Source organism: Martes martes (assembly GCF_963455335.1).
Source record: "Martes martes genome assembly, chromosome: 2".
NCBI lineage: Eukaryota > Metazoa > Chordata > Mammalia > Carnivora > Mustelidae > Martes > Martes martes.
Window position 1 is genome coordinate 199,971,952 of NC_137889.1, and position 288,358 is coordinate 200,260,309.

The 288,358-nt window shown below is 47.1% G+C and overlaps 3 protein-coding genes and 1 pseudogene across 5 annotated transcripts in view; 3 read left to right on the top strand and 1 right to left on the bottom strand.

The window, feature by feature from the left end:
* The first annotated feature begins 22,590 nt into the window (after window positions 1-22,590).
* SHROOM3 (shroom family member 3) lies at window positions 22,591-210,355 on the top strand. 2 transcript variants are annotated; one of them, XM_080831140.1, is made up of 10 exons: window positions 22,591-22,723; window positions 152,779-152,907; window positions 170,940-171,071; window positions 177,360-180,537; window positions 186,184-186,257; window positions 190,910-191,809; window positions 192,930-193,421; window positions 196,127-196,277; window positions 206,712-206,984; window positions 209,361-210,355. In XM_080831140.1, the coding sequence occupies exons 3-10, from the start codon at window positions 171,013-171,015 to the stop codon at window positions 209,727-209,729; spliced, it is 5,496 nt and encodes a 1,831-aa protein (XP_080687266.1). In that variant the 5' UTR covers window positions 22,591-22,723; window positions 152,779-152,907; window positions 170,940-171,012; the 3' UTR covers window positions 209,730-210,355. The 2 variants fall into 2 exon arrangements, with proteins under 2 accessions (XP_080687266.1, XP_080687267.1); XM_080831141.1 differs by having other exon boundaries at window positions 192,933-193,421.
* Window positions 210,356-221,762: 11,407 nt separating this feature from the next.
* On the top strand, window positions 221,763-222,600 carry LOC308338389 (farnesyl pyrophosphate synthase-like; annotated as a pseudogene). Its single transcript has 2 exons — window positions 221,763-222,004; window positions 222,224-222,600. The product of its transcript is annotated as a farnesyl pyrophosphate synthase-like (transcript).
* A 60,804-nt stretch (window positions 222,601-283,404) lies between these two features.
* Window positions 283,405-287,343, bottom strand: SOWAHB (sosondowah ankyrin repeat domain family member B). The gene has a single exon (XM_080831144.1). The coding sequence runs from the start codon at window positions 287,084-287,086 to the stop codon at window positions 284,783-284,785; it is 2,304 nt and encodes a 767-aa protein (XP_080687270.1). The 5' UTR covers window positions 287,087-287,343; the 3' UTR covers window positions 283,405-284,782.
* A 164-nt stretch (window positions 287,344-287,507) lies between these two features.
* The window catches only part of SEPTIN11 (septin 11), a 123,411-nt gene continuing 122,560 nt past the window's right edge, over window positions 287,508-288,358 (top strand). The window contains exon 1 of the mRNA XM_080831147.1: window positions 287,508-287,695. The gene's annotated coding sequence lies outside the window, so the exon portion shown is untranslated. The remainder of the gene's footprint in view (window positions 287,696-288,358) is intronic.

Consider the following 288,358-nt stretch of genomic DNA (forward strand, 5'->3'; position numbering starts at 1 on the left):
AGGTGGCTTTCTGGTGTGAGCGTAGAGCAGAGTGCCAGGATTTCAGAGCTGGTTGGAGCCTTAGGGGTTATTACCCATGTTTCCTGTGTCTTTGCTTATCTCCACTCTGACCCATTTGCATAGATTTTGCAGATTAAACTCTCAGAAGACAATCTTATCCCTGCGTTTCCAACCTATGGGGGGGGGGGTGACCCTGATCAGAACCCCCAAGTTCAAACCCGCGTGCTCTCCGTAGCTACATCACTCACCACGAGGCAGACATGACAGCTCTTCTCCTGTCTGTGAAGGTGAAGAGATGTACCTGTTTGTACATCTTGGCTGAGATGCCTTGATGTACAGGTCCTCTCACCCTTCCGAGCTCTGTTTCCCCAGGACCTAGCACAGTATCTGATGCAAAGCAGATCAGTAAGTAGTTGTCGATGTCAACAGAAACATAAGGAGGTAGCCCAACCCCAGCGAACTTAGACTTCGCGGACACATAATACGTTAGCAGAAAAGCGGGATCCTCGTGGAACCTAGACAAAGGGTGGGACACCGAAGGGTAAGCCCCCATCATTGATATGCAGCACGGCAGTGGGGGTCTGCTTGGGGGTCTGCTTCGGTACCCCGCAGCTTCTCACGCTGCTCACAAGGAAGGTGCGATTTCTGATGTGTGCTCTGCCCCTTGTCCTGGGTCTTCTGGCCCTTAAGGCCAGCCTGGCTCCTCCCCCAGGGGGCTAACCCCTGCAGGCTGTACCCAGTCAACTGGCAGGGTTTGGCCATTGGGAGATGAATGATTGGAGGGAGGGAGAGGGGAAGGCAGAGCCAGGCTGTTTCTCCTGTCTCTGATTTCAGATAGTGTGATGGTGGTTTTGTCTTTTCTGGTGGCTAGATTCTGCCTGCCACGTCTCCACCAGGCAGATCTAAACCCTCCTGGGGGTGGGGGTGCAGGTAACTTCCCACAGCGGCTTGGGAGCTCATCCACTATTACATAACCAACCCCCTCTGTTACGTGCCCTGTGTTTGAAATACTTAGAGTAATTTCTGTTTTCCTGGATTGACCCTGACGGACCCCCGTACCACTCTAGCTTACACAGCTAACAAGAAATTAATACAGCAACATGTACTGACCACTTACTTCAGGACAGAAACCGTGCTAGGCACGGAAGAGGCAAAAATGAATACGGTGTTTTCTTTGCCCTGGAGACGCGTAGAGTCTGATGGGGGAGACGGGCATGTAAGCAAAGAATGTATGATGTAGGGAAACAAGCTCACTAATGAAGTTTACTAAGTTCACAACGGTACGTGTCTGCAGACGGAAATGACTAACCTGGGGGAGGAGAGAGTCAGAAGGAAAGGGCTTTAAAAAGTACGTCGTCTAATATAGTGTTTAGACAGTATACAGACTGGAAACTGCTAGATTCAATCTTGCCTCCAATATATATTAGCTGTATGATTGAAAACAAGTGGGGGTTTTTTGTTTGTTTTTTTAAAAGACGTACTATATCTCAATGTCCTTATTGGTCAAATGTGAATGATAATAGTAAAGACATCAATAGTGTTATGTAGAGGTTAAGTGACTTGATACATATAAAGCATTTAATACAGTGCCTAGCTCATGGCAAGCCCTAAATAATATTAGCTATTATCATGATTATTGTTGCTGGAACAGTGAGGGGAGTCTAGGTGTTCAGCTCCTAATGTAGTAGCGGGCATACAGTAGGTGCTCAAGAGATGCTACCTGACTCAACGAATGAATTGACTACATAAAAATGGATGAGTGCAAGAGTTTACCAAGCAAATGATGAAGGATGGAAGAAGAGCATTCCAGGCACTGGCCAAAAACATGGTGGTTTGGAACACCACAAGTCTAGTTGGTTTGGATCCATGTGTCAGTCTCCTGTGAGTTTAGTTCATGTGAGGTTTCGCCCCTGAACTCACCTCTGGCTGCAGGGACCAAATCAAGCTCCCAGTCTGCAAAGTTGACTTGTCTCCTTTCCCTTTCTAAAGGCCCCTCTTTTCAAAGTCAGTAAAAGATATACAAGGAAGGGAGTTCTGAATGGGTTGTTGTGGTGAGAGTAGGGTTGCCTGATGTAGCAAATAAAAATACTGGACATTAAATTTGACTTTCAGATAAACAACCAATGATGTCTAAACCGTACAGTGGTTATTTTGAAGTCTATGCCATGTACGCACTGACCATGACCCATTAACATTTTTTTTCTAGAAGGAGAAATCGGCCCTTGATAAGGCATGCCTCCTTGTCCTTGTTGCAATTTCTTCCTTGGGGGCCATAGAAAAGATTTACTTCCCAGCTCAAATTTTATGTAATTCAAGGGCCCTTGTAGTAAATGGCCTAAGAGCTAACTAGGTCAGGTCAATAGCGGTTCCCTCTAAAAGACCATCCTGGTCCTGTTGGGCCTCAGTGGTTACTCTCTGGTCTGAACCGGAAGACACAGCATTTCATCTTTCAAATTCATGTCCGACACTTGGAAATGCTACCTTTCCTTTTTATCTGCCTTTCCTCTTCAACTAGGTTATAAGAGAGTAAAAACCAAATATTTTTATAACTTCCAAGCCCAGCACACAGTAGGTGCTCAACATATTGGGGTTTTTTTTAGTAAATCAGTACATGAAGAAAGAAAGTAATATTCCCATTGGATACTGCTGGCCATCAGGAAGTGTGTTGCCTAATGGACTTTGGAGTTACACTGAGTTTGAATTCCAGGTCCTTGCTCACATCTAACATGGGGCGCTGGGGCAGCTTGCTTCACGTTCCCCCCTTTGAACGGGTACAATCCCAGTTGACCTCTCGGGATTGTTATTTGGATTAAGTTGATTAACTTTAGATTAATGAGCACCTGGGAAACATTTCCAATGGGAGGTTACAGTTATCCTGATGGCAATTGGTAAGGTGCAGGGGACCGTTCCATAATCCTGACTGCCATTTCATTCCCAAACTTCAGCCCCAGAAAGCAGAAGTCAGACTGGGCAAGCCATTTTACATTAGCTCCTTTATTGGGCGGATTTACTATTTAAGGGAAACCAGTCCACAAGAGAAACCAGCCTCTCACTGATGGTTCGTGGTCATTTAATGAATAACCCATCACCTTAAAATAAGCAGAGAGAGGCTGGCAGGGAGGCAGGTGGCAAACAATTCTGTTGGAGTCACGTGGTTGTCGCTGCTCCCCCACATCCGTCTCCCTCCTTGCAGCACAGAGTTTTGAGTGACTGAAGCCAGTTTGGGCAAGGATTCCAGACGGGGAAAAGCAAATACGTAAGTCAGAGGTCAGGAGAGAAGAATAGGCCAGGGGGGAGGAAGAAATGCTGAGCTGATAATTGAATGATAATGGATGTGGGGGTGGGTCAGAGCAGCATAATCACGGGGCGGGGGGGGGGGGTGCAGACACCCCCAAACTTTCTCAGGCATCTGTGCAGGGACCAGTGTTACAACTTCTCTTAAAAGAAGGTCTGTGGAGCGTGGATTTCTGAACACTTGGGCCACCCGGCATGGAATTTTGGGAAATGGCCCTGTTGAGTAAAGCCATTAACAAATGACTTCCCTCTCATTTCCTTCACCGGCAGGACCTTCTGTTTATGCCTCCTGTAGTAGCAACTGGAAGGAGTAAATTTGCTGACAGGCCTCTGTGTGTAGGGGCCACTGGATGGGATTTTTATCATGCAAAAATGATCCCAGATGATTAGTTGAAAGGTTGCCAGGAATCTCTGGAATTTCCCCCCGTTGAGCACACCCAGGTTTTTGAGGGTAGAGTCAAGGTGAAGAACTTAGAAAAATAAGCCGTATTGATTTCTTCCCTTTTGTAAATATTTGAATTTTATAATAGGACTCCCAGCTTGCTCTCAACTAAATAGGAAGGAGGAAATCTGTGATGTAGTGACCGAGGAGAGGTTTTGAGGTTAGATTTTGACCAGACACCTAGCTCAACCATATGCTGGACATTTATCAGAGATTATGACCTAATCCCTCTGTGCCTCTGTTATCTCATCTGTAAAAATGGATTTATCGGCGTCCTCATCTGATGGCTTGTGCGGAGCCAACCAAATTATAAAGCGACTAGACCCTGACCTTAGGAGAACCTCATTAAATATCCTTTTTCTTTTCTCTTCTCTCTTTTATTCCAAACTCTTCCCAACCCAACCCCAACCCCAACCCCACCCCAGCAATTCTCTAATCTGGGGCAGCCTTTGCTAAACTTTTGAGAAGGGCAGGAGACAAGAAGGAGGAGAGGTAGTGAGTCACGTGGCCACCTGGAACGAAGTGCTGCAAACACAAGTAGCCATCAAGTGCAAAGAGCAGGCAGTAGATGTGTCCTTGGACAGTGCAGGGGAAAATCTCAGGGAAGCCAGGAGGTTGAAGTAGAGTAACCCCAAGGGACAGGCACAGGGGAAAGGGTTGAAGAGGTATAGAGGGGGCAGGTTGTGTGATCGTGTAGGACCTTGAAGGACGTGAAGAGGACTTGAGCGTTTACCCAAAGTGGGTTGGGAAGCCATTAGAGGGTTGTAAGCTGAAGAATGATGTGCTCGACATTGTGTTAAAAGGATCACTCTGGTTACAGTGCTGAAAATGCATTATGGGACACGTATGAAACCACCATGTTGTACCCCTTAAACTTACATACGTTCTGTGTCAAGACTATCCCAATAAATCTGGGAAAAAAATAAAAAGAAAGAAAAAATACACTTTATGGGGTAGCAATGTGGAGCGAATAGAAGGTACATATGGACAGAAGCAGCACATCAGTTCGGATCCCACTCACTATCAGGTGAGGGAAGGTGGAGGTCAGAGCAGACCGGTAGCTGTGTGGGTGGTGAGAAGTAGTCAGATTGGGAACATACTCTGAAGGCAACCATTTAGGCTTTCCTGATAGACTCAGTGTGTAATGTGAGAGAGACTTTGTTAAGGTTTTTGATCTGAGAAATTAGAAGATAGTGATGCCATTTACCATAAAAAGAAAGGGTTCAGGAAGCACACCAGGAGTCTAATTTTAGCTTGTAAAATCCGAGATGCCAAGAAGCATCCATCAGCAAGCAGATTAGAGCGAGGCTCTCCACCGAGGAAAGGGGATATAGCTGGGTAAGCATGTAGGATTGGGAGTTCATTTTGTTTTATTTTACTTTAAGATGGGAGAAATAATAGAATGTTTTCCAGTGATGAGAGTGGTTCAATAGAACGGGAAAATGTGACTATGACCGAGGGGACAATCGCTGGAATAGTGCACATAAATAGGGGACAAAGGGTGGGATCTCGTGCACAAACAAAGACATTGTTAGAGCTGGCCCAGCCCTGGCAACAGAAAGGATGACGAAGTATATGTAGACAGGAAGATCCGCATGGTGGCACAGTGTTGAGGGGCTGTCTTCTGATCGCATGCATTTTCTTGCCGAAAGAGAAAGTGAAGTCAGTGTGAAGATGGTAGTGAAAGGTGGAAGGTTTCGGGAGAGCGACAAAGCCGAGACTGACCAGGGGAGCGGAAGGATGAATGCATCTGGGATTGTCAAGTGGATGCAGTTAGAATTGCCAAGTAGCATTAAGAACTGACTTGAAGTTGAAGGTCATGGATTTCAACTGAGACCAGCCACCTTCGTCTGTGCAGATAAGAGTGTGGGGAAGATGGAGAGCCCAATTTCAGCAAGACTGGGGTTTTGCCAGTTGACCACGAGGAAGGGAGAGGAGGGCAAAAGAGCTGAGGGCTTATGCAAGTAACCGATCATAATGATGGCTGGTGGACATTGAGGTGGGTAAGGAAGGAAGTGAGCACATGAAATGAGCAAGAAGCTGTAACAGAGCCCGAGGGCCAGTGGGTGACAGGTTCCCATGGGACTGAAAAATGGCTGGAGTCGGAATATTAGAACCAATGAACTGAAAAGGGAGGAGGGGGAAATGCAAATCAAAGTCATGGCGACATGTCATTGCCTTCAGACCTCCCAGGATGACTATAATAAAAGAGAGAACACGTGTTGAGGACGATGTAGAGAAATCAGAACCCTCGTTCAGAGCTGGTGGGATTACGAAATGGTGCAGTGACTACAAAACAATCTGGTAGTTCCTCAAAATGTGGAATGTAGAATATTACCACAAGACCCGGCAAGCCCACTCCTAGGTGGAGACCCCAGAGCAATGAAAGCACACATCACGTAAAAAGAGGTACACAAGTGTTTATGGCAGCATTGTTCATAATAACCCCAAAGTGGAAACCACCCAAATGTCCATCTACTGATGAATGGAGAAGTAAAATACATCCGTATGATACGTTATTACTTGGCAATAAAAAGGAATGAAGTTCTGACGCATGCTACAGTTTGGAGGAACCTGGAAAACATTACACTAAGTGAAAGAAACCAGTCACAAAAGGCCACCCATTGTATAATGTGAAATATTCAGAATAGACATATATAGAGAGAAAGTAGCCTGGTGGTTGCCTAGGACTGGAGCAATGGGAGAATTGAGAGGGGTGGTGAAAGCTAATAGGTATGGTGGCTTTTTTTTTGGGGGGGGGCAGTGATTAAAATAACATAAAGTTCATTGTGGTAATGGTTGTACAACTCTGTGAATACTCTAAAACCATTAAACTGTATACTTTTAAAGGGTGAATTTTATGGTATATGAATTATATCACAATAAAGCTGTTACCAAAAAAAAAGAAAGAAAGAGGTGGTCAGAGAATGGAGATGCTTGAAACTGGTTTTATGGAGGTTTTGCCCATTGCTAATGACAGGAGGCAGGGTCTGACGAGGGAAGCCAGGAGGTGGGCTGACTTAGGGGAGGGAGGCAGGAAGACTCCAGAGGGCTGGAGGGGTACCCATGAGGTCCTAGGCATTAAGTATGGTGCCAGGAATAATGTTGCGGGGCAGGGGGGTCTAACCGTCAGGGGTGTGGGGGAGGATCTTCAGGGAATGAAGAGGACGACCTGAGGGTTTGCAAGGGGCTACCACAAAGAAGCACCAGAGCTCCTGGAGACCTGATAGCAGGCAGTTCAAAGCTGGGATGGGGTTAGAGGGAATGTTCTAGAATTTGGGTGTTTGTGAAAGGACTGAAAATATCCTGAAGTATGAAGCATGACTGTACTTTTTCCTTCCTTCACGTATTCTTTCATGCAACACCTCTTTATTCTTTTTCTGGCACCTCACCTACTCATGTGGACATCTCTGCGGATGTAGCCAAGCACGGTGGGCTGCGGTGTCCCTGCCCCTCTGTGACGGCCTCCTTTCAGTGAGCTCGCCCAGAACCTGCTGCCCACTCGCGGAGTGGAAGGCCGCACTGAGCAGTACGTGCCCGGTCCTTGATCACTGGCGTCACACCGGCTGTCCCGGACACAGCGAACGGCTTCATTTTTTTGAGAGGGTGGGTGCTGCCTGTCGCATAGGCGGGTGGGAGAACGGGGGACGCGCTTTGGCGTTGGAGGGACCTGAGCTGGGACTGGGGCTCCGCTCTGCAGAACCTTGAGCAGTTTGCTTGAGCTCACTGAGGCTTCAATTTGTTGTTGACAAAATACCTACCATGTAAGCGTTGGTGAGAATCAAGTGGCGTCATGCCTGTCGGACCCCTCGTAGACAGTGGGCGTGAGCAGGGGTGGCGCACTCTCGCCTCCTCTCTTTCCTTCCGTTGCCTTAATGCCGACGTTGCCTCCACTGTTCGATTTCCAGCTTCCTGTCGTTCCAACATCCGACTTCTCTTCAGAAGCCTTTTTCTAGTCTTCTTTTATAAAGTTTTCCTCATTGTAACCTTTAAAATAACCTGGGAGGTATGTAAAAGAGCTCTTAGTGTTTCTAACTTACGGGAAGAGAATATACGGTAGGGAGAGTAACTGACATTTACCGGGTACTTACTAAATGGCATTTTTCTAAACACTTTACGTGCATTGACTTACTTAATCCTCACAATAATCCTAAGAGGGGTATTATTAACCTCATCTCACAGAGAGGGAAGCAGGCACAGAGAGGTCAAAGAACTTGTGGGAGGTCGCATAGCTTCTAAGCATGGGGACAGGATTTGAACCTGGGCAGTCTGGTCCCAGAGCTTAAACACTATGCGGCTCTGGTAGAAGGTAAGAAAACAGATCATGGTTTAAAACTCCTGTGTGAAGAAATTCTTTTGACGGTTACTGCTCAGGTATCTTGCTGGTCTCCGGAATGTCATGCAGCTTGAAAATGTCGGTAGTTCACAAGGGTGACTCATAGAATGCTATTGTTATCTTATACAGGAGGGAGCCCGTGTGAGTTTGATTACCTGGCTTCCTCCTAGCTCAGCCACCCCTGAGAATTCTCTTGTAGAGACAAAGAAGTCAGTCCAAGATAATAGCCGTTAGGGTAGCTACCCTTGTCGTATTACAGTTCTGCCTGTTGAAACCCAAAGTTTTCTCAATATTATATAAATCTGAAAATCTAGGGGGAACTCTGGGAAACATTGGGAAACAAATACTTTATAAAGTTCAATGAAACGTCTAATGATTCTCTGGGCCCGGCAGAGTTTTCCTTGGGAAGCAGAAGAATGTTTGGCCTGTGACTGGGCCATTAGGCACGCATGAAACCCGTCTCAGAACGACAAGACGAGGGTGTCTTACGAAGTGCTAGACAGCTGGGAGTGAAGGTGGGTGTTTTCAGGAGTGGAGGAGCAAACACTCCAAACAGCTAGACATTTGTCATTTTGCTTCCTGCTGCCACTGATTTTAGCTTTTGATCAAGAGAATTTCTCCCAAACCAGGGATGGAGAGGAAAAGGGAAGATAACACTACAGCCTCATTATTTTAGTATGTCGGAACTTGGATGCAAGTCTGATGCAGGAAGAGCTGGGAATTGTTATCTACATGAGGTCAAGTATGTATATTCTGCAAGTGTTAAGTGCATGTGTATGCATTTAACTATTGTCCCACGGTTCCTATTTCTATTTGGTAATAAGAAGTGGACTCCCTCTGTGTATTTATGAAGTACGTGAGATATGTATTAATTTATAGATTTTATTTATTTTCCAAAGATCTGAGCTCTCCACTGTGTGGTTAATAATTCAAAGAAGTGGGGCACCTGGGTGTTTCAATCAGTTAAGTGTCTGATTCGGCTCAGCCCATGATCTCAGGGTCTTGGGATTGAGTCCCAAGTCGGACTCCTCACTCAGTGGGGAGTCTGCTTGTCCCTGTACTCCTCCCTGTATTCATTCTCTTTGTCTCGCTCTCTCTCTGGCGAATAAATAAATAAAATATATTTTTTAAAGATTTTATTTATTTGCCAGAGAGAGAGAGAGAGAGAGAGAGAGAGAGCCCAAGCAGGGGGAGCAGCAGGGGAGGGAGAAGCAGACTCCCCGCTGAGCAGGGAGCCCGAGGCAGGACTCCCAGGACCCCGAGATCATGACCTGAGCTGAAGGCAGACGTTTAACCAACGGAGCCACCCAGGCGTCCCTAAATAAATAAATAAAATCTTAAAAAACAATTCAAAGATGTTCTCTTTCTCTTACTTGTAAAAGAGTGTGTGTGTATATATATTCTCTGTATGTGTATATTTTAATAGCTGTTCTATACACATATGTATATTGTACATAATATACTGTCTTTTCATGAATACATACAGCAGAGTCAGTCTAATAACTGAAAATGTCATGACTTGAACAGAAACAAATGGGGCAAACAGTCTTTCTTAGGAACATGGAAGAGGCGGGCTAAGATGCCCGAGATTATGTGAGGAATGGAGTAAAATATAAATAAACCCCTTTATGTTTAAAGAAACGCTCAAGTCTTCAATCTAAATGGAGCAGAAGGAGGGAACTGCGGCCCGCCTGGGGTCCAGCTAGCCTTGGCCTCTTGTTTTCCGAAGAGAATTTCTCTTTGAAGTTCAGTGGCGTTCACTGGGATGGGGCCCATGACGCGTGCGGGGGCTCAGGGATTCCCTGAGAGGGAAAGCAAAGACCCACGCATGTGGGCTCACACACTCACACAGACCCAAACCCCAGGAACCGGAGAGTTTTGCCTTTGGGGTTCCCAGGGTTCCTCCACACATTCGGGGGGACTCTGAGAAACTGGTTTGAGGCTAGAACAACCTCACGAGACTCTTTCTGAGATGGGAGAGCCCCATAGCTGACTTATAGAATTCAAATACCAGAAACTCAAAGGACTCAACTTGGTGTCGTTCTCCCTTGTCTGTCGGTGGTGTTTGCTGGACATGCTCCTCCTTCAGGACCTTGAAATAGGGGTTGGGTGGAGGAAGAAGTGGGAGAAAAGGAGGGGGTCTCTATGAAGGTGCTCATTCTACTACATGCAGTGAGGGGTGGGGGACTGAGTGTGGAGGACCCCTTTACCCGCTTCCCCTCTAGATGATGATGATGATGGTGATGATGTGGAGTAAAGCTAATGTTTGTGGATCCCTAACTCTGTGTCAGGAATTGTGATAAGCTTTACATTCGTTGTTGTTATGTCGTCACATAAGCTTTATATTCGTTGTCTCCATAATTCTCAAAGGTAGGGGCTATTATTGTCACCTTCCCTGTTTTTCAGAAAAGTAAACTGAGTCTTAGAGGAAAGGAATAAGTTTCATAAGACCACGTAGCTAGTACGTTACTAGGAAGTAATGGTGGGTAGGATAACACACCCCACCCCACCCAGATGTCTACATCCTAATCCTTGGAACCTGTGACTCTACCACATGGCACAGGAGAATTAAGGTTGTGGATGGAGTTAAGGTTGCTAATCAGCTGACCTTGAGGCTGAAGAAATTTTCCGAGATTATTTAGGTGGGCCCAGTGTAATCATCAGACTATCTCCTAAATGAAAGAGGGAGGCAGGAGTGTCAGTGTCAGAGTCATGCCCTGTGAAGAAGTCTCAGCGGCTTCGAAGATGGAGGAGAGGGGTCATGAGCCAAGGACTGGGAGTGGCTTCTAGAAGCCAGAAAAGGCAGGAAATTGATTTCCCCCTAGAGTCTCTAGACAGAACAAAGCTCTGATAACACCAGGTGTTATCCTGGTGAAATCCATTTTGGACTTCTGACCTCGGGACTGCAAGATAAGAATTTGTGCTGCTCTAAGCCACTGAGCTGTAATAGGAAACTAATACAGTGATAAAGCTTGGGTCTGAAGTCTGGCTCCGCTGGTGGGGTGCTTAACAGCAGCCTTCCAGTGCAGAGCTCCGGAGAGCCACAGGAACAGGGATTAGCACAGGCCCGCTGGGAGAGAACCGGCCCCTCTGCTTCACAGCTGCACCGGAAAGGCCCGGGGCCTGAGGAACCTGGAGAAACACCATACAGACCATGAACACCTCAGATATGGCAGACTTTCATCAAATAAAAGAATGGTGGGGCGGGCTAGGGGCAGGGCGAGAAAGTTCTCATCCAAACACCGAACCCTGCAACCTTGGCATTTCCTCATTTACATTCATTCTTCAAACACACGTTGAATATCTGCTCAGAGGAGGCCTTGCGTTAGGTGCAGAGGATATCAAAACAAGGAAGTCGTGCCTGGTCCTTCACACAGGTAACAATCTAGAGGGGGACACAGTCAAGTACACAGACCGTTACCTTTCAGTGAGGTAGCACGAGGCAGAGTACATGGGGAAGCACAGGGAAGGCATGAGACCGGTTTCGGGGGTTCAGGCATCGCTCCCTGGGGAAGGGGATCACTGAACTATGTCTTGAAAGATGACTTGGAGGGATGTGTGTGGCTAAGGGCTGGAGAGGAGACAGCTACCTGTGGAAAGTTCTGGAGGCATCTAGAACATGGCTTTCCCAGAAGCTGTACAGAGATTCGCTATGGTTGAAGGGAAAGAGTAGGCAAAAGTGAGGCAAGAAAGGCAGGCAGGGACCAGAGAGTGAAGAGTGTGGATGCTGAGCTCGGGAATTTGGGTCATCTTGTGAATAATGTGGAGCTGCGGTAGGGTTTTCCATTAGGAAGTGCTGTAGTCAAACTTCTGTACTTCGGCCTCTCTGGTGGCCTGTGGAGGAACAACAGTGTATCCAGTGACCGGGCAGGGACTAGACATCTGTGAGGAAAAGCAGCCAAGAAGTCACTGCAATGCTCCGGCCCCCCGTCTTTGCTTCCCTGACAGACAGCTGTGCAAAAAGGACCTCACTGAGGTCGGTGAGGACACCTTACTGAGTACTGACCCAGAATCTCTTTACTTGGGTGAACCTGAGCAAGTATAAATACTAAAACTCTGTAAAAAAGCTTAGAACTCTGTCTTTCCCAGGTATGGCTTCCTTTCCTAACCTTAATCCACATGATAATGGCTCCCCTGGGCTGAGCCAGAACACATTGCCTTCAGCTCCCTCACTGTATGTGAGAGACCCTTTAGTCCCAGGTTCACTGCTTAATTCCAAAATGAGTGAACTCACTTTACTTCTTCCATCCCTGACCTGAGGTCTGCCTCTGGATTCAGGCCTCAGAATTTCTCTGCTCAGGGCCCCTGTCTCTTGGAATCACCGAACACGCTCCTCTTTGAGCATGTGGTTCCCCACTCTTATGCTTTCCAGGTTGCCTACTTTTTCTAGCATCCATTCTTCGCAGCCATTCTTATTTTACTCACTGTCGTTTCTCTAAAACAGGCCCTCTTTCTTTTATCTCTGCTTCTATTAGTCCCTTTTTTGATTAGTAAATCTTCTGCCAAGTTGTCCATCCACTTGTTAATAATAATCTTTCAGTTTATCCCAGTTCAAGAGGAATAGTCCCATTTCTGAAGTTTAATATACATTAAAATTATCCACTCTATAATACAAAAAATAAGGACTCTCAGGCGTGCATATATTTGGAAAAGATGTGCCACAAAATAATGGGAGAAAAATAGGCTAGAGTATGCATCTGTGCTCCAGGTGTGTTCCTGGATGCATCTCACCCAAATTATCCAGAATGTCACTGTTGCTGGATGGGATCTTTATTTAGGGATCTGAGCACCATATGCAACTTATCTCTGCCCAACTTGTTTGTTTTATTTTCTATTTTCCATCACTGGCAAGATGATATTTGTTTCAGTCAGAAGAGACTAGATCATGCTGCATTAACAACCCCCAAATCTCGGCTTAACCCAGAGGTTAATTTCTTGTTTGTTCTACAAACTCATGGCTCATCTGAGTTACTCAGGGACCCTTGCTGGCAGAGCAGTCACTGTCTCAAACATTGTCAGTCACTATGTCAAAGGGAAAGGAAACTCTGGCGGGTCTCTGCTCTCTGGCTGCATGTGACACATTTCTTCTGCTCAAAACACATTGACCAGGGGCTCCTGGGTGGCTCAGTCGGTTAAGTGTCAGCCTTTGGCTTGGGTCGTGATCCCAGGGTCCTGGGTTGGAGCCCCGTGTGGACTCCCTGCTCAGCGGGGAGTCTGCCTCTCCCTCTCCCTCTGCTGCTCCCCCTGCTTGTGTCCCCTCTCTTGCTCTATCATAAACAAACAAACAAACAAATACATAATCTTTAAAGAAAAAAAAACAAAACACATTGACCAGAAATGGTTACATGGTCCCACTCAACTGCAAGGGCCCACCTAGGACTCAGAGAAAGAAGCATCTTCACCTGCAGCCAAGATGGAACTGGTCCAAGAGCTTTAATGACCTTCACCATGTTCCTTGGGCATTTGACTTGTGACACTGGTAAGCCAAACACAACGTAATTTAACAACACAAGTTGCTACCTACTTAGACCTCTTACTGGCCAGTAGATGTGCTAAGTCTTCTCCAGTGGTAGATTTCAATACCATCATCCCCAGTGCCCTGCAATGATTTATTTCCTGTTTTTATGTTATTACCCTATGACTTTTCTAACTAAGCATGTTTCCTTTTTGTTTTTGTTACCAAGAAGCTGAGAGTCAAAACTACACTATACTATACTCTGGGTGACCCTTTTTTATCTGTAAATGGTTGTGTTCGATTATATGTGGCTTTAAAATAGAACAAACGACCATGAAAATAAGTTTATTCAACCTTACTTTTTAAGAAATTTAAGTTGCTACGGCAACCATGCGCTAGTCTTCTGAATGAAGAATTAATTATGTTGGTTTATTTGGTACTAATTTTCTCACAAAATTTTAAGATTGTACAATGTTTGAGCCTTTATACTCTGCCTCTTTGGAAAGATAGTTAACTATATTTGCCTTTTATTTTATATCGTGCCCCTTTTGAAAGATGTTCTAGTCAAGTCTGCAGCAGATTTGCATTTTATTTGCCTGTTGTACTGGTCGTTTGCAACTTCGCATCCAACCAGACTGACAAAGACGTTGATACAGGAGACAGGGAGACAGGCACCAGTGCTAAACTGCTTGAGTGGAACTTATTGTATAGTTGTTCTCTTCACTCGTGAGTAGTTTTGAATTATGAAGACTTTACCTCCCTACAAGACCTTGGGGTAACTGTGGAGAGACCTGAATGATTAATACCCAGACCACGAGAATCCCTATGTATGGAAGACATTTCTTGTATTTAATCTTACCCTTAGCTTTTTAAAAAAATATTTTATTTATTTACTTGACAGAGAGATCACAAGTAGGCAGAGAAGCAGGCAGAGAGAGAGAGAGAGAGGGAAGCAGGCTCCCCACTGAGCAGAGAGCCCGATATGGGGCTCAATCCCAGGACCCCGGGATCATGACCTGAGCCAAAGGCAGAGGCTTAACCCACTGAGCCACCCAGGCACCCCTTACCATTAGCTTTTATTTTATTATTTTTTTTCCTTTTTTGCTTAGATCCCTTCAGCTTTTTTTTTTTTTATTATTCTTTTGTATTTATAAGGAGTTTCCTCAAATATTTTGTAAGATGAGGCAGGATATATATAAACAAACAGAAATAAACACTGACAACTCCACTTTTTCATTACCCCTAAACTTGTTCTTTTTGGAATTGGCCACGTTGCGGGGGTAAATCTGTGAGGTTTCCTTCAGGCACCGATGAAAGTTGAGTGGCTGAGGTAACCTTCACTGAAGCCTGACTTCTATCCTAGCTTGGAGATCGTTTTCTTCCACCCAGTGAGCCAGAGAGCAGTAAGTCAAGACTTATGGACACGGCTTGGCTTTCTGGGGCCACGGCTCATTAGGATGGTCTGTAGCATGTCACTGGGTAACTTCCTGCCCCGGAAATGTCTCTCCAAAGGAAGGACAGTCTTATCTTTCACTTATAAATCAAGTTAACTCCTATTCTTTGACTTTAAGAAAATAACCTCTCTCTTCCTCCTGGCAAATTTCTTTCCCTTGGTCTCTGTCGTTGCTCATACATGATACTTGTGGTGGGAGGAGTCAGAAAAGTATTAAACTTCTTAAATAAAACGACCAAACCCTGTAATTCAGGAAACGCACTTTTACGGAGCCCTGGCGATGTGTAAGGAAGCCTCCATGTGTTAGTTCGTGGAATCCTCACACTAACTCTGTGTGGTGAGTCTTTTTGTTCTCACATTTAGGCTGAAGGAACGGATGCTCAGAGATGGTGTGTATCTTGCCCAAGATCACCCAGTACTGGAAGAGAGATTCATGCCACGTCCGTCCAACTGTAGAAAGCTCAGTCTTTGTAGACTACACTGCCCTACCTCCACCTCTCTTAGGCCTTCCATCGAGGTTGTGAACTTTGAAAGGGAAATAATATACTTCCTATTTTGAAAATAACAAAAGAAAGTGATTATATAACTTTGATAGTAACTGTTGTATATGTATCCTAATTTAAAATAAAGCCATGAAATTTTCTGTGTTGATCATTTAAGTGTGAGAAACACACATTTCTATTTCTTTTTTTAAAAGAACTTTATTTGTCAGAGAGGGAGAGAGAGAGGCAGGCAGAGGAAGGAGCAGGCTCCCCACTGATCAGGGAGCCCGATGTGGGACTCAGTCCCGCAATCCTGGGATCATGACCTGAGCCAAAGGCAGATGCTTAACCAACCGACTGAGCCACCCAGGCATCTCTATATTTCCACAGCAAACAATATTACACATAATTTATAGATGAGAGACTCATCTGGGGCCCTGCAGTTAAAAAGTGCCAGAGTCGGGATCCGAACACAGGATTCCTGACTCCTAATCTAGGGTTCTTTCTTCTGCTACAATATACACCATTTTGTGAGCCAAAAAAGGAATTTCCAACGGTATAACCCTAATGCTTTGGGGTCAAATGAGAAGCTGGTAGGGGAATGGAGGGCTCACATCTGTACCTTCAGGTCACTCAGTACAACTCATGGGAATGTTTGTTTTGTTGAAAGTTTAGCAGTTAAAGTGTGATCATGGGTTTCAAGGAATGCTTATTAGTTTCCTAGGACCTAAGGGCCAGATTCCGTTCCTGGGTGGAACTTTTATTGATTTGACTTTATTTCATTATTCCCAATTGACATATAGTTTAAAAGCAATTGACATATAGTTTAAAACCATTCCCAATTGACATATAGTTTAAAACCAGTAAAAAGCAACACTCAAATGCTTTAGATTCTTAATCTGTTTTTTTATCTGCTTATCTTTTTATCATTCTGCATTTTGCTTATTGCTTTAATACAGTTTTTGTATTAAAACTGCACAAAACAGCCAACACATTGTCCCACTGTATCGCCTGCGAATTATTCAGTCACCCCTTCCTCCCACTCTTCTCCCTTGTTGTCACCCGGGAATGAAAGTAGTCAGGAAAGGAAAAAGAAAAAAAAAATCATTCAAGAATTTAGACAGTAGAATGCAAGTGAACTCCAGTCATGGGAGACTCGTACGGGGTGAGCTCGATGTTACAACTCTAGACACAACTGTGCGAACGTGGAAGTCCTTCCGTGCTCCGTCTCCCCTGGCGCGGTCCTCTCCCTGCCCCCGCAGTGGGCTCTGTCAGCTTGTTCTCCTGGGGAAGCTGTGACCTCTGCTGAGCAGAGCTCATATAATAGCTTCAGAGCTCTTAGCATCTCAGAAAGAGAAGGGTCAGAACGCAGAACTACCAGGTGTCAGATTTCTTGGGCACTTGAAGGATTTAACAGACAAGAAAAGTGCTAGTTTAGGGACAAAGATCCTGGGGGATTCTCCGAGGCAGCAGGGGGAGAGTGAGGGTTCTCAAGTCAGAATCTCGAATTCCAGACCCAGCTCCGTTGTTTTGCAACCTTGAGCAAGTCAGTCATCTGACTCGGAGCCTTCGTGTTCGCGTTTCTATGAAAAGGAGATTGTAACAGTTTACTGAGTCTTTGTGACTTTTAAGGTAGGAAGTCGAGAGGTAAGGGGACCAAATCCAGCAGGTCCTTGGTGCACAGTGACGTGAGATGGGAAACAGGGCTGGGGAAGCTGAGACACAGGGCATGTGAGTGTGGAGGGCACAAGCCCCGGAGAAGCAGAACATAGGACCGAGCCACAAACGGTTAGTGCCGCTTTTCTTCATTTAGACTGGGCTAGAGCAGTTGAGGGAGAGGGAGAGAGAAGGGCCTGGCCTCCTGCCCCTCCACTCACCACATCCCGCTGCCAGTCTCGCCGCTCCCACCTCCATGCCTGTCCTTAGGTTTGAACGCATTTCCATCACCGCATGCGCCATCTAGCATCCAAATTTCTCTCTTTAAAAGTCAGCTTCCTCGCATTTGTTCAACAGATGTTTGTCAATCACCTATTATGTGAAGGCGCTCTGTTAGGTGCTAAATTTACAGCAACGTAAAAGATTATAAACATTTTAGGGTGCCTGGGTGGCTCAGTCATTAAACGTCTGCCTTCAGCTCAGGTCATGATCCCAGGGTGCAGGGATCGAGCCCTGCATCAGGCTCCCGGCTCAGTGGGAAGCCTGCTTCTCCTTCTCCCACTCCCCTTGCTGTGTTCCCTCTTTCCCTGTGTCTCTCTCTGTCCAATAAATACATAAAATCTTAAAAAAAAAAGATTAGAAATAGTTCAAAAGCCAATACCTCACAGGGTCATCAAAGAAAAGTCAATGCAGTCCTATAGGTGTGGATACATTTAGGACCTGAGAACGGAAAAATTATACTAATTTTCCGGGGGGTCTACTCACCTTCTCCCAAGTTTGTTAGCTTTGGGATTTCCCACCAGCTGTACACCGTGTATTATCCGAAGTCATTTACCCTGTTGACAATCACATTCTTGGAATAAGTAAATTCTCTGCAGGTGAAATTGGACAAACAATGCCAGTGACCTCTTTAGCCGCTCAAGTATTGGTCCAAAGGTTTAAAATAATAAGCTTCATTTTTCACTCAGTCTTGTTGACAGACAGTATCAGCAGGCTTGGAGTTGGAAGAAGTATAATCCTCTTTGAGGAATAGTTCAGGAAAATGATTGTTAAGCCTTTTGTAAATATCTCTCTAAAGTCGTAATAATGATTTCAGATAAACTGTGTGAATAATTGACATAAACTTCAGATTTTTGCATATCGTGAGCCTCGGAATGTTGAAGTCAATTATGTCATTGCCAGCGCATCCGCCAAAGTACCTCAATATCTCAATTTATCGTCTGTGATAGTAAGTGGAGACAACAATATAGATTAAGGTAACTCACAGCTTGTTTTAGCCAACAGTCTCAACTTTCTTGGCAACCACGTTTATTACCGGAGTGGTCGACAAACAGGGTTCCGCAGACGGCAATGCTACCAGGCAGGAAGTTGGCCAAAGGGTCAGTAAGAGCAAAGGAGGAAGAGGGGGATGTGGGGTCCTGTGTGTCCACAAACCGATAGAGCGAGCCCTTAATCTGGTTAGCTACAAAGGTTGACCAGGCGCCTACACTTCCTGCCCCTTTGGGTCAATTCAGGCCTCACTTGGGCCCGCCACTCTACCTTTTCGAGTACAGCCCCTGGATGTATCCTAGCACAGAGCAAACTCCCCAGGGCTCCTCTGATTCTGTAGAAATTACCTGACTCCCGGAGAGAGTTATTTATATGGATGAACTTAAGCACCCTAAGAAAACAAGAAATCCAGCCTTGTTTTCATTATCATAGGCTCTCTGACCTACCTCAGTGCAATGTGTATGCTGTTTAATATAAAGGCATGAAATAAATTAAGAATATGTTAGAATGGAAGCTCAATAAGGGAGAGAATACAGTTGGTTTCCCTCATTGACGGTTATCCAGTCCTAGAACAGTGCCTGACACATGGTAGATGCTCGAAAAATATTTGTGGGTTAGTGAAGGAATGAGTATGTTCACCAAGCTTCCGATCTCAAGGAGTTTAAAACCTAGAAGAAGGCAGAGGTCATCATCAGAAATCCCGCCAGCAAAGGCAATGATTTTGGGTTGTTTTAAGAAAGGTAGAAATCACTTAGAGGAGAGAGAGAGAGAGAGTGAGTCTGTCTGGGCTGATGAGAAGTTTTGTGATGAAGGAGGGGTCTTTGGGGGGGGGAGGAGGAAGAGGAAAAGAGAAATGGAAAATACAGGATGGGGACTTATGTAAAAGATTGGTGTTTGATTTTTTTTTTTAAAGATTTTATTTGTTTATTTGACAGAGAGATCACAAGTAGGCAGGGAGGCAGGCAGAGAGAGAGGGGGAAGCTGGCTTCCCACTGAGCAGAGAGCCCGATGTGGGACTCGATCCCAGGACCCTGGGATCATGACCTGAGCCGAAGGCAGAGGTTTAACCCACTGAGCCATCCAGGTGCCCTCAGTGTTTGATTTCAAAGACCTAAAAGTCATCTCTGGTAATAATTAAAAGCCCCAAGACATCAGGAACCAGGAAGAAAGAACACGGAGAAATTTGAAAAATCAAAGTATAAGAGCATTAAGATATAGTAGGTGCCCAGCTAATGTTTGGTAAACAAATAGCACTCCAAAAAGTCATCCCAGCCCCCACTTTTTTCAACTTTATAAATAATTGTATCAACTGACTTTTTAAATGTAAATATTTTAAGCCTCGAAGTTCTGTTCGAAGTGAAGAGATTATGAGAAACTGCAGACACAAAAGATTATCGGAGTGGTTGGTGGGAACAGTGAACAACAGTGAAACTCTAGGGCATTCATCATAATGTTTGCTTTCACGTAAATCCGTCACGAGACAGATACAACATAAAATATACAAGCGAGCTTTCTTGTCTTTTTTTTACATAAAAAATCATTCCTTTTTTATATCAGAAACCATTCACTTCTGAGGCCTTGTTTCATTCTCATTTTGTCGAAAATGTCGGCAAATAATGCAGAGAGGGTTCGGTTCCGCAGACTGTCCCTGAGGCAGGCCCGTGTCTGTCGTTCTCTTCGTTGAACACACAGCCCCAGCTCCACACCTGGCACTCAGCAGACGCTCCCCAAATACTTGTTGATGAACCAGTATTTCTGGAGGGTTCTATGTGCAGAGATCTGGGGGGGCAAAGACGACACAAGATGGAGTCATGGCTCCCAGCTCCGACGCGCTCAGAGCCCAGCCTGGGGGTGGGTGGACTGTGGGCCGGGAGCAGGTGCAGACAGACACAGCTCTGCCGGAAGACAGCAGCTGAAGTAGAATCAACATAGTACCCCGTTGGATGCCATGTCACAACTTATGAATTAGTTCATTATCGGATTCTGTAAAAACGGGGAAAGTGGTGTTACTTCTTAAAGTACAGACTGCAGGGGTGAGGGGATGGGGTGGCGTTGATGAGAGGTCTGGAAAAGCTTAAAGGACACTAGTAGAAATTGGAGGTAACTTTCCCCAACTACATGCCGTGTGCCAGGCTGAAGCACTTCCCTTGCTTACCCAGTAGACGATGAGCTCAGTCCTCCAACGATCTCTGTGGGAAGCTCTGTTTTCTAAGAGAAGAGGAAACTGAGCAACGATGAGGTGAAAGGAAGTCACGCAGCCAGTGACAGAGCCACACGGTCTGGTTCCAGAGCACTGGCTCTTAACCACACTGGCTTTCTGGGGTTTGGATAAGTGGCCCAAGGTGCTACAGGTGTGGGAGCAACCCAGGTAGAAGGAAACCCCGAGCTGTGGGGGTAGAGGCCCTGTGGTTAGACGGTGCCCGGTGTGTTTGGGGAAAAGCGCATTTATAGAAGGTTGGCAGGGAACGTCAGTAGGATGAGAAGGGGAGAAAGGCAGGAGGAACTGATCAGTAGGGAAGGGCTAAGTACACCATGTTACATTCACACCAAGATGTTATGGTAGAATAGTTAATGAATGGAAGGACCTTCGTGACATATGATTTCGTAGCTATCATGTTCTAAATCTTACCATAGGCCAGGAGCTCTGTCACCCAGTTCATGTGGCTTATCTCATTCATCCCCACAGCAGCTCTGTGGGCAGGTACGACTGTCCCTCGTCTGTTACCGCAGAGGACGAGTCTGCAGCTCAGACCCCGTACGTGACTTCCTCTTACTCATGTTCTCTGTGTCACTCCTCAAACCGGAACCACCGATTAAGTAAAATAGAAGCTAGCAGGGGCCAAACTTACAAATTCATGATAGAAATTTGGTCCATTTTATATATTTTAAGACCTATTGAAGGTTTTTGAAAAAGTGAGCAATTCTAGTGCGTAAATTATTGAAAAAAGAAAAAATATGGGTCAGGTTTTGCTCTTGTGGCTTTTGTTTTTGTTTTATTTTTTCCCTTTTTAATTCTCATTCATCTTCATTGACGTTCCACAAGCATCCGTTGGCACAGGACAGCTGGACCGAGGATTATTTTGTTCTGTTGGTCTCCTAAACACATCTTCAACATCTAATATACTGTAATCAGTTATTTGTTTGTTACGTTTAGATTGCTTCGCCGCTGCTACCCTACGCACCAGAAGAGCAAGGGTTCCTTACTTACAGCCTTAGCACCTAGAACAATTTCTGGCGTGAAGCAAGTATTGAATCACTTTGTTGAATGAATTATAATTTTTCAATAGGCTTTATTTTTTATAGCAGTTTCAGGTTCACAGCAAAATTGAGTGGAGTAGGGAAAGTTCCCATATATCCCCTGTCTCCCCTCCCTTGGATAGAGTCCCCCATTACCAATATCCCCCACTAGAGTACAACATCTCTTACAGTCAAGGAAACTACATTGACTCATCATTATCCCCCAAAGCCCATAGTTTACATGAGGGTTCACTCTTGGTGTTACACAGTCTATGGTATAACGTCCTGTATCTAGCCTTCTATTCCCACACAGAGTAGTTTCACTGCCCTAGACTTATTCATCCCTCCCACCCCCTAACCCGGGCAGCCACTGATCTCTCTGTTTCCATAGTTTCTCCTTCTGGGAATGTCACGTAGCTGGACTTAGGCTGTACATAGCCTTTCACATCAGCTTCTTTCACTTAGGAATATGCCTTGAAGGTTCCTCCGTGTCTTTCCGTGGCTTGAATCCTCATTTCCTTTTAGTGCTGAATAATACTGCATTGTCTAGATATACCACAGTCTCCTTATCCAGTGACTTACCATTTTAGATCAAAAAATGGGACAAGAAGAACTCACCTTGTAAAGTCATTAAACAGTTGCTCTGAGTGGACTTGGGGAGTTGGGACTGTGAAGGGCGGCTCGTGAGCGGAATGGCATAGAGTGTCGTGGATGGAACGTGGGATCCCTCACCCTTCAGCTAATGTTTCTGAGCACCCTCTGAGGGCAGGCGGGGTGCTGGGTGCTTGAGGGCGTGGAAAACAGGAGGCGGTCCCTGCCTTCTCCCCACCATACCCTCGGGTTGGCTGCCGGTGGGGCGTGGTCATAACCGGTCCGTCGGGCTCTGCAGAAGTCCAGCGGGGCCTGGAGCAGCTTACCCAGGGCTCTCTCCTCTCTCTGAGCAGATCGAAGAAGGGGGCAAAGCGGACTTGGTGAGCTCCAGACTGCGGGCCGGGGACGAGGTGGTGCACATCAACGAGGTTGTGCTGAGCAGCTCCAGGAGGGAGGCCGTTTCCCTGGTGAAAGGATCCTACAAGACCCTCAGGCTGGTGGTACGCAGGTAGGCTGTGCCGTGCCTCCACTCTCCCTCCGACACCAGCCCCCACCCTGCTCCGTGTCCTGGGAAGAGCTGGGATCTGTAGCTTGTTCTTTAAACCTCCCTGCGTGGACCCTTCTGCCTCCCTGCCTCCCGCTGGCCTGCCCTGGTTTTCCCCTAATCCTTCCTGTGGCACGTGAGGAGGAGGTTGAGTGAAGACGTTTCAGACACCACTTTCTTTTGAACCGCTGGCTTTCCCAGCAGGTGTTGGGCTTGGCACGGCTCTGCCTCACGGTATTTTCTAAATTTCTGGGTGTAATGAAAAGCGACTGATCCCAGATGTGGTTGGAGCTCTGTGAAACCTTGTCTCCTTGTGGAACTAGAGGAAGCAGTTGGCTTGGGGCTTTAGGTGGCATTCCTCTAGCCTCACCTACACCGCAGCCGCAGCCGTCATCCAAACAAGCGAATTCCTTCTTTTGTTTGCTTTGTCTTGTTTTCCTGGTGGTGACCCTGGTGGCTCTTGGAAAAGGTTTGGGTTGTGATTGGGTATAATGCCTTAAGTGGCTGATGTCCTACTCCTGGAGAAACCTGCATCCTGGCGGAGGAAATTATTTATAAAAAGGGTAAAGGAGTTAAAAACCATTTTTTCAGCACTGTTACAAACCAAGCACTGCTCCGGTATTTTCCCTATGCTAGCTCATTTAAGCTCACAGGAATCTGGAGAGATAGCTATCACTGTCTCCACTTACAGGCAAGAGGCTGCCGAAATGGCTGAAGGTAGCAGAGCTGGTAAGTGGAAGGACCAGAAGAGAATGTAGATACGCTTGGTTCCGCTTCATCCGCCACTTGAGAGTCATTACCTTGACCTACTAAGCCCTAGGCCTACACAATTTTCTTATTTAGGTATCTCTTCACTAATCAGATTTTGGCTGCCTTACATGGCAACTGAATGTTACAACATTTGAGAATGTTCATGTTGGCTAGAACTCTCGGAGTCATCCATCAAGCCACGCTATTTTCAGGATGTGAAAATAGCATGATCTTTTCATCACTCATAAGAAACTCTCTTATGGGACCATTCACTCCTACATTCATGCATTCCTCAAACTTTCCCGAGTGAGCCCTTGCTGAGGGGACTAGCAGCTCCTCCCAACCACAAAAACACAGCCCTGGGTGTGGTCTCACCACGTCCCCAAGCTCTAGAGACTCCCCTCGGTGCTGGGCTGTGTCTGGCTTGTCTTCAGGGCCATCTAGCCACACCTTCTCTGCTGGTCAGGGATGGAGAGTGGCTTGAAACAGAGTTCGATCGGGCCCAGGCCCAGAGCTGATCTCATTCCAGGGTTGTACAGCTGTGTGACCTTGGGCAACTTACCTAACCTCACTGAAGATTTAGTTTCCTCATCATTAAATATCTACTTTACAGGGTGACTGGAAAAATGAAATGAAATCCTGTACATCCTCCTGGTAGCTACTTGGTAACAATAGATGCTGCTGCTCTTGATGTATTATCCACCAGCTCTAGGCACAGGCCTGTTACTTATGGGCCACGATTTGACTAGAGCAAACAGTCATCCCAAACACAGTGGCTGATTTCTCAAGCAGGTGCGTCGGAAGTCACAGAACTACGAGGCCTATTCCATGGTTTCCAGAAGAGTGCTGAAGTTTTCGGACTCGCTTTGGCGTTGGTACCCAAAGCCCAACTTTAGAACACTGGCATTTATCTGTTGGTGGAGGGAGAGTGGAGCCTGTACTCTTGATTTGTTTTGATGGGACTTTAGAGGTAGATTAGCTTCTGGAGAGGACGCCTCTGTTTCTGGCTATGAAAAGTAGTCTTGCTGGCCTCCTGTCCTGCCTTCCAGTTGATGATGGCGTAAGATCTGAATCGCTTCTAGCAGAACAAGAGACAGTTCCGGGGTGGAAATCTGGCCTTGTCGTTTGCAAGTTGTGTGACCTTGAACCTCTCTAAGCCTCAATTTTTTCATTTATAAAATAGAAATAATAATTCTCGCCACAAAAGGGCATTATATGGATTTAATGAATAAAGAATAAGGACATAGTAGATGTGCAATATTTGATATTTATTATTCTGGATTGGGTTAGAGGAGCACGTGGCAACACGGAGAAGTACTGCCATATGGCCAAAAATTCTGATGGCCTGGTTATCAAGAGATGCTCCTCACCACCACGACCCCCCCTTATTCCCTTGGTGAATTTACTATCATTCAGGGGCTGGTCACCAAGCTTACTGGTACAGAACTGATCATGACAGTGCCCAGGAGCTCATGAAATTTAGAAATGTTCACTTACATTACCCAAACCCACAAAAAATGGAAGGATACGTGCCATAATGTCAATGTACGCACTCATTTTGATAAAGATGACTCTGAATGGAACAGGTACCCCAAGTGGTCCAAGAATCAGTGTACCTTAGTTGACAGGAAACCTAAGTAAGAAGGCTGACCATAATGAGGTCAGGTTGTGCCCGGTGACCTCCTTCAGAGGGAGGGGAGTAGGGCTGAGGCCCCACTCTGATGGCCAGATGGCCCCGTTTCCACTAGGGGCACGTCTGCCAGGTGGCCCAGATGCTCTGGTGAGTGGGGACCATTTCCCCTCCTGACGGCAGGGAGTCCTGCTGCCTAAGCCACTCTCCAGTCTTGTTTCTTCCCCGTGTGGACCCCCCAACCCTGCGCCAAATCCCCTTTCTGATTGACACATTCTTTCTTTAGATATGCTAATGGGATCGATAAGGTTATTGGAGAGTCCTTGCTGTCCCTGCTTTTGGTGTGGGAAACATTTTGCCTCTAAGATGCCTTTTGAATATGTCTTATCTCATCTATTATGTGTTGGGTTTTATAGTGGAACTCTCGGAGTTTGAGGAAAAGGAGGCTGTCTTTACCTCTCACACCGACTGAGAGATGGGGATTATAAACTTGCCTTGGTAGACGTGGATGGACATTCCTCCCTGACCTTTCAGAGAGCTGGGTAGAAGCAAGCCCCTTTGCTCTGGATTAATCTGGCTTTGTATTGAGTAGAGCTGTCATTTTCTTGAGAAGTCTTGTCTTTCTACCTAGGCCCACGTCGGGTCCTGAGATTTCTTTTCCTTATACTTTTTTGTTTATTTGTTTGACAGAGAGAGAGACACAGCAGGGGGAGTGGGGCTAGGTCCCAGGACCATGGGATCAAGACCTGAACTAAAGGCAGATGCTTAAGGACTAGCCACCCAGGCGCCCCTCATTTCCTCTTATTTATTCATGATAGAGTGACTTGTGTATTTCGTTCGTTAATCTTCTTTTTGTCCCCAAGTGATCTCTGTACTTTAAAAAAAAAAAAGTTTGAGGTGGCTTCCTGGAAACATAACTGGAGAAATCATTTGTGTAGTGACAATTTACATATCAGCAGCTCTAGGTGTACCCGCCTCTCCCCCCCCCATACCCCATAAAGTTCGTTTTGGGAGGGTGAGGGCAACACCTCCCATCCATCATTAAAAATGCCAAGAACGTAGAACAGAGAAGTGTTTGTATAACTTTTGAGGGTGTCTCACCCAGTGACCAAAAACAATCAAAAGTAAAAACACCTTCTTGAAAGGCAACAGTGACAAGAGAAATGCAGAGTGCCAAGTGAGCTGTGGGTCAAAGACCTTACAAGATCTGCTGACCCATGAAGAAGGCAGAGCTGAGTCGTCCAGGAAGAGGGAGCGAAGGGGCAGTGTACACTCTGCGGGTGCAGAGAATGTGTTGGATGTTGGATGCTGGATATACAAAGAGGGAAGGTCTACTGTTAGTGATGGATAAATGGAGAAGAATGATAAAATAAGAATTGGCCAAAGAAAAGACTGTCCAAAAGGAAAACAAACATCTAGATAAAGGAAACTTGAAGAAGGAAAACCTTTGTGGAATGCAAGGATGGTACAACGGATTTAAATCAGGAAAGCAGACGTGTACACAATTAAGAGTCAATAATCCAAACCCTAACGTCACTGGAGACTCCATCTGGCAGCTACATGTGAAATACAAGTCTTAGATGCAAGTAACTGTTAAAATGGAAACGAAGGAAAAGGTCTTTAAGTTTCCGATTCCTGAGGGTGAAGCCAGATGCTTTTAACACAGGGACTACTCCCTGTTGTTTGCAAATAACCTCAAATTTAAATGAAAAAAAAAAAAAAAAGTGACAATTTCACTTCAGAATAGACTGTTAGGGTTAATTTCTGGGTGTTCATATAAACTCCTGTTCTTGGGGCACCTGGGTGGCTCAGTGGGTTAAAGCCTCTGCCTTCGGCTCAGGTCATGATCTCAGGGTCCTGGGATCGAGCCCCGCATCGGGCTCTCTGCTCATCAGGGAGCCTGCTTCCTCCTCTCTCTCTGTCTGCCTCTCAGCCTACTTGTGATCTCTGTCTGTCAAATACATAAATAAAATCTTTAAAAATAAATAAATAAACTCCCGTTCTTGCCCTGAGCTAGGACTTTGATGTCCATCTGGAACTGGGTAGTCAGAATGGCATTGTGATGGATGGAGCTTTAATCCCAATTCTGCTCACCCCTACAACCCCCATTTTTCTTGGCAAATCCAGCCTCCCGACATTGACATCAAGGTGTTATTTTTGCCCAGAATCATCCTGTTGCTAAACTTGGTATCAATGGTTTGTTGGCCGGTGTAGCTAAGAAAAATTCTGGGGTGTATTTCATGGTATTTTGTCTTTGTTTTGCAAGGCTCATCATGTAGGCCCCCTGCAGCCACACCAAAGTCAGATTCCATTCTTTTGGGGAGAGACTGACGCATGAGGTGGTAATGCAGGTTTGAGGCTGCCTGGACATGAAGTCTGATGGCTTTAGTTCTAGCTCGGCAACCCAGGGCAGGTCATTCAATCTATCTGAGGACTGTGAGAATTAAACAAGAAATTCCTATATACAGCATGGTGATGAGTTCTTCTAAAAATATAATGCATATTTGTTAAGTAAGTAACCTCTTGTGAGAAGTCTACTTTCATCTCTAGAACATAGTGTACGATTGGAGGGCCCCGTTGATGGGAGGACTGTGGGTGGGAAATGGTCTTTCTGGGCCATATTCCAATTCAGAACAGTAAGCAGAGGGTGTTGGAAACTGAGTCCCTTTTTTAGAATGAAATCTTATTCCTAAAGCTTCCCAGCATTTGTGCAAACTTGATCTATCATTTCCCTTTCCCATTCATTTATTCTGAGTTGACAGAGTTGGAAGGGAACGTGTTTTTTTTTTTTTTTTTTATTTGACTAACAATATGTGTGTGAGAGAGAAGCAGGAGTGGATCACATTTTCTGGGAAAAGAGAGACTGAAGAGAAAGGAGGGGTGATTATTGAAGTAATTAGTAATTAGTAAGCATCTGCCAACATATCTGAACTGCAGTGTGTAGTGGGGCCGAAGTGAGCCTCTAGGTTTTGTCACTTTCTGGTCTGTGGCTCTGTCTGGAGGAAGAAATGAGAGTCTTGAGTCCAGAGACAGGGAGTGACTTGCTCAAGGCCAAGTACTAGTAGCCTAAGTGAGGAGCTCGTTCTCTGAGAACACAGGTCTTGGGCCTCTTAGCACTTCAAGTCGTGAACTAATAATGTTTCTACGCACTGCCTCCTCCCTTTAGAAATATTTGTGATGCTAAAATAACAAAAACAAAAACAAAACCAGAAAAACCCAAAACTAAAAAAACCCCATAAATTGATTTTTAACTCATCCAGGGGAAATTATTAAATGAAGAAGCGATTCCCACTGACCTTGAACTTCCCTTGGGGGTTCACAGTACGCACCCGTCACTGCTTTGTGCCTCCAGCTGACCTGACGTTCCTCATCAGCCTCTGGAAATAAAACTATTTGTTGCTTTATGATTGCTTCCTCCCTCTAACAAAAAGGGCGATGAAATTAAGGTTACCGCCACCCTCAGGCCCACACTCCCCACGAAAAACTCATCCCATGTATCTGAGGGTTGGCAGAACGGTTCTTTTTATAAACGGTGGGATGACATTATTGGAATGGAATGAGGGGGTGGCTCACGCTTTTGCCACAGTGACTTTGTTATGTCTAGGTTGAGTTGTGACATCAGTGATGTCAAAAGAAGTATCTGGTAATGAACAGAATGCATTTTAAGGCCCTTTTAAAGGATGTGAAATTATGCGATTAACTTTTAATTTAAAAAAAAAAGGATTTTGCAGATCAGTTGTTTTCAACTCATGGTTACAGCTTATAAGAGAAAATAATGTCTTGGATATTATCACTATCCATTCCTTGCCTCCCCCAAACTGTTCCATCTCCGCTCTCTTCCCTACCACCTGCCTGAGTCTGTTCCCTTAAAAAGCATCTATATTCTTAAAGCGACTTACTCTGATTAACCACCTGGTGTCCCTTTTGAACTATTTTAAAGCAGTTTAAAGAAAGAATTTATGAAGAGCTTTGCAGAGTAAATTGAACAGAACTCCCTATGTTCAAAGCAACAAAGTATGAATGGTAGGTTGAACTTTTCTGGAGCATAAAAAGCATCTGTTTTTTCCTTACAAACTGACGATCTCTGAACCAGATTATGCCAGCACCAAGGTGCCGGTGCTTAGAGATGAAATGGTAAACCGCAGGCCCACAGGGGTTCCTGTCATTGGGATTAAAACCCTGTCTCTGCTGTGTTCTGACCGTGGTATCAGGGGCACAAATCAATCTCTCTGAGACTACGTTTCTTTTTAAAATGGAAAACAGGGATAATATCTTCCCTGCTCAGTTGCTATAAGGATGAAATAAGACAGTGTGTTGAAAATGGTTTACTGTGATAAAATATTAAACCACGATCCCGTGAGGAGCATATATTGTACCGTCTTAGCTCATAAAGATGTACCCAACTGCATTCTCCTTTGGTAGTTCTATTTAATGCACCCAAGTATTTGCACAAATGAGAACATATGACTTTTAAGGTTTCTGATTATATCGATTTTGCTAAAAGGAAATTTCGTTCTAAAGGGCAGTATCAATGAGGGTCAAGTTCAGAATGGGATTTTTTTTTCTTTTTTTTTTTTTTTTTTTGAGACCACCTTTTGTTCTGATTCTGGAACAAGCGGTAGCTCATTGGTGGGAGGCTGAGCTGCAGGAGAGGACCGTCGGGCTGCGGACTGGCTTTTGCCTCCTGGCGAATCTTCGTCCTGTGGACTTCATTGCTTGGCTTACACCGGCATACGTGGCACAGGCTGAGCACAATTGGAAAATGTAACGTTCTTTAGACAGCACAGTCTGTGGCCTTTGGGAAAATTTTGCCGCAGGAGAACTCTCACGTGGGCAGGTGGTAGGAGTTGAGGACCATTAGGAAGCGACGATCTTTGAGAGACAATCGAGAAACTGTTCCTGAAACTCCGGGGACTCGCCTCATGCGTAACACACGGGGCGTCCTTCGCCTCACCTGGACACAGAAGCCGAATGAGAAAGATTTGTGTAAGTCCCAGGAATTGCCTCTCAAGATAGAAAAAGGGGCTGTGGGCTGTGTGCTGTGGCCGAGTCCTCCCGCAGGTGCAGGGAGCGGGTCTGTGACACCTGTGCCCTGTGAGGAGCGCACGGAGCCAGAGCGGGCCGAGGACGGCGGGCAGCAGCGCCCTCGTGACTTCTGTGTTGGAAGCTTGTCCCATCTCCTTCTGTATCTCGCAGCTCCACACACCCCCCGGTGCTTGCGATGACCCTCGTGTCGTCCCTGCCCACCCCCGTTGCCCCCCACCCATCCCTCACTTGTCCTCCCGCTCTTCTGCCTGCCCTAGGCAATTCGGAATTTGAGCAAAGCGGTGGCGAATAGCGGGCTTGGGAGTACAGACCCCAGGCTGGAATCCGGTTCGCATCCCAGCCGGGGACCCAGGCTGAGACGTCCCCGGGTAGGGAATCAGTATAAGCGGAGAACTGCGGTAACTGGCCCCTTAGACATTTTTTCCACTTGAGCAAGTGGTGGCGAGGAAGGCAAGGAGGCAGCTGCGACGGCCTTCGAGCCCCAGAAACTTTTCCGGGAGGCCTGGCATCGCGGGAATTTACTCAGTACGCTTTGAGGGGGTATTTCAACCCTGCTGGGACCACACTCAGGCCGGTTTGGGCTCCCCTGGAGTCCTAGGCTTGAATGTCACTGTCTAGAAGTCTCGTATCTGATTTCCTAACCAGTTGTTCCTTCCCATGGAAAATTCACGGAACGCGTTATTAGGTTTCCTGAGAGGTATGCAAGGAGGCTCCCTTACTGTTATGAGAAAAGGGACATATTTTCCCGCCGCCCGTGATGATAACCACTATTTTTATTCAGTGGGTTACATATGCTCACTGGCTATGCAGCAAATGCTGGCCCACGTGCAAAGGAAGGCTGTGCTGTTTCCCAGCGAAGGGGCCTTGATGATAAAAGCCCCGGTGTCATTCCTGGGATAACACGGTTTTACTTCGAACAAATGTATTGCAAGCAGGAGTCACCCCTCCATGCCCAGCCATTAAAGAATGGCCCGCAAATATCTGAGCCTTTACAAGGGATATGAAGTCTGAGCTCTGACGTCACTCAGAAGTTACGCCGGCATCCTTTCCCCTGGCCCCAAACGTGGGCACCCCAGCTTGAACAGATATGTTTGGATGATTCTGAGTTGGAATATGAACCAAACCTGTTTCATTCTGCACCCATGAATCAAAATGGCCTCGAGATGCGGCTTCTCCAACGTGGCTACCCACTGGGATTTATGGAGGAAGTTAAAAACAGACCAACCCATCCGGGAGTCCCATCCCCCGAGTTCTAATTCAGTTGGTAGAGGGTGTAACCTGACAGCGGACACTTTTAAAGCTGCTTGGGTGATTCTGTCATGTAGTGAAGTTTGAGAACCTCTGGTCAGAGCCGTAAATCAAGGTGATAAAGGGAAGCCACGCGGAGGTAGGAACTAAGAGGTAGAAGAAAGACTCGCAGAGGGGACGGGGACATTAGGATAGAAGCAGGAGGAGAGCCAGGAAGGCAAACCAGGAGAGGCAGGGAGCAGGCCAGAGCCTTGTTTGCGGCAGGGAAAACCACAGAGCAGACACAAAGACACCTGTTTCAGAGAGTTCAGGACTGTCTAGGACCCCGACAGGCCTGCTGGGGAAGGGCTGCCCCCCCCGCCCCCCCCCCCGTGGCTCCCACTCGGGCATTTCTGGGATGCCTGTTTCTCATTATTGCTATATGAAGACAGCATTTTTTGAAAAGCTCATTAAGAGATATTGCTACTGATCAGGGGTGTGGGCAGGGGAGGGGTTGTCGGTGGGCAACACTTGGTCTGCACTGCCCCCCTCCCCCCACCGCGAATGTCTGTGACCTCAGCTGTCACCAACGGCCGTTGCATCGGGAGTTCATGGTCACCAGCAGGTGCGGGGACCACCCAGCTGTTCTGAGCGGGCCAAACCATACCCACCGTACCACAGTCGGCACGTTCCCTCTGCATGTCACTTCTGGCCGGTGCCCCCAGGAAACAAGCTGTGAAAGATGGCCTGCTCAATGCCCTTGAACTTACTCATGCGACGTGAAGACAACGTCAAGAGGTCCTAGATTGGAACAAGCATGTGAGCGGCTATCTGTCCTCGTGGCATATTCATTTCCTTTGTCAGTCCTGGTTTTTAAAAAATCACACCTCGGGGGCGCCTGGGTGGCTAAGTGGGTTAAAGCCTCTGCCTTTGGCTCAGGTCATGATCTCAGGGTCTTGGGATCGAGCCCCACATTGGGCTCTCTGCTCAGTGGGGGGCCTGCTTCCCCCTCTCTCTCTCTGCCTGCTTGTGATCTCTGTCTGTCAAATAAATAAATAAATTCTTTAAAAAAAAATTATCATACCTCGTATAGCCACAGCACAAGTCCCAGACTTCTTGGGAGGGAGGGGTAGAGAAATGGTTTCAGGAGAGAACGGTTAAATGCCGCCCGTTGTTAAAGACACTGCACATGTCCTCAGTGGAAAATCAGAGCTTGGAAGGTCCTGACAGTTTTTCCCTGTTCTGGACAATTCTGCTGTTTTTACTGTCCACTTTCCTTCTAGATTATATATTTTTGAGTCTTATGTAATGATAATGGCTCTAAGATCACAGGTGTCCTACTAGAATCCTGAGAGGAAGCTTAAAATACCGGTCTGGAACCCTCCAGCGCCCTGTGCAGACCCTTAGCCTTCAGAAGGCAGAGAAGCCGCCGGGTCTGGCTGAGTTGAAACGACCCTAAGCTTCTTTTTCTTTGACCACCGCGAATTAAAGTGGTGACCCCAACTATGTATTTGGTACCATTGGTCTCCTGATTCCTTTGCGTCTGGGGTCCTCGCACGTGACAGTTTTGAAGACCCTCGTTAGTCCAGAGTAAAATGACGCCTCTAAGACCAGCCTCTCTGTGCCTTTGCTTCTCGGTCCTAAAATGTTGGTTCAGTTGCCTCGTGGGACTAGAGGCCCGCTCTCTCCACACTAGCTGCCCGGCTGCTTGCTTTGCACGGTCGACCCTTGCACAACACGAGGTCGAACTGCTCAGGTCCACTTACAAGTGGATTTTTTTCAATAAAAACCGTACAATGCTATGTGTATTTTCTCTTCCCTAGGATTCCCTTATTCCTTTTCTCTAGCTTACTTTATTGTAACAATACAGTTTCTAATACATGTACAAAATACATCAATACGCCGCTATCAGTAAGGCTTCCATTCGAACATAGGCTCTAAGCTATTAAGTAGTTACGTTCTGGGGGACTCAAACATTATACGCAGATTTTTGTGTGGGGATGAGGCACCCCTAAGCCCCGTGTTGTTTAGGGGACCCCTGTAACAGTTGGCCAGTGCATTTGAGAAACGCCATTTTCCACTCCCCCTCATGCTGGTGTCGAACTCATGTCCGATATTTTTGCTTAGTGAGTAGAGGGTGTAAAATTATCCTGGGGGGATGGGTGCTTGGTGAATGTGTTTATTGTTTAGGTAGGAAGGTTGCTATATTGTTTTCATGAAGACTGTGGTTCTAGGGAGCATTTTAAAAGGATTCTTTGGAATGTGTCTTTAAGGAGGTCTCTTGGGAAGCAGCCATTGTTCTCAGTTGCTGGTAAGGAAGCAGGGCCGGGGAACAAGGCCTGGGCGCCTCAAACAGCCTCCCATGACGTTAGCTCGGGAGCGAGGCACTGTCAAACCCTTTCGTCTACACCTGCACAACTTAAAGGAACAAATGGTGAAACAAAGTCATTGTTTTGTCGCTAGTGGCTGCATGTTGAGTTTTTTAAAAATATATTTTTAATTAAAAAAAATGAACATTTTTGTCCATTATACCCTTTTGAATTGCTCCCTCACTTCTTTTAGGTATTTGCTCAAATGCCATCCTTCCCCGCACAGCCCACTAAAACTCGCAGCAGCCCCTTCCCTGCTGTATCCCCAACACCCCTTGTTTTGTTTTGTTTTCCTACCGATGAGACATACACTCACAAAGTTATTCATTCTGCTTTCTTTCATCAGAAAAGAAACTCCAAACCGGTAGACATTCTGTTCGGTGTCCCCAGTGCCTGGAATGGCTCCTGGCCCATGACATGTGCTCACTGAGTAGCTGTGAAATGAAAGCAAAGATATGCCCAGTAGCCGCTGGGTGGTGATCGGGTCTTCCTAAATCAGCCCAGGGTCGGGGAAGGCGCGCCCACTCTCTAACAAGCTGGCCAAGTGATTAGAAGGTCCACTGAGGCACGCGGCCTGCCGTGCTCAGAGGTGCGCCACGGTCTTTCTCTGCCTGGGGTGGGGGTGGGGTTGGGGGTCGGGCATTCCTCTGGATCCCTCCTTGTCTCTTTGGCCCACAGAAACCCCCAAAGATGGGATCCGTGTCAATTTCCTCGAAATGAAGGGCCAGCTTCATGCCTCTTCTTGCTCAGGATGTACAAGCCAAGTTCAAAATTCAGATTTCCAGCTTGAGACACTGGGGATGGCTCTCCTCTTTACTTTTTCACAAATGTTTTAGAACACCACCCAAAGGCACAGAAATGTTCCAAAATAGCAATAGTGTGTGGCTTGCCTTCTTTCCAAGGGCATAGCAGCTTGTAGCTGTTTCTAAAAATAGAGCTTTCTGGTACAGGTCACTAGGCAGGAATGGCCTCGTGTCACTCTGTTTACACAGTTTTGCATCGCACACCTTCGTAACAACGGCGCTGACTTGGTGAGGCCTGAGGACCCACATGGGCCTGCGGGAACTTGCGGTGAGTGGATCCTGGAAGGGCAGCCCCGCCGGCACTGGACACTGAGCCGCGTCCCCACTGAGACCAGCGGTGCTTGCACGAAGGGCCCGTTCAACCTTTGCTTCTTGGTTTCTCATCCCCTTTCCATCACTGACTCAAAGTCAGGGGCGGAGGTCAAAAACTCCAGGTCCTTCTACGAGATACTAACAAACAGAAAAATTAATTCACATTCAGGAATTTAAGACCCACAGTGTTTTGTTTCATTTCGTTTCTTTGGTCTTGCATTGTTTCCTCTTTGCGAGTGTATGAGTTTCCAAGGCATCGTATAGTGGCAAATTTAATTTTGAGACCTTTTGATAAAATGTTCTGAAAAGGCTGACTTATCCTTGACTTTTTCAGAACAGCCCTCCAATAGGGAGAGGCCTTTTCTTTTGGTGTTATAGGTCACGGACACCCTTGTTCTGTCCCCTAAATGCAGACAATGTGGGTGGTATTAGAATTATTTTCTTGGGATTAACATTCTAAAATTTAGAGGATAAAAGATCGGGGATACTTGGTATTGAATTTACATGAGGCGATTGAAATGGACCAATGGGGTGGTCAACTTTTATAAGATTCATGGTAGGTTCTGAAGAAGTAGATTAATTCAGATAATATGTGGGATTTTATCTCTAGGACTCAATTCGGTTTCATGAGTTCACCTGCCGCGTTTAGATAAATAATCCTGGGGAGCTCTCACCTGTTGGCTTTAGGCATTCCAAGCATTTCATCCTCCCATTTAATTCTTACAACAACCTGTGAAATAGGTGTTAGTGTTGTTATTACTGTAATAGGTGAGGAACCAGACTTTCCATAGCACGGCTGGCCGGGGCGGGGCGGGGGGGCACATCTACGAAGTGTGGGTTTGAACTCCAGTCCATCGAACACAGAAGCCCAAACTTCCAAGCCAGTGGAAACTCAGAGGAGCTGGTTTTCTGTGACTGCTCAAACCCCCAAAACAACATCGGTGACCACAGCTGGGTTCTGCCAATGCGCCTATTTGTTTTGCTTTAAAGAGTGTTACAGAAGGGAGCCTTTTGTCTTCCCTGCAGTGCTGACTCTCATTCCCTTAAATAAATGAACCCTCCCATCTTGTCGGCTTGTCATGAGCAAGTCCGCGCGCCAATCAAAACGGAAACGGGAGAAACAACACAGCAAGAAGGGAGGCGGGACCGAGGGTTTCATGGTTATGAAGGAATCAGTATGGCCCGTCATTTTCTATTTTCCCCCAAAACGAAACACACCACACCACACCACTGGATCCCAGGCACAATTTGTTCTGTAATTGTTCAATGGTGGTGATACCGGATGAATGTAGAAATGTTGGAACATTCACGATTTTGTAAGAGAACGCTCAGAGTGTATCACTTCTCTCCCATCTGCAGATGCTCGATAAATGAAGCGGGGGTATAAGGGCTCGGTTTCTGAGGACTTTCCCACAGCCCCAGCAGCCTCCTTCCATTGCAGAATGAGTCCACAGGGCCTGATCCAACTTCCGGAGGAGAGGAAAGTTCTCCGTGTGCCCTCTTCTTGCCAGCACCCTAATGAATCTCCCTGCTTCTCTCCACTTCAGGACCCCATCTGTCCCACATTTTTTCTCTCCTAGGAATTGTTCTTCCACACCTGTCTCTTTCCTGGCTGGTTCCTCATTCAAACTTACCTTCCATTTCCTGCTTTCTCGGAACCTTGCTTGGAAATGACTTCCTAAGTTGCGAAGACTTGGCTAAGGACAGCCGCAGTCTGTGGAGAGCAATACAATCTTACGCTAATAAAACGGCAGTAATAACACTAGGATTCGTACTAGTCGTGAAAACTAGTATTCACAAACTAGTATTCAAATTCATATTCATCAGTTTTGCAGGTTAACGATACGGTGTTTTATCTGCGACAAACGTGTGGGTCTTGTCTTTAGGAGCCTCCGAGTCACGGGCAGAAGGTGACCTCAGCCTGTTAACAGGCTAAACTTGGCCATGTCAGCCTGTGTGGCTGGCCCAGCTCGGAGGTGTGGCCAGAGACCGTGGGCCCAGGAGATGAGGGTTAGGGATACATCAGGGTTAGGGATACATCAGATATCCTGACGTCGTAGTTGAAATGCCCCTTTCACAATTTAGCAAATCACCTGACAGAGGTATGGCGACAATTCAAATGTGAAAATCCGTGTTTGAATATGGTGAAAAGAAAGTGGTTGGTATGTTTCCGGTATGGATTCGCCCCTTCGTACGTTGTCCCCACGTGCACACGCCCAGTAGTAGGTCACATCGAGGCCCGACACATTTAGCAAATCAAAATACAGGATGTGCGTTCTAGTTGAAGTTCAGATAACAATTTCTCCGGAAAAGTACGTCCCTGATTTTATCTAACAACCCCGGTCGCATGATAACTTTGACGTACAGAAATGAACATGGGTTCTTTAGTCTGAACCCAGTCTGGTCTTCCTCGCGAACTCCTGCTTGCCGGGTAGCAGGGAAACAGAACCATCTCGACCCCAGCCAGGTTAGAAGCGAGCCTGGTCTAATCGTTTGGATAGTCCCTTGAGGTAATGCTCAGTCTCTTAACGTACCTTGTGCCCGTTCTCAGATGCCGTCCTCGGTTTCCACTGCCCGCCACTTTGCCGGAATAGTGCCGGAAGGTGTGGGGCAGTGGTGAGGGCAGGCCTTTGAGGGCACTGTCCCGCGGTGTCTCGGCTCTGTCCGGGGCCTCCGCTGTCATTGCCGGCACCCACCGCTGAGCTCGGTCACTGTGTCCAGGGTTGGCCTGTGCCATGCCCTTGGGGACCCCTAGCAGCCTCCCCCCGCAGATTCGGGCTGCCCCGGTCCCGTCTCGCTTCCGACACGGTATCCGCAGAGTTGTCCATCTCAGCCACGCCTGGCCCGGGGCCCCAGGACTGTCGCACATCATCACGGCTGTTCTCTCCACGTCCGCCGGCTGGCACCTCGCGTCCCCCAGAATCGAGGTGGACCAGGCCCTGCTCTCAGCACCGTCCCCTGAGTCTCACTGGGAGTAACGCAGCCCACATTCCCCGACTCCCTAAGTGTCCCTCGTTTACCACAGGCTTGTCCTCTTCTCCCTGAGGCCAGAGAGGTGAAGCCAGGCTTCGCCCTGAAAGCTTTGTCCCGCGGCCGCCGCTCTTCCCCACGTTCCCACCTTTCCCCGGAGCGGCAAGGACCGCGCGCGCTCACTCGGCCTGCTCTGCTCTGCGCCTTCTTTGACCGCCGCCGCCTGGCTCGGGTGGGACGGGCGTTTTCCTTGCCCTGGAGGACATGTTTGCGTTGGAATCTTCCAGAAGGAACCCTGGATAGGTTACAGTGGTTCTCGAAAGAGCGGTGCCTGACCGGGAACTCCTGTGAAATGCAAATTCCTCGGCCCGACTCTAGATACTGCCCTACCGTGTCCGATAGTCAGGGTTTGGGCCCCGCCGCGCGTGGTTTGGCAGCTTTCCAGGGCATTCTGCTGCGCCGTGAGGAACCCAGCTCCAGGGATTTCCGTAAATTTGCTCGCCCCCTTGCTTATGGTTTCCAAGCCTGAAGTCTTACTAAACACGCCACGTACGCCCTCTCCATCTAGTTGATTTATTAACTTGCTGGATACACTTGAAACGCTTTGCTGTCAAAAACGAGGAATTTGCAGCCTTGGGAAGGATGGAAATTCTGACGCCTGCTACCGCGGGGATGAACCTTGAGGACCTTATGGGAAATGAAACGAGCCGTGAGAAATTGAATGCGGTCTGTTCCCCTGATGGGAGGTACCAGAGTCGTCCCGTTCAGAGATCCAGAAAGTAGAATGGTGCCTGCTGGGGGGGCAGGGGTGGGGGGGGTGGGGGGGGGACGTGGGCAGGCGGCATTTTAGGGCCATGGAGTCCCACTTGAGTAAGATGAAAAGAGTCCTGAATGTGGATGCTGGGATGTACTTTATACCAGTGAACTCCATACTTAAAATTGGTTAGGATGGGGGGCGCCTGGGTGGCTCAGTCAGTTAAGCGTCTGCCTTCAGCTCAGGTCATGATCCCGGAGTTGTGGGATCAAGGCCCACATCAGGCTCCCTGCTTGGCGGGAAGCCTGCTTCTCCCTCTCCCACTCCCCCTGCTTGTGTTCCCTCTCTCGCTGTCTTTCTCTCCGTTAAATAGATGAACAAAATCTTTTTAAAAAAATGGTTAAGATGATAAATTTAATGTTGTGTATGTTTTACCACAATTAAAATTTTTGAATTAAAAATAAAATTTTAAAAATACCATGACTAAAGCAAAAATTTAAATCGTGAGTTAAAAATGGCTTCAGTTCCTAAGCCAACAGGTACTGATTTGAGGGAAGGCCAGGTGGCTGACTCAGCGGCTTGCTCATGAACATAATCTTGGACCTTAGAGTTCAGATGTAAATTTTGAAATAGACGCTCCTGGTACATTTGCGTATTTTGCCAGGTTTTAGTGCAGTTTCTGAGCTACCTAAAATATAAGGAGAAGCTGGTCAAATAGATCTGAGTCTAGAATTCCAACAGGATAGTTGGTCTCCTTGTGGCTATTGAGATAAAAAGTAATATATGCTTGGAATTTTTGGATATCTCAGGCTAAAAAGCCTTGGGCATAAATGAACTCCTAGCGGCCTATATCCTTCTACCTGGAAAGCACTGGCAAGTCATCATTCTTTCCATCTGCCAGAAGGGTGAGCTACTGGGAAGGGTCTGGCAATTCACTGTTGGTTTGAATAGAAGCTGTTGTAGGTCCCTTTACTGTTCTCCTCTTCCAATCCCTTGGCTTTGGGTGAATAAGTCTGTCTTCCCTACAGGCAGCAACAAGGGCTTGGTATTGGCAGAAGATGGGGCTTTAAACACCCGTCCACCTCCTGAAAATATGTTAGTCACTCACTCAATAAAATAACATTCTTTACTATAAACAACTCATGTTTTCTCAATCTTGTTAAAAGACAAATGAAAGCATCTTGAGAGAACTGCTCCTGTCCCAGTGAAAACAACTGATCTGCTCTGCAGAGCACAGCTTCAAGACAAGTTCCCCGCAACTCCTTGGCAATCCACTTGCCACCAGGAGGCCTCTCCTGTGGGGAATTCTGGAGCCTCGGCTGTCCTGGTCCCACTTCCGTGCTGCACCAATCTCCTAAGAGAGAAATCTTTAGATGTCCAAATCTGTCTCCTGTCTCAGAACTATGTTTGTATAAGCCAATGTTCTCATGGGTCCCAGGAAATTAGGTAAATACAGCTAGGAAGCACATATGCTAATGAAAGGTGGTTGATAGGTACACATATATACATATACATATGTGTGTATCATGTATATATAATGTCTATATATTATATATGTGTGTGCATAGATATGTACATATATGTATTTACTTACTGTATGCATTTATTTGAAAGATTTTTATTTTTTCATGTGACAGAGAGAGACACAGTGAGAGAGGGAACACAAGTAGGGGAAGTGGGAGAGGGAGAAGCAGACTCCTTGCTGAGCAGGAAGCCCGATGAGGACCCCGGGATCATGGCCTGAGCCGAAGGCAGATGCTTAACCAGCTGAGCTGCCCAGACGCTCCATTGCCTGCCTTTGAAGCTACACTTTTCATGTCTTAGCCATGGATCTAGCTGCATAACCTACTGCGATCTGGTTTTCTTTAGTTGTACAATTGTATACATTTTATCTCAGTTGTATCTCAGAGGATTTTTGTATTATTAAATGAGATACTCCATACAGAGTGACAAGTACATGCTTGGCATCTGGTACCCATATAGGAAACATCAGGTATTGGCAATAATAGATAGGCGGAAGTGGCAAGCATCAGAACTCAGAGAAGCCCTTGGCTAAGTTTGCGGGCTCTATCTTATTGTTGGATTTACTATGATTCTTTTTGGTTGTTGTTTTATTTATTTTTATTTTTTTCAGACTGGAAGTGACTAAATCGATTATCAATTTCTCATGGTTAAGATTTGAACAAGGCAACAACAGGCAAACTAATTGATGATGAAGGTCGAAAGTGGGGGGTGGAGAGCTGGGATAGGTTGGAAAAATCTGGAAGGAACCTTCTGCAAAGGCTGGAAATATTCAGTATCATTTTTACCATTTATACAAGATTAGTGCACTTTACATACTCGGTATATGCTACACACCTTAATACAAATCGTAAAAAGGATTTGATGTAGGCGTACATAAGGATCAGAAGGTCTACACATACCAAATCCACTGGGAAAGCTAGTCAAATTTATTTTTAAAATGCAACTCAGTGAATTTAATAAAGTTCTTTGGCAGAATTTGAAAACTTCCTCTTGACCTGCAAACACTTGTTTAATCTACATTCAAAATCTGAATGTTTTATATGAGAATCTGGCTTTCCGTCTTCTGGAAGAACATTGGCTCTGGCAGCAGAGGCTCGGAGCTCTGTGCGAGGTGGCCTGAGGTGAGGTGGGGCTCCCCGCTCTGCTCATTTGGTCTGTCTTCCTGGCCCAGTGGGCACTGGAATTTGCCAGCCTGGTAGCCCAGACACGGGATGGCTCGTTACCATCTTTCCTCTCCAGCTGACTGTCCAGCCTGAGTCTCTTCCAGGAGAGCGATGGTTGACACCTTCTAGTACTAAACTAAGGCAGGAAATTACCGTGTCTCATGCTCTCTGACCTCTCCAGCTCCCTCCATAGCAAGCGCGCATGAAATGTTTGCCAAGTGCATGAAAACCCGTATGTAACGTGCTCACTGCCCACTCCTGTAGGTCTCCTGTCTCCTTCCCTTACAAGGCATTCGGGTTCACAGGCCCCACTGTGATCCCACCTGCCTTTTTTCTCCTGTAGCACAAGATGGAGGTCAGGGAAAGCCAACGGAAGAATGTTCTCCACACTGTTTAAATCATGATTTGGAGCAGGTTTTATTATACCAAATTATCATCAGGCTAATTGCTTGACAGCCTCCCTCCTTACTGTGGCTGATGCCATTGAACTGATTTCTTCTGCTGATATCTGCCTGGCGGGGGCATGGCACGCAGTCCCTAAGGGGAAACCTGCTCGCTGGAAAAAATACCCCAAACTCCTGAACATTGTACATGCTTTTCTAAGTCATAACAAATCTAACATATACAGCGGTGTTCAAGAGCGTGTACTGTGAAGTCAGGCTGACTGGGTCCAAATCCTCTTTCCACCAGTTGCTAGTTTTGTGATCTTGGGCAAGTTTTTCATCTCTTTGTACCTGAGATGCTTTAGGCTAAAGTAGGTATCATAGTCGTAGTACTTTTCTAGCAGGGTTGTTAGAAGAGTTGCAACAAAATACGTGAAGTACTTAATATCCTTCCCAATACACAGTAAGCACCCCACTGATAAGCTCGGTCCACATGTGAGTACATATATGGACTGATGCTTGCCCTTTCCTTTATACCTTATTCGTTTTTTATACCAGCTGTGCAGCTTTCCTGGAGAGTGAAAGCACTCATCAGCAGTGCCGTAATTCGGGTTCTCCAACGCTCTTCCTCCGGAGTGTCCATTTCACTGCCAAGGGTAAAATGAACCCAAATGTAATTCCTCTGTTACTCTTAGCACTAAATGGTAACTCGGGGATCCCCCTCTGGGATGTCGGGACTTTGAAGGCATGACCGAGCTCAAGGCCATGGTTTGCTACCTTCTGGCCACTAACATTCTTGTGAAGGAATACCTAGGTTGCCCCCAAAGAATCAAGAGATGTGAAGAGAGAAAAAAGAAGAGGAGTGGTATGTTCCTTTGGCTTGTTAGTCTCCGAGGTCAAAGGCAGCACAATAGAATGAGAATTTAAATGGAAAAGTATGACGCTCCTGAGTAACACCAGAAACACACCTTCTGATTTCTGCTCTAAGTCCTACCATGACAATACAGGAAAGAGATTGTATATTAATACTTTGGACTTAACTGACATCTTTTATGACTCTAAGAGGCCTATAGGCATGATCTCATCAACCTCGATGTTGGTGTGTGGTCAGATCGCAGTAAAAAGACTGTTTGCCCGAGTACAAAGTGAGCATGGCCGCAAGTTGACTTTCCTTAGAGTGTCCTCCGGGATCACACTCCTTCAGACACACCTGCAGTTTGCCAGTGAATACAATTTCCCATGAAATTGAACAAAAATGGGCTAGAAAAGAGAAACTGAGCTTATTAAGTTTCTTTTTAGGCTCACTGCCCAGTTTTCTTTCAGCCTGGAACTTCTATGTGGGCATTTGCGGAGTTGGGTTAAACTAATTCTGAACGCCGCTGAAGTTTATTTACTTTTTTTGCCTCACGCATCATCACCACCTTTGTCATTGTCACTGTCCTTGCTAGTGTGACCTCTTCCTTCTGAGGAAACAGTGTGATTTCTCAAAGTGAGATGTGCAGGGTGCCAGTTCTACCTGAATTATTTCTGTGATTTTATCAAGTTTAATTTATTTATGTAGCATCTGATATATGGTCAGTCACTGCTCTAGGTGCTTAAGAGACAGCCATGATTAGAACAAACATCTCTGTCCTCCCTGGGCTGACATCCTCGTGAGCAGCAGACAGGAAAACCACACACAACACAGATGTAAATTATACAGTATGTTAGGAGCCGATGAGTGCTCTGTGAGAAGAAAGCAGCCCAGAGGCCAAGAGGTTGTTTCGATCTCCTCCATTCATAAAATTCCTTCAGTTCCTCCCGGGAGTGTTGAGGACAAATCTGTAATTTTCAAGAACATACTCTGTGTAGCATAATGTATAGAGAAGTTGAACCACTATGTTGTGTACCTGAAACTAATATAACATTGTATGTCAACTCCACTCCAATTAAAAATTAAAAACAAGGTAATAAAAAAAATAAAAGCACACTCTGTAGAAGTACTTTGAGCTCCCGGAGCATGTCAGAAAAGTAGAAGGCCTGATACAGAAGTGCTCTACAGGCAACCACATCTCCCTTACCCAGGGAATGGGTCTCCCTTTTGCTGCTGGAGAAGAGTGTAACTATGATGTGTGGCCACCAAGAAACTGGAAACAAGTAAGGAAACCACATTTTCTTCATTATGTCCTGAGGCTCTCTCTCCACAGATCCCGATCTCTGACCACAAACAAGCACCCTACGGGGACATGTGCAAATGATTAAGGAAAAACACCAGTGGAAATCTGGTGTTCTGAAATCAAGGCTCTCTATCTTGGTCTGCAGTTTATCAAAAGTAACATAAAACTCTCCTGACTGTGGGTTTGTTTTTGAAAAGGTAATCCGAGGAAAACAGGATGTCCCTGAGTAGATGCGCTACTACCTTTTAGAGAAAAGGAAAAATAAAAACCCATTATTTCTTTAAAATCTCATCTAGTATTCTTTTTTTCCGTTTACCCCAGATATTAGGACGGGGTAAATTTTCAAGAATCACTTGAATACTTTTTTAAAGTATTTTAAGTATTTTTGAAGTATTTTAAGTATTATATTTTAAGAATCACTCAGTGATGGTCTGGATTAGAGTAAGGACAAGAGCCCAGAGACAAAAAGCGACTTGTTCAAGGTCACTTAGCAGGTCAGGGGCAGAACCAGAAGGGAAAGCCCAACCCCCGCCTTCTGGGTTCCACAGCACTGCTTCTAGATCAACGTGTCTTCAAACATGGATTGCATAACCCTCTATAGCTGATTGCCAAAGCAGCCAGGTAGGAAACAAATGAGAAGCCTAAGATGTTTTTGAAAGCGTTCCAGATTCTCCATAGAAACCTGAAGTAGAGGGGCACCTGGGTGGCTCAGTGGGTTAAAGCCTCTGCCTTCGGCTCGGGTCATGATCCCAGGGTCCTGGGATCGAGCCCCGCATCGGGCTCTCTGCTCAGCAGGGAGCCTGCTTCCTCCTCTCTCTCTCTGCCTACTTGTAATCTCTGTCTGTCCGATAAATAAATAAATAATCTTTAAAAAAAAAAAAAAAGAAAAAAATCTGAAGTAGAGCGAGCCGGAAATGGAAGACTGGGCTGAGGGCAGGGCTTCCTGGGGGGACAGCAGGTGTGGGTGGTCTGTCTTCTAACTGAAGGGGAGCTGGTGCACACTGCAGGGAGAAAGACTCCCTAGGCACCAAAGTAACTTGCTGTGGCTGTGACAGCCTTCAGTTCCAGGCCCGAGGACCCCAGACTTCACGGTCCTTTTGCCCATGAGTGGCTGCAGGACCATGACAATGGGTGATGGGGACACACCGTGTGCTGTCTCCCTTCATGTCCTGGCACAGGTGGGAAAGTGATCATCCTGCCCATGTCTTTACTATCAGATAACACTGGACCTCCTCCCGAGGGCCGGGCACCCGGGCTAAGTGCTTTACTGACATTATCACGCTTGGTCCTCACATCAGATGCTATCAGCAGTCCCATTTCAGGGGAGAGAAAACGGAGACTTGGAGAAGTTCAGTAACTGGCCCAGAATCACAAAGCTAGTGAATCCCAAAATCAGAATTCAAATTCTCCTTCACAGAAGGTGGTGGTTCAAAGTACGGGCTCTGGAGTCCCGTGGCCACAGTGTGCTTCCCAGCCCGGCTCCCTGCTAGCTGGAGTTGTTCAACATGTTACTCAACCTCTCCAAGCCCCCGTTACTTCCATCTGTGACGTTGCAACAATAATTACAGTATTTATCACATTGTGGTGTTGATTAGAGAATGCAACATAGTAACTATTGACATGTGGTTAATTACCAGTGTGCAGTCTTTAGCTGTAGTTCCGCTACAGATTAAATCGCATAAAATTGCTATTGCGGTAAAACCAAAAATGGTAAAACACTGAAAACTTAACATGGTTCAGTCTAATACTACATAGGTGTCCATTCTTTGTAAAATACAACAGTGGTTCCCTTATTCATCTCGTAATTTGTAAAAAGGCAGGGAATTAAGTGCTTCCGTATAATTTTTTCCTTTACTTGCCTGTTTGTTTTAGCTTCTGTAAAGAATCACGTAGAACTATCTTCTCTCCTAATGCAACAAAGCAGCCATGAGGACTTTACACAGTATACTCTGTTCCCAGAGCCGCTGATCTGTTGAGGGTGATGCCACGGAGAACTTGGAGGAGAGCGGGTTTGAAGGGAGTTTAGACTGCACAGAGCAGGACTAGGAGGAAAAGGCTGATGAAATGAAGAGGGAGGAGACTTCTGGCTCCTTTCAACCACTGCTTGAGTGTGCTGCCGGTTCAGGGAATGCCATTCCCGTAGGAGATGGATGATTGTGATAAACAGATGTCAAGAGTAACCCTTTGTCATTGTGCCCCGTGGAGGCGAGCTCCTGATCGGTGGTGGGAGGTTGTTAAATTTGACACATTCCAAAGTGAATTCTGTGGCCTGGCTGCTCTTGACCTCTGACTTGGTGGTGGGGCGGGGGTGGGGGTGGTGCGGGTAGGGGGAGTAGGAGGAGTGGGGGGTGAGTGGGTGATGGAAGGACTTGCAACTCAGTTGTGTTTGGGGAGGTCGCAGGGTGCGGGAGGAAAACAAAACTAGGATCAGGATTTTGCCTTCTTAAAAGGACAGACAGCTACTTTGGGAAGATTGCTGCTCCGGTGAGGAGCCAGTAGGTTGTTTGTCCCCCGCAAGAGGATTTTTCCGCCCCACCCTGACCACTGTTCCCATCCTGCACTTGCCACCATCCTATGTCCTTAGAATCCACATTATAGAAGTCTAAGTGGCTCTGGAATTCATGTGGAACCCTCTGGAGAGACAGTCTTTCTTGTTAATCTGGGAACTGCCTTTAAATAAAATGAGTCTCACCTTGGAAATGTAAGCACATTTTCAAGGATTCTTTAGACTTTCTTGGTATCTGGAATGGGGATCACTACTGTGTGTGCAGTATTCGCTCCCTGCGATTTCAGACTTCTGCTGCGCGTCTGGGCCCCTGGTCCCTCTCTTCCTTCTTTCTTCCCACCTCTGAAAAGTCATCTAAAAGCCTTAAGATTTTTTTCACGAAGTTTACAGATCAATCTATCATCTTGGAGCCTATCATTTGTTTTTTTCTCACCACGGCCGCTGTAAACTAATAAAAATGCATTTACATAGTCATGCACTCAGACACACTTGGACACTGTCCCCTCCCCCCGCCCCGTGTGCACTATTCCCTTTCTCTCTCTTTGTGTCTATGGTTACTGTTAAGCTGACCCGTACAGTCTGGGGCAAATACCAAAACTTGAATCAGGCGCTACTTCTCCATACCCCTGAAAAGCATTGCAATTTCAGAGGCTCAGATGATAGATTGAAGCAAAATTCCTTTAGCTGGTAGTAGTTGGGGAGACCTGTTAAGATTCCATCCACAAAGGTGAGCTGCATGGCCCTCCGCCCGCTGAATTTGAAAATGCAGTGTCCCAATGTTGTTGCTTCCTGTAGTTTTTTGTTTGTTTGTTTGTTTTGTTTACAAGCCCTATGTTCATAAAGTCTTCTCTCTAAGGTGATTTTTTTTTTTTTTACAATATTGACTTTTATTGTTGGAAACAAGGACTGTCGAAAGATTTTTCTTCTTTGATTCTCCCTTGCCTTCTCTCGGTTTCTGTGAGAAGCTGTTGCTTGCAAAAGCCATAACGAATTAAAAACTGAGCGCATCCAGCAGCAGAGAAGACCAAGCAGAGGATGGCAGGGGGTGGGGGGGCGGGGAGCAGACCCAGGACCGGGCACTGGATGGTGAGAGCCGCCAAAGCCATTCATTCTTCCTTACCCTCGCCTTGTCGTCAGCGCGCCTGGTGCCATTAATGAGCCAAAGGAGCGAGAGAGACACTCTCTGGGGAAGGGCAGGGAGGGCTCACCGGCTCCCACAAGCTCTCCTTACCCCCGCCTGACAAACAACTTCCCTTCCCGGGGGTGCAGGGCGGGAGTGCGCGCGGGCCCTGGCCGGGCGGGAACCGGTTCTCAGGTTCCGGCCGCGTGTACTTCCCCGGGCATCAGGGGGCCCGGGCTGTCAGGCAGGCCGGCGGGCGATTGGTCGGGAGGAGGGCAGTAACCTGAACTGCCTTTTGTCCTCGCCTAATCGGGGCAGCCCTCTGATTGCAGGTTCCGAGCTGAGGTGCCTGGGTGGTGTCTGACACCTGCGTCCTAGCTCTGGCCTTCCCGGGGCTGCTGCTCCTGCCCCGGGAGAATCGCGCGTCTGTCCCACCTCCCTCGAGTCCCCAAGCCCCCTCGCCGGGCCGGCGCGGCCCCGTGTCACACTGGACAGAGATACTCAACCGAGGACGGAGGACAATGGAAACGCCCGCTTAGGCTTCCTCAAGGTAAGTCCATTTTAAATCAACATTATTTCTACACTGATCTTGACAAAAATGCCAGGATTGGGAAGGTAAATCAAAGAAAGGCAGGGAAGTTGCTTAGTTTGGACCTTTCTGATGAAATCGCTGTTACTTGGCTGCCAGATGCGTTGGCAAAATAAAGATGTAAACTGGGGGGGGGGGGGGGACAAGTTGTTTTCACGCTTGCAGGCAGTTGACGCCGCATTATGCCCTCCTTCCTGTTTGATGAGACACTCAGGTGATGACGGAACCAAGTAACTTTTAATTAAGGCCAACGAGTATATGTGCCAGCTCCTACAATGAAATAAAGTCAATTTGCTTATCTTAGCTCCTCTCGATTATGCAGCTCCAGGACGTTTGGTCTCGTTCCAATTGCCGCTTATTTTTAAAGCCATCCTTCACGTTTCCTCTTGTGGTATGAAAGCAGTTCTTCTTTTCAAGGTTTGTTCAACATCGTAAGATTAGTGAATTTCACTTTAGCGAGGGGTTTGACTGTACTGCTTGGCTCGCTCTGCACATTCTGATGTTCGAGAGAAAGGCAGATTGTAAATGCAAGCTCCGACGGTTGCGCCCCAGTGAGATGCCTAGGAATGCTAAGCTCTACCCTGATCTCATCCGTCTTGAGGCTGGTTGACAGAAACTTCAGGGACCTCCCGTCTCCCCTCTTGGATGGCTGTCAGCATACATGTGATTCTAGGATTGAGTGATTCGAGATTGGCGAAAAGACCAGTGGTTTGAGACTAGTGCTTACAACTCTGCCTGTTTTGTTGTGATAGAGAGGAAGTCATTTTCCCTTTGATTTTTATATTTTTAATGAAAACTTTCTATAAATGGGTAAAGGTCCATTTATAAATCCAAAGAGGTTCTGAGACTACTGTTCCCAGCTTTTTAATTCCCAAGATAGAAACACCTTCATGAAACAAAGATTTCCTCATTCACCGATTCTGAATGATTCTGTTTGGGTAGTAAACATAATAGTGAGAACAGACAGAGGTGGCAAAAACGCAGATAAGCATTTAGAAACTGTTCACTCGCCATCTATGCCAATTATCCTGACATATGTCTTTTTTTTCCCCATGTTTGTAGCCAGTTGGAAATTTCCATCCTTCTCATCTGTTAGCTAATTTGTTTTTATAAAAAACATTTTCCTGCAATAAGTTCACCATAGTAGCGATACAAAGTATAAATAGTAAAAATGGCCGCTCTGATGAATGAAAGCGTCAGACATAGCATTGCCCTTGGGCTGAAGTGCGCTCATGGCACAGGTCTGTCGTAGTCATCTTTGTGTGCGGATAGCACAGATGTTTGGTGATGACAGAGAAATCAGATAGGTTGGTAGGTAGAGAGGTGGATGCCAAGTGACTTTATAAATGTTGAGGGAGTTAAGGGAGAAATGGATGTTGGAAAGCTAAATTAATATTGCATATTTAGCATAAGTATATATTTGAAAAGTCTACCTTCCCTTATGAATTACAACCTAGAGAACGTACAAACCAAGATGATTTCCTGGGTTAAGGGTAAGTCATTTTATATGGAGAAAGATAGATAATACATTAGTCCCAATCCCTATCTTAAAACACACACACACACACACACACACACACACACACACACACACCAGTATTCATAAAAACCTTGTGTTTTAAAAAGTACAGACAGGAGGAGAGAGCTAGTTGAAATGCCTCTTTATCTCTAGTTTAAAAAGTGACAGAAACCCCGCATTCCACATTAAGAGTATAGAAAGTCCTTGTACATATCTGCAGAGTACCAGGGGCCCCCCCCAAATATGTAATGTAACACAATCATTAACAACTAAGACACACATACACACACACACCCCTATTTCATCCCAAGAACAATGTCATTAGAGAGGAAGTTTGGGGCAGGGAATGAAGTATCTTAAATTCATTTTCTTCCCCAGCAAAAGTTTTTAAAAAATATCCTTTCTGGACCTGTGGAATGCCTGCCTGACTCCCTCGGGTACAGGGGGCGAGAGTCCCCTCTCGTGTTGTGGAAGGACACAATGGGGCAAAGCGGAGCTCGCGCAGCCTTCCCCTCCCAGACACACATCCCTGTCCCATTGGCTCTGCTTGAAACGTTCAGTTATGCAAATGAAAGCTGCCTGCGTCAGACACGCCCCTCCCTCCCCCTCCCTTTCTCCCTCCCTCTCTCCCTCCCTCCCTTGAAAGGGCCTGAGATCTCAGCCTTTTGGCCCTGACTTCGCTCAGCTGTGCAGGCCGGAGAGCTCGGAAGCCGCAACAGCCCAGCCGGGTGAAACCTCCCTTTGCTCCGTGTGCGATGGCCGTAGGGACAGACAAGCGAGCTGGGGTTCCCCAGAGCTAGACACACGGGCAAGCAGCAGCTTCGCAAGCCCCCTCCTCTCTAGGTGGCTGCCTTGAAATGTCTCTGGTTAACCGGAAAAAGTTGGCTTCCTTGTTAGGCCGAGCCTCTGGAAGGCACGTGTAAAAACAACAAGAGCAACACCTTCCCCCAGTGCTAACGTTCACTTTTTGGAGACAAGGGGGGGACACGACAGTGCAGGACACAGGATGGCTTTGGAAGGCAGGAACTGAAGCCGCCTCCAGTCATTTGGCCTCAGTTGGACAGAAAACAAGCATCAGACGGCGGTATTTGTAGCTTCTCATCTGATGCCACTGGGAGAAAAGCTTTTCAACAACCTTTGGGACCTGAAGCTGGTAGGATTGCTCTGACGACCCGTCAAGTGACGGAGGGAGCGCTGGCATCAGACACTTGAAGGGGGACCTTGCTGGTACAGTCCCAGCAGGGTCTGAAAGGCCACAGCTCTGGGGAAGGAATTTACATGAGCCCCGCCCTGAAAAGCATTGGCTACTTGGGATCACTTGTTTTTTTCCAAGGACCACAGCTCCTTAGTGACCCATCAAGCTACCGGTATGTTCCCACCGAAGACCGGGGTTGGCATTCCAGACCAGCCCTGCTGGTGGGGGGGTCCCCGGCAGTTCGACCCCACGGTCTGGTCCGCAAGCACCTTCCTGGTCTTCTCCCTGGCAGCGGGGAGGCTGGTCTCCCGCCCGATATGTGTGCCGTGATTTCTCGGCTGTTCATTAAACACGAATCGTTAATTCCTCCATCGGGTGCGCATCGGTTGGTATCCTCGTGGTGGCCTGGAGGAGAGAGAGTGGGGATGAGAGGGACTGATTTATCCAAGAGCACCGAGAAATGAGGAGCCGGCAGAACCTCCGATGCATGTTCCTTCTTGCTTTTCCTTCTGTCAAAGAGAAATCAGGAAGCCTTAAGCCTCTCCCTCCGCAGTCGCATCTGGACATTAAATGCTTCGGTCCAGAAAGAAGCCGCTCCCGTACCTGCATGGCTCTGTGGCTGGGAGGGAGGGTCAGAGACCTGCGAACACCGAAGCGAATCGGGGGTGCGGTGCGGGGCACATGTGTGTGTGCACGTGTGCGCGTCTGTGCTCGGGTACGTGGGCTTGCACACGCGTGTGCGCCCTCGCCTTCACGCCACAGCTCACACCCCGGGGGTGTGCTGGAAAGTTTGTCTGAAGCGTAACTGAGAAGGACAGCGACCTCCCCGCTGTGGCCTTTTCCTAGAGAGGCCCGATCATTCATTTATAACCGATTTCAGCTGGGCCCCCTGACCAGGGAGGCCAGCTCGGAGCTGCGGGTGAGCTAGTCAGAGGGCGGAGGGCTGCCTGGCCTCCCAAGGTATTCCAGGAATGTTAATGGTATGCCTGAGTGGAGGGCTTCACAGCCCAGCGGGCTGAGAGCTGCTCTGTGGCCATCTGTTGAGGCTCAGGAAGTCTCATAGCAACAGCGTCTCAAGAATGGTGCCTTTTTTTTTTTTTTAATTAAAATTAACTAACACAAAACCCAAAACTGCTCCACTGCTCAAGAAGAATCAGGACAGGATTCGGATTCTTTGTACGGAATGATGAGCTTTTAAGGAAGAAAAGCCCCCACATCCTTAATTCCTGTTCTTTAAATGAGCAATTTGTACTTGGTTTTGAGGTCTTAATTTTTTTCCCCCAGGGTACAATTCTTTTTGGAGAAAGGGGGGGAGGGGAAAACGAGTTTCCAAAGCTGTGGAGAAATAATTGGCGAAAATATGGTGAAGAAAGAAAGTCGGAGTTTTGAGATTTTCCTGGTATTTCTTGCGTTTAGCAGTTCTGTCAGCCGGCAGCTGCATTTCCCCCTCTGTAATAATGTGCGCTTTATAAGCCTGGCTGCTTAGCTGGTGAAGTGACCTTCGGACAAAGATACTAATTTTACTGTGGCCATACGCGCGGTCCGATACGAGTCTCCTGAGGCTGGGTTAATAGTAGCCCTTTAAAAAAGCGAGACGGGAAGCAGTATTTGTAGTTTGTTATGTTTCAGTTGATGAGGCATGAAGTTACCCATTTCAAAAACCAAGTTCGTTCCTCAGGATCGAAGACTCTGGAAAATGATGAACACCGGAAGCCCGACTAGCAGCTGTGTGTACAGGGGCGGGTACACTAGACGGAGACAAAAGCAGTATAGTCCAAACTCTACCCCTGACTGGGCTATTTGAGGAAGGTACACAACCCTTAGAGCGTGTTCCTCATCTGCAAAGTGGATTTCTGCATTGTTAGGAACATAAAAGGAACGCGGGAAATAATCCTGGAATCTGAATGGCATTTCTGAAGGCGTAGTCTGTGCTGTCACTCTTGCTGTTGTACAGTCCTGGGAAAATAATTTCGTGAGACCTTTAAGTCCTCTTAAGTTTTTGTGCGACATTTTTAAATTTCCTTCCAGTCTTACCAAATAAAATTTCCCAGTGGGGTCGCAAAATATCCCAACGAGCGATTGTGCCTACGCATGTGTGATTCTTGAATACAGCGCCCGTGTGAAATAGTTCTTTATATTCTGGATTGGTAGTGCCTATTTCTACTCATGAAGTATTATTCGAACCTGACGTCTGGCCCCTGATGGTCAAAGGGAATGCCACCAACCTTTAGGAAAAGGGTATGGACTCTGAGTGTGGTTTCTAGAATGTGGGTTCTTTTTTTTTTTTCTTTAAAGATTTTATTTATTTGATAGAGAGATCACAAGTAGGCAGAGAGGCAGGCAGAGAGAGAGAAGGAAACAGGCTTCCCGCCGAGCAGAGAGCCCGATACGGGACTCGATCCCAGGACCCTGAGATCATGACCTGAGCCGAAGGCAGAGGCTTTACCCACAGAGCCACCCAGGCACCCTAGAATGTGGGCTCTTAAGAAGTCTTCTTTCTATAAAAAGCTGGACTACTTACCCTCTCATTGCCTGTTGCCTCATGTATAATATTTAACCAATTAATATTTATGGAGTATGTACCACATGCCAGTGGTCTTTCTAGAAGCTGGATTGAGGATCATGAACAAATATAGACAAAAATTCTTGCACACATTCTGGTCAAGGGAGGCAGATAACAAACTCCCAAATAAGTCAGTTGTGTTGAAGGTTATAAAGTGATAACTGCTGTGGAAAAACATAAAACAGGGATATGTGGGATATGATGAGTGTATGATGGCAGAAAGGGACATGGCAGTTTTCTAAAGGGTTGCCAGAGAGGGCCCCACTAACATGGTATCTGAAAGAAGATTTGAAGGAGGGGAGAGACCAAGCCTTGCCATGAGCTGGGGAAGAACATTGGAAGCAAAGAGAATAGCAAGTGCAAAGGCCCTGGGGTTAGGGGTGGGGAGACTAAATGTAACTTGTGCGAGGAAGAGGGAGGCTAGTGCAAGGAGGGACAGAGGTCCAGGCCTCCTGCCCATTTACTCTGAATGAAGCCTATGAGCTTACTTCACAAAGCTGTTGAGAGATTTCAATGAAATCATTTGTGTAAAGCCTTTAGCACAGTGCCTACCACACAGAAAAATTTCCATAATTGTTATCTATTGTCTATTTGTTTATTGTTACCACTACTTGAGATTTAAAGACAGAATGATGTGAGCACACTGAAGACAGCTTTGTTCAGATCAAAACTGATTATTCTTTTTTTTTTTTAAAGATTTTATTTATTTATTTATTTGACAGACAGAGATCACAAGCAGGCAGAGAGGCAGGCAGAGAGAGAGAGGGAAGCAGACTCCCTGCCGAGCAGACAGCCCGATGTGGGGCTCGATCCCAGGACCCTGGGATCATGACCTGAGCCGAAGGCAGAGGCTTTAACCCACTGAGCCACCCAGGTGCCCCTCAAACTGATTATTCTTAAAAGAATTAAACTCCCAACCTTGGCTCCCTCAGTATTCAATTCTATCACCTAAAAAGGTCCCAGTCCTCTATCTGTGCAATATGCAAAGGGAAAAATGTACTTTTTAAAAACTGGCCTTGTTTCAGCCAAACCATTGTTTCTGTTATGAAAGTACTAAGCCCATACTCTCTAGGGATAGGTATATTTTGAGACATTTGGTTTAAGTTTCAGCTATGAAATCCTGTCGAATTCCAGGGAATTCCCATGTGATTGCAGTGTGCTCACGCTTGAGTGTTGATGTCGATACCCCGCTCTCGGCCGCACCATTTGAAGTGGGGAGTAACCTATTGCAGGTATAATGAAAACGAGGAAACAAAGTCTTTTCCTTCTCTCCAGAGCCCAGAAGCAAGATTGGATTTCCGGGACAGCTCAAGAACCCTCTCTCAAGATAGTCTTCCCAGACACCCGTCTGAGTGTCTAGATCCTACTGATCTCCTCCTTGGACCCTGAAGGCTTTGGATTGTAACTCACGTCAAGTGATGACTAGCTCAGAGACTAGAAATGAGGGAATCCTTTTCTCCAAGCATTTGAAGGTCGTCATTTAGAACTGGGGTTATTCTTGCTTCAGGTCCTAATGAAGTGACTTAGGAACAGTTAAATAAAATGCTTGATGACAACCTCATGATCAACAAAGGGAAAGTCTGTCTAAAAATGTACCTCCTCAGTAGTGGAAATGTTCCAGTAGAGGGTGGGGAACCAATGGTCAGAGAGGCTGTCCAGCGTTTGGACACCAGCCTGACTGCTAAGATTTCTTCCAAACGTGTGGTTCTGCTTTCTTCTGAGATCTGCTTATTGAAAACTAGATTCTGCAGGAAAAGTCACCGCAAATTCTGTTTAACCAACAGCTTAGTTGGGGGATCCTGAGAGCAAGAAACAACTGGTTATAGAAGATCTATCTTTTTTTAGATGAAGGGCGGCCAATGGAGGTAGCTTGCGGCAGCCTTGACCCTGGCCCTGGTGTCTGGAGCCCCAGTGCTCCCCACGCTGAGCGCTAGGCTCCTGCTTGCAGAGTCTGAGGTGAGCAGGCTGTCACACCACCAGTGCCTGCCGCCTAGTTATGATCAGTGGGTAGAATAGACTCTAGCTCACTTTTTCTTTTGAAAGAACACTTACATTACACTTATTACGTTCTATGCGGTCTATTAAAAGGCTCTCCTAACGACCGTATGACAAAGCTGCAGTTTTAATCCCCATTTAACAGGTTAAACAATTGACATAACCAGTTCAGTAGCCAATCAATCCAAGGCCACCCAGTGACAGGGCTGGGATTGAACCCAGGCAGTCAGCCAGCAGGGTCCGCACTCTGAAATCCTACCCTGGATGGGCCCACAAAACATTCCGTCTCGCCCTATGCACCTTTTTCATCTGTTAGAGCTCTCCTGCTGGTTTAGAGGAAAAGGGGATCTGGCATACCATTCCACTTTATTGCCCTCTGGGAGGGCAGAGAATGTGACTTGCTGATAGCCAGGGCCTAGCATAGTACCTGGGGCACGGCAGATACTCAAATATTTGTTGAATGAGTGAGGGAGTGTGGGTGTGACATGAATAAACAGGAGGAAGGCCATGGAAGTGCCCTCCTGATCTCACAGAGCTACGGAGACATATGTGATTGCAGGATGTCACTTAACACAAAACTCTGAAGTTACAGAACAGATCAAATTAGTGGTGGGGGGTTCCTGGGGCCATTGAACCAATGTCAATAGTGGCATCCCTCATTAGGTGTTCATTGATACTTTGATCGTCACATCGCACTGGAAATAGTGCCCATAAAAGTGCCCTCGCAGGAAAAAATAGTGCCCGCAGACTGACACCTGCCACATGAGAACTGGGGAGGGAAAACCAGGGAACCACGAATTCCACTAAATCGAGGTTTTAGTGTGGGATTTGGACGCAGTGCATTTAACAACGGGATATGGAGACTCACAGACTTATTATGGGGTCGAGAAAGAAAGCCTGAGTTCTGGCCAATGCCAGTGCCTGAGGGAACGTTTGGGTGCAGTGAACATAAATCCACTCAGACAAGCTCAAATTAAAAAACAAAAACAAAAATCAAGGACGTTCTTGGAAAAGATATGAGGGAAGCTTGTGGAAATCCAATTGTAGGAAGCCAGGAACACTTCAGGTTTAACCTAATGATTCAGTCAGAAGGGAGTCAGAAGCCCGAGTAAGAGTTTCCACCTTGGTATTGCTGAGTGTGTCACGTTGGTTAAATTACCCAATGTTTCTGGATCTTGTTTACCCATCTCAAAAATAGGAAATAATGAAAGTATCTGCCCTGTTGGGTTGTTATGTGGATTAAATGAGGTCATACATATAAAGCACTTGGAACACTGCCTGATACATAGTACGATGTCCATCAACAGTAGCCTTTATTACAATGTAGCAAGTGGGCAGCTACTCACTCCCGTGTTGGTTGACTTTGAACACCAGTTCCTTTGCTCTTCTTTCAGACTAACTTCCTGGAAAACATGGCTCCAAGGTTAATTGAATGGCATGGTGACATCATCAAGGTTTCAGGTTTAAGTATTCCCGTTCTAACCTCCTTAGCATGATGATTTTCATCCCCAGATTTGCCCCTCATGATTACAAGATGGCTGCTGCAGCTCCAGGCATCACCTACTCACATAATTTTGTCCAAGGGCAGGAAGGAGTCCTAGTTTTGTGTATTATTTTAACTATTCTTTATTTTATTTTATTTTATTTTATTTTATTTTATTTTATTTATTTGACAGAGAGAGAGATCACAAGTAGGCACAGAGCCAGGCAGAGAGAGAAGGGGAAGCAGGCTCCCCACTGAGCAGAGAGCCCCATGTGGAACTTGATCCCAGGACCCTGAGATCATGACCTGGGCTGAAGGCAGAGGCTTGAACCCACTGAGCCACCCAGGCACCCCTAGTTTTGTGTATTTTATCAAGAATGAGGAATGCCTTTCCCAAAGCCCTCTTGCAAACTTTTCTTTGGTCACATTTCATTAGCTGGGGTTGTGTCCTATGCCCCTGCCCAGATTCATCGCTGGCGGGGGAATCAGACTACCACGATTGGTGTAGATCAGGAATGATTTCTCTCTTGGGGCTACGGAAGGATCCACCTTCCTGAATACATGGGCATCTGATATTGCAGTTGAATCAGGATTATGTCTGTGAGGAAGAAGGGGGTGTGCGCGCACACACACACACACACTGAAAAACAATCCTATTTACTATAAATATATCTATATCTATATCTATATCTATATCTATATCTATATCTATATATCAGTGGGGAAAACACACACACACACCCACAAAACCCAAAGAGATGGTGTGTGATGAGGTGAAGGAGAACCTGACAGTATTTTCTAATTCCTGAGGCCATCTCCATTCATGCCCTTTCCAAGAAAATCTCATTTTTGCTTAAATTTCTATACAGGTTCAATGTCACTTATATAATTTTCAGTAACAGGAACAAACTGCTGTCTGAGACGTGTCCCCAGACTTCTGGGTTTCGGTCCTCCCCCATCGGATTTGTGTGGCCCTGGCTCACCACGGAGCTGTTGCTGGGTTCTACTCCAGGTGTCCTCATAGCTCTGGGACTTCCTTCACCTGGCGAACTCAGCCTCTGGGCTCCAGTTCGAGGTCACACCGACGACAGCCTGAGAGCTAGTGACAGGCTGGTCTAGCCTCTTCCCTTTGGCAGGGGCTTGGCTGGGGCCCTGTTTTCCTAGAATAATTGTGAGCAAGGAGGCAATACCATCCGTCTCTGACAAAAACACATGCTCCTCCTGCCCAGTCCTTCCTAAAATGGCTCTGAACCCTGTCGAAAAGAACATATTTCATAAGTAAATGGTTAGATTTCGGATGTACAAGTGCCTTTGACAGGGAGTTAAAGTCTGGTGGCTCTACTCCCTTGGGCCTCACTTAAATAGGAGAAGAAGGAGTGTTCTTGATTCCTATCAGGAGGGAAACAGTGAGAGATTCGAGGAGGAAGGGACTAGGAGAGCTGAGTGAAGTCCTACATGAAATCAGTGTGGCCATCGGGGCAGAACCAAGTAGGACTCATGAGGAAGATCCCCTTGGAAGGCAGAAATAGATGAAGTTGAGCCTGTGGTTCAGGGAGTGTGGATGACTGTTTTGTAATATTTATTTTTATGTTTTTATTACGAGAATGTCCAAACGTTTGTGAAGGTAAAGAATACCACCAATTCCCACGCACCTCCCCCCCCCCCAATGTGGCAAGTGTTAAGGAGAACAAGTCTGGGAGGGGGAGGGGAAGACCACAGAAGGGAGCAGGGTCCCCGGAAGGACAAAGCAGCCATGACAGGTGTGTTAGTGAACTTGTCAGGAGTGGACGGGAAGTTGAAATCCAAGATGTTTGTTCTTCTTAATCACAGGCTAATGGAATAATTGCTAAATGAGGTCTGGCTCCTTGTTCTTTGAGTAGGGATTATGTAACCCGAGGAAGCAGACCCCCGTGGCCTAATCTCCAAATTGCTGGGGGTCTTACGGGGCGACCAGACCAAGAAGTCAGGAGGAGGAGGCATCACTCATTTCACACGCAGCCACTGTGGTCTGCGCTCTCCCAGGCGCTGTGCGAGGCTCTCTAGGCACACCCCTCTGAAAGACAGGGCCCTTGCTGTCACAGAATGCAGAGCGTCGTGGGAGAAATAGATAAGAAACTCTGTAACGAGCATTCCGTGGTACCTAGAATTGTTCTCATAGCGTAGAATAAGTGAAATCTCCTACGGGAGGACGAACGCCTTGATTTCCAGAAGGATAGATAGGAGTTAGGTAGATGGATTTAGTGGGCAACGGCAATCTAGACAAAGTAAACAAAGAGGTGCTTGAACTGAACTTAAGTCAGGGCTGCAGGCCGACTGTATGCTTGGGACCTTCTGGAAGAAGGGCAGGGATGGGCTCGGAGCAGGAGTGCAGTCCAGCCCCAGCTTTGCTCCCTGGAGCAGCCGCATCCACCCAGAGAAGGAGGGGCCTCCGTCGGATTTGCACAAGATGCCGCTGGGGCTGGGGAGAGCCTTGTCGGAACGTGTTTGGTCTTCTTTGGGGAGCACATGTGAGGATGCTCTTGAACTTAAGCAGGATCCTGAAGGTGATGGGGAGCTCTGGGAGAGTTTAAAAGGCAGACCAGAGACAGAAATCAGATCTGTGTTTGAGAAAGGTCATTCTGGCTGCATTTTGAAAGACGGCAAGCCTGGAGGAAAAGAAACTAGGGAGAGAGGACCGGTCCATGTGAGAAACAACGGCGGCCTGCGCTAAGGCTATGGCGGGGGAAACGGAAGGGGTGGGTTCAATGTCCAGGAGGTAGAACGGGGAGACTTGATGACAAGCTGGCTCTTTGGATGAGGGAGAGGGAGCAGGTTAGGATGACTCCCCGGTTTTCAGTTTCAGCAGCAGAGTGGAATGTTAGAACTTCCCAGCAAAGACTGATAAACCCAAGAACTTTGACGTAGTGTGTGGTAAGGTGTTACCTATTAGATAACAATAAAAAGTTCCTTATTTAAGCATCATGGTTAAAGATTAAAAGGAAGGCTTCAGTCGTAGCTGTTGAGACAGAGGAAAAGCTCCCTGAACTTGAGCTATGCCCCTTGAGAAAATGAGCAATTAATATTAAAGGACATTGTTACTGCCCCTTCCAAGGACAGCCAGATCCCCTGCTGTGGATAATCAGTCCTTTCAAGATAGGACAGAGTAAGGCCCAGCTGCAGACGCTAGTTCTTCACCCTCTCTCTTGCTTTCAAGAGTAACATGGTAGAAACCCAGAGGATCCCACACTTTTTTCCATTCTTCTGGAGAAAGCAGGATTTTGTTTCTTTTGTTCCTGATGGCAGACATGTCAGCAGCCTTCTTTTTGTCTCCCTCTGCTTCCTAAGGTGGTCGAGTAGCTCAGCCTTTGGAGTTGAACCGTCCCGGGTTTGAATTCCAAGGTCATCGTCTTCTATCTACAGATGGGCAGGACACATCTCCATGAGCCTCATCTGTAAAATGGGGGAAATGCGGCCTACGTCACAGGGCTGTGTTATGAAGGATAAGGGAGAGATAATGGAAGTGAAGTGCCCGACCTCGGGCCTGGCAGGGAGCACATGGGCCATGGTCGTGGTAGAGGAGGCTGTCGTTGCTATTGTTCTTGTTTTTTGTTTGTTTTTTAAAGATTTATTTATTTGAGAGAGAGATTGGAGGGGGAGGCGAGGGGTCAGAGGGAGAGGGAGAAGCAGACTCCCGCTGAGCAAGGAGCCTGATACGGGGCTCCATCCCAGGACCCTGGGGCCATGACCTGAGCCAGAGGCAAAAGCCCAACTGACTGAGCCACCCAACGCTGTTGTCCTTTTTGTAATGCTGATTTCGGACATTAGCAAGAGATGCAGTTGGATTCTTGTGGACTTCGGTCACTCCACGGGCCTCATCTGTTGGGTGCTAACTCCATATCCCATTGCTTTCTTTACCGAATGGCCTCAGGAGAGAGGCGCGCACCGTGATGCCATGTGAGTCCAAGGGCGGGTAACATGCCCTGCCTGCTCTTTCCTGAGGTCCTTGGGATATTGGGCTAATTGTGTTCAGGGTAAAACTATGGTACTCTTGGGTGTTGCATGACCATGATGTTCTCCTGGGATATAGAAGGCCGTGGAAGCTACCCTTGGAATTACATTTAATAATTCAACAAAGACTATTTATTGTTAACTACCCGCGAGGTTTCGGTGGCCGGTTGCACCCAAAGAAAATGGGCTTAACTTTCTTATCAAGAAACAGTCTTGATAAGACACTTCGTGACTCTAACTTTGGTCGTTGCTCTGGAATGCCCCTGATGGTGCTGCCAGTTTTCATCACCCATAGATATGATATTTGTGTAAATGCCCCCATGTATGCTTTCACTAATTAAAAATGCTTTTTTTGCTGTTGCTGGAGTTGAAAACAAACGACTAGTCTCCTGTGGAAAGAGGAGTATTGGGAATTCAGGAGTTACTATTATCAAAGTGCCCAGGATCCGAACTACGTGTGTAAGCATTATTATTCTTGGTTGCCGCTGAATCCTCACAGAGCGGCACAAGGATTGATTCTTCCAGCAGGGAATCAGCCTTCCCATTGCTGTTTGAGAATTCAAATTGCTTTCCTCTGTTTGTAGAGGGGAAAAAACTGGTATACCCTCTTACGGGCTAAATCTGGGCGTCTGCTTCGTTCCTAAGTCTCCTATTGCCAGGTGATTCAGTCCAAAAAATCATCAGGCCAGATGCCGGGGTGACTGTGGGTGGGAAAAACCAACAACCAGATTGACTAAAGTGTTGGCTTTTCAAACGGGTCCGTTGCGCACCTGTGGACACGCAGTTCTTTTGCGGCCATAAAGGGCGGTGTAGGAGGGAGAGGCGAGGAAGTGCCTCCACGTTTCAGGGCTCCCCTTTGAGGAAAGGGGAAGGTGGCTCTTCAAACGCTTGCCAAGCGTGAAGCCATCCAGGAGAGGTCACAGAACCTTCCTTCTGTTCTTCCCTGGTTGTCTTTATTTCATAAACCGTTTCTTGAATACTCTCCAGCGCAGTTTCTGTGCTAAGTACTGCTCGTGATGCGAAAGATTCAGGTGGTTCCGAGAATAGCGAAGGAAAATTGCAGAGCCTTGTAGCTCATCACACTCTCTCAAAAAGGAAAGATGGACAAAGGGCTTCTCCCCCAGATTTTGGGTATTTACATCTTACAAAGTATAAAATTAGGCCACATTTGGCTATGCATTTAATGGTGTCTTTATAGAAAACTGTAAAAAAGTATAAATTCGTAACAACTGACTGCGATAGCCGTATGTCAATTTTCTGAATTTTATTCTTTGCGGAAAACTTTTGCTTTATCTTTGAAAGAGGACCCAAGTCTGGGGCTTACTAATGGACACATATTGGTAGATAGTAGCCAAAATAAAATTAATGACAGTAAATGAACCTATTTGTAGGAAATCGTTTTTAAGCTGAATCCTTCTTAGCCTGTCGGAAATCAAAGAACTTTTTACTGTGATGAATGTCATTACGTCTTTCCATGCTTCGGTGGAACTCACTGCCCAAATGTGGCAGAAGAGCTAAGGGAGAGAGTCGGAAGCCAGGCTGCCTGGACTCGGATCCTGGCTCTGACGCCGACTTTCTGAGACTCTGGAACGCGGAGCGGACCACTTCTCTCCAGGGCCTCAGTTTCGTCATCATCAAAATGAGTGTGATAGTATTTTCCTTGGAGGGTGATTGTCAGGATCGAATGAGCTTATGCAAGTAACTAGCTCAAAGTGCTTGATACGTGTGATTTTTGTTGTCATCATCACTTTGCACTGTATTTTATTATTCTGTATTTGTACTAAGCAGGAGACTGATGGCTGGGCCTACTGCAGCCTGGCCGAATCCAACGTGGTGTAAACACACCTAATTTTGATCATCTTGTGCTCCTCGAGAGGGTTATCTTTGAAAAGTGCATACTTTGAAACTAACAGGACTGAGATTTATTCATTTATAACCGAATCCTCTGGCTTTCTATGCAGAGTCACCCTATGAAATATGGGAGTAAGATCAGCATCTTGGATTCCTAAGGCTCAAATGCATTCCAGTCTTGAGGCAACTGAAGCCATATATTAGAATTTGAGCTTTTGATCGCCCAAGATGCTTTTAACTCTTCTAGACTGCATGGTGCTCGGGAGTGTTGGAGAGCTGCTCTTAGGAATGTTGAGATCAAATATATCCTAGCTGCAATTATGTCAAGTTGATGACCTGTTGTATTTGCTGCCCCTAAAGCAGGACAGAGTCAAAATACTGTGCACAACTAGGTGGAGATGATTTTATAGCTTTGGTGTTTCAATTTTGTTTCCTAAGTGAAAACAGATGGTTACTTTTAAGCTTAGCTACATCATTTAAGCGTATCCCTCCTGCTCAGGATCTTGGCAGTATCTTAAGCTGCCTGTGTGTTAGTCTAGGAAGGTGGTTTATCAGAATGGTCCTCGAAAGTCTGAGTTTTCTTGTTAAGATGTTAAAGTGAGAATCATCCAAGGAATGCCTTGGAAATGTTAGAAGTCACTGCTTTTTTGAGGAATGATGTTAGTAATTATTAGTGTGGGGAACGTTTGAAATCATAAACACCTCAAGCAGGATGGGCAGGGGAGAAGTGGTTGTGAGTTTTGTAAGACAAAAGGGATACTGTACTCAGAGTAAGAGATCTGGGAATTCTATTCATTCTAGACTGAATTTTGAATAAATGACTAATTACTTGTATACAGAGAACTAAAGATTTACTCACCTATAAGACGTGAGCTGTAAAATAACGTCCCCATGGGGATGGGTATCAATATGACGGCACTTGTGACGAGAGCTCCATAGGCAGACAGACTGACCCTGTTTCCCCCTGACCTCAACAGTGGCAGAGATGATGGCTCTGATAGCAGTTTCAGTGAAAAACACAAGTGGAGAGATCAGGAGTGGAAATTTACCCAGAAAACAACAATGTGTCAGTGACATTCAGTCCAGAAGAGAAATTTCCAAGCACCATTTCATTGCCCATTAGTGGCAGAGAATAGCTCTCATTACAGAAATCCTAAGAAAGGTGGGAAAAAGTAAATTAAATTTGAATTTGACTGGTATTATAGCCTCATATTCTGTATCCCTTTAGGTGTTCTATATCCCTTTAAACTGTTGGCGTGCTGCAGAGAGCAAATGTAACCCATCCTCTGCTATGCGTAAGCAAATATTACGATGATCCTATTTAAGATATAAAGAGCACAGAGAAGAAAAAATAACGAGCTGCCCGAGTGCTTGGGGCACTGTGCCCTTCAGCTAAGGAACACTGATAAGAAAAACTGAATGGAATTCATGAAAAATGGAAAAATATATTTTCAGGGGCATAAATCCCAATGCGAAGGAAAAAAATAAGGAAAAGATATAGGCTTTAAACAGCTAGAAAAAAAAATCCTTGTTTTCTAGAATCTATCTTCAAAGACATTTGGTAGGCATTCTAATAGCTATGGTCAACTTTTTCATAATAAAATTTTAGATGCAGAATCATTCTTTATCATTTCAAATTTCCAAAAATCTGTGTTAAAGGCATGGTGCAATATATTTTAAACAAACAAGTATTCTTAGATATCCTGCTCACTTCTGACTCTGCTGCTTGCCAGGATAATGCAAGATGGCCACTCTGAATCTGTTTTCCTATCCGTAGAACAAGGGTTAAAAAGCTCTGCCTGCAGAGTTACCCAGGTTGTTAATTTCATACATATACGTTAAATTACATACACAGTATTGTCCTGGGTAACTGGCAGGAATCCAGTAAAGGCTGCAGGGTCACGTGGGTAGTGGTCTTAGTATATCAAACCATACCCAGACTGCCCAATTTGTATATATTTTGCCCAGTCAGTTTACTGAGCATCAATTTCAGAATCTGCAGAAATGATGGGGAGACTTTCAAGTGTGTGTGTGAGTCTGTGTCCATGTCTGTGAAATGTCTGAGCTTTGCAATCTGCTAATAAAACATCTTGGGAGAAAGAAATGACACTCAGTGGTAAAGGATCACTCGTCCTCTCCCCGCAGTGCTGTTGACTCTAAAACATCCATTGCAACATCTCATCATAGTTTTCTCCATTTCTGGTTTTTCTGTTTTATACAATTTTATAAAATGCAAACTCAATTCAAGGCATGTTTTGTGGTCTTTCTGGATCTAGAAGATGAACAGGCCTAAGTGGAAATAAACAAGGCCCGGAATCTTAAGCAAGAGGGTAGAGACCTATTCACTCCCACTCTCTGAGGAATTTCTGACCGGTGAAGTTCTCTAATGAGCACAGAACGAGAGCATTACATCTTCTCTTAATTAGTTTGACAGATACTCATTTAAATTTGAAAAGATTCCCAGGCTCCGGATAGCCAAGGAAGGTTCTGAATTCCTTTTGCGTCTTAATTCTGTTTTTGTTGTGGTGGCTCTGGGGAATGTCAACATCTGAAGACGAATAAAGCCCACGTCTCCGGCCAGAGACCTCCACATCTCCTATTTCTAAGTGCCGTGAACCACTACGCTTTGGCTTTGCAGCTGCGGAATCCAACACAAAGCACCAGGTTCTGCGAGATTACTGTTGGCCTTGGTTTCTAGGGAATTTTTTTTCTTCTTCTCATGCCTAACAAGAGCTAGGCTGGCCTTCAAGGGTCAGCTTTACATCAGAATGAGTCACTAATCTGATGTGCTGGTACACACCAAAATTGGTGAATTCACTAAACTCTGAATTGTTTTTACACTCTGTACTTAAAACCATCATGGATACTGGGTTTTCACCAGCCTTTGGTGATCCATGGAAACGAGTCATCAGGAGGCCATATATACTCCCAGTATGTATGGATACATACCTGTATGTGCATGTGTGGCCATATATACCCTTTAACCAATAGTTACACGGACCTTTATCAGCGTTGTTAGAGTACCCGACGGTGGCCTTGACTCCCCTTGTCAGCCTCACTGTAGCTGCTCACCGGGCAGTGCCCAGGTATAAAGCACACGGGCATGGCCATCCCCCCACCCTAGCTGGCCTGGCCAGGCCCTGTGGGGCCGGCTGCGAAGGTCTTGAGAGGTACCCTTCACAACGCGCACAAAGAAAGGCCCCTCAAGGCTGGCCAGCTGCGCTCCTGACTGGGTCGTGCTATCAGGGGACCGTCTACACACAGACAGCGATGGGGGGAAGGAAGCGCTGGCCTGGTCTCCCAAAGCTAGGCATGGAGCTCTTGAGCTCAGGTCAGTCCGGTGTACGGTTCTTCGGCAAAGTGTCCCATCCGTGCCTCCCACCACCGCCATCTGTCCCGCGGACTCAACGCAGACTCCTCCGCTTCCTCGATCCATCATAAGAGAGCCAGAACGTAACATCCAAGGAAAGGAGGCAAGAAGTGCTAGGACTGATTTAAAGAGAGACAGAGCTTGCAGACCACTTGCTGTTGTCTCAAGTCCATTGACCTGTTCATTTGAGGCTATTCTCTGTGGTCCTTTCCTTGGCAGAGGTGGGGTAGCATGGTGCCGGCTCCAAATGGGGTAGAAGCCAGTCCCTGCTTTACCATTTCTTTCTGGAAGAACCTTGAGCAAGTTTTACCTCTTTGAGTAATCATTTCCTGTTCCATAAAACAAGGATGGTAATGTGAGACTTAGCGGAGCTACTATCTGTAAAGTGCTTCACATTACGGCCGTGTGGAACAGTTTCTCAAAGTGGGTCCCTGGGCCATTAGGGTCACCGAGGAACTTGTTAGAAATGCAAATTCTCAGGCCCCAAAATTAAAAAAAAAACACTCAGGGGTAGGAGAATGTATTTGCGAGTCATATATCTGATAAGGGGTTCATCTAAAACATATGGAACTCAATGATAAGCAACCTGACTATAGAAAGGGCAAAGAACTTGAAAAGATGTTTCTCCCAAGATGATACACAGATGTCCAATAGGCACAGGAGAAGATACACGACATCGGTAATAACCAGGGAAATGAAAATCAAAACTATGATAAAATACTACCGCCTACCCACTAGATGGCTAGTGGGGAAAAAATCGGTCTTGGAGAGGATGTGGAGAAACTGGAACCTTTGCGCGCTGTCGGAAACAGTGGGATGGTTTCTCCGGAAATTTAGCCTAGGATTACTATATGATCCAGCTATTTTCCTTCTGGGTGGAGACCCCAGGTCACAGGGGCTGTACACACCTTTCATAGCAGCATGTTCATAACAGCCGAGAGGTGGAAGTAACTCAAGGTCCATCCATGGACAGACGGATGAACAACATGTGGTCTTGCCAGACGATGAAATAGTTGGTCTTAAAAAGGAAGGAAATTCTGACACATGTTACAGTGTGGATAAACCTTGAGGACATTATGCTGAGTGAAATAAGCTGGTCACAAGAAGACAAATTCCATGTTTCCACTTCCATGAGATGCCTAGAGTAGGCTACCTTATGGAGACAGTGGAAAAGTGGGAGATAGAAAGTACAACACGGGGAATAATATTGGTTACACAACGCTGTGAAGACACTTAACGTTACTGGACTGCACAGCTAAAAATGGTGGAAGGGGAAAAATCTTACGTGTATTTTACCACAGTTAAAAAATTCAAGAGTGGAGCTCAGTAGTCTGAGTTTTAACAAGCCCTCCGGGTAGTTCCGATACTTGCTCAAGTCTGAAAACCCCTGATATACAACATGTGTTTAATGAATGGTGGCTTCCATAATAATAATATCATAATTATAGATGCATTGGTAAAATAGCAATGATGTTCAATATAGTTTGATTTAAAGTGTACTTGATATTCTAATTTTTGAAAATTAGCGAGGTGTGGGGCACCTGGGTGGCTCAGTCAGTTAAGCATCTGACTTTGCGCAGGTCAAGATCTCAGGGTCCTGGGATGGATCCCCGCATGGGGATCTGCACCCAGCAGGGCGTTACTTGTCTCTCCCTCCGTCTGCCTCTTCCCCCCATTTACACGCATGCGTGCTCTCTCTCTCAAATAAATGAAATCTTAAAAAAAGGAAAGAAAAAAAGAAATTAGTGAGTTGTATTTGAAAAATCCTGCTAAGTGAATTTGGGATATACAGTTATCAAGAATTCCTCTTCCCTAACCACTTTACAGTTTGGAAAGCTTGTCTATGTTTCTAATTTCCTGACAGCTGAATGGAGAAGGGCGGTCATTAATTTCTAGAGGATACATTCAGCCTTGTGAAGCTGAGTAATCATTCTTTCCAGGCTCTCAGGACGTCAGTGTCCACACAGAACATTTTTAGGATCTGTTTCTGACCGTTATTGCCTTCAGCATCACTGCCCTATGTTTTTTGACTATGTGAAAAGCCAAAAAATGTTGTAAACTTTTCCTTTCCTTTCGAATGCCTCCCTCAGCATCAGAATAGATGTCAAGAGCAGCGTTAGCAGTATCTCCGTGCCCATCTAGCACATTCCAAGTGGACAGTGTAGAGTTATTAAATACCCACACCATTTGAGATTCTGACGGAAGTTAACAGCGGAGACAACATTAATTTACTTTTTCAGTAGATACTCCTGAACTGTAAACATTTTATTAGCCTTGAGTTTAGATGACCAGACTTGTTTCAGGCAGTTCTTGACACCTGGTGCACATTTTGCTTTATTTGTGTTTATCTTTTGGAGGGCAAAGGGCAAAGGGCCTTGAAGAGTCCCCCAGACAAGCAAAGGAGAAGCGTTTCTGCAAGAAACATTGATGGCGTGTTGTTTTCCTTTACAAAGGGCAACGAGGTTGTAATCTCAGTGCTACACTTGACCATCATCGGTCAAACGAAAGCAAACAAGCCAGTGCCAGTCTTTTTTTTTTTTTTTTTAAATTAAAAAATGAGGACATTTAGTAACCACCATGTGGTGTTTCCAGCCAAAGAAAACCACCCTCATTTCAGAAAATGTTTACTTTCCTGCTCTCCGTGAGTGATGTGCCATCAAAGTCTGAGCAAAGTTATAGCATTTGTGGAAAGGTTCTATTTGTTTAGCAAGACCACAGCTATTAAAATTTTTGGTAATTTTGACTTTCTGAGAAAGAGAGAACTGGTTCTGAGGATACTTCTGCTCTGAGAATGAGAAAATTGATGCAAAAAAATAAAAGGACGGAAGAAAAAAAAAAGGAAAAGGAAAAAGCTCAGTGGTTAGCGTTATCTGTATTCATGTGAAATTTGGAGGTTCGGCCTCCTCGTTGGCAGATATAACTATACTCCTTTGTTTTAGCCGTCCCCTTCATGTATTTTCGAATGGCCACGTATCTCGATACACACTTGTGGGGATTCTTGTTTGGTTTGCATGTGTGTTTTTTCCAGTGAGGTGCCCTCTGCGAACCCATCCCTAACTTTTCCATGTTTTCATCCGTAATCTGGGATTTTCTTATAAAGTGAAATTGGCGTCCTTGCGGAGGGATCCTGGTGTTACTCCTCTCCGAGCTATGTCTGGATTCTCTCCCTTTCTCGGCATGCAGCCTCTCGCTAATGGAGGGGCCGTCTGCAGACCCAGCTGCGGTGGGGCTGGGATTCCGGGGATTGGTGATGTGAGGGGCTTCCTCCCCCTGAGTTCTCTAGTCCTCCTTCAGAGGAGAAGCCATTCAGTGGTTTAACCATCTTAACCTGTTTGTCTTCTACGGTGGGTGGGCATGGGAGGACCCTCTGGAAGTGCTGCTTGTTTAAAAAACCTGTAGGAACGTACCTGCCCTAGACGGCTTAGGTGCCCCTCCTCGTCATCCGTTGAAACCTAATCCGCAGTGTGATGGTATTTGGAGGTGGGGGTTTTTAGGGGGTGGTTAGGTCATAAGGCTGGAACTCTCATAATGGGATTAGTGCTCTTAAAAAAGATACCCCAGAGGGCTCTCTGGAACCTTCTGCCGTGTGAGGCTATAGCAAAAAGACAGTTTTCTAGGAACCAGAAAGCGGGCTCTCCCCGGACACAGTCTGCCGCCGTCTTGATCTTGGACTTCCCAGGCTCCAGAACTGTGAGAAATAATGTTCTCCTGTTCCTAAGCCGCCCAGCCTATGGTGTTTAGTAACAGCAGTTCAGACAGGCTACGACATGCACATAACAATTTTTAACCATTTTTAAGTGGACAGTTCCGTGGTATTACGCACACTCACGTTGCTGTGCACCCACCGCCACGAGCTGTCTCCAGAACCTCAAGGCGATGTTCTTCGTCACTTCTGGCCTCCGTTCTCACATCCCAGCTGACTCCATGTCCCATCTGGGTCTCTCAAAGTCTGCGTTCCTATCTTGGTTATTTAACTTGAAGCGTTCTAAGACTTTTTTTTTCTTTCTTTTTTTTCCTCCCTTTTGTAACAAACACTACGTGATGAATTGGTTTCCGTGGAATTCAAACGATCTTGTTTTGGTTATTTCTTATTGGGAAAGCTGATTTTTTTTTTTTTTTTTTAAAGAGTGATGGCAGAAGTGAAGGGGGAGGGGACGGCTCCTCTTCTGAGCCGATTTAGGCAAAAAGGAAGCGGTGAGCTGATACGGTCCTGTTCCTGGAGATGTATTCTGGGTACCACTCTCAAAGAATGGAGGCTCCCAGCTTTTCCCTAGTAAACCTTCGGGTTGTACCTTAGGGCAACCTCCTTACAGTTTTTGTATTTGCTGTCCATTGATAAGAGCTTCTTAAGGTCATGGTGCCCTTGGGCTCCCATTATGTGGGTGGGGGGGGGTTCTCTAATACTCACTTAGTGTGCACAGCATACCAGGAACCCTACACCAGATAGAGGGAACATGCCCAGCCTCTAGCCAAGCCTGATGAGGGACGAATTCTCCGGGGGTACACCCTCTGCTGGTTCCAACTTCTGGAGCTTCTCAGGGATCCCCTGAGGGGAGCACAGCCATCTTCGTCCCGTGTCTGGATTACTTGCTGTAGAAGTAGGTTTGTGCAATACAGGCTGAGTCAGTCACATGTTGAAAAAGATACACTTTACTTCTTGGAATATTCTTGGAAGAGAAACTTGCTCGGATACATTTCTTTTTGATCCACACCTTGCCTTCCCCACCCTCCCGCCCACATTGTTATAAACCCCTCGTGTCTCTTTTCCTTTGCTCTAAACCTCTCTGGGGAAATTTTGCATTTTGTTTGGGAGGTATTCTTTTCTTCCAGATACGGCATTGTCCACGAATATTTTATCAGACACAAGCAGAAAAATGTTAAGCTATGCAGCCACTCATACCTCTTGGGTCTCCCGAGGCAGGATTTCTAGTGAAGTCTCTGGCTAATTGACAATAATATTAGGTGTGGAACTAGTTTGTTGAGCCAAACAAGAAAAATAGGAGTGGAAGCAGTGCTCGTGATATAAGAATACTGAAAACTTTGTGGAGACAACCTGAAAACCTAATGTCTGTTAGCCAGTGAGTTTTAATTTTCCTGCGTAATTGCTAATAAATCCCAGGGCACAACTTGGGAGATACTAAGTAGCCTCTAAAGAGATTTTAGTAGGCTTAAAAATGTTTTCTTTCTGCCAGTTCTTCAGTGGTCCTCAAAAATTTTTTTAAAGATTTTATTTATTTGACAGAGACCACAAGTAGGCAGAGAGGCAGGCAGAGAGAGAGGGGGAAGCAGACTCCCTGCTGAGCAGAGAGCCCGAGGCGGGGCTCGATCCCAGGACCCTGAGATCATGACCCGAGCCGAAGGCAGAGGCTTAACCCACTGAGCCACCCAGGTGCCCCGGTCCTCATATTTTATACCAGTTACTATTATTATTAAATTTTCTATACTGAAAAAAATTTAGTTTGATAATGACGTTGATTTCAGGCAACATTTAGTCACATGTCACAAATATTCTGTAACGTACAAAGTCATAAATTTAGGTTCTTCTTAAGACAAACATTATTGAATAACCAAGATAGAGCCTAATCCATATAGTAGCCATCATCCTAGCCTCTTGTAAACATTAGATCGCTGGACTTCTAAGTTGTAGAAAAAAACAAAAACAAGGAGAAGGGAGAATTTCCAGCATATGAAGTTGGAGGGGCTGTTATAGGGAGAGGTGGTCCAACGTTCTCCCCATACTTCCGTAGCCCCCGCCCCACCGCTGTGTCCATTGTGGGAAATTCCTCCATGATGTCTAGCTCAGAGGCTTAAGCAGTCTCCCTTTGCATAGTTTTCAGGTCAAGGAGCTCCGTACCTGACAGGTCAGCCCTTTCCTTATATGCACGCAATGGTAAGAAGGTTGAATCTATGAGTCCTGAACTCTCTGAGTAACCTCTGACCATACTCCTTGCCAAGGCAGGGTGTTATTTTATGCTGTCGAATTTTACAAATGTTTGTGCGTAGCTCACACGGAGTATTCACCATCTTCTATTAGTATTTTAGCAGAGTTGTTATTTTGCAAGGAGTTATGTAGCAATGTTACATGGGAAATGTCTTACCTGTTTCATTAGCCTGTCCTTCCTTTGCTTTGATAAAGAGCTCCCAGGTAGTCCTAGGAACATACTACGGATGGGTGGGTTGGCACAGAAGTTAGAAAAATCAGATAGGACTTTGATGGACGTCACCCATTCAAACCTGAACTTCCTCTTTGACTTCCATTTGGCTTCTCTGGTTGATGCCAAGGAAGAGAGGACCGTCCCTAGGTTCAAGCACACCAAGGGCATAACTGAGAGAGGGCTAGCGCAGTAGCCGGTCACTCTGTCACGGCTGTCATTGGCCGTGCTGTTGTCCTCCTCTTCACGGCAGAGGACATGGGGCCGAGAACAGCACAGTATCGCTTTTGCCCAGCAAAGCCGCTGAATCATATAGTCATGGAGCTGGAACACCACGCCCTGTATTTTACAGATAGGAAAATTGACTTAATAGTCTTTTACGGGATATCTACCCGCCTGGCAAACTTAGATGGCTACAGACAAGAAATACAAGTGAGTGAAGTGGGCAGGGTACAAAATGAGAATAAATAGCCCTTTTATCCACGAACGCAAAGGGGGTGGTGAGGACTGGGGCAAACTGGAAGGCTAATGCCCCCTTTAAAGGGGGCAGCAGATGCTCAGCGCCAAGATTGTTATTACGAAGGAATGCAGTCCCCGGGGTGCCAGAAATCTGGATTTTTATATGAATGATCCCAAATGATTGAATGTTCAGACTGAAAGCCCTGTGTGGACTAACACAGTACAGGCTAACTGAAACAAGCCTGTGAGCCAATTTCTGCTTGGAGATGCTGGTCCCAGGTTTGGGGAGCTGGGAGTCCCACCCATTATGGGGTGGGACTGTGAGTGGATCCAGATGGTTCTCTGCAGTCGGCCTTTCCCAATCCCTCCTCCTTCTCCAGAAAAGATTGAGTTAAGCTCTACATCACCCACCAGAGAAGTGCCTGGCTGCCCTCTGAGATCACTTGACCTTATCAGGGTGTAAAGGAGGAAGCTGGCTGAGAATGTGAGTGTGGGGAGTGAGTCCACAAAATAGGCAAGAAAAGAGCAGGAACACAGAACCACGGAAGGTCAAGCACATTTGAAAAATTTTGGTGTGAAAAACTTCGAATTCTGTGTCTCTTTCTTGAAAAAGTCCCATTACTTAGTCTGCACGACAAGTGCCACCTTCCACCAAGAGCATAGTCTGCAGATTAGAAATCAGGGCTTTTTAGTCTTGTGGGACACAGTGATTGATGAGTTCCCCGTAATTTCGAGTGCCACATGCCCTTAGAAGGTCAGACGGCCAAGGTGCCTGACGGGAGTGCTGGGGACGTGCCGTCCTGCCTGGAAACCAATGGTTTAAGCCAGCTGATGCTACAACACAGCATGTTTTCATTTACGAGGACCCGTGGGAGGAATGCAGCTCTGGTGCCTCTCCTCATTCATCACCGTGTTTACAAATCCTGTTTGAAGTTGAAAGGAAATCGTCATCCTGCAGCTTCGTGGCTGTTTTACGGGTCCGAGGTTTAGAGGTGACTGAGCACGAACTCATGGATGGAGGCGTGTGAAGCAGCGATGGGAGAGGGGCCTGTGCTGTGCATCTCACTCAGCGAGGGAAGGTGCCAAAGGCCAAGTCCCGGAAGACGGAAAGCGCTTCTCCCGATAATTCTTGTCCCAGTGGAATGTGGAGGCATTTCCGAATTAGGTGGCATTTGGAGTTTCGAACGGGTGATAGGGTCAGGAACAGTCTGGTCCCTCAGTTTCAAATCCGTGTGTCCAGTGTGAGGGATGCATCAGGTGAGGTAGAGAAAGGCTTCGCTGTGTGGCCCCCCCACACTGATCTGGGCGTGTGGTTTTAGGGTAGAGAAGACTCGGGTGGGTTGTGTCTTCCTTTCAATACGTCAAAGATGTGGAAGCAGGACTAGGCTCCAGAGGGCAGAATTAGGATTAGGACCAATGGGCTGAAGCTAAACAGCGGAAGAAGTCAGGTTTGACATGAGGAAGAATATTCTAGCAATGAGAGCTGTTTGAAAATAGAAGAAGCTGGTGCCTGGGTAGCTCAGTCAGTTAAGTGTCTGCCTTCGGCTCCGGTCATGATCCCAGGGTTCTGGGATCGAGCCCCGCATCAGGCTCCCTCCTTGGTGGGAAGCCTGCTTCTCCCTCTCCTTCTCTCCCTGCTTGTGTTCCCTCTCTCGCTATATCTCTCTGTGTCAAAAAAATAAATAAATAAAATCTTAAAAAAAAAAAAAAACCCCAAGTAGAAAATAGAGGAGGTCTCGGGCCAGGATTGAACAGTGGTCTGGTGGTGGATATTCTAAAAGACATCCAGGTGTCCTGTGGGGCCCAGGTAAGATGAAGGGCCCGTTCTTAACTCACCTGGAGATACTATGATTCTGATAAACTGGTTTGGAATTGTGAAAGGATTAATCCTCCTGTATTTCCTGATTCCTGGGTCATAAATCCAGTTTTAAAAAACAATACTCTGGCTTCCGCGTCTACCATTTGAGTTTCCCTAATGCAGAAATTAACATACAGCTGATAGTGAGGTTAAGCAAGTTATATAAACAATATGAAATGAGAAGAAGTCCCAGAAGTCAAAGTTAAGCTAATGTGTATTTAAAAATCAATTTAGAGGTGCCTGGGTGGCTCCGTTGGTTAGGCATCCAACTCTTGATCTCAGCTTGTCTTGATCTCAGGGTTGTGAACTCGAGCCCCGTGTTGGGCTCCATGCTGGGCGTGGAGCCTACTTACAAAAATTAAAAAATAGGGCACCTGGGTGGCTCCGTTGGTTAAGCGACTGCCTTTAGGTCAGGTCATGATCCTGGGGTCCTGGGATCAAGTCCTGCATCAGGCTTCCTGCTCGGTGGGGAGTCTGCTTCTCCCTCTGACCCTCCCTCTTCTCATGCTCTCTCTCTTTCTCATTCTGTCTCTCAAATAAATAAATAGAAGTCTTAAAAAATAAAAAATAAAAATCGACGTAATTCACACTCGAAAGCGGAATCAGAGTGGTTTGTGTTTTATCCAAAATAAATACAATTGGTGGTTAAAAGCATTGACCCCAGAGCCAGACTGCCTGTGGTCAAGTCCTAGCTCTTAGACTAGACTGTGAGCAAATCACTTGACTTTTCAGTGCCTCGGTTTCATTGCCTGTGAAATGGAGTTAACGGGAGTACCTGCCACATAGGGTTTGTGGGGAGAGGTAAGAAGACTGAGGGCAAATAAAACATCTGGAGCTGAGAATGGCACATAGTAGGAGATTGACACCGCCAGCTGTGGCTGCTGCCGCTGTTATGAAACAGAATGATACGCTGTGTTTACAGAGCTGACCTGATGGACTAAATTCTACTTTTTTCCCAAAGAATTTATTTAGTTCAAACAATAGCCCATGTTGGCATTTGAAAGGTATCTCTCTTAACTGACTGTTTTCCTGTCCGATGTTATAGAGACTCTATGTCAGAACGATAATATATTTTTAAAAGATTTTTATTTTTTTCTTATTTATTAGTTGACAGAGAGAGCAAGCAAGCAGCAGAGGGCAAGGGAGAAGCAGGCTCCCCACTGAGCAGGGAGCCCGATGCGGGCCTCGATCCCAGGACCCCAAGATCATGACCTGAGCCGAAGGCAGACTCCTAACCGACTGAGCCACCCAGGCGTCCCAAAATGATGATATATCTGATGAAAGAGTTAAAGGAAGTTTTTGGTAACAGGAATTCCCCTTTGACCACGGCTGGATATTTGAGACTTCAGCCTTATAGACCTGAGCTAACATGTGTGATTATTTCATTGCATGACAGAAATGTAATTTAGCCATTTAAGGGTATTTTGCTTGTTAATCATCAAAGAATTTAGTTCTCTAAGATGTAGTTTCAGCTTGACGGTATATTATGAGTTACAGGAATTGGTCCACACTAATTTTACCTTTTTGACCAAGAATTAACACATAGAATCTTAGCTCAAGTATGAAAGCTAAATCTAAGATACCTGGATAGTCCTGTAGAAAGCTAATTTTTTAACATTAAAATATGAACTGTCAGAATGACAATTTGAAACTAATCAACACATATATGTTTGGATACACACAGTATTTTTTGCATGTAGTGTATTTATTTGTACACATATTTATTATATGATGGAATTCTCAAATTTGTCTTCATATTAGTATAATCCGAGCTGAATTTAAGAATGAGATATCAGAAAGCAGAGCAAGTAGTCATGAACGGGAAGATGAAAAGATGACGCTTTTGATCTTGGACGGGTCTCCGGCTCTGCTCATGAAGGTGTCCGATAGAAATAAACAACAAAGCTGGAGAAAGCACCTGAAGCAACGCTGTAATTTGGGAATCACCTCCATAGAGGGGACCATTAAAGATGAGATCCCAGGTACCTGGGTGGCTCAGGCGGTTAAGCGTCTGCCTTTGGCTCAGGTCATGATCCCAGGGTCCTGGGATCGAGTCCCACATCGGGCTCCCTGCTCAGTGGGAAGTCTGCTTCTCCCTCTCTCTACTCCCAACCCTGGGCTTGGGCTCTCTCTTGTTCTCTCTCTCTCCTCAAATAAATAAATAAAATCTTTTTTTTTTAAAAGATTTTATTTATTTATTTGACAGAGATCACAAGTAGGCAGAGAGGCAGGCAGAGAAAGTGGGGGAAGCAGGCTCCCTGCTGAGCAGAGAGCCCAATGTGGGGCTCGATCCCAGGACCCTGAGATCCTGACCTAAGCGGAAGGCAGAGGCTTAATCCACTGAGCAACCCAGGCGCCCCAAATAAATAAAATCTTAAAAAAAAAAAAAAAAAGATGAGATCCCTGAGGAAGAAAACAGAAGCAGCAGAGAGAAAAGCCTTGTAGTTGGTACTTAGAGCAAGAAAAATGTTAGAGCAAGAGGGACATAAGGAGGAGTAATAAGGACACACTGTTCTGGAAGCCAAGGGGGAAAGTTTTAGGGCAGGGGTTGGTTAACAGCGCCAACGCTGAGGAGGGTGGGGTGGACGCTGAGAAGAGCCCGCCCGATTTGGCCATGGAGAGGGAGCAGTTTGGACAACCGGAGCCTAGCTGTGGGGGTTAATGAATGTCCAGGAGAAGGAGAAAGAGACCGAAAGGGCAGGGGCACTTTGGAGATGTCTGGCCGCAGAAGCAGTGGCAGGAGGCGGGTGCAGGTCGCCAGGCTGAGGACCCCACCACTGTCTTTCATGGTAGCCTGGAGCCATCGCCCAACTCCTTACTGAATCTTCAAAACCATTCAACATTCACTTCGATCCCAGAAGCAGGTAAAAGAATGAAGGGGTGCTGTCCCTGGGTGGGCCCTCCGGCCGCATAAGTCGGTTCCCCCAGAGAGCGGCCCCCCACGGGCAGCGCGGGGCCATCTAGAGGAAAGCAGCCCCCTGTGATTGAAAAGGTTTGGAAAATGAGCCTGACGTCAGTGGGATTCAATGGGATTAGTGGATTCCTCCTTTTTTTCTCTATGTCCACCTCTAAGAGCCTCTTACTGCCAAATATTTTTTAAAAACAAAAAGAAAGGGGCACCTGGGTGGCTCAGTGGGTTAAAGCCTCTGCCTTCGGCTCAGGTCATGATCTCGGGGTCCTGGGATCGAGCCCCGCATCGGGCTCTCTGCTCAGCAGGGGGCCTGCTTCCCTTCCTCTCTCTCTGCCTGCCTCTCTGCCTACTTGTGATCTCTCTCTGTCAAAAAATAAATAAAATCTTTAAAAAACAACAACAACCACCAAAAAAAAAAAAAAAAAAAAAAAGAAAGCTCTATCAGTCAAGAGCAGAGTCTCAGCGCTGCTGAGAGCCTCCCAGTTGGCCAACCCTGGCACCGGGAAGGGACCAAGCACCAGGGTGGGCTTGGGTGATGGGCCCGTTATGGGTAAAGTTGTCTGAGGACGTTACTGCTGCTCCTGAAAGGTCACTCCAGACAAGCTGAGTTGACTTAACACTGAAGAAGACAAAACACAAACAATATGAAGAAGGATTCCTCACAAGAACCAGTTTATATGCTTTCCGAATCCCCAAGCCACCGGATTTGTACCAAAGCAAACTCGGGATGTTGACCCTTGGAGGTTTTTTGTTTATACAGTGGTTTGAGCAAAGCTTTATTTTCTCTTCCCCATCCTTTCCTTCTTAGATGAGATGCCGATCTCAGATGCATAGAAAATATAGGTCCAGTTTTGGGGGGTTTTTGTTTTTTGTTGTTTTACTCTGACGTAATTTGGATTTTCTTCCATTCTTTCTGTCTTATTCAGTTTTGGCAATTGGCTCAGTCGATTGACGAGGTTTGATAGGAGCCCTCCTGTGTTTCATGTTAACATTGTGCCCCCCACCCCCCACCCCTCAGACATTTCTTCCCTGTGTATTTGTCCCTTAGAGGCTAGGTACAGCAGAAGAACTCATCTGGCACGACCCGGGCTTGCGCAACTGTAGGTCCTGCGCTCACTCCTGCCCTCTTCCTGGAGTCTCTTCTTACTCGATGTCAATAAAATGGCAGCTCTCAGCAAGGGAACATTCTTGATTCCTGAGCCAGGGAACGAAGCCAGGCACTTGTAGGTTTGTTTTGAAATGAACTGGTTCTTATGTTGTAAATATTTAACTCATTCACCATAGTATTCCTACCGAAGTTCCCATTAGGTTTTCAGCGAATTCTACTTCCCACAGGCGGATAAAGTTTCCTTTGCTTTCCAGAACCCTCTTAAAGCAAATAGAGATTATATTCCATGGAGTTTGGTTTGAAAAGGGACAAAAAGTGGGATCTGAGAGGCGTATTTTTCCCTTGGTTGAGGCAAGGAGGCCGTGGGGAGCAACGTCTGCTGGCAGGGAATAATGGATGTGATGGTAAATCTTACCGATGGCCATGAATATTTTGATTGTTCCCCAGGCTGTCTTTGCTTAAATTGTGGGTGGTGATGGCTAAAAGCAGAGGGTTTTTTCCTTCTTCGTTTATAGTTTTGAGAATTAGACGGAGGGATGTCAGCTATGAAAGCTACTGAAGAGGGCTGGGTGATCTTATCTCTCTAACGAAAACGACTCGAGTCAGCTTTCTTCTGACCTCGGAGTCGTCTGGGTTCCTGAACGCCCATTTCTCTCCGGCATCTACTCTCAGGAAGAAACCCTAGGAAGGCATTAGACAGCAGATTTTGATTTACAGCTCACCTCTGTTTAATCTTTTAGTGATCTATTTGTTTGTTTTAGGAAAAGGAGCTCCTTAAAAGACATATTTTATGCTTTTGACTTCTTTTATGACTCTTCTTTTAAGTTGGGGATATTTTGTCTTCAGGAAATGCATTTTGATTCCTTTTCTCTCCTTTCCCCTTCGTTTTCCCTTCCTTCCTTCCTCCTTTTCTTCCTGACTCCCTCCCTTCCTTCCCTCCTTCCCTCCTTCCCCTCTACAACATGAATCTCCTGCTGTCCCAAGCCCATGGACAGCAAGGCAAGAAGTCACCTTAAGTCCGACCATCCAGGCTTATCACTCAGTACACCGCCTTTCAGAATGTCTAATGGCACTTGGGCCACAAATGACTGTTAAGGTCAAAGACCATAAGCATGAGTCAAACTGAAAACATTACCTGGCCGAGCCAGTCTGTCTGCCTGGTCACATAGCAGTTTATAAAACTCGACTCCTAGCTAGAAAGCTAATTGCCAGAGGACACAGGGAAAGCACGGGGCTCTCCCTCAGAACCCTTTATTTATTATGTGGCCTGAAGGATGGCCTGGACCTTTCAAGGAGTCAGTAAGAACACTTTATATTTCTTGTAAGAAAGGTGATCATGATAAGAATTTTTAAAAATTATTATTCGATTGAATCTTTCTTAAAGTCCTTTTTTCTCTATAACTGACAAAATCTTTCTTGGATGATTATTATGTCCCAACATCTTTTTCTGCCTCTTTCCTGTTTAGCTCCAGATCTGCGTGAAACACCAAAGTGTTTCTCAGCATTGTGAGCTGAGTGTGGGACTAAAAGAACAGTCTTGGAATCTGAAATAAGAGACCTCTGGGGGTGGGGGGTGGGGAAAGGAGCAAGTAATTTCCCTGTGCACTGGGATGGACCATAACTGGGGATTCTGCATTTTCTGTCTCAAGCATTTAGTGGAGGGAGGGTAGGTTCAGTTCCGGACCGTGTATTTGGTTTTGTTTTGCTTCTAATCCCCAGCACGTTAATCTTGGCAATCGATGCACGTGCATTTTAAATTTAGGTCATCTCAATGTTTCTCGCCAAGTGGTTTTTTTTTTTTGGGAAAGATCCATTTACGTTGGAAAAAAGTGGACCTCCTTAAAGGGTTATTTTTAGTACATAAATAAAAGGATCGTAAAGCCTTCACGTCTCCCCCTCTGTTTCGCATTAAAATGCCAGCGTGAGAAGCGACGGCAGGCCTGGTCTGCACGCGGACTGGGCGGCCGGTGGCCCTTCCGTCCCGCGCTCGTCGGGGCCGCCCGTCGGGGATCCCCGCTCCGTGCTGGCCGTGGGGTTTTGCGCCGGCTCCGGGTCGCGCCGCTGCGACGCGGCAGCGCTTGTCTGCAGAAGCCAGCCCGTGAGAGCCCCGGGGTGCCCCAGCTGCCGGCCTGCCCGCCCCAACTCCATTCTCGGGGAGTTTCTGAGTTTCCCCGGAGATGAAGCGCGAGCGACGTCTGCCCCAGCCTGAGTCGTTTCAGAAGGCCGCGCCCTTTTGTGCCGCAGGTTCCCGAGAGCGGGGGCGGGGGCGGGGGCGGGGGCGGGGGCGGGGGCGGGGGCGGGGCGGGGCGAGGGGCGGGGACGGGGCGGGGCGAGGGGCGGGGCGAGGGGCGGGGCGAGGGGCGGGGCGGTCCTCCCCTCCCTTCCCGGCGCAAACCCGGTGCGCTCCGCTCCTCCCGTCACCGTTTTGCGCAGCGCGGTTTTGGGTGCTCTAAGTTAGGCCGCGCGGGAAGAAGCCAGACAGAGCTGGGAAGCAGGTGTTTGAAATCAGTCCGTGTGCTCAAAGCACCTCCGAACTAGTAGCGGGTAAGTGCACCTGTGGCAAGTTCTGGAGCAGCCTCCGGTCCTTTTTGGATTTAATGATGATATTGAACATCCGAAAGACTGACTCAAGGCCAGATGAGGCCTGCCGTGTTTGCAAAATGTTTTGAGGTGGTCTGTGATAGATTTTAATACTTTTCTGAGGTAATAGGAATCCTAGCATATGATTTATACTTTTTATACCTTTAGGAGCCTGGGGAGTGTTCTCGTAATTTCCTGTCTTTGTTTACCCCTATAGCCAACTACATCCTATTGTAAACGTATTTGTCTTCCCTTTAGACCCCAAGCAACTGGGGACCAGGGCGCTGTCCTTTTGTCCACCAGCGTACCCCTAGCGTTCAGCACAGTGCCTGTCTATCGGAGGTGTGCGGTGGATTTTTGTCAAAGGCTCCATTGAGTCCGGATGTCCCTCAGCTTGCTTTACGTGTGGAAAAGTCCCTTGATCTTTCGGTTTTTCCCTGGAGAAAGGAGGGAAGGCGCAGAGTGTACCTGGGGTGCTCAAGTCTGGTGTGAGGGTAGGAATGGCATCCTACAGATTTCAGACTGAAGCACAAAAGGGCTGTGACTAGGCAGTGCAAAGGGCCCTTTAGTGCGGGCGGGCCCTGGCTCGTGTAATTGGCGTGGCTAGAAATCAAAAGGAAGAAATCGTGCCCTCCGAGCGAACAGTGCTTCTAGCGGTATAAAATGACTGTGAGATTCCACATCGCCAGATGGAGATGATGTTAAATTTGCCCTTTATCTTTACGGAATTAGGAGAGGATCGCCTGCTATGTTAAAAGGAATCTAGTTGCCTGCACATAAATTGTTGGTATTTAAGTAAGAGAGGTGGGGCTTCACCAGTGCTGCTCACTGAGGCATTTCTGCTAAAAAGGTGACTTAAAACTTCCTTAAATTATTCATTTTTAAATATACATTCCTACTGTCTATCTCAAATGCTGCTGACCATCTCCAAGGTTGCCTGAATAATAAAAGTGTCAGATAACGAGGTCTGTAGTTGAGAAATTGTTGGAATTAAGAAACATAATCTGAGTTTAGTGTGGGTAGAATTACCCAAAGTCACTGCCACTGTGCGGTCAATGCCGGCATTTTATCAGCATCATCTCTGATCACCCACTGAGAAGGAGATGCTCTTGTCTCTTTACAGATGAAGGAATTGAGGCTCAGAAGTGAGACATCTTGACAAGATCACTTAGTATGAATGTGGCAGATCTGGGACTTGACATTTGGTTGGTCTGTCCCAAAGCCCCTGCTCTTTACTCTGTGTTTCTTCAGGATAAAGGCACTCTTGACTCTTGTTTCCTTAGGTTGAACGTTAGCTCACATCATTGGTGAATACTATTTTTGTAAAGACACGAGGCTGATGGGTCGTCAGCAGGAGCATTCTCTCATTGTCCTTGAACTTGTGATCATAGACGGTGTTGGGAGAACTTTGGGATTTTGATTCAAACTGTTGGCGGTCTGCCCAGAAAGCTCAAATGGTTAGTAATCGCCATGCTGGTGAGTCCAGGATGGTGTTTCGAAGAATTCTGTAGACGGGTCCTGGCTAAATTCGCCCATGTTATGTTACTTGTTAGGATCACACCACGTTTAGAGATGCTCATAAGGAGTTTTTCTCTAACATTTTTCTCGGACTTTCTCCCAACACCCTGACTAGTCCCAGGAGGTCAATCCAGGAGCCTCTGGAGTGCAGCCTGTTGGGGTAAGATCCTAAGGTTCATTTAAAGCTTAAGAAACGGTCTCAAACCCTGGGGACTGAGTCAGACCCTCCAAAACTGTGGGTCTTTTTCTCCAAATAAGATAAAACCCAACAGCCATTTCTTTAGGAACTTTTGGCCCAATTCATCCTAATGTCTTAAGAAACCTAAGTTTTAGGTCTTACGTAGAGTTATGCCAGTGAAATGTCCACTTGGTAGAGATGCTGTCCAGTGCCATGTTCTCCGTTGTTTGTATTCTGTACATAATGATGAAAGTGACCAGGATTTGGGGGGTTGCTTGGTTTAAGCTCCCTGAAAGTCAGCTGCCCAGAAAATCAGCCATCTTCCTAAGAGTATCCACAATGCCTGTGGTTATCATGGGTTTAAGCACGTACCATATTACTCTGTTTTGCAAAAGTCCTACTATTGCTTTTCATTGACAAAGGTAATTTAGAAGTTGCTTATTGACTGGTGAGTACTAGAACCAAGTGAATTACTACTAAGTAATTACTACTAATTAAACTAAGTGTTTAATACTAACACTCTGCCCTTTGATAAAAGTTTTCTCTTGGATGGTTCCACTTTCTTTCTCTGTGTTGGATTACCAGACAGGGCTGTTGGAATGAATTATCCTGCTTTATGATATTTGGGCAGACTAACAAGTCTCTATGAAAAGGTATTGAAAATATAGGTATGATTTCCCCCAAAGAAATGTAGAAATGACCTGGAACAAATTTTAGGTGTGATATAAAACATTATACAGCTCGAGTAGGAAAGTTAGGAAAGTAGTCAAGGAAGGAAACCGAGATCTTATATTAGAATGACAGCCGTGGTGGGGCGCCTGGGTGGCTCAGTGGGTTAAAGCCTCTGCCTTTGGCTCAGGTCATGATCCCAGGGTCCTGGGATCGAGCCCCGCATCGGGCTCGCTGCTCAGCGGGGAGCCTGCTTCCCTTCCTCTCTCTCTGCCTGCCTCTCTGCCTACTTGTGATCTCTGTCTGTCAAATAAATGAATAAAATCTTCAAAAAAAAAAAAAAGAAAAAAAAAAAGAATGACAGCTTGGCCACTCCTTTCACTATGAGCATATTAGTGATTGTGGATCACTGGGTTTCTCCCTATTTCTGAAATCTGTGGTTCGAGGGAGAAAATAGTCTTAAAATCAAAGAAAGCAAGAATCCTCTTTATGTGCCACTGTGGTTCAGTGAGCACGTTGGATCTCATGAGCGATCCCTGAGGGAATTATTCCCAAGAGGGAATTATGCAATACTCCATGACCCTTAGACAAGTTTTTCTAGGAACTGGGTGCACTCAGGGCACAGGTGTTGGGATACTCCTCACCGATAGTGATACTCATTCTTCACTTCACTCAGCAAATACTCATTGATATACCCCAATCCCTGCCTTCATTGAGATTATATTCAGGGCAGGGGTATAGACAATAAACATTCAACATAATACATAACTACATGACAAAAAATATTAGATTAGTGCATGGAGGAAAAACCGAACAGGGGACCAGGGACTCCAGGGTAGAGAGAAGTGGGACAGCTTGTCACTTGAAATAGGGAGACCAGGGTGGGCCTCAATGCAAAAGTAACATTTGAAAGACGTGAGACAGGTAGCCATGGGTACACTGAGCCAAGGAAATTTCCTGTGCAAAGGCCCTAAGGCAGGAGCGGGTGTGTCTGAGACTACCAAGGAGGTCACTGTGGGTGGAACAGAGTGGAGCGGATCAGGTCAAAGAAGTGATGGGTGAGCGGGGAAAAGCAGACCATCTGAGGCTCCAAGGTCATTGTAAGGTCTCTAATTAGCTCTCACTCTGAGTGGAATGAGGAACCATCGCCGGGTTTTGAGCAGACATGATTGACTCATGTTTTAAAAGAATTGTTTTGCGGGCACCTGGGTGGCTCGGTCAGTCACACGTCTGCCTTCAGCACTGAACGTGATCCCAGGGTTGTGGGGTCGAGCCCCGCGTCAGGATCCCTGCTCCGTGAGGAGCCTTCTTCTCCTCCCCCTGCTTGTACTCTGTGTGTGTGCGAAATAAATAAATGACATCTTAAAAAAAGAGAGAGAGAGAGTTGTTTGGCTATGAAAATGCTGGAGCAGACAGGCAGGGGAAGGAATGCCAGTGAGACATCTGGTACTTAGGATTGAGAACGGGGCCGGAGATGAAAATTTGGAGCCTTTGGCACATACATGATACCTAAAACCATGAAGTAGCCCATGGACAGTCACTGGTCCCTGGATGTTCCATTTCTAGAAGCTGCACAGGATGTGTTCTCGTCCTCGGCCCCCCTGACCCGGCCCCCCTGACCCTGCCTTCTCTTGTTTTTTTAAGGCTCGCGGGACAGCATCAATCATAACCCGCCACACTGATTAGTTTAATCATTCGGGATTGACTGGCTGCAAAACATCTCCACACCACGCACAGTTAGAGCTAGAGGTCATCTACTAAAAGTTTCTCCCCTTACCGATAAAAAAGGGGGACTCGGAGAAGTTAAAGGATTTCACCAAAATGACAGTGGATGGTAACAGCGGAGCCGGCAGTTAGACTACCTTGTGGCTCGGCACTCTTCTTAAAGCCACCTAGAGCCGTTAGAACTTTATTAAATGGGCCAAAAAGGTGGGAACAGAGAGGGAAAGTCAGAGGTCATTCCTGCCACCAGCTGTTTCCTTCAGAGCAGACCCCACCCAGGGAGCTCTCTTCTGCACGCACTTCCATCCCACAGTGGAGAAGGCCACGGAGCGACTTTGCGCTCGCAAAGCCAGAGCTGGAAAGCACCTTCTGATCGCTCAGGCCAGGTTTTGAATACATCTGGGCATGATTTTTGAGTTGCAAGAAGCTGGGTGAAGAAAGGATAATTCCTTTTATCCAATCAGTCACAAGAAATGATTCGGTTCCTCTGAGACTTGGAAACTAGCAGAGGCAAGAGAAGAAAGAGAATGTGGATAATTCCACTGTCTGCTTTTGATGATTCTTGATGATTTGGAGACATCTGGAAAGAGCTAAAAGGACTTTCAGTTGAACATGATTTTTATTTGACTGTATTTGCAACCAGGCATACACCTCCCTTCAGTTTGTCCCTGATTCTAGTCCTTTCTTTGCTATTGGTGAACTATTTGGATCAGCTCTTGCGTTCCAATGGGTTATCATAGACAGTTTGCAAACTGTATTGTACTTGGAGATATTATACTTAGAGCTCACTCGTTCTGTAGACATTTATGAGTACGCACTCTCTGCGGCGGGCGTGAGAAATGCAGTGGTCACGACAGCTAACGTGTCTGCTCTTGCAGAACTCACAGTGTCATGGGGACACACAGACAATCAGCAAGCAAGTGAGTAAGTGAAGAAGGTCATTCCAAACAGTAGTGCGCGCCGTGAAGGAAACAGCACAAGGTCAAGAGAGAGAGACTGGGTGGGCTACCGTAGGTCTGTGGGTCAGAAAAGATCAGGGGACTTTTGGACTCGAACCTAAATAAGAAGAAGAAAGCTGCCGTGGGGAGGTGTGAAGCATTCCAGGCAGGGGGAGCGGGACGCAAGAGCGAGGGTCTCGCGGTTTGGGAATAATGAGAGGAAGCCGGTAGGGCCGAGGCGGAGTGAGCAGAGCACTGCGGGCTCAGGTCATAGGGCCTCCTAGGCCGTAGCGAGGGGCTGGATTGTAGCCTCAGCGGAGCAGGAGGCCACTGGAAGATTTTAAGTCAAGGAACGCTGTGACTGAGTTATTTCTGTGAAATAATGCTGAGATGGTTTCTTAAAGAGTAGGGCAGGTGTCGGAGCAGGGAGACCAGTCAGGAAGCTATTAATTATCCTCAGCTGAGGAGATGACAGTAGGTCACGCAGGGGTAGCCGTGGAGGTGGCTGAGGGATGGGATTTGAGACGGATTTCTGAGATAACGTCACCTGACTTGCCAATGACTGAATCAGACATGAAGGGACAGAGTAATGAGGGTGCCTGTTGGGTTTGGGGCTGTACAGCCGGGATGCTGATGGGGCCCTTGGGTAAGATGGGGAAAACAGGAGAACAGCCAGTTTGGAGGGCGGGTGGGGGTTGGGGATTAGCTGAAGGGAGAGCTCTTTTTTTTTTTTTTTAAGATTTTATTTTTTTTATTTTACAGACAGAGATCCGAAGTAGGTAGAGAGGCAGGCAGAGAGAGAGGGGGAAGCAGGCTCCCCGCTGAGCAGAGAGCCCGACGTGGGGCTCGATCCCAGGACCCTGAGATCATGACCTGAGCCGAAGGCAGAGGCTTAACCCACTGAGCCACCCAGGCGCCCCAAAGGGAGAGTTCTTTGTCTGATACGCCAATCCCGCATCTGGGGAGCAGCTGTATACAAAAGTTTGGAATCCAGGGGGCTGAGCAGAGCTCACAGAGAAAGTGCAGAGTCATCAACATATAAATAGTAGTTAAGGTCATAGGACCTGATTCACTCACCTGGGACAATTTCCAGAAAGGAGAGACAAGCCATGCAGAGTGAACCCTGGGGCACATCAGCCTTGAGAGGAGGCCGACCCCGCAGAAGCCGCTTCAGGCAGCTGGGAGAGGCTGTGGTGCTGTGCGAGTGCAGAAGGGATCGTGTTTCTTAAGGAGGGATTAGTCACCTGTGATGAGGGCAGCTGCCCCTGCGAGGGATCCGGGGACATGATCACAAACCCCTGACCTGGGCCCGCAGAGCGCAGTGACCCTGACGGGAGCAAGGGCAGCGAGCGCCAAGGAACAACCCGGGGAGGCCGGTGGGCAGCCGGGGAGGGAGGGGGAACGAGAGAAGGGCCGATAGGGCGGGCGGACGAGGGCAGGCACCTTACTCACATTCGGGGTTTCTAGCGCCGTGTCCGCCCGGCTGCCGCGAGGAGGTGGGACTGTAACCCGGGTTACTAGGAAGGCTCCTCATCTCGGGGGGTTTTAGAGCAGTGAAGTAAAACGAATATACGCTCCTGGGACATTTGATCTCCTGCATCTACGTGCGGGGATTAGGCTGTCATGGAGCCCCCCCCGCCGGATGTTTATACACACGCAGCCCCTCAGCCTTCTCTGACACTAGGTTCTGGGGTCTGTTTTCTGCAGCAATACCCAAGTGGCACAAAAGGCAAGGATAATAAAACCCAACGTTTAGGGAGCACTTCGGGTGAGGTTTGGTGGTGATTCGCTCATTTAATCCTTACCTCAAATGGTGGGGGCCCTTTAATCCACTTCCGACAAGATCCCACGGCGTCCTCTAAAATCCAGGTAATTAATTTATCATTGAAATCTTGCAACACAGCTTGTATGAAATTGGGAAATGCTTGTATTTCAGCGAAATTGTTTATTTTTATCTTTTTCCTTTTCTTCTCACCCAAATACCCCAAACCAAGCTTCTCTGGCAGTTTGGGCTTGGAACGCCGAGCCAGTCTGGGAGCCCCAGTCCCCCGCCGCTTAACCCACATCCTTTCTCTCAGGGCACATGGAAAGGAGACTCAAGTAGGAAAAGCAGATGACAGTTGATCAAACCCGTGCAGCTACAAAATTGCGTACAAGTTAGAATGCATTGAGCCGGAAATGAAAATTTTATTCTGGAAACCTCTTCTCAGTGGTGTTTAAAAAAGAAAAAAAAAGTTGTGTACAAATAGAGCCCGCACTACCAGAATGCTCGTCCTGTTCATTACTCAACATTCTTCCTCCAAAACTCATTTTCCCCTTGCTAATGAGCTGCCTCTCAAAATCAAAATAGAACATCATGCATACACCTTTTTCTCTTGCAAGTTCTTCGGTATTTTTCTGTCTGACAGCTAGTAAAACAGATGATTGATTGATTGGTTACTCTTAGTGTCTCTAAGACTGAGTCTTATTTTGGGTGCGGTCAAAGTGAAAACAAGGGCATTTCCGGGGAGTCATCAGCCCGTAGGAGGAGTCTTTATCCTCTAAATTAGAAAAGCCTCGCACTCATTGGTGCCCGGGAAGTGTCCTAGACTGGAATTGTGTTGTTGTTTTAATCTGAAAATGACAACATAGGACAGGGCCAACGGCAGGCAGCATTTTATTATGGGTGACGCAGCTTTAATTGGTATGGAGAGGGCATGCCTGTGGGCTTAGTCCTCGGAATACTGGCCAACCAGATGGCTTTCAACGTTTCTCAATGTTTAGTTTCATCTTATAATTAAGTAACAACGATCATTTCCTGACAGTTAATAACTGGCTAAAGGAGTTAGAAGCCTCATTAGGTTTATAATTTATCAAATTCTAAGCTCTTCATCTGCTGTGTTGCAAAAAGAGAAAGCATCCTCAAGTTCCAAACTGATGAAAGACAATCTCCAAGCGTATTTCATATGTGAGAGTGCTAATTTGTTCTTCAAAGGCTGATATTATTATTTTCCAAGTTTTTTAAAAAAATAACTATTCTTCTCTCTTTCATTTTCTCAGTCAAATAAATAAATAAAATCTTTTTAAAAAGGATTGGGAGGGTGCACCTGGCTCAGTCAGTTAAGCGTCTGCCTTCGGCTCAGGCCATGATCCCAGGGTCCTGGGATGGAGCCCCACGTCGGGCTCCCTGCTCAGCGGGGAGCCTGCTTCTGCCTCTTCCTCTGCCTGCAGCTCCCCCTGTTTACGCTGTCTCTCTCTCTCTCAAATAAATAGATAAATAAAATCTTTTTAAAAACTATCATTATATAAGCGGGAAATAACGTTTATGTGGCTTTGATAGAGATGTATTGAATTATGTCCACATACACATGCACAAAAGTAAAATTGGTAGGGCATGTTTCCTTTAAGAGTCTTTGTGTGACAATTCCACACGCTTTCCTGAGAACAGACTCGACTGTCCAACAATTCCGGCCACATAGCATCTTCACGAGTACTCCGCAAGTATTGACTGAGCTCTGACTTTGTGCGGGGCACTCTTCTAAATGCTGAGGACACAACAAGGAGATAAAAACCCCCAACCTCACTGAGCCTATAATTTAAATCTTAATAATTTCTGTCTTCGAGATTACCTGGAAGATTACCTGGGCCCAGAAGACCACACGTTACATGTCTTCAAAGTGGTCCAGCGAAAGGTAGAGAAGTGTCCTCACTGGACCATCTTGTCTACCAGACTTCTGACCATCTTCTCACTGCCCGATGGCCCCAGCGTCTGCTGGCTCAAAGATCACTCCCTGATCAACTGTACTTCTGAGATCACAAGTCTTCCCGCTAGTGGGAGAAAGTTTAATCTCTTCTGTTAGGGGACCTACTGCTTTCATTCTGGAATCTGTCATGAGCTGGTCCCATAGGAAACAGTGAATTCTAACCCCTTGATGAAAACATTCATCTCCATAGTCTGATGCAGGGACAGTCAGACCTACAACTCAGGCTCTGGAATTCTAGAAATATGGAACTCAGGTTACCACGATTCTTCCAAATGACTTCTATCTAGACCAGATCGAAAATACCTCTGGAGAAATGGAACATCTTTCTAAGGGTACATACTCGGAGGCTTTCATCAGAGCTCCCATTGGGAATTCCTCAAAAATCCTTCCGCTCCATATTCTTATGAATCCTCGGAGCACAGTAACCTCAGGTGTTCAGAGAAACTCTGTGCTTCCTCTGCCACCACAGCAACTCAAGAGATGAAGACCTCTGGATCTTCAGGGTTGGCAAAAATGCAAAGCAGAACTCCAGGAAAGCTTCTGGCATTTGGTTAGTGTTGTCACGCCAACCCTGGATTTCAACATCAGAGATCCCCATCATTATCCCGTATGGAACCTGTAGGAATTGCCCCGGCACCTTCCACGAAAGTTATCCTTCTGGTGTCCCAACTGATTCTCTTGCTTATAGACTGTCTACAACTGAGAGTTGGGACTACCCTGTTCTTACGCTGACAAATCTAAATCTTCAAAACTCATGGGAACACTTCTTGTCCTAAGTATATTTCATAAACAGGCAGAATGCACCCTTTATTTTATTAGAAGTTTTCTGTTGTTTTTTTTTTTTTTTCTGGTAGAAATACAGAAATTTCAAGATGTTCTTCATTACTTTAAGCCCCATGGGATAAATATTTGAAGGAACATCCAGCTATGTTAAAATCATTTGGCAGACTTAACAGTGCAGAAACACACACACACATCTCTACCTATTCAACAAATACTCCAACCATTAGGAACCCAAGGGGAAACAGGTTGGTGATTATTTAACGGACATTCTGTGTGGATACTTTCACATCAAGTATAGAGACTCAGGAGCGGGCTTTTACTTCATCCCTGAAATGACTACTAATTTAAAGCCACTTTTCCTAATGTGCCTCGCAATCCCATTGGCCTATAATTTCTGAAGAACTACAGTCTTTGAACTCACTCCTGGAGAGGAGGAAGGAGAGTTCTCTATACGATATACACCCATTTAAGTAACCAGGAGAGTTCAAAAGGAAATTTTACAGTGCTTTTCTGAATAAGCATACGCTCTCGTGGAAAGATGGGCCTGGAGGGTTGAACCACTACACTTGTGGATGTAATGGAGAGGCCCTCTCCATTTCACATTGTTTTTCTAGGTCTAATGAAAACCTAAGAATTGAGGGCTGGGCCTCACTCTGGTCATATAATCAGGAATAGAAGCCTGGTAGCAAAAAATGAGGTCAAGAGAAGAACCATCTTGTTTAGAGAAGGAAAGGCCTCGAAAAAGAGAGACGGCTCCAAGTTACTCCGGCTCCTTTTCTCTTTTCCTTGTGTGAAACACCATGTTTCTCTGTGCAGCCTCTACCCATTTTGAGAAGACAGGCTTAGGGGGTTTTCGAAGCGGAAGACAATCTCAGAGTCACAGGCTCCTCTGAAAATCTTGCCAAGGAGAAACACAATAGGAGAGTAGAAGATTCTCCCCTAGATGACAAATCTCTAGGTTCTAGGGATGAATCCAAATTTCGGAGGCTGTGGGAATGTCCTCAGTCAGAAGTGAGACAAAACTCTTCTGGTTGCTTGCATTGGGGAAACGCCCTGATCTCTAGGCTTAGGGATCGTGAGTCAAAGTGGGACTGGAACCTCACAAAGTCTTTGTGTGTTGGGCCTTGAAAGGGAGGGTGCAGGTATATGGGATGGCGCCTCTCCTATGACTCCTTTCCCTCCCAGGCCTCCAGGTCAGGTCCGGCAGGATTTAATGACTCCGAATCTCTGCAATGATTGGCATCTGGATAGCCCAGGGGAACTGGCAGTAGCACCCGGTCCACACATGGGTGGGAGGACGGGTGGAGGGACAGGGAACTGGACACCTAAGAAGTTGTCTTTTGGAGGAAGTCAAAAAAAAGCTTTTGCCAAGCCTGTTGGGTGAGTCAACAGGAGACTTGAATCTCTACTCTTCTCCATCCTATTTTTTTTTTTTTTAAATAGCACTGACTGTATAGAAACTTCAGAAATGGGGTGCCTGGGTGGCTCAGTGGGTTAAGCCTCTGCCTTTGGCTCAGGTCATGATCTCAGGGTCCTGGGATGGAGCCCCATGTCGGGCTCTCTGCTCGGCAGGGAGCCTGCTTCCCCCCTCTCTCTGCCTGCCTCTCTGCCTACTTGTGATCTCTCTCTGTCAAATAAATAAATAAAATCTTAAAAAAAAAATAAAATCTTTGAAGAAAAAAAAAGAAACTTCAGAAATGCATGGTCTAATATTGCATGTTTATATTTACTCCTTGAAGAGAATGCTAGATGGTTGGTTGATTGGTTAGTTATTTTCAGTGCATGGGTTGCCTTTATTACTCCAAGTATTAGTGGTAAATAAATTAAAAATATTTTTAATCTAAATCTTCTTTCAAAGGACCTAGTGGAAGGCTAATTGTCTAGTTTGCAATGGGACCAGGCCAAGTGGGTTCAACACTTTAGATAGCAAGAGCCATCCATGAAGACCATCCTTCTCATTTTCTTCTGAGTCTTTAAAATTACCTTCAGAAATCAGGCAACATAGCTTGCTTTTTTTTTTAAAAGCAAATTTAGACATAAATGAAATGATCCCTTCTGAAGTGTGCTTCCCCTCCAGTATGCTCCTAGGAAATGAGTCCTCCAGGAATCAGATCAAAAGAGATGATGTGTCCCCTACTTCTGAAGACTAGGAAGCTTTTGGCAGCCGTCAGGGTGACCTCACCTCTTCTGGAGGGAAAGGCACGAGGTCACGAATGACATAGACCAGCCCGGGACTCCCATGCACCTGCACGCTCTTGCCTCCACAGAAACCAGCGTGGACTTTGGAGCGGGGGAGGCTCAGCATCCCAGCACAGGACTCTGGCAGCAGCCAGAAGCCAGATCTTGGAGGACCCTCAGAAACCGCCTCACCTGGGGTCTCAGAGAACCGCTAGCACCTGCGTCTGGCAGCCCTAAGCAGGCCTGGTTCTAGTTATAGGGAGACAGTCCAACAACCCCAGACAGAGGCTGGTAGTGTGTACCTAGTAACGGCACACGTCTAACTCCAAAGTCCCTACTCTTGAGGGACGTGCGCTGGGGGGAAGCGCCCTGGTATCCCAAAGCCCCCCTTGACATGAATGTTTCTCTGAGGACTGTTCGGGTTCTCTTGTTTTCTGCCTGTTGGCCATTTCCCTGTGGCTGGCTCTCTGCCTTTTCCTGCACACAGCAGAGCCTTATTTACTGCAAACTGGCGATGAGGCAAGGTGGCTGGGAGGGGCTCCTGCGTGGGGCAGTTCTGCTGTTTTCATAACCGGTGCCAGCTCTGAGTAGATGGTGAGTAAGAGCCTCTTCCTCTTCCCTCTGGGCTGCCCTCCTCTCCACACCAATCTCGTTGCCGGCCTGTCTCGGATATGGTGCTGAGCAAGGGCGGCTGCCTGGCTCTGATGTTCGCCGGGCTCGGGACCCAAAACTCGAGAAGGCAGCAGAATCTGTAAGTGAGGGCGGCGTTGGCCCACGTTCCCTGTTAGCCAGGATTCCTGCCGGAGGGCTGCCGGGAGGAAGTGGCAAGTGTGAAGGCAGTGAGAGCATTTGCCACTCTTCCTCCATTAGATCAATTGAAAGTGCTCGCTCGCTCGGGAAAAGCAGAGCGAGATGGGTGTTAAATGCTTCCTCCGGCGACCTTTGGGTTGATTTTAGGTTAGCTGCCTTTTCTGTTAGAGAATCTTCTTTCTGGCCAGTTTCTTTCTTTCTTTCTTTTTTAAGAGAAATGACATCTGCGGGTTCCTTCTTATGTCTGGATATTACAACACGGGAGCGTTTGTGGTTATCCACGCCTTACAAGCCATACATTGATTTTGCCCTCTTCCCATTCTGGTTTGGAGCATGGTGTCTGTTTGGGATTTTGCCTGCTCTTTGGTGTTCCCTGCTAACACGTTTGTCGGCGGCTAGATGATTAGAAGGAGACATAAAGGCGAGTTTTCTTCTGGAGAGACCTTCCCAGCTCGCGCTTAAAGAGTTTGCACACCTTGTAGAGGGAAGAAGCGATTCCTGCATGTCTGTGTCTGTCTGTCTGTCTGTCTATGGTTTTTCTTTTTTGGGGGGGAGGGTGCCGTAGTCTGCCGATTCTGCGCCTTCTAGCATAAAGATCCGTATCTGATTTTGTAACATGATTTCTTTTCAGACTTGTAGTTTAATCGAATCTAGCTTTGAGTGACACTTTAAAAACTGCTCTCCGGCCTCGGGAGCATTGCTCCCAACCAGGCGCTTTTCCCACCCACCTGCTGCCGTCGGTCCGGTTGGCTGCCGGCTCCGCCCGGCTTCTCTTCCTTGTGCCGGATCCGTTCTGTACACGGGGGTCTGTGCTTCGGAAGACGAGTCCTGCTAACCACTCAGACCTCTTCCTTGTCAGTAACGTGCCCCAAAATCACACAAGCAGAAAAGCCAGAAACAGTAGGCGCCTGGGCATTGGTGGACCATAAAATCAGAAATTCACCGCATAATATTGCTTTGTTCTCAGATGCATCACACTTTCCAGCTATGAGCTCACCAGCCCGTGCTCTAGCTCTGGGCCAGCTGGCATCCCTGCCGCTCTACAGACGGAGAATGGGAGATGCGGCGGGGTGAGCCAGATCGCCCTAGAGCCAGGTGATCTAGCTGGAACTGGGAGCCGGCGCCCTTGACTTGTCTCCAGCCCGTCTCTGTCAGGACGACGCGGCTTAGCAGGGGGAGCTGGAGGCTGAGTTGATTCTGCCGTCTCCTATCGCAGCCATCTGTATCTGCATGATCCGCCAGCAGCCGGGAGAAACGGTGGGAAGAACAGTGGATACGTAAATGGAGATTGGGAGGAGACAGCAGAGAAAGAGATTTAAAATGGGGAGATCAGGGCGCCTGGGTGGCTCAGTGGATTAAAGCCTCTGCCCTCAGCTCAGGTCATGATCTCAGGGTCCTGGGATCGAGCCCCGCATCGGGCTCTCTGCTTGGCAGGGAGCCTGCTTCCTCCTCTCCCTCTGCCTGCCTCCCTGCCTACTTGTGATCTCGCTCTCAGTCAAATAAAATCCTAAAAAAAAAGGGGGTGGGAAATCAGAGATGTGATTCCAAGAATATGCCAGAATATCCTTTTTGTGTGGGCGATGACGCCTCTGTTAACTGCGGGCTGGAACTCTACTAGCTACGCTCGCTACTACCTGTCGTACAGAAAGCATAGAACATCCTCCAGGAGGAGACGGTAGTCAAAGTAAAGCTAAGCCAGAAACTTAAATCATTAATTCTGCAAATATTTATTGAGTGTCTCCCATGAGCCAAGTCCTATACGAGTCCTCTTCATAGCCTCCCTGCCTGTCCCATGGTAGAGGGAGACGACGAGTGGGTGGGTTGATGGACACACGTTGTCCACGGAATTTTGTTCTGGGGACTCCCTGTCTGCTCCCCACTCTTCCTCCTTTGGGAGAGCCCGTACAGCCCCACAGAGACTCCGGCCTCCCCGCTCCCAGAACCACCCACTCGCAGGAAGGAGGATTTCCTTAATGAAGGCTAATAAACGCGGGCTGGTGCCCCCGGGGAGGGAGGCTTTCTGCACGTTTACCCGGACGGAATCTGGGGGAGCCTTGCAGGACGGTCCCGCCCCAGCCAGCTCTGGGGAGGTGCATCTGCCTGTCAGAGGCTTCCCGGCCACAAACCCAACCCGGGTGTCTCCTGTCTGGGTCGGCCAGTCCGAGCAAGTTTGCCTCCTGGGTCTCCAGAGCTCCAGCAGCCTTCCCGAGCCGTCTCCTGAGCCTGCCGGCCGGGTCCCAGCTTGGCCTCAGACACGATGCAGCCGGGAGCCAGGAGAGGCACAGCGGGCACCATTACTTCCCGAACGCCCTCAGTGCGCTGGCCTCAGACCAAATGCAGAATTAGATTACTGTACCCGACCAGTTGGTTCACATTTTAAACAAATAAATAGGCAGATAGAGGTGAACTAAATAGAAGGGAAGGTGGAAATCTACTCCAGGGAGAGGCCGGTGCCCGAGAGGGGAAACCAGTCAGAGCCTATCATTTTGAGAGCGTTAAGTAGGGCAGGACCTTAAACTATTTCAGATCGAGCTCTGTGTTTGTGATCGGCCAGAGAAAAGGCAGATTTGGTTGGGAGAGGGAAGAAATGAGCCATACACTTCGCGCTTTTTTTTTTTTTAAAGATTTTATTTATTTATTTGACAGAGATCACAAGTAGGCAAAGAGGCAGGCAGAGAGAGAGAGAGGAGGAAGCAGGCTCCCTGCTGAGCAGAGAGCCCGATGCGGGACTCAGTCCCAGGACCCTGGGATCATGACCTGAGCCGAAGGCAGAGGCTTTAACCTACTGAGCCACCCAGGTGCCCTACACTTTGCGCTCTTAAATGACATTTCATTCCTTTGTGGTTTTTTCTGTCTTTGGGCCACCGCTGCACCTTGCGAGTCCCGCTGACAAAGTGGCCGGCCATGACCAAGCAATCACTTGTGTACTTTCCGTGTCCTCCCGGGGAACGGGAACTCAGGGACGGCAGGGGCTTTGTCTTCTTCATCTCTGAATTCTCAAAGCCTGATCGATAAATGCTTCCTGCATTGACATAGGATACCCGCCGCCCCCACCCCCCTCCCGCCCAGGGACTATAATTGAGTCTCCAATGTGAGCTTGGGCCAGGATGTTAGACGCTCTGGGAATTTAAAATAAGGGTAGCTCGGGGCACCTGGGTGGCTCAGTGGGTTCAAGCCTCTGCCTTCGGCTCAGGTCATGATCCCAGGATTCTGGGATCGAGCCCCACATCGGGCTCTCTGCTCAGCAGGGAACCTGCTTCCTCCTCTCTCTCTGCCTGCCTCTCTGCCTACCTGTGATCTCTCTCTCTGTCAAATAAATAAATAAAATCTTAAAAAAAAATAGAGGTAGCTCTCGATGTGAGTGATCTGAGCTTTCTGGAGTACGATGTTATTCCCTGGCAATGGGAGGTGGGCCGTTGCCTGAGGCCCAGGCTTAGAGCTGGGGCCGCTCTTGTGAGTCTCGGGGAAGAGTGAGGGGACCCGAGGCACTGAAGCAGAGGCTTCGTGTTTGAAATACTTGTGTCACGTACAGAGAAGGTAGGGTGAGGCCAGCGGGTGAAGGGACAAATGAAAATGTTTGAAATTGAAACTTTTGACAGTGGGAACTGTCACTTAAGTTCCATCGGAAGCCCCTGAAGCTGCGCCCTGAGAGATAAAAGGAAAGTTCAAAAGGGTCGAACCCAGCAATGCACCTGCCGCGCCAGGCAAGACGGTTTGGGGCCTCGGGTGCTAGAGGCGGGGATCTGCGGGCTCAGAGATAAAACCCTGGTCTTAGAAAGGTGACAGTGGGAGTGATTTTCAAGTTTTAGGGGGTCCGGGGTGGTCGTTTTGAGGTAAGTGTATCGTTTGTATTCACAACGTCCTCTAAATGAGGACTAGAGGAATGATGGCGAAACCCTTCGTGCCACCGTTCTGAGCCTTTTACATAGTATCTCAATACACCCTTACAACACCTCTTTGAGGTACTATTATTAGTCCCATTTGACAGATAAATTAACTGAGGCCCAGAGATTTTTTTTTTTTTTTTTTAGATTTTAGTTATTTATTTCAGAGAAAAGGTGAGAGAGAGAATGAAAGTAAGGTGAGGGGTGAGGGGCAGAGGGAGAAGCAGACACCCTGCTGAGAAGGAAGCCCGATGCGGGACTCGATCCCAGGACCCGGAGATCATGACCTAGAGCTGAAGGCAGACCCTTAAGGACTGAGCCACCCAGGTGCCAGCTGAGGCACAGAGATTAAAAAACGTGCCCAAGGTCACACAGTGAGTAAGACCCAGACCCAGGACTGCAAACAGGTTGTAGGGCTGCACAGCTCAAAGGGTTCACCACAAATACCGACTTTAACGAGTTCACTGGAGGATTTATGGGATGATGAAAGATGTTCTAAAGTGGGATGTATATTATCATCATTTCAAAAGAACAGAGAAGTATTTCTTATATTAGCTTATCTATCATCATTAGTAACTGCCTACTCTGGTTTATGCTGATTGGTATTCATTAAAATTTAGAATCTATAATAGGATAATGTGCTTTTTCTTTTTAAACATTGATTTTCCTAATTTAAAAATTGCTAATATTCATAATAAACATCCAACTATTCCAGAATTGACTGATATGCAGTGAATGTCTCAAGCAGTCTTAATTGTTCCCCAAATCATTATCCACTGGTGAGTTGAAATGCCTCCAACTTTTTTCTTTTACAGGTGCCCATATAAGATCATCCTATTATCCTCATTATCATCATCTATGTTAATAATAAGCCTTTTACCCAGAGGTAATCACTCTGTTTTATAATATGCTTCGTTATTTAATATCTTTTGTACGTCTTTCCATGTGAGGACATACAGTTTTATTCTATTTCCTTTAAAAATGATACAGGATTCATGTTCGCTTTCAGCATGACCCAGTCGGGACTCGTGTTCTCTTCCAATCAGCAGAGCAGCAGGTCTGATGCCACCTAGATTCTTATCTCAGTGCCACTTTTGTTCCTTCTGGGTCTGGGGCAGGGCTCAAGGAGAGGCAAGCTCAGCTAGGACTCAGTTTTCTGTTTCCGTGAAAATAACAGAAGCTGGCAGTTCTCTAGTATTCCCTGTGAGCCGGCAACTGTCCCCAGCCCACTTTACAGACGGGCAAACTGAGACCTGGAAAGATTAAGTAACTTACTTGTGCCAGGTCACACTTAGAAATTCGAGAGTCAGAACTTGGACCCAGGCCCTTTTGACTCCAAAGCCTATGACTTTAGCACACGCTGTGTCCTTCTCTTTTACAAATCCTTTACCTAACTGTTTAATAGGAAGTGGTTTCCATAGCATCACGTTAGAGTAAATGTCTGTCTGTTACTTCTCTTCCCGGTGTATTTCACAAACACCAGGACGAAAGGGGGTGTCGTCTTAACGGGAACCTTCCCTACCCCGCGGGTCACTAGCTGGTCCGGAGTGTGACCCACTGTCTCTCGGCAGTCCCAGAGGACACCTCCTAGGACTCGAACCTTGTTCTGTATATCTCTCCTGCTAACAGAGGCCAGGAAGGGAGAGTCTCGAAGGTTCCTTGGGTAAAGCGGAGTTTTCCGCGTCCCAGTCCGGCGACATGACCGCAGCGAGGCTGTGTCTATCCATCCCGCACAACCCACACGGAAATTTCAAAAGAGCCAATTTAAGTGGATGAGTAGAGATAAACGATCTTGGTGGAGCATCCTTACAGGGACTTTGTTCTTTTGTTTTTGTTCTGTTGTGTTTTTCCATCTACGCGAACTAGACTGGTTTCACAGACAGCCTCCTTTAGTGGAACAGAGCACTTCTCTCCGTGCCGGGAAAACCCGCACAAAGACATGAAACTGTCCAACCATTTCTTCCCAAGGTAGGCATTTTCTCAGCACGTCAGGGTCAGAAGCGCAGGGAAGGTCTAGGCAGTTCCGTTTCGGGTCTCGTAGGTTCTGGCCGTGCCCGTGTGAACACCGTCAGGGCGCCCCGACTCACCAAGTCAGAAGCGGAGCCTTCTGCTTTCAGGTCTTTTCGAATCACAACCAGGTTCTTCTTCGCATGAACTCTGTCATCTTCTGTCGGCTGATGTCAGTCCTCTCGTCTTCTTGGACCAAACAGAAGCCGTCGAATGGTTTTCCCATTCCACCACCTTCCCACCATGACCATTTCCCTGACCAACCTTGTCTTTTCTGGGTGAGTCTTGTATTCCTTCACCTGTGACCCCCACGTTATGATCTAGAGTTCTGGGGGCTACGGTGTTTCTTCTCGGAGTGGGTTCCAGACTTTCCGTGTCACTCTCAAACAGGTGGCCCATGACACAGAACACAGTGCCTCAGGGAAGACCAGACAAGGACGGTCACTTACCTGGTTCTCGATGATTTACTTCTTTCTTTTTTAAAATTTTATTTATTTATTTGACAGGCAGAGATCACAAGCAGGCGGAGAGGCAGGCAGAGAGAGAGGAAGGGAAGCAGGCTCCCTGCTGAGCAGAGAGCCTGATGTGGGACTCGATCCCAGGACCCCGAGATCATGAGCTGAGCTAAAGGCAGAGGCTTAACCCCCTGAGCCACCCAGGTGCCCCGATGATCTACTTCTATTAGGGACATTAAACTTGGGATTTTACCCAATTCTTCAAACGATGGGGAAAACTAAGTACTTTTTTCTAGAAAGTTTTTAAGTAAATGAACTCATCAATTAATTTTTCTTTTCTTTTTTTTTTTTTAAAGATTTTATTTATTTATTTGACAGACAGAGATCACAAGTAGACAGAGAGGCAGGCAGAGAGAGAGGGGGAAGCAGGCTCCCCGCTGAGCAGAGAGCCCGATGTGGGGCTCGATCCCAGGACCCTGAGATCATGACCTGAGCCGAAGGCAGAGGCTTTAACCCACTGAGCCACCCAGGCGCCCCTCAATTAATTTTTCTTAAAGCAATAATAGACGGAAAGGAAATGCGTGGGCCTAGATTTTTCATTTGGTGTATTGTAGCATCCTTCTGCTGTGCCCCCCAACTTTTTTTTTAAGATTTTATTTATTTATTTGACAGAGAGAGGGAGACCCAGGGAGAGAGGGAACACGAGCAGAGGGAGTGGGAGAGGGAGGAAGCAGGCTCCCCGCAGAGCAGGACGCTTGATGCAGGACTGGATCCCAGGACCTTGGGACCATGACCTGAGCCAAAGGCAGACATTTAACAACTGAGCCACCCAGGGGCCCCCTGCTATGCCCCTTTTTGCCATAATATTCATCCAGGGTCCATCTCTACGTTACATATTATGTGGAAATAACTGTGCTTAAGTCTCCATAATTGTTACGTCATGACTACTGGGGCTCCTTCAACAGGAGCTATAGTTTATAGCTCCTTCATCTCCCTCTTAAACATTGAAGAGATGAAATATTACAGAGTATTTCTTGATGCCAGTGATCCTTTGAAGTGCGCGGCTAGCCTCCTAGAGACTAGGATGTTTTGCAGGCGGCTCCCCCTGCCCCAACCCCTGGCCCACCTCATTGCCGCTGCCTCTATGGAATCAAGTTTCTGGGAACTCTTTCAGATTGCCTTGAAAGGTTTCCTACTCCCCTCCTCTACCACAGGAGTTGGGTACCCACTCCAGATCCAGATTAGTTTTTGTAACACTAGAAGAAAATAAAATAATGGAGACGGTTTCCCTCAAAAAGCTTTCTTTGATTAGAAACTGTGTCCGTGGACATGTAAGATTTGATTACACCTTAGACTTCTCTGGAAAATTTACTGCTGAAATCGACAAGGCAGTGTGTGGTGAGGGAACATGAAGGTGGGAGTCCAGCAGAAGCTCTACACCATCTTCTGAGAAGTGTGTGATTGGGGGTCTGTACAGAAGAGTGTCACCAACACTTTGTACGTATAAGGAAACCACTGTCAAAATGCACACTGCTCTTCAGCCATTCACTAAGTAAGAGCAAAATCTTAAAGACAAATGAATTTTAAATAAAGACCAAGTCATTATAGCAGGGAATGTGTTGGGAAAGAGTGGTAAGATGTAATTATGTAGAAATTATGTTGAAAATGTAATCACACGCCACCAAACGTTTGCGGGGGAATAAATCCGCCCCCTGCCACCATCCCCCCTCTGATGTCAAAGACCCACATTGACTTTGTAAAATGTGTGATGTGCTTTCCACTCTGAGAAGGGTGACCTCTTCCAGGCCAATTAAAAGGTGCTGCTTTGAGGTTATTGGAACCCATGCTCAAAGGGATAAAAGGAAATTGAAACTTCTATTAAAAGGAGCTAATGATGCCTGGAGCCGTGGGGATTAAAAAAGAACAGAGTCAGTTTTAAAAAGATCTCCAAATCAAAGAGCAGCTTTTCTCATCAAATACCAAGAGAAAGAAAAATGATTTTTAATGAAAAATGGGGCAACGGAATCAGCCTTTTGCCTAGATCCTGGGGCTTCAGTCAAAACTGGTGAGAAGTTTGGAGCAAAAAACCCTTTGAACTTCTTGGGAGAAATTTGCTACATATATTTAAGATAACATCATGAAAGACAAACTAGCCTGTCTCCCAAATTAGATAAAATGATTCAGAAACATATTGAAAGGATAATAATAAAATATAGTGTGTATAGAATTGGTTTATGATCGATTGCCCATCTGATAAAATAATACCCAGGTTAAAATCTAGCATTAAAAAAAAATGAGATCTAGTTCCCATGTAACATTATATCTGTTTTAGGGGTGCAACATAATGATTTGACATACTTAATATATTGCAAAATGATTACCACAGTACGTTTAGCGAACCACGCACACCACACACAGGTACAATTCTTTTCCTTATGGTAAGAAGGTACACATACCCTTCTGATCTGCGAAGAGAAGATTCTTCAGATTTGCTCTCTTAGCAACTTCCAAATATACAATACAGTATTGTTAACTCTAGTCACCATAGTATACATTTCATCCCCAGCACTCACTTACCTTAGGTCTGGAAGCTTGGACCTTTTGATTACTGTCCGCCATTTTGCCCACCCCCACTCCTACCTCTGGCAACCACCAATTTGTTCTCTCTATCTGTGACTTTGGGGGTGGGGTTGTGTTTGTTTTAAACTTCACATCTAAGTGAGATCATATGGTATTTGTTTTTGTCTGACATGTTTCACTCCGCATAATGCTCTCAAGGTCCATTTATCTTGTTTTAAATGGCAGCATTCCTTTCTTGACACAGCCGAATAGTATTCCATTGTGTGTATATATACCGCAACTTCCTTATCCATTCATTTGTTGATGAATGCTTGGGTTGTTTCCATGTCTTTCTATTGTAAATAATGCTACAATGAGCATAGGGGAGCAGATATCTTTTTGAGTTAGTATCTTTATTTTCTTCATGGTAATACCCAGAAGTGGGATTGTTGGATCATAGGAGTGGGGTTGTTGGATCGTTCTATTTTTAACTTCTTGAGGACCCTCCCTACTGTTTTCCACAGGACTGCACCAATTTACATTCCTGCCAACAGTGCACAAGGGTTCCCTTTTCTCCACATATCACCAACACTTGTTATTTCTTGTCTTTTTGATAATAACCATTCTGACAGGCATGAAGTAGAAGACTCAGTGTAGTTCTCATTTGCATTTCCCTGATGATTAGGGATGTTGAGTACTTCGTCATGTACCTGTTAACCATTTGTATGTCTTCTTTGGGAAAAATACCTATTCAGTTCTTTATCTATTTTTAATTGAATTAAAAAAATTTTTTTTCTATTTCATTGCGTGACTTCTTGATATATTCAGATATTAACCACTTATTGGAAATACCATGTGCCGTAATTTTCTCCCATTCCTATAGGCTGCCTTTTCATTTTGTTGATCCTTTCCTTTGCTGTGTGGAAGATTTTAGTTTGATGTAGTCCCCCTTGTTTATTTTTACTTATGTTGCTTTTAGTGTAAAATTCAAAAAATCATCACCGAGTCCAATATCTCAGACCTTATTTACTATGTTTTGTTCTAGAAGTTTTATAGTTTCAGGTCTTATGTTCAAGTTCTTAATCCATTTTGAGTGAGTTTTTGCATCTGGTGGAAGGCAATGGTCCAGTTTCCCTGTTTTGCATGCAGCCCTGCAGTGTCCCCAACACCATCTACTGAAGAGACTGTCCTTCTCCATCGTATCTTCATGGCTCTTTTTTCGTAAATTAATTGACTATATGTGTGTGGGGGGGGGTTTGGGGGGGCTCTCTATGGTGTTGCATTGATCTAGATGTCCGTTCTGCTTACTACGGCTTCGTTGTATAGTTTGAAATCAGGAAGTGTGATACTGCCAGCTTTGTTCTTCTCAAGACTGCTTTGTCCTTTCATGGTCTTTTACGATTCCATACAGATTTTAGGATTATCCTAGTTCTGTGGTAAAATGTCATTGGAATTTTGATAGGGATTGCACTGAATCTGAGGATTGCTCTGGATAGTGTGGGCATTTGAACAATAGGCTTCCAGTTCATGAGGATGGACTGTCTTACCATTTATTTGTGTCTTCAGCTTCTTTCATCAATGTCTTATAGTTTTCAGCATAAAGGCCTTTTCCCTCCTTGATTAAATTTATTCCTGGGTATTTTATTTTTTGATGCAATTGTAAATGGGATTGTTTTCTTAATTTCCAAAATCTAGCTTTTTTTTAAAAAAAATTTTATTTATTTGACAGATAGAAATCACAAGTAGGCAGAGAGGCAGACAGAGAGAGAGAGAGGAGGAAGCAGGCTCCCCGCTGAGCAGAGAGCCCGATGTGGGGCTCCATCCCAGGACCCTGGGATCACGACCTGAGCTGAAGGCAGAGACTTTAACCCACTGAGCCACCCAGGTGCCCCCCAAAATCTAGCTTTTTGATGGCCATGATGCACACAGTGACAGATGTTAGATGATTGTTGTGATAGCAATTATTATAACCTTTGTAGGTTTTTCACTCCTTAATATATTTTATAATAACCATCTATGTTAGCCGGTTCGGTCTGCCATAATAGAATAGTGTGGACTGCATAACTTTATTTCTCACAGTTCTGGAGGATGGAAAGCACAAGGTCAAGGCTCCAGCAAGGTTGGGTTTCTGGTGAGAGCCTTCTTCCTGGCCACCTTCTCACTGTGTTCTCATGTGGCTTTTCCCAAGTACATACAAAAGTATGCATACCGGGGCAGGGGGGAATGAGCTGTCTGGTATTTCTTATAAGGACACTAATTTTCTTAGCTCAGAGCCCCTCCCTTATGACCTCATTTAATCTCAGTTTCTTCTTAGAGGCTCCCATCTCTGAATATAGCCACACTGGCCCGGGGAGGGGCATGTGTTAGAGCTTCAACATATAAATGGGGAGGTTAGGAGGAAACATTCTGTCTATAACAGCATGCAACAGTAATGAAGAAGTCGGGAATCTCCTAGGATTGAAAAGAGACACTAGGCTTCCTACCTGTCCATCAGTGAGTAATGCTTTTGCCACTTGAAGGGTAGTTGGGTCGGGGGCTCGCAAGCCATCAGGAAACCTAAGTGCAGGGTAGTGCTGCATTTTCTGTTTCTTTAAATGATAAATGAACTAAGTTACTCAAGCCAAGGGACACCTCAGCATAACGAGCAGAAGTCTCTTCAGTACAAATCTGCTTCAACTCCCTTGACATATGTTTAATGGCAGTATAGCCAATGGGAAATTCTCTGTCCTAAGCCATCACTCTTGGACATTGGTTATCTATCCAGCAAAATCCAGGCATTAGCAAGAAGGCTTCACACAGTCCAACTTTATTACCTCTGAATTTTGACCTGGCTATGGTTTTAATGGTGGATAAAACCATTATTTTAGAATTGAAACAATTTTCTAGAATAAAGCGATTCCTTGGGGTGCCTGTGTCAGTTCATAGAGCACATGACTCTTGATCTTGGGTTTGTGAGTTTGAGCCCCATGTTGGGTAGAGAGATTACTTAAAAATAAAATCTTTAAAAGAACTCCTCAAACTCAACACACACAAAACAGATAATCATATTAAAAAATGGGCAGAAGATATGAACAGACACTTCTCCAATGAAGACATACAAATGGCTACCAGACACATGAAAAAATGTTCATCATCACTAGCCATCAGGGAGATTCAAATCAAAACCACATTGAGATACCACCTTACACCAGTTAGAATGGCCAAAATTAGCAAGACAGGAAACAACGTGTGTTGGAGAGGATGCGGAGAAAGGGGAACCCTCTTACACTGTTGGTGGGAATGCAAACTGGTGCAGCCACTTTGGAGAACAGTGTGGAGATTCCTCAGGAAATTAAAAATAGATCTTCCCTATGACCCTGCAATTGCACTGCTGGGTATTTACCCCAAAGATACAGATGTAGTGAAAAGAAGGGCCATCTGTACCCCAATGTTTATAGCAGCAATAGCCACGGTCGCCAAACTGTGGAAAGAACCAAGATGCCCTTCAACGGATGAATGGATAAGGAAGATGTGGTCCATATACACTATGGAGTATTATGCCTCCATCAGAAAGGACGAATACCCAACTTTTGTAGCAACATGGACAGGACTGGAAGAGATTATGCTGAGTGAAATAAGTCAAACAGAGAAAGTCAAGTATCATATGGTTTCACTTATTGGTGGAGCATAACAAATAATATAGAGGACAAGGGTAGATGGAGAGGAGAAGGGAGTTGAGGGAAATTGGAAGGGGAGGTGGACCATGAGAGACTGTGGACTCTGAAAAACAACCTGAGGGTTTTGAAGGGGCGGGGTGGGAGGGTGGGGGAACCAGGTGGTGGGTATTAGGGAGGGCACAGATTGCATGGAGCACTGGGTGTGGTGAAAAAACAATGAATACTGTTACACTGAAAATAAATAAAAAATTTAAAAAAAAAATAAAATCTTTAAAAAAGAAAAGAAAAAAAAAGGTTTTCTAGAATAAATCATGTCATTCCTACAGTATATACAGGGACTCGAAGTTACCATAGGGGCCCAGGATACCTCCTTTCAGCTCGGAAATTCTAAGATGAATTGTGTTAAATTTAGTTACAAAAAAGAAATGACAGAATCACTTGTGCACCAGTGTGTGTTCAGTGTGTTCAGTGGAGGCTAACCTACTCAGCGTTGGCGGTCAGTGTTTGAGCTTGCTGAAGAGAAGAGGGAGTTGTTGAGACAAGAAAGATGGCTCTTCTCACAAGCAGACGACATCTGGACTGATAAAAGGGCAACTGAAAGAGGAACTAAAGATAACCGGAGAGACTGGTCATAAATTTGCCTCGAGGTTCAGACAGGGGGTCATGCTGCTGCATTATAGGCCGTCACTGTGGTGAATTTAGAATTATGTCCTGGTTTTGCTCCCCCGAGGCCACCTCCTTCACCACGCGCCCCAGCTGTAAGCACTAGGTGATGGAGTACGAACGGATGGAAAGAACGCCCCAGTATGAACATGCATTAGCGGTTACGCACAGTTGATGGGATTCCAAAGTCCCTGAGAAATAGGTCAGCCTGTGTCCCGTGTCACAGGCTACTGCCTCAGCGGTGCTCTGCCAAATGGCTCATAAAAAACTCACCTGACAACTTCAAAATGTTGAATTTTTCAGTTCCTTAAAGTCACAGGGCAGCCAGGCCTTCCTGGAGAGGGTTTCCAAGTCATGAATTCACACAGAGTAAGAAATACATTTGAGTACACACACACACACACACACACACACACACACCACATACACAACATGCACACGCATACATTTCACCAACATCATAGCTGGTGAGCTAATACAGGTTTACTTGAATGGTCTAGGCCTTCTACTGGGTTGTTCAGAGACGCAGGCCTAGAGCGGATAGATCCTGTGTGTGTGTTGGGAAAGAAGTAGGAGGGAGAGCCAGGCAGCTCACTCCATGGATCTGAGTCAGACCTTTGCTGTCTGTATTTAAAGTATGACTGTGGAAGTAGAGCGGAACTCCCTTAGGTCCAATGCTGTGAAATGTGCTAATACCACGCGGCCCTGCTCGATAAACCTACAACAGCAGACTGCACGATTATGGGATTTACATCGAGCATGATTATCCTTTCCGCCACTCGCGCCACCAGGCTGCCAGGATTAGGAATCCTATGCTGAAGACTTCCAAGGGCCAGACCCTGCTCTAGATCAGTATTTTTCAACCTTGGCTCTTAGTAACATTTTGGGCTGGATAAATCTTTGTTGTGGGAGGTGAGGTGGGGCTGTCCGGGGCGCTGTAGGACGCTTAGCAGCAACCCCGACCTCTACCCACTAGAGGCCAGAAGCATGCTCCCTCCACCCCAGCTGTGACGACTCAGACGTCTCTGGACGCTGTGAAATGTCCTTTGGGAGCAAATTTGCCTCCATTCAGGAACCACCGCTCTAGACACATGATACGTGTAAGATGGGGCGAGGTGTGTGCAGAGAGCTTGAGCTGGGAGTCACATGGTTGACTTAATTCCTTCGTTTGTTTTCTGTACGGGCCCTGGCTGGGTGCCGGCAACTGTACCAGGCGATGGGGATACAAGGACGAGTAAGACGTGGTTTGGCCTCAAGGAGAAGCGCCTAGTAAGGGGGAAAACTTCGTAAATAAATAAATTACCGGTTGATATGGTAAGTGCAGTGAGAAGGACCTGCACAGGAGCTGGGGGGAGAAGGCATCTCGGCCACCTTGGCAGTAGGAGCTGGGCCATCAAGGATGACTTTCTTCAGTTGCTTGGTCAGGGCCAAGCCTTAAAAAATCAGTTAATGGAAGAGGCGAGAGCATCGGACAGAGGTGTACACAGGCGATGTTGAAGCACAAGATGAGACACAGTGATGAAAACAAGCCTGTGTGTGTCGCGTGCCGGGCAGGGGATGCTGAGAGTCTGGAGGGGTAGACAAGATGACCTGTTGGCCGTTCGAAGAGCTTGGACTTCATTCCAGGAGGTGGGGAGCCGTTGCATGGTTTTAAGGGAGCGAGTGACACTTTGCTTTGGTCAGAATGTGGAGAATGTTGTAAGGGACACATGAGTGAAAGCAGGGAGACCAACTTAGGAGGCCAAGGGATGAAGGAGCTTGAACCAGGGCAATGGAAGTAGAAAGTAGAAGAGACTCGAGCAATATTTCAGAGATAAAATGGCCTGCCTGATGACTTCTGGGTGTGGGAGATGAGAAGGAGGGTGACTGCCTGTTGTCACACTTGTTAGCAGGTGCCACTCTTGGTGTCTGGCATACAGGAAATGCTCAGTGAGGGGACCGTTGTATTATATCAACTTTATCTGGTCCCTGTTTTGCAGGTGGGAAGTTTGAAGCTCCATGGAAAGCCCAAAGTCACCCAGCTAGTGAGTAGGGAAGCCAAGATTCGAGTTCTATTCGAGTGTCTGACTTCCAGCCTATCCTATCCTACTACATGGCTGTGACCCAGTGGGGATCACACTGGAGAACAGGAATTCACTCAGGAGAAATGGACTTGGTTACCAGTCCTTTTCTGCTTGGCAGGTGCTCATTGTTTACCAAGTGGAGGAATGATTGATTTTAGTGAAAATTATACCAGTGTATTTACCTATCATTTTCATGCATTCCAAACTCTCATGGGGACAAAGAAGTAGCTTGCCAAGTGTTACATGCAAATATCCCCCACCTGAGCACAGCTTTAGTTTCCTCTCAGGACCCTGGCACCAACCGGTGAAGTCATGAGACCCCACACTCCATTGTTCTGCCTCTTCGTTGAAGTGCCCCCTGACCCACAGCCGGGACGTAGGTGTAACCAGCACTCGTTCAATGATTTGATAATTTCTATTGTTTTGTTTTAACATCACCATTAAGTTCTAGACCAATAAGACGACCTCCAGTCCTACTGTCATTTCTATCTGCAGATATTAAATGTGACCAAGAACGACTGTTGGGGGAGAAAGGGGGAAAGGTGGTCACTGGGCTGGATGCTGAAGAAGCTGAATTTCATGCATGTTGTTAAAATACACGCAAAGAATGTCTGTGTTCCTTCTCTCTAGGATTTTTCCCTTCACCTTCCCTTCTCCAAATCTAGACTTCAAAGCTCCTAAAAAAAACCAAGATGCAAAAACGTTGAATTAGTAGCCTAATTTATTTATATTTTAAGAAAATGTCCCAAAAGCCAGTGAAGGCTGTCTGACAGCGATTCAACAGACTCATGGCCAGAAAATTTAGGAACGATTATAGGCTGTGACCTCTGACCGCTCTAACGCCTCTACGAATTGCCAGGAAATGTCACTGGTATGCGTCTCCCAGGATCCCCTTCTTTCTCACTGTGAGCAAGAGAAGTTTCTGGACCAGGAGAGAAGAGTCGCAGGACTCCGGTTACCGTAGCTGCTTACGCTTGTCGTCCGTGTGTGCGAGGATTTGTACCAGAACAGAAAAGGGAGAGTTGGTTACTATTTTCCACTTAACGAAATGACAGTACAGAGATTCCGAGAGACCAGGGCCCTCCCTCCACCATGGCTCGTTCTTATCCCCGGAGAAGCAGGGATTATCGGGCCTGGGGTCAGGCCCCCAGATGGAGGGAGTCCACCGGGAAAGCACAATCTTCCTTCTCCGTTCCCGCTGCTCCTGCTTGGGTTCTGGCGACAGGACAGACCATGGAGATATTTCTTTGCATCTATGGGACCAGATTCCCGAGCAGGGCCTGATACTGTGGTTCTCCTTAGAAGTCACCGCTGGGCAATAGGTTCTCCTTTATAGTTCACACTCAGCCCGAGTTAAAAGAAACTGATTATTCCTTTAAAAAAATCTTCGTTGGGTTTAAACGAGAGGTGATGCTGTTGTTGCCCCCACTGGAGGCTGTTCCTCCTGGTAAAACACGCTTCATCTGCAGGCCCCTGAGGCCCGCCATGTTTGAGTCATTCTCCGGCTCTCAGCTTCCGGGATGACTTCCTCTAGGCCTCCTCTCACCTCTTGGTGGTGTGGAACCTGCCAAGAGCCCTTCTTTCTCCGTGTTGTAACGTAATTGTCAACAGTTGTCTGGGAGCGTCTCTGGGGGCGAGATGGAACCGTATTCATTGTAGCATCTCCAGCGCCGAGCTCGCAGTGGGCTGGCAGGCTGTCAGACCACGCGCGAGTCCGACTGGACCACGTAGACACGAGCCAAGGCTTTGAAGCTGGCAGACGTGGGCGCACAGCCACGCTGTCACTTACTAGCTGTATAACTGGAAATGTCACTTACGCCTACTAAACCCCAGTTTCCCCAGAGGAAGAATGGAAATCCTGAGACTCACCTAGAAGAGCTGTGTAAAGTGTGTCACCGTTCCTGACACCGGCTGTGTGCCCAGTAAATAGATTTCTTCCTTTGATTATTGTACTGGGTTGAGAAGGAGAAATTCTTTGCAGATGTTTGTGCGGGGCCGTTGAGATGGTGAGAGGTCTCACTCTAAGGATAAGCGGATGTACTTTTATTTTTTAATTTTAATTTTTTTAAGATTGTACTTATTTATGAAAGAAATAGAGAGACAGACAGCATGAGCCGGGGGGAGGGGCAGAGGGAGACAGAGGCTCCCCACTAAGCAGGGAGCCTTGATGTGGGGCTCGATCCCAGCACCCTGGGATCATGACATGAGCGGAAAGCAGATGCTTAACTGAGCCATCCAGGTGCCCCGGCAGATGTACTTTTAAATAATTTTGTGCATGGTCTAATTGGGAAGGCAGTCATGTATAGTGAGAGAAACCTAGTTTAATCTGCTGTCAGAGGACTTGGTTTGGTTCATTTTGTTAGCTTTTCCCCTGGTAAGTGACATACACATTCGTATGTCGCTACTCACTCGGCTCAAAGCTGTGCCTTAACTTGGGCCTTAACCCAAATGTGCCTACTCCTTACTTGCTCCAAGATTAACAGTGGAATATTAATTACTGTCCCAATTAAAATAGTTTTCCAATGGTGGAAGGTGTGCTCTGCTCAAAGTCACCAAGTAGTGAGTGTTCCTCGGTTCAAGGTCCCCTGGGGTTGGGATTTCTTTTTCTGTGGTGCAACAGTGACATCCATTGGCCTATTGGGCTCATTCTAGAGCAAACCTGCTTCTCAGCCCTGTGACAACTGGGTTTCCCGGTAAAGAACCACACAGAGCAAACTCTCCCAACCCAAGTACGTTAAGGTGGGTCAGCCCCTGGTCGCCTGCAAACTGGGCTGGTTTCAGGACCTTCCAAAGGACACGACGTTTCAGATCAGCACCGCCGTCTCCTCCCTTGTGGTCACATGGGCAGGTTCTGGACTTGGTCCTCTCTCTGTGGAGTTCAGCGAATGCACCGGCCTGTGGGGAAAACCTTGGTCTGGGGTTCACATATGCTCTGGAATGCCTAAGCCGGGGCAAATCTCTTCTCCTCTGAGCCTTTTCTACGCTGATAGAGGGAAACCAGTAAAAGTATCTGATTTGCATTTACCAAGGCCATTTCCCTAGATTTTATAATAAATTCCCACAATCCCACAGATTGCTGCGAACATGAGGAGAACACAAATCACATCTTGGCACCCGCCGGATTGTCAGGTTGGGAAGCTGAGCATCAGGTCACAGGTGTTCAGACCTGAAGCCCCTGAAACCGCAGTGACTTGCGCTCACTGCCCTAACTGGAATTAACCAGGTCACTTTGAAACTCCGTTTCTGGAAGAACCCTGGGGAAAGGTTCTAAAGATAGAAAATCAAAGGAAAGATGTGGTTGGATATGAGCTTGGGCAAGGAGAGTGTCTTCACGTAGAAAAAGATAAGCAGTGCTGGTTTCCATCGCCATAGAAAACAAAACAGGAAATAGCACGACTAAAAATATTTCCACCTACTGTGTGATCGATGCTCTGTTCAGCATTAAGAAGGAAGGATAAATAAGACAGACCATTGCATACCCGCAAAGACCTCATTTTTCAAGTGAGGGATACAAACCAGAACAGGGAATTGTAGTATGGTACGTGTTATTTTAAGCATTCCTGCAGGGTGCTGTGGAAACACCCCCAGTGTGTGTGTGTGAGAGAGAGAGACAGAGTCCAAGTAGTGGCTAACGTAGGCATCTATGGATAGAAAAACAAGTAAATAGTCTCATTTCCACTTGAAGCCAAACTGTCAAACACTTACCAGTATCAAAATCAAGCAGACGGCAAAACTGACAATTCAAATAAAAACAAAACCCACAGCTTCAAATGCGCTTCGTATTATTTGCTAGTGAATCTCTTTTGGGGAAGTAATTAGGGAATTTGTAACTGAATCGCCGGTGTATGTAGCCAAATCCATTACTGATTCACTGGTAAGGTATCTTCAAATCACTGCTGTGATTAAACAAAGATCATTCAGGTTCCATTCTTCCCTCTATGGTTGGCCGGGAAAGCTCGGACCCGATGTCTCCTCTAGTTAAATTGTCTCATTTTTAACTCTCAGTGTAAATGCTCAGGGCCCATCCTCCAAATCACCTCTCCTCTCCCTAGCAAGAGCTTTCCCCTCTGAACCTACTTTGTCTCGGGAGAGGGCCAAGAACCCACCACTTCCCACTCACAGGTGGGGCTTTCTGCAGACAGGGACCCGCCCAGGCACCCTGCGGGATGGGTTGGCCCCAGGACTACGGCTTCTTTCACTCCCGCCCTCCACACTGTCTAATCATGGGGGCTTCTTGGGAAAATCAGAGCCCACACTTTAAAACATCACTTCTCATGTTGGTTGTTTGAGTGTAGAACCGCGCGCGTGCCTGTGTGTATGTGTGTGTGTGCGATACTGAGAAAATTGTAGCCTACCATTGCCGGCTCTGTTAGAGACCTTTCACACGCACCAGAGTATATCTGAGGAAGCTCGGTGACGTGTCCGTGGGCTTTACGAAGACTCCTTCACAAAATAAGAAACGATAAGCTCGTTTTACGAGACCGCCCATCCTAAATAGGTATAATCCCCAAGTGTAATGTGGAAGAAACCACAGCAATGTCCCCAGAGTCCTTCCGTGCTCAGTGCCGCAGAGTGTCACCTGGAGCGCCCCTGCTGGTCGCTGTCCCTCAGCCATCTCCGTCCCACCGGGGCGGGGGCGGGGTCCTCAGACAACCCCCCTCATCCCCGTGCACCCTGCTCCCTTCTAGAGCCTTCTTGCTTTGGCTGGCTTCAGCAGCAATGGTGTCTTTGCACTCACCTTTCGGCCTTTTGGGCTTGGGCATAAAATAAACCCACATTAGTCCTTTGTAGGACTGTTGAGTTAAATCTGTGGAGAGATCTAAGTCCTCTCGATAGGTCTCACTGCCCCCCAGATCTTTCACGCGGGGGCAGGGCCCCGTATGCCTCCAGCAGGGACGAGTCTCTTTGGTTTCACTCTTGCTCTGCCTCCTTGTAAACGGACACCTCTAGGGGAGTGTCATGAACGCTTTAACGATAGCTAGTTTGTCGCTGTAGGCTTGAATTATTTTTTAAGATTTGTCTTTAAATATATTTTTATTGAAAGATAATTTACAAGCTGAAATCTATGAATCTTAAGTATTATAGTCCCGTGAATCCCGACAAACGTGTACACCCGCGCGGTCCGGATCCTTCTACCCCTTCCTGGTCCGCCCCCGACAGCTGAGCATCCACTGTTCCGATTGATTTCACCATCTATTAGTTTTGCCTATTCTAGTGCTTCTTATAAAGGAAATTACACACTACGCACTCTTCTGTGTTGGTATTTTTTTTTACTCAATACAATGTTTTAAACAAAATTTAGAAATTCATATTGTTGCTTACATTCATAGTTCATTGTTTATCCCGTCTCCCGTTGATGGACATCTGGGCCGTGTTCAGTTTGGGGCCATTACAAATAAAGCTGCTCTGGGCATTAGTGTACAAGTGTGTTTGTAGACATCTGGTTTCCTTTCTCTTGCAGAAGTACGTAGGAGTGGAACTCTGGATCATACAATAGATGTATCCTTGACCTTATAGGAAACGTCCAGGCCCATTTCCAGGGTGGCTATATCATTTTACATCCCAGTTCCAGTTGCCCCAGAACCTTCTCGACATTTGGTGGTAGCAGTTGTGTTGCTTTTCGAATGCTGTGTAACACAGCAAGCATAGCATCTTACAGCAGCACAAATGTGTTCGCCCACAGTTCTCTACACCAGAAGTCCCCTGTGACTCAGTTGGGTTTTCTGCTTTGGGTCTCAAGACTGAAACGAAGGTGTCAGCTGGGTGGGGTTCTCTAGATTCTCCTGGGAGAATCCACGTCCAAGGTCATTTGGGTTGTTGGCTGAATTCAGTTCTCACTCTGGGCAGCACTCCGATTCTAGAGCCAGCCTGCGTTTCTTCTCCAGTGGCCCCTCCCGCTTCAAGACCTGTTGAATTTCTCTGACTCCCAATTCTGCTATTGTCAAGGGAAAACTCTGCTTTCAAAAAGACTCACTTGGGGGGCACCTGGGTGGCTCAGTCGGTTAAGCGTCTGCCTTCGACTCAGGTCATGATCCCGGGGTCCTAGGATCGAACCCCACATTGGGAGTTTGCTCCTCCCTCTCCCTCTGTCTCTCCCTCACTCATGCTCTCTCACTCTCTCTCTTTCTCAAATAAGTGTATCTTTAAAATAAATAAAAAGTCTCACTTGGTTGGGTCAGACAATCTCTGCAACTAGATAATCTCTGCCACTTAATGTCAGCTAACTTGGGGCTTTAACTGCATCTGCAAACTCCCTTCACAGTAGTACCTCAGGTAATGTTCGATAATAACCAGGGGGCAGAAATTGGGGGCCATCGTTAGAATTCTGCCTACCATAGCACTCCACGGTGAGGACTTAAAACAAGCATCATTTCCCATTATCCAGCTGCTTTTATTTTTATTTTTTTTAAAGACCTTACTTTTAAGTAATCTCTGCACCCAGAATGGGGCTTGGATGCATGACCCCAAGCTCGAGAGTCACAGTCCACCAGCTGAGCCAGCCAGACACCCCTCATTCCTTTTTTTAAAAAGAAATCCAGCTGGGATGCCTGGGTGGGTCAGTTGGTTAAGCATCTACCTTCGGCTCAGGTCATGATCCAAGATCAAGTCCCATATTGAGCTTCCTAATCAGTGGGGAGGCTGCTTCTCCCTCGCCTTCCGTGGCTCCTCTTGCTTGGGTTCTCTCTCTTTGTCTGTCAAATACATAAATAAAATCTTAAAACAACAACTGAAAAATTTCATATAAAAGCCTAGATGTGCACTTTTTTCCCAAGAATGTGGGAGTTTAGGTAATAGTGAACCCACTTTCTGCAAATCCCTCTGGACAGGGCATGAGCGCTGTAGGTGCCCCCATTTCCTTGGTTCATTCCATCCACTTTCCTTCTTGGTTTCTGTAGGAATCTGAGTCATGAAACCTCTTTTACTCGAAGCTGCAGTTTAGAAAACACCCTGTCTCACTGTTCAAACAATTTCTTATCTAGGTTATACATACCAACTATGTTGAGTTTTCATTTCCTAGCAGCTGAAGATAATGAGCCAGATTTTCAAAACAGGTGAGCTACTCCCTGGCATTAATTCTGACCATTTAAAAGAGCATTTTCTTTGTAGGCCTATAGTCAGTTACCATGTGGAGTAGCTCAGCATTCGTATAATTTTGAAAACTACTCTTTTTCTTAATAGGCTATTCTGAAAATTCTGAGTTTAGGTAAATGAGACATTTGGTAGTTGTGAAGTCAAAGAGTTCATTTAGGAAAACCTTCTCATCTAAAGAACTTCTGTTATGGGCTGAATTTCATACCCTCCCAAATTCATATGTTGAAGCCTGGAACCCCAGGAGCTCAAAATGTGACTGTTATTGGGAGAGTCTTTCAGGAGGTGATTAAGCTAAAACGAGGCCCTTAACGTGGGCCCTAATGCAATCTGACTCATGTCTTTGTAAAGAAATTCGAACACAGAAAGAGGCACCAGGGATGCACACGGAGGAGAGACCATATGAGGACACAGTGAAGACAGGCATCCACGAGCCAAGAGAGGCCTCAGGAGAAACCAACCCTGTTGACATCTTGGTCTTGAACACAGCCTCCAGAACTTTAAGACAATTAGTTTGTGCGGTTTTAGTCACCTAACTTTGGGTATTTTGTTATGGCAGCCCTAGCTAACTTACATGGCTTCCTAAGTCGTATTTCTTTGGGGGAACCTCTGTGTAGTCTTACGGATTGTGGGCAGTAAGTCGATAATGGATAGTTCCGGAGTTTATGCCGCTAGAATCCCCAGCAGACTGACAGCTGGGATTCTGAACCTTTAGCTGGACATGAACATCACCTGGGGAGCTTTTAAAACCAACAGTGCCTGGGATCATCCCCCAGAATTCCAACTCACTTGGTTTGTGGTTGGTCTTGGACCTCTGGTTTTGAAAGCTTTCTAGGTGGTTCAGAGGTGTAGCCTGGAGAGGATCCATCGAGGTAGGGGCAAGTCTGGCCCTCTCTGCAGAGGGGCCTCTACTCTTCTCACCCGGGGTTCCACAGCTGCCAATGTCTTCCAGAACTAGATGGGATGGGTTTGTTGCTGGTGTAACAGGACCTCTGCGGGCCTCGAGTAATAATGACCTGTGTCCTTGGGTCTCATTTAGTGGAACCACCTCGGGTCTGCAGGGAGCCCCAGCCCTGCTTGGGAGGCACTTAACTCATGCAGAATGGCCTGGCTGGGCTCCTGGGATTTTTTTTTCTTATTTATTTCCTATCTCCCTCCCCTTGACAACCTGTGTTTAATTTCTTGCCCCACCCTCCATACCAGCTGCGGGTGGGGTGCTGGGAGGGTGTTCCAGGAAGGCCGGGTGTTCCCTCAGCACCCTGGGCCTGGAGCTTGGAGACCAAGAGAAGAAATAGCCATTGGGAGGAGAGAGAGTACTCGTAAGGCCCAGCCCCATCCAGCTTCCCTTTCCTCGCAGTGGCGAGACCCAGGGCCGTGCTGGAGTGCTGGACTGTTCTGTGGATCGGGCTGCGCTTTGCCATGGGCATCTCTTACAATCCAAATGGCGTTTTCTGGTGTTGATGGCTATGTGAGCTAGCCTACTTCATTAACTTAATTCCTGGCAATCTTTTCAGACTCTTGGGAGCCTGGTAGAATGAAAGCATGGCCCTGTTCTGGTAGTTTCCACAAACTGCCTGCTCTGTTCATGTGTGGAGAACATGGCATCTTTGAGAGACGTATACAAGTTAACTGAGTTAGGACAGTCCTCGCCCCTTCCTTCAGAACCTCTCCCTGCTGTTTGCTGGTGTGTGTCTCATCTTTCTCTCTGACGTTGGTATGACATCCTGATCCCATGTCAGAACCTCATTCCCTGCTAAGTGCTGTCCTGGTGAATTCGACTGGATCAGTGTAGACCTGTCCGACCTGATATACGACAGAACACTTTAAGTGCATTCAGAAATTCCCACTGAACACTTTATCACAAAACCAAACAGAATGGAGTCACCTCTGGGACGCTACAAATTATCAGAAGAAGCAAGAATTTCATAAGGGACTTACCTTTGGGCTCCAGTATGGGTTGATTTAAGGAGGTATCACCAAAATCCTAAAAAAGCAGAATGCTGCACAGTAGGTCTAGAGCTTAAGAAAAGTCCACCGATACCCAAGGTCCCTTAAAGCTAAAGAAAGTTCTGGCTCACTCAGTGCAGCTGGATATTTGTAATTATGATCTTGAACTGGTCATGTGATCACCTATTATTCAAGTGTTATTGTATCACAGCTAGCCTGTGATGAGGATCTTTGAGTTCTTGGGGCACCTGAGTGGTTCTATCGGTTAAGCGTTTGCCTTGGGGCACCTGGGTGGCTCAGTGGGTTAAAGCCTCTGCCTTCGGTTCAGGTCATGATCCCAGGGTCCTCGGATCGAGCCCCGCATCGGGGGGCCTGCTCGGCGGGGGGCCTGCTTCCTCCTCTCTCTTTCTGCCTCTCTGCCTACTTGTGATCTTTGTCTGTCAAATAAATAAATAAAATCTTAAAAAAAAAAAAGTGTTTGCCTTTAGCTCAGGTCATGATCCTGGGGTCCTGGGATCGAGTCCCACATCCAGTTCCCAGCTTGGCAGGGAGACTGTTCTCGCTCTCCCCCCACTCGTGGTCCCTCTCGCTATTTCTCTCTCTCTCTCTCTCTCTCTCTCATAAATGAGTCAATAAAAATCTTTTTAAAAAAAGATCTTTCAATTCTTACATCTTTTAATTTTCCGAAAGGAAATGCTGAGCAGACAGGGAGTCGAGGAAATGTCTGAACACCCATGTTCGTGGCAGGAGTCGGGTATTTATAATACTCGAAAGAAGCAACCCAAGCAGTTGTGCGTTGACAGATGAACGGATAAGCAATATGTGTTTTGTACACATAACAGAATATCGTTCAGCCTCAGAAGGGAAGGAAATCTCGTCACAGGCTACAGGAGAGATAGACTTTGACATGCGAAGTGAAGCAAGCCAGTCACAAAACCAAGTACCGTGTGATTCCACTTAGATGACGTACCCAGAGTGGTTAAATTCATAGGCACAGAAAGTAGAATGGTCGTTGGCAGGGGCTGGGGGTCCAGGGGGCTGAGGGTTATGGTTTAGTGAATACAGTTCCAGTTTGGGAAGACGAGAGTCTTCTGGATGGTGGGACGGCCGCACACCATGGACATTCGCCATGGCACTGAGCTGTTCGCATAAACACAGCTAAGGTGGTAGATTTCATGTCGTGTATCTTACCACAGTTTTTAAAAAGGAAATGCTGAGCAGGCAGAAGATGGGATCATAATTATTATGCAAACCGAAGTGAGTATTCGATGTGTTTTATGAATTTCTTCTTGGATCAGATTTCTCGAGAGAGGAGCCTAAGTGGCAAAGATGTGCTTTCGTGATGGCTGAGAAGTAAATCTTCAACACGAAACAAGCTGCTCAAAAAATGGCCCCTTTTTAGACATTTTGAGGAAACTCCCCTTCCAGGTCCATGTGTCCACCTGTCTGCTGGGGATGTCCACTCCTGTCTTGGAGGCCCTTGCCCCAACCCAAGGTTATCTTGGCCATCAGAGTTGCTCTGCGTCTGTTCTTCCCCAATTGCCTGAGTTCTGTTGTCATCCATGCAGTGACGAAAGCCCGACATCAGGGTGTCTTCCTTGACCCATCCGTCTTTCTCGCCAGCTCCCACACCTAATCCAAATGAACGAGGCTTCTGTCCGCTCAAAGACGTGCCCAAGTGTTTGCAGCAGCCCTAGTCATAATAGACAAGATGTGCCGACAGCCCGCGTGCCCAACCGGGGGAATGGATCAACCAGATGTAGTACACTAACAGTGGCATAGTGATTAACAGCAAAAAGGAAGGAGCTGTTGAAACAAGCTGCCACGTGGATGAACCTCAAAAACACGCTAAGTGGAAGAAGCCAGACACAGAGGATAACATAGCATGTTTCCACTTATTTGAAATCTTTGGTCAAGGCCAATCTATAGAAACAAGATTCGTAGTTGTCAGAGGTTCAGAGTGGGAGCAGGGCAGCTCCGGAGTTGATGGAGATGTCCTAAAGCTGGACTGTGGTGATGGTTGCACACACTGTACATTTATTAAACACCACAATTTGTATACTTTTTCTTAAAGTTAGCATTTTATTTGGAGACACACCTAGATATTGAATCATAGATTTATCATGGAAAGGATGCAAAGGAGCATGACTTTAAATCAACAAAGATTTTTGGGGGCGCCTGGGTGGCTCAGTCAAGTGAGCGCCAGGCTCTTGATTACAGCTCAGGTCACGATCTCAGGGGTGTGGGATGGGGCCCCGCTCAGGGTCCGCGCTGGGTGTGTGAGGAGCCTGCTTGGGGATTCTCCCCCCACCCTCCGCCCCTCCCCTCCCCTCACTTGCACTTGGGCATGCGCTCGCGCTTTCTCTCTGTCTCTAAAATAAATAAATCCACGAAATTAAAAAAAATAAAATAAAATAAAATAAAATAAACTTTTTTAAAAAATCAACAAAGATTTTAAAGAAGGTTTCAAAAGAGATTAACAAGGCCACCTCCTAGTTTTTCTCTTCATCCGCCCCTCCCTTTGATCCTCTCCAACGGTACCTTATGTCAGTCTGTTTATTTGTTTGTTGAACAAATATTCGAGCATCTACTATGTGCCGCACGCCTGGTGCTTGAGGTAGAGTTAAATAAGCCAAGCAAAAACCCTGCGCCCCGGCGGGAGCTCTTCTGCGGTGGAGAGAGTGTGTCACCTCCCGGCCGTCCTCCCACGGCCGGGTTCCGACTGGGCTCTGGCCTCGTTCCATTCCCAGCAGTGGTACTGCAGGTGGAGTGATCCTTTTGTTTTTATTTATTGATTTTGAAGATTTTACTTATTTATTTTAGAGAGAGGGAGCGTGTGAGCGAGCACGAGTGGGGGGAGGGGCAGAGGAGAAGGGAGAGAGACTCTCAAGCCGACTTCCTGCTTGGGGCTCAGTCCCACGACCCTGAGATCATGACCCCAGCTGGAATCAAGAGTCAGATGCTCAACCCATTGAGCTACCCAGGTGTCCCCCCGAATGACCCCTTTAAAACACAAACCTGATCCTGTCCCTCTGCTTCACGTCTTGCAGTGCTTTTCCGTTGCCTTTTGGATAAGCTTCAAACTCCTACCCAGGACCTGAGCAGACCTACATGTCCGGAGCAGCTCAAGGTTCAGGCTGTGTCCACCCCCTTGGCCACTTCCTCCTTTGCACTCTCCTCCCGCCATATTGGTTTCCTCCCATTCCCGGGCCTTGCTGGGCTCTCCTCCCTCGATGCCCTTTGCCCAGCTAACACCTGTTCGCTCTCTGGACCTCCGTGTACCGTCCTTTCGTAGTTCGTCGGTTCTGATTTAGGATGCCTTCCTCTGTCCTCCAGCCTGCAAACAGAGTCCATCCCCCAGCACCCGTGGCATAGCCGTTGTTCAATAGAACGTGTCCTGGATGAATAAACACCCAGAAAGAAACATCTGTAGAGAAACAGGTTTAACTGGTAGTGACCTTGTTTTGTGTGTGACGTCGTGCCTCCGTCCTTCGGGGAAAGCGCTTCTCAGAGTTCCGATCTGGGAAACAGGACCCCCGTGTGCCATCACGGATACACGGAGAAAGCCAAGATGATTTATCCCTCTTTGAAAAAGATGAACGTAGCAAGACTCTGGTCAAATTACATACATGGAAGTAACATTAATGAAGGATATTCATACAAAGCTCTGAGCTCATTGGCCAAAAATAAACTGAGGTAATATATTTTCAGAGAAATAAAACAACAAAATCCTATCCCTACTGTTGGCACTTAAGATGATTGCGTTAGCAGTCATTTGTCTTAAATATTTTGATCAGATTCTTCTTACTGTAAATTATTGTTACTTCAAGTTACAGGCCAAAAAAAAAAAAAAAGGAAAATATCCTGTTTTCCTCCTTCCTCAGCCTGTGTTGCTGGAGCAGTAAGCTCAAACCATGTGGGAGGTTTCTTGTTTTAAAATTTCTTTATTCCCATCGCTTCTCGGCCTTTTGGCTAAGATCAAGTGTAAAATTTCTTTATTCCCTTAAGAAAAGCTACTTTTATCTCATTATTTTTTTTAAGGATAGATGGGTTTTAATTTGGCAAGAAAATACCCTTGCCATTAAGAGGATTCTGCCTCATTACCTCTTACTAAAAAAAAAAAAAAAAAAGCCCTCCAAATTTGCAGAACTAAAGGAAGCATAAATGAGAACATTTGTTGTTTGTTACTTTGATCAACAAACACTTCTCTCCAAAAGAAAAAAACACCAAACCAAGACAGATTAAAAAGAAGTTCCTTCCCTACAATAAATCAGTCAGGGTAAACAGCTTAGTTTCCCAACTAGAGAAGAAAGAAAAAATGGGATGAGAGTGGGGAGAGGAAGAGAATTTGGAAGGAAACGGTTGGGGTGCTTCCGAAGTGCCTCATTTTGCCGATTGGCATGACTGTCTTCAACTGTTAGGTCTCTGGCCTCTCGCAGGCTCCTGACCTGGAATCCGGCAGGCAGAACTAAGTCAGTCTGTTATGTGGACTTCAAAAACGCCTTCGGCATTACCCACGATGTACCCAGAACTGAACAAATCTCGCATTGGCTAGTGCGCCAGAACGAGACATCTCTCCAGAGAAAGAAGACCCACAGCTTCCCTCTCTGCTCCGACCCTCCTGTTATCTTTTTCTTTTTTCCTCTTTTGTCCACACGAAGAGAAAGGATATGTGTGCGTATCTGTGAGGCCGCTAAAAGGGAAAAAAAAAAAAAAAAAAAAAAAACTGGGGACCAGGAGGAAAGAGCAGCCGAAGGCGCCGTGATGGATTTTCCTCTCCAGGAAGCTTTTGGCTACTTACTTCTTGTTCTTATTTATCCCTTAATTTAAAAAAAAAAAAAAGTTTTTAAAAATCTCTAATTGTGGTAAAAACACACATCATATAAAATTCACCATCTTCACCGTTTGGGTTTTTTTTTTTAAGATTTTATGTATTCAGCAGAGAGTGATCGCGAGAGAGCCCAGCAGGGGTAGCAGCAGAGGGAGAGGGAGAAGCAGGCTCCCCGCTGAGCAGGGGGCCCAGAAGGAAGTGGGGCTCCCAGGCCCCGGGGATCCTGACCTGAACCGAACGCAGACACTTAACCAAATGAGCCACCCAGGCGCCCCCAACTTCACCATCTTAAAGTACACAGTTCAATAGTGTCAAATATACTGTTGTGCAGCAGATCTCTAGAAAGTTCTCTAGAACTTTCCACCTCGCTGAACTGAAACTGTGGTACTTGCTGAACAGTAGCTCCTCATTTCCTCCTTTCCTGGTGTTTTTAAATCAGACCTAAAAGACGGCTTCTTCCGATTCTATCTCATGTTCTCATGACCTCACGTGTTAGGAAGTAAAAACATTTAAACGTTGATGCAAAGTGAAAGATACATGTTTTCCCTGAACAGTGATACTTGTTTGCGTTTCTTTTCCATCCCACACATTCTAAGACAGGTGAAGGAGGAAACAAATCTTGAACCTTCGGCAGGCTGGTCTCTCTGGCTGACCCTAGCATAGTGGTCAAGGGTGAGTCGTCCTCTAATCAGAACTATACGCCTTACCAAGAGCACGCAGCAGATTTCCAGAAGCCATCCTCTGCCTCCTCCCCGCCCAGCCTCCCCGCTCCCCCCCACTCTCCAGCAGCTGTGACACGCTGGTCTCCGGTCTCGGGGTTCACACCAGTGGCCAGGGTCCCCACTTGAGCTGGCTCCAGTCTTCCGAAGGCTGGCAGTCAGTCAATGAGAAAACCAGGGATGTAAATCACGGACTCAGACAGTGTCTTGTGGGGGAGCCTTTAAGTTCCCATCAGAGCTTTTCACTCCAGCACCTGGAGGGGAGACCGTTGCTCCCCTCAGAGACACATGCAGATGTAGACCAGAGATGACGAGCGAGGCGAGATGCAGACGGAGAGCGAGTCGTAAGCGCAGAGTCCAGACGCTTGGCACAGGCTTTCATTCTTTTGCCTAAAACATATCCTTTTAATGAGGAGGGGGATCTCATGCTGGATTTAGAGAAAAATAACCAAATTCTTAATCTGGCAGTTCCAAAACTCCTTCGATAGAGGAAGGGTTGTCACTTGATAGTAATATGGAATCACTACTGGTATTTCTAAAAACAGGTTTTAAAGCACCGTTTGTTTTGTGAACTCTGTAGTTCTCTTTTTTGGCTTTTGGTTTGGTTTGGTTTGGGTTTTTAGAGAGAGAGGGAGAGAGAGAGAACCTTAAGCCCGGCATGGGGCTCCATCTCACCCTGAGAGCATGACCTGAGCCGAAACCAAGAGTTGGATGCTTAACCAACGGAGCCACCCAGGTGCCCCTTGAGCTCCGTAGTTCCAAAACTCCGATGAAGGGGCACCTGGCTGGCTCAGTAGGGGAGCATGTGACTCTTGATCTTGGGGTTGTGAGTTCAAGCCCTACATTGGTTGTAGAGATGACTTAAATATAAATATGCTTAAAAAGAAAACACTCTTGGTGCCTGGGTGGCTCGGTGGGTTAAAGCCTCTGCCTTCGGCTCAGGTCATGGTCTCGGGGTCCTGGGATCAAGTCCGGCATCGGGCTCTCTGCTCAGTGGGGAGCCTGCTTCCCTCTCTCTCTCTGCCTCTCTGCCTACTTGTGATCTCTGTCAAATAAATAAATAAAATCTGTAAAAAAAAAAAAAAAAGGAAGGAAGGAAGGAAGGAAGAAAAGAAAACACTCCTAATCCAAGACAAAGGAAATAAAACAACAACAACAAAAAACTGAAATGGCATATTTATTTGGGATCTGTTCTCTGTCGTGCACTGCAGTCGACCCTGTTGAGTTCCCAGATGAGTAGAAAAGATGGGATCTCTGCCCTCTAGAACGTCACCGTCTACTCGTCAACCCGCCTGGACTATATTGTAGCAGAGAAGGCTGAGGGCTGAAGCAAGCTGGGGACCCCAAAGTTCTCTAAGGGATCTGATAAGCTAAATTCAGCAGAGTGCCTGAGACCCGGCATTCAATAAATACAAGTTGTTGAGGACAAAAGTGATCAGAGCACCACCCAGACACTGGCCCCAGGAGTAGCTCTCATTGGGAAGACAGGGCATACGCATAACAAAACGAATAATGCTTCAAAGCGGGATATAACAAGCATCAAAAATTTAGCTCCTAAATTTGGGGTGGGAAATGGCTAGAGCAGCTGCGGAAGGGTCTTGAAAGAACGTGACTCACATAGACAAAGGGCGCCGAGAACAACCTGGCCTCAAAAATGAGATGACGGCCATGCATGTAATGGTCCAGGGACATTAATGTGTCCCATACCAACACGTGCTGTGTACCGGGCATGCAAGGTGATGCGTAATCCCTGTTCCTGAGACACTCTTGGCCTAGGAGGGGAGACTGCTGTTTGAACGGCACCCAAAACTCTATGGGAGGGAAAATGTGATCCAGACTATAGTAGATGATCAAATGACATTCAGAGGAGAGAGAAATTGCTTTTGTCGAAGAATCAGAGAAGTTTCATTGAGAAAGAAACATATTTCTGGTCCTGGGAATTTGGCCAGAATTTCCTTACTAGAGATTGGGGTAAAGGTTGAGGAAGGGATCTCAACCCAGATTGGGGGGGGGGGGTGTGTGTAAATAAAATGTCAGGGAGGGAAACCAAGGCTTGTTTGCAAAAATGGTCATTATCAGATTCATTAAAGGTAGTTAGAAAAACTGTTCCTTATAGCCAAGTTGATAAGGATGGTATCGGGCAAAGTTAAGTGTCCTTCATTTGGGAAAAGGCACAATTTTTTAAAGGGGGAAAAAAAGTAACTTTCCATTTACCGAGGAAAGAGAAAATCATTCTGGAGAGATATGGGGCTTTGCTCATCCTCCATTAGATTTATAAGGCAAAAGGGTTTTTTCGAATTAGGTTTCTTTTCCTTGTGCTCTGAGTGGCACCAAAGACTTTGCCTGTAGACAGCGGAAGTGTTCACTTTCCTTCACCTGCGAGGAGGGACAACAGAAACTTGTCGGGTTATTAAAGGGGTTTAGCCTGCAGTGTTATCCCGGTCATCCAGGGTGGTTCTAAGAACAAGGCACGGACTTTGGAGTCAGGCGGGTCTCTGATTCTTCCTTCATTCTGTGCCTTGTACACAGTTGTACCTTGGCAAGTGACTTAAAATCTGAGCTTGGGGCGCCTGGATGGTGCAGTCGCTTAAGCGTCCAACTGTGGGTTTTGGCTCAGGTCGTGATCTGTGGGTGGTGGAATCGAGCCCCACATTGGGCTCCATGCTCAGTGGGGGGTCTCTCCCTTGCCCTCTGCCCCTCCCCCCACTTGCACTCTCTCTAAATAAATAAATAATATCTTTAAGAAAATCCGAGCTTCAGGGCGTCTGGGTGGCACAGTGGGTTAAAGCTTCTGCCTTCAGCTCAGGTCATGATCTCAGGGTCCTGGGATTGAGCCCTGCATCGGGCTCTCTGCTCGGTGGGGAGCCTGCTTCCCCCCCCCGCCCCCCACCGCCTGCCTCTCTGCCTACTGGTGATCTCTGCCTGTCAAATAAATAAATAAAATCTTTAAAAAAAAAAAAAACTGAGCTTCATCTCTAGTCTATAAAATGAGACTGGTAATAGATACCTTGACATGTTATTATCAAAATTAGAACTAAGGTAGAGAAAGCCTGAGGCAAGGTATAGGGCTTGGACTAGGCACAAAATGAATGGTGGCTCTGTTAGGCTGTGGCTCCGCTCTTTCTGGTCTACCACCAAGAAATGTCAGCCAACAGCCTGCCAGGATCTGCCCAGGACCCCGTGACCTTCTTGCCTTTGGCCAGCATAAGTGCGCTCTGGACACCTCCCAAAGGTGCAGATTACAAGAACTTTAAAAATGAGTTCTCTCTCCGATCTTATCTTCTGGTTCCTAGGCAAGAGCTCTAAAGTATGCGGAATAACACTGATATCCGGCTTGGAGTAGAAGAGTTTCCTGAACACCTACTGGGAGAAGGTTGGGCTCAAAAACAAATCAGCTGGAGAGTAAAGGGAATTTTTTTCATTGCTTGAATCCACATGTGAAAGTACAACATAAAACTGTGTGACTTGTGCGGAATGAAGGAGATCGTGGAAAATGCACTGTTATCGTGGTGTGTGGTGGCTAGACTCTTTAAAAGCACGTTGCTTGTGGGTTTTTAAAGAATAAGGGCAGTTGAATTGGCTTCTTTAAGTCAATAAGTGAGACTGCCAAAGAAGTAAACGGGAGTGACATTTAATTTCTCTGTTTTTCTTTTGAGAGCCAGAGAAGCTAATGCTTCAAGACCAATGAAGCCGCCAACTAGCTCGTGGAAAATTTTATTTTCAAAACCAAGCTTACAAATGAAGATAAAAGTCTTTTTTTTAAAGAACTTAATGCACCAAATAGGATTTAAGTCCTTTTGAAAAATCTGTAGACATTAAATACCATATCGTCTAAACCTTAGTAGCAGTAAATCATCAAAGTGAGTCATCTACATTTCAAAAATTCCAACTGGTTTTACCCTATCGACTTTCCCTGTTTTTATCCCTTGAAGTTATACTTCTGTAGCACCTTGGGTTTTTCTTAAAGCAGATGTGGCAGTGTCGATGACATTTAAATGTTTAAATATTTATATATGGGTGCCTGGGTGGCTCAGTTAGGTGTGTTCCTTCAGCTGAGGTCATGATCTCAGGGTCCTGGGATCGAGTCCCAGTGGGGCTCCCTGCTCAGTGAGGAGCCTGCTTCTCCCTCTCCCTGTGCCCCTCCCCCTGGTTCACGCTCTTGCTCGCATTCTCTCGCTCTCAAATAAATAAGGTCTTGAAAAAAAATATTTAAATGCAAGATTTCGTAGAACACAGTCTTAGGAAGAAACCTAGCCAGGAGAATAGGTGTTTTGATGCTATGAAAAAAATTAAGATGTCCTTTTGGAAAGGTTAAAATTCTGATACAAGGCAAAGAGAAGTGCCAAGTTATGGGGCAGTTGTAAAAAGGAATTTTGTTTTTGTTGAAGCTTTGCATTGTTATAAAGAAACCATTGTGGGTGACTCTGACGACTTCTCTGGGTCACAGAAACGGCTCTTTAAGCACAAATAAGTCAGAGGTTAGCACGCAGTGGAATAACATGAGACTTTTAGTCATTAAAGCAGATTTCCATAAATCAGTGGCTTGGTCTGTCTGCCAGTTTACAACAGGAGCGCGTGTCTCCGCAGCCACGTCTGCGGGCTCCTCGGGCATCACACGTGGTCACACTCAGGTACCTCAACCTGCCTTCAAGCTCTCCGCCCACCGCCCTCCAGACGTGCAGGTGTTTTTCCATCCCGCATTACTCTCCCTTGGTCTGCCCTTTTCTCTCAGCTCCCGCGCTGTCTCCCCAGCGCTCCCTCCCCATCCGTCCTCAAGTGGACTCCGAGGGAAGCAATTTCTGTGAAAATACAAAAGGCAAACCAGAGACAGGAATTGCGCTGAGTTCCATCTCTCAGTGGGTTATGCTTCTTCCTCTTCCTACTTCCCCCAGATCCTTATTTATCTTCATCTGTATCTTTAGGAATATAGGAATATTTTTTCTAGAAAGGGAAAGAATAAATTTAAAGCCTCCATCAGAATGTACTGGATTATGTCCCAGAACAGATTTCAATCCTCAGTTCTTACACTGCTTGGACATCATCTATTAAAATACCCTCCTTCCTGGGGGCACCTGGGTGGCTCGGTCGGTTGAGCCTCTGCCTTCAGCTCAGGTTATGATCCCAGGATCCTGGGATCGAGCCCCGCATCGGGCTCCCTGCTCAATGGAGAGTCTGCTTCTCCCTCTCCTGCTGCCCCTCTCTCTGGCTCCTGCTCTCTCACACTCTCTTTCTCTCAAATGAATAAATAAGATCTTTTTCAAAAAAAGTTAAAAAAAAAAAAAAAAAAGCCGGGCTTTCCTTGACCGGAAAGAATGTTGGTGCTTCTGCGGAGGTGCTGGTTAGCGGCCAATGCCGGCTGGCTCAGCCTGGTCTGCCCTTGCCCTGCTGCGCTCTCCCCAAGGACAAGGTCATGCCATGCCGGCATCTGCACTGCCGCTGAACCCAGGCTGTTAACGACCTGTCACTTGCGGAGTTCTACCTTTCAGGACCCAGGGTCGTCGGTACTCACTGTCACTTACACCACATGCCTTTCTCCAAGCGTCAGAAGCCCTTCACATACCGAGCGCCCGTCACCCTGCTCCAGAGGGGTGCTGCCGCGAAGGGGAGGGGACAGCTGTCGTAGAACGGGCAGCCCTGTTCGGAGCCGCAGAGTGAAACAGGAGAAACACCTGCTCTGGCACAAAGACCGGGAACCCTGGCCAGGCTGACTTGCTTGCCCTGCACCCGACCTGTGCGTTCCACAAGCAAATTTACAATGAGGATTTTCTTCCTGAAATTTCGCTTGTGACCAACATTTACATGAAGACCAGGAGTTGAAGATTTTACCATGATTATCCCACAGAATCCTCATTCTCCCCACACCCAGTTAATCATGACTTTTAAGTGCAACCAAATTAATAAGAGCCAAATCCAGTAAGCACCTATTTTATGTCAGAGTCCGTTCTGTGTGCCTCACGTGAAGGGTTACAGCTAGACCCCCAGGAGTCCTAGCACTCGGGTTCGGTTGTTGGTTTTGTTTTAAAGATTTTATTTATTTATTTGAGAGAGAGAAGAGAGAGAAAGAGAGAGCACGAGCAGGGGGCAGGAGGCAGAGGGAGAGGGAGAAGCTGGCTCCCAGCTGAGCAGGGAGCCCCACTCGGGGCTCGATCCCATGACCCCGGGATCATGACCTGAGCCAAAGGCAGATGCTTCACCGACTGACCCCCAGGCACCCCTCGGGTTCAGCTTTTAAGCTCTCATTTTATAGATGAGGAATTTTCTTCATGGGCAGGTAATGACAGGCCCAAGGTCACACAGCAGGGCCTGTGGCCAGGATTCCAGGTGGCCTGCTCTCTTAGCCACGAGGCAGTGCTGGCCTCACAGGCGTGGGACTCTCCCTTAGGCCTTATGGTCAGAATGAGTGAGCCCGGCCCGCCGCATTCAGTCCCTCCTCCACATACCATCGGTGTGACTTCTTCAAGGTGCAGATCTTATCAGGACATTGGTGTAACTTCTAGGGATATCTCATTGCCTACAGGATAAAGTGCAGATCTTGAAGATGGCCCAAAAGGCTTCGCTTCCATCATCTGCCTCTCCGTCTACCCTGTCTGCCCCCTGCCCCCCCCCACCATGTGACTTGCAGATACCCAAGTGGCCTGTGCTCTAAGATGCTTCCAGACCCCCAGACCTTCTGACCTGACCTTTCTCTCCCCTCCTCCTCTTACCCCAGTAAGCCCCTGTACATCCTTCAGGACCGCTCTCATACATCTCTGGGCCCTTCCCTGACCTAGATAGTCTCTCTGCTACTGGCACAAAGATGAATCAAAATAAAAACAGCCATGTTCTGTTTTGTTTTGAGTTCTCACAGGCTAGACACACGGTGCTGTGCCTCGTTCATGTTTGCTGGGCACAAATCTTGAGCCACAAACGCAATTATGGAGGAATGTACTTGCTTCCTTTCTAGAAACGGACCGTAATTCTGTTTCGAGAGCTCATTGGGCACAGACGGAAGCTTGGTCTCAGCTCATTCCCAGGCTCCTCCAGCTCCCGGGTTGTGGCGGAGCTGTGAGGGCTGAAGCAGAGGCAGGGGGACACGTGTGTCACAGGGAGGCCGAGTCGCTCCTTTGGCCTCCACGTCACCATCCCCCCGTGCTGCTGTCTGATGTGTCTGGTGACCGTCCAGGCTGGGAGGGTGGCATCTGCCGCCGCCTCAGATCCATCCGGCGTCGATGCCGTCTTGGCTTTTCCAGAAACATCCTGCGTCTCCTGGACCACCCTGGTCGGGAGCACTGGTGGAAGGCGTGACGCTCTCTCCTGCCCAGCTGCCTCACCTAGACGTTTCTTTGACTCCTGCTGAGTTCCCGGCAGCTGTGGGACGAGGCCCGCTCCCCAGACTCGCTTGGGGACCCACAGACTTTCTGCTTGCAAATCCCTAAGCGAATCTGGAGCGTCCTTCTTGCCCCATGTGGGACTCAGTCGCTCCAGCTTCTAACTTCCTTCGCTTCTCTCTGACTCTCCTCGCCCTTCTCTGTGAGTCCCAGAAAGCTGTGGTGTCTGTTGTGGAGAAAACACGGGCTCTGACTGAGTGTTCTTCCCAATCTTTTTTTTTTTTTTTTTTTAGATTTTATTTATTTATTTGACAGAGAGATCACAAGCAGGCAGAGAGAGAGAGGCAGGCGGTGGGGCGGGGGGGAGGTGGGAAGCAGGCTCCCTGCTGAGCAGGGAGCCCGATGCGGGGCTCGATCCCAGGACCCTGCGATCATGACCTGAGCCGAAGGCAGAGGCTTCACCCGCTGAGCCACCAGGCGCCCCTCAGTCCACACTGTTGATCACCACACTCTGCTGTTCGTATCACGTGGGGCTCAAATAATTGCTTCAGGTGTCTGAGTCTCTTCTGAGCACTGGGACATCAAGGCCAGGACCTCATCCAGGTTGACATCCTCAAAGCCGGACACTTCGCAGGTACTCAGCAGGCGGTATTTGAATTGAAATGGGCCAAGGAGAGAGCAAGGAAGGGAAGGAAATGGGGGGGGGGGAGAGAGGTCAATGGGGAGATGTTCTCTTCGGCTATTCTAAACCTTCCTGAATGATGATCTTCTGCCAATCAAAATCCAAGCAAAACTGCTGGTTTTGTCTAAATCATGGCTAGAGCAGCATTCTCCTTACGGGACACTCTCAGATGACTGAAGATATAGAAATTATTTCCTCGTGTCCAGAAAAGAAAGGGGTGTAATGTCATCGGTGACACAGCAGTAGCAAGAGAGGGTCACAGGTACACGTGAGCGATGTGCCCCGAGCTAGTGACGGCTGTCATCCTCCATTGTGGGCCCGGTGGACGTTTCTTTACCTTCAGGACATTGTCATCCAAGCTGCTGGTGGTGTATAAATCTGATAACTTGTAGAATTTCACCCCTTTCTATGACATTTTTGTCTGAAAACTCTTATGACCCCACATGACACAAATCCTTCTGATAACAAATATCGTATTTATTAGACCATGTGTCTGGGGGAAGGGTGAAGGCTTTAGGCTGTGACGTGCCCAAGTGGCCATAAAGGCAGGTTTGCTGAACCGTTTCCCTCCTTGCTCATGATCGTATCTGCAGTGCGCCTTGTTTTTACACTTTTTTAACATCTTATTCACTAGGATGGTGGTTTACTTGTTTTTGACACTGTGAGCAGTTCAAAAAAATTAAAGTATTTATTAAAATGAATATTACATTAGAAATTATGTCCACATTAAGCCTAAATACGTGTTTGAGAAGGAAGCACCCCAAATGTTCTCCAAATATTATCTCTCTGAAGCAAGAATCCATGTTTCTTTTTTTTCCTCCCTGGGGTTTTCCATAGTCCATTTTATTTTTACTTTTATTTATTTTTTTTGTTTCAAATTTTTATTTGAATTCTACCTAGTTAACATCTATGTAATATTGGCTTCAAGAGTAGAATTTAGTGATTCATCACTTACATACAACACCCAGTGCCCATCACAACCAGTGCCCTCCTTAATGCCCATCCCCCACCTAGCTCATCCCCCCCCCCCCACCTCCCCTCCAGCAACCCTGGGTTTGTTTTCTGTAGTGATTTGTCTTCTGGTTTGCTTACAAGAACCCACGTCTCAAGTATATTTGTTCCTACTGGTGAGTTTTTTGCATTGACTATTAAATAGTCCCTAGAACTGACTTTCAATATTCAACAGATATTGACCTTGTTTTTTTTAAGGTGTCACAGTCAAAAGAAGAGTATAGATGAGCCAGGGGATTTATTGCATGGCAGTGGCAAGAACAAATTGATATTATTACTTAGCAAAGACTTTGCTATTCAAAGTGATTCAAATACAGTTTTCACATTAATACTTCATTTATTTGGAGTTATAGAAAGAATGTTGGCAAAATTAGTAAGAAGTAATGGTTGACTATTGCTAAGTGAAATTTAATTTTTTTTAAGAAGTAGGCTGCCTGCCCAGCATGGAGTCCAGCATGGGGCATGAGCTCATGACCCTGAGATCAAGACCTGAGCTGAGATCATGAGTCAAATGTTGAACTCACTGAGCCACACAGGTGCCCCTATGTGAACTTTAATTTAATAGTTTAAAGTACAAAGTATATTTCAAAGCTGTACTACTTTAATACAGAAAAGAAGCTAAATTTGTGGAAAAAATATTCCGAACCCCAATCATATATATAATTTCTATATGTAATTTCTTTAAAGCTATGATTAAATGTATTAGACTAATTGAAATTAAATAACTGAAAGAATAATTGCTGAATCTATAATCTTGAGATATACGGATTTTGAGATATATGAAAATCACCTAAATTTCTTAAGCTTTTTGTTTGAAAAAGATATTCGTTCTCACAGGTTTCTCCTTACTAACAAGACCTGACAGTTGGAGGGAAGAACCAAACCTCTGAATGTGTGTACAGTATGAATCAATCCATCTGGAATTAGCGTAGTCAACCTGATGTGATTTTAAGTATTTTTAGCTTAGCCTGTTTATCTCAAACTGAAGTTTGGGCCTTAGAAGTTGAAATATATTGAAGAGAAACGGGAGGAGATGAAAGCACCAAGTGCCTGGATGTGCCACCGCAGCCGGGCATCCTGTCACCAACCCTGTTTCTGACTCATGACCGCTCTGCCATCACCACCTTGGTGGACCTTCTACATGTCACTCTGCTGTGTCTCTAAGCATCTGCCTTCGGCTCAGGTCATGATCCCAGGGTCCTGGGATCGAGCCCTGCATGGGGTTCCTTGCCCAGCTCCCCGCTTCTCCTTCTCCCTATGTCTGCTTCTCCTCCAGCTTGCGAGTTCTCTCTCTCTCTTAAAATAAAAAAGATCTTGGCATTTTTAAAAAGCCTTCTTTCTTGATCAATATATCTGTTTTAATCTTTTAAAAAATGCTTTGGATACTAGTGTGAAAGCACCATTTCTGGGTACAGTCTTTTTTTTTTTAAGTTAAGTAAGCGCCACGTAAGGGACTTGAACTCACCACCCCGAGACCAAGACCTAGGCTGATTTCCAGAGTCAGGTGCTTAACTGACTGAGGCACCCGCAGCCCCCCGGAGTACAGTTTTAATAGGAACTGAAAAGGCAGCATGACTCTACAGAGACCATCTCTAATAACCGTCCTGGAGTCGAACCATCCCTCCCCTTGATACATGGAGCCATTCCGCGGTCACTTATCAGTTCTGCTCTCTGGAGGAAGACGGTTCTGCCGCAGAACTGAGGCGCGAGGTGAGGGAACTTGCCCCTCCTTGTGCAGGGACGTTAGCGGCATTCTGCATTGTTATAGGGGTTTCTTCGTTTCCAGGCTCAGCTTCGATCCCATGAGACAGGTTCTTTTCCCTTCATCTACAAATACCCGACAATGCCTCTCCATTAGGGATGTAAGTCAAAGTATTTCTCCAGAATGTGTGGGACAAGGGAAGCCAGGGATTTCCATCATAGTGATGGATTTCCCTGGTATAATATAGGCTGTGTGGGAGGTAAGATTTGGACCTAAAGTATGTTTTCAATCACCAATTTAAAGCGATATTTCATGCAGAAATAGAAGGATCTCTCCCACCCTCATGAGATTTCCCCCGAGCCGGGGCCCTCGGGAAACAGGAAAAAGCAGCCGCAGATCGGGTCTCCTGTGTCCCGCCCGCCGAGCTCGCGGCTGCGTCTTCCAGCTGATGCTTCTCAAGTCCTCAACGTGGTGGCGGACGCGACGGGCTGTCTATACCGAAGGGCCGACCGCTTATTTAAAGCTGCCGTTGTGAACATCGCTGTCACCCAGAACTAGATTTGCACGAGACATGAAGCACGGAGCAGGCCCCGTGAGCCTCCCGGCTTCCGACGTGTGGGGGGGGGGGGGGCTGTGGATTGTGGCACAGGCGGGCAGGTGTCTGCGCACGTTCGCGGTACCGCGTTGAAGGCCGCATCGGTCTGCAGGGGAAGGAGGCCTGTCCGGAAAGGGTGCGTCGAGGCTGGCTGTGACCCCGCCGTGGGGGCTGCCGCTTCTGCGTCCGGCCGGGTTGTGACGCGCGACAGCGCGCGGGGACCGGCGGCTTGGCTCTCCCGGAGCTCCGGCTTCTCGTCCTACCTAAGGAGGCAGCCGCGTCTCCGGGTCCGTGGGGGACCGACTGCCCCACGGACGGAACCTGCCGTTTCGACAACAGGGATTCCGCTGGAGTGAGAAGAAACAAAAGCGACCTCCGACCTTTCTGTTCTCTCCATCTCTGGCGACGACCTGGGAGAGCAATTAAGACAGGTGCCCTGAGGAAACAGCCCCCCCCCCTCCCCGGAGAGGCTGGAAGGGCTTTAACGAAAGAGGAACCGACACGCACGTCCCTTCCCTCGGAACGTCGTCAACCGCGCAGCGAGACCACAGATGCCCAACGAGGGCACCTGTGCGCGCGGTCTGAGACCCCAGCGCGGGCGAGGCTGAGCCCCGCCGCCGGGTAATCACGGGCCTCTCCCCCGGGGACGATGCTCCGGAGACAAAACAGGGCCGGGCAGGGAGGCTGCCGCGGGGTTCGCGGCCGGCCGCGACCTGGGTCTCCCCGGCGGGCTGATACCGAAAAGGCGACACACGGAGGGAAAGGATGGTTATTTTCCGTGTAACGTGAGCTTCCCGCCCCCCCCCCCCAGCTGTGAACGTTTTACCTTGCTTCGTTCATGCGTCATCGGACCAGTCGCCGGCCGTGCGGGCCCCGGAAAGCGAGCGCGGGCTGCCGAAGTCGGCGCCTGGGTCTCGGGTCCGCTTCGGGGTCCGCTGCGTCTCGGAACCGGGCGGGGGGAGGCGGGGCTCGGCTCCGAGCGCGCGCGGAGGGGGCGGCGCGGGGAGCGGCGTGCGGTCCCCTCGGTCCCGCGAGGGCCGCGGAGGGGCGCGGGGAGCCCGGCTCGCCGCCGCCGGAATCCGCTCGCAGACCCCGGGGACCGCCTCCGCCATTGACATGCAGATCCGGCCGTGAGCGCCGGGCCAATCCCCGAGGCCGCCTGCGGGATTACCTGGTGGCGAGCGCCGAGCGAGCGCGGCCCCTCCGGAGCGGCCCCGCGGCCGGGAGGCGTGGTCGTCGCGCGCCCCCGCACCCCCCGGTCCCCGGCGCCGGGATCCCGACCCTGGAGCCGCGCGCCCCGCACCCGCCGCGCCGCAGCCGCAGTAGCCGGGGCCGGGGCGCGGGGCGCGGGGCGCAGGGCGCGGGGCGCGGCCGGGCCGCCCATTGTTGAGCGCGGCCGGGCCGCCCATTGTTGAGCGCGGCCGGAACCGCGGGCGATGCGCTGCGCCGCCGCCTCCGAGCCGCGGCGAGGTTTGAACTTGGCGTCGGCCCGGAGCCCGGCGCGGGGCGCGAGGCGGCGGCGATGAGCGGCGATGGTGAGTGCGGGCGGGGGCCGCTCCCCCGGCTCGCGGTCCCGGCGCCCTGACGGCCTGGCCGCGGGATGGGGTCTGTCCTAAAGGGCGTTTCTCTCTGTCCCCTTGGGCCACTGTGCAGGACCCGTGCGGCTCGGTCCCGGGGCGGGCTCTCCCGGCCAGCCGCCCGCCAGCTGGGGGTGGGGGCGCACCCCGAGGGTCCCCTGACATTCCGGGCCTGGGTTGGTTTTTTTTTATTATTATTATTATGGCAGCAGGAACTGCCACTCCAAGAGGAAAATCATTGCAGATTATGGACCGCGTGAAAACTTTTCGGGAGAAATGATCTGTGAAATAGTTTAATTTTGATAAATTGCTTCGCGTGGGGCCCCTACTGAGCTGAGGACGACTTGCCTCTCGTCATTTTGTCATTTTGCCGGATTGGTTTCTCTAGGAAAGGGAATGGTCCCAAACGGGCTTTGAGGGACACGCCTTCCCCCCCCCCCAACCCTCTTCCCCGCCAACTTGTTCCAGATCTTAAGGCAGTTTTTTTTTTTTTTTTTTTTTGAAAAGGTGTGTTCCTGTAGCAGAAATTACAGAATCGGAATGAAATGAGACCTGACATTTGTTTGACTCTGAGTTGCCGAAGGGATAAAAGTGCTTTGCCAAAGGGTGTGGAAGGGCTTATAGAATTTCCATGCCGGGAGCATCCTGGGGCGGGGGCGGGGGTGGGGGGAGTGGGGGGGTCCGTCTGTCTCTTTTTCTCTCCCTGATGTATTCTGGCATTACGTTTTTTTTTTTCTTTTTCTTTTTTAAATCGTGGTTTTGTGATGAACCTCTGTGCACGGAGGCTTTTGGGCTGGGCCAGAGCGCACACCCGCGTGCACATGATCTCCATGGAGAAGTTGCTGTGAGCTGTCAGGGGGCTACAGGGCATCTTGGCACAGAGGCTTCTAAAGATTGTTCTGGGCGTTTCCTATTTCTAATGATTTAATATTTAAAGGCTCTTTATTTCCAATTAGAAGTGTTAGATGTATAGCTAAATCCCACCCATAAATAATTTCACCGGAAGGGGGTTTACATTTGAATTAACTTTGATGGCTATTTTTGTCTTAAATTTTTTTTTTCTGATTATGAAAGTATTACATGGTCATTTACAGAAAAGGTGGACTGCACAGAACTGAGAAAGTAGTAAACAGTTATTCCTAGCAACAACATTTATATTGTATGTTAAGGCCTAGTTTTTCATAGATGCCTAGTCATTTGAAAACTTTGCAGCTATGGACATTTTTTTATTGCTAACAAATTTGGTTTAGGAATTAAACTAGGAAACGCCAAGGAAATAAACTTGCACTTTAAAAAAGGGTCTAACCAACAATAACTTCTTCACGTGGCTCATGGGATGGAATTTGCTGTGGCAATTTCTCCCGAATCAACTTCCCACATCTGTTCCTGACAAATGGTTTCTGTTTGTGTAGCCTGTTTTGTAAATACATGTTTCTGCCATTAGGGCAAAGGGCCCAAACACATCCCTTACTGGTGTAAGCTAGCTAGGCTCACAGAGTTAATATTTTTATTGGTTTCTACATCAGAACTTCCTCACTGTACGCTTGATAAAACCCTGGAGAAGGTTACCAAGGGATGTTGTGGAGAATTTACTTCCCTGGAGGTTTTAAGAATAGGATAAACATTCATCTGCTTTCAGTGCGGCACTGTCTGGATAAAGGAAGATGGGGTCACCTCTCCAAGCCCCCATGTGAGGAATTCGAAGTGCATTTCAGTCTTGAGTAACCTGGGACCAACGGGTCTAGAGCTCCTGAGCCCAGGGAAGCCCTGTTTTATGTAAAACAAAGATCCTCCTTCGGGAGGAAAGATTGGTAATTATCCCTAGGACCTGCCAGTTCTTTTCTATTTATGGATAGAAAATCAACAGTGATTTAATTACTTTCTGAGAAGTCATAGGTTGAATATAGTGTAAGTTGTGTGATTTAAAGAAAATGAATGAAGTGATTCATGGGAATGACAGGTTCTGCCTCAGGTGGGGAGGGGTGTATGTGTCATAGCCTCCGGTCTAAGGATGATGTCCCCGAGAGCTCCCTCCACTCTGGATCCAGCCTTCTTTCCAGTTTGCTATTTTGTGTGTTGAATCTGATTACATTTTTACATCAGCATTCCATTTGACTTTTTCTCCTCAGAATGTATTCTCGTGTAGCGCTTTTGCCCAAACCGCATATATTCCCGTACTTTCTGTCAGAGGCTGCTCCCCTGGGCCAGCGGGGCTGCCCTATTGCTGATTTCTTGCAGAAGGTCCGGCTTTCATGGACTGCTGCTTCCTCTGCCTCCCACCCCCTGCTTGACAGAAGTATCCTGTAATTCTAACCACGGTGTGACCTCAATGGCGGTGACACCTTTCTCCCTTTCCGTAACGTCACTTGATGGGGAACAGCCACCACGCTTTCTCCCCAAAGGATCACTGGGAGGGGTTCACTTTCTAAGAAAGGTCGTGTCGAAAAGAAAGTGGGGAAGTCAAGAGTCTCCTGGCTGGGTGATTTTTCACTTTGCCTGAATGAGCACTGCCTCCCGCTCACACCCTTCGGCTGTCATATTCCTCCACGCATGCCAAGCATGTTTTCTTATGCTATAGTAACACCCAAAGAAGGAACAGGAGGGGCACCTGGGTGGCTCAGTGGGTTAAAGCCTCTGCCTTCAGCTCAGGTCATGATCCCAGGGTCCTGGGATCGAGCCCCGCATCAGGCTCTCTGCTGAGCAGGGAGCCTGCTTCCCTTCCCCTCTCTCTGCCTGCTTCTCTGCCTACTTCTGATCTCTGTCTTTCAAATAAACAAATTAAAAAAAAATCTTAAAAAAAAAAAAAAAGAAGGAACAGGAGTGTGACAATGGCCTTCCATTTGTTCAGCAAACACGGACTGTGTGGGAGGCAGCCGAGGAGACGGAGACGGGTTCTTTGCCCTCAGGGAACTCGTCGTAGAAGAGGACATAGCAGATGGTCATAAGCTAGTGCCATTCTGAGGGGTTAAGAACTTCAGGTTTATTATGAGTTAAACTTATACCAACCCCATGACCCACGACTCATTCCCCTGCCTATTTACCCAAGATAGATGAAAGCAAATGTCCACAAAGAGACTTGTACAGGATGTTCATGGCAACTTCATTGATAATTGCCAACCACTGGAAACAACCCTGTGTCCATCCAGAAGATGGGTGCCCCGTGGTACAGCCGTACAACGGAATATGACTCAGCAATCAAAAGCTGGATGACCCTCAGAACCATTATAGTAAAGAAGCCAGACACAGAGGAATTTCTAAGCAATTCGATTTACGAAGTACTAGAACAAGAAAAACTAAGCTATGGTAGAAAAGTTAGTGGTTGAGAACTTAGTGGTAGAGAAGTTAGTGGTTGCCTCTAGGGGGTGGACGGATAAATTGGAAAGGTTTAAGAGGTTTTTCTGGAGCATTGGAACGGTTCTAGGTCTCGTTTTGAGTGATGGTTGCATAGTTCTACACAATCAAGCTCCAGCAAACTGAACACTTAGGGCCTATGCATTTTATTGTATGCAAAGCATTAGTTCAATTAGAAGAAGAAAAGTACAGGTTCTAGAACCGGACAAGGGTACACATCCCATCTCCCCCTCTCGGTGTAGGTTGCCTTGGGGAAATTATTAAATACCTCTGAACCTGAAAGCATTAGACAATAATGAAACATCTTCATAGAGTCGTTGTGTGGACGGAGTTCGATAATGAAAGTACTTGGTTTAGTAAGGACTCAGTAAATGTCGGCTAGTAATCCCATGCCCTGAGAGAAATGTAAATGTGATTTTGGTGTTGATAAAATGATCTGTACTTTTTATAAAAGCCATCTCATTTATTTAAGACTGTGAAGGATCCTGTAACCTATTAACTGATCTCCTTAGCATTGGATGTATCTTCTTTTTAGTAAGTTCTTTCTTGGAGGTTGTAGGGAATTTAAAGTTCTTGCCAAAGCCTACCTTTTCAAAATACCAGTGAGCTTTTTTGATGCCAGCAGATGTAAAAAGAGAGGACATACCCACGAGGCAAACCCCTCTGTTTTTGAGGACTGATTTAATGAAATTTGTTGAAGCTTAACCACCAGACCGAGTTTACAGACCAAGTTTATGGCTTCCACTGGGAATCCAGGTGAAAAGGTTACATTTTACACCCTCTTTCGAAAGATGGTGGTGGACAAAAACTCTTGAACTCTGGATCAGGTTGATATTGTGCTTCTTTTCAAAGGGACGAACTAACTTGAATTTTCAGTAAGATACCTTGGACAGAGTGGTAAATATGATAATAGTTTACTTAATCCATTAAGCTTCAATTATTCGAGTTCAACAAAGTGCTTAGGAAAGACGTTATGTAACTTGCCAACTCTGACAGAGGCATTTTGTTGTTGGGTTGGTGTAATTCATTCAGTAAACATTTATCACACGTTTACTGAGAACATATTAGCCCTGGGAATTCAATCACGACTGATAAGATGTTTTGCACTCAGGTTCGCAGACGCCCTGACTGTAAGTGTGAATGTGTATTCATTTCTCTTGGAGCTTTTTTTCAGAGCAGAGGGCTCTGTCTTGGGCTACTCTTGTTGGTTTTTTGTTTTTTGGGGCTTTTTGTTTGTTTCGTTTGTGTTTTTGCCATTGGAAGTGTTTTCTTAAACATCAGAGTTACTTGCTAAGGTTTCCTCTTATTATCTTCCTAAAAATAAGAACAACAAAATGTTCTTCTAGAGAAAGGCAGTTCAGTATAGTGAGAAGGTCCTAGACCATGGAGATGGAGAGCCCCCCCCCCGCCAACCCGAATCCGAGCTCTGCTGCCGGCCAGTGGTTTAGGGCAAGTTCTTAATTCTTTGAGCCTCAGTTCCCTTATGTGTAGAACGGTGATGATAATACCTTGGAAGAGGTATTCATGCCATCAGATTGAGGCTGTTCTAACCATCAAATGACGAAACACATGTAGAAGTGAGGAGCCTGGCCCCTCGTGGGTGTTAATTTTGGAAGTGTATTGAGTACTTGCTAAGGGGGAAGCAGTGCCTGAGAATCTTGTATCTTCACACTCCTGCAAGGGAGGCACTCTTGTCATCCCCCTTTAGAGGTGAGGAAACCCTGGACCCAAGAGGTTCGGCGGTTTGCTGAGGGCACGGAGGTGGCAGGTTGGAACTCCACCGGGTCCTGCTGCTCAGCCGATGACTCCCGTGGTAGAGGTCGCTTGCTTTTCCCCTTGAGGTAAAATTATTTTTAAGATTTAATTACTGAAGTACGTGGGGCTAGTGCCGCCATTATGGGGTGCATGCAAGGGAACGCTGGTGATGGAGGAATTGGTTGACCACGGTGGGGGGGCGGGGGGCAGGAAGGCGGTAACGGATGTTTTCCCAGGCCCTCCAAAGTCTGCCCGTCAGTGGCCCTCCCTGTGGCCAGTGGCCTGCAGCCTCCTATCACCCCAGTGGCTCCAACTAAGAAGTCGATCCAGAAACAAAGACGGGTGGAGAACTAGGCCACCTGTTAGGATTTGGCCTAGATTTTGCGAAGCCCTTGTAGGGATTGACGTAGATGTGGTATTACCTTGGTCTCCGGAAGGAAGGCCAGATGAAAGATGGTCTCCAGAGCCCTGTCATGGTAAGAGGGAAAGTAAACTGATCTGGGGTATTTCTGTTCCCTATTTCCACTGGCATTTCCTCGATAGATTCTGGAGAACCCTGGGCTAGACTTGAAAAATGAATGTCAATTGTACACTGAGAACCCTACTGATTTAATGAAGGTTTAGGTCACATTGGCCAATTAAAATAATGTGGGGGTGGGGGGGGCGCCTGGGAGGCTCAGTCGGTTGGGCGGCCGACTCTTGGTTTCGTCTCAGGTCATGGTCTCCTGGGTCGTGGGATCAAGCCCTGCCTCAGGCTCTGCACTCAGCATGCTGTCTGCTTGAGGAGTCCTCGCCTTCTGCCCCTCCCCCACCCCTCTCTAAAATGGGTAAATAAATCTTAAAAAAAAAAAATGTGTGGAGGCCGGTGGGGAACAGGTAGTTAAATAAATTATAGATACGATTTCCTGTTTAGATGAGAGCCTTTGCACTAGATCTACTCCCCCTACCACCCCCCATTTCCGTAAAGTCCTGGTTGTTGTGCAAGATACTCTGTATTAGCGTCCTCATTGTCCAGGCCTCTCCTTTGCAGCGCGGCGGAACAGCCAGAACCTCAGGACTTTCCCCCCAACTTCCCAGATGGTGCCTGGTCTCTTTACAGACCCACCCGAGAAGCAGGCAGAGCTAGGCCCACGGGAGGCAACGGGCTGCCCCTTGGGTGTGGGGAGGAGTCCCATTGGGAAGTGTTGCTCGCAGCCTGTATCTGACGGCACGCCACTGTGCACCAGCCTGGGTTGCCCCGTGGGCCACACTATCACAGGGCACCTTCCTGGCGGATGAAACTCTCAGGGTTCTGCTCTCCAAAGGGGAGGAAAGAAATCTGGAGGAAAACCCTGCAAGAATCTTGGCTCCTTGGCTGTGCCCGACCCTTTAAGGCTGCTCTGCCACTGCGAGCAAACTGCCCTTTACGGTCTTTGAGTCTGACTCACAATAGACGGGAGTCACTCAAGGGAGGAAAATGGCAGGACCGTCACTTGAAGTCCCTCTCGGCCTCTTCACCATTGCCTCCAGCCTCTGCCCCTCAACTTGAAGCCCTTTGTGTTGGTTCCCATGGTTACCTCTTCCCGGCCAGCCGCTGGAAGGCCGCCCTGAGAAGAGGCTGCCTCCCCCACTGAGCCAGGTCTGGCTGGGCTGAGGCCACAGTTGTGTCGCTGGACCTGGACCGGTGACCTGGGGTCACAGCCCAGTACCTTCTCTTTGTCACGGGTTCTGTACCTTTCCCCGGCTTGGCAGGTTGGGGTTGCCGCGGAAGGGGTGATGAGAGGTGATGTACAGGCTCTCTCTTGCCCTGGGCCGGCCTAGCTCCCCCTCGGCCTGCCAGTGCCTGGGTGCTCCCTGGAGGGGGCGGGACCGGCTGTGCCCAGAGAAAAGGGAGCCCTCACCTCCCCACCCGCTCTCCCTTTTAAACACACGCGTACCTCATTTTAGTGCACGTGGCTTTGTCGTGCTTCATAGATACTGTGATTTTTACACAGTGAAGGTTTGTGGCAGCCCCGCGTTGAGCAGGCCTGACAGCACCATTTTCCCGACAGCATTTGCTTGCCTCCTGTCACTGCGGTGCATTTTGATAATTCTTGCAATATTTCCAGCTTTTTCAGCATTCTATTATTTGTCACGGTAATCTGGGATCGGTGATTACAGCTTGCTGAAACTTTAGATGAGAGCATTTTTAGCAATAAAGTGTTTTTTCAAGATTTTATTTATTTATTTGACAGAGAGAGAGCGTGCAGGCAGAGGGAGTGGGAGAGGGAGAAGCGGGCTTCCCGCTGAGCAAGGAGCCTGCCGGACTCGATCCCCCCCTGGGACCGAGCCCTAACCTAGAAGCAGACACTTAACCGACTGAGACACCCAAGCACCCAGTTCATAATATTTTAAAATGATGTTTTAAGAATGCTGTGCTAACCTCAAGACATACATTATGGCAATCCCACTTTTGTGTTACATGTGGGTGGGTCCGGAATTCCCCTGGAGGGGGTAGGGTAGTATTGGGGTGAGTGGGGACATACAGCAATAAAAAACAAAAGCAAACAAACAAACAACAAACAGAAAAAAACTCTTACACTAATCCTGTAGGAACCAAAGGAAAGGAAAAATGTTGGGGACAAGTAGAAACTCAGCCTGTACAACCATAGTTAGAAACACCTTGAAAAGGTATATTGTAAACCACAATTTCTTTTCCACAGACTGTCTGCCTGGGGGCACCTGGGTGGCTCAGTGGGTTAAGTGGCTGCCTTCAGCTCAGGTCAGGATCTCAGGGTCCTGGGATTGAGGCCCACACGGGGCTTCCTGCTCAGCGGGGAGCCTGCTTCTCCCTCTGCCGGCCCCTCCCCCTGCTCCTGCGCGTGGGCTGTCCCGCGCGTGCTCGCTCTCTCTCATCTATCAAATAAATAAAATCTTTAAAAACAAAAGCAAAAAACAGATTGCATTTTGGTACCTTGCGTTCAGACCTGCTTCCCCAGAACAGAAAGCGACAGCTGCAGGAAGGCTTGGGAGACAGATTCCGGCTTTGGGCGAGAGCACACGTTGGAAACATTTAGGTTTGTGATTTGGAGGCACTTAAATAGCACGGAATGTCTGTTATCTACCCTAAACAGCAGAACGAATCGTGCATGTTGCGGACACAAACGCAGTTGGCATGAGCTTTAAAAAAGTGCCTGTGAGCTTCTTTCTAAGACCCAGTAATCCTCTTGGGCAAAGTCAGGATTAGGCCTTCCTCACAAACAAGGGTGGGGGGAGGTAGGTTCATTTTTGCTAAGATTCCTCAGCTGATGCCACATTTAGCAAGGGACCCGTTTCCCTCGATGAGTGACGATCACCACCTCCAGTTTGGATGCCCCCACAGACCACCCTGTGACCCCAGGAACCTTCCAGAGCCAGAGGCCCTCCACTGCCTGTAGGAGGGGAGGGAGGTCTTGTCCCAGAGCCTAATGTGGGAGGGCTCCAGGGACTCAGTGGGTTTTTTTTGTTTGTTTTAAAGATTTTATTTATTTATTTGACAGACAGAGATCACAAGTAGACAGAGAGGCAGGCAGAGAGAGAGGGGGAAGCAGGCTCCCCGCTGAGCAGGGACCCCGATGTGGGACTCGATCCCAGGACCCTGGGATCATGACCTGAGCTGAAGGCAGAGGCTTTAACCCGCTGAGCCACCCAGGCGCCCTGGGACTCCATGTTTTTGGGACAGCCGTGCACATACATTCCTTGAAGTGCCATTTCTGCCCGTGCCTGACGCTCCCCTGAGGCGGGGAGGCCCCCGGAAGGGCTCCTCGGGCTGATTCTGACATCCTTGAGGAGCCCTTTCTTTCAAACCAGTGGCTGGGTCCTCTGTGCTAGGCTGTTCTCATGCTCCGTATTTCTTATCATTGTATGCTGTAACCCTTCGTTCTGGAGTTAATATTTATTTACACGCCTCCCCGAAAGCTCTGGACCTTCGCGGTTCTCCTTTCTTAAGGAATTCAAGAACCCATCCTTACACCGCCTGTCCTGTCACACCCCTTGGGTGACTTCCCCGTTCATCTCTCTCATGTAGACCACCGTGATCGAGTGATGGTCGCCGCCCTCGTGGTGGTTATCACACGCCAGGCTCCTTTTGTCTCATATAAGTAGCAAAAGGGTGATGGGGAAGAGATGCGAGGCACGCATGGCTTGGCATGTGGCAGTTCCTAAGAAAAAAGTATTCAAAGGCCGGTGACCCTCAGAGCCCGTGTGGAGAGGGCGTGGCCTTCAGCCATTCCTTTCTCTGCTTGTTTTACTTCACTTTGCTTTGAAAAAAAAAAAAGATTTTACTTATTTATTTGTTTATTTGAGAGAGACAGAGATAGGGACAGAGATAGCGAGAGAGAGTATGCCTGGGGAGGAGGGAGAAGCAGGCTCCCCGTTGAGCAGGGAGCCTGATGCGGGGCTTGATCCCAGGACCCCATGATCATGACCTGAGCTGAAGACACACGGCTTAACTGACTGAGCCACCCAGGTACCCCTTATTTTGCTCTGTCTGTAATGAGGATCCTTATTGTTGCAAATGGGAAAGAAAATTTGCTGAATTTTGTTTTTAAAGCACAGTTATCGTGTACATAGCATGAGTCCAATAAATGTAAGTTTCTGTTCTGTTGGTATGAAGTTGGCATTTGTTGCCAGGCTCTATTCTAAGTGCTTTTTACATATCAGCTTGTTCAAGTCTCCCAACTACCCTTTGATGCCACTGCTATTTTTTTTTAAAGATTTTATTTATTTATTTGACAGACAGAGATCACAAGCAGGCAGAGAGGCAGGCAGAGAGAGGTGGGGGGAAGAGGAAGCAGGCACCCTGCTGAGCAGAGAGCCCGATGCGGGGCTCGATCCCAGGACCCTGAGATCATGACCTGAGCCGAAGGCAGGGGCTTTAACCCACTGAGCCACCCAGGCGCCCTGCCACTGCAATTATTATTCTAGAGGACAGAGGAGGAAACTGAGGCCCAAGAGGTTAAGTGATCTGCCGGACATCAAACACCTGTTAGGCAGTAGAGCCCACGTTAGAGCAACAGAAGCCAGCTCCAGGATCCACTTTCCTACAACTCACACAGTCTGCCGCTTGTGAGAGTTGATTTAAGGGCGGGCTCTGAGAGTTGCGGCAGGGGCCCTACCGCTCTGGTGGTGAAGGTAGCCTCAGTTTCACCACCAGGCCTTGCATGAGGGCCCTGGGTTTTCTTATGTGCTCGCTCTGGTCTACCTGTGTATGTGCAGGCTTCAGTGGGTGGAGGGATTGGAGTCAAAAGTAAATGTGAAGGAGATTCAGTGTTTACCACGAAGATTAAAAGATCCGGCCAGTCATCTGGCTTTTTCCTACCCACCCTTTTCCAGTCTTGGTGCAGGGGTTGATACAGAAGTCATTGGCTAGGATCTGGAGATGGTTAAGCTTATGGTTTCAAAAATCCAAAATACGCTGAGCGCCAGTGGTAGTAATTGTGCACGTGCATCTAGTGGGAGGTGTCCGGGGACACCAAGCGAGAAAAAGCAGCAGCCAGCGCAGGAGCGGCAAACGCACGCAGGTCTGCGACCTCCCGTTCCCGCGTCTGCAGGGCGGAAGTGCTACGGGGGCCTCCTGCCAGCCGCCAGCCGCCGAACCAGGATGGGAGCAGAAGGAAGAGGTGTTTAAGTGCAAGCCAGTGGTGTGCCTACGATGGTGGAAAGCACCAGCTAGGGTTTAGGCCTGAGAGAATAGAGAGTGAGCTTCCTCGATGGTAACTAATGATTGAAAAAGCAGAAAAAGACAAGTAAGGGAGGGCGAGTGACCCAGAAGGGTAGGTCTATATAGATAGATGTGCGTACACACAAGTACAGACCGGCAGGCCGGGGACAGGGGCCTTGAAAGAAAGGGCAGAGTCTCTTTCATAGGGTGACAACTATGCTCATCGCTGTGTCATCAGAAAACAGAGAACACCTGTGTTAGGCTGAGAACAGAGATCCGTACCCAACGGCGTCAGTTCTGAAAATGTTCTTCCAGACACCAGAGGAGCCGAGAATCCAGGCTTCCTTTCTCCCCCTCCGGGAGACCGAGGGCAGGTGCGTGGGAAGCCTGTGGCAATGACACTCAGACCTGCTAGCAGGAGATATGATAGTTAGGCCGGCTTCATGCGCGATGGACACGGAAGAGAATAAGAAAAAGAAACCCAGGAAACCGAGAACATGACTTTTCGTGAGGCGGATTCTGAAAATGAGTACACTCACGCATCCAGCCTAAATCCAAAGGAATTTCTCCAAAGGGCTGTGAGGACCAACTCAGACCCGTGTCAGTGCACTTCTGTCTGCTTAATCTCCGAAGGCATCCGGCCGCTTCAAACATAAGGCAGCAAACTGCACAGAGCTTTGCCAACTGTGTGTTTGTTGGAAGGCTCAGGCGCCGCGCCCCAACGCCGGTCCTCTCCACCCCACAAAAGGCCGCTGCTAATGCGATGGACCAAATAGGACCACAATGAACTTTCACAAAGAAGTTGGCTGACGGTCGCGTGGAGAAGAGAGACCCACCTTCCGCAAACCATGTGTGGTAGATACCTCTAAGAGTTGGCGGGCAGAGAGCTCCATTCTGGGTGCGTCCCACAACTACCCCTGTACCGTCTCCCGTGATCCGTTCAGCAAGTCTGTATCATGTGCCTCCTGTGAGCCACGCGCTGTGGTCGGCCTTAGGTGCGTGCTGGTGGAAAAACAAAGCGGAAAGCCAGCCAGCCGTTGGGTGGAAGGAACAGACCACGTACGAGCCGATGATTCCGTGCAGCCCTTAGTGCCGTGAAGGAAAGGACCAGCTGCCTGGGAGGAGACGATGGCAGTAGGTGAGGTGGTCTCTGGTGTTCGACTGGGACCAGAAGGCTAAGGAGGACCAGCCAAGTAAGAACTGGGAGGAAGACTGTTCCAGGCAGGGAACAGCGTGTGTGAAGGTGGAGAGTTCGGTGGGAGCTCGAGGCCGGCCAGTGCGGTCGGGGCAGCGTGGGAGGAGGGTGTGGGAGGGAGGACTGGAAGCCAAGTCACTCGGGCCTCGACAACCAAGTGGAAGGACTTGGATTTTGCCCGGAGTGCGGGGAGCAGCTGCACAGTTTTACTGGAGGATGGCACAAGCCATGGCTGCCGGGTAGGGGCCGGATTGAAGGGGGCAGGAGGGGCAGCGTCCAGTGAGGTAGCTGTTCCCTGTTGCGTGAAACATGCCAAAAAGGAAGGAACTGTTGGTTCTACAGATAAACCCAGCGTGTCCCTAATGTCGTAACGGTCCATGCTAGGGAGATACGGTTCTTGGCCACTCTACTGCAAGACGACGTAAAGCTGTTTAAACTCAATAGAAACCAGGAATCTAAAGGGATCTGGAGAGATTGTTTAAAAGGCCTGGCTCAGTTCCTGCCAGCTTCCACTCCGGCTTTCCCCGGCATTCCCCAGTTTTCATGCAGTTCAAGAGAGTCACAAGGAACAGAATAATCTGGAATTTTTCTTCTAATATTGGCTGAAAGTTCAGAAAGTACTGAATGATTCTATTAAAAGACCAAATGGTAAAGCAGCCAGTGTATATTCAAGAGTTATGAATATTGGGGTCGGTGGGGGGGTGGGGGGCGGATAGGACTGTACTCATCATGTACATCATCATGGGAAATAGAACGTAGGGGGTTGGCCTGGATTTCTTGTTTCTTAACTGGAGAAGAAAGATGACATTGGAATTGCGGATCCCAATTTTTTTAGCCCCTGCTAAACCTTCCGAGGTCTGCCCTGAGTCCTCTTTCATCACTCCATAATGTGCGATCTCAGCCTGGAGAAGAGCAGAAGCAGTATAAACACAGCCCCCCGCCCCCTGATTCTCGTTAGCTTTGCCAGCAAGTTGAGTGAACTACAAGGAGTCAGGAGGGAAGAAATGTGACAGATCTGTGGAATGTTTGGCAGTATTTCATCCGTTGAAAAAAATAATTATCAGGCACGTCTGTGGGCATCGAGCTGGTTCGCTTGCCTTTCTGAGCCTGCGTGGAAGAGAGACCAGCAGACGGGCGGTCGGAAGACAGTGTGCGTTGCACTTGGAAATGCACATCCGTAGCCAGCGACATCCCCAACTTGCATCCACAGGAAATGACGACCAAACTGAATCCTGCAGGACAAGGACAGATAAGCCAGGAGAATAGGGTTAGCTTTTGGGATCTTGGAAGTGCTCCCCATCAGGCTGGAGAGCTGTTTGGTTTCTGTTTGTATTTTTCACTTGAACTTGTTTCGTTGATTCCAAGGCTTCTGCAGTGTGTCTTCGGGTATTTTAAAGTAAAACAGTGTACCTTGGAGTATCTTTTAAGTAAAAATCAGCTCACTTGGTAGCATGTCTATTTAATGTTGCCACTGTCCCCATTCCCCACCCATTCTGACGGCATCTGGGTTAGTAATCCCAAGGCCTATAGAATTTGTGTGATGAACTCAGCATGTTTGAAGCTTTGAAACTGGAAGGAAGAAGAGAAGGTGGTTGTCAGTGATTTTTATCCCAAGCGAGTGTGAGTCCAAGTGTGGTATGAGCCAAGATACACAACTTTTCTGTCTCGGATTGTTCATCTGGGCTAAAAAATCTAGAGACGTTACGAGAATAACTCCTGCTGTATGGGAAGGCATACATATTGTTTTACAGGAAAGACTTGGAATCCGTTCAAGCCGAGTGATACCACAGTAGCCCCCATGGGGCTCCGCTTCCTGATGAGATCAGAGCACGTTCTAGGTTGTGTCCCTGCCAGTCTGTCGTGAGGCAGGGAGCACGGTACCCTCAGGTGCGGGGGGACAGTGGGCATTCCAGAGCCAGCCGGGTTCCCCGTGCGATGAGAGAATCGGGGGGGGAGAGGAAAGGGTGAAGGGAGGATTCCAAGGTGACGGGCTCCCCAGCACTCATTCCAGGACTGTTTTAGGCCTCCCCCCACTACAGAATTTTTTCATTAGGACATATGATGTTTTAAACGTTATTTGTTGTCCAGATTTTTCCAGAAGGCAGAAAAGCTGTGTTCTAGGTGCTGGTGGTTCTTCTGCACTCTCTCTAGCCTCTTTTCTCGTTTGTCCTAGTGTGTATGAGATGTGCAGATGGCCCACTTGGGTGTGAGTCCGTCGGGGGTGGAGGAGGGGAAGATTAGCAGGGAGGCGGGGCTCTGATTCAGCCCTGGGCTTGCAGTCAGCGACAAGCCACATGGGTTCCACGAACCCTCACACCCAGCTGCTAACCTCACCTGGTCCCCTGGAGGTGGCAGGTGACAGGACCACCGGTGGCCACGGAGAGCAGTGCTGGTCTCTGCTTTCCTAGGGTTGTGAAAAATCACAAATTAAAAATCCTTAAAAAGAGGAAGTCTTTTTAAATAATCTAAGGAAAGTTTCTCTTTTTAAGATAACCTCCTGTTCTGTGTGCTTCCGTTCACCCCCCACCTCCTCTGGGACGGTACTCCTGGACCTCCCATCCCTTGGTGCCTCCCAGGAGCGGGGGAGGGGGGGGCAAGGAAAGAGCCAAGGGCTTAGCTATGGTGCGGCAAGGGCGGAGCCAGCCTCTGTGGTCTGGGCCCAAAATGAGGAAGTTATTAAATGCCACAAAGGTTTTACGAAAGCTCAGGCTTGGTCTTTGTTTCCCCGTCGCAGACATTGGGAGCCAGAGGAGAGCTGGAAAGGAGAGCTTGCTCTCGGAATGGATTACACCGATGCGTGCTGCTCACGTTCGTGTCGTCTTTACAGTCACACAGCTGCTGGTCAGACACCTGCGAACCTCCTTCCCACCCCCCGGTTAAGCTAGAGGGTTTGGGGCCACGGAGGGTTGTGTGAGTAATCCTCGCTGGGGGCCACTTGATGGATTCTGCAAAACGCTTCGACCGTCAACTCTCTGACCAGAGCTCTTCTTTTTAGTGTTTTAAGATTTTATTTATTTATTTGACACACAGAGAGAGAGAGAGAGTGCCCAAGCAGGGAAGCACAGAGGCAGGGGGAGAGGTGGAGAGGAGAAGCAGGCTCCCGCTGAGCAGGGACCCCAACACAGGGCTCGATCCCAGGATCCTGGGATCATTACCTGAGCCGAAGGCAGACCCTCCAACAACTGAGCCACCCAGGCACCCCTGGCCAGAGCTCTTCCTGCTCTTATTTCCAGCACAGATCAGGTCTCTTTAGTTGTGTCTATTTTGGTGTAACGTCTTAGCTAAAAGCAGCTCTGAAGTGGACGTACCGCTGTAAATGATGGTGAGAATAATCAGGCGTGTCCCCCGTGGAGGCAGGATGCTGGGCAGTTAACGACTCCTCTAGAACCCTTTGAGCAGCTCTGCAGGACAGGCATGCTGCTACTGGCTACTTTGCTGAGCGCCGAAGATGTGCCGGGCTCTGTTCTCTGGGCTTCAGCAGAATTAGTTTAAGCTTCTCAATAGCTCCGTGGAAGTGTGGGTGTTTTTGTGCACCCATTTGAGAGCTGAGAGAACCGGGGCACAGAGGGGACGGTGTCTTAGGGCTGGTCAGCAGGAAGAGGCCAGCTCGGAGAGGCTCCTAACCTCCTAACCGTCTTATCCTTATGTTATAACGCAGAGCCCGAGGCTCAAAGGGCAGTTTGCCCTGCGTCTTTCAGTTCCCAAGTGACAGCAGCTCAGACTTCGGGGGCTGAGACGCTCCGAAGGAGGAGAAATGCCCCTGCTGTCCCGGCAGAACACAGTGGCCACGCAGGGCTTAAAACCACCTCTGACTGCCGGGGAGCGCGGAGCGGAGGCGTTAAGGGAATGGTGTTCTGGACGGGGCAGGGGGGATGGATTTTAATGGACACAGAAAGGGCTCGCCTCTAGCACACTGGCGTCAGGACAATCCAAAATAGCTCAGGCTCAAGAGTTGGCACGTTCCTCTGTGCGGCTGAGCAGCGGGGGCTGCTCACTTGGGGGTGTCACGGTCCTTGTAATGAAATTGAGACGGGAGGCGGCAGGGCCCGGGTTCCAGGGGACCACCTTGTCTGGCCGCGTGCTTCAAGGCGCCCAGTTTCTCAACTCTTTACCGATGGGTAGAGGCTGGATGACGGGGGAGTCACCGTCATTGCAGTGTCTCTTTCTTCTCCTCCGTGGTCGGAAAACCTGGTCTTCGGAGACGGGGAAGGACTCCCTGTTGCTTCACAGGGATGTCGTGCGGGAAGGATGAAGACCCGCGGAGCGGATTCACCTTCCTCGGGGCGGAGAGCTCAGTGGGGGCTGCTGAGAACGGCCGCCTCGCTCGGCCGTTCTGCTCTGACTCCGTGTTCACGTGCGTGCGTTGTTCCTAATGCTTTGTCTGTGCCCCTGCCCTTGAACACCGTCGCGCTCAGCTTCTCGTTTTCCTCTTTTTGCCAGAGATGCACATGCAGCCCCGGGCCCCGCGGGCGCCGGCACGTCTGACCGCAGCCCGGAGCCCCCCGCCTCCCGCCCCCAGCACAGGAAAGCCGCGTGGTCCGCAGAGGCTAAGTGGCGGCCGAAGCACAGGTAAGAGGCTCGGAGGCCTGTGTCGGGGGGTTCAGAAGAAGGGACTCGACTGCTGGAAAAGGGAACTGGGGGTCAAGGCTGGGAGTCAAGAGACAGGCTAGAGCGCGAGGGCGGGAGGGGCTGAACGGGGAGGTCCCGGAGAAGCTCAGAGGAGATTCGTGGTAATTTTCAAACTCGGTTCTGAAGAAATCTTAAGGTTCCTGGGAGGTGAGGTGGGGCTCCCACAAATCGTTTGACTCATCTCTTTTTAAAGACACATCAACCACCGCTTTTAAAACTAGAATCAAAAATACTCAAAGCAACGTACCAACCAACGTCTTAAATGTTCTGGAAAGGACCAGTGTGTTACACTGTAGAGTGAGACTCACTCATCTCCGAACTGATAGTCATGAAAATGAATGGAGGAACGTCCTAGGATGATAAAGTCGCCTGTAGAAGTTCGCAGCCTCGTCCCTGCGCCACCCCCCCACCCCCCGCCCCATGCTCGGTGGCACGCCTGACCTTGGTCTTTCTCATCGGTTCCCACGCTGGTCCTGTGGCATCGGCACCAGTATTCAGCGAGGAGGCGGTGGGCTCAGGTTCACTTTGAGCTCACAGACGCCGCGTCTCTTGCCTCGATGGTCAGCGTGAGGACCTACTTCCTAGTAAAACCCTAGGAATTCAGTGAGCTGGGATGCGCCAAGCGCTAAGCACAGAGCCCGCCGGGAGGGAGCGAGGACGGAGTGTCAGGGGAGGTGAATGTCAGGGGCACGACGGGGATGGTGTGGCTTCCGTGCTGTCCGTTCCCACGTGCGTCTGTGCCAGCATGAGGGCAGGAGAACACAGAGTGCTGGGGGGGTCCGTGGAAGCAGATGTCGTGATGCGTCCGTCGTGATGCTGCCTCTTCGTGTGTAAGCGCGCGTGTTACCCTCGCTCCCTGTTTCCAGTCTGTAAGACGAGTTTAGTAACTAATCCCAGGGTGGCTGAAAGCATGGGAAATCCGAACACACAGAAAGCAGGCGGGGCAGGGCCTGGCACGCCTTAAATGCTCAGCAAGTGCTGCTTGTCGTTGTTCTCGATCATCCGGATTTCAGTTTGTGGCTCTTCCTTGCAGACCCCGTGACTCACGTGATAAAGACGTGGACTTTGTAAATTTGGATTTAGACAATTATCCCTGTTTACGGCGTCTCCATTTAAGTTCTCTGTAAGATTTCATTCAAAAAAGAGACTCCAGGGGCGCCTGGGTGGCTCAGTGGGTTAAGCCTCTGCCTTTGGCTCAGGTCATGATCTCAGGGTCGTGGGATCGAGCCCCGAGTCAGGCTCTCTGCTCAGCGGGGAGCCTGCTTCCCTTCCTCTCTCTCTGCCTGCCTCTCTGCCTACTTGTGATCTCTGTCAAATAAATAAAATCTTTAAAAAAAGAAGCAAGAGAAGAATGTGTTTTGGTCAAAAACCACAAGAGAGATAATTGATTTATAAAAAAAAAAAAGAGAGAGAGAGAGAGACTCCAAAGAAGTTTGAATATACTGACCGAGGACAGGTCCGGTAGGCAGAGGGCACTGGCTACAAGGCAGCCGGCTGGCAAAGGCTGTTCTGGGCCAGCCCGAAGCAGCAGAGCCCCGAGCACTGTGCCCTCCCGCCTCCTTGGGTCGTCACAGAGTAGAGAAGCAGAACCTTCTGTTTAGCAAGACTGTGCCGGGCTGCGTAGGCTGGCTGGGCCTCGTCGCCAACGTACTCAAGGCCAGAGAGTTGTGCTGAAGAAGTTACTGCAATTGCCCCCTTGGAGGGTGGGGGTGGGTGGAGAATGATTAGGATTGAACCAAGCAAGTGGTGACGGGACAAGAAAGCAGATAAGATGTGAGATGAACTTGGGAGGCAGATTGACAGCAGATGAGGGTAGGAGAAGGGAGGAGGAAGATGAACGGGTGTGACCTCCGAGTTGCTGCCGGTGGGGCCCTTGGGGGTAACCGTGGGACCGTGACCCTGGGTGATGCAGGCAGGAAGAGCAGAGCTGGAAGGAACGCCTGCTTGAGCACGGCCATCTCCAGACCTGAGTTTGAACTTGGAACAGTGAAAAGATTTTACACAGCGGTCTTTAACAGTTGGATAAAACAGATGAACCTAACTGCATATCCAGATGGTGTCCTAGCCACAGAGACTATGTCTAAAACAAGCCGGGGTTGCCCTCACCAGCGTGGTCAGGGCTGGCCGGCGGTGCTCTGTCCGTGTAAAGGGAGACTGGAAGGGAGTAGATCGGCAAGCAACTTCCTTTTAAAAACGTCATGACCTCTGTGTTGCATACAGTGTGTTCCCAGTCATGTCCCTCTAACTCCATAAACTCCGAGAAGTTTAGGTGTGTGTCTTCACTCCGCAACAATGTTCATTGTACGCGCCTGCAGTGGTGGGCTGCTTTCCTAGAGGGAGAGACGTCTGCTCTCTAAGCGTCACTGATGTAGGACTGAACTTAGAAATTGGGGCGGTTCTCATCGAGTTATACTCCAGTCTTAAATCCTGCCCATTTTGGTTTTTACTTTTTATTCTGAAATAATTGTAGACTCATAAGAAAGTTGCAAAAATAGTACAGAGATTTCTGCTACACCCATCCCCCAGCTCTCCCTAAAGTTAACAACTCTTACAACCATAGTCCAAAGAGCAGAACCAGGCAGAACATTGGCATTGGTGAAGTGCTGTTGACTACAGACGCTAAGACTTATAAACTGTAGACTTTATTTGGATTTTATCATTTTTTTTCTTCTACGAATGTCCCTTTTTTGTTCCAGGATTCCACGCCGTCTTTGTCATGTTTCCTGTTTCCTGTCATCTGTGATATTGGATATTTGCTCAGCCTTTCCTGGTCTTTTCTGGCCTTGACACATTGGAAGAGTATGGGCCAGTATTTCGTAGAATACCTTCTGTTTGGGTTTGTTTGATGTTGTCTCCTGGTTAGACTGAAGTTCTCCATTTTTGCCAAGTTTACCGCAGAAGTGATGTGTCCTTCTGAGCATGTCCTGTTAGGGATTATGCGATGTCAGGATGTCTTACTCCTGGCAGACCTCACCACAACCAAGTAATCAAGGTTGACGTCACCAGGAGTTATATATGGTTATATTCCCTGCAACATTTATTTCCTTCATTCCTTCTACATTTATTAATCGGAATTTTTCTGTTACCCCACTTATTTTAACTGTTTATATCAGTAAGGACTCCTTCATATTTATTTTATTCTGTGGGTTGTAATTCAAAGAGACTGTTAGTTGATCACTTACTTTATTCTGATTTTGGTCGTTGGCAGCTCCTTCAGGCTGGCTCTGGTCTAAATCTCGTGCTGAATTCTGGAAAGGCGTAAGGCGCTGACATCCTGGGTTTCCCCTTAGAGCAGAGGTGATGTGCCCACCAGCTGCTTAGGAGTCTTCCAAGTGTTGAGGTAGGAGATTAGTAGTGAGCGTTGAGCAAATCTAATTTGTGTCAGGTCATAGATTTTAGAATTGAAAACTGCCCCGTCATGAGCCAATGGGTCAGAGTGACAGAGAGTTCCTTTTTTGCGGAGAAAATAGCCAGGAAGGATTTTCTCATTTTTGTATAAGAAAAATGAAAGAGTAAAAGCAAGAAACTCCATCCCCCTAAGTGTAGTTTCTTGGTCCAGCCAAGGACCCAGGTTGACAAAGAGAAACTCTTGGTGGCCCAGGGCTTAATGTCCTCACAGATCCAATCCCAACCTTCCCTTCCCGCGTAGACCCCTGAATGTGCTGACCCAACCTGTCAGCGGGAATCCTGCCATCTCACTTACCCTAACAGGAACGTCCCCATGACATCTGTCCCGCCCAGGCCAGGGAACCTCAGAGCGCTGGTAAAGGAAACAAAACGTTCCAACCTAAAACTCAGAATTTCCTGAGCTAGTGCTTTCCCCCAGAAACTTCCAGCTCTTCCCCCACCAATCGCTACCGTTATGACAACCGTCTCATCTGCTTGTTAAGCGTTTGCCACATGGTGGTCTGGGCTCTGGAAAATGAATCAAGGCAAAGCCATGATAGGAGCTCGGGGTTTGACCCCTAATTCATTCTCTGTTGAGCAGTGAGGCTGGTTCACTGGGCTCGCTGCCCTGCCCTTGGCTCTGAGGTTTGTCCCAGGGCCACCGACTTAGCCTTCACAGGACAGCGTTGCCTTGCGAGGTCTAGTGATAATTTGGACCTGGCCGCAGTGGCCTCCCAGACCGTGGGAAGCCTAAAGCGGTTGACACACACTTTTGCAGACGGTGGCATTTTTGCCTGCGGAGGAGGGCGCGGGTTTGGCAGGGGTCATTCAAGGAAACTTGCCGAGTCCCGCTCGAGGCGTTGCGTCAGCGGATGGTTCCCTTGCTGCTCCGCTCCTCCTGCCCACGAAGCGGGCTCCCAGCGTTTCTCGGCTGCGCGCTCTTGTCTGAGACGCTGTCTTCTCGGGAGACTCTCCGGGGGGCACCTTCCCTTCTTCCCTCGGACTGGGCGGGAATTGAATCTTAATTGGCCGGTTTGCAGAGGTGACTGGGAATGAAGGACCCGGCCAGTGGCTCGCTTAGTGAGCTCGGGGCGGCTCCGGCTGTGACAGGAGGCGCAGGGGATCGCTGGGACAGGGAGAGAGCAGTAGTGGGGCGGAATGGCCTTTTATCCCACCCCTGAATACGACATGCGGTTGGCCAGAGGGCTGTTAGCTAGGATGCTTCTGCTCGCCCCCAGGTAAGTCCCTGCTATGTGGAGGTGAGCTCTAGCACTTTCTTTGCAGGACCCTGGACGGCGAAGCTTTCACAGGTGTCTTCAATGTTGTATCTCTTTATAAAGAAAAATGACCGCGTGTTTAGTTTAAGCCTGGTTTTCTAAATTGTCCTTGGAAATTCTCATTGTTTGAGCCCTCGTGTAATTCAGTGCCGTCAATATTTCTGCCTGGGAATTTTCAATCATTCTCTGTCGTGGGTGTACAGTCACCGTATTTCTGATGATGAGGGTGTTTGGACTGGCTTTTATCTCATTCAGATTAGCAATCACTTTGTGTCGTGCGCTTGATGGTTCTGCCTCTCCACTCCCCCGGGGAATTCCACGGTAACTATTTCTGTGTCTCATTAAGGAGCGATCATCTGTGCACTAACAGCCAAGTGCTTCTCTATTCTCATGGCCAACATTGGTTCGAAGAGGAGGAACCTGTGACTATATTCTCAATGTTAAAGACAAGGTGTCGTCTTCTCATTGAACTTTGAATTTACATGGCCTGAGATGGCCACTGTACATCGTGTAACTGCATCAGAGTTGCAGGTGTAAATACCTGATGATCTTTTCCCTAGTCACAGTAATTTGAGTCAGCTTTTTTTTTTTTTTTAAGATTTTATTTATTTGAGAGAGAGAGAGAAATAACAAGCAGGGGGAGGAGTGGAGGGAGAGGAAGAAGCAGGGTCCGCACTGAGCAGGGAGCCGGATGCAGGGCTCGATCCCAGGACCCTGGGACCATGACCTGAGCTGAAGGCAGAGGCTTAACCCACTGAGCCGCCCAGGCGCCCCTGAATCGGCTTTTATTCTTACGCAGTCTTGACTCAAGGATTTTGTTTGGAGCTGGGCTTCAGGCCCGTGCTTGCTTCCCAGGACACCATCACTTAAAAGAACACGTAGCGTAGGGAAAAGAGGACGTGGCCGTCCGTCACCGCAGTGTTCTGGATCTCAAGGTGAATTGAATCTTTATTGCTACAGGAGTTCTTCTTGCCTTTCCACCATGTAAAAGGTGAAAAAGAAAGTAGGGACTGCTTATATTATCGAACACAGAGAGAGCTCACTGGGCTGGTTTTTCGAGTTTTATTTGGCATTCTTTCATGGAAAGTGAATAGGAGAGAAGCATTCTTCCGCGTTGTTTTATCTTCTCTCCCCCCAACCCGGGTCAGGCTATGTGAGTGGCGGTGGTGGTCAAACTCCCCTTGTAAAATTTACCATGAAAATCCTGGGACGGTGGCTCTGAGGGACTGCAGCCTTGTATTCCTGAAGTTTTCAGCCTCCCTTCTTTTCCCTCGGGTTTCTGTAATATTGAAAAGCTTTCTTTTAGTGAACCCTCCATTTCTGGTATGATTCTGAAATGTGGATTCTTCCTTTGGCCACCGTTGAAGGTATTTTCCTAAAATGAATTCTTTCTGTCCTTCCCTTTGTTTTCGTGTTGCCTTTAATTGCTTATTTGTGGCCTCTTTCTTGAAATGACAAGAACGTGAATTAGAGAAGAGGAAAACAATGCAACACATCATGCTCGTCCCTGGAGAGAATTCCGTTTCTTTAGTGTTCACGGTTCAGGGGTCATCTCTTTGTTTGTGTTTAATGGAAGGGTGTTTGGAAAAAGGTAACTTCCAAAAGGTGAGGCTTTTGCTTCACAAAAATCAAAAAACAAAAAACCTTTACTTGTTTTGGCAAATGAAACGCAATTTATACTTTGGGGAGGGGGACACCTGGGTGGCTCAGTTGGTTAAGCGTCTGCCTTCGGCTCGGGTCATGATCCCTGGGTCTTGGGATCGAGCCCCACATCGGGCTCCCTGCTCAGCGGGGAGCCTGCTTCTCCCTCTGCCTGCCGCTCCCCCTGCTTGTGCGCATGTTCTCTATCAAATAAATAAATAAAATCTTTAAAAATATATATATACTTTGGCATTGTATAAAAATTAACTAGCTTAATTTTGAAATATCTTAGCTGGTATTTGGACTCCTTTAAAGTCTCAGAGGACAATCTTGTGTGGGTTTATATACAAAGGAAGAGGAGGAGTCTTTCCAGCCACAGTGGTAGGATACCTTCCCTTCCTGCCCCTCTGCCCTGCAGCCCCCCTGGGTAGAGGAAATGAGCCACACACACCTTTTATTGTGCCCTGCTGGACAGCTTCTCATTTATCCAGCAGGAACCCTCTTCTCTGGCAGAGCCCCCAGGCAGCTTCTCCTTAAAGCGGGCCGGGCCGTAATTCTGGGGCACACACAATATTCCCAGTTCTCTGCAACTATCTGACGCTCTCTGAGACCCGTGAGTGTGTTTGTGGGTGTCTGTGTGCAGAAGATGAAAACAAACCAGCACGGAAGTGATTTATCTGAGCTCTAGCAACCTATGGTCTATGGCACAGAGAGGAAAGAGAAGAAAATTCTAAAATCATAGTATCTGCTCTCTGAAGAAGTTGGTAAAAGCTAGTCCCTCTTTCCTTCCCCCAAGAAAATGTCTGGTTGCAAATGGAGATTTGAAAAGAATAGATTATTGGTAATTGGAACTTATTCTATTGTAATTGAATTTGGAAGGTCAGTGGAGGACAAAATGAGGGCTCTCACAGATGAGAGCTGTTACAGCGTTTGCATCGACTTCTGCCATGGCTTCTTTGCAAACGTTCAGGTGTGGGAAGGACAGTTGACTGTTCTGATTCCCCAGAGAGAGAGGAGGAGGGCAGAAAGAGAGGGCGGCTGAGCAAAAGACATTTCAACACCATCACCCATTGGTGACTAAGTGAAAATCGCCCACCCCCACTGCTAGTCCCTCTCCTTTACGGTAATAGTTTTCTTTGCTTATTGATAAAATTTCGATCTTTTCAAAAACATGTCAGAATTGAGAGTCGGGGAGGAGATAAACCAGCAATGAAAGGCTGTTGGGACAGGGGTGAGGAACGGGGTAATGCTTTACCCCGTTGATGAAAAAGATGAAAAATCTTTTCTAGTAAAATGCTTTGGCATTGTATAAAAATTGCTTTTTACTAGAAAAGATTTTTCATCTTTTATGCAAATTTTAGATTTTAGAGGCTTCTGTGGGTCACTTAGCACTCTTCACTCTGGCTTGCGCGTGATTCTGTTGTCACGGCCGAAAGTTCCCCAGGGTGTATTATCAGGATGTGACATTTAAAAAGAACTTCTCTTTCCAGAAAGGACTGTGTTGCTATGGGGTTATATTACCTAATGCATACCTTTCTACCCACTGAACCACTTGTTTAAGATACAAATGTCAGTGAGGCAATTATAAAAGCCTTAGAAAATTTTGCTTGAATTTTTCTGTGAATCTGAAAAGTCTGAAATACAGCCTTGAAGAAGCTAGCAATGCTTTAAGGGGGGGTAAAGGCTTTCTCAAAAACAATGTCTTTGCCAACAGTGTGTGAATGCACAATTACCACCTTTATTTTTTCTTCTTTTTTTGTATTTTGGAAGATAGGGTTTTTTAACTCTTTAAAGATTTTGACAGCTTTCCTGTGTCCTGTGAGCATGTAGAAAACAGAGCTCACTATACCTTAATTTTTTTTTAAAGATTTTATTTATTTATTTGACAGACAGAGATCACAAGTAGGCAGAGAGGCAGGCAGAGAGAGGGGGAAACAGGCTCCCCGCTGAGCAGAGAGCCCGATTCGGGGCTCGATCCCAGGACCCTGAGACCATGACCCAAGCTGAAGGCAGAGGCTTTAACCCACTGAGCTATCCAGACACCCCAGTATACCCTAATTTTTATTGCAGACAGAGTGCCTTCTGGATCTATGGAATGAAACAATGTTATCAGTACAGCTCAGTGTGCTTGGCTTGGTCATTGTTTTCAGTGGCTAAATATTTCTGTCATCAGTATTTGGGGCCTCTCATTGTCCTGTAAACAGGAAATGCCTACAAGGGCCTCGTTCTGTCATCTGTTCTACCACATTACAGACATAATCTACCCCCCACTCCCCACCCCCCACCAAATTACTTATACATGACATTTGGTTGTTCATAGTGAGTTTGCTTCCTCTTTAAAGTTATGTGAAAGGGGCAATTTAGCATTAACTAGCAAAACTGCAAGTGCCTGTTTTGAGCCAACAGTTCTACTGGGAATTTCTGCCGTGCTGTGTCAGCATGGATAGAAAACAGTGTACAGCCTGGGTTACTCACTGAAGCATGGTTTGTAACAGCAGAAGACTGACAATCAAAAAGTATCTACAGCAAGGGTGTGATTAAATAAATATGAAGCAGCTTAAAAGGAAAATACGGGACAGAGACACGAGGTCCTGAAGAGAAATGGGGGGTGCAGGCTGGGAAGCATGGAGTAGGACTTCTCAATGGCTTTGATCTTTTTTTTTTAATTATGTGAATTAATTACCTATTCAAAAGAACACCTGAAATCAATATGGGGAAAATATTAAGATTTGATTAATTTTGGTGATGAGTACATGGGTGTTCTTTATATTAATTTGAATATATTTATGTATGTTTGAAGTACTTTGTGATTTTTAAAATAGATGAGGAAAAATAGGGGGGAAATAGCAGTGACACGCAAAAAGAACCTTCAGGAACCTGTTTTACCCTGGTCCAAGCACATGGTGCTCAGTGAGTATATCAGGAAGACCCTTGACCCACATCCATGACCCGTTAATTCAGATAGACCTAATTTGCAGAATATATTGATATATTGGGGGTTGGGGGGATGGTTAAGACCAGAACCTTAGGTTGGACTGGGTCATCTATCACAGCATGTCGTGCCCTGAACAGAGGGTGGTTGGGGGGTAGGGAGGTTAGTGAGTAGATTGGAAACGGGATGTTTTACTTGGTAGAGCTGGTGGTCTACTTTGTATTTTTACATAGTCAGCCCGTGTCCGGTTGAGAGCCGGCGCGGTTTGAGAAGGTTGGTGTGCCCAGAAGAGTCAGCACAAAGTGTCCGTCGTAGCAGCTCGTCACGGCGCAGCATTGACAAAAAAGTGAACTCTAGCTCTTAGAATTTTTTATGTTCCAAGCGAAGGCTGTCCCCTTCTCCATTTATCCAAAGCATACGAATCCCTCAAGATCGTTGGAAGCCCCGTGCTACCTCCAGGCCTTCTGGCCGACTTTAGATCCTAATCTTTTCTTTTTTTTTAAGATTTTTATTTATTTATTTGACAGACAAGAGATCACAAGTAGGCAGAGAGGCAGGCAGAGAGAGAGGAGGAAGCAGGCTCCCTGCTGAGCAGAGAGCCCGATGCGGGGCTCGATCCCAGGACCCTGGGATCATGACCTGAGCCGAAGGCAGAGGCTTAGCCCACTGAGCCACCCAGGGGCCCCTCAGATCCTGTTCTTGATGGTGGGCAGCGCGGGAGCTGCTCATAGCCCAGATCCCGCCAGAGCCCGCGTGGCCCCGGATGAATGACCCGATGACTTCTCCTGCCGTCTGCGTTTCACTCTCACGGCTCCGGTCACGCTCTCTGTGCTGCTTGAAAACCGCAGATTCATTCCCACCCCAGGGCCTTTGTGTTTCCTTGCTCCGTCCGTCCGTCCCTGCTAAACACTCTGCCCCAGCTGTGGCATGGTTGACGCTCCTCATTTAGGGCTCAGTTCCTATGTCGCTCTCAGAGAGGCTGTCCCTGACCCAGGAGCGGACACCCTCAATGACACGCTCACATTTCTCAGCTTTATTTCCTTCAGGACCCGTAGAACTGCAGGAAACGTCCTGTGTATTTGCTTAACTGTCTGTCTCTACTCTATTTCTGCTGCTCGCTGCTTAGACGATAGAGCACGGGCCTGGGGGCAGAGGCGTGAGTTTCATATCAACTCTGCCCCCCACTACCCTTGAGACTGTGGACAAGTTGCTTAGTTTTTCTTACTTACTTCATTCTCTCATTAATTGTCCTGTCGCATAAAGCGAGTACAAAGAGTAAGTCAGAAAACATCACCAAGTGCCTGCAGGCACTCAAATATTTCTTGAATCCATGAATAATGACTCTAATGGTTTTTCTTGCATGTAAGACTCCCCAGCAAGATTATAAACTCCTCGTGGCCATCTGTGACCTCTCGGAACTCCGGCTAGAGTTCGTCGAGGTAGAAGGCACACAGCAAGTGACCAGTGACTAGAGCTTGCGTGGCCTGCACTTGCTCGTAGACTTTTCAGAAATAAGCTCGGCATTCCTGAGTCAGTGTCAGGGCACAGTCATCTGAGAAGGACATCATGTCACTTGCTAGTTCCAGTTCCATCAGCCTGCCCAGCCCACGCAGTCGCGCTTCCTTGTTTGCGGTCAGGAATGCAACAGAAGGGCATTGTTCGAGTTACGCCCACATGCAAAACTCGGTTTGCTCAGATTTTAAAATTAAATCGTCTTCTCTTTTTGATATGCTCATGATGTAATGCCCTTTAGGAAAGTATGTCCTTATCTTCTTACAGATCAAAGTGATCCCAAAATATGAAAGCATGCTGTGCTCTTTAGGAATGTTTACTAAATTATTGGCATCATTGAAAAAGTTGGCCAACAGCTGTCTGACTTTTTTGGTTATCTCAAGATACATTGTGATGTATTTTTAAAACAAGAGGCTGTTTTTGAAATACCGTGCTTTTTAATAGGTAATACTTGGGCATGGTACACAATTCAAAAGTTACAGAAGGAAGTACAGCGAAAAATAAGTTTTCCTCCACAGAGGCACTCACTGTTTCTAGTTTCTCAAGCATCACTCCAGAATATTCTTTACACTAATAAACACATGAGGGTCACGTGTATTTTCTCCTTCCCTGCCGCAGCGTACTGTACTCACGGCGCCACGCCTCCCCGTCATCATCTAGCCATTTATTTTGGAGATCGTCCCATGCCCGTAGGTACAGAGCTACTCCATTCTTTTAATGGCCACAAAAGTGTTCTCTTCTATGGTTGTACTACAAGTGATTTAGTAATCTGCTACTGACGAGCATTTAGCTTGTTTTTCCATCTTTTGATAGATATGTTATTTGAAAATTTTTCCTAGATGTTGCCAAACTGTTTTCTTCAGGTTGCACTGATGCATGTTCTGCCCAGCAAGGTGCGAGAGCTGGTGCGCTAGACTCTGCTCGTCTTTCTCGTTGTTCTTTTCCCTCATTTCCTCACTTAACTGTCCATGTGCAAGAATCTTATAAAGACAAGACTCATCTCTGAAGCCTTCTCCCAACATATGTTTTTGATTTTCTTTTCGGACCTTTTGATTGTTTCAAGATATCTCTGTTCTTAATATTTTAGTCTGTTGAGAAGATCCGACACCGCCCCCCCACCCCCGCCCCAGGGCAGGTTCTCTACAACTCTGGAGTTCTCGAGAACTCTCCAAGTTCTAGAGAAAGAAGCTCCCCAAGTTGGGTTTCCTGTTTTGGCATTTCAAGTCTTGGACACTTATTTTATCTTTACTGTAGGAATTATTTCTTTGTGACTTATTATTTACTGTAGGAATGACTTCATTTGGTCTGCCTACCTGGATGTCAGCTCCTTAAGGGCAAGACCCTGTCTTAGTCATTAATTCTTGGAAATCTCTCTCATCGGGTTTGAACTCTTCTAGTCCTCACTGTTGTGCTCCTTGAGCCCCGACCCGCCACACCAGCCCCCTCACTTTTCTCTCCTTTGACACCATCATGAGATAGAGGACATTGGGTCTGAAGTCTCTCCGGTCTTCCTCCCGCCCCGCTCCCTTTCATATATAGGAGTGTCAGCATCTTACCTCCTCCTGTCTTACTTCAGTGGCTCTGGCTCTACTCCCACATACATAAGGTTCTGCTCCCCACATCGCTCTGGACTGCCATCCCTTCCTGCTTCCTTATGAGTCTTGAGGACTGTCATCCTCTTTGTCCTGTGTCCTGGAGCTCCCGGTCTCACATATACTTGCTCCTACTTCTCCTTGTTTAAAACAAAACAGCAGGAACAAAAACTTTCCTTCCCTGATCTCTAGACTTTCAGCCACCACCCTCTTTCTCTCTTTAGAGCCAAGTGTTTATAAGAATTATCAGCCCTCGCTCTTTGTTTTCTCTCCTTCGTCCCCTCTTACTGCCGGTCGGGCGTCTGCCCCCTGCATTTCCCCAGCAAAGACTTACTCGTGTCAAATCCACTGCATGTGCATCTGCCCTCATCCAACTGCCTTCTCCAGAACAGCTGGAACGGTTGACAATTCCTCCTTCTTATTGTCTCCACGAGGAACCTGTGAAATTCCTGAACTCTCCTAGTTTTTCTCCCAACTTTTCTGGAAGCTTTTTCTTGGGCTTCTCTCTTGGCTTCCTCTCCCCTAAACCGTAGTGGTTCTCAAAGCTCCATCCTTTAACCACTCCTTTGTCTCCCTATGCATTCTCCCCAAGCAGCTTGCCTTTTCTCCAAGGCCATGTGTCTTATGACTCCTGATTTCTTAATGCAGCCCAGACTTCCGTCCTCTAGACTCTCCTGCCTGCCATGTTCTCCCATTCAAAACCCCACAGGCTTCTCACATTTGCATGCCCCAGAGAAAGCCAACTACTTTCCCACTCTGTTTTCCCTCCTCCCTCTCTCCATCCCTACCCCCTCCATCTAATGGTTCTTTATGAAAGTTAATTTTATCATCACTCTAGCTACGCAATCCTTCCTCCTTGGCTACCCTCTCTTCTACACCACCTACATTCAAATACTTGCTGGCTGGACATTCTCTTTAAGTTCACTGCCCACCGCCTGAGCGCCAGGCCCTCATTACCTCTTACCCTGGCCAATAGAAGAGCCTCCAATCTCATCTCTCTCGAATTTATTCTCCTTGGTATTGACGATATCTTATCGATACCCATATTTAAGCATGCCCCTCTCTGGATAAGGTTATTTGGCGGCTTCCAAATCCACAGGATACTGTCCAAACCCTTTAAAGAGGTCTCTAATGAGGTCTCCCCTCCTATCTCTTCACCTTTATCTACCGCTCTTCCCTCAATCATCTCCTCCCCAGGTCCTCTGAGTTGTTTTACCACGTGCTTGCACGTTTCCATGCATTTGTCATGCTATTTCTTCTAGCTGGATGGCCTTCCCTTCACGTTCCCATACTCTTCCATATGGAAAATCTTTCATGATGTAGGTAAAAGGGCAGCTTTCTTGACCTTACCCCTTAGTGAGTCCCTCCTCTGTGTTCACAAGCATCTGGTACAGGTCTCTGTTACAGAGCCCATCTCATCACAGTGAACTTGGTTGTCCTCCTCTATATTGTGAATTATTTGGGTCTAGTGACACCTTCTTGTCCTTTGTATCCCCAGTGCCAGCATAGTGACTAGGATATGGAAAGTCTCCCTGGATGTCCCCTGAGTGAATGGTAAAGAAACCATGGAGGCATCTGGATAGATGACATTGTTTTAAAAAGCTTCGCTATTGTCTTCAAAGCACAAAGAAAAATTTTCTTCACTTCAAACAGCTCCACATGTCTTCGTTGTTCTATGCAGAGCCTCTTGGACACTTGGGAGTCTGATTCAGAGCTTCTGCAAGATATCCGATCCTTCCTGAAGCGGTGTACCAACTGATGCATGCAGTCTGGGCAGCTATACGGTGCTTCCGGGCACCTCCCCTCCTCTTCCCTAGGAGGTTTCAGACTAGAGGCCTTCTCTGGAACCCCTGAAATGATCAGTAGACAGTAGCCCACACCTCATCTCCTTGACCAGAATGGGGATCTTCTGCAGAGTCTGTGGACTTTCCTGCGGGCTGTGCATTGCTCTTAGGCAGGGAAGACTTGTCAGCAGCCAGCCTTTGTAGGTAGACACGGTCCCATAGAGTTGGTGGATGAAGCTGCCGGAGAGCCCATTCCCAGCATTACCACACTCAGGTGCAGGCCAAGTTCACTTTTCAAGTACACCCACTGGCTTCTCACAGCCCGTCCCTAGTCAGAGGGCCAGCTGGCGTCTTACTCTGAGAGGGACACCAACGCCTCCCACCGAGGTAACCAGAACACGAGAAAGGAAGACGACAGTTGGTTTTTTCTCCTTACGCATTTTGGACCCATTTGGATCCTTTGGACCCATATGAAGTGTCTCTGGATGCCTCATGCAAAAGAGGCTTTATATGTTTTCATGAAGTCCTGTATGGTTATTCAGCAGCATCTACTGAGTATCTGAAGTCCTAACTGGGTTTGAATCCTCGCCATGGGACTTAGGGCTGTGCGATTTGTGCCGGCCTCTGAGGCGCTTGGGGCACCAGAAAGAATTTCTAATCCCTGGATGGAACTGGAAGATAAGGCAGGATTCTAAGTCAGTGAGGACCTGGGGTTCAAGGGAGGTGGCCTGGCCTCAAGGAATTAGGTGAGAACTCTAGTTTCTGGGGGGCTGCATGTCCAAGGTCAGAGTGAGCCTAGAGGCAGGAATGCCAAGCTGTGGACACTGAGCCATTAACCGGGGACTCCCTGGTGGCCTTTCTGAGAAGAGGACAGGTTCAGCTTTGGGGCAATACCGGGCCCAGAGACATGGGTTACTTGGGACATGTTATGGGGATTAGAGAAGTATGGGGACAAGAAGCCAATATTTTGCCTTTCATTCTTGGTCTCCTGTGTTTGCACTCTGTCTCCTCTCTTTAGCCCAAGGCTGTGCTTCCACTTTCTTTCTTTCCTAGCTTCCAGGTGGGCGAGGTCTAGTCCATCTTGGCCCGTGTTTTCCTCTCTGCCTAGAGGTCCTAGCCACCGCCCTGGCAGCTCCCGGCCTCACCACTGGGACCAGGGTCCTTCATGCTGTGAGCACAGTAACCCTCGCTGTAATTACCTACTCTCAGCACTTTACTGGGGAGCTCAGAGGTGGGTGACTCGTTGCCATCAACAGTTCCTGTCCGTTCTGCTCACCTCTACCATTCACTCCCAGCTTCTCTCTCCTCTTTCCTGTCCTGCATTTAGATCTCTCTGGCAGGCTTGTCTCCCTACCCTCCAGTCTTCACCAATTCTTTAATAATGAATGACTGATGAGACTCATACTCAACATTTACTGAGCTCTGCTATGTGCTGGGTATCTTCGCTCATTTTTAATCTTACAAAAACACTACAAATAGGTTCTGTGATAATCTGCCTTTTTCAGTTGAGGAAGCTCGGAATGGTTAAGAAACTTACCACCAGTTTTTAGCTTTTGGATTTTAAGTATCAGGACTAGAATCCAGGTTTGTCTGAGAGCAGAGCTGATAACCTTTAGCCACATTTTGGCTTCCCTGTATCCCCAGCGTTTTATGAAGAGCTATTTCAGTTTTTCTCATTTTTCTTGGCCTCTAGCAACACAGACATTAGTCTCTGACTACAGGTTCCTTCATTTCAAGAAGCATTTACTGACAGTGAAAAATCTTGTGTGTCTGTATTATCCCTTGCTTTGCACAGATCATTTTCCTATCACCCCAACCTCTCTTCAGAAAAAATACACGTATTTGGGGAAGTAATTATCTCTCTTGGCAAGTCCCCCATACTCTCTTACAGATTTTTAAAGTTGCTTCAGATTAAAGTGAGGTTAATACAACCTCTTTGATTAATGTGTTTATCTCTATCTTTACTTTAAAGATAAAGCCTTAGGGAGGATAAGTAACTTATACAGGGTCATAGAGCAAGTTAGTAAAGTCAGGTGAGAACCCATGTCTGACACATGGGCTAGTATTATCCTGATATACTTAACATGTGAAATTTTACTGGTATCAGGGGAATTTATGTAACATAAACTAATATATTTTTTTCACGGATAAGAAATCGGTGGGTATACTTACAGCTTTATCGTCGGTGTATCAAAGTGGATTCCTAGATCCCATACATGTGTTAATAAACTGTAGAAATTTCCCCTCCAGTCTTAGAGTTCAGAAGTTTTCAGCACGAAATTCCTAATAGCTCACCTCACTTTTTTTTGCCAGAAATAAGGCACAGTCACTCTCTCCAGACTCAGACCTTCTATAGTAGTGGAATCCTTCTTGCCAAATTTATTCTTCAGTGCAGTCAAAGGACACCCACTTTCCCCCTTTGGCTTTGTCAACGCTCTGCGTTAAAAGGGCAGGATATTTAAAAGTTGAAGTCACTGACTTGCAAAATGAAAAACGATGTTCAAAAGCATGTTGCTGTTTGTACCACCCCACTTAGAGCAGTGTTAACACGGAGGTAGCTGCTGATTTTTATGTAGTTCTTACCAAGAAATTAAAAGAATGTAATTAACCCAGCATCAGGATATGACAGAGGACTTCAAAATCCCCAGAAAGCTTTTTTTATGTATTTCCACACACAGTCTCTCGGGGGGTGGGAAAGAATTATTGTTCCCATTTTTATATATGGATAAACAGAGGCAACTGTGGCATAAAATGTCGCCATGTAGGGAATCTAGGTGAAGGATAGGTGGGAATTTTTTCCCCAGTTTTATTGGGATATAATTGTGAAAGAACATTGTGTAAGTTTAAGGTATATAATATATAGATTTGTTACATTTATAAATGGCAAAATGATTCCCTCCAAAGTATTAGCTACCACGTCCATCCTGTCACATGGTTATTCTTTCTTGTAGCGAGAACATGTGAGATCTACTCTCTTAGCAACACTCAAGCGTATGACACAGTATCATTAGTCATAATCCCATGCTGTACATTAGACCCTCATCTTATAAATCTTGTAACTTGAAGTTTGGACTCTTTGACCAAATTTCCCACTGCCCAGCCCCTGGTCACCAACACTGTAGTCTGTCATCCTGAGTTTGTCTTCCTTATTTTAGATCCCACATAGAAGTGAGATCATAGGATATTTATCTTTCCTGTCTGCCTAAGTTACTTAGCATTATCCCTCAGGGTCCATCTCTAAGTTGTTGCAAACGGCATGGTCTCCTTTTTTTGTCGTGGCTGAATAATATCCGTGTTTGTGTGTGTGTGTGTGTACACACCACATCTTCTTTGTCCGTTATCAGTTGATAGACATTTAGGTTGTTTCCAGATCTTGGCTCTTGTGAGTAATGCTGCAGTGAACACGGGAGTGCAGATATATCTACCAGAGCCCGATTTCAATTTCTTTGGCTATATACCCAGAAGTGGGGTTGCTGGGTCATATGGTAGTTCTATTTTTAATTTTTTAAAGGAACTTTCATACTATTTCCCCTAGTTGACTGTACCAATTTGCATTCACACCAAGAGTGCACTAGGGTTTATGTAGGAATTCTTTATACTAAGTTTGCAACATTTTTATGGAAGTCTGAAATGATGTCAAAATGAAAATTAAAATATTAATAAAGCAGAGAATACCAGTGGTTAGTAAAAGAAAAAAGCAGTAAGATCTGCTTTCCAGTATTTACCTAATTATTTTTGATCTCTGAGGATACGGCAGTCTCTGCTTTTAAATCTATAAATCCCATCAGTGAAGAAACTGTCTGAGAATGCTCCAACGTTGAGAGGTCCCTCTCCTGTTTCTCCGCAGGCGCAGTGATCCTGCAGGCCGACCTCACTCTTGGCATTTAACCAAATTTGGCGAGAACCACCCAGATGCCAGCATGATGCAGATAACTCCGGGCACGATTGGCACTCCTTGGCCCCAGAGATACCATTCCAGGTAAGTGGCCCCAGCTGGGACTCGGGACTTCTCTTCTTTCTGAGGTCTTGTTCCCAAAAAAGGACATTTTCTTCTGTTTCGAGAAGGTTTTCTTGCACTCACCTTGAGTACTAAGCCTCTCTACCCACCTCCTTCCTCATCCTCTTAAAACTCCTACCGTTTACCAGGTATCTTCTTATCCTGCGCTAGACCCGCACAAAGGGAGGCTGTCTGAGTCAAGTTCAGGGTCTGCCCATTCTCAACGTTTCTCAATTATGCATGGGAACACTGATAGAAAAGCTGACGAGCTTTTCCCCTCGGGGCTTACTGTCCTTCTGGGCCAACTATGTATCTGCTTTTTTTTTTTTTTAAATTTATTTATTTGTTAGAGAGAGCGAGCGAGCACAGGCAGACAGAGTGGCAGGCAGAGGCAGAGGGAGAAGCAGGCTCCCCGCCGAGCAAGGAGCCCGATGTGGGACTCAATCCCAGGACACTGGGATCATGACCTGAGCCGAAGGCAGCCGCTTAACCAACTGAGCCACCCAGGCGTCCCTATGTATCTGCTTTTTATTGGATGATCTTTTTTGCGTATTTGAACTCCCTACTCGTTTTACCCTTCTGCTAGGCCGGTCTCCCAACTTAGCTCCAACCCCGAATTCACACACTTAGGCCTTCTCAGTGTGCACATCGTCATGTGGTAGGACACGCCTCCATCTACACCTGTAAAACAGACCCAGTCGTCTTAACCCCATTGTGCCGAACAGGAAATCGAAGCTTCGAGAGACTAATTTGTCCAAGGTCAAACAACCGGTCAAGACCTGAGTCCAGACTCAAGTCCAAGTCAGGGGTCAGAGCCATGGCATATAACTAACTACTAGGTATACTTCCTCTGTTTCCCTAACCATTTTATCAGTCAAGGTTCAGTCAGAAAAAGGCAAGGCCACCGCCAGTGTCCTGGGAAGAGGGACTGACCATGATAATCGGACGTGACACCGCTGAGAGGCACTGGGGAGACGGAAGCCAAACTTGACCACCAGACATTGAAGTGCTCAGTCAGGACCCCCTACATTTACTACAAATTCAGAATCTATGCACATTAGAATCCACTTTCTGATGCTAGGCAGTTAGGCTGTACTGCTTTGGGCTTTTGGGAAGCGCTTATAGAAGGGTGATGGCAGGGAGCGGAGGGCCAAGGGGATGTGGGTCCTGCAGCAAGTGCTGATGGGACAGGTGGGGGAGGGGCAGGACTTCCGGGAGGATTACTTAACGAACAGATGGTGCCTCCACATCTGGCGAGGCCGGGATTCAGAACCCTTAACACTCACGTCCGGTCAAATCAAGGGCCAATTCCTAGACTTGTCACTGATGGACGTGGCTCCCGGCACATCGGGACAGGCTTCAGGCCACAGACAGGAATTTCCTGGTGACCCTCCTTGTTCCAGACACCCCTCTTCCTTGCCCGTATCCCTTCCAATGACCCTGAAGGGATGTATTCTTGCCATCTGAGCTCAGAGAACAGGCCCCCCAGCCGGGTGCCCCCTGTACCCAGGCACAGCGCTTTCGCTCTCTGGGCCTTTGGAAGGTGAGATGTAAAGGGCCTCGCCGTGCAAAGGGAAGAAAGCACAGTGAGAAGGCACTTAGGCTTAAATCCCAACTTCCCACCTGCTAGATGAGCTTGATCAAGTGATTTCACCTCTTTGATCTTGTTTGCCTTGCCTGTAGGATGACATTAATAGTATGTATCCCATTGGGTCATAGTGAGGATTAAGCAAAACACGTAAAATTTAGTGCGGTTCCTGGAACGTAATAAGCACTCGGTAATTCGACAATTACAGTAATCAGGCTGAAGACTTACAGAGGCACAGTGAAACCTGAAAGTAAATTTAAAGGCTAATGGCATAAATCAGCACGCACAGAAAATGCCACTGTGTATTCGCAGACCTAAACAGTGGGACCCTGTAGACCCTCCCAACGCCGCACCTTCCCGGGAGGCCCCAAATCTGGCCATATTGTAACCTAAAACCCACGGGCAGAAGTTAAGATGACTGCAGTCGGTGCTCCGAAGAGCTGCCTACGGTGTGAGCTCCGACCGGAAGCGTGGGGCTCTGAAGGCTGTGTGTCTACACCTCCCGTGTCCCCCTCCCTGTCCCAACCTCCACGGGGGTTTAGGCAGCTGGGTCTATCACTGTGCCTTCTAATGCCAGCTTCGGGACAGATCCCCCGACCGTCTGCACAAAGGAGTGTGGGGTACAAGGACAAAGGTGAGCTCACATTACCCACAGTGCTACCGACCTCTGGGGATTCCCTTCTTCTCCAACACAGGTCACGCTGTGGTCTGTTCGGGCCCCCCCTCTGGCGTGCAGTGCTGGCAGACGCCTCACCCCAACTCTGTGCTCTGCTCAGAGGGCCTGGCCTTGGCGGCTGTCGGTGGAGACGCACTCCAGGCGCCTTTCCAAGGAGTACAGTGACATCCAGGGGTCTGGTGCGCCAGACCAGCTGGTTGGCATCCGTCTGACAGCCTCCCTTCAGTTCTGGAAGCCCAGTCTCCACTCGGAGCGTATGGATCTGTTTCTCACTGAGAAGCAGGAGCCTCAGGGAGCTTAGGGGAGAGGGAAGCACAAGACGAGGGATTTTTAACGGCCTGAAGCTGGTTTAGGTCTGGATTTCACCGAACCTGTATTTCCGCGGCTCGCCGTCAGACCCGGCTCACGGTCTCTTCGCCGTCCTGCGGAGTTCTCACGCGGCGGTCCTCGGTATTAAAGGCCTTCAGACGAGATCTGGGGAAGCGAAGTCATCCAGGCCCCTCCGGGGAGGCTGAGATAACAGTATCAAAACGCTGAAGCACCAGTACTGCCTCTCGGGCGATTTCTGGCTACTGGGGGTATCGTGCCCAACGAGACATAAGAAGCCCCCACCCTGTCACATTTGTTGACCAAGGCCGGTTCCACGCATTAATCACCCACTAGATGCTCCTCGGGAAAAAGTTCCGAGGACCAAATTAATTTAGAAAACACTGTTTTCCTTTTGGAACATCACATGAACAATAGTTTATTAAAGACTCAGTAAGTCTTATAGCAAATAGAATTAATTCATTTAGCCCGGCGTTTTCCAGACATCGGATCAGCTCAGGAATTCACGTTCTAGGAGTGCACTTTAGAAAATGTTTTCATACACTTGTTTTGTGCTCTTTGCTGAGTTTTAAGTGTTTAGAAAATACACATAAACACCCAAAAGAAAGAGTAACGTTACAAGAATTGTAAGTAATATTATTGAGAATTCGTGGCTCGACCACAGAAGTAACAGCTTGTCGTATCTGCTTCAGCTCTTAAGCGTCACAGACACAACTGAGGTCCTTCCTGTGATGAAAGGGACGGCGGGTGATGTCAGTGGTGGTGAGTGCTGTGGGGGAGAGAAGCAGAGTAACAAGAGGCAAGGACGGCAGGGGGGCTCTTTAGAAGCTCCTTCGTTCCAGGAAGTCTTCTCTCAAGCAGAGACTTGAGCAAAGAAGTGAGCCGGGTAAAGAGCATACCGTGTGGTGGCAACAGTGCGTGCAAAGGCCCTGAGACACTGGGAAATCTTTTATAGGTTTGTCACAGGAAAGAGGCCATTACACTGGAGGGCCGTGAGCTAGAGGAGACCAGGAGAAGTGAGGCTGGGAGCTGGCCGGAGCACGATAAGGAGCCTGACACACTAAGGCCATCTCTGTGTGGGCTGGGACTGTTGCAGGGACCGAAGACCACATCCCAAGTTCTTCTTCCTCACCATTAGATAATCAAAATGGCGACTTCCAGAAAGTGGTGCGGGAACTCCGTGGAGGGTGACGTCAGCACCCCGCTCAGTCCTACTCCTCCCTCAGGTCAGGAGCGGGGTTCCCAAGGGACAGAGCCCACCCCGAGTGCCATCCTCCCATGGTACGTTCCACCTGAGGATCAGTGGGTTCGGTTTCCTTTAGCCACAGGATGGAACCCGCGGAACCCTTGTTCTGCCTAAGGACGTTACACCAGTGAGTTCGTATTTCTAGAATCATCTACGTTTGGGGATGTTAGTGATAACACTTCTTCCCACTCAATAGTGAGTGTTTCAGTTACTCTGTTTATTCGCTTTGACATTTTCTGTCCCTAAGTGGATCTGACTTACCCTTTCCAGTGAAAGATTCTGCTCAAATTCTCAGCCGTCGGGAGGGGGGTTAAGGAGTGCCTACCGCCGGCACGGCACTGGCGAGCAGAACAGCCAGGATGGGACACACGGCTTCCGTTTCCACTGGAAGGATCTGAATCTCCTGTTGGAGGAGACGATGAGAAGTGTACGTGGGTCGTATGAGACTGTCCTCAACGGAGCCGACATGGACGTTTTTAACACAGTCTCTTCATTGGAAGGGGGACTGGGAAGGCAGGCGGAAGGGGGCAGAATCCGGCAGTGACATATGCCACACCATCGAGTGCCAGGACTAGTGTCTCTAATCTGGCCGCTCTTTCCTTTCTCCTTTGAATTTATACCTGTCCCTCCCGAAGCGGGATGCTCCATTCAGTAAATGGACCTCATCTAAAAAAAAAAAGAAGAAGAAGAATTACATTCTTGAGGTGAATTGCTGAAAATGTAGTCTTCCTTGAATTCCAGTGCCAGTTCTGAGTTAGAATATGGTCCTTCCTGTCTCCTGTCATAGAGCCTGGATTTAGGCCAACCATAAATCATTATCCTATACTTAGCCAATAAGGTACCATATAAACTTAAATAAGGTCTAGAAATATAATAATAGCCACGTGAGTTTTAATAGTGTCTAAATGCCTTTTCATTTAAAAATATGAAAACTTGGGCGCCTGGGTGGCTCAGTGGGTTAATAAGCTTCTGCCTTCGGCTCAGGTCACGATCCCAGGGTCCTGGGATCGAGCCTTGCATCGGGCTCTCTGCTCGGTAGGGAGCCTGCTTCCTCCTCTCTCTCTGTCTGCCTCTCTGCCTCCTTGTGATCTCTGTCTGTCAAATAAATTAAAAATATATATATTTAAAATAAAATACGCCTTTAAAAAAATAAAAATACAAAAACTTAGCAAAAAGTTTTAGTGTTTACCCTTTTGTAGAGAATGCTGAGTCACAAACATTTGAACAGTTTTGAGATTGTTTGATTTTGAACCACTTGTTCCTTTCTATACGCCCTCACTCGCCCCACATGCTGGATGAAGTATGTTTTAACGTTCGTAATTGAAGGTAATTATAAGTAATTTTGTTTTGAGGCAACTCTCTGGGCTATGCCATGTCAAGACTGAGTCATTCCCCTTCCCCCAGCAGGCTCTGAAAATCACATAGAGGATTGTGTAAAGGAGAAGGTCTTACCTTTCTAAGTGTTTTGTTTTTTTTTAAGATTTTATTTATTTATTTGACAGAGATCACAAGGAGGCAGAGAGGCAGGCAGAGAGAGACGGGGGGAAGCAGGCTCCCCAACAAGCAGAGAGCCCGACGCGGGGCTCGATCCTAGGACCCTGGGATCGTGACCTGAGCTGAAGGCAGAGGCTTTAACCCACTGAGCCACCCGGGTGCCTTTTTTTTTTTTTTTTTTAAGATTTTATTTATTTATTTGTCATAGTGTTTGAAGGAGGCTTTGCTCAGGCTTTGGGACGTCATCCAAAGGTGACAGGACTCCTGTAATTAAGACTTTCTTATAAAGCTTCCCCCTCCTGTCAGCCTTCTCTGACTTTGTCATTTCTCTGAATTTCTCTCATTCAGCTGTGTGTTTAGCTTTCCCACTGTAAACAAATTGTCTCTAGTGGTTGAGATTCCAGGAAGATTGCCAGGTTATGGCCCTCCAATTCCATAAAAAGGAAAGATACGAACTAAACACACACGCACGTGCACACAGTTCACACGCCGCGCCTCCCGCCGGACTCTTCCCCTTCTTCCCACAAATAGCCGTAAGACACACAAAACGGCGGCCTCTCTCACTCCTCTTCCTCTCTTCTTTCCTCCCCCACCTCCCATTTCTTGGCGCACACACAATGTCACCGGCGGCACGTAGCAAATCACATCCGTGTGTTGCCTGTACGCAAAGGCCACGCGGCGTCCACTGTGCCCCCCGTCCCACCCCTTGCACGCCGGGGTGATTAATGAGAGGCACGTAGGTTACGGTGTTGAGCAATTACTCCAAGTGACAACACACACGGAGGCCGAGCAAGGCCCAAATATGGCGCTTTTCACCCACCCTTCCAAAACCCAAACATCTTGCCCAAGAGTACATTTATAAGCTGGGTCCTGTGCCTGTGTCCCTCCCAGATGGTAACAGGTCAGTGGTGCTGACTGCTCTGTGTCCCTTTCTTCCAGCTCTTCTACCAGTGACCTCTCCAACTTTGACCATGCTTATCTGAGGCCAAGCCCTGACCACTGCAGCTCCCAGGGGAGCATGGAGAGCCTGGAGCCCGGCGGGGGCTACCCACCCTGCCACCTTCTTTCCCCTGCCAAGTCCACCAGCAGCATCGACCAGCTCGGCCACCTCCACAGCAAGAGAGACTCGGCCTACAGCTCCTTCTCCACCAGTTCGAGCCTCCTGGAGTACCCGCCCGCTGGCCTCCCTAGCCGGGAGCGGTCGGGCTCTGTGGACGCCACTGCTGCTCGCGGTGGCCTCCTGGAAGGGATGCGGCAGGCAGACATTCGCTATGTCAAGACGGTCTACGACCCCCGGAGGGGGGTGTCGGCTGAGTACGAGGTGAACTCGTCAGCCCTGCTTCTCCAAGGTAGGGAGGCGCGGGCATCCGCAGACGGTCGGGGCTGCGATAAATGGCATCATGTTCCCCGGGGCAAGGGAGCGGCCCCCCCATCCTGGAGCCAGCCGTGCCCCAGCGCCCTGGAGACGGCCACCGCCAACCTGCCTCCTAAGGTGGGCGCACCCCTGCCCCCGGCTCGCAGCGACAGTTACGCAGCCTTTCGGCAGCGAGAACGACCCAGCTCTTGGTCCAGCCTTGATCAGAAGCGGTTCTGCCGGCCCCAGGCAAGCCCTGCGGGGCCCCCGAAGCCCCCCTTCCTAGAGGAGCAGCTGCGCCCCGTGCCAGAGAGGAGCCCGGAGAGCAGCCCCCCTGCGAAGCCCAAGCACAGTTACGCCCCGAAGGCCCAGCCCGGCCAGCCTCTGCTGCCCACCGGCATCTACCCGGTGCCTTCTCCGGAGCCGCACTTCGCCCAGGTGCCGCAGCCCTCGGCCAGCGGTGGCGGCTCCCTCTACCCGGCGCTGGCCAAGGAGAGCGGGTGCGCGGCTCCTCCCGAGGCCTGCGACAGGATGGCCCCCCTGGACCAGAATGGGAACCATGACGCATCTAACAGGCCTGGGTTTGCCTTCTACCAGCCTCTAGAACATGGTTCCGTGCCCCCAGTAGAGAGGAAACCTGAAACTTCTGCCAAATATGTCCCCTACAAAGTCCACTTCCCTTCAGTTCCTGAAAGTGAGGAGGGTGCGTCCCCGGAGAGACCGGTCACTCCTCTCGGAGGCGACGGCCCGCATCCCGGCGCGGGAAGGGGCGCTCCCAGCAGCAAAGCATCCCCTACTTACCACAGCCTCAGATGCCCTCAGGCCTGGCATGTGGGTGAAGACCAGAGACCGCCCCGGCCCTCAGAGCCCTGGGAGGGTGATCTCCATGAAGACCACAGCGCCAGCCTGCCGCGGGGGCTGGAGAGGGACATCCTCGGCCCGAGCCCGTCCCACAGCTTTGGCAGGACCCAGTCAGCCTTTTCCTCTCTCCAGAACATTCCTGAGAGTCTAAGAAGGCACAGCAGCCTGGAGCTAGGCGGAGGAGCCCAGGAGGGCTACCTGGAGGGCTGGTCTACCTCTGTAGTCCACAGCAAGGTAGAAGACTCTGGAAGGAGAGCTGTTCCTGAGCACGGCAGCCATCTGGACAGGCCGGTGTCCTACCCAAGGCCCGAGACCAGACCCAGCGCGGTGGCCTCTGTCCCCGGCTCAGACCCTCGGTATGGGGACCCTCCCTCCCCGCCCCGCCAGCAGCCGTGCGGTCTGGGCAGGCGGCTGGGCTCCGGCACCTGCGCTCCGCAGGGCTCGCAGCAGCCCGGGAGACCCCCCTGCTCGGTGCTCGAGAAGGTTTCCCAGATCGAGCGGCGCGAGCACGGCGGCCCGAGAGCCCCCGGCGTGGGCGGCCCTAGTTACGGCCACAGCTCCAGGCCCAGCAGGACGCTCGCGACTCCTAATACTCTGGGGCATGACTTTGAGGAGACGAAAGGCCGCGTCCGTCTGTCTGAGCCCGCCGACCCCACGGGCAGCGGGGAGCAGCACTACAGACCCCACGAGCCGAGGCCGGGCGAGGCCTACGGGCAGCCGCGGCGGAGGGGCGCGGAGGGCGGCCGGGGCGCCCGGCCCGCAGGCGGTGAGCGCCCGCGCCGGGACCCCGCGCTGCCCCGCAGCCAGAGCACCTGTCAGCTTCGCGGCGAGGCGGGGAGGGAGCCCGGGTGGCCCGACCCGAGGCCCGGCAGCCCCGAGTCGCCGGCGCCGGACGCCCCCTTCAGCCGCGCCTACCGGAACAGCATCAAGGACGCGCAGTGCCGGGTCCTGGGGGCCACCTCCTTCCGGCGCCGCGACCTCGAGCTGGGGCCCCCCGCCGCGGCCAGACCCTGGCGCCCGCGGCCCGCCTCGGCGCACGTGGGGCTGCGGAGCCCGGAGGCGGCGGCCTCCCCGCACACCCCTCGCGAGCGGCACAGCGTGACCCCGGCCGAGGGCGACCCCGCCCGCCCCGCCGCCCCCGCCGCCCGGAGGGGGCCGCGCCGGCGCCTGACGCTCGAGCAGAAGAAGCGCTCCTACTCGGAGCCCGAGAAGATGAACGAGGTGGGCGTCGCGGAGGAGGCGGCGCCGGCGCGGCTGAGCCCTCGGCGCCCGGGGCCGCGCCTCCCCGACAGCTCCGTGGCCGACCGGCGCCGCGTGTTCGAGCGCGACGGCAGGGCCTGCTCCGCGCTCTGCCTGTCGGGCCCCGAGCTGAAGCAGTTCCAGCAGAGCGCCCTGGCCGACTACGTGCAGCGCAAGACCGGCCAGCGGCCCCCCTGCGCCGCGGGCTGCGGCCTCCCGGAGCCGGGGCCGCCGCGGGAGCGCGTCCGGGGCGCCCACCCGCAGCCGGGCCTCGCCCCGGCCGCCAGCCTCTGCTCGCTGCGGGAGCCCGCGCCGCAGCCCCGCAGGGAGGCCGTCCCCCTGCCGGCCACGGCGCCGGGGGCCGAGGGGGACACCGCGCGGGCCCCCCGCGACCGCAGCGGCTCCTTCGCTGGAGGCCGCCTCCCGGGGGAGCGGCGACGCGGGGACCCAGCCCCGAGGGAGCAGCTCGGCGGAGCGGGTCACTGCGGACCGAAGGGCGCCCGGAGGGTGGACGGGACCCCGGGGGAGCCCTCCTCGTGGGGAGCCGCGGCCAAGAGGGCTGGGAAGTCCATGTCTGCGGAGGACCTGCTGGAGCGCTCCGACAGCCTGGCGCCGCCCGTCCACGCGAGATCGCGCTCCTCCCCGACCACCGGCCGGCGCCAGGTACGTGCCCAGACGGCCGCAGCCTCCGCGGGGGTCCCCTCTCCCCCCACCGCTCCCCGCGTTACCCTTCTGGCCACGGGCAAAAGGGTAGCGTTTGTTTCCTTGGAGTGATTTCTTTGTCCATGCCCCGATACCCTTAGGGAGGTAACAGACACGTAGATACATAGAGTCGTGACGATATCTTGTATCGAGACACACATACATATAGAAACCCGTCCGTGTACGTGTGTGCCCTTCATTTCAGGGAGTTCCCCGCCTCTCAGTGCAAGAACGCATGGTTAGGAAAGCTAGGGATTGTCTTTTTTGCTGGTTCGCTTTTTTTACATTCATGGAATAGACGTGGTGTTTCAATATTTTCAAGATTTTTGCGTTGCGTCCTCTGTTTGCAGCTTTTGCATTTGGAAAACATGAATTATTGACTCTAGTAGTTACTGGCGATGGAACCCCCGGCCGGCAGCTCAGTCTGCTTCACATTTGTTATCTGACTAACCCTCACAATCCCGGGTCGTCTGTTGCCCACCTGGGTCTCCCCGACTCCCATCTGAATTCTTGGAGTAACCGTTTTGGTGAGATAGGGGAATCACAGACTTCCAAATTCTCACATAAAAGGATTTTCTAATAAAGATTTTGAACTCTTCGAAGATTATGGGGTGCCTTCCGCTGGAGAGTTCGGCTGAGCTAGCAGTAGAACCCGAGCACCGCCAGGACTCGAGTAATTTCCCTAATTCTCAGTCCCTCCTCACTGCAAGTGCACTGCAGATCAAGGGAACCCTAAGGTTCCCTTCCCACCTCGGAAGGTATTAGGAATCCACATCCAGGTTAGCGCGGGGACCGCCCTGCCGCGTCTCATTCTGTTTCCCCCAGCAGAGCAGCCGGTCATTTAGCAAGAATTTGTAGAGCGTGTGTTGTGTGAAAAGCCCTGTCCTGCACGGCTGGGGGAACCACAGAAGGAAGTAAGTCTCTTGCCTTTCTGGGGTCCACAACCGAGCAAGGAAGATGAGGAACTTCTGCGTAAATGACTCAGGACCAGCGAGCGCTTTGGAGCAGTGATAGATAATGCGCTCTGGGAGGGGAGAGGGATTAATTCTAACTGAGGGGAACTAAGGGCTTCTCTTGAAGGAGATGGTATTTGAACCAGGCTGTGAAGGGTGGGCAGGATGTGGACAAAGGATTGGGGGTTGTGTGTGGGGAGGCATTAGTTGGTAGAAACAGCTTCAAAGAAGGAAAGATTCAGACATGACTGCCTGAGACCTTTTTTGCAGTGCTGCTTCTGGAACAAAATACTGTACCCATCTAGATATTTTCTGTTCCAAAATACCCAGTATAAATGTGCAAAAAACCGTATAGAGGCCGTCCTCCATAAGCTTTCATTAACCATTCTCCTCCCCTCAGAATGAAGCACAAAGCTAATTTCTGCTCCGCATCCCACCACCCAAAACACTGAAAACCCATGTCGGCTAGTTTGATGGCACTTCGGTAGCGTAACAACCCAAACATTTTCTCGATTTTTCTTCCCATATTCTCTAAAGGAAACAGAAATGTTTAGGTGAAAACTAAATCATCATCTGCTACTTATTTCTTACTGTAGTTCATTATTCTCCCCTGGGGAATTAGTTGGATGGCTGTGACTATTTCCCCGCTTTCTTCCCAAATATGTCTCAAGTCTGGTAAACTAGGAAGTAAAGCTAAAACATAGGTGGTGTAGAGAAATGATGAAATTCCTCCAACTCCCAGCTGAATGTGTCATTTGAAAAACTTTTCTAGAGAAGTACAGAACCTTATTTACGTCCTCTTCAATAAAGAGAGTACAATATTAAATACTTCATTTGGGGACTTTGAAGCCAGAAGGGGAAAATATTTCAAAATGAAATACTTTAGCTGCGCTTCTTTGCTTCTACAAACTCTGAAAACAGATGACCAGGCCCCAGATTGTAATTGCGCCAGGACTGGGCTCTTGAGTTTCCTTCTCCCACTCTCCCACCCAGCAACCAGACTTTGCCTGCCCCAAGACCTGGGCCACGGCAAGGCCTTCTCCTTGCCTCTTCATACAGCCATCCTCTACAGCCATCCTGTTTGTAGAACTAGTTAAAAAAAAAAACAACAAACAAACAAAAAATAAAACTAGGCTCTACACAGTTACTGTGGATATTATTTCAGGATATTATTTTTCTATGTGCATGAATTCGAGACGTTACCATTATTATTAAGCTCTAATGAAGGCAGTAAACACGAATTTGTCTCGCCCCGGCTTTAGAGAACTCTGAGAAATTAACCCTGCAGAAACTGTCTGCCTACTAAGTTAAAGCCAAAATGCGGAGCCTTTTTCTGGGACTAGCTCATTCCATGACACCCTGAACAAATGCTCATTGGTCCTGCCAGCCAGCTGCTGTTAGAGCAGGATGTTATAAGCTTTTGACAAAGTTTCAGTTCCTTTTCAGAAGTCCATTAATGAGGATAGTTTCTGCCGCCAAAACAAGTTTAGCATGGAAGTCAGCTCCTTGTTGATATGAACTGGTCATTCCTACACCTGGATAACCACCGAAGGCTGCCCCCACTCGGAACCCGAGACCTGCTGAGACCCTCCGCAGGCCTGGGCCTCCCCTTGGCCACTGATGGTCCTCTCTGAAACACGCAGCCTCTTACCACTTCTCCGTTAATTCTTCTTCGTTTGAAAAGTGTAATTGCAGAACAAATGGATATTATTGATGGAGCTGAAGGACACATCAAATTCTTGCCGATTTTCTGCTTTCTCTAAAACTTCGGAAAACTTAACCTTTTTAAAATGGGTGGGCCCCGCACAAATGCCAGATAATACCCAAATATGTCTGCTTTGGAGATGGAAATTCACACCTATTCATTGCATAGATTTAGAATCCAGCAAAGGCTCTAAAAAGAAGGCTTTGGAGAAGGAAGATTCCTGGCTGGGAGTTGTTTTTTCCAGATGCTGAGTTAGAGGTTTCTCTAGCTCTCACTGTTATTTACAGAGCCCTTGGTTCCTGATATATAAGATATTCACCATGTGATGGTATGGCAGTCGTTTAATTGCTGAGGAAATTGCTTAGTTCATCCCCCGTGTTGGATGTACGCCCAATTCTGTAGAAGGCTGCTTGGAAATCATTCTAGCACCCCTCAGGAAGCAGCCATTCAAGCTGTGCATAAACAGAATCACCTTTCCGTGAAATGGGAAGTTACAAATAGCGAATAATTATAATAAATGTTTACTAAGTATGTATCAGTCATTGTTCTACGTATTTTATAAGCAGAAAAATAATCCTCACATATATGCAAAGAAGTAGCTACTGTTGTCTCTGTGTTTCAGTTGAGGGATCCGAGACACAGAAAGGGTGAGAAATTTGCCCAAAGTAGTGGGAGCGAGGTTTTTGACCCCGTGCTGTCTGACTCCAGATTCTGCAAGGCGCTATACCATGCTCCCTCCTTGAATAAAAAAAGACTGGGGATGAGAGGAGGCAAGAGGTAAATATCTATCTGAAAACCTCAAGCCAATGAATTGATTTCATTTTAACATTTATTGATTACTGTTATTCCCATTTAAATAAAATTTTAAGATTTCTTAGATGGATTCCTAATTCATTTTAGCAGATACTTGGAAACTAATATCCACAGTTGGTGAATACTACTGTCTTCGTATTTCCCTGGCCACAGAGATAGCAAGATCTCTAACTCCGAACCCAAAGCGAGAGTAAGCATCGGGATTCGACAGACTTCAGGGTTATAATGAAGTCTTAAGTTTGCTATGCCTAATGAAGTCTAAGAACAGGGGTATTTTTAAATCAGTCACCAGAAGTCAGATAACTGACAAACACAGAGACATTTACCCAAGTGTCTATTAGAATAACTCTAACCCTCGTCTTTCTCCCATAGCCATTGCTGTAAGTACTTCATTTTCTATAAACTGGTAAGAAGCATAAAGTCTTCTTCGGCAACGAATTTATGCCCAACTCAGTGCAAGTAAATGCAACACAAATTGATCTCCTTGGGCTTGTACTATATTGGACTTCTGTCCAAAGGATACTGTAATCAATAGATTTAGAGAGGTCTCTTCATGGCCTATTAGTGGGTCTGACCTCATCTTGTGCACACCCACGTAAGTATCAACTTAAGATTGATATTCTGGGGGTCAACTCATGTGACTGCAGAAGTTAAATTCATTCTCATACTGAAATTCAAAGGAAATAAGAAAATGGGAAAATAGACTTAATTGTTAGTGGGCAAGGAGCTCAAGGGGATCTAGAAGCATTCTCACTCGATCGCACGTTTTTGTCAAGACGGGGTGAACAGGGAGAAGATGTACAAGGACCGCAAGGTTTCGTGGAGAGCGGGAATTCCCATTCCCTAGAGTGATATTTGAGCAAATCGGAGAAACATGGAGCTTCTTTTTCTCAAACCATTCAAGGCTGATTGCGTCCAGGCCAGCCTCCACTCACTTGTTAAGATTCCCAGGAAAGATGTTGGGCTTGAAGCCATCCTGGTTTGAATGCTGGTTCCTCGACTCGAACTGTGGGTTACGGGGCAGCAGTTACCTCTCCTCTCCTCACTGTTGTAGACTGAATCACAGACGGACTGGTAGGTGCCCAATACAATTCCACGCACATAGTTTGGGGATTTTAAGGTACTTTGCAGTGGCTGGCACTCAGTAAATGCAATAAGGGCTAGCTGCAATCGACAATATTTACGTGTTTGTTTTTCCTGCAGGCCTACTACCACCTTTGGTGCCTTTTTTTTTTTTTTTTTTTGCCTTTTAGTGCTTTTACCACTGACTGGGCCAAAAAAAAGGTAGAAAGTTAGCAGCCCTTTGGACAGATTAATGGTGAAGTAAGTTGCTAACACTTAAGTGTAGGGATCATACGGATTTAATTTCTGTTATTTATAAATAATTGAAAATGGAATGTATTATCAGTAGCAACATCATTGTTTTCATCAGGACCTGTTCACATGGGCCAAATATTGTACTGTCAAAAACTCGCCAAAAAAACAAAAAACACCTCACCTACCACCCTTTCAGGAAACCAACCTACACCCTTATTAAAAACAAATATAAGTAATGACTACCCCTGAAAAGTTACCAAAGTTACTGATACATTACATGTGGGTGAAATTTTTTTTTTTCCTGAAAAGAATATACTTCAATCTGATTACTAGCCAGATTCATATCTCTTCTCTCATTATAACTGAGAACATTTGAGATTTTTGCTAAATTCAATAAACTATCCTTTCATTGTCCTCTCCCATGTTTCCCTATCGCTGTTTCAAAAGTTTGGTCCTTTGAAATAATTTTCATCACTCTATTTCACGTGCGGGGTCATTTTGAACCCTGGGGGTGACTGTCATCAGACTTCTGCTTAGAACATGTCTTTGTGAGGAGAGGCCCTGGGGAGACAGACCGAGGTCCAAACCCTAGGCCTGCCACTCGTGGCCTTGGGAAGGGCAATGGCTTTGGGCCTGTCTCCTCCTCGGTGCCCTGGGGTTAACAGTACTTCCTGGGGCTTTGGGGTGAAGCGGATAGTATGCGACCGTGCCGTGTTAGTGCCCGACACTAGTAGGCCTTCTCCTTTCTACTGTCACCCTCTTGGTAAATTTAAATGCCTGTTTGTTGGTAATAACGCTGTGCCTTTCTTGTGTTTCAAGGATGTGGTTTTGGGGGAAAACAACAGCTTTGGTCTCATGAAGGATCCGTGTCACTCGGCTGCCCCTGGGTCCAGGTAGGTCCGTGTGTTTAGGAGGCTCTCTGCCTTGTGAATGCTGGACTTTCCTGTTTCTCTTCCGCTCTCCCAGCAAGGGAAATGTGACGTTACGATGTTTCACAGTATTGTGCGTTGCCTTTTCAGTTTGTGTAGGCCATAGGAAACTTTAAAATTGTTCCCTTATAGATGACTTTCTCTAAAAATGATACTTACTCAGAATAGGTTTTGAATGTGCACTTTGAATGAGGCAGTAGTTGACGTCAAGTAAGTTTAGGCTTAGAAAGGTTCATGGAGCATACGCTGAGGCTCTCACACCTGGGGCCGTGCAGGGCTCTCTTCTGGCTCTGCGCAGAGGATCAGGTGCGGTGACCAGAGCGCAGGGGAAGTATGGGCGTCTCATGAACAGCCTCACAGAGCAAGACAAACGTATCAGAAGCACATGAGGTAAAAAATAAAGCTCCCAAATCGTAATTTTTAGGCCCTTGGGGGTAGGAAATGGGAAAGTTAGTTTAAAACTGCCATCAAGGGGCGCCTGGGTGCCTCAGTGGGTTAAAGCCTCTGCCTTTGGCTCAGGTCATGATCTCAGGGTCCTGGGATCAAGCCCCGCATCGGGCTCCCTGCTCCCTGCTCAGTGGGGAGCCTGCTTCCTCCTCTCCCTCTGCCCTTCCCCTCCCACTCAAGCCCTCTCACTCTTAAAAAAGAGACAGCCCACGTGGTGTCAGAAAGTGGGTACTAAGTTCCTTCTGTACTAGCAGACTTCCCCGGCTATGTGCTTTTCCTCCCAGAGCTTTGCCTCAAGTAAAGAAAGTATTCAAGGTGAGACTCAGACCTGGTTAGTTCAGTGCATTGCTTAAAAGCTAGAGACAAAGGAAAACGAACAGTGACCTAGCGCACTGCCAAAAGAGAATCGTCTGAAGTCAAAGGTGAAACTCCACTGCAGAAAATCAAATACCTCAATGACGAAAAGAACTTGAGTAGACAGTTCTCCAGAGATGATAAATTTAAAAAAAAAAAAAAAGTAGCCAACAAGCATTTGAAAAGATGCTCAACATCACTATGAGAGAAACCAAGTCAAAACCGCTATAAGATACCACCTCATACCCATCGGGATGGCTACAATTAAAAAAAAACAACCATCACGAAACCATAAGAAAACAGGTGTTGGTGAGCATGTGAAGACATTGGACCCCTTGTGCAAACATGACTCCTAGGCTCCCGCCCTCCTCCCCCCCCCTCCTGTCACTCCTAATTTATAGCCAGGTAATAAATGTCTTTCCCCGCACCAAAAACAGTTGGTGGGACTGCAAAATGGTCCAACTGCCTTGGAAAACAGTATGTAGTTTCCTCAAAAAAATTAAAAATAGATCTACCATATTCCCTAGCTTTCCCACTTCTGAGTCTGTATCTGAAAGAGCTGAAAGCAATGTCTTGAATCTCGAAGAGGTATTTTCACACCCGTGTTCATAGCAGCACTACTCACAATAGGAAAGAAGTGGAAGCAACACAAATGTCCATCAATAGATTAAATATGGTATACACATAGAGTATTATTTAGGCTTAAAATGGGAATTCTGGCACACACTGCAACATGGATGAACCTTGGAGACATTATGCTAAGTGAAATACACCAGACACAAAAAGACAAATTAGATTCCACTTACATAAGGCATCATAAAGTAGTCAAATCCGTAGAAACAGGAAGTAGAGGTGACAAGGGCTGGGAGGAATTGTTACTTAGTAGATATAGAGTTTCAAATTTACAAGAAGAGAAAGTTCTGGAGGTCTGCTGCACAACAGTGTGGATATTCTTAACATTACCGCACCGAACGTTTAAAAATAGAGCAGTAAATTTTATGTGTTTATCACATTTTTTTAAAAAGCTATGAAGAAAAAAAATGAGACTAATTGCCTTCAAACTCCATTCTTGAATGTTAGTATTCCTAGATACCTATCGACAGCTGTCTGTCTCTCACACTCTAGTATAAAAGAGACTCCAGGACACCTGGGTGGCTCAGTCGATTTAGTATCTGCTTTCAGCTCAGGTCATGGTCCCAGGGTCCTGGGATCAAGTCCTGCAAGGGGCTCCTTGCTCAGTGGGGAGCCTGCTTCTCCCTCTCCCTGCTGCTCTCCCTGGTTGTGCTCTCTCTCTAACAAATAAATAAGATCTTGAAAATATAATAAAAATAAAAGACACTCAAACAAAATCTCTTGCCCTATCCTTTGTTCTTGAAAAAATACAACTACCAAGGAGAAGTATTCTCAACCAGACTAAGCATTTAACTCAAACATTAGCTTCAAAAATACACAATTTAAGTAGGGTTCCTAAAAACGAAGAAGATTAAATATAAACTAAAGATACATCAACATTTATTTGGGTTTTATTTTAAATAAAAGATAAATAAGGACGCCTCGGGGGCTCAGTGGTTAAGCGGCTGCTTTCAGCTCGGGTCATGATCCCAGCATCCTGGGATCGGGTCCCACATCGGGCTCCTTGCTCGGCGGGGAGCCTGCTTCTCCTTCTGCCTCTGTCTGCCTCTCTGCCTTCCTGAGCTCTCTCTGTCTCCGACAAATAAATAAATAAAATCCTAAATAAATAAATGAAGGATAAATAGTGCATGTCGGTTTTTAGTGATACGTCTCCTTTTAAAAAAGCGTGTAGTAAAAGGAAGGCGTCCGGGTCAGTCATTAAAACAGTTTCCAGTTATTCCGTGTCCTATTAGAGGACGTCGAGTGTAACAATCGCTTATATCCTCGTCTGAACAATTGGGCAGAGATACTGCTCGTTCAACAGACATTTGCTGACAGGGTGCTTCGTACCAGGTCCTGAGGATACCAAAATGAGTACGGGAGGAGAGCACCCGGCACATCTCCTGCCTTTGGGGGTTCAGTTCACCCGTTTGGGAACCCACCAGGAAGGACAGAGCAGCCAATCTTAGATACTGAGAGGTTCTCGGTGGAGAAACCGCCTCTAAATGAAAAGGATATTTCAGGGGAAAGGCAGAGTCGCATCTGAGAGAGACGGGCCCTTAACCATCTGCATTTATAATACAGAAACAGCACCGCGAGAAGAGCCAGTTTGGTTCTCTGTAGTCTTGCCCTCCCATATGCTGCGCTATCCTGGCCCGGCACGTGGGCGGTCCTGTGGCAGGACTGTGCTGGGGCTCTGCCTGGGGACTGAGCCAGAGCTCCCGGAGGACTTGGATCTGTAAAATGAAAAGTTCCATCTGCTCTCCAGATTCACGGGCGCACCGGGGGCTCCAAATGTGGTTTTTTCAAACTAGGGTGGGTTTGCTGCAGATTGATTTTATTAACTCTTGCGTGGCAGCAGGCAGTGCTGCGGATTTCTGTTTTGTTTTCCCTTTAGAACATAATAACAAAAGTATTAGAAATTGTTGGGTTTGTCCTCAGAGCCAAGGTAGAGGACAGGTGTTTAAATCGCCATGTACCCTATTTGCTCATTATTAGCAATCTCTCTCTGTAGAGATAATCGCTTATTAGCTCGTTGGGTGAGACTCTCCCCCTCCTTCTTACTTTCCATTCTAAAAAATGAAAACACTAGGAGACTAAAGGAAAATGGTCAATAAAACCTCCAGATTTGGCAGCCCACGCAGATGCTTTCCAAACAGACCTCTCCCATGGGGATCCCACTGGGAGAGGCTAAGGCAGCACTCTTTTTCCCAAAGTAGTCCTAAAAAGGCCTGAAGAAATGTACCTGTTTCCTTTTATATCCTGAAGCCTGCCCTGCAAAGCCGCCTGATGCAGGATACGTGTGCCGGGGGGTGGGCGTGGGGGAGCAGCGAGAGCGAGCTAATAATGGGAAATGCCTTGTGGCCCCAAGTCTGCCATTTGACATTTTCCTGTAGGAGTTTATGCCTGTCTGGCGTTTTTTTGAAAACTCCGTTCTTTGTACGAGCAGCCTGAGGGACAGTGCGCAGCTTCTCTGGGGTCATTTTCCCTAAATGCTTTCCCGTCTGTGTCATGAACTCTGGGTTCAGTATTTGCTCCTTTCTTCTGAGCCATAACCCCGGGTCTGTGTCCTGCTCTGTAACCCTGGGTCTGTATCCCACTCAGTAACCCCGGGTCTGTGTCCTGCTCTGTAACTCTGGGTCTGTGTCCTGCTTCGTAACCCTGGGTCTGTATCCCGCTCCGTAACTCTGGGTCTGTGTCCTGCTTCGTAACCCCGGGTCTGTGTCGCGCTCCATAACCCCGGGTCTGTGTCCCGCTCCGTAACCCCGGGTCTGTATCCCGCTCCGTAACCCCGGGTCTGTATCCCGCTCTGTAACCCTGGGTCTGTGTCCCGCTCTGTAACCCTGGGTCTGTGTCCTGCTCTGTAACCCCGGGTCTGTGTCCCGCTCTGTAACCCTGGGTCTGTGTCCCGCTCTGTAACCCTGGGTCTGTGTCCCGCTCCGTAACCCCGGGTCTGTATCCCACTCCGTAACCCCGGGTCTGTATCCCGCTCTGTAACCCTGGGTCTGTGTCCCGCTCTGTAACCCTGGGTCTGTGTCCTGCTCTGTAACCCCGGGTCTGTGTCCCGCTCTGTAACCCTGGGTCTGTGTCCCGCTCTGTAACCCCGGGTCTGTATCCCGCTCCGTAACCCTGGGTCTGTGTCCTGCTCCGTAACCCCGGGTCTGTGTCGCACTCCCTAACCCTGGGTCTGTGTCCTTCTCCAGGTCGCTCAGTTGCTCAGAAAGAGGCGGTGAGGACATGCCGTTGCTCAGACACCATCCTAGCCCTCGCTGGGGTGGTCCGGGCTACAAAGCCGTTGGTGGAGCCTCTGTTCCCAGCAAATGTCCTGGACCCCTGGACCCGCAGAGGCAGGCTACCAGAACAACACCTTGCCCTGGGCTGCTGCCCGCAGGAATGCCGGAGCATCTCACAGACACCAGGGCTGCACCCCTGACCCCACGCGGCTCAGCTCTGCTGTCCCCTGTTCCCTTGAGCTCGCAGGCTGCAGCCGATCAGCCGGCGGGAAGGGACGGTCAGACAGGGCAACAGCCTCTCCCGCCCCACACCCTGGCAGTGACCCACAGGAGCAATGGTCACAGCCTGGTGCAGCCTGCCAGTCCCAGAGGCCATGAGCCCAACAGACCGGAGCACGGAACAGAAGAGGCGACGAGGAGGCGGGCCTCACAGCCTCCGTGGCCCACCCCGCCTCGCGTGAAGTGGGCGCCCGCGGCCAGGGAGGACGGCCGCCCCGAGGCCCTTCCCTCACCCGAGTGCGCCAGCCCGCAGCGCTACGAAGCACAGCAGGCCCCTCGGAGCTCGGGCAGCGGCCCTGACGACACGCCGCTCGGAACCCCAAGCACTCCGGGGAGGATCTCCCTCCGGATATCGGAGTCCGCCCTCCAGGCCTCCCCGTCGCCCCGGGAGGACTACGACGACGACGTGTTTGTGAAGGACTCGGACCCCAGTGCCACCTCCAGCCCCACATTTGAGCTGCCCCCACCCCCGCCGCCTCCACGGAGCCAGGACACCCCAGCGGAGAGCTTGGACGCCTTTCCTCCACCTCCTCCCCAGGCTGGGTGCGAGGCGGCGCCGGGCAGTGAGGCTTCCGAGGGGCCCCGTCCCAGGTAAGCGGGCGACTCCGGGCGGGGCGAGCCCCCCGCGGAGGCCGGAAAGGGCTCATCTGGTAAGACATTGTCACCTGCAGCCTCCCCAGGGCCTCCTCCCGCTGGCCACAGAAGCGGCCTGCTGTGGAGACTGTATCGACTCAAGTGGTGAAACCGGCAGAACGGGGTCATTCGTGTACCTTGGCCGGTCGCTGCCTTAGTAGCCAGTTCCTAGCACGGGGAGCGACGGATCGAGAGCGCGATAGGTGAAACCAAAGGCCGAAGGGCAGCGTCGTGTCTGAGGGCGTGCTAAGTCCCAACATCTCTCTTCCCTGCTTGAGTTCCTGATCGGTTAAAGAGGCAGAGGGAGGAAGACAGAGAAAACAGGAGTGTCGCTTTCGTTACCGAGGGAGCCGATACCGGGAAATGCGGCTTCTCTGTGGGCGTCCGTGGGCCTCCTGACGTCGAGCCCTAAAACAGGTTCACCTGCCACCCCCCCAGGCCGTGCTAGAAACACGCTGGGGGGGTGTGTGAGAGAGAGGGAGAGAGGGAGAGAGAACGGAGGGAGAGGGGGGCGTGCATTAGCCTAGAGGCAGCCTCACTCCAAAGAAAAAGAGGCTGGGCTGCAGACAGGCCGTGGCCAGCGTTCTTTCCAGAGTCGCTCCATGTCCATTGGGGAGGACAAAGAGCAGAGCTACAGGTCGGTTATGTTCAGGGAAAATCTTGTGGGAGCCCAAGAACGGGTGGTAGCTCTTCCGAACCAACGCTCGCTGGGACAAGCGATCTCCGGGCCCCAGAAGAACACGTTGCCTCTGTGGCAACTCCCTCTAGATCCCACGGGAGGGACGTAGCACCCCTGCCCTCTGTTCGCCGGGACCTTTCGGAAAGCTCTGGGATCTCCCTGCACCGCCCGGCACAACTGAATCCCCACTAGATCCCTCCCCCTCCCAACGTCACGTAGCTTCCCTGCGACCAGCGAGGGCTGAGGAGGTCGCCGTTTAGGACCCTGCAGTCTGGGGGGATGATAACCGCAGAGCATGACCACCTTGTCCTTCCGTTGCTCACGTGGGAAGCAACAGCCCTGAGTCTTCCTGCCTCTCTGCTGACTCCTCTTCCACCTTCTCTCTCTTAATATCCCCAGCAGCTCCGGCAAATTCGCCGAGGTGACCGTTGCCGAGGAAAGGTCCGTTCCCGGTGCCGTCCGTTCGGCGGGCCGTCAGACACCGGCTTCCGGATCCCCAACTTCTGTCAAGGGTTCCAAGGCCAACGAGACCACCCCCCCTTCCAGCACGGGTGCTCTGCCCCAACTTGATGGCGCTCTTGGCAAGCCGCCAAGCCCCGGGCCGCCGGCTCCCATCAACAACCCCGTCTGTGGGGCTCAAGGTTTAGAAAAAAATGTCAGTTCTGGCTCTCAGAAGTCCTCGGAGGACATCCGAACAGAGGCTCTGGCCAAGGAAATCGTCCACCAGGACAGATCTCTGGCAGACATTCTGGATCCAGACTCCAGAATGAAGACAACTATGGACCTGATGGAAGGTTTGTTTCCCCGCGATGTTCACTTGCTGGAAGGGAACAGCACGAAGAGAAAGGCCACGCAGAGAACTGTCCCCTGCTCAGGGTGTGAAGGCAAGAGGTAAGTCCCTGGGAACGCCTGCGCAGACAGAGTTTGAAACTCCCTCCACGGGGGTGGGGGGAAGTCTAGGACAACTTACCTGGTGTTTTCCTGCCTCCAGAGGTTCTGGCCCGAGAGCGACACTCCATCGCAGCCTTAGAATGGCTCTGAGGAGTGGGACGTGGGACAGACCGACCTTGAGTTACCAGGCACTTGCCCTACAACAAAATCTGCGGTAGTGCTGATAACTGCCATTAATACCGTTAATAGTGCTCAGTTCTTCGTGTCAACCATTGTGTTGACGTTTCGTGTGAGCATTACCTGATTCAGTCTTCAACAAGAACCTCCCGACGTAGCTCCCAGTTTTATCTCCCTTTTACAAGTGAGGAAACTTGGAAGCACAGAGAAATGAAGACCGTGCCCCACCGAAGTCCTAGAACACGTGAGTGGCGGCCTCTGGATCTGAACTGGGCACGGTGACCGTGGCCGCTCTCTTAACGACTTTGCAATGTCCCCCGCTCCGTGAACAAGCAACTGTCCGTTCTCGGTCAGGGTCATCTTAATAGAGAGCCCCACGGGGGTCTGTGCCGAGGGGCAGGGGAAGGGGTGAGCACATCAGAGACCTCCTCCAGGCGGAGGTGAGCAGAGACTGTGGGAAGGATGAAGCTTGGACAAATGGGCTCGTTAACTACACTGACAGCCACATTCCGAGAGTTAGGGTGGATGTTCGCTTTGTCCTGAAAATCAAGGAGGACCTGAACGTGGGCGCGCTGCTACGGCTGGGTCCGGCCGGGGAGCCTCTGCTCCTGCATTGCCCGGAGCGCGTGATTACTGCGGCGCGATGTGTCCCAGCACCCCGCCACCGGGCTCTGCATTTGTCATTCTTTTGATTTCTCCTGGGTTATTGCAATATTTTCTTGCATATTTGATTTCCTTCAAGGCCAACTTGGGAAAGGTTTAAAGTGGTTTTTGTTTTCTTTTTAATCTTCAATGGAAGCTATGTGGATTGAGGGACTGAACTCCATAGTTAGTGGCTTCTAGACTAAATGAAAACAGCGTTTCATCTAAATTTGGTCTTGCCTTTCAGAAATTTCCAATTGATCCTAACTAAATTACTGACGAGAGTACTATGCTTTGACTTGCGGGAGGGGGGAGGAAGAGTTACGGAGTCCTCACGAGCTCTCGGGTAGCTGGTTGGAGCCTCTCCTAGTCTGAGGCCCGAACTGTGCCTTTGTCCATCCCACGCTTCAGACTTGGCAGAGACTGACGGAGGTGAAGTGACTTATCCCGGGTCATGCGTTCAGCAAACGCTTACTCAGTACCTACAACGTGCAAGCCAGTCCGCTGGGCTCCATGAGGGACCCAGGCATGAGGCTCTGTGGGTGTGCCGGTCCCTTAACTATGGGTGTCTGTAGTAGATCAACGTCAGGACCTCCCGTCTGTTCTGTTCCCTGACCTCTTGCTGTAGAAAGGCCAAAGTAGCTTACAGATACATCCTCAGCTAAGCACTTCCTAGCATCTCGAGAGCTCGCATTCTCAATGTAGAAGTGAACGGAAAAGTCACCTAACTTGCAGCCCTGAGACGGGCTGGAGGAATTTCAAGAGGGTGGCCTGCGCCCTCTTCTGGTGGGAAAGAGCACTGTCCTGTTGTGTGTCGACTCGGCCAACAGCCTTCCTGAGGGTTAGTTAGTTAGTTAAATGCCCGAGAAGCCGATTTGTTATGCAATGAGTATATCTGGGTGGAAAAGCGTACCAGAAGACCTTTTCCAGTTTTTTCAATTAAGTGAATTAAGTGTTGCTTAGAACATTTAACATTAAACCATATTGCTTAGAAAAATAGTCCTAGCAAGCCGGAGACTAGTAAAAATGACTTTTTTTGGTGGGTCTTTATGCCATTGCAAAATGTGGGCTTAGATTTAAGTCACCAGATTGAAATACCTCTCCAAGAGAACCTAACCCACTCCCATGGCGTCATTTACTCAGCTGGTAGCACCTGACTTATACTCGGAGAGACAGCTTGGTTATAGTAAAACACAGAACGCTAACTCGAAATCGGGTTTCTCAGTTCCTGGTTTGTTCTCCAAACTCTCGGCACCCCTGCCGTGTAACTAAGGAGTCAACGTCACGTCCTATCCGCACTGACCAGCAGGCTCTAGGTTTCCTGGGCTCATCTGGGATAGCGCGCTCACATGAGAAGGAAAAATGCTACATGTCCAGGCAACAATTATGGCAGGTGTCGGGAAGATTCTGTGACCCTGCAAAGCCAAGAGTGCAGTCTGAGATGCGTGCAGCACCTCGAAAATACCTCCACATTCATTGAGTCACAGCTGGGCCAGTCTGAGATGCGCGTAGCACCTTGAAAATACCTCCACATTCATTGAGTCACAGCTGCCCCGAGACCCCTCTATGAAATAGGGAGTCAGCATCGTTCTTAACTTTTCACAAAAGGAGAAGCGCATAGGCAGGCTACAGGACTCACCCAGAGGCATCTGGGAGATCCACAGGCCTGACTCCCAGTCTCCCCAGTATTGCCTTTGGCGTTTTCCAGCCCAGGTCTGCCTGGACTCAAGAGCCCTACGCAGTGTAATCACTCATTACTAAATATTTATTCATCTAATTTCTGGGAAGGGACTGAACAGAATTTTTCACACATTTCTGAAGGAGCAGCAGGTGGTCAAGCAAAGCTTCTGGAACATGCTGTGTGCTCTTTTGTTCTTACGATGCAGGAGTGAAGACAGGGAAGCGACGGGCGTGTTGGTCAACTGCCCGGCCTACTACCGTGTGTCCGCCCCCAAGGCCGAGCTCCTGAACAAGATCAAGGACATGCCCGCGGAGGCGAGCGAGGAAGAGGAGCAGGTGGACGTGAATGAAAAGAAGGTAAAGGATGGGGGCCTGTGTTCTGATCCCCAAAAAGATAGCCAAGGTCCTGGGGCGCCTGGGTGGCTCAGTGGGTTAAAGCCTCTGCCTTCAGCTCAGGTCATGATTCCAGGGTCCTGGGATCGAGCCCCGCATCTGGCTCTCTGCTCAGTGGGGAGCCTGCTTCCCTTCCTCTCTCTGCCTGCCTCTCTGCCTACTTGTGATCTCTGTCTATCAAATAAATAAATAATCTTAAAAAAAAAAAAAAAAAAAAAAAAAAAAAAAAAAAAAGATAGCCAAGGTCCTAGGAAGGCTCCTGGCCCCTGAGGGCAGGAGAGGAAGAAGGGCCTGTGGCATCAGCAGCCCCGCCCGTGCTGTCGCCCGACTCTCGACTTCATGGCATTTAGTGATTTCTCACAGCTTTCCTGTCGTTCGCAGTTTTACAGACGACACAAGTGAGGGTCCCTTCCTAAAGGTTGCAGAGCTGAGACTGAACCCAGGTGCCCTGACTCTTAATCCAACACAGAGACCCAGCACTCAGGGCTGCCCAGCCAGTGCCCACGGTCAGTGTCATTTCCCTTGCATGTTTCACGGTCAGAAGGACCACGGAACCTGGAAAATGTAGAAACGTTAAGGGAAAAGACCGACTGTCAAAAGACGCTCCTGAGAAAAGGTGGCGTTAAACTTAGGGTCCCCCAGTGTTCTCTGCAGCGTCCCGTGAAGGGCTTGGAAGCACTGCTGAAATTTAGCTGCTAGCAGCGAGAGCCCTGCAGAAGTTTCAAATGTAAAGCATTGTATTTTTTTTATTTTTTTAAAGATTTTGTTTATTTATTTGACACAGAGAGAGAGAGATCACAAGTAGGCAGAGAGTCAGGCAGAGAGAGAGGGGGGAAGCAGGCTCCCTGCTGAGCAGAGAGCCCGATGCGGTGCTCGATCCCAGGACCCTGAGACCATGACCTGGGCCAAAGGCAGAGGCTTAACCCACGGAGCCACCCAGGCGCCCCAAACGTAAAGCATTTTAAAAATGACTGTGATGCCGCCTGTCTTCCCGCAGCCCGGGCGCTCTGAGCCCGGCCGCGCCTGCAGGGGAGAACGTTCTCGCCCTTCCACGTTCCCTGCAGCCCCAGAGGGGCCGCCTGCCTCTGCGCTCTCAGCCCTTGAGACCCGTCAGGCTCGGTCCTGAGAAAGGGCTCTTTGTTAAAGCGCGCCTCTTGCTGCGCTCGGAAGCTGAGTGGCTCCCCGTGGTACCAAGTCCAGGAGCAGCTTTTACGTGGTTCTGTTTCACTTACTCTCTGGGTCCCTAAGCTCTCTGGTTTCTGTGCGGATTGAGACCGCAGGATACAGACCCTGGGAGCGGGGAGTCGTGCGGCAGGAGGGTTTAGGGATCTTCGAAGCAGCTCGCACTGCCCTAGCTCCTCCGGCTCCGCGGGCTCCAAGCGCACGGCTGACGCGCCGATGCGGCCACCCTAGCAACACGCTCTCCCAGCCCAAGGTTTTCCTGTGCAAACACCTGCTTCGTGGCACACCTTCTGGCATGTCCCTTACTCCAGTGCCGCCAAAGGCCCCCATTTAATGGGCCCTCCAGTCAGGGGAAAAAACCCACCTGCTCTGGACTCTCTGTATTTATCCCAGAGAGGGGGCTCTATAAACACCATTACAGGTACCGGGGTGTCATGAGCCCTTTCACTGAATATTTGACAGATTTGGGGGGGGGTGGTTGCAGGTAGACATATCCTATTTTACAGTAGCAGTGGGACAAATCATTCATTGCTTAAAAAAAAAAGTATTTCTATCACTTTATTATCAGCCTCTCACTCTGATGATTATGTGGCAAAAGTATTTTTAAACCGAAAACATTAGGGCACAGAGGATTAATTCTCACGGGAGGTAACAGTAGTTACCATGTACTGAGCACTTCTTGTTAGGCGTGGGCCATATTACCTTTATTTCCACAAAACTCCCTCACACCTGTATTGCCACATTTTATACCAAAGTTATCAGAGTGGGTCAGAAGGAGTCAGGGCTAGAGGAGAAGTCAAGACAAAGGGCCTGGCCTAGAAAAAGACCTGGAAAAACATAGGGAGGGCGTGTGTACCACAGAAAGCTTTTGCCAGCAGTTTGATATTTGGGGATGTAAAACAAAAGCCTCCTGCCTCACTTAGAAATTAGCGAAGTTAGAGGACCACACAGGAAGGTGATGGATCTCAGAAGGTGAGGGAGGGAGGCTCCACGGGAGCCAGAAGCTCATGGAGGTCACACGGGGCTCTGTGTGAAAGGCTGAAGAGTTTGGATCTTACTGTTGACAGAAGACCCTGGGAGAGGTTTTGAATGAACTGCGCGCTTATTCGTGTGTGGCGGAATTTCCACTGGTGTCATTTGCATTTTACATATCTGATCTTGAAACAAAATATATGTGTTTTAAGTGATAGTGGCAGGCATCATCGAGTTGAAAATGCAGTTCCCTTCCTGATACACATACAACAAACTTTTATAAGGGTAATTTTAAAAAAACGATGCTGGGTCAAGATTGTTCCAAGGTAGAGCACAGCCTTCCACGAACTTTTGTAAGGTCATAGTTTGTTACCTGATAGTTAAAGTTATTAATAACCTAAGCTCTATTTCTAGGCATGAAATTCACTAGGAGTCTGTGGAAACTAGAGTCCCAATTTAAAATCAGTATTTTTAAAAATTTAAATTAGCCTTTGACCACAGTTCTGTTTTAACGTATTTTTATGTATACATCGTAGATGATGGGTTATCACGTTCCAAGTAAATGTAAGCATTAAAGGGTGAAACCCTTTCATGGTCTGAACGTAACTAAAGACGGTCTAATAACTAGAAGTTTAAGTTATCTGCCTCCCCTTGTCGTATCTATTAGGCGACATCTGCTTCAACAGATCCCATGATTCTTTGTTCTGGGGGCCAGAAGCTCCAGCTTAGGGACTTAGTGGAGTATTTCAAAGGGCAAAAAGAATCTGCTGTTCCCAGACTTGGCTTCCCCAGGAGACCACCAGTGACCCAGACGGCTCTCAGCTGCCCATTTCTGTTGTTGTTCTTCCTTCCTCAAGTTCCAGATGTCTCTGGGTCTTTCTTCCCTTCAGCCTGAAAGAATTCCTTCGGCATTTCTTTTAAAATCGGTCTTCTGGTGACACTTTCTCTTGGCTTTCCGTCATCTAGGAATGTCTTTATTCTGCTGCCGTTCCTGGAGGATAGTCTCACTGGATATGGGACTCCGGGTTGGCCGTTCTTTTTCTTTTAGCCGTTTAGGATTGTTGCTCCGCTCTCTTGCACCCGTGGTTTCTGATGAGAAATGCACAGTCATTTAAGTATTGTGTCTCCTATCTGCCGTGTGTTGTTTTTCTCCGGCTGCTGTAAATTTTTTTTTCTGTCTCTTTGGTTTTCAGGAGTTTGATATGATTTGCATGGGCCTGATTGTCTTTCGTTTCTCCTATTTGGCAGTTACTGACTTCTTGATTCGGTAAATTTATGTCTTTCACCAAATTCAGGAACTTCTCAGCCATCATTATGTCTTCAAATATTTTTCATGCACTAATCTTTCTTCTCCTTTTGGGACTCAAGTACCACAAATATTAGACCTTTTGATATCGCCCCATGAGTCCCTGAAGCTCTGTTCAGATTGGATAATTTCTATAGGTCTGTCTTCATTCTGCCGGTGATTTTCTTAATTTCAAATTAGGTTTTAGATCCTAAATTTCCAGTGAGTTTTTTTGTTTTTAGATTTTATTTATTTGAGAGAGCAAGAATAAGTTGGTAGAGGGCCAGAGGGGGGAATGGAGAGAGAGAATCAAAACAGATTCTGTGCTGAGCAGAGCCTGACATGGGGCTCGATCTCACAACCCTGAGATCATGTCCTAAGCTGAAATCAAGAGTCAGATGCTTAACTGACTGAGCCACCCAAACATCCCCCATTCAGTTAGGTTTTTTGTAGTGTCTATTTCTTTGCCAACAATGTCTGTCCTCATTTCAAGGGTGTTTACTTTTACTTTGAAAGAAGGTTATAAAAGCTATTTTAAGGACTTTGGTAATCCCAGCACTGGGGTTAGCACCTGTTAATGGTTTTCTCCTAGGAATTGCTCACAGTTTTACTGTTTGTGTTTCTTTTTTTTTTTTTTAATTGGGCAATTTTGTATTCTGAACATATGGGTTATTGCGTAGTGAGACCTTGAGTTCTGTTAAAATCCTCTACAGAATGTGGATTTTTTGGTCTTTATTTTAGCAAGCAGACTATCCAGCTTCAGACTGTAAGTTCTGCCCCACCTTTGGTGCAGGCTCCAATATCACTTTCGTTTTCAGAGGCTTTGCTGTGCCGTACAGGTCTGTCCCAAGCACGCGCCATTCAGAGGTTAGCCTGGGACTTGGGTGGTTGCTTCTATCACATAGTTCAGTTCTCACAGCCTTTTTTGTGCTGGTTTGGGTCTGTCCTGCACACATGCACCTGGAGTCTGAGCGAAGGCAATGTCAGTTCGTACACGGAATTTGGGGATCTTCTTTCCAGCTCTCTCCTGTCTGGTATTTTCCTCCACATTCTCTGGCTCCCAGCAGCCCCTTTGCCTGGGCCTCTGGCTGGAAAGATAAGTTCTTCTGGTTATAGCAGCCTGTGCTGCTCTGCTGTTCTGCATGACTGGGACCACCCTCCATAAAAGAAAGAAGAAACGGGGGATTCCCCTCACACTGCTCAGGCCAGCGCCTCGGAACAGAAAGAAGGTTTTCAGTGCCTGCACCATCACTGCAGCGTGCAGCTCGGGGAGTCTGCTCTTGGGAACCAAGGCGAGGAGAAGAAAAAAAGGACGGTCCAAACAGGATTTTCCCTGCATTCTGGAGCTCACAGAGGCCCCTTTTCTGGTCTTCTTGTTTCAAAGGCAGGGCTTTTCTCAGAGTTCTGCTGCCGCACCCTGTGTGCAAGTCGGCCCTGGTCAGAGCAAGAGCATAAAGCGGGGGCAGGAGACAAGTCCCGGGGGTTCTGGGTCGTTACTTCACCTTTGGCTCCCTGCCCCGGCACACTGCGACACTTAGCTTGACAGAGCCCCCTTCAGAGTCCAGGGGGTTCGTTGTGCCACACGGGAGGGAGGCTGTGGTGGGCGGACGCCGTCTAGGCCAAGGTCAGGCGTTTCTCGCTCTTCGCCCCCTCCAGGATGCACAGGAGGGAGGCAGCCGGGCCAGACCGGCGGTGTCGAACCGTCCCTGGTAGCTGTGGAGGAGGACGGGACGAGGAGGAGGCGGTGGGAGGCCGTTTCGGGAACGCGATGCTGCCCGTGTAACTGGGATCCGTGAGAAACGGAGGGGTTTGCAGAAGGAGGCGCGGGGAGCAGCGTGGGCAGAAGCGGGGACAGATTAGACAGGGCGCGCGGTAGAGAGAAGAGGGTCGAGGCTGCCTCTCGAGCTCCTGGCCTGGGGCTGGCGTAACTGAAACAGGGAAAACAGGGAGGTCCTTTAGGGAGGGAGGATGACGGGCTTCGCTGCAGTTAGAGAAATTCAGTATGGTTTCTTCTGTGTCAGAGATGCCTGACACCCAGAACCAAGAGACAGTGCTCGGTAAGCGGGACCGCGGTCTGCCGACTCGCCCTCCCGAGAGGAAAGGGACGAGAAAGAGCCACTCTCGGCCGATACCGCGCCAGAGAACATTTGAAAGGGCAGTCGAGTCCCAGGGTCCTTCTGTTTGGCTCGAGTCACCCAGCAGGGAGGGGAGGTTTGATCCCAATTCTGCCACTGGGACAAAAATCACCCCTGACTTTTCTCCCTGGGATGAAATTCAGCCGAGAAAACCACGGTGTGCTGCTGCCCGGATCCTCCCATTTAAAACCAACCAAAGAAACGACAACAAAGCCGACGGGTGAAATATCTTGGTCTTTCTCATTTTTACCAGCAGGAGCCTCAACTCCTCTCTACCCCTAAACTCTGGCCGCGCGGCTGGGAGTCTGGAGTTACTCTTACTTGACATGAAGACAGTCCGTGGGCAGAGGCCAGCCGCTTTAGTAGTGACCTGGCCGGCCACGCTGTCAGCACAAATCCTTGCACAGGAGGCAAAGGGGGTTGCCACATAGGGGAGAAGTTGACCCCTGCAGGCGTCACGCTGCCGTGAGCGGCCTGCGCTGTTCACACTGTTCCCGAATCAATGATAGCACAAAAAGTAATAATAACGTGAAAGTGTGTAACACTTTTATATGTCCCAGAACGCTTGCGCAAGCTTTATTGTGTTTGAGTTTCCTAACTTTTCTAGAAACTATTTTAAGGCAGTGATGATGAAAGGCAGTGTAACTATTTTATAGCCAAATTTCCATAATTTAAAAGCTTATTAGAAAAAATAAATAAAATGCCATCCAAATATGCACCGTTGGGGCCAAGCATGACTGATGTGACTGCTCAGTAACTTGTACACCCCAGCCTGGCCGTATGTCCTAATACGTTGCATTACAGCCCAGCGAAGAGCTTTCAGAAATCACAAGAAATCACAGAAATCACAGCCTGACCCCTGGAGCCAGACCACCTGACTCCGGCAAGTTCAATAACCTCTGTCCACCCGACTTTCCTCGTTAGTAGAACCAGGATGAAGAGGGTACCTATCTCATCGGGTCGCTGTGAGTTCTCAAATAGTACTTAAATGGTGCCTGGCCCCGAGAAGAAGCTTAACATTCCAACATTATTAGCTCTGGGCAGGTGTTGTTATCCCCGGGCCCTGAGTGAGAAAGCAGAGGTGCAAAGGCTCGGGCGGCTTACCCCGCTGGTGAGTTTTCCCTCAGAACCTCGGCTCCTGCCTCCTGCAGCAGGGAAGGGGCGGGAAAGGGGCCCAGCAGGGTTGCTGCAAGCAGGTGGTGAGGTGGGAGGGAGGGTCTGTTAGCGCAGGAGCCCTTATCAACAGCATCTCACACAGGGGGACCTGCCGGTTTACACCCGTTGAGGAGGTAAGGGAGTGTCAATGGTTTTGCAAAGTAAGTAGCTCCTAAGAGACGAGTATGGTGCTAACACAGACCCCTCCAGAAAGACCTCTGTTGTCTCTCCCACAGTGAATTCTGCAGGTAGAAGTTGCTAGAGTTTTCTGGGGTTTTTTCTTTTGAAGAGGGCTGCCTGGCAGAGAAACAGTGGTTGCGCACAGCCAGCGATCCCTCGTTGCCTTCAGTTACTCACATCCCTTTTAACTGCATTTTTGAAAGCCAAATTTCCATAATTTAAAGGCCTATTAGGAAAAATAAATAAAATGCCATCCAAATATGCACCGTTTGGGCCAAGCATGACTGATGTGACTGCTCAGTAATTGTACACCCCAGGCTGGCCGTATGTGCTAATACGTCGCATTACAGCCCAGCGAAGAGCCTTCGGAAATCACAATGCCAGGAAGGGGGATCTGGTTCGTCCCGCAGGATCCTCCCTGCATCATTCCCAGACACTCGCATCCTGTTGCATTCCTCCTTACACCACCCAGCCCCCGGGACACATCAGCTCCCCTAAGGGGCTTGCGGCTCGGCCCAGCCTCGGTGAGTTTGAGAACCAAAACAGGGTGTGGTGCAGAGGGCAGATGGAGGATCAGGTGGCTGAGCCTGACCTCTGGCTGCTGTTAGCTGTGTCGCATTCTTGGGGGGTGAGCCCCCGGCCACACTTGCTTGATAAGCCCTTTCGGCGCCGCGTCGGAGCCCGAGAGCACTGGCGAGCCGAGTCCAGCAGAAACCCAGCCCAACGCGCGAGGGCAGACTTCTGACTGGTCTCTGCTCCTTCAAAGATTCGAAATCAGCACGCCTGTCCCTAAAGTACCAGCTCCTGAGGCCGCCATGAGGATTTTTAACGATACCAATTACAATTATTACCAGAAGTGCTTTGAGTTCCAGAACCAATGACACAATATTGGTTTCCAAAGATGCCCTAGTTCTAGAAAAGAAAAAACACGAGGCCATTATCCACTTTCCTACTAGTTTTTTAAAAGACTTTTCTAGAAGCTACTCCAGACATGAGGTTCACATGGATCCCACAACACGTAAATAATCGGAGGCCTTTCCGTGACGCTGGAGTACAGCAGTGTTGCTGCGTAGTCACCTGCCTCCTCGGGGTTGGGGTAACTGGTTTTCTGGGAGAAGGCGCCATCCGGTGACACCGAGGGCTGAGCCGGGAAATGCAGCCTGTAAGTCGGGCCTGACTTCATGCACAGGTCAGCCTCTCTCGCTGACTGTCCGAAAGGCAGCAGTAATGACACTTGGCTTCTCTTAACCGTGTCCAGCAGGCGTGTGGGAGGCGGTAACCACCGCGGTGTTTATTTTCCCTCCTGCTTTCTATCCGCGTCTCCCTGCTCTTCTCCTCCCAGGAACGGCCTCACCGTGCGGGATCAGCACGCTCTGCTGGGTGTTCCGCCCAAGCTCCTTCGCTGACTGTGCAGCAGGCAAATACCAGAGCTGCCAGTCAGCACTGGTAGGGGGTTTTTTTGGAAAGTAAGTTTTCCAGGAGAACATAAGGAAAATGAAACAATATTCTCTCCCACCTGCACTTTTCTGGGTTCAGACTCCTCCACTGGGGAGTAATATAGACTGCACGGTTTTTTCCACGACTATAATTATCCTTGATTGACTTTGTCTTAACCAAACAGGAAAGCTGGAGATGATAAGCTATGAGGGCTTAGTGCAGCGATGGGAATATTTTAGTCACCCTTTAGCCTTTGGGATTAAGCAAGTCGAGAGACAAGTTGTCACCATGCAAGCCAGAATTTGGACATTTCAAGGACATTACGAACCTTACTTAGACCGGAAGATTGGAGTGTCCCAATGGCCCAGCTTCAAGATGGGTGCATCATGGAGAAACAAATATTTCGTCCTTATCATTGTGATTATTGCATTTTCGGGTGATGTTACAGAAATTGTACAGAAAGTACTCAGGACCCTTCAATTCTATTAGTCCAAATGTTTTCTCTTTTTCTACTTTCTTTTTTTCCTCTAAAAATGAAGATTTACTCTAACATCAAAAACCTGTGATTATTTTTTTACCAAGTTTCCAACTGATGCCACATGGCTTGGTTTTATATAAATGCATAAAAAAATTTTTTTGAGCTAGAACCATTTTAGTGGTTAAAGAAGTAGGGTTTTTTTTCCTAAAGATTTTATTTATTTATTTGTCAGAGAGAGAGCACAAGGAGGGGCAGCGGCAGGCAGAGGGAGAAACGGGCTCCCTGCTGAGCAAGGAGCCCGATGCAGGACTCAATCTCAGGACCTGGGATCATGACCTGAGCCGAAGGCAGATGCTTCACCAACTGAGCCACCCAGGCGTCACTAAAGAAATAGGTTTTAACCAAAAAAAGATTATGTTCTTTCTCCATCTGGCTACCTTAGGCTAAGAGAAAAACAAAAGCCTAATTTAAAAAATCACAAAGTTTAATTTTTCTTGTAGCAAAGTAGTAGACATTTAATAGAAATGTCGTCAGACATGGGGCGCCTGGGTGGCTCAATGGTTTAAGCCTCTGCCTTTGGCACAGGTCATGATCTCAGGGTCCTGGGATCGAGCCCCGCATCGGGCTCCCTGCTCAGCGGGGAGCCTGCTTCCCCCTCTCTCTGCCTGCCTGTCTGCCTACTTGTGCGTTCTCTCTCTCTCTGTCAAATAAATAAAATCTTTAAAAAAAAAAAAATGTTGTCAAACTTGAAACCCCTAAGACCTGTACTTCATTCCTTCAGTTAAATATATCGGATATTTGCTGAATTGTTCTGCACGTGTAGAAATTTGCAATAAAGATGGCAAATTATACAGCTCAGGCAACTGAAGACAGTGCAGTGGAGAGATCATGGGGCCGACTTCTGATAAAGGTCTCAGTGAATATTTACGAGGGCAGACGTACAAGGTCGCTGCTAAAAGCAGGCTGACTTGAGTTCGGGGAAGCCCCTTGATGGTACGTGCATCTCGGCCCGTCCCCTCACCTAAGTGTGTTTCTTCTGCTTGCACTTGTGGATAAAAGAGTCCCTCCAGCGCCACTGTTGGGGTGACTGAAGGAGACGGTCCATGTGTGATTCCTGGCACATAGTAACTGCTCTCGTTGATGGTAACTAGCGTTAGTAGTCTGCGCAGCTCTTGGACCCTTAATTCCTTCCACTCTTGGCTTCTCTACCTGTAAAACAAGAAACATTTACCCTATTTGCCTATGGTATTGTTGTCAGGATGGAAAGAGGGCATGTCTTGGAAAGCCTTTCAGAACTGAGTTAACAAGCCCATGGGAAGGCAGCACCGCATGTGGCATGACGACTGCGACACGTTACGAGATGATTGTAGTCAAGTGAAAGATTCAGAGAAAGGCAGTTGTAGACATTCAGGGAAAGGAAAAAATATTGTGGCCTAGCGTTGGGGGCGGTCCCTACAGATCAGGGGACCTTCAGCTGAGCCCCGAAGACAGGTTGCGGCGGGGAGAGGTCAATCCTCCCTGCACTGACAACGCCACTGACCAGCCTTCGCTGTGTGTCTGCTCTGTCATCACAGGCCGAGCTCATTGGGAGCCTCACCCACAAGCTTGAGACCCTCCGGGAAGCGAAAGGGAGTCTGCTGGCGGACATCAAGCTCAATAACGCCTTGGGGGAAGAGGTGGAGGCCTTGATCCGGGGGCTCTGCAAGCCCAACGAGTTTGACAAGTACAAGATGTTCATCGGGGACTTGGACAAGGTGGTCAACCTGCTGCTGTCCCTCTCGGGGCGCCTGGCCCGCGTGGAGAACGTCCTGAGCGGCCTCGGCGAGGATGCCAGCCGGGAGGAAAGGGTAGGTGGCGCGGGGCTCCGGGGCAGCCCGTTTTTCCCTCGGAAGCCGTGTCCAAACAGACCCCTTCCCTGGAGAAGATTACAGTCTCGGGGGCGGAGAGAGAGCCCGAGTACACGTTACCAGGGAACACAGAAGCAGGCGTCTTGCACGCCCAAAGGGAAGGCTGACACTTGGGGCTCAGGGAATGCTTAGTTAGGAAAGTGAAAGCCCAGGGACCAGGGTTTCTCTCCTTCCTTTCTATCCCAGGAAAAGGAAGGGACAACAGCACGGTGGGGGCTGATATTAGAGAAAGAGAGGGGGACAGAGAACCACTGGGACTGAGGAGAGGGCACGGGAACGAGGGCTCCAGGTCCAGGGAACCTGCCAGTGTTTTGCGGGGCTGCAGGCCCTCCGTGAAGGTGCACCCAGGTGTCCCCACTGCGCCCCCTGCTGGGGGAAGCGGGCAGGGGTAAGCGTGGCGGCGACACCGGGTGATCTCCGCGGCCTGCGTCTTTGCCCAGCACGGGCGGGCTTCCACGTGTCATCGGCGGGCTCCTGAGTCCTCGAAACAGGCCAGCGAGTGACAGAGCCCAGATATGAGGGGTCCTGCCGCAGACCCACGTTTTATTCACTAGGTTGAACTTAATTCCTTAGCTACAGAGCATTCTTCACCTACTCCTCTTTTTAAAAAATCATTCATATATATATATATATATATATATATATATATATATATATATATATATAATTGAGAGAGAGCGCGCACAAGCAAGGAGGGGGCAGAGGCAGGGGAGAAGCAGACTCCCCGCTAAGCTGGGAGCTTGACACGGGACTCGATCCCTGGACCCTGAGATGATGACCTGAGCTGAAGGCAGACACTTCACCGACTGAGCCACCAGGCGCCCCCACCTGCTCACTCCATTGCTTTACGGCAAATGCTGGGTGTCTAACGTATGCCACTGGGCTCATGGGATGCGACTGGGAGCAAAGCAGACAGATCCCTGCCCTCAGGGAACTCACCAAGAGAAGTGAGACCATCAACAGGGCTGTGACTACTGTACCTAAATATTTACGCCAGAAGTTGACAAGTGCCCCAGCCATTAGGACGCTTCTTTGCTTTCTGGCTCCATCTCCTATCTACAGCTCTCTCGTTCAGTGCCATCAGGGACTTCCCATTTATTTCTCCTACACATTACATGAAAAGGAAGATGTCTTTTTTCCAAACAGAAAAAGTCTAGGGCGCCTGGGTGGCTCAGTGGGTTAAAGCCTCTGCCTTCAGCTCAGATCATGATCCCAGGGTCCTGGGATCGAGCCAGGCATCGGGCTCTCTGCTCAGCAGGGAGCCTGCTTCCTCCTCTCCCTCTGCCTGCCTCTCTGCTTACTTGTGATCTCTGTCTGTCAAATAAATAAAATCTTTTAAAAAAAAAAAAGCCATGTTAAAGATTATTATAAAGTAAATTAGCCCTAAAGATAACTTGCTACCTTCCCCCTGGGTTTATATAAGAAATGCTCAGAATATGAAATCATTGTTAAATAGAACTCTTCTCATGTTTGACTCAGAGGCCTGAAAACTAGAAACAGATTTCTTTAGATATGGGAAATAGGACATTCCCAGTGTTATTTGTGGCTCAGGGCAGAGGTTCTCAATCTCCAGCTGCAGAAGAATCGTCACCCGGGAGGCTGAAACAGCTTTCTGGGTCCCAACCTTTAGATGCAGTAGGTCAGGGCCTGAAAATGTGCATTTCTAACAAATTCTCCCGAGATGCTGCTGCTGGTGTCTACACTTTTTGAACCGCTATAAATGCAAATACTTGTAAATACTCAAAGTAGCTTGAAGATTGGTCTTTTTTCAACCCTCTTCAGTTTTTTATCATGGTAAACTACACATAACCTAAAATGTGCCTTCTTAGCCATTTTGAAGTGTTCAGCTCCGCAGTGTTGGGTTTATTCACGTTGCTGTGCAACTGAGCTCTAGAATTGTTCTTGCAAAACTGAAACTTTGTATCCATGAAACAGCTCCATTCACCCCTGCCCCCAAGCTGTCAACCACCATCCTGCTTTGTATCTCTGTGCTTGGGACCACTCTTAGGGGTACCTGTAACCCCTAAGTATTCATGTCAGTGGAGTCACTGATTGTCCTTTTAAATCTAGAAGCCCCAAGTGAAGCTTTTACCCCAGCCAGTTTATTGTCCGCTCTCCTAAAGCTGCTGTATGACGGACAAGTTGAGATCTGTATGCTTGCAACAGAAGGTATTAAACTGATTTTCAAAGTCTCCTGACTCTAGAGCGGCAACGGACGTGGAAACCTGCCCGTTTCACAGTCGGGAAAGGTGTCTCCGCAGGCAGCTGCCTTCCCCCACCTCGCCCTTGGCTGACCTGTTTGCTTCGCCCTGGCAGAGCTCTCTGAGTGAGAAGAGGAAGGTCCTGGCCGGACAGCACGAGGATGCCCGGGAGCTCAAGGAGAACCTGGACCGAAGGGAACGTGTGGTGTTGGACATCCTGGCCAACTACCTCTCCGAGGAGCAACTCCAGGACTACCAGCATTTCGTGAAAATGAAGTCAACACTCCTCATCGAGCAGCGCAAGCTGGACGACAAGATCAAGCTGGGCCAGGAACAAGTCAAGTGTCTGCTGGAGAGTCTCCCCTCGGATTTCATCCCCAAGGCGGGGGCCTTGGCTCTGCCCCCAGACCTCGAGAGCGAGACGGCTCCTGCTGGGGGCTGTGCGGTGAGTGGGGTTTTCCCGGCGTTAACCTCTCCACTTTAACCTCGTCCAAAAGACCCAACCAAAAGATCACCCTTTCTCTCAACACTATTTAATCTGAAAACTGTCTTAGTGCAAATCACTGTTTAAACTGTATGGGTCATTGGGGTTTTTCTGGATAAAAGGAAAAAAATTCTATCCAGGAAAAAGCCTGTCTTTCCTTCTCGCCCTCCATGACTGATCTGAGAGCTCGAATGCTGCTGGGAACTTACCCCTTTCTAGTCTCACTTTCTAGTAGAAGGAAAATCAGTGAAACTGTGAGAACTGATCGGAGGCGTCTGATTGTTTAGTTCTGAACAGGCGGAGGCAACGCAGATGAGTGTGTGTAACGCTCAGGAATGTATCCACAGTGGCCTTCCTTGCTTGTGGGCGGTGTGTCCTGACGACAGCTACAAGTACTCACTTGTGTCATGAAGGGTCTGCAACATAAAGCCTTAAAAACACACACACACAGGAGAAAACTGTAAAACCTTGAACATTGTTATTTATATTTTTTAAAATGAAAAAGATCGTTATGTTTGTGTGCTAACCACTTATCTGATTCTGTTTTGTGGTGGACGTAGACAATTGTGTTTGAGCTTTGTATTTTGTGAAAACCTTAATGAAATGAAGAATTCCAAAGATAGTCACATTCAGCGTGGAGACTCCTGTTTTTTTCTTCAACCCTTGGCTTGTCGGTCTTATGTATACACATATGAACAGAGCTTCTGCGTTCGTGTTAAAATTTGTGATGGGGAATCCCTGTTTCCACTGCTGCCAGTCATCACCACTCTCCTTCTATAACCAACTGGAACACTACAGCTTGCCCAGGACAAAGGTTTTGTGAAACACGGCTATCACATCATTTCCTAGAGTTTCATGGCATTATCACCGTGGTGGGGAGATAAAGCTCCATGTTACTAACAAGGATGACAGCTCTCCGACCTGTATATGAGGAAAGTCAGAAACCAAACCAATCCAAAAGTAAACTCATGCTGTCCTTCTGCATGGGATTTGGGCTAAATGTAACCTATTTTAAGAGCTAAACTATGAGGCTGTTTTAATGATACTCTTTTTTTTTTTTTAAGATTTTATTCATTTATTTGAGAGAGAGAGAGAGGGCACAAGAGGCAGGAGGGTCAGAGTGAGAGGGAGCCGGATGCGGAACTGGATTCTGGGACTCCAGGACCACGACCTGAGCCAAAGGCAGACACTTAACTGACTGAGCCACCCAAGTGCTCCCCCCTCCACCCCCCTGTTTTTTCTTAAGACTTTATGTTTTAATGATGCTTTTAAAAAAGTTTTTCTGGGCGCCTGGGTGGCTCAGTGGACTAAGCCTCTGCCTTCGGCTCAGGTCATGATCTCAGGGTCCTGGGATCGAGCCCTGCATCGGGCTCTCTGCTCAGCAGAGAGCCTGCTTACCCCTCTCTCTCTGCCTGCCTCTCTGTCTACTTGCGCTTTCTCTCTCTGTGTGTGTCAAATACATAAATAAAATCTTTAAAAAAAAAAAGTTTTCCTAAATTGTCAAGCCTATCGACCACCGTTAAAAACAGCCTTCTTAATATCTGAAGACTGATTCTGCACTATCGACCTGACATTTGCACGATGCATCTAAGACTATGATTTTGCTTCCCAATAATGACTTTTTGGAGGGTACTCTAGAGCCCAAGTTGTAAGTCTATTCAAACAGACTAGGAGGTGGGAGGAGGCTGGGGCCAGTGGCCAGCCTATGCCATCAGCAGCAGCCTCACCCTTACAGCAGGTGGTGGCGCATCCTAGGCTTTGGTTTAGTTGTTGTCACACGTGCTTGACCCACGGCTGGTGGCCGCCTCTGCCAATGCGGTCTGCAAGCACTAGAGAACCGACGAGTGAAACGTACATGAGACCAGATGCCCTTTTCTCCCCTCGCACATTTTAATTACTTAATGAACTGTATCTCCTGGTTAAGAACTTCGAAACTATAGTTTTGGTCCCGAATACAGATGTCTTTTGATGAGCTTAGAGCCAACAGGCCACCCAGACATTTCTTGTGAGCAACCAACCAAAGCTGTTCTTTCCTTCTTAGAGGTTAGGCGCTGACTCCCATTGATACAGGAAGACAGCACCTCTGTGCCCCAGGAATGTTGTCAAAAGCTTCTCTCTTACAACCAGAGGTCCCATTTCCCAGGGACTCAGTGGAACCTGGGGCAGCACTCAGCAGCCACGCCACATGGTCATTTGAGGTAGAGAACAAGAGCGCATCTGACATTTCTTCAGACTCAGACCAACACAGGAGCCCCGGGTCACCTCTAGTTGGTAATTAACTGTGTCTTGTTGATCCTGAGTGACTCCTTCCACCAGACCACGTGGGAGGCAGCCAGTAAATGTCTTCAGCTACTCCCAGTGAAATTCCTCGGGGGGATTCTGGGGCTGCCCACATTCCCAACTATCTCCAAAATAATTCTTCAGAAGAATTTGACCGGGGACACTTTGCAAGTCCTTTTCAACCACTTTTCTAATTTACGAATGTCGAAGTAAGTGACCCTCAGAGTAGCAGATGCTGCTGCTTGCCATGAAACAAGCACCCAAAATCACATACACGCCTAGGACACCATATCTGCTACACTGAAATGTTTTTCTGTCGTTACATGAAATGAGGGAGGTATCAAGTGCAACTCTGAAGACTAATTCTTAGGAGACGTGGTATTTACTGTAGCAGGACTTGACCTTTGCTTGACAAAAAGAAAACCACTAATGTAATTTTCATTATAATTTTTAAATGCCTTTAGCTCAACAGCAGGCCTGTTCTCTATCCCTTTCCTATTTTGCATTCCCTTTCCACTATTAAAAACAATCATCAAGGGGCGCCTGGGTGGCTCAGTCGGTTAAGTGTCTGCCTTCAGCTCAGGTCATGATCCCAGGGTCCTGGGAATGAGCCCCACATCGGGCTCCCTGCTCAGCGGGGAGTCTGCTCCTCCCTCTCTCTCTGCCTCTCCCCCTTGCTTGTGCTCTGTCTCTCTCTCAAAGAAATAAAATCTTTAAAAACAACAACAGCAACAAAAACAAGCAGTCATCTACAGTAGAAGTCATCCTTTTTCTTCCCAACAGTATCTTCGGCCAAGATCATACGCAAATCAACCCTGAGCTTGTTGTTGGTCGAGACTTCAAGGATGTCTGATCACAGTCAATAATGGTCTGTTTTACCAGGTCCCATCGGAAGTGCTGGGTGGGGGGATGGCCTTGCAATCGTCCCCATGCCGGTGCTCAAGAAAGCTGTGACGTTCTAAGGAAGGACAAGGTCCTGCCACGAAACTGGGAGGCCTCCAACTTCCTGGGCTGCGTGAGAAGTTCCGGGCAGGTTGCTCCACGCAGGCTGATGCAGGGCTTTCTCCGCTGTTTTGTTCCCTGCGGCGGCTGCTCAGCCCCGGAGAGTGCAGACCCAGTGAAAGTGTCTGAGGTTTTCCAAGAGACACTGTCGAAACCAAATGTTTTTCCCTGTGCTGAAGGGGAGCGTTTTTGGTTTTGTTTTGCACAACCTGTCTCCAAACTTGAAGATTAGCAAGCATGGATCAACCCCTGAGAATCTGTTAAAGTGAGGAGTGGGGGCCTTGAGACATGCAAAAGAGACATCAGAGGAACCAGCCTGGTACACCCCAGTTTTCCCATTATGCTGCTGTTGATACCCGATCTACAGTCACTTCTGAGTGTAAAAGTTAAGATCATAGTTGTTCCTGGGAGCCTGGGTGGCTCAGTGGCTTAAACCTCTGCCTTCGGCTCAGGTTGTGATCTCAGGGTCCTGGGATCGAGGCCTGCATCGGGCTCTCTGCTCTGCGGGGAGCCTCCTTCCTCCTCTCTCTCTGCCTGCCTCTCTGCCTACTTGTGATCTCTGTCAAATAAATAAATAAAATCTTCAAAAAAAAAAAAAAGATCATAGTTGTTCCTAATATGATCACTACCTTAAGCTTATATTTTAAGTATCTTTTACCAAGATATAGGGTGTTTTTTTTTTTTCCCCCTGGATAGGGGAGAATGTTGACTTTTTATTCTAAAGTGGTTCCAAATTTACTTGTCTTTAATTTTCCACATTATTGGGTTTATTCTATTAGGTTGGATTTTTTTTTTTCCTTTAGAAGAGCATGAGTCTTATTCACCTTATTACTGGCAAGAAAAAGGAAGAACTTCAGCCTCAAAGACCTTCTCCATTCCCAGCAAAGCGTAAAATGACCAGACAGATGGGAAGGACGGTTCATCAAAGAAATAGTGTACTGGGGACAAGGTATTCCTTGTTGCCTTAACTCTGGGATGAAGCATGGGATAAAATGATAAAGGCCATTTTAAAATCAGGAACACATGAACAATTTTCTTATTCTTATTTCCAAACAAAATTTCACTTTTCTTACGGAAGCTCATTCAGACACTAAATCACAGTTTCTCCAAAATACTGTGCGTTGGAGTCACAGGAGTACTTGTTAAAAATGCCCGTAGCAGGGGCACCTGGGTGGGTCAGTCAGTTAAGCGTCCGACTCATGATTTCAGCTCAGGTCATGATCTCACAGGTCGTGAGAGCCGGCCCCACACCGGGCTCTGCGCTCAACCGGGAGTCTTCTCGGGATTCTCTCCCTCTGTGCCTCCCTCGTGTGTGCTCGCTCTCGTTCTCTCTCTCTCTCTCAAATAAATAAATCTTTTTAAAAGTACCCACTGCTGAGACACCACCATGAAGGCTAGGAGTCTGCACCTGTATAAGTTCCCTGAGTGGTCCTGATACCAACCATTTGTACAGTTTTTATTATCATCACAGAAAGACTAACATGAATTTATGTAATAACAATCCCAGAATTCAAAGCCCTGTCATGTTTACTCATTAACTACATCATTAGGAGTTAATATCGTCCCCACTATTTTTATATCATCCCCACAGTTATGATACAGGTTTTTGGTTTTTTTTTTTCTGCTCACTGTCTTCTAGACAGGCTTTAAATTTGAACATGCTAAGCACATATTCAGGCCCAACTATACTACTTGTCCTGTAGTGTAGGCATCGACCTGCTGCACGATGTCAGCAACCTGAAGCCCTGCCGTGACATCGGCTCACCTGAAATCACAGCTCACCTTGTCAGTGGGGCCCTCCTCCAGATTTCTGTTGCCCCTTCCTAAGTCTCGTGCTACATAGGAGAGGTAGAATTTCTCTTGGTACTGATTTGATAGTGTAGCTTATGACACAAAAATGTCAAGTTTCAAAACCCTGAAGTCAAAATTATGTAAGAAAAAAGGTTCCAAATGAAGGAACGGGCTCGTTTATTCCTACCTCATTCTCTAAGTCCCCCTCTGATATTCCGTCATTGGAAGAGCAGCTCTGTCTTGCTAAAACATGAGTATTGCCACTCCCTGACCCAGTGGATTGAACAGGGTAAGTTTAATATAAAGAATTATTAAACTCCAATGAGTGTCTATAAGATATAAAGAAAGTTGATTACCCTGAGCAAAGGGAGAGTACTCAAGGAAAGACGAACTTGGAAACAGTCCCCCTCCCCAGTGCTAGGGGTCAGACGTCCTTGGAGAACTTAGCCCACCCACCGCGGAAGAGGTTGTTGGTTTACCCAGGCCAAAGCTGCGCTGCGATCCCTGGGCAAGCAGGAAGCAACCCTCCAGAGTGCAAGCTGGGTGCAGCCAGTCAGCGACCGACGGCAAGGATATGCACAAGTCATGGGGGCCCTGCAGCGGGGGTGGTCACTCAGCGGAAACCCTCTAAGTTGCAGATGATCTGCACAGGGGAGCAGGTGTTGGCAGAAGGCCTTTGGGGCACTGATACAAGATGAATTCTCCGGGATGCGGGTCTCTAGTCCACAAGGCTGGGAGATGCTTATCACCCGTCAAGGCTGCAGGATCATCAAGACGACCCACAGCCGGGGCAGAATTCCATCAGACGCCCCATACCGACGCCACTCGTACACCAGTCGGCAGCCAAAACAGCAAGATAGTCCTTTTTTTTCCTTCTGCCCCACCAGCATCATCTAGGTGATGATTGAGATCCTCCCCTTTGGGACACTGACAGGTCTTCACACACCCTCAACTCCTAGGAGCCACAAAGGATGAAGAGAGCTGACTGGACAACCACATAGGTTTGAAAGACAACAAAGAGCTAGGGGAGGGTTGAATGAGGAGTTTCATCTCCTACACAAGGCCACTCTGTGAAGACTAGGAGAGGTGGCTGTTTTATCTAATGCTCAGAAACCAACACAGAGAGTTAAAGAAATGAAGAAACAGGAATACGTTCCAAATGAAAGAATAAGATAAAACCCCAGAAAAAGACCTTAATGAAATGGGGTAAGAGTTCAAAATAACAGTCATAAAGATGTTCACTAAGGCCAGGAGATCAACGCAAGCATAAAGTGAGAATTCAAAACATAGATAGAAAAAGATAAGGAAATGCCAAACAAAAATCAGAGCTGAGAATACAATAACTAAAATGAAAATTCAATAGAGGGGTTCAAAAGAAGACCAGATGAAGTAGAAGCAAGGGTCAGCGACCTTGAAGACATGGCAGTGATACTTCTCCAAAGAAGCAAAGTATCTTGAGACAAATGAAAATGGAACTACAAAATACCAAAACTTAAAGGATGCAGCAAAAGCAGTGCTAAGTGGGAAGTTTGTACTGAAAACACCTATATTAAGAAATAAGAAAAAGCTCAAACAACCTAACTTTATACCTCAAGAAACTTGGGGATGGGGGAGAACAAAGTTGAAAGTTAGTAAAAGGAAGAAAATAGCAAGTTCCATCAGAATGGAAATAAGTTAATCAGTAACTAAGAAGACGATAGAAAAGATCAGTGAAACTAAGAGTGGGTTTTTTTTTTAAAACAAATAAATAAATCTTTAGCTAGACTCACCAAGAAAAAAAGGAGTCAAAGAAATAAAATTAGAAAAGAAAGAGGATACATTACAACTGAAATCACAGAAATAAAAGGATAAGAAACTGCAATAAACAATTATATCCCAACAAATTAGACGACCTAGAAGAAATGGATACCTTCCTAGAAACACACAACGTACAAGACTGAATCATGAAGATACAGAGACTCTGAACCGACCAACTACTAGTAAGTACATTAAGAGGTATTTGATTACTAATTCAATAAACAAAAGGCCAGGACCAGATGGTTTCATGAGTGAGTCTACCAAACATTTAAGGAATACCAGTTCTTCTCAAACTCTTCCAAAAAATAGAAGAGAGGGACACCTGGGTGGCTCAGTTAGTTGGGTGGCTGCCTTTGGCTCAGGTTATGGTCCCAGCGTCCTGGGATCGAGTCCCGCATCGGGCTCCTTGCTCGGAGAAGCAGGGAGCCTGCTTCTCCCTCTGCCTCTGCCTGCCACTCTGCCTGCCTGTGCTCGTTAGCTCTCTCTCCCTCTCTCTCTGACAAATAAATAAATAAAATCTTAAAAAAAAAAAAATAGAAGAGAATACTTCCAAACTCATTATAAGAGGCCAGCATTACCCTGATACCAAAACCAGACATTACAGGGAAAGAAAAATATAGGTTAATATCCCTGATGAACATAGCAAAGATCCTTGACAAAACAGAGCAAACCAAATTCAACAATACATTAAACGGATCATATACTCTGACCAAATGGGATTTCTTTCAGGGATGCAAGGATGGTTCAACATCCACAATCAATCAAGATGAAGATGCACGATCTCGCCGCTCGCATTCATCACAGTATTAGCAATTCTAGCCACAGCAATAAGGCAAGGCATCTGCGTCGGAAAGGAGGCAGAACTGTCACTATCTGCCGCTGACATGATACCATATATAGAAAACTAAATGTATCCACAAAAAAACTGTTAGAATAAATAAACGCATGTGGTAAAGCTGCAGGATATAAGGTCAATATACAGAAATTTGTGGGATTTCTATACACTAATAATGAACTACCAGAAAGATAAATTTAAAAAGCAATTCTGTTTACACTAGCATCAAAATGAATAAAATAACTGGGGGCACCTGACTGGCTCAGTCAGTAAAGTATGCAGCTCTTGATCTCAGGGTCGTGAGTCTGAGCCCCACACTGGGTGTAGAGATTACAAAAACAAAAACAAAATGAAACAAAACAAACAAACAAAAAAACTAAAAAAAAAAAAAAAAAGAAAAATATCTAGGAATAAATCTAACCAAGGAGGTAAAAGACCTATACAATGAACACTATAAGACGCTTTTGATGGAAACAGACGACGCAAATAAATGGCAAGATATTCCATGTTCACATATTGGAAGACTTAATTTTTTATGGTTTTGTGTTTACGTAATCTCTACATCCAACGTGGGGCTCAAACTCACAACCTTGAAATCAAGAGTCGCATGCTCCGCTGACTGAGCCAGCCAGGCACTATGTAAAAATTAATATTGTTGGGGCGCCCAGGTGGCTCAGTGGGCTAAGCCTCTGCCTTCAGCTCAGGTCATGATCTCAGGGTCCTGGGATCGAGCCCCGCATCGGGCTCTCTGCTCAGCAGGGAGCCTGCTTCCCCCCTTCTTTCTCTGCTTGCCTCTTTGCCTACTTGTGATCTCTGTCTATCAAATAAATAAATAAAATCTTTAAAAAAAATTAATATTGTTAAAATGCCCATGCTACCCAAAGAAATCTACAGATTCAACACCATCTCTAACAAAATTCCAGTGGCCTTTTTCACAGAAATAGAATAATCCTAAAACAAGTATGGATCTACAAAGACCCTAAACAGCCTAAGCAATTTTGAGAAAGAAGAAAGCTGGAGAGGCATCACACTTCCTGATTTCAAACTATATTATAAGACTATAGTAAGTGAGACAGTATATATTGACATGAAAACAGCATACAGATCAATGAATAAAATAGCTCAGAAATAATGCATATGATCAATTACATATGACAAAGGAGCCAGGAATATATAATGGGGCAGTCTCTTCAATAGAGGGCATGGGAAAATTGGACAACCACGTGCAAAAGAATGAAACTGGACTCCATTTTATATCATACAGAAAAATCAATTCAAAATGAATAAAAGATTTGAACTTATTAAGACCTGAAACCATAAAAATCCTCAAAGAAAACACAGGGGGTAGTCTCCTTGACATTAATCTTGGCAATGATTTTTTGGATTTGACACCAAAAGCAAAAATAAACAATGGGACTGCATTAAACTAAAAATCTTTTCTACATCAACAAAATTAAAAGACAACCTATGGAATGAAAGAAAATGTATGCAAACCACATGTAAGACAGTGGGTTAATATCCGAGATATATAAAGAATCCGTACAACTCAGTAGCCAAAAAAACACTAACAATCGGAGTTTTAAAATGAGCAGAGAACTGAATAGACATTCTCCTAAAGACATAAAGATAGCCAACACAGGGGTGCCTGGCTGGCTCAGTCAGTAGAGCACGCAACTCTTGATCTTAGAGCTATAGGTTTGGCTCCATGTTAGGTGTAAAAGTCACTTAAAAATAAAATCTTTATACAAATAGCCAACAGATACGTGAGAAGGAGCTCAACATCACTCATCGTCAAGGAAGTGCATATTGAAAAGACAATAAGTTACTACGTCACACCTGTTAGAATAGTCATTATCAAAAAAGCACAAAATAACAAGTATTGGTGAGGATGTGGAAAAGAGAACCCTTGTGCATTGTTGGTGGGAATGTAAACTGGTGCAAACCCTACGGAAAATAGTATGGAGCTTTCTCAAAAAGTTAAAAATAGAACTACCATAGGACACAGCAGTTCCACTTCTGGGTATTTTTATGAAGTCAACAAAATCACTATCTCAAGAAGATATCACCATTCCCTTGTTCTACAACATTACGATAGCCGAGATGGAAACTACCTAAGTGTCCATTAATAGATGAGTGGGTGAATGGAGTGGGCAAAATGCGAGAAGGTTTCCAGAAAATATGAACTTTCAGTTATAAGATAAACAAGTCCTAGGGATGCAATGCAGAGTGTTGACTATCATTAACAATGCGGTATTATGACTATATTGTGTTGTATGTTTGAAAGTTGCTCAGAGATCTCAAAAGTTCTCATCACGAGACAAAAAGATTACACCACCAAAACCCCAAATAATCCAATTAACAATGGGCAGAAAACATGACCAGATATTTCTCCAAAGAAGACATGCAGCTGGCCAACAGACACATGAAAAGATACTCAACATCACTCAGCATCAGGGAAATGCAAATCAAACCACAAATGATATCACCTCACGCCTATAAGAATGGTTAAAATAAGAAACAAAAGAAACAAGAAACAAAAGAAACAAAAGAAACAAACAAAAGAAACAAAAGAAACAAGTATTGGCAAGGATGTGGAGAAAAAGGGTCACTTGTGCACTGTTGGTGGGAAAGCAAACTGGTACAGGCACCATGGCGGACAGTATAGAGGTCTCTCAAAAATTAAATACAGAACTACCATATAATCCAGTAATCACACTACTGGGTATTTATACAAAGAAGGGAAACAGTAATCCAAAAAGATATATGTACCCCTATGTTTAATGCAGCATTATTTTTAAGAGCCACATTATGAAAGCAGCCCAGGTGTCCATGAATAGATGAATGGATAAAGAAAATGTGGTGTGTGTGTATATATATATATATATGTATATATATATATATATATAGAGAGAGAGAGAGAGAGTATATATATATCCATCAACATGGATAGACCTAGAGCATATAATGCTAAGCGAAACAAGCCAGTCAGAGAAAGACAAATACCATACGATTTCAGTCATATGAGGAATTTAAGAAACAAAACAAATAACAAAGGGGAAGGAAAGAGACAAACCAAAAAACAGACTCTCAACTATAGAGAACAAACAGATGGTTACCAGAGGGAAGGTGGGAAGGGGATTAAGAGTACACTTACCATGATGAGCTTTGAGTAATACTGGAATGGGTGAATCACTGTATTGTACACCTGAAACTAATATCATACTGCATGTTAACTACACTAGAATCAAAACAAAATTTAGATGAATCCAGTGTTTTTTAAATAACATTTTCAACTGTATTTGAGTCAGCAAAAGAATCAGAAATCTATGCATAAAATAGAAAATTCTGCATAATTTCAAATTGTTAATGCCAGAAGTCTCTAGTTGCAAGAAACAGTAGTACTCATTGCACTCTATGTGGTTAAAAAATGTACTTAAAATATGCCCACTTCTATTTAATTTTTTCATCAATTATTCTATTTGGATGCCTATGTAAGGGTAAGTGTATAGAGCGCAAACACCATGTAACTTAAGAATTATCTTACCATTTTTATTTGATATGATAGTGTTTTTTAACATTATGTTCTACTCCTTATCATGCATGAATTAAGAATACTGTAGGGGTTTGGGCAGATGTTAAGTGACTGTCCTACACACCACCTCCTTACAGTGTGCTGGCAATGTGGGTATCAATTTCTCATCACAGGACAGGGAATAAATCCTGATTAGTTACTATCATTAATGACCATTTTCTGATTTTTAGTAACTGGTTTGGAGGGGGGGGGGTCATAGGACCCAGTTCTCGACAGATAAACAAAGGAGGTATTGGACAGATTTTTTTTCTGGAAAAGGTTTCCTCAAAGATTCAAGAAACCATGTAGGGTGAAATGCAATCTTATCTTTTGCTGAACCTCCCCTTGTCTGGATGCAATGCCTAGTTGTGTCTTTCAAAAATGAATTATAACTTAAGCTCCGGTACTAGGGCTGCTCCCAGCACCGGGGCTTCAGCAGGTGGTAGATACGTGCTTCCAGAAGCAAAGCATCATTGATGGCATCCAAACCTATGCCTGGCTTCCGAGGCCAGCAGATCTGGCCCCGTCGGGGACTGGGTGAGCCCATGATGTTATCTGACACGAGGAAGAATGCCTACAGCGGTTCCACGCGCCAGCCCACAGTCGGGGCCTGCCAGAGGCTCTCGGCGCCCTGCTTCCTGGGCTCCAACAGCTCCCGACATACAGTCAGCGCTGTCCAAGTCTGCTGGTGCCGGCCTGCAGTAGCACCGCACTCCGGGACCTCCTTAGCAATTGTGTTCCCGGCTCCGGGTGGCCCATGCTACCCGCAGGCAGCACCTTGACAACCCAGGAGAAGTGCTGGAGGCAATCCTGCCTTCTTGAGCTTCTCCTACAGCGGTCCTAGCAGACGGAGCCTGGGCACACCCTGGACCTCATCACAGCCCCCCGGGGCCAATGTGGATCTTGGCAGATTCATTGAAAAGAAGGATAATCTACTGTCAAGTCCAAGACAGCCTTCTACTCGTTCTATCTTCCTATAGCTGCCGTCATGTATGTCATGTATGACAGGTAGTGACAGGTAGTGACGAGGAGAAAAAAACATGCCAGTGCCGCGCGCCTGGGTGGCTCAGTGGGTTAAGCCTCTGCCTTTGGCTCAGGTCATGATCTCAGTGTCCTGGGATCGAGCCCCGCATCGGGCTCTCTGCTCAGCGGGGAGCCTGCTTCCTCCTCTCTCTCTGCCTGCCTCTCTGCCTACTTGTGATCTCTTTCTGTGTCCAGTAAATAAATACAATCTTTTTTAAAAAATGCCAATGCCAAGAAGATCCTGCTGGAGATGGGGGAGTTCTTCCAGATTCAGGAGGATTACCTTGATCTCTTCGGGGAGCCCAGTGTGACAGGCAAGAGTGGCCCTGACATCCAGGACCACAAACGCAGCTAGCTGCAGCAGGCCCCTCCAGATCTGTCTGCAGCGCCAGATCCTTCTGGAAAATTATGGGCGAAAGGAGACTGAGAAGATGGCCTGGGTGAAGGCACTACGGGACGAGCTGAACCTGCCAGCTGTGTTCGCAAAGCACGAACAAGACAGCTACAGCCACCTCCTGAGCCCCATGGAGCAGTACGCCTCGCCCCTGCCCCTAGCCATCTTCCGGGGCTAGCACAAAAGCGCCACAAGACAGAAAAGTGACCTGGAGACTGCGAGGGCGGGGAGGGGAAGTTCTCAATGAATTGTCTAACCTTCAAAAGGACAAAAATTTTATATATATATATAAAGTTGACTTAGGGTGCTCTCTTTGTAATAACTGAAGATACAGATTTCCACTTTTATAGGAGTTATATAATTCAGATGTGGACTTTAAGTAAATCATTTGATGTCTTGATATAGAGATCTGTTTAATTTTGATATCGTTTAAACATTAGAAATCAACAAGAAACAAATGGGTATGCTTTCTTGAATTGCCATATCACTAACCTAAGAAATTAACTTTGGAACCTGACATAACGTCAGGGTACCTCCCTTTTTAAACTGCATAACATAAATTTTTTGAGTTAATTTAATTTACATTATTATTCGTGGATCGTTGCTACCATGTAGGTTGACAACATTTGGTTTGAGATTAAGGGTCTACTTTCGCTTGTCTTCACCTGATCAGCCTGGCGGCCCGTCTTATTTGCACTGTCCGTCCCTTTACAACTGACTGAAATGTCACTGTTTCTGTGTATTAAAAATACTCGCGGCTGCCGTTAAAAGCAAACGGATAAAATAAAGATGCAAAAATTGAACTGAGGTTTGAGTTGTCCAGAAATGGAGCTTGAAATTTTATTCCAACCACATTGTCTGTCAAAACAAAAATAGCTACTCTTTGGAGAAATATGAAACAGAAACAGTTTCCAGGATATACTATTCACATCATCCAAGTTAAAACCCAAGATTACTTGATGTAGGAACAAGCAGCAATTTGGGATCCAATCTCAAGAAAAAAGATCATCATCAAAGAGCAACCGTGTGATGACCCTCAGGCTAGAATTAGCACAAAAAGATTTCAAACCAGCTACTGTAACGATGCGCCGGTGAGATAAAGGAAAATGTTCGTTACTGAAGTCTCATAGTAAACAAAGAGATAGGAAATCTGAAGATAAATAAAAACGATAAAAAAAGAAACAACTGAAATTACAAAACCAAAATATACAATATCTGAAATGAAAAATACACCGATTTACAAGCAAAACAGAAGTGATGAAGGAAAGCATCAGTGAACTTGAAATAGATCAACAGATAGTATCCAATTTGAAGAACAGGGAAAAAAATAAAGATTTTAATAAATTACAAAGCATTAAGACCTGTAATTGTAACTTTAATCTATCGAGTTAAAAATGCAAAAAGCTAGGCACCCGGGTGGCTCAGTCAGGTAAGGGTCCAACTCTTGGTTTCCGCTCAGGACGTGATCTCAGGGTCCTGAGAAAGAACTCTGCATGGCGTTGGGCATGAAGCCTGCTTGGGATTCTCTCGCTCCCTCTACCTCAGCCCCTCCTCCCACATGCTTTCTCCTAAAACAAATGCAAAAAACTATGCTTACATAGCCAACTCATAAATAAAAACAGAACTTTAAAAAATACTCAATCCAGAATAAGGCAGGAAAGAAAAAAGAAACAAAAACCAGAAGCAAAGAGAGAACAGTACTGTCGTCCTGTAATTAAAATTTATGAATAATTATATTTTAATGGCCTAAACACTCCAATTAAAAAGTGGAAACTATAAAAAAAATCATGAAAATCAAGATCCAAGTGTAAGTTTTCTGCAAGACACATTTAAATATATAAAGAAACCAACAGATTGAAAGTCAATACATGAGAGAAGATAAACCAAGCGAACACTAGTCATAAAACTGTAGGGGCTAATATTAATATCAGAGGAAACAGACTTTGAAATTAAAAGTATTACCACAGATAAAGGGTGACATAATGATAGAAGTGTCAATTCTTCAGCAAAGATATAACAATCATAAATACCTGTGTGTTTATTAAAAGAACTTCAAAATACACAAAGCAAAAATGGACAAATTGAAGAGAGAATACAAATCCACAACTGTAACATCAGTAAAAACTAGACAAAGAAACTAGACAAAAAAAAAACCTCAGTGGGAACATAATTTGAACACTATCAATCACCTTGACCTAATGATATTTAAGAATATTACAGCCAACAATAGAGAATACCATTATTTTTGTTACGTATAATATGCACACCAAGGTAAATTCTATGCATGGCCATAAAATAAATCTCAATAAAGAGGATTAAAGCTATGCAGATTATATTCTTTGACCATGGAATTAAGCTAGAAATTAATAATAGTAAGACACTTAGGAAAATGCCAAATATTTGGAAATTAAACAACACTTTTCTATAACCTACCTGGATCAAAATACAAATCATAAGTAAAATTGGAAAACATTCTAAACTGATAATGAAACATATCAAAAAATATGTGATTACTGAAAAAAGTGAATAGAAGGAAATTTATAGCTTTAAACACTTAAAAAAGAATGCTCTGAAATCAATACTTAGGTTTTCACTTTAAAAAGCTAAAGAGGGATGCCTGGGTGGCTCAGGTCATGATCCCAGGGTCCTGGGATGGAGCCCCACACCAGGCTCCTTGCTCAAGAGCCTGCTTCTCCCTCTGCCTCTACCTGCCACTCCCCCTGCTCGTGCTCTCTGACAAATAAATAAAATCTTTAAAAAATAAAAAGCTAAAGAATGAGCAATGTATACCAAAAGTAAGGAGAAATCAGGAAACAATAAGGGCAAAAGTGGAAATCAACAAAATAAAAAAGCAATTGAATAAATTAACAAAATGAAAGGCAACAAAATTGATAAATCCCTAGGTAATTTAATCCAGAAAGAAGAGGGAACACAAATTTCCTATATCAGGAAGGATTTACAGATCATATAAATATTAAAAGATAGCAAGAGAGTATTATCAACTTTATGCCAAAAAATTGAATAATATAAGCAAAACAGACACTTCCTTGAAAAATACAACTAACCCAAACACCAACAATTAACATCATACTTAATGATGAAATATTCAATGTTCCCTTCTAAAACTGGGATCAAGGCAAGGATTTCCACTGTAAAGACTTCTCTTTCAGATTCTACGGGAGGTCCTAACCTTTGCTATAAGACAGAAAGAAGAGAAAAAAGGCACAAGTTTGCAAAGGAAGAAGTAAAAACGATCTCTAGTTGCATATGACAAAAGTGTTTACAAAAAAAAAATCCTAAGCAACCTACAACTGTTAGAATAATAAGTGAATTTGGGGCGCCTGGGTGGCTCAGTGGGTTAAAGCCTCCACCTTTGGCTCGGGTCATGATCCCAGGATCCTGGGATCGAGCCCCACATCGGGCTCTCTGCTCAGTAGGGAGTCTGCTTTCTCCTCTCTCTCTCTGCCTGCCTCTCTGCCTACTTGTGATCTCTGTCTGTCAAATGAATAAATAAATAAATAATCTTTAAAAAGAAAGAATAATAAGTGAATTTAACAGGGTTTCATGATGCATGGTAACAGACAAAAATAATAAGGTTCTTATATACAAGCAGCAAACAATTGAAAATTGAGCTAGACCTAGAAGATAAGTCCTGAGCTCTAATGGACAGTATAGTAATTACAGACTGTAATACTGTTTTATAAAAGAACTTGCTAAGAAACTAGATCTTAACGATTCCCACCACAAAATAACAAGTGGCAATTATGTGACATGATTAGAAGCATTAGTTGAGGCTACAATGGCAATCATATTGCAATATATAAATACATCAAATCAACATGTTGTACACCTTAAACTTATACAATGTTACATGTCAATTATATCTCAATTTTACTTTTTTTAAAGATTTTATTTATTTATTTGACAGACGGAGATCACAAGTAGGCAGAGAAGCAGGCAGAGAGAGAGGGGGAAGCAGGCTCCCTGCTGAGCAGAGAGCCCGATGTGGGGCTCGATCCCAGGACCCTGGGATCATGACCTGAGCTGAAGGCAGAGGCTTTAACCCACTGAGCCACCCAGGTGCCCCATATATCTCAATTTTAAAAAGAAAATTAAACTAGAAACATAGCTCACAATTTATAATTATATAAAAAACCAAACTATTTAAGAATAAATTTAGCCAAAGACATGCAAGAACTCTATCCTTACAACTAAAAAACATTGCTGAGAGAAGAATTCAGTAAGTTTAAATATATGGAAAGACGTTAATTCTCCCCAAATGAATCACAGATCCCTTGTAACCTGACCATAATCTAAGGAGACTTTCTTCATTGACAAACTCTAATACAGAAATTCAAAGAACCCACGGTAACTGAAGTATTTTGGAAAATAACAAATTTAGAATACTTACATTATTTACTGACTTCAAGATTTACTGTAAAACTAGATTAATCAAGAAAGTGAGGTCCTGGCTTAGGGATCAACAATAGATCTGCAGAACAGAATAGGGGCACTTAAATGGTCATTGGAAAAAAAAAAAAAAGTCACCAAAACAGTTAAATAAGGGAAAGCATTTTGCAACAAACAAAGCTCACCATCATTCATCATCAAGGAAATGATGAACCAAAAACACCATGGGTTATCACTCTACACCTACAGGAATGGCAAAAATTACAAAGACTGAAAATTCTAGTTATCCCTTCTCCCCTTTTCCCTTTCCAGGTTTAGGGAACAGAGGATACTCACTTTATCTTGACAGCTTGCAGGCCCACTCCCCCGCCCAGCATCAGCCTGAGCTGTGCCACATCTCCACGGGGCTGAGGCAGTGGGGGCAGGCGAAGGGCACCATCAGTTGTCACCTGGGTGACATCCGTCACTGGGACATCTGTCCATCACTCCTACTTGTCGGCCCCCTCAGGCCCAGTGGCTTAATACTCTGAGCCCTGTTCAGGGCATTCCAGTCTTTTCTGAGGCAGCCTCTGTTCTCAGTTTACCTGGGACAGTCCTGCTTCATGCTTATTGCCCAAGGGTAATGGTCAGTAGCGTTCCCTTTTATTATTTAAAAAAAAAAAAAAATGGTCCTGGTTTGGTCAATAACTTAGGAGAGGGTGGTTACCCTCTCCTAAACCACACACAGCCATTTCTAATCTGAGCACTTACTACTTCCTAACACACGCCAGCAGGCCAGAAGAGCTACAGTTCCAGACCTCCTCCTCATCTGAGGGAGAAGAGTCAGCACCCCGCCTCTGCTTTTCCAAGACGGATTGTTTGTCCCAGGGCATTTCCTTTTCCTAAGAGTCTGCACTTCTAGGTATAAAAGCCAGAAGGAGTTGCAGCCTCCTTCCAGTTTCTCCAGTTTCCCTACCCTTGCCCTAGGCTGGGAGAAGGAAAAGAACAGAGAGAGGAAAAACAGGCTTTTATCAAATCCATACCCCAGACGTAGAAGCCACTTATTTGTGCATGTGCTTAACCTCCTCTTCCGACTGAAAGCTGTTTAAGAACAAAGATTTTTTTTTAAACCTATACTCCTTCCTCCCCCCTTTATCACACAAGAAAATAAATAAAGCCTTGAAAATTTACAAGCGTACAAAAAAAAAATTTACTGTGAAAACACATATACTCAGTACCTAGATTCTACCAACATTTCACTCCTCTTGTTTTAAGCTATCAACTCTATTCACCCGCCTATCTTGCACGGTAGTCTCTTTAAATGCCTGAGGATATAAATGTTATCAGTCATTTACACCTTAGTGTGAATGAGTTTCTGTTCTTTTCCCAGCTGCAGATCTAGACAAGGGAAGAAAGTAGTTTTGTACCTAAGAGATGTGATCTAGGTGGGAAAATGTAGATAACTCAGTGGCCAAAACTTTATTCTGTGTTCCTCAAAAAATTAAAAATAGAGCTACCCTGCAGCCCAGCAACTGCACTACTACGTATCTCTGCAAAGGATACAAACATAGTAATTCGAAGGGGCACAAGCACCTCAATATTTATAGCAACAATGTCCACAATAGCCAAACTACAGGGAGAGCCCTGATGTCCATCGACAGGTGAATGGATAAAGATGTGGTGTGCACATACAATGGACTGTCACTCAGCCAGCAAAACAATGAAATCTCACCATTTGCAACAACATGGACGGAACTAGAGGGTATTATGCAAAGCGAAATAAGTTAATCAGAGAAAGACAATGACACATGATTTCGCTCATGTGGAATTTAAGAAACAGAACAGATGAACATACAGAAAAGGAGAGAAAAATTTAAAAGATGGAATCAGAGATGGAGGCAAACCGTAAGAGATTCTACACGCTAGGAAACAAGCTGAGGGTTGCTGGAAGGGAAATGGGGGGGGGGGCGTGACAGGCTGATGGGTGTCAGGGACGGCCGGAGACACGGCCGGTGACACAGCCAGTGACACAGCGAGCACCGCTGTTCGTGCAGCTCAGGAACCCCTGACCTCCACCTCTGAAACCAATAATACACTGTATGTTAATTAACTGATTTTTTTTAAAAAGAACTTCATTCTGCTCACATTTATGCAATGCATATGGCCTCGCTTCGTCACTCTCTCACAGTGTAGTTCTGCACAGAGTTACTAGAATTTGGTTTCCCCCTTGCTGTTCCCTCGCTGTCCGTCTGCGCTGAGCAGCAGAGCCTGTGCCTCAGGATTCAGTCCGGGGGTCGGCTGGGTCCCTGACCACCCGCCGCGGGCACAAAGCACGAGCCAAACTGTGGAAGGAACAAGATGCCCTTCAACGGATGAATGGATAAGGAAGATGGGGTCCATATACACTATGGAGTATGATGCCTCCATCAGAAAGGATGAATCCCCAACCTTTGTATCAACATGGATGGGACTGGGAGAGATTATGCTGAGTGAAATAAGTCAAGCAGAGAGAGTCAAGTATCATATGGTTTCACTTATTGGTGGAGCATAACAAATAATATAGAGGACAAGGGTAGATGGAGAGGAGAAGGGAGTTGAGGGAAATTGGAAGGGGAGGTGAACCATGAGAGACTATGGACTCTGAAAAACAACCTGAGGGTTTTGAAGGGGCGGGGGGTGGGAGGTTGGGGGAACCAGGTGGTGGGTATTGGGGAGGGCACGGATTGCATGGAGCACTGGGTGTGGTGAGAAAACAATGAATACTGTTACGCGGAAAAGAAATTAAAAAAAAAAAAAAAAAAAAAGACTGCCCGGAGCCGCAGTGCCGCCGCCGGAAGGGCACGGGGGTGTTAAACACACACACACACCAACCCCGCACCCCCCAAAGTCCTCCCGCGTCTCGTCATCATTCTCCAAATTCCCAATCACACGCTCCCAGTCTCTGAAGCTCTCGACGCGCCCACACGAGTCGGTTTTCCGGTTCGGAGCGTCGCAGCGGCAGGACCGACGGGGACGCTCGTCGGAGCCCGGGCCGCGGGCGGGATCCAGACGCAGGTCACCGACGCCAGCCCGCGCGCGCGCCCGTCCCCGCGGCCCCCGCTCGCCCGTCTGCGGAGCGAAGCGCACGCACGCGCCCGCGCCCGCGCATGCGCACACTCGCGACCACCACGCACGCACGTACGTACCGCGCGCTCGCAAGCCCCGCGCAGGCGCCCTCGCTGCGTTCCCACGAGCGGCTCCGGCCGGCGCGACGGAGCCGCGGGCCCGACGCGCGCCTGGGGTTCCCGCCCGCCCGCAGGTGCGTCCGCGGTAACGAGCGTCAGACGGTCGGCACGACGTCGGCCGAACGCACCCCGCGCCCGGCCCGGGCTCCGCGGAGCGTCTAGAACGGCCGCACGGGCACCCGCCGTCCTGTCACCCCCCGCGGCCTGCGGGGTCCCCGAGCACAGACAGCAGCTGGGGGGGCGGCGAGCTCCTGACCTTCGGGCCTGGCAGCCGTCGCAGGCCCCGACGACTGTCCTTGGGGCCGCGGAGGGGCCGTGCCGGGAGGGACACGCGCGGCCGGCGGCGGCTCCAAGCGCCGGGTCAGGGCGGGGCCGCGCCGTCCACCCCGCGGCCTCGGTCTCCCCGCAGGAGCCCGCCGCAGCCCTGCGTGGGCTCCCTTCCTCCTCCCTCCTCTCGCCTCCGCCCTGCTCTCCGGACTCCCGAGGCGGGGAGGCCGCTGGCGAAGCTTCAGGCCTGGCTCGGCCCGTCGGTGCGTGTCCGGTGCGGGTCCGTCCGTCCGTCCGAGGCCCGCGCGGGTGCCTCCCCCACGACACGCCCCGGGCGGAGAGTCCCGCGCACGGCAGCTCCGGCCCGGCCGGCTCCGCTGCAGGGGCAGAGGCTGCTGTGGGTTAGGTTCCCCGTAACCGGGAGCGCCCGGCGGCGGCGCGTGTGCGGGGCCCGAGCGAGCGAGCGAGCGAGCAAACCCACACCGCGCCCCGCCGCGCGCCGTCCCGCACCCCTGCCCCCGCGGACGCGACGGCCGTGGGGTCGCGCGACAGAGGGCAGCGCGCGGGGACCGGCGGGCGGATTCGGCCCTCCTCCCCGGGCGTCGCGGCGACGGAGACCTCGTGCCCTCGTGCCCTCCGCTCGTCCGGGCCGCCCTGGGCAGGGAAGGCCGCTCCGCCGCGCCTTTGCTAAGCTCGCCTCGGGCTCGAAGCGGGAAGACGCCTCTCGGTTGTGAAGCTCTGGAGGGGGTGGGTAGAGATAGATATATGATTTTTATTTATTTATTTGACCGAGCGAGCATAAAGCAGGGAGCGTGGCAGGCAGAGGGAGAAGCAGGCTCCCTGCAGAGCAGGGGTCCCTGATGCGGGGCTCTGTCCAGGACCCCAGGACCCCAGGATCATGACCTGAGCTGAGAGCAGTCACCTAACCAGCTGAGCCGCCCAGCGGCCCCGAAAATACTTTTTAAAAGAAGACATGCCAGACACAGTTCCAAAAAATGTTTACTTGTGGTCTATTTTAAAGATCCTTTAGGACATGCATGTGCTGGTGTGACTGCGTGTGTAAGCTCATCGGGAGAGGACGCCAAAGGGCGCGTGTGACGCCCTCGATGCACACGAAGCCGAACCAAACGGCCCTGGGGCTCCTCTGCCACCCCCGATGTTGGCTTCGTGCCTACAAACGCTCAGGGATGGGAGGGGAAGTGGCCTCCGATTGGAGGGGGCGGGGGGCGTGCGGGGACTGGGAATTCAGCCTGTGCGGGAGGTAGTGAGGCCTAAAGAGAAGACTCCTTGAGGAGCAGGTTCGCACTGGGTGCGAGTTTGGATACTTCACCTTCTTCACGCCTCATCGCCCATCTGTAAGCCGAAGCTGCTGGAAGAGGCTGTAGGGACAACCGAGATAAGAACAGAGTTATATAGAAGAAAGATGCCGTGGACGCGGGAGGCAGGAACGCATTATTAAATGCGCCCTAAATATGTTTCCTCCAAACCTCCCTCCCTCCCTTCCCTCCTTCCTGAGTTGGAATCGAAATGCTTTAACAGGCAGCTGGCAAAGAACATCATTCATCCCAAAGAGGTGGTTTTCTCTGTGTTTGCTCTTTACTAGAATCTTGGAATTCCACGCCACATCCACACTTCCACGTAGCTTGTCTTTATGCATAAACATGGATGCAGCTTGTCACATAAAGGCGTCAGACTGCAAAAGCCTAACATGTGTTGTTGACTCGTTAGAGAGCCCCGCACAGCTTAAAGCCAATCGAATTAACTAGGCGGTGCAAGTCAAAAATAGTTTTGAAATGTCACTAATAATTATATCTAACAAAAATCACATTATTTTTAGATTTCTGGGCACTGTATTTCTGAATTATTGTCATTGCTCGTGCTCCCCACACTTGCTACTAGGAAAGAGAAAAAGCATCCTCTCTCTCGGTCTATCCACACCCTCTCCTCCACACGCTGCGCGGTGACTCACCCGCAGAGGAAACCATCGTGACTGCGTATGGTTGAGGTCCCTAACCTTCAGCTGTGCGAACTGCTTCTGGGGCAACACAGTTGCCCGTCATTTAACCTTCCTGGATGAATGAGCTCATTAACCAGCCGCCCCAGAGGCCTTCTCTACCGGCTACTCTCCCAGATCCTAGTTGTCTTTCTCCATCTGGCCGCCTGTCACTGCCATGGTCAACAAGCCTTCCAAGTCTGGCCTCCAAGAACTCACACCCCTCTCATTGTGCACCCTTCCGCCTCCTGAGCAGAACTTGGGGCCGTTGGAAGCCGTCATCCCAAGCATCCAGCTGAACCTGCACTTTTCACAAAGGCCACCCTTTCCCCAGGACACCACCTACCCCCACATCCCCACCCCCGGGTTCCTAGGGAGGGAGGGTGGACCTCGTCAGCACTTCTGACTCCTTGCTTTGGCAAGGGGCTGCCTCCCCGTCTCTGGTCAGTGCATGCTTGGTAGGAAACCCTGAATTTTTTCATAGTTCCCCTTTACTGTGAAGCTAGACAGCCCAGATGTGGGGACAGCCCTCACTGTGGAGTGTGGGGAGAGATGGGTGCCTCTGGGTTTTCCCTTTCCATAGGGCAGGAATTCCCTTGTCCATATGTCTGTTCTGTGGTGAGCATCCCTCCCTCACGAAGTCTCTATGGCAGGCATCCTGGGATTCGCTTTCTGATTTTACAGATTTAGTTACTAGGATTCTGACTTTTCGTGCCTTGGTTTCTCCTTTCTAAGGTGAAGACATTTGGATTAAATAAAAGCTAAGTTCAGATTTCCTTTTGTGGCCCCCAAGAGCACAGTGCGCCTCCCCTCTCTCACACGTCCAGTCTTCAGTACATCTGCCCCATCTCTCCTGTTTTTCCCTCCTTGCTGCCTCTCCAACCAAATACCCCCTGCTACCAATGGCTTCTTTGTCTTTTTTCCTCTTTGGCCACTCTTGGACCCAGTTGTAACCTTGGCACTATGTCCATCTGCTACAGACAGGAGCCATTCATGGAGAAAACCTGGGACAACACTGAAGACCTCAACTTTTTCTGAGTCCTCACCTCCACCAGTGTTTCAGTGACCAAGAACAGCCCAGACTGCTTCCGTTTGCTGAGGCTTCCAGAATACTTACTTATTGACTGACTGACTGACTGACTGACTTATTTTTAAGGAGGTTTCATGCCCAGGATGGAGCCCAACACAGGGCTTGAACTCATGACCCTGAGATCAAGACCTGAGCTGAGGTTAAGAATCAGATGCTCAATCGACCAAGCCACCCAGGCACCCCCAGAATACTTTTTCTTAAAAATTGATAAATGTCAATAAAGTCACAAAAATCATGGAATATTCTAAATGTTTACCTTAAACAAATTGATTCCTGAGATATACTCACAAAACAGGGACTGTTTCTGAAAGATATCATCTAAAGTCTAAATACAGGTGCATCGTGAATTTGGGGGCTCCGGTCAAAACCTTTATCTGTTTTCCAACAAAGAAACTTCTGGTGCCATTATTTTTCTTCTTATCTAGCTTTCAACCAGCTACTGATAAGTTTGATTCCCCTCTGCCCCTGAGCTGTCAGCCCCACCCCGGGGCTAGGGCAGTCTGAGTCCCCCTCCTCCCATCTCCCCAGTAACACCAGGAGTGGAAGACTGTGGATTCCTGCCGCTGGGTGTTCGGGTGTTCGCTGATGACCAGATGGTGGCTGTTACTGTCATTCTTTCTAAAGCGTGACTGGTTTTGCCACCGCACACACAAGAGCATTTTTAAATTAAGCTAATTGTCTTTTTTAGCTCTCTTTTTGAATTAATACAAGTGTTTCAGAATTGGCGTCATTTGAAAGAACAGATAAATAAATAAACAAATACATGTTGGTAACTAGTGGAGCTGGGCAATAGGTCCTCAGGTGATCAGTGTGCTGGTCTTTCTACTTTTGCGTAAGATTTCACTTTTCTATAATAAAATAGCATAAAAACAAGAAAATATTCTTGATTCTATGTTCGCTCTAAATACTAACATTTAGAATAAAATATTCTGAATTTCCATTTATAAGTCGAGAAAACCACCTCTCACCTCTTCCCATTTTCTGCTTTTTAACAATTGTCTTGCTTTGTGGCTGTGCGTGGGTTCTTTTTTAGTATAACCTGAGATACATAACCTAGTTTATTACTAAATTATGACTTTTACATTAGAAATATTGTTTTAAAGCATTTGACTTTATTGAAAAACATTTATTGAGACTTACTGAGGTACAAACTTCCAGTTATAAAATAAGTGAGTCATCGGAATATAAATGTACAGCATGATCACCGTTGTTAATAATACTGTGCTGCAAATTTGAGGGGCGCCTGCGTGGCCCAGTGGGTTAAGCGTCTGCCCTCAGCTCAGGTCATGATCCCAGGGTCCTGGGATCGAGCCCCACATTGGGCTTCTGCTCCCCCTGCTTGTATGCTCACAGCTCTCTCTCTCTCTCTGTATGTCAAATAAATAAATAAATAAAATCTTTTAAAAAATACTGTATTGTATATTTGAAAGTTGCTAAGAGAGATGATCTTGGAAGTCCTTCTAAGAAAAAAAAATTGTAACTATACGGCTATGGGTGTTAACTAGACTTACTGGGATCATTTTGCAATACATACAATATTGAATCATTACGTCATACACCTGAAACTAATGTTATATGTCAATTATACCTAAAAAAGAAGACACAACAAAAAGACTTACTAAATGCCCCACGGAGGACGCAGCAAGTGATGTGTGAGAAGAGGAAAGTCAACAGACTCGCTGGTAAGCGCGGAGTAGAGCTTTCTGTGACGTGCCAGGGAAAGCTCCAAAGAAGCAGCATCCGGTCTGTCAAAGGGCGACAGGAAAGGTTGCTCAGAGACGCCACCTTTTAAACCGGAACTTGAAGGATACAAGGAGTTTCACCAGACTGGGCAAGTGGGAAGAAGCGGAAGTGGAGTTATTCCAAGAAGGAATCGTGGGAGTTCAAGGTAAGGGGCCAGCCCATTCCAAGTATGGCAAACACCTCTGTGTAAATCCGCAGTGTGTGCATTCCTGCAGGGGGAGACGGGGGCCGTGGAGAGGCCCAGCCAAGATGAGCTTAGATGGGGGGCAAAGGCCAAATTATGAGGAACCTCGGAAATCATGCGAAGAAGTCCAAGCTTCAGTAGGTCTAGGCTATGGCTCAGGACTCCTCATTTGAACGGTACCTTGCATAATTTTGATGCGGGTGGTCCAGAGATCTCAGTGTGAGAACTACTCCTCAGGGGATGCCCGACATGTGCTTCAGGCTCATAAACCTGAGTTCTGGTTCTGTTCTGCCTTGTGCTGGCTGCGTGCTTTGTGGCAGGCTTCCTATGTCCAAATCTCAGTTTTCACACCTATAAAATGGGAATAATAAAGATACTTGCTTCCTAAGGTTATTGTGAGGATTAAATGAGCTACTTAGCACGGTGCCTGGAACGTTAGAAGGGTTCAAAATATATTTGTTGCTATTGTCATTTTGCTTTAAAAGTTAACTCTGGCAACCCTGTAGTAGGCAAATGGAATTTGGAGAAATTGACAGAAGACGTATATTTATAAAATGTCAGGCATCATATTAGATGTGAAGTACCAAAGACACATAAAGCTCGAAACTAACCCTCACACACAAAGTGGGCTAATAAGAGTTATTAGGGTCACTAAGTGTGGTTGTGCAGGTTGTGCACTGCACCACAACACTGCATCTAAAAAAGTACCATTCACATAGACATCATAGATTTGCATATTTATTATAATAATTTTTTGGAGATGATAGTTAAGTGTCTTATTTTAATAAAATGAGTATAATACAACAATTTTTCAACAGATGAAAATAAAGTATTTGAGGAAGGAAGTGGCAGATTGTTATATTAATAGTTCCAAGAAATCACATTTTCTGGTATCCACACCCTTGTGTCGTCCACTGCCATTAACTCTGAGCTTGGCTTTAGCCATTGGGACATCAGCAAATATGACACAAGCAGGCCTTGCAGAATTCCCAGTGAAAGCCAGCATCTCTGTGATTTTCTAGAACATTCGTTCATCATCAAAGGATGGCAGCTGCAAGGGCACCTGGGTGGCTCAGTCAGTTAAGCATCTGCCTTCAGCTCAGGTCACGATCTCAAGGTCCTGGGATGGAGTCCTGCATCAAGCTCCCTGCTCAGCGGGGCGTCTGCTTCTCCCTCTGCCCCTTCCCCCACTTGTGCATGCTCGCTCTCTCGCTCTCTCTCTCAAAAATAAATTTAAAAATCTTATTAAAAAAAAAAAAAAGATGGCAGCTGCTGACCCAGAACAGTTACAGGCACCACATCTTCGTTCAGGGGAGGAAGGAAAGAAGAAATGGAGGCAATGCCAACCAGAGCGTCGTCTTAGAAAAGTCAAAATTTTTTCAGCGCCATTTGAACAGACTTCCACTTCCATCTTTGACCAGATATGTGTCGCGTGGCCGTTCTAGCTGCAAGGGACTCTAGAAAGCGGGATATTTACTTTCGTCTGTCTCTGTAGAAAACATGACAAGTGAGCAGGAGTTTGGGAAAGGTTGCTGGGCTGGCTGAAGAGCGGTATCTGCCTCCGAACTTTTGTGTGTGTGTTTTTTTAAGATTTTATTTATTTGACACAGAGAGACAAGCAGAGGGAGCAGCAGGCTGAGGGAAAGGGAGAAGCAGGCTTCCCAATGAACAGGGAGCCCGATGCGGGGCTCGATCCCAGGGTCCTGGGATCATGACCTGAGCTGAAGGCAGAGGCTTAGCCCACTGAGCCACGAGGCGCCCCTGCCACAGAACTTTTAATCATGGATCCCACACGCAGCCCTTCTCCTACGAGCACCACAAGGCCATACAACATGGAGACATAAGACACTAACCATTTTTTTTTTAAAGATTTTATTTATTTATTTGAGAGACAGAGATCACAAGTAGGCAGAGAGGCAGACAGAGAGAAAGGAGAAAGCAGGCTCTCCACGGAGCAGAGAGCCCGATGCGGGGCTCGATCCCAGGACCCTGGGATCATGACCTGAGCTGAAGGCAGAGGCTTTAACCCACTGAGCCACCCAGGCACCCCGATTTTTCAAGTAAGATACATGAAAACCTCTTAAACCTTGTTAAAGATCTTTGAGACTGGGCTGAATTCATTTCTTCATTTCTGTTGAACATTCATAATAATGCCTCTATAGAGAAATCAGAAAGTAAATCAACAGAGCTCCTGGTTAGGGGGAAAAAATGTCTGGGGGCGCCTGGGTGGCTCAGTGGGTTAAGCCTCTCTGCCTTCGGCTTGGGTCATGATCTCGGGGGTCCTGGAATTGAGTCCTGAGTCGGGCTCTCTGCTCAGCGGGGAGCCTGCTTCCTTTTCACTCTCTGCTTGCCTCTCCGCCTACTTGTGATCTCTGTCTATCAAAGAAATAAATAAACTCTTTTAAAAAATACATAAAAAGGAGTCTAAATTATCCAACACCAACTCTTAAGTCAGTGACTATCAAAGCTTATGAACCGAGACTCATTAGTGAGAATTTTATTTTACATCATAATCCAGGGCACACATAGGTATTTCGTAAAAATAATACCCATCCTTATTTTATGGTATATTCTGATATTTCTATCATATTTAAATTCTCCTTTTAAAAAACTGGTTATGACCCACTAAACTAATTTCATTACCCACTGATTGGCCATGACCTGTACTTTGAAAAGCACTATCATAAGCTGAGGCCGACATCTGCCAAAGGGAGCAGCAGATGCAAAGTTCTTGAGCTTGGAGCTCTCAGGACCCAAGAAGGCCGGCAAGGTTACAGCTCCTGGGATGGGCCGGGGTGGAAAACAGCAGCAGGGGTCCGTCATGAGGTCTGCAGGCCACAGCAGGAAGTTTGGGATTTATTTTTATTCTAATAGGAGCTCCTGATGGTTGTGACATGATAGAATCTGTTTTCTAAAATAGTTTCTCCTGACCTCATGTGCAGTCCAAGGATGATTCCAGAAGGACCTAATTTTCTCTAAATTTAATACAAGTCTGGAATGACTTTAAGACCTTCCTTTGAGGATACCCTTACTCTCCCCACATTCATTCAGTTAAATTCATTTCCTGGTTCCTTTCCTTACACACGGGCTCCTGGCCTCCCCTGAGCTCCTCTGGAGCTCATGTTTGCAGAAATTCTGAAGCTTTGAAATTCTCCTCCTATCCAGTTCAGGACCTTTATTGTCCCTTGTCACTAAATATCCACATATTTGCTGGCCAGAAAGAGTCATGCACACCCAGAGATGTTTTTTGTTTTTTTGGTTTTTTTTCTGATTTGCGATGCTGGCATTTGGAAGGACAGCTCTAAGTTTTGGCGATGGGCTCCTTGCAGCTCGAAAGCATGCCTTCTCTCCCGGGGGGGGGGGGGGGGGGGTCTCTGTCTGCTGGGACGTCTGTCGTGCCTGTTGTGAGGGGCTGTCACAAATGGTTGAAGCCCTTGGCTCACACAGACCGAAAAGGAAGCTGGGCGGGGGGTGCATCACAGGAGGCGAGCAGATTTCCAGGGCCTGGGCCTCCTTCCTGGCCCGGCCCCAGGAGATGAGTTCCAGCTGCTTTCCTTAATCTTCCTCCTCTCCCCAGCCCCCTTTCCGGCGGGGCCCTCAGTCCCTCCCTCCTCTGGCTGGCCCCCAAACCATACACATTCAGGGTGGAAAACATCACTGTCGAAAGGGAGGAGTTTGGGGATTGCGAGGCTGAAAGCAGAGGGGGGAGCCTCTCCTCAGAGCCGGTTCGTGCATCTGTCCGCTCTTCTCTAGGGAAGGACCGGGAGGTGCGGCAAAGAGTCAAATGTGCTTTCCTTTGGCCAGTTAGCGCCTTACCTCCCACGGCCCCCGCCTCCTCACCCCGCACTCGGGACTCGCCCCAAGCTTGTGGGGAGCATCTGAAGAAATCAAAGATTTCTTTTATTTACTTGGGGTTTCCAAAATAGACACTTGCAAGGCCTGAGGGTAAAGATGCTTTCAGGAAAGGGACGGAGGAGGGAGAGGGGGAAGAGGGAGGGAAGAAGTTGCTTTGAAAAGTGGAGAGCGAGTGAGTCAGTCAATTGTAGTGGTTCAGGGCAGAGGCCCCAGATTCACATCAAACGTGGTTTATAACCCTGTCTCTGCCACTTCCTCAGTGTGGGAATTAACACTGGCTCTTTTAACCTCTCTGAGCCTCTATGTCCTCACCTATAAAATGGGCATGTTGGCACTCAGCTTTCACCTTTTTAAAAAAGATTTTATTTATTTTTGTATTTATTTATTTTTATTTATATATTTATATTACTTGTTTGCTTAAGATTTTAAGATCTGTTTTTAAGATTAAGGATTTTATTTATTTATTTGACAGAGAGAGACACAGCCAGAGAGGGAACACAAGCAGGGGGAGGGGGAGAGGGAGAAGCAGGCTCCCCGCTGAGCAGGAAGCCAGATGCCGGGCTCCAGCCCAAGACGCTGGGATCATGACCAGAGCCAAAGGCAGCCCCTTAGAGACTGAGCCACCCAGGCGCCTCAAGGCTGAGAATTAAATGGGATTCTTAACATAATTATTACCTGCTCTAGTGTTTGATAAATGGAGTTTTATTATAATTAATATTATTCATGTAAAAGAGCATTGGAGTCAGAGCTGGCAGTTTCCTTTGAAAAAAAGAAAAATAGGAGAGTAGCGGCCGAGGAGCCCCAGAAACGCGAGCTGCCAGTTTAACACTGTGTGTGTTCTTGAAAAATCGCATTTGGTCCTTTCCCACAGGCTCTCATGTCTTCTTATCAGCCACAGTCTTTACATGAGTGTGAAGTATGAAAGATGAGTAGATGTTTATCCCATTTCTCAGATGAAGAAATTGAGGCCCGGCGGTGATAATAAGATAATGAACATAAAAGCACTCGGTCTACTGCAACACAGCACACAGACACAAGGTTGTATCTGGGTTTTTGTCGTCACACAAACTAGTAAGCAATGAAACAGTGCCCCAAACGTGAGCGTCCCCAAGCCTTGGTCTTCATTGTCTTCGCTTTCCGCACTGGATCTCAAAAGAATAAAAACCCCAAAGCAGGCTAGCTTGTGGGGGAAGACAGTCCCGAGCTCAGGCAGGAGGAGGAAGGTACGAGTTTGCTGACTGATGGGGTTGAATCCACAAGCCTGGGAGGGCTGGCGGAGGGAGGGGACAGAGTGGACAGGTTGAGGCCAGTTTGGTGTTCCCAGAAGTAGTGTCTGAAGATGGCAGCCCTAGTGGTAGTTGGTACAAGAGAGAGCTGGACATAATCTAAAAATGGAACATATTCAATAATGGAAATATCTCCCCAATGAAAGTGCTTTTTAAGGGAAGTGAAGCTCAGAAACGGAAAAAGCAATGAGACAGTCTTAGGAGTGCATTTTAAAAACCAAGATCTAGGGATGCCTGGGTGGCTCAGTTAAGCCGCTGCCTTCAGCTCGGGTCATGATCCCAGGTTTCTGGGATCGAGTCCCGCATTGGGCTCCTTGCCCAGCAGGGAGCCTGCTTCTCTCTCTGCCTCTGCCAGCCACTCTGCCTGTTTGTGCTCTCTCTCTGACAAATAAATAAATAAAATCTTAAAAAAAAAAAAAAATCCAAGACCTACAGGCTCTTGTTTTATGCTTGCAAGCACCGGGAATGATGGCTTGGGTTTCACACAGGAAGAGCACACTCCTGGTTCTGGATCCCAATCAGTGATTTCTCTAATAAGAACCATTAGGACAGCCAACCTTGTAACCATTTGTTTGTGCATTTCTTCATAATTCATTTCAAATGTAGCCATTCATTCTTTCATTCAAAAATACTTGTTAGTATTTCAAAGTGAAAAGTTAAAAAAAAAAAAAAAAGCAACTAAAAACTTAAGTAGAACTCCTTTGCCCATCTAGCTAGGTACTTGAAGAACAGAAATGCAGAAACCTCACCCTCGACTGTCCAGGGAATGAACGTATTAGTTGAGAAAATTAAAAATAATGCCCAGGAAGGAACTAGAGCTTATGCCCCAGACTGGGCTGAGACTTTCCGGCTAAGATCTGGTCCAATGGGTGACTCAGTTGTAAGCGTCTGCCTTTGGCTCAGCTCATGATCTCAGGGTCCTGGGATCGAGCCCCGCATCGGGCTCCCTGCTCTGGGAAGGCTGCTCCTCCCTCCTCCACTCCCTCTGCTTGTGTCCCCCTGCCCCCCATCAAATAAATAAATAATAAATAAAATCTTAAAAAGAAAAACAAATACGGGCACATTTTACATACATGAGTTTGAAGACCCCATTAAAATAAACAAAGAAATGATAATAAATAAACAATAATAAATAAATAAATAAATAAATAAATAAATAACAGATAATAAATAAATAAATAAACAAAGAAAGAAAGGAGGAGGGACAAGGGGCAAGGCTGGAGGAACAAGCCTCACAGACGTGCCTCCGAAGTGCCCATCTTGCCAAAAATGTGTGGCCCTTTAATCTCTCGTGCCTCCAACGTCTCCCTTCCTGGAAACCCACTCCACCCCTCCTGCTAAAGGGTAAGCCACTAAGTGCTTTGGATCCCAAAGCATGAAATCAGGTGTGCCAGACGAGGGCTGGCGAAATAACGTCTGAAATCCCACCAGGCCGATTGATCTAAAATTCACAAGAATGACTACTGTTCATCTGAGCACTTATTAATGTCAGAGATTCTACATTTGTGGTCTTATTTGATTCTTGGAACTGTAAGAGACACACACTTTCATGACATTCATTTTACAGGTTAAAAAACTAGAGACACAGAGAATTCAATGTGATGATCACAAGGTCACAGAGAAACGGCAGGACCCAGGACTATCAGACGACAAAGCCTGTATTCTCAATGGCCGCCTGTTAAGGACAGGTACCACCTTCTAAATAGCTTTTTCCGCCTCTCTGTCCCGCAGCGTTGGTAACCCCTAGACCGCACTTACCCATTCTTCTTGTTGTACGACCATTTATACAAAGGTCTTTCGAAAATACGAGTTCCCTGGAAGAGGGAGTATGTCCTGATCATTTCTGTAACATTGTCTGCTTAGAACGCAGGACCCGCGCACAGTAGGAGCCTAAATGTTTAGTTAAGTAACTACCAGTCACCAAACACTTAAGAATCACAGGCACGCTTGCGTGGTCTCACCAAGTGTGCGGGAAGATTTTGTACCTTTCTCCTGCTCTGCCGTGTTATGATCAATGAATGTGTCTCTGAGTAGAGCATATCCTTCATGTTTACCGAGCACTTCCGAAAGCCAAGCGCTATGCAAGGTCGTTTGAAGCACACAAAGACAATTAAGAGACGGGTGCTATCCTTCTGGCGTCCACAGCTTACGAGACAAGATAGACACACAAAGTTGGCTGCAAAGCTGATTGCCCCAGGAGGTAAAGCAGACACATAAATACCACATTTTGTTGAATTTGACACCATTGATTGGAAGAGGCACCATTATTTTAAGTCTTACTGAAAGGGGAAAGTTGCTGCTAATTAAGCTATGCACACCGTTGCTTTGAAGATGCACCCTTATTTCACAGATGTTATAATGCTTTCAAAATGTGCCTCTGGCTACTGAGACAAGTAGCGATGCGGATGAACCTTGGAAACACTATTTTATTTTATGTATTTATTTATTTATTTATTTGACAGACAGAGATCACAAGTAGGCAGAGAGGCGGGCAGAGAGAGAGAGGAGAAAGCAGGCTCTCCATGGAGCCGAGAGCCCGATGCGGGGCTCGATCCCAGGACCCTGGGATCATGACCTGAGCCGAAGGCAGAGGCTTTAACCCACTGAGCCACCCAGGCGCCCCAGAAACGCTATTTTATATGAAAGAAGTCAGTCACAGAAGACCCCATATAGTGTGATTTCATTTATACAAAATGTTCTGACTAGGCAAATCTATAGAGATAGAAAGTAGATGAGTGGTTTCTTAGGGCTGGAGAAAACGGGGGGCAAGGAGCAGACAGCTAAGGAGTATGGAAAGGGGTTGTGGGGTGATGAAAATATTCAGGAATTGATTGTGGGATGGCTGTGCAACTCTGTGACTATGCTAAAAGCCATTGACTCGGACATTTTAAATGGACGGATTTGCATGGTATGTGAATTATATCTCAATACAGCTGTACCACTTTGGCTATGTCTCCAAGGAGCAGGTTGGGAGGGCAGCGGCTGCGGGTAAGGGGAATGTAAACCAGATGGGGCGAGATCTAGGAAAGGGCACTGACATCTAGAATATGGGTGGAAATCGCACCACGCAGAAAGAGAAAACAGGCTAGGGGGAGGTGATCCAGGCAGAGGTAACAGCTTTAAAAAGTCCAGGAGGCCAGGGCGCTGGACAAAGGTCAAGGAGAAGCCGAAAGAAAGGAGAGGGGATTGGAGGAAAGGCTCCAAGGCCCGCTAGCCCACATAGAAGACGGCACTGGCCACCAGACTTAGGGCTGAGGCTTTTCAAGCTGTAAAAAGAAGCCTTGACATTTTCCCCAACTGCCAATCTTTAAAATTTTGGCAATTCTCCACAAAAAGAATGCATCACGAAGGCTTCTCTTCCAGCCTTGGGCACCGGGATCAACGTGCCAGGCAGTAAAACCCCCTTTGGAACCTGGAGCCAGAAGACAAAAAGGGTAGAAAGACAAAGGGCATCGCCACGGAAGCTGCTCCAACGGCCGCTGGGCGACCTGGGGTTTCTGGCCCAGAGCCACGAAATTCCAAAGGTCGTGCCTGGCCGCCGATCCAGGAAGCTGAAAGCAAAGAGTCATCGCCTCGCTAGGAGTCGCACAGGAGAAGTTAGACTCACACTTCGGTCTCAAAGGGACTGAAAATTGAGAACACAATGAAATGGGGAGGAGGAAGTGTGCAGAGTTAGGGAAAGAACACAACCGGTGTCCCTGGGCCGAGGGGAGCCAGCTAAGTGAAGAAGGAGCTCCCGGACTCAAAGACCGTCTTCCGTAAGCCAGGCCCGAGTGTGCCCGCTCCCAGCGGCATGCGCCCGAGCCCCTAGCTGGACGCCGGGGTGCAAAGGAGGCACAGACCAGGTCTGGATAGGGGTGCTCGTTGGCAATTCCCCTGAGCCCCGCAGGTAGGGAACAGCCCCTGGGTGCCCTCCTCCTGATCCTGACCTTTGGAACTGGACTCCAGGCAGCTCTGGCAACTGCGTCTGGCTCGGAGGTGATGGGTAGGTAGAGGACTGCAGGGTGCACGACAGCCAGGACCCCCCAACCTGGTGTCCCGGGTCCTCAGGCAAGGGGCATCTGCACTAACAAGCAGAAAAAGAAAAGGCCCACCCGGGCTCGTCTATCCTTGGGCTTCTCTCCCATGTCCGGTCGCGCGTTCGCAAGCTTGAAGGGACCTGATTATTCCACTGAAACAATATAGCCCTGGGTGTTGTACACAAACAATGAACCTTAGAACACTGCATCAAAAACTAATGACGTATTTTATGATGACTAATATAACACAATAAAAAAAGACTTTTTTTTTTTTTAAAGAAAGAGTATAAACAGCACAGTCCTCTCTTATCCTTCTCAAAAATGCCAGCGCAGTCCCCAAGGTGTGCAGAGGACCCTGATCTCGGAGAAGCTGCCGGAGAGGACCACCAGCGTGCCCAGGCTTTCTTCTGCCGAGGAAACAGCCTTTAATTGAGAATGAGAGTGTTCGGGCTACGCCGTGCAGAGCGCAGGGGCGAGCAAAGCAAGTAAGCTACCGGCAACGTGTGCTGAATGGAAGTGTTTATTTATCCGCAGTACAAACCCGCCCGCTACTACAAACGATCAGAGGCCCCGGGCTGCGTCTTGTGCCTGCCAGGACTCCCCGCCCTCGGAGACCAAGTGCCGACAGACGTCACGCAGTCTGGGTTTTTCCAAACAAAATCTGAAACCCTCTCTTCTTGGCCTGTGCCATGTACCCGTACAGAGCAGGCACAGGAGGAGCTCCTCGGCCGGTTCTGTGGATCTGATAAGGCTCTCGCTTTCCTCCCTAAGGTCAAGTGAGGCCTGTGCCCTGCCCCGCTTCTGGATCCCCGTCTTCTTAGGTCTTCTCAGTCCCGAGGCTGTGACACCCGGGCGCGGGCTCTAGCCGGATCCATAAAAGTAGGGCAGGGCAGAGGAATCTTAGTCCGGAGGGGCTATGAGGCTGTTGCCGTAACGGGACTGGAAGTGGGCATTCCTGTCAAAACGGCAGGCGGGGCCGAGTGTGGGCTTGCAGGACATCCCACAGTCCCCCTGGGCTCAGCCCCCAACAGAAAGCCTAGGGACCTACTCCCTCTGAGACTGTGAGTCTGTCGGGCCTGCGGCCCGTGCAGAAATCCGCATGTTTAAAGGCATCCCCGCCCACACCTTCAAAAACACTGAAATGGAAGGTGTGGGACATGGTCAAAATGCCTGAGTCTCAGCCTCCTTTATCCTCTGCCCAGGGCAGTCCTCTTGGAAAAGCTGCCCAAACCGTCCATGTGCCCGCTGTTCAAGCTGGCATTGCACGGACCGTTACTGCATCGCTTGCCCCTAATCTGAAGCATCTCATGGACACAAAAGACAAACCCACTATGCTCTTTCCAGTGTGTAATACTCCCGCAATCAGGCAGCGTCAGTCCCTCTGCCTCCATTATCAAAATCCTATGTATCCTTCAGGGCTTAAGGGCCACCTCTTCCAGGAAGCCTTCCTTTACCTTTTGAAACCCCAGGAATCCTCTTTCCTTTAAACTTGCCCTTGCCCTCTATACTCTATAGGATGCGTCCCTGGCTTGTTTGCTTTGGTCATTTGTGCACATTCTCTCTGTGCGAGGTCCTAGATGGCAGAGTGTCCTCCGTTCCACCTACTTTTTGGACATACATGGCACAAAGGACATCAACCTCCTTAGAAATGGGAGATGAGACAAATCAGGTGAACACCTGTTGGGTTTTGCCCACCTGGAATCCACCCCCCTTCTTCCAGTAACGGCATCATCATGACACACTCGCTCTCTATCCAGGCACGAAACGCAGATCTCAGGAGCAGCCATGTAACCGCGGTCTGGGCAACCCATGCGTTCTGTCTCCCTGACCACCGTGTCTCGGTAATGGGCACATAACCCAAGCCAAGCCAATGCCATTTAACTGTAGAAGTTTTTAGTGAACTATTGAGAAAAAAGTTTATTCAACTGGACTTGAAACTGAAAGGACATGTGCCTGGAGCCCGTCAGAGGCTACCACTTGGCCCGAGCCTGCTTGACGATGAAGCCAAAGTATAGCAGAACCGAGCCAAGGGCCGGCTTGATGACATTGCTTGAACCCTTGGATCCAGCTCAGCCAGAAACTTTGAAATGACATAAACCAACAAATTTTGAACTGGGTTTTCCTTTGCTTGTAATTAAAAGAACACTGCCTAACGAATCCTCCAGAATTTCAATTGGTGTAACCTACACACTCAAAGCCACCTTCCTGTCTAAGGGTAGTGGAAAAATTCCGTTATGCTCCAAGTTTCAAGTAAGAAAATATGGAGAGGAGCCTGGGTGGCTCAGTTGGTTGAGTGCCCAACTCTTGATTTGGCTCAGATCATGATCTCAGGGTCGTGGGCTGGAGCCCCGAGTTGGGCTCCTCGCCCAGCACGGAGTCTGCTTGAGATTCTCTCTCTCTCTGCCCCTCGCACTCATGCACATGCTCTCTTGCTCTCTCCCTAAAATAAATAAATAAATCTTAAAAAAAAGAAAAGATGGATATTTAGGGAGTTAGAACTACAGTATCTTGGTAATGTAGTAAGTAAAAACGTAATGAATTATATAGTGGCCTATTGTGTGAACAGAAGAAAGATGAAACACAGAGCCCCAGAAGTCAGCAATTGGCAATGCCCACTGGAGCTCAGATAAGGAGAAAAATACCCCGGCTTATGACCTCAGGTACTTCCAGCAGGTCTATACCCGTTGCAGACCAGCCACCCACAGGCTCTTCTACAGAGTTTAATGCTCACAAGCAGCTTTGTGATGGTAACTTCCCCTTTAAGTGGAGCTCAGGGAGAATATGCGTTTATCCCACTAAATATCGAAGCTGCATAACAGTTTGCGGTGTCCTCGGTGTCCTCTTGAACAGATAATTGGGTTCTCTGGTTTTAGAACCAGCCTCCAAAAACTTGAGTAATTTGAGCTTGCCTTTTGTGGTGTGAAGACAACATCCAAGTTTTGGCCTGGGAAACTGACGGTCAGATCCCAGACGGTGCCGCGTTCATCCCGTGAGTCCTTTTTGTGCATGGGCGCTCTAGCGTCCGTGATCTATTTTAAGACGTGTGTGTGGTGTCATCACACCTCAACCAGTAACCAGTAGGTTTCCAATAAGGATACTCAGTGTCAGAAATGGGGTTTTATCGGGAAACTAGTGGTGTTTTAATACACGTGACTCGTGTTACAAATGGGTCTTCAGTGGTGAAATTAAAGGTATTTGAGGCAGGAAGAGTGGCTAGAAAATACCTAGCGGTCCTCTCTATCTTTACGTGAACAAGGTGTGAAAATCTGGTGAGGTCTGGATCTTTAGTGATGGTGTCTGAGACTGGTTTGCCAACCAGTTGCGTGACCAAGTCATTGATTTCTGAGGATTTCTGATTGTATGATGCCCACTAGATGTGATAGCAGCCTGCTTCAAAAGAACCTCTCATGTGGAATCTGGGGGAAGCACATAAAAGGGCTGAGATCTAGCGTTAGGCTCCCTGAACCGTCGTTATGAACTCTGTTGTGTCTGCTGCCTAGTGCGTAGTTATCTAATGAGGTCTGTATGTGTGACAGGATTTGGTTCCATGATAACCTGGTAGTGAGGTGTGGGGAAGTAGCCAATCATCACTTCCTGGACACTTCTCTGGGGGCTTCCTTTATCTACCCACAAGAACCCAGAGGTTTGCTTGACCAAAGTGGCTAATTTCAGGTCCCACCACCAGACCATAATTCCCACCCTACACCCTGACACAATGCCTCGGGCTTTTCCTGTTGAAAGTTCACGGCTGATACATAGAAAGGCCTTTAGAAACATTGGTTAATGAATTTGGAGAGCTAAGAAATGAAGAAAAGATTTAAGTGAATGCAGGGATGCAATTGGAAAGTAGTAGAGTGATGGTTGTACTTACTGGGGCATGACTACCCCATTTCTTTCATAAAACTTTACCTTCCTAATCTGCTCCCCCCATGACAAACTAGTGAGGAGGACCCTTTGGGTTAGATCATTTTAAGTCTCCTAGGATGTGGGGTGCTGGTGTGGCTCAGTCAGTTGAGTATCTGAATCCTGATTTTGGTTCAGGTAGTGATATCAGGGTCGTGAGATCGAACTTTGGGGCTCCGTGCTCAATGAGGGTCCCCTTGACGGTCTCTCTCCCTCTCCCCCTGCCCTTCCTGCTCATATGCTCTCGCTCTCTCTAGAATAAGTAAATAAATCTTTAAAAAAAATAAATCTAGGATATAAACTCTTCAAAGGCAGAAATTACATACTTCTGTATTCTATGGAAAACCCAACATGCCAAATAGAATGTATTTCCTGAGAATTGACTGATAATGTGAGCCTCATGAAGACAGTAATAAAAATAGCTAATAATATTATCTCCTCAATGCTAGACACTATTCAAGGGCTTTCTAAGGGCTCGGTCATTGAATCTACACCATAGCCCCATACAGAGAGCGTTGTTATTTCCATTTGACCATTGAAAATTCCAAGAAACTGTATTACTTGCTCAGGGCTTAGAAATTCCAGGGCCTGAGTAACCCCAAGCCCATTCCCTGGTCATGCTGGGTGTGGAATCTCCGGCTGCAGGATGTCCTCCAGAACAACAGGTCTGAACTCCAGGTCAACGAATATACTTTGCCTTCAGGGATTAGTCAGTCCCGTCCTGGATTCTCCGAGGATTTAAATAAAGTACATACATACTTCTCTCCCTTCACTGGAGAACTCCAACAAATTTCTCATGAAGATCAGCGTTCATAGACTCTGCTAGGACGTCCTAGCAGACGTCCTAGCTGACACTGATGGCTTCGTGCGTTCCTGGATTGCTGGGAACGGATTCTGAAAGCAAACAATGCCATGCTTTCTGAAGGGCGTTACATGGGAAACAGATGTTCAAATTCAGCTGGGTTCATATTCTTTTGTGGCGGATCATTTCTTGGCTCACCTCTCTGCCTGAGGCACTGCCAACCGGCCAACGTTTGGTGGGGACAAAGCAACCGAGATCAACAGCCTTCTGGGCAGGGCATTGTGACAAGATTACCTCTGGCGCCAGCAGGCAGCCGTCGGAGGTCCTCAGGAGAAGCCGGCATGACCAGCGGGGGGTGGGGACGGGGGTGTCACCGACAGCCAGGCTTTGCTGGCTGAGACCCCCAAGCCTCGTGCCAGGCTTCTTAGCATGACGGATGGCCGCAGGCTGGCAGGCCCACGGATCAGCGGTGACCTCAGAGGATGTGAGCCACAGCCCGGACTCCGGAGGCATGTAGGAAGGATGAGGCGGGCTGGGCAAGAAACTTGCAGTGCTTCAGAACGAGGGTGAGAAATGGGTTCATACTGGATTGGAAACTGAGGAAGAGAAGCTGCATTTCCTCCCATCTGGCAACTGACCCAGGAAGGCCTCCTGTTTCCAGCGGCCACTTTTAGCGGCTCTTTGCTGAGCAAACAGAACTCTTCCGACAAACCAGGAGGTCAACCCTTTAAATCTCTTTCAGAATTGTGTGGGGAAGTGAGTAACGTCAGGGGTCAGCGGGTTCGAGGCAAAGAGGACTCTGTTTCATCAGCGTCTGTTTCTTCTTTTTTCCAAGTTGATTGATTTCCTATGTTGAATTTAAACAAACTACAGATACCAATAGACTTCTGAACTAGGTGAACTTTCTCGCTATTTTCATTCATAGTCTGTCTTATAGACCCCAAAAAGCTCTAATGCTACCCCAAAATTTCCACCTCCCTTTCATCCGAGCCATCAGAAACAATACTTAAGTCTCCAGAAAAATCATAAAAGATTTAAGAAATGATAAAAGCTAACACATATAGTGCCTGCCGGACACAGGACTTTATAAAACAACTCATTAAGTTTCCCCCAAACCTTATCATCCTAATTTCACAGAAGAACTGAGGCACAGGGACGTTGCCCAGATTTACACGGCTGATAAGTCAAAGCGCACAGTTCACATCTTAGCAGCCAGGTTCCAGAGCCCAGGCTCTGATTTCACACTCGATATCTTGCTATATCTCAGTTATTTATATCTTTGAAGAATTTCTCAGTCTCATCCAAGTTGTCATAAATGCTCTTAGTCTACCGTGATAGTCTTTCTCTCGTTTCTGATACTAATAACTATGTTCTCTTCCCTTTTCTCTTGTTCAGCCTGCCTCGAGGTTTATCAATTGTATCAATCCTGCAAATAAACCAACTTTTGTTTTACTTGATTTTTTCTATTTTTGCCCAATTTTTACTTCATTGATTTCTTCTCTTACCTTAATTTCCTTCCTTCTACTTAACTTTGAGCTTATTTTTAATCTTCTTTCTTACCTTTTTTTTTTTTTTTAAGTTTTATTTATTTAAGTAATCTCTACACCCCACGTGGGGCTGGAACTCACAACCCAGAGATCAAGAGTCACATGCTCTTCTGACTGTGCCAACCAGGCACACCTTCTTTTTTAGCTTCTTAAGGTGGAATGCTTAGGTGATGATTGCAGAATTTTCTTTGTGTCTAATGTAAGTATCTAAAGCTGTAAATTTCCCTCTGCGCACTTCGTAAATTCCACAAATTCTGAATACAGCTTGAGATCCTTTCTAACTTCTCTTCTAATTTCTTCTTTGACCCATGGGTTACTTAGAAGTGTCTTGTTTAATTTCCAAATATTTGGAGATTTTACAGATATAGTCTTCTCACTTAAATACATTATCAAAAAGGTATTTGTTTTAAATTCATTGAGACATTTTATACGCTAGCGTATGGTCTCTCTTGGTGAGTAGTCTGTGTGTACTTGAAAAGGATACGTATTCCGCTACTGTTGGTATAGTATTTTATCTACGCTGGTTGGGGCATATTGATGCTGTTTTCAAATCAATATCCTTATTAGTTGTTTAGCTGCTTAACAACTATTGAGAGAATAGTTTTTAAATCTCTAACAATAATTGTGAATTTGTCTATTTTTCTTTTTCATACTATCTGTATGTATTTTTGCAGTACATGGGGGAGGGGGTAGGCAGAAGGAGATGGAGAGGAAGAGAGAACCTCAAGCAGTCTCCTCGCTGAGCGCAGAGCCTGACATGGGCTCAATCCCACGACCCCCAGATCATGACCTGAGCCGAAATCAAGTCAGACACTTAACCCGCTGAGCCACGCAGGCGCCCCTCTGGATCTGTGTCTACTCACTCCCGGCTAAAAGTCATATTTTCATATTTCCTCACAAGCCTGGTAACCTATTTATTGGATTCCGAACACTGAGTGTCTCGTTGTTAAGTGTCTAGATTTAAGTCGTTTCCTTTAAAAATGTGTTGAGCTGTATACTCACAGGCGGCTGAGTTGGAGACCAGCTTGGCCTTTCTGAAGCTTGTTCTCAAGGTTTTCTTGGGAGGGTCGAAAGTACGCTTTACTTTAGGACCACTTTTGCGGTTTTTTTTTTTTTGAAGGTATGGCCTTTCCAGAATCTACAGAATGGCTGGCCGATTGGAACCAGAATGTTCCTCAACGCTCGGCCCACTATTTACCCAAAGACTCACGGGGTCCCTATAAACACTTCCACAGTCCCTGTTCTGCGTACCTTCTATTTCTCGGGAAGCCTGCCCCCACAAATTCCGGTTGCCCCCCCCCCACTCTGACCTCTGCTTGCTCCCTCATTTCTGCGAGGTTGCCACGCTGTTTGCCACCCACTCTCCCTACTAATAGAGTCCAGAGACCCGGGGAAAGCAGGAGGCTCCCAGATTGGTTCTCCTCCTCTCAGGAATCAAAGTTCTGCATTCCCATTGCCCAGTGTCTGAAGAAAATTGCTTCATATATTTTGTCCAGTTTTCTAGTTGTTGATTGCAGGAAGTCAAACCAGCTGTCCGCTATGCTATCATGACCACAGCAGATGTCAGACCTGAGTTTTGTTTTTTTTTTTTTTAAGATTCTATTTATTTACCTGACAGACAGAGATCACAAGTAGGCAGAGCGGCAGGCAGAGAGAGAGAGGAGGAAGCAGGCCCCGCCCTGAGCAGAGAGCCCGATGCGGGGCTCGATCCCAGGACCCTGGGATCATGACCTGAGCCGAAGGCAGAGGCCTTAACCCACTGAGCCACCCAGGTGCCCCTCAGACCTGAGTTTTATTAAAATAACATTTCCTGAGCCCTGACTCTCTAGTAGATACCGTGTTCAAAGCTTTTTCAGCATTGTTTTGTTGAATCTTCATATAAACCTCAAAAAGTAGGTGAATTTTTTCTCATGATAAACACAAAACTGAGGCTTAGAAAGGTTACAAAACTTCCCCAGCTCATACAGCTGGTAAACCAGGAACCAGGATCAGACCTATGTGATTCTAACTGTCCTCCCTCCTTTTAAAAGATTTTCCTCCCTTTTAATATTGAATTATTATTTTTGCTGGTTATAAAAGTAATGCATGTTTATTGAATGAATGTTTAAAAATATGAAGTATGAAAAGAAAAATCTATAGTTCCTACATTTTTTTAAAAATTCATTCATTTATTTTTAAAGATTTTATTTTTAAGTGCTCTCTATACCCAACATGTGGCTCAAACTCATGAGCCTCAAGATTAAGTCTACTGACTGAGCCAGCCAGGCACCCCACAGTTCCTACATTTGTACAACCCAGGGACAGCCACTGTTAACATATATGTAACATAATATAAAAATATAACAATAACATGTATATATGTATGTATATATACATGTATATATGTGCGTGTATGTGGGCGTATCATGTTTGTTTTATAAAACGGGAATCCTATGGGATCCTACCATACATCTATACATACCATTTAATAATTTGCCTTTTCCTCTTAATAACGACTTATAAGCATTTTCTATTCAATTAAACATTCCTTGAGAAGCAAGAGATTTTATTTTTATTATGGAAATTTTCAACCATACCCCAAGGTATGAACCCTCATCTACTCATTACTTAATCTAAAAATTATTCACATTTTCCAATCTTTGAATATAACTTAAAAAAATTTTTTTAAAGATTTTATTTATTGGGGTGCCTGGATGGCTCAGTGGGTTAAGCCTCTGCCTTTGGTTCAGGTCATGATCTCAGGGTCCTGGGATCGAGCCCCACATCGGGCTCTCTGCTCAGCAGGAAGCCTGCTTCCCCTCTCTCTCTCTGCCTGCCTCTCTGCCTACTTGTGATCTCTGTCTGCCAAATAAATAAATAAAATCTTCAAAAATTTATTTATTTATTTATTTGGCAGAGAGAGAGAGAGCACAGGCAGAGGGAGTGGCAGCTAGAGGGAGAGGGAGAAGCAGGCTCCCCACTGAGCAGGGAGCCCAATGCGGGACTCGATTCCGGGACCCTGGGATCATCACCTGAGCAGAAGGCAGACACTTAACCAACTGAGCCACTCAGGTGTCCCTGAATATAATTTTTACTGGCCACCTCATATTCTAACACACAGCTTTAGCGTTATTGATTTAACCGATTCTGTGTTGTTGAACATTTGTGTTGTTTTTCATTATTCTAAAGAACACTGAAAAAGAGATCTTTCTGGAATAAGTATTGGTGAAAATATAAGATTATTTCCTCAAGAACAATTCCTGTATATGACATGACTGGATTAAAGAGGACGAACATTTTGAAGCATGTTGCTAAAATTCTCCCTAGAAAGCTGATACCAATTTCCCCGACTTCCTTCCAGTAACAGTTGAAGGGAGTGTGATTTTACCAGACTCTCGGAGCACTGAGGACAGATTGACAAACTGGTGTTCTGTCTCTACCGCCACCACCCCCACTCCTCGAATTAGCCGCAGAGAGATTGGCTCTCGCCTCAGTCGGATTTCCCCTGAGGCTGAGAAATCAAAACGAGACCAGAGAGCACCGTTCTTCCTTCTACGAATTTCTCCCAGAAAACACACCCCCTGCTTATCCCATACGTGCGGTCCGGCTGTCTGGCATTTGTCCCCACTTAGAAAAGAAAGAAGGTTTTACTTTGGCAGCGATGGAGGACAGCTGGTGAGCCACGGATTCGGGCAAAAGTGGCACGAGGCCACCTGTCTGGACGTAGACGGAACCTTGGGTCCAAGCTGACACTGGCCTTTGCACATGCCTTCCTGTCTGCTCGGCTCACATCCAGATTTATACAGTTTCCAGAAGCGGCTCCGACACAGCTTACAGACGTGTGTAGATGGACAGAGGGGACTTCGGGACATGGGATGGCTTCCGAGAATCATTCTGGGAGAGCTGAGACGTCCCTCTGATCACTCCGAGGGCGTAGCAGGCCCAGAGGAAGATCTGGGAGACGCCAGACGAGGCTCAGCGTTGGCAGCTGGACTCGGGACAATAAGGGGCCGGGAGAACCTACAAAGACGAGTCTGAAACATGGGGCCAGGGCAGTTGAATTTCAGCACCTATGCTGACATTCTAACTAGAAAGTAAACTTCACGGAGGACAGAGTGTTGTCTTTTTTGCTCATGAATTTATCCCAAAGGTAAGAAAAAAAAAAAATGCCCAGTGAATCACAGGCACTCAGTAAATATTTGTGGAATGGATCCATTAAATGGAAAGAATTGGGGAACTATATATTCAACAATTACGTATTAAGCACTCCGTGGGTGTGTATTGCCCCATCAGGAGAGGGGCAGAGACTCAAGGAGGGATCACAAAACGAACTTTCCTTTTGGAGAAGCTGCCGCGCGCGCGCACACACACACACACACACACACACACACACACACACACACACACCAGAAGCCCAGAAGTCGGCAGCGGGGCCGCGTGCAGGTGCTCTCGGAGCTCAGAGGAGGGAGAAACAGCCCCAGGTCAGATGAGGAGGGAAGGCCACGGAGAGGAGGAAAGGAGAGCGATTTGGGAGAGGTCTTGAAGGACGGTATAGCAGGGTCCTAGGGCTGCTGTATCAAATTACCACAACAGAAATGCCTTTCTCTCACATTTCTGGAGCCCAGAAGTCTGAAATCCAAGGTCCCCAGGAGAGAAATCCTCCTCGCCTCCTCCAGGTTCTGGCGGCTCCTGGCGTTTCTTGGCTTGTGGCCGCCAACTCCAGTGTCCGCCTCGGGCTTCCCACGACCTCCTTTCCTGTGTCACTCTAGTTTTTGTTTCTGTCTTTTATGAGGACATTCTCAGTGGGGTGAGGGCTTGCCCTAACCCAGTATGATCTCATTTCAAGCCTTATCCTAACAACATCCGCAAAGACCCTATTTCCAAATAAGGTCCTATCCTGAGCGTCCATGACGCGAGTTTTTGGGTGACACGCTTCAGACCACTACGAATAGGTAAGACAGCAACGGTGACCAAAACAAACAAACAAACACAACTCAGAGGGTGTGCGTTGGAGAGCAGGAGTGCCCCAGAACAACACTCTTTCAAAGACTCAAAGCTTTCTGAAGCAAAGTACAGAGGAGCTCCTGAGGAGTTCACCGACGCACAGAAAACTTCAAACTGTAGGGCTCCCCAGAGACGTGTCATCATCTGAGCTGAACTTCCAAAAACTGAAAACACACATCGAAAGGCATAAAATGAGAAATTTCGCTTCAAAGTTATATTTGAGCCTCACATGGGCTCCTTACTATTTAGAAAGATCAAACAATTGAAAGTAGGAAGTCTGGGTTAGATTCCTCGTTTCTTTTTTTTTTTTTAATTTTTTTATTTTAATAAACATATAATGTATTTTTATCCCCAGGGGTACAGGTCTGTGAATCGTCAGGTTTACACATTTCACAGCACTCATCATAGCCCATACCGTCCCCAATGTCCATTTCCCCAAGATTCCTCGTTTCTTACCTGACTCGCTCTGTGGTTCGAGGCCCGTTACTACACTTCGTGCCTTGTTTTCTCATCAGTAAAGACGGGTCATGACACCGCCTGCCTCCTGGGCTTGTGTTAAGAAAACCTCTTTTCCTCTCACGTTTCTCCTCTGCTGCCACGTGACCCCTACACTCAGAACATCTGTGACACCAGACGTGTGCGGGTTTCCCCCACACTGACGGATTCCCTGTGACGGGGGCACCCTACGGTTCAACTCTGTTCTGACACTATCTCCTGCCCATAGAGTAGATTCCCGAGGTTAGAGACGCAGTCCTAAAAGCCTGCCCTCCACTTCAGATGCCCATCACAAGTCCCCATCGTCACCTGTGCTGCTGACTGACTGGCTGTGCATTGGAGGGGGTCCCCCAACTCCTATTTAGGTCCAGTTAGTTTGCTGGAGCAGCTCACAGAACTCAGGAGAATGTTTAGTTTCTGTTTACCAGTGCGTTAAAGGATACGATAAAGGACACGGATGAACATCCAGACGGAGGAGAGGCGCAGGGCAAGGCATGTGGGAAGGGACACAGAGTCCCCCGGGATCTCCAGGGGACTGTGTTCACCAATCTGGAAGCTCCCAGAACTCTACGCTTTGGGGATTTTTATGAAAACTTTGTCACGTAGGCACGATTAATTATTAATTCCATTTCCAGCCCCTCTCTGGAGAATGCGGGGTGGGGCTGAAAATTCCAAGCTTCTAACCACGGCTGGGTCTTTCTGGGGGCCAGCTCCCATCCAGGGTCCTAGCGACAGTCGCCTCACTAGAACAAAGGCGCTGCTATCACCCAGGAAATTCCAAGGGCTTTAGGAACGGGGGTCAAAGACCAATATTAGAACAAAAGATGCTCCTGGTGCTCTTATCACTTAGAAATTACAATGGTTTTAGGAGATCTGTGCCAGAAACTGGGGACAGAGACCAATATATAAATATTTTCTATTATCTCACAGAGCAGTGTAAAGATGAAAGGAAATAATGAGTGTAGTGTGTTTAGACTAGGACCTGGCATGGAAAAACTGTTCAATAAATGTTAATGCATTATTTTAAGATGTTGATAGCTGTGGAAAATGAATTTGATGAGGCACTGGAGAGAGTTATGAAGCGAGAGACTTAAGAGAACAACAGCCAAGTGAGAGATTGTTTACATTCAAGAAGAAAAAATAATTTATGTTTCCCAGGACCTGGCCTATATTCCTACCAACTCTAAGATCTATAGTGGCCATTCTCAGGGTGTGGCTGGGGACATCTGGGAATCCCCAAAACCTCTTGAGGGAGTCTATGAGGCCTTTTTCACTCTCATTCTCTCAGGAGGGTGCTGTGGAGTTTTCTAGAGGCTTTATGATATGTGATACCACACCTGATCCAATGCAGAAGCAGATATGAGAATCCCGTTGCCTTTTATTAAGCCAGACATTAAAGATACTTGCAAAAATTATGAAACGGTGATACTTACATCACCAAAATTTTTGAAAGATATTTATATTAACAGATACATTTATGTTTAATGTATAAATGAATCAAGAACTAAAAATGTTGAAGATTTCTGTTGTAATTCCAGATATAGTAAATATCAGTAGATATGACCCACCTACACAAATGCTATTTGGAATTCTCAATAATTCTTAATAGTAAAAGGGTCCCAAAACCAAAAAGGTGGAGAACCTGTGCTCTGAAGGAGGACATGACACGCCGTGGGACCAGAAACTCGGCAACATACCAGGCGGTCACTGGAGTGGGCTCTAAGTTTATACTCAGAGAGCACAACCTCACCCGCATGACTCCGAGGAATTTTACAGGGAGAACAATGTGGAATCAAAGTTTCTATTTTATATCCATTTCCTTTCCATCTGAGCCATGGTTCCAGTAAGGACAGCAACCCGTCGGTTGCCAAAGTCAGTGATGGACTCGGGATAGTTCGAGCACGGCAAAACAGGACGGCTAAACTGAAAACTCAGACGCTGACATGTATGTGCGCTGCCAGGTTTCAGCTCTGACTCTCTTTTCACATCCTTTCTTGCTTCATTCATACTGGAATTGTCCATTCCATTTACAGTAAGTTGAAGCCCACTTAAGCCTTTACTCAAAAGTTAGGTCACATCTTTGCTTTTTGTTGTTGCTATGGTTCCGGAACTGCTAACATTCCTTTCCACGATATAAATGATCGTATTTGATACCATGTGACCCTATCCTAACCAGCCCCAGCAGGTGACCTGGAACTGGACACTTCATCCAAGGGTAGCCAGTCCACGGCTGATCGATGACGGGCCTGCTCTGCTGGTCTGATGGTGGCCTCCTTTTCCTGCTCTTTTTTTTTTAATTTTAGATGTCACATTAATTTATTTGTTTATTTATTTATGTATTTGGAGAGAGAGTAGCACGAGTCGAGGAGTAGGGTCAGAGGGAGTAGGAGAAAGAGAATCTTTTTTTTTTTTCAAGACTTTATTTATTTATTTGACAGACAGAGATCATAAGTAGGCAGAGAGGCAGGCAGAGAGAGAGGAGGAAGCAGGCTCCCTGCTGAGCAGAGAGCCCGATGTGGGGCTCGATCCCAGGACCCTGGGATCATGACCTGAGCCGAAGGCAGAGGCTTTAACCCCCTGAGCCACCCAGGCGCCCCCCGGAGAAAGAGAATCTTAAGCAGACTCTGCCCTGAGCGTGGAGCCTGATGCAGGGCTCGATCTCACAGCCCTGAGATCATGACCTGAGCCAAAGTCAAGAGTTGGAGGTTTAACCGGCTGAGGCACCCAGGTGCCGCTCCCCTTCCTATTTTTAAAAAATCACCCATTCTAGGGAGGCCTCTGGTGCGGAGTGCTCAGGTTCCTCTGATGATTTAAAAAAAAAAAAAAAATATGCAGGGGCCTGATTAGAAAAGACTATTTTCCGGCCTCTGTCTTGGAGTTCTGATTCAGGGGTTTGGATGGGGCCTGTGAATGAGTTTGTTTAACAAGGCCCCAGGGGTGTCTTATCATCAGCAAAGTTTGGGGAACAGGTGTCCGGTTTGGGTTTTTTTTTCCAGGTGCCTGTTTTATGAAGGCATTGGGAAGTGCCAGGTGTGGAAAAGAGAGGAGATTTTCACCCTGCAGCGGCCAAGCCCGCTCCTGGATCTGCGGTAAGATTCTGACTCGGTAGACCCGGCCTGGGGCCCAGGAATCTCCATTCTACTCCCCCGGGTGCCAGCCACGTGTCCTCGGCGTGGAGGGCAGGCAGGAGTGAGGTGGCTTCGTCCGATCGTTTTGTTCCTGCGAAGCCCGACCATGAAAAAAAAAGGGATTTTTTTTTTTTTTTTAATAAAAGTTAAGTACTAGAATGAGGATACTTTTGAAGCAGACTCCACTCTCCCTGCCCCAGAGGAAGGTAGGAAGTGATGAGAGGCCATGGGTAGCTTAAGGACAGCTCTGGGGAGCTTAGGGTCTGAGGCCAGAAGGATGACACGGGAGGGACAGAGACACGGAAGCGCCTCAGTGCAAAACCTCCCACCTGCTCCCCGCGGGACGCTAACCTAACACGAGCACGTGTTCGGACGGAACAGCCACAGGACGTGGTAAAAGCCTTTATAAACTCCAGCTCGGACTTAGTCTCGGCGAAGACGGCAAGTTTCAGCCTGGAGGCCCCCAGCCCCGGGCGTCCCCTTGCTGATGTGACACGTGGGCCGCCCGAGCCCCAGTCGGAAACCGGGGTGCCGGCTCTCCGTGACGAACGCATCGTTACTGTGGACAGATCACGTCACTCGTTCTCCAAGAAGGTGCCGTCGCACTTTGCTTGTCCTCCTTCCTGGGAAAACTCAATGACTTGGGCCAGCTTGACGTGGCGTAGTAGGTATTTGTTATTTCTACGAGAAAAGTGCTCTTCGCTCGCCTCTCAGGGTTCATGGGGAACCCTTAGGTCCTGTTGTCTCTTAGTCCCCGTCACTGCCTTTCCGGTCTGGACCCACAGGAGACCCAAGACAAGCTTCATTTTGGTCTGTAGCCATCCATCCCTCCATCCATCCCTATCTACCAAACTACACGTTGGCCCATTTATTTTGTTTTCCGCCTCCCTCTACTAGAACATAAGTCGTGTATGAGGGCATAATTTTAGTCTGTTTTGTTCCTGGGCCTAAACCCGCGCCTGGTTCTTCGTAGGCCCTCAGTATATATTTGTTGGAAGGTTGACTAAATGGGTTTGGTTTTATCTCTGACGAGTTGGGGGAGGGGAGGGTAGAATGGGTTGAAGCTTGCTGAGCCAAGGGACAGGAGAGAGTGAGGGGTTCTCGAATACTCGAAGATGATAGTTATTTAAGGAAATAAGAGACACCCCAGGCAAAGGGGCGATGGGAACCAAAGTTCAGCAGTTTCAAGGCCCTAAGGCTGCGGTAGAAACAAGACATGAAAACGGAAAGGGCGGGTGAACAGGAACCCAGGAAGGGAGGTTCCAGGAACCAGGATGGAACCACAGAACCCTGAGACTGGACGGAGGTCAGAGGTCAGCAGGAAAGACAGGGTGTGGCCGATGAGTCGGCAAATCACACCTGACCAACCACATTCTGCTTCCTACTGGTTTTCCCTTATAAAAGCAGGGCTTTAAAAACTGGTTTTGCTTTTTTTTTTTAAAAAGATTTTATTTATTTATTTGGCAGACAGAGATCACAAGTAGACAGAGACGCAGGCAGAGAGAGAGGGGGAAGCAGGCTCCCTGCTGAGCAGAGAGCCCGATGCGGGGCTCGATCCCAGGACCCTGGGATCATGACCTGAGCCGAAGGCAGAGGCTTAACCCACTGAGTCACTCAGGCACCCCTTGGTTTTGCTTTTTAACTTACACTGAAAAGTAGCAAGTTATTGGTATTAGCTAAATTAGCACAGAAGCTTCTAAGTGATATGGAAATAAAACATAGGTGAACTAGTAACAGTGTACCATTTCCCCCCTATTTTTTGTGCCATAAAACTTGACAAATTCATAACCATTGTGAGACCTAGTTTGAATCTCAGAGTATTGTTTTACATATATTTCATTTTTTTTAGTTTTAGTTTGTTTTTTTTTAAAGATTTTTATTTATTCATTTGTCAGAGAGAGTGAACACAGGCAGACAGAAAGGCAGGCAGAGGCAGAGGGAGAAGCAGGCTCCCTGCTGAGCAAGGAGCCCGATGTGGGACTCGATCCCAAGACCCTGGGATCATGACCTGAGCCGAAGGCAGCTGCTTAACCAACTGAGCCACCCAGGCGTCCCTTCATTTTTTTAGTTTTAAAACAATTCCAGGCTTACAGAAAAGTTGTGAAACAAAACAACAAAAAAGGAATTTTTGTACACCAGTTCCCCCAAATATTAACATTTACCATGTTTATCTTACCATCCTCTCTCTGTACACTTTTTAATGAACCATTCGAGAGTAAGTTGTAGATATGATGTTCCCTCCTCCCTAAATGTTTCTGTGCGTACTTCCCAAAAACAAGGACCGTAAAATGGTCAAAATTAAGTAATTAACTTTGACTTGCTACTGTATTTTAACTTTATACAAATGTTGCCAACTGTTCCACTCATCTTTTATAGCATCTTGAAGGAAGGGGCCTGGGCTTTGACCCCTGCTGTGGCAGTCACAGGCTGGGAGCAGACCGAAGACCGTGGCAGATCCAGACAGCTGGGGCTGTCACTGAATTCTCATGCTGCAGTGAGAGATCTGTGTCATGAGTTTCCATGACTGCCCAAAGCATCTTGTAACCAGATGAGAACGGCCAAGAGCATCCCCAGAGGTCCATCCTGAACAGGGTTGGACTGTTGAACTCACGCCAGAAACTACATACTTCTGGACCTCTTGCTGGGCAAGAAACATATGGTCATCCCCCCTTATCTCTGGGGATACATTCTAAGACCCCCCGTGAAAGTCCAGAACCACGGGTAGTACCAAATCCTATACATACTAGGTCTTTTCCTATATCTATCTATCTATCTATTTATCTGAAAATATATATCTATTTATGAAAAGCAAAACTACAATACAAAGCCAAAAAGCAAAACTACAATAAGAGGGAACTACTGAAAATCCCTATGCATGTAAGCCACTGTAAGTTAAGCTTTTTGTTATTTGTAGCCAAAAGCAGTCCTAACTGACATAATCCTATAGAAGTGGAAATACCAGATCTTTACAGCTATGTGTGGAGAGGCACACACACACACACACACACACACACTGCTCTCAAGAAAAAAATTAACGAATGAACTACGTAAGATGTGAGTGCACCTGTTTCCTCTCAGCATACCCAATATCTTCGTATCCCTTCGATTTATTTTGATGACTTTAATAGACATAATGCCTTTCTTTAACAATTCTCGCAGGATCACAGAATTTTAGAATCAGAAGAAACCTGAGTGATTATCTCATCTAAACTCCTTCACAGTACCTACACTTTTAAGAAATGTGTTTACAAGTAAGAAAAGCAGTCACAAGGCGGGGAGGAGGGATGTAGCAGCAGGTGGCGGGAACAGCTGAACCCAGGCGCAAGTACTCCAGGGATCCCAAGCCAAAAATCTAAGGTTGTGCTTGTCAGTTGTTCATACACATTTTCCTACAATACTCGTTATAGACAGAATCAGTAAGCTCTTTGTTTCACAGATAATATAATAGTAACTTTAAAGACATTTATACTGATAAAAGTTTAGTTTGTTGTTTTATCAATATGGTGTAATGGAGACAAGCAAATTCTTTGCTATCAGCCTCAAGCGATGTTACTGAAGGCTCTGCCACTTGCTAAGGGTGTAACCTTGAACAAATAAATGGTTGGTTCTTTCTTTGTCTTCGTTTCTTCACCTATAAAAATGGGAATGCTATAATGACTCCTATCTCTTAAGGTTGTTGGGAGAATTAAAGGAATTAACATGTGTAAACACTTAGAACACGTTGGCTATTATTACAGAGTGGTAGTTGAAGCCATATGCACTAGTTATGTCACCTGAAATGAACAGATATTATTACATTATCCTGGCGATCATTGGCCTTGGGTTGTCCATCACAAAGGTTAATGAACTTTGGCTTCTATCTTCTGCTGGGCCTCACTGAGCCCCAGCCTCCCTGCCTTTCCATTGTTGGCAGGAGGCCAGACCTCAGATCTTTGTACTTTGGGAACCTTTGAACCTGAAATTGCAACAAAGGAAGGCCAGTTTATTTGGGGAGGTTTTATTCATGTTGCCATGGAAATTGATCCCTTTTCCAGCCTTCTGTCCACACCCCCCAAGGCAGAGTCATTGCTCCTTAGCAGACTTTTGTAAGACACTGGCAGATGCCCTCAGAAGCATCTAAAACACCCAAACCGGGCCCGAGGCTTTCTGTGAAGTCCCTTTAACAGTCTATGCAGATTCTTCTTGAGAACTCATGAAATATTGTAACTCCCTATTAATAAGTGGAACTATGGCTACACCCATATCTGTATTTTCAACAGGGAAACATTTGTAATCTAAGTGTCCACGCCCAGCTGAGGTGAAGTTCATGCATGAAGGCAACAGAAATAAATTCTCGGTTATTCACGGGCTCAGACAATCTACTACCTTCATACCATTTCTGAAAAAATTACTCCAAGGCATACTCAGCAAATGAGAAATAAATTAAACTTCAGAGTGGAAAGATCACGGCGTAAAAAGGACAAGTGACAAATGTCGAGACCAGTAAATTAAGGTCAATGAATGTCTTTCTACCTCAAAGGAAACTGTGTATTAGTTACACAGACTATTTGGGCAATGACTTGCACTTTATAGATTGAGTGGAAGCAAGTAATAGTAGCTTTTGGAAACTTAGTTTAGCAGCTATAGATTTCTGAGAAAATCTCCCGATGCACTTTCTGCAGCCTTCGGCAAACTATTTAAACAGAATTTTTGAAAAGCCAAATAAGCTCTTTACTTACATGCACTAAGTTGGGGCTAATAATGCTTCAATTCTTTTTTTTTTTTTTTTTCAAGTAGTCATCACACTCAACCTGGGGTTTGAACTCATGACCCCGAGATGAAAAGTTGCATGTTCTACTGACTGAGACAGTCAGGTGTTCCAATAATGCTTTAATTCTAAATAAAATTTTATTTTTATCCTATGGCTTTGGGTCTGATTATCCATCTTTCTCTACTCTCTATAAAAATAATATGTATGATGAGGAACAAGTTGTACCAAAAGAATCATTATTCCTACTGCCCAGTCTTTTGGGATACCAAGTAACATGATGGAAATAGGCAGTCAAGTCAGGTCAGGGAGTCAATACTGAGTCTACAAATTATTAGCTGTGTAATCGTAAACAGATCACTTCAGTGCTCTTTGTTTCAAGTTCCTGACTTATCCCTCATTCTATAGCAAAAGGAGACAAAGGAGATTTCCCAGTTCTCTCTAATCTGGACTCAAGTGGGAGAGAAAATTCTCACTCCTCAATCCTATCTAAAGTGACAAATTGTTTGAGCAATCTTTCAAAAATAATGAGATGAATTCACATGCCGGGAAAGATTGGAAAACTAAGATTGACATGAGATAGAATATAGAGAACTTACATTGTCCCTGACAAAGGGGATAGCAACTGTACTCATATTTGTACAATTTTCTGTAGTTTTTTCAGTGGGCCTGTGTGTGTGTGTATAATTTCATCTTTACTATTCTCTGAAGAAAGAATTGTCTCCTTTTTTCCTTTTCAAATGAAGGAACAGAGGCTCAGAGGAATTAACTATTTGCACAAAAATAAATGGCAAGGGATGCCTGGGTGGCTCAGTTGGTTGAGTTTGGTTTCAGTTGAGCAGCTCAGGTGGAGATCTCAGGGTTGTGAGTTCAAGCCCCTGCATCGGGCTCCACACTCAGCACGGAATTCTCTCTTCCTCTGCCCCTCCCCCCTTAAATAAATATGTCAATCAATCAATCAATCAATCTAATCAGTTAATCAATGGCAAGACAGAGGTGGAAGGATGATGGCAATCATGAAAATGGTAAGGAGTAAGGACCACTGTAAAACTGATCTTTCATAAAGATCAGTTAAAGATCATAAATTTCATAAATTGTGTTTATTTATCATAAACACAATAAGAACGCTGACAAAAATTGTCAAAAACAACTTGTTCAGAACTCTAGAAATTAACAAAAAAGGAGCATTCATTTACAAAAAAAAAAATGCTGAATCTCAGTGAGCCCAGGGTGCTTGTGGAATTTCCACTTGCCCTATTTCCACCCCCTTCTCCCCAACTCTGCAGCAGCCTTGAAAAACAAACAGTACCACACTCAGTGAAAACCAGCAGCCTAGCAGACACTGGAGGGGACAGAATGGGTTGAGAACTCTCCAAAACACAATTCTCAGAGAATGTCATTATTTAACATGTCTGGCAGTTCCCTGGAAAATCCTGTCTTTAAGGCCTTGTCTTAATTTGAACTGAGTCAGAACAGCTTCTTCCCCAGGGACATTTGTCAAAAACAATCAGCAGCAATTCTTCAACACCACGGCTGACTGAGTCAGTGATAACAATGGAGACACACAAGAAGCTGACCAAAAAAACTTAAAAGGAAAAGTTGGGGAATGATATATTCATAAGGAGCTCTGAAAAGGTCCAATGTATTCCTAGAGATCTAGAAGGACACAAATGGGTGAGCCGTGTGCATGTCCAGGAAAGACCTAACTAAATGGAAAGACATCTTGTGTTCACGGATTCAAAGATTTGATATTGTTAAGGTGGCAATACTCCCCAAATTGATCAATAGATTAAAATGCAACCCCTGTCAAAATTCCAAGTGCCTTTTTTGCAGAAATTGACAAGCTGATTCTGAAATTCATGAAAATGCAAGGGACTCAGAATAGTCAAAACATTCTTGAAAAAGAAAAGCAAAGTTTTAATTGTGCTTCCCAAGTCGAAAAGTTACTACAAAGCTATAATAATCTGTTCAGTAAGGTATTAACATAGAATAAACATATAGATCAATGGAATTGAACGGAGAGTCCAGAAATAAATTATTACGCTTACGGTCAGTTAATTTGTACAATGGTGCCAAGATAATTTAATGGGGAAAGGACAGTCTTTTCAACTAAGGTACTAGAACAACTGGATATCCACATGCAAAAAAAAAAAAAAGTTTGAACCCTACTCTAAAGGGCTCTCCAAGGGGGGTGGGGGCTTAGGTGAGCCTGGTGGTGGGTACTAAGGAGGACACATATTGCATGCAGCACTGGGTGTGGTGCATAAACAATGAATCTTGGAACATTGAAAAACAAAATTAAATTAAAAAAAAAAATAAAGGGCTCTCCAGAGAGAACCAATAGGTTATAGATAGACATGTAGAATGAGATTTATTATGAAGGATTGGCCCACACTATTATGGAGGCCAGGAAGTCCCATAACCTTGTGTTCGCAAGCTAGAGACCCACAGAAGCCAAGGTATAGTTCCAGTTCAAACCTAAAGGTCCAGTCTAAGTCCGAAGTCCAAAGAACTAGGAATGCCAATGTCCGAGGACAGGAGAAGGTGGTTGTGCCAGCTCAAATAGGAGAGCAAATTCTCCCTTCCTCCACCATGTTGTTCTATTCAGGGTCTCAGTGAATTGGATGATGTTTACCTACATTGGTGAGAGTGATCTTCTTTACTCTGTCTACCAATTCAAATGTTAATCTTTCCTGAAAACACCTTCATAGACACAGCCAAAAATAATGTTTTTCCAGCTCTCTGAGCATCCCTTGGTCCAGTCAAGTTGACATATAAAATTAACTATCACATTAAAAAAAAGTAACTATCACATTATATATAAAAATTTATTTAAAATCAATCAAAGACCTAACTGTAATGTCTAAGCTATAAAACTCTTAGAAGAAATCATAGGAGTGGAACTTCATAAGCAATGGTTTCTTTTTTAAAAATTTTTAAAAAGATTTTATTTATTTATTTGACAGAAAGAGAGATCTCAAGTAGGCAGAGAGGCAGGCAGAGAGAGAGGGGGAAGCAGGTTCCCCGCTGAGCAGAGATCCCGATGCGGGGCTCGATCCCAGGACCCGAGATCATGAATCTGAGCCAAAGGCAGAGGCTTAACCAACTGAGCCACCCAGGTGCCCCATAAGCAATGGTTTCTTAAATATAACACCAAAAGCATAACAACAAAGAAAAAATAAATTGTACCTCATCAAAATTTAGAATTTACATGTTACAAATGACACTACTGGGAAAGTGAAAAGACAACCCACAGAATGGGAGAAGATATTTTCCAATGACATATCTGATAAGAGACTAATATCAAGGATATATAAAGAATGTACCCAATGTAGTAATAAAATGACCAATAACCCAATTTAAAAATGGGCAAAGCGTGAATAAATACTTTTCAAAGAATATAAACAAATCTCCAATAAGCATGTGAAAGGATGTTCAACATTGCTAATCGTTAGGGAAATGCAAACCAAAACCACAACTGGATACCCTTCTACCCACGAAGGTCGTTATAATAAAAAAGACAGACAATAACCGGTGTTGGTGAGGAAGGACGTAGAGGACCTGAAACTCTAACACGCTGCTGGTGGGAATATGAAGGGCTTCAGTCACTTTGGAAAGCAATTGGGAGCTTAAAAATGTCAAATGTTGCATTACCCCCGACTTAGCATTCCATTTCTTTTTTTTTTTTAAAGATTTTTTATTTATTTGACAGAGAGAGATGACAAGTAGGCAGAGAGGCAGGCAGAGAGTGAGGCGGAAGCAGGCTCCCCACTGAGCAGAGAGCCCGATGTGGAGCTCGATCCCAGGACCCTGAGATCATGACCTGAGCCACAGGCAGAGGCTTTAACCCACTGAGCCACCCAGGCGCCCTAGCATTCCACTTCTAATTGTAACCTTCCACTCCAAGAAAATTAAAGATATGTTCACACAACAACTTGTGCACAAATGTTCAGAACATTACTTATAATAGCAAAATACAAAAACAGTCCAAATGTCCACCAACTGATGAATGGATAAACAAAATGTCATTTTTTGTTGGAATATTACTCAGCCATAAACAAGACTGAAACACTGATGCACACTATGGCATGGAGGAACCTTGAACTCACGATACTGAGTAAAAGATCCAGACACAATAGGCCACATATAGACCACATGATTTCCTTTATCTGCAGTTTCCAGAGCGGAGTCATCCATGCTGACTGAGGGTAGGTCGGTGACTGGCTAGAGGAATAGGGAGGCTGGGAGGACACGGGAGTCAAGGCTCACGCAGGTGGTCATTCTTTTGGGAAGAACGAAGGTGTTTGGAAGTAACAGAGCGGTCATGGTTATGCTGTCCTGTGAACACTTAAAGCCACTAAATTGTATCCTTTCAGAAGATGAATTGTGGGTGACACAGGGAATTCTTAAATCACTATACGGTTGCCTGAAACGAATCTAACACTGTATGTTAACCCTACCGGAATTAAAATTTAGAAAATTCATTTCTTAAAAAAAGACGAAGTGTATAATATATGAATTATGTCTCAATAAATTTTTAAATTAAAAAAAAATAAAAGGGAGGTGAAGCCAAGAAGCCCGTACTCCAGCCGCGGGGTCAAGGGCCTCTGCTCCTCTGCACCAAGGGAAACGTGTCCACCATCCCGAGATACCATTAATGAAGATGCACAAAAAGGAAGGGGATCCCTCTTTTTCCTGGGTGACAAGGGTGAGCAGTTGCAAGACAGTTCATGGTCCTTCCGTGGTCCTCTTAGAGTCTCATAGACCCCCCGGGACCACACAGGGTAAGCGCTTAACCTGCTGGTTGTGTAAATAAACGAGGCCTTTGGCTCCATACTAGAACAATCTCATGGGAGGGTATGTTTAACCAACTCTTGGTAACCGTCACCCTTTCCTCCCTAGGAATGCTTAGGAAAAAGGAGGAAAACACCAAGAAGTGGAGTAAATTGGTGGTTTTTATATCGAAAAGAAATTGGATTGGAAATCTCCCGGGGTATGCGGAGTATCTGGTTTATTCTAAACTACTCTCTGAGAAAAGTTCTTCCCTTACTTCCAGGCACGACACAGCGACTGGTTTTATGGAGTTTCTGAAAAGAAACTCAGCCTAAGCTATGTTTGCATGAGGCGCTACTCTGCCCATAATCAAAATAGGCTTCTCAGGGCATCGGGGTGGCTCAGTCTGCCTGGGCATCTGCCTTCAGCTGAGGTCATGATCGCAGGGTTCTGGAATGGAGCCCTGCATCCAGCTCCCTGCTGGGGACGGGGGGAGCCTGCTTCTCCCTCTGCCCGCCACTCCCCCTGCCTGTGGGTGGGCTTGCGCTCTCTCACTCTCTCTGACAGATACATAAAATCTTTTAAAAATATATGCTTCTTTCCTTTTTAATGTTAATATTGAGCAAATTATATAAATGTATATATATATATGAAATATACCGTATTTCTTAAAGTGAAACTCTGAACAAAAAAATAATAAAAACAATAACTAAAGATAAAGGTTTGTTCCATATTAAGGACCTTTCTATTTTTATGGAAATTCCGAATCTTTGCATTCTTCTAGGGGAAAATGGGGTGGGGGGAAAACTTCTTAGCTTATTTTTTATTTCAAGGGTTAATATGTGAAAATATTTAATTCAATGTATGTGTTGAATGTCTTCTATGTTCGAAGAACTGTGCTGAGCGTGGTAAAAGCTGTATGAATATGTTAAGGACACGGTAGACTTTGGCATCAAGGAGATTCAGGTCTTCTGTGCTGCAGGGAGGCCTTCTCTGATCATCCCACTGAGAAATGTGAACCTCCACCCGCCCTCACACTCCCTACCTTCATCCACGCTCCACAGTTTTTTCTTAGGAAAATGTAACATACCGTGTATTGTATCTACTTATATTTTTTGTTTATTGCCTTTTCCTCCCAACAGACTGGAAGCTTCATGAGAACAGGCATTTTGTATGTCTTGATAACCACTGTGTCTCCAACGTCTGGAATGCTGGCTGGCATTTTCTATAGATCTAGAGCTAGACCTAGATAAATAAGTAAGCACCTAATGGATAAATAGACAAAAATGGGCCAGGTAGCCCAGCCACGGCTACGGCATGAAGAGATGGCTGGGAAGCAGAACACGGGTCTAATTCTGGTCTGGACGCTCTTGGACGTTTATCTTCATTGGCAAAGTGAAGAAGCTGCATGATCAGGAGAGCCCGATTTTCCATCTTACAAATCATCAACCACCGCTAAAGAAACTGAGAAACAAAAAACCCACGATTTCCCAAGAACGACATTTATAGGTGTGTCTACATTCTGTTACATTTTTCATGTGTGACAAGTTTTAAGAACATAAAAATTATAATACTATAAATGGGAGTACATTTTATTGCTAGAATTTATAATATAATAAATAACGACATCAAGAGTTAAAATTACAGGGTTGCCTTTGGGAATATTTCAGTGTAATGTCAACAACAAACACATTAGTAATAAATTAAAAATCGCAGTCATGTATGTCTCCCGAAAACTACTTACATTTTTGTGATTTACTCTGAGATATTTCAAAGTGTAGTTACGTAAGACATTACCATTAGAGACTGTATATGCCTCAAAAGAACCCAACCATTTATCCATGTGTCTTGACTGAGTGGGGTGGCTGGGTAGCTAATTGTCTCTCCCACCTTAAATTTCTTGAGCATTTACTATCATCTTACAAAAGGAAGCTAAGTGTTGTGCATGACCCCATTACCCCCGGTGACCTTGCGGTAGTCCTGAACTTGACAACCTGCGGGTAAAATAACCTCTCCCACCCCCCCACCCCCCCGCTTGTGTTCCTTCCCTCGCTGTCTCTCTCTCTCTCTCTGTCAAATAAATAAAATCTTTTAAAAAAAATTCATCACTTTAACCATTTTAAATTGTATAATTCATGTTAGGCAACTGTCACCACTACCTAATATTTCCATCAGCCCTGAAAGAAGCCGACCCGCACCCATTGGCAGTCACACCCCAGTCTTTTCTCCCCCCACCCCCACGATCACGGATCTACTCTATCTCTATGGATTTACGTGTTCTGGACTCTTCATGGAAATGAAACCAGACAACGCGTGGCCTTGTGTGTCTGGCTTGTTTCACTTGGCATCATGTTTCCAAGGTTCATCCATGTCATAGCATGTATCGATACGTCTTTCCTTTTTATGACTGGATACCATTCTACCGTATAAATGCACCGTGTTTCATTTCTCCATTGATCTGTCGGTAGACATTTGGGTTATTCTGGCTCTTACGGATAATGCTGCCCTGATTACTTGTGTGCAGCCTTCCACGGGAACACATCATTTCAATTATTTTGCATCTATACATAGGAGCGCAATTGCTAAGTCACATGGTAACTTCTACGGGTGACTCTTTAAGGAACCGGGCAACTATTTTCTCTCCAGGATATTTGTATTGTCCCTGGGATTATTTCAAATGTGTCGTTCCTTTGTCTGGTGTTTTCAGCCTTTGACGTCCCAACTGAGACATGACTTCCTCAAAGAAGCCTTCCCTGACCACTTCACCTGAAACGAGACATCCCTAAAATCTGAGGTAGAGAAAACTATTCTAGGACTCACCATATTGCTCTGTACTCGCTTGTTTCTCTGTCTTCACCAACACACCCCAAGTCTCTGAATTCTGTTAGGAGGGGATACGCGTATCGTATTCTCTAGAAATCTAGGAGGCACGCAGTGAGAAATGGTTACATTGAAAACTCACAGCATATTTTCTATTCAAAGCAACAAAAGCCTCGGTCGCATGACTCTTCCTCTAACAAAAACTCTACGTAGGGGTTCCTGGGTGGCTCAGTTGGTTAAGCAACTGCCTTCAGCTCAGGTCATGATCCTGGAGTCCTGCGATCGAGTCCCATATCAGGCTCCCAGCTCCATGGGGAGTCTGCTTCTCCCTCTGACCTCCCCTCTCATGCTCTCACTCTGTCTCTCTCTCAAATAAATAAATAAATTTTTTAAAAAGTCTACGTAAATGGATTTATGGAGCTATCATTGGAAAATGATAATTAATGAATTATTTATATACATGTGTATATGTACAGACATATATATATATATACCACTAATGTTCACAACTAATTATTTTGGTACCTGGTTTTCCTTTAAGTGTTCAAGAATAAAGTTTAGGGACCCTCTGTTATGCCCAGATGAAATTGCATTAATTGGTACAAATGTTTCAAAAAAAATAATTCCTGCTTTTTGAGCAAGTAATTTTACTTCTGAAAATTCTAAGGAAATAATTCTAAATGCAGAAAATGTTTTATGCATAAAAGCACTGACTGAAGAATTATTTATAAATAAAATTTAAAATTTAAATTTAATTTAATTTTTAAAAATTTAATTTAAAGTTTTAAAAATTGGAAACAAGTTCCCTCGATAGCTAATAGAGGGATAGCTACATAAGTTCTACAGATATTAAAAATAATGTTCAAGAAGAATCTAGGATAATGTAGAAATTGTATTATACTGTAACCACAACTATTTAAAGAGGAGGAAAACCCCAAACCTATAGTAAGAAATGTATTAAAATGCAAAATGGTAATGGTTTATGTGGTAAAACAATATGTAATTTTCCCCTTTTATTCCATTTTCTAAATTTTAAATGTGATTTTATTACTATTATAGTTTCTCTAAAAAGTACAGTAAACATTGAAACAAATAACATGAAAACTTTTTCAAAGCCCCTACGACTAAAATGTACATCTCTGATGAAGTTTTTGTTTAGGACTTCTGCTTCGAGAGTACAGGGACAAAGATTACTGGTGCAGTATGCGATGCTGTAGGGCAACTGACAATTCATAAAACACTTAGTCCTAATCAACTAAGAAAACTCTAAGATTCCCACAAATATTGGTAGTCTTATCTAAACTTTTCCACATTTCTAATTAGCATACAATGTCCAAGGAATGTAGAGCAGAAGTCTGTCCTCAAACTTCCGCGAGCAGAATAATGAGCAGAACCCCCGGATTCAGTGAGATTCCCCGGTCCTGGCCCCGGAGATTCGGACCCACTAAATCCGGGTTGGAGTTCAGGCATCTGCCATTTTTATCTAACAAGCAAAGGACGGATACAAACGAGCCAGGGACTACATGCTATGAAAAACGTGCTTTCCATCATCTTCCAAGGTCTTGACCTATTTCCTTTTTTTTTTTTTTTTGAAGATTTATTTATTTGCTTGGAGAGAGAGAGAGTGCAAGTGGGGAGAGGAGCAGAGGAAGAAGCAGAGAATCTCAAACAGACTCCCCGTCCAGCCCGGAGCCCGACATCATGACCCCAGCTGAAACCAAGACTGGGAAACCCAACGGACAGAGCCACCCAGGTGCCTCCGATCTTCTTCTAATCCCGAAGTGGCCCATTGTAATGAACTCTGCTATGGAGGATAAATTCTGCAAAATTCGCCAACCTATAACAGAGCTGACCTCTGCAACCCCACGATGAAAGTTTTACAGAGCCCTTCACGTCAGTTTACTTGCTCTCAGGAAAAAAAATAGAAAATAGAAAAAAGGGGCAAGAAAATGCGTTTGCTTCAAATTTGAACCAGCGTCTCATGTCTTGCCACTTCGGGATACTAACAGGGGAGCAGTCACTTACATTGTTTCTGAACTGGCCCCTCTGATAGGTCCATTAATATGAAAAACTACAGAGGGCGCCTGAGTGGCTCAGTCCGTTCAGCATCTCCCCTTGGCTCAGGTCGCGATCCCAGGAGCCCCACATCAGGCTCCTTGCTTAGCAGGGAGCTTAGCAAGTTCTCCCTCTCCTTCTGCCTGCTGCTCCCCGCTTGTGCTCTCTCTCTGACAAATAAATAAATAGAATCTTAAAAAAAAAACCAAACAGGCTAAAGAATCACTCTGAACTTCCATTCCTAATTTCAAGAGCCTCTGCTCTTCAATCACTTTTTGCACAGGGACTTTAGATAAACAGAGACGATATCTCATCGGCAGCTCAGGGGGACTTTATCACCTTAAAACTTGGAGAGTCTGGCTGTCTGGCGAGGACTGCTCTCCCAGGGATGCCCTAGAGGTGAGAAAATGGGGCATCCGCGCATTCCGTGGGATCACAGTCCCAGCATTTGCCAAATACACACCCAACTGCTTGGATTCTATGCTGGAAGGGAAAGATCTTTGCTGGAAGCTTTCACCTGATTCTAAAGGGAATTTTATTCCCTTTGTAGCCCACCCTGCGTTCTACTTCTCTATCAGGCCTGGAAGTAAAGCACAGTGATCGTTCAAGAGTCACGAAGTAGAGCTTGTAAGGAAAAAAAACTGCTTCAACAAACCCTTCAACTGTTGCGCTGCTGTTGTCACACTATATAATTTAACTTCTTCCTCATTTCTCCCTTTGCTTCTCACCTCGGGTTCAGGGGTCGGTGCCGTGTGTACCTCTACCTCTTCGCCTCTCCAGGAGGCATCTCTATGACATCAGTAGGGTGGTGGAGTGGTTGGAGCAGGAGACTGTGGGGTCTTTGGAAAACCACCAGCAGAGGGGACGGGGGCTCAAGATACCCCTTTAAAACTCAAGGGCTGCTGGGACTTCCCGATGACGCTTGCACCTTTATTTATCTGACCAGGAAACAGCCTGTGCACATCCTTGACTATCCCTGTGCACATCCTTGACTATCCCTGTGCGTTTCCTTGCTGAGAGGAGCCTGGATTTTGCCTAGTAACAACTCATTTGAGATTCCCTTTGGCTGTGACTAACCTTATTTAGTGATATTGGCAACATCCCCTTGTTACTTTGAAGGGATAACTATTGGTGGACATTTAGATTAGAGGTAGTTCAAGAAAGGGATGGTCAGTAATATATTGAACTTTCTAGCCTGAAATAATTTCAAACTTAGAGAAAACTGGAAAGAACAATACAAAGAACTATCTACCCTTTACTCCTACTCCTCAAATGTTAACATTTTATCATCTCTGCTCTGTACTTCCCTTCCTATCTAGTAATAGACTCATTAAGAACAACTTTAGATTTATAGAAAAATTGAAAAGTTTAGATTTATAGAATTATAGAAGTTTAGATTTATAGAAAAATTGAGTTAGTACATACTGCCTCCCCCTCAACACACAGTTCTCCTATTAGTAACATTTTACACAGGTATAGTACATTTGTTACAATTAACGAACCAACAATGAGAGTATATTGCTATTAACTGAAGTTTTACTCAGATTTTCCTAATCTTTACCCGCTTGCTGGTGTCACTTTAACTTGATTCAATCTTTCTGAAATACGAGCTGGTAAATGTATCAAAAACATAAAATTGCACCTGGGAAAATAGCCAAGGAATAAAAGAATCTCATAGTTATTTTTTTACAAAGATATATATATATATATATAAGTACTATTTATAAAAGAAATGACCCAAATGTCAAAGAGTAGGGGGATATCTAAGCAAACTATCACATATTAACATAGTAATATACCTCTGGCTATCAAAAATGTAAACTAAATTGTTTGCATTTGTTTTGAAAATTGTTTTAATATATGGAATATGCTATCAATGAAAACAGTGCAAAGCAAAATACAGTATATAAGCTGGTTAGAATTAGGCAACCCAAAGTTCAAAAGGTTTTTAAGGATTGGAAATTATTAGAATTTATTCTAATTTATTACCCCATAGGTTATGTGACTATGTCTGAATTGCTTTTAAAATTTATTATTAAGGGACGCCTGGGTGGCTCAGTTGGTTGGGTGGCTGCCTTCGGCTCTGGTCATGATCCCAGCGTCCTGGGATCGAGTCCCGCATCGGGCTCCTTGCTTGGCGGGGAGCCTGCTTCTCCGTCTGACTCTGCCTACCACTCTCTGCCTGTGCTCGCTTGCTCTCACTCTCTAACAAATAAATAAATTAAAAAAAATTTTTTTTAATTTAAAATTTATTATTAAAAAATAAAACGATAGCAATTTTCATCTTCAGAAAATGCTTCAAGTAAAAGATCTTTAATAAGATATACTCTAGAAGATAAAAATATTTTAGATTGCTAGACTCCCTTCTGCATCCTGATGTTGAGTGATAAAGTAGTTCCAAAATATTCCCCTGAACTTTCAGGAACAATAAAGATAAAACTAGACCAATGGTACGGGTAGATCTAGTCCATTTTGAGTTATAATCAAGTACAGTCAACGTTCTTCAACCTTATCTGGCCCACACCTGTCTCGTGTCGCTGCCCCACAAGCAAACAGAAAAGTTACAGGTGGGAGATGGGCCGTCACAGCTGGGAGTTCCCTCCCGTGTTCCTTCTGGGGTGGGAGCCAGTGACCCGCTTCCCCGAGGCGGGGCCTCTTGCCTGACAGCTCGAGCACCCAGAACAATGGGCAACGAAACTGGGCAAAAACAAACGAAAATTATTGCTTCTACTCACAGGAAGGCAAAAAAATGACCTTTAAAATAATTTAACACTTAATACATTTGGGATACAGCCCCAAGACTGCCAGAGAACGGAAGTGACACCGATGCAGAAGTCCGGTCTACGGATGAATTTTAACCTGCCCCACATTCAGCCGTCTGAGGACATAAACTTTTCTTTCTCTGGAACTCAATACATAACACCTGATTCAAATGGAAAAACGACAATACATTAAATAATAAAACAAGTTGGAAGCTACTACACATAGCATGGTTTCCTTTTTGTTGTAAATTCTGGAAGGATACACACAAAATACTATCAGTTATTACCTTAAGGTAGAGACATGAGGGCAGCTTTTGTTTTCTTCTTTCCTTCTCTTTACCCGTGTTATTTGATCTTTTTTGCAATAAACATGTATTATTTGTATAACTTTTAAATGCCTTAAATTATGCAAATAGATGTAAAACTTATAAAACTCCACCTTTCGTCAACCGACTTTGGTTCCTTGCATCCAAAATGCAGCTATAATCTATTTTCATAATGATAAACACAAAACACTTAAAGATCTGCATGGCTTTTTGAAACACATAAATCACTTTCTGTGTAGTTTTAGACTGAATATATTTAATTAGAATTCAATTATCTTAAACTATTAATCATCTAAAGCATATGTGAAAAACCTTATTAACCAGGATAATTTGTTAATGAAAGCAATCTATTCCCCAAACCTAGCGGATAGTGGGAATATTTGCCGTGGTACCATCCCACGTCACGAAATACTGCTTCACTGATGTCTCCTCATCAAAAGTTTCTATTTCCTTTTATGAACACCAACAATCCATTACTTCAAAGCCATCTTCCATCATACGCCAGTATCTAGATGCTGTGGCTTTACATTTATAGAGGACAGGATTTCCTCAACTTTTCTCAACTCCTAGAAAATGAATAAAGGTATGAGGAGTTTCGAACGGAAGAAAATACCCCACAAAAACCTCCCAAAGCAGAACTGGAGTCGGAGAGGGACCACGATACAGAGGAAAACATGAGCTATGGCCGAATAAGAGCCATCTTGTGCCCACGGTGCGGGACGGCCAGGCGACGCTCACCCACCTGTTCTGCCCTCTGCTCGCCAGGTGGCTAAAAGCAGAGGCTTTTAGCAGGAAAACACCTGGACGCGAGAGACCACAAGAAGGTATAAGGTGACAGGCATATGAGAGAGAGTTATGGTCAGGTAGCATCTACTACAACTTCTGCCTACAGAAATGTGTCTTTGTCCTGTGCTAAGAGAATTAATCCTTTTCTCAAAAAATCGCAGGCTGTTGAGGATTAGGCTTTAGTCTCTGGATTGGCTGCTTCATGCAGGCGCTTTCCTTTACTAACACTCTGGAAGATGTCGCCAACAAACACGATAAATCTTGTGGTGTTAGAACAGATACAACCAATTCACTTTCCTATTATGCCCCTTTAGAATATACATGACGGGTGGGGGGTGGTAATATGGGATATCAATAATGCCCACAATTCATCGCTTCAAATACTTTGAAATTCTTAACAGGTAACAAGTAGTCTCGAGCTTCAGCCCCTCGGTCAGTCCCTGACGAACGCTGTAGCTGGTCGAGCACAAAGATCCAGAGAGGAGATGCCTGGAGAGGTCAGCCACCCTGGATGTCACACGGCTCCTGAAACAAATGCTTGTATCTCAAGTTTGAAACGTGGCTCTAGGATTCAGTTTTCTCAAGCATCTATGGCGGACGTCAGGAATCTTGCCCAAGAAATTCAGGGTGATATTCTGGGATGTTTTCATGACGCATGGAAAGATGGCTTCACTGGTTGGCTGATGACACGCCATTAGAACATGCTACTTAGGTCATATGCCCTTTAGGAATCAAGAGTTAAAATCACTGCAGTGAGAAGATTTGGTCTCAGGACGAGCAAAATCGTTCTTCTATGGTTTCCCCCCCCCCTCCATTTGCTGCTACCCATTAGCGACATTGCACTGTAGCCCCTGCCATCCTGACTATTGGAGGCCAACTGGATGGTACTGGTGTCTTTTCCTGCTTCTTTCCCCTCTCCTTTCCTCACACAATGAAGACTCACAGAGATTTTGTGTTCAGCAGAGAACCATTTAAGGCCACACCAGGTGAGAATTAACAACACTCACTCAACATCCAGACGCTGTAAAGGCATAGTTAGTCCCGTGCAGGTGAAGGATTCTAGTTCTTTCCTGAGAGAAACATCAATGTGACTCCCCGAACCATCAGTTGAGGCAAAGCTGTTGTCATCAGATGAATGAATATTCACTTCCTCACCTTTTTAAAAAGAGATTTTATTTGTTTATTTGAGGGGGGGGCAGAGGGAGAAGGAGAAGGAGACTCCCCGCTGAGCAGGAGCCTGACATGGGACTCAATCCCAGGACCCTGGGATCATGTCATGAGAGGAAGGCAGACGCTTAACACACTGAGCCACCCAAGCATCCCCATTTGCTCACTTTTTGAAGTTCATTTTAATTAAAAACTCCAAACACTCTGATCTAGACACCCTTTCGTGATTTGGCAAGCCTAGGTCCTCGGGCCATTAAGGAAATGGGTCTATTTCCGGCCTAATTCCCGCTGGTCTCAGCAGGACCTTGGCTGGCTCAGTCTCTTAGGCAATGAGACCCCTCCTAGGATGGTGGTAAGTCGCTTGCTCACTACGTTCGTGTCCCTGCAGCCCCACCTTACTTGACAGCAAAAGACAGGGCTCACTAGAAAGCTGATTAGATTTGAGGACATAAATAACCAAAGTCTTCAAGTCCTGTAAGGTTAACGATTACAGTTTCAGACGAAGTCATAGCATAGAAATACCTATTAGAAACTGCTAGATTTGGGACTGGTTACTCATCTGAAGAAATAGAACACAGAGAAGGATTAGACCCTCTCAAAACAGAGTGTGTGCTTTGACCCCAACATCATTTTCTTGCTTAATTGAGGCATAATTTACAGATACTAATGCCTTTTTTTTTTTTTTAAACCCAACTCCTAAAAGTAGAAAAGAGGAATCAGATTTGGAAGTAGGGATCAAGAAGTACTATTTTTCAGATCAAAGAGAAGGACTAGTTTGATATGTCAGTTGTTTGTTTTTGTTTTTTTTTTAAGATTGTAAGTAATCTCTATATCCAATGTGGGGCTCGAACGTACAGCCCCGAGATCAAGAGTTGTGTGCTGTACCAACGGAGCCGGCCAGGCGCCCCAATGTCAATGATTTTTAATCCACTTCAGTGAGACTTTATTTTGACCAAGTTAGTGGGATTCTGATAAAGTTTACTGCATAGGTGAATTTAGATATTTAAAATTTCAAAATGATGGTGGCTTCACACAGCCACACACTCAACTCCCCATAAACCTCCCCTCCTCAGAGCTTTGCCTGGGTTTTTAGTTCCAGGCCAGAACAGAGCTGCTAATTTGGTAAGTGTTAGTTTATGTGACTTCAATTAGAAATAATTGTTTAATGACACATCATAATAGCTAATGATCGTTACACACGAGGGGTAGTTAAGTAGATGTTTTCATCAGAAATGAGAAATGCAAGCATCGTTTTATGTAAGAGTATAAGGAAAAATGTTTGATTAGCCAATCTTGTTCTTGTAGAACCTTTTTAATCAACTAGAGGACTTTTTTGTCTTCAGCATCGATGGAAATTTAAAGTGAACAGTATATTGTAAATGGTGTTAAAAATAGTTAACAGCAGGGCGCCTGGGTGGCTCAGCGGGTTCAAGCCTCTACCTTCGGCTCCGGTCATGATCCCAGGGTTCTGGGATCGAGCCCCGCATCGGGCTCTCTACTCAGCAGGGAGCCTGCTTCCCCCCCCCACCCCCGTCTGCCTCCCTGCCTATTTGTGATCTCTGTCTGTCAAATAAATAAATAAATAAAATCTTTAAAAAAAAATAGTTAACAGCTAACTTATTCAAGATTTGCTGTGTGCCAGGTATTTTCTAAGGGCTTTGTATTAATTTACTTGATCATCTCAAAAAAACCCAAAACCCAAAAACCAAAACCAAAACCAAACCATCTTAAAAGCGAGAAAACTGAAGTTGAAGGTCTTGTCCAAGCCAGGACAGGAACCCAAGGCAACCTAGCTTCATTGTCATGAGCTTAAGTACTAGACTTTCCTATGCATTCATTACACATTTTTAATCTTTTGCTTGATGTCGACAAACAAGTACACACATGAACCCCAGCGTGCTAACCAGCCTGTACAGAGTTTTACACTCTTAGCTTAGTGTCACCAGGAGCCTAGACCCTCATCATTGTAATGAAATGATGTAAACACTGGACCAGGGCATTATACAGATGGAAGGAAATAGAGAGAGCCTTTTGGATCTTACCTAATTCTTTCTAATTCTTATCAACCACATCCATCTCTCCAACTAGAATTTGCTATCCTCGTTGCAGACAGACGGTCTAATCCACCTTATCCAGATGCTTGAGTCAACATTCCTAATAGTTCCAATATGAAACCAAGACACCATAATAAACTGATCTCTGCTTCTCGTTTGTCTCCCTTACTGTGCAAGAATGGCTCACGTCAGCCTACATCTATCATTCCCCGGCAGTCAGCTGTCAATGATTTCCCACTGCCTGGGTCAGTGGTTCTCAAACTTGCACAGGTTTTTATCGTGGTGATGGTTGTGAATATACTAAAAACCACTGAACCGCGTGTATTAAATAGGTCAGTTGTATGGTATGTGAGTTGTATCTCAATAGTATTTCTACAAATTTACAATCAAAAGCATCTGGAAATCTCGGCATGCTATGTGTAACATCCTGAAATGTTGAACCATAAGCAATTTTATGAGCAGGAAATAAGACTGTGGTATATACCATATATATTTACTAGATTGAAATTCACTACTTTACAACTGTGTCTACAAAAAAGGCAAGTGGTTGAGCTACGATTATCAACAGCTTCTGATGTTGCCTTTAATGGTAAATTGCCATTTGTTAAATTATTGTATTGCCTTCCACTACTTTCTAGCAAAGAAGCATTAACACCACTGAAGACGTAAGAAAAATGTGAAAGGGAAACTTGTAAACTGACTACATCCTATCTACTACATTGAAATCTATTTTTGTCCTTATATTAAGGCTTTAGGAAAACATCTATACTTGTCATAAGACTAAGGTTTTCTGGAAGTTTTGACAATTCATGGCTTCCTAGAAAATGCCTCTATTTCTTGACCTCGCACAAAAGACCCTTTTTTCAACCTGGCCTTAAATTACCTTTGGCCTTTGGCCTTTGGCCTTAAATTATCTTTGTCTCTGTCCATACCACCTCACTTCTGCCACACAGCAGTGGCTGTGTGTTCCCCACCACCCCAAGTGTCCAAGTGTCTCCCAAACACATCCTGAAGATTTACTCAAATGAATATTCTGGAATATTCTTTCCTCTTTTCTCCACTTGGCCCTTCCAAGCCCACCTAACTTCCATTTTATCTTCGTGATTTCCCTGGTCCGGAAAAGTGCCGTGAAAATGGGAAACATGTCTATCTTACTGGATGCTGAGTTTCCAGCATAAGCACAGAGCCTAGTATAAAGAAATACCCCTTTCTCTGTATTCTCAGAGTCTAGGTGCATCTATCCACCTACCTCGTGCTGCTGAAACGATTTCTCAGTGACCCTCCTTCCCCAGTAGACTGTGAGTTCTTGAAGGCAGGAATTGTATCTTTATCACATAGTAATGTGCCATACATATCTGATAAATCTTGATGAACTGAAAATACACTCTCCAATCTCCAGACATTCAAAGTCTTCAGGAAAAATAAAACATTCAAACAATTTCCTAAAATACCATGTGGCAAAAGCTGTAAGTGAGGTGTGTACAAAGCATTATGAGAATTCTGACATATAATGAGAATTCTAAATAACCTTGGAGGTTATTTACCCTGGAATCTTCTTAGACACTTGACAGTTGATCTGTCCCTTGAAAAATAAGGGTAAGGTCACCAGTTAAACAATGAAAAGGATTCTACGCTGAGGGAATCTGGCACCTAGACAGAAACTGAGAGGGTAGGGCCATTAGCACTCCAACAGGCCTGGTGTGGCTTGAGTGTGGGGTTCGTGGCAGGGAGTGGCTGGCAGGAGGCTGGACAAATAGGCTGAGCCTGCCGGGCCTCCTCACCTGGACTTTATGACTTGAGCAAGAGAATGACACAATCAGATTTGTATTTTGCTCTGCTCGCAACACCTTCTTCTGCCCTGCCCCCTCCTAACATCCATGTTTACCATGTGAGAGAGTTGATCAAAGTCAGAGGTATGATGTGTGGACAAAGGCCAAAGGGACCTGAATCCTCATGAGAATCGACTTGAGACCCACACTGTGTTCTCACCAGTAAACCACCAGTCAACACCAGTGCTATGCAAATCACACGCTGAAGCAGATGTGAAGAATGTGGTAGAACCGATAAAGCTGGTTTCTTTGGAAAGTCGGCAGCATTCACACGAACATTCCCCACCTCCGTGAAGCCCTCACTGATTTTTCGCAGCCCAAAGAAAACTCTCCTCTGAAAGTCTCTGGAGCACTTAATTTTGTGCTTAGGACAGTTTGCACATTTTTTCTTGCATTGTGGTTGCTTTGTCCTCATTCCCGGTGTCACCTTTTCTCTCTGTCTCATTTTAAAAGCTTGTGTCTAAAACAAAGCAGCTTTAAGAGACACCTTGGGAGCAAAATAAGGTATAAATAAATCAGCAACAAATCTCATTCGATTTTAAGTTAAGATGAATTGTTAGCTTTTATGTTTCAAGAAGGTGAAGTCACTTAGAATTATTTTTTATATCTATCTTGCGTTTGTTTTCTCACAGAACAGAGATATATTTATTTCAGCAAAATTCTAAATAAAACTCCAAAGAAAGAAAAATACTTGACACTCACTGAAACACAATTTTGTGTAGAAAAAAGTGAACAATAATTAGCGTAAGTACAGTAACTTATAAAGATGGGTTGATAGTTTAATGGGGGAAAATACTCAAAGAAACACACAAATATTGTGAAAATACAACATCCTTGCCACAGCACATGAGAACATTCCATAAAAAATTAACAATTTCTGTATGGACATTTAATTTTTCAGCCCTCTTTAAATTTATATTCTGAAATCTTGATATTCTATTGCAATGTACAGAGTAGCCATTCTCTCATTCCACAGACCTAACACAAGCAATTGAGAGGAACACGTCCTGTTACACAGATACAGCGCTTCAAGGCTAATATTTAATCTTAATTGGCATAAAGTTGAGTGCAAATAAAATCATATTTTTAGCAGCTTAGAAAATTCCCGGTGGGGGAGCATTCACCTCTTAACCCTTATGGCTTCCCCAGAATATGAACGTTGGCCATTCAACCCTACTGAGAACGACCAATGCTGATTTTGCCATTTGTTACACGGGGAGTGTCCATGAGAGATGGTTTCAGCAACTATGCAAACGAACCAACAGCTTTTACACTTGGAAAGTTTCCCTTAGGTTGATTTTTTTTTTTTTTTTTTTTTTTTGAAAGCAGGGCCTGAATGTCAGTCACAACTGGATCGTACCTCACCGCTTCTTTGATCGTGGATGCTTCTTTGATGCTCACACATCAGCCACGGTAGGTTGCTTTCAAAGGCAGGCCAGAAGCCAGGGATGAGGAATCTCTTAAATCAAGAGCTCCCCTCCAGTAATAATTTTATTTTCACTGATTTGGGAAGGAAGGGAGGAGGAAGGGAGGGGAGGGAGGGAGAGAGAAATAAGGGAGAGAGGGAAGGTCGGGAGGAAAGAAGAAAGAAGGAGGGAAGAAAAAGAGAAGAAGGAGACAGCAGGAGCCATCTGATTTCAAACCTGGTGCTTTCTACTCTCCGCCAAGATTTATTCTCCAAACAAACAGAAGCAGGAGAGCTACTGGCCAGAAAGGATTTTGTCTGAGCTTCATCAATCCCTCGAATTGCCTCTCTTTTTCTTAGACATCTGTTCCCCGTGTAGCCAAGGCCTGGGGTCGCTGCTTTGGAGAACAGCGTGGCTCCGGGGGCCCAGGACTGGGCACCGGGTGCTGGCAGGGGGAGGGGAAGAATACCTCCCGGGTTTGAAGCACCTGCCTCTGCCCCGTGTCTAGGTTTCGCTGGCCCCCAGACTTGGGCTGTCCTTAAGCCTGGATGACCCCTGCGGTCTGGGATGCGCTGACAAAATCCGGGCAGGTGAACACTGGTTGACCATCTTACACGATCTCTTCCCGACCAACCCCTCAGCAATTTTTCTATGGCCCCTGCATCTTCCCACTGAACAGCTCAAGGATCGGGGTGTGGCGGCTGCACGTTGGAAAGAGGGGACCACCTCAGTCACTGTACTCTTCTCTTTCCCTTGGATGGGGGAATTTCTCATACTGGTTGGCCAATTTCCATTTGCTGTGCTGATTTTTGAGGAGTGCGGCCAAGGAAGTCTTCCGGGTGATGTTTCTAGATATTTCCCGGCTCTTGGCCTTCCTGGTGGGGGAAGAGCTTTGGACTAAGGGATACACCGGAAAAATGGGCCTGCCCCGAGGGGCTTCCAGGAGCTGCCATATCTCCCCAGAGGTATTACTGGCCAGATACTGCCACGGCTTCTTCCCGCTGCTGTCCCGGATGTTCACCCGAGAGGCCAACCTTTGCACTAGCAATTTGATGACCCCCTGGTGACCATGGATGGCTGCAAGGTGCAGAGGGGTATATCCACAACTGGACTTCACATTGACATCAAGGGCAATCCCTGCTTTCCGGGTGCTGGAGACGAAGTCCTGAAGGGCCCCGAGGTCACCGTGCTTGGCTATCCAGTGCAAGGCCGTGTACCCCGTCAGGAAGTCTCTGCGCAGAGCCAGCTGGGGGTCCTCCCAAAACAAGGTCAACACCTGAATCCAAGAGCCACTGGCAAGCTTCACAATCCATTCGTGCTCCCTGGCATCCAGGGGGACCACAGATGACTTGTGCTCAGAAGGTCTGTGCGGGACCACGGCTGCAGACTCCTCCCCAGCCGGGGCCCAGGGGGCGTGTGGCCGACCCCGCGCAGCAACAGAGGCCTTAACGCCCGCAGGTTTGGGTATCAAAGCAGCATCCACTCTTGGGCTGGGCACTTCTCCTGCCTTGGAGGGTCTCCGGGCCCGTGGTGGGCGACGGGTCCTTTTCAGCAAGTCCTGCTCAAGATGCTCCTCATCGGAAGAAGACAGTCTGGCTCGCCCTGCCTGAGAGCTCCTCCTGAGGGATCTCCTGAACTTGGGAGCTGGCCAGGGCAAAGACTCCTGGGGGTGGCCTGCAAGGCCATTAGCCTCCGCGGAGCCCTGCTGAGAGCGGTGACCGTCGCCTCTGCTCCTGAGGCCCTGAAGGCTCTTGCCGGGACTTCCCTCCTTGGAAAGGCCTCCCGCTGCATTCCTGAGCTTTCTCCAATCTGGGGTTCCCAGAGCAACCTGCAGCCCCTCTTCGGAACCCCCGGGAGACTCTTTGGGCCCACTGCTGCTCTCCTCGCTGCCGTGGCTTTCTTGGTCCACAAAGTCGTCCAGGTCTTGCAGGGACAGCTGACAACGAATGCTGCGGAAAACCGCCGGTGGCGGGTTCTCGGGACGGGGCTCCGGCACGACAGGAAGGACAGAAGGAGACGCCAGAGCGGGGTCTGGAGGCTCGGAGTTAGGTTCCCGGACCCAGAGGCTCGGCCCCGAGGGTAGCTGGAGGAAGCTGTCCGGCAGCACCGACCAGGCTCGAGTGGGGCCGCGGTCCCGGGCCTCGGGTATCTGGGGGTGTCTGGCCACCCACTCCCAGGTGCGCTGCCGCTGCTGCTGCTGGGTAGAGTCGTGCACCGAGTCCGGGGTCAACAGCTCCGGCGGGTCTCCCGGGGAAACCGGGCGGGACAGGGGGGCCGGCGGGGAAGCCCGGCTCCCGGCAGCCTCGACAGCTGCAGGAGGCGAGCAGGGCGCTGCGGACCCCGGGGCGCGCTCGGCGGACGCGCCTTCCGGCTGCCGCCCCGGAGCCCCGCGGTCATCCGGGGCCGGCGGGCCGCGCGCCGGCTGTTCCCCCGCGGGGCTGGGGCCCGGGGCTGCTCCGAGCACGGGCTCCCCCGGCAGCCCCTCCAGGCTGTCCTGCAGGCATTCCCCGCAGCAGCGGCCCCGGGCCTCCGCGGCGCCGCACCTCGCGCCCCGCCCGTGGCCGGAGCCGCCCCCCCGCCCGCCGCCTGCCGGGGCCGCCTCCGGGGCGCGTCCGCCGCCACCTGAGCGCGGGGCCTGCGGTGCGGCCGCCGCGGGCTCCTCCTCCGGCTCCCGCTCGCGCCGCCGCCGCCGCTCTCCCCCGAGCGCGCCTTGCGGGGCGCAGGACGCAGCCCCCGCTGCAGGGGCGGGCGCGGGCGGGTCTCGGGGTCGCTGCAGCCCCTCCTCCCCCACAAGGTCCCTGTACCTCCTCTTGAGCACCACGTACTTGGTGCCGTCGGGGTCCTGGCGCACTGCGGCGACCGAGTTGACGAAGCCCTTGAAGAGCTCGCGGCGGCGCTGCTGCTGGCCGGGGGGCGCGGCGGGGTCCCGCAGGAAGTGCTTGAAGTGGCTCAGCAGGGCGGCGTTGGTCACTCTTCCCCCGGCCTGGCACAGAAAATCCAGCAGGGCCTCCTGGCTCAACTCTCGGGCCATCCCTGCCTCGTCGCGTCCCGGCCCCGGGTGTCAGCGCTTCGCCCTTCCTGCGCTCCCCCCGGCCGGCCGAAGCCCCGGCCTGTCGTGTGTCACCTGCGCCCGGGGCGGCGCCACCCGCCTCCATCAGCCGCGGAGGGCGGCGCTGCTCGCGGCCCCCGAGCGCGCCCAGAGCCGCGCGGGCTCCCCGGTAAGACGCCTTCCCCGGGTCGGGCCCCCCGCACGCAGCCCGGGTGGCAGAGGGCGGCTCCGCGGGCCTCCCGCGCCGGGTCCGCGCAGCGAAAGTTGCCGGGATAGGTCGGAGTCGGCTTCACCTGCGCGCTGGCGACGCCTCCCCGGCTCTGGGGGAAGGGCCCGGCCCGCCTCCGCCTGTCCTTCCGCCCTCTGAGGTCCGCCCTGCGCTGCCGGCCCGGCCGGGGCGCGCGGCTGCGGGCCGGGGCGCGCGGGGGGCGAGTGGCCGGCGAGCCGGAGCCCGCAGCGAGCCGCTGCGCCGAACGCGCAGTCCCCCGGGCGCGGCAGACCCGGCAGGTGAGCGACCGGCCGCTCCTGGGGGTCTCGGCCACGCAGGAAGCGAAGGCGTGGACCGTCCGCGCCGGCCCCTCTCCGTGCTGCGTAAGTCCTGGCGAAAGCCGCTGGGTGGGGAAGGTGCGAATCCACTGGCGTTCTGCGGGCCCCGGAAAGGTGCCTTTATGACCGCTCTGGGCTAGGAATTTCGGATTCCCTAAGGCACTGTCGAGGTCGGGGGGACTCTGTGCATCCCGAACAGGCCTCTCTTCGTCCCGACCAGCCGCGGGGGCCGGTCCTCAGGCCCGGGCTGCAGAGAGCCAAAGGCACCCAAGTGTGTACCGAAAAGAGAAATTAACTCTGAAAGTTACCGGTTGGCTTCGGCCTTTCCTCTTCCTAGCAATGGTGTCACGTTAAGGAGAAATCGGTTTGACTCCTGATTCCCCAGCGCTTTAAAGGAACAAGAATCACGCAGTGAAGGTATTTGTTTCCTGGTGGTAATTTTTATTTCCCCCAGAGTTTGTGAGCAGAAGAGATTTTCGCAGGGTCCCTTCTGTGTTGGCTTGAGTGGTGGTGTCTTTTCTCTCCGAATGTGAGGTCCCCCCCACCCCCCATCCCCACCCCCCTGGCACCTTGGAAGTGGTTAAGCATATTGCAGTCTTGCCTGGTTTGACCCCACTGACCCAAACCTTAGAATGGCCGCTTGATTCTCTTCCATTGGGAGTTTGGAAACTTCCTAATTCCGAGTCCATTTGTAGCCCAGAGCTGGCT

Coding starts and splice junctions, on each gene's coding strand:
- SHROOM3 (XM_080831140.1), top strand. CDS start 171,013: ATGATGCAGATAACTCCGGGCACGATTGGCACTCCTTGGCCCCAGAGA. Junction 171,072..177,359: donor CCCCAGAGATACCATTCCAG/GTAAGTGGCCCC, acceptor CCTTTCTTCCAG/CTCTTCTACCAGTGACCTCT. Junction 196,278..206,711: donor TGGACGTGAATGAAAAGAAG/GTAAAGGATGGG, acceptor CTGTCATCACAG/GCCGAGCTCATTGGGAGCCT.
- SOWAHB (XM_080831144.1), bottom strand. CDS start 287,086: ATGGCCCGAGAGTTGAGCCAGGAGGCCCTGCTGGATTTTCTGTGCCAG.